The sequence below is a fragment of the Rhinolophus hipposideros genome, assembly GCF_964194185.1.
Source record: "Rhinolophus hipposideros genome assembly, chromosome: 17".
NCBI classification, from domain to species: domain Eukaryota; kingdom Metazoa; phylum Chordata; class Mammalia; order Chiroptera; family Rhinolophidae; genus Rhinolophus; species Rhinolophus hipposideros.
The window spans coordinates 54,604,655-54,893,012 of record NC_138063.1 but is presented as its reverse complement, the minus strand read 5'-3'; the positions used below and the strand labels follow the sequence as shown (position 1 = coordinate 54,893,012).

The 288,358-nt window shown below is 37.8% G+C and overlaps 3 protein-coding genes and 2 pseudogenes across 15 annotated transcripts; 2 read left to right on the top strand and 3 right to left on the bottom strand.

Annotated features, from left to right (window-relative positions):
- Nucleotides 1-79,768: 79,768 nt before the first annotated feature.
- Nucleotides 79,769-228,469, bottom strand: CEP192 (centrosomal protein 192). 9 transcript variants are annotated; one of them, XM_081078513.1, is made up of 46 exons: nucleotides 228,314-228,469; nucleotides 227,470-227,638; nucleotides 222,125-222,292; nucleotides 221,243-221,368; nucleotides 208,697-208,860; nucleotides 205,161-205,210; nucleotides 202,673-202,793; nucleotides 200,981-201,129; nucleotides 199,009-199,153; nucleotides 198,428-198,561; nucleotides 186,027-186,387; nucleotides 185,485-185,628; nucleotides 179,638-179,702; nucleotides 178,838-179,047; nucleotides 175,818-175,944; nucleotides 174,734-174,864; nucleotides 165,929-166,760; nucleotides 165,715-165,841; nucleotides 149,000-149,171; nucleotides 146,101-147,019; nucleotides 144,072-144,220; nucleotides 142,504-142,734; nucleotides 134,736-134,861; nucleotides 134,397-134,540; nucleotides 134,211-134,274; nucleotides 133,617-133,756; nucleotides 133,425-133,517; nucleotides 132,736-132,854; nucleotides 131,432-131,608; nucleotides 120,067-120,157; nucleotides 119,731-119,907; nucleotides 116,015-116,275; nucleotides 115,649-115,764; nucleotides 112,886-112,995; nucleotides 108,020-108,170; nucleotides 103,546-103,724; nucleotides 102,798-102,921; nucleotides 101,183-101,288; nucleotides 100,528-100,732; nucleotides 96,323-96,402; nucleotides 95,311-95,406; nucleotides 91,679-91,798; nucleotides 91,097-91,215; nucleotides 88,510-88,639; nucleotides 87,986-88,044; nucleotides 79,769-81,131 (listed from the first exon to the last, which is right to left on the bottom strand). In XM_081078513.1, the coding sequence occupies exons 3-46, from the start codon at nucleotides 222,286-222,288 to the stop codon at nucleotides 80,993-80,995; spliced, it is 7,647 nt and encodes a 2,548-aa protein (XP_080934639.1). In that variant the 5' UTR covers nucleotides 222,289-222,292; nucleotides 227,470-227,638; nucleotides 228,314-228,469; the 3' UTR covers nucleotides 79,769-80,992. The 9 variants fall into 9 exon arrangements, with proteins under 9 accessions (XP_080934639.1, XP_080934640.1, XP_080934638.1 ...); XM_081078514.1 differs by having other exon boundaries at nucleotides 228,341-228,469; XM_081078512.1 differs by having other exon boundaries at nucleotides 200,981-201,132; nucleotides 228,341-228,433.
- On the bottom strand, nucleotides 98,890-100,029 carry LOC308509915 (heterogeneous nuclear ribonucleoproteins A2/B1-like; annotated as a pseudogene). The gene has a single exon. The product of its transcript is annotated as a heterogeneous nuclear ribonucleoproteins A2/B1-like (transcript).
- Nucleotides 138,610-139,278, top strand: LOC308509972 (large ribosomal subunit protein bL20m-like; the record flags this gene model as incomplete). Its single annotated transcript, XM_081078674.1, is given in 2 exon segments — nucleotides 138,610-138,622; nucleotides 138,625-139,278. Coding segments are annotated over 2 exon segments (447 nt in total). The 3' UTR covers nucleotides 139,059-139,278.
- LOC308509734 (small ribosomal subunit protein eS8-like) lies at nucleotides 160,707-163,083 on the top strand (annotated as a pseudogene). Its single transcript has 2 exons — nucleotides 160,707-160,783; nucleotides 162,467-163,083. The product of its transcript is annotated as a small ribosomal subunit protein eS8-like (transcript).
- Nucleotides 228,470-231,157: 2,688 nt separating the features above from the next.
- On the bottom strand, nucleotides 231,158-267,040 carry SEH1L (SEH1 like nucleoporin). 3 transcript variants are annotated; one of them, XM_081078505.1, is made up of 9 exons: nucleotides 266,779-267,035; nucleotides 261,338-261,388; nucleotides 258,948-259,094; nucleotides 252,572-252,783; nucleotides 242,251-242,349; nucleotides 237,899-238,039; nucleotides 236,795-236,952; nucleotides 235,325-235,475; nucleotides 231,158-232,530 (listed from the first exon to the last, which is right to left on the bottom strand). In XM_081078505.1, exons 1-9 carry the CDS (start codon nucleotides 266,887-266,889, stop codon nucleotides 232,323-232,325), a joined length of 1,278 nt encoding a protein of 425 aa, XP_080934631.1. In that variant the 5' UTR covers nucleotides 266,890-267,035; the 3' UTR covers nucleotides 231,158-232,322. The 3 variants fall into 3 exon arrangements, with proteins under 3 accessions (XP_080934631.1, XP_080934633.1, XP_080934632.1); XM_081078507.1 differs by having other exon boundaries at nucleotides 231,429-234,248; nucleotides 266,779-267,040; XM_081078506.1 differs by lacking the exon at nucleotides 266,779-267,035 and adding an exon at nucleotides 262,398-262,519 and having other exon boundaries at nucleotides 231,616-232,530.
- Between the last annotated feature and the right edge of the window lie 21,318 nt (nucleotides 267,041-288,358).

Below are 288,358 nucleotides of genomic sequence, written 5' to 3'. Positions count from 1 at the left end.
TTTTCTTATGGTACAATAGTATTCCACTGTGTATATATACCACAACTTCTTTATCCATTCATCTATTGAAGGACACTTTGGTTGTTTCCATGTCTTGGCCACCATAAATAAAGTTGCAATGAACATTGGAGCACATGTGTCTTTATGGATAAATGTTTTCAGATTTTTTGGGTAGATACCTAAGAGTGGGATTACTGGGTCATACGGTAATTCTATTTTTAATTTTTTGAGGAACCTCCTCACTGCCTTCCATAGTGGCTGCACCAATCTGCATTCCCACAATAGTGTATGAGGGTTCCAGAAAGGTGTTCTTAGACAAACCTCCTCATGGTCCTGTAATCACACAATGTGAGCAGCTGCCATTCACAACCAGTCCTAAAACTCTTCTTAGTCCTATAAATATTCAACGACAGGGTGAATTATAGGCTGAGCAGTTGATATTTTGATGCCCAACAATGTATTGTTTATAGAATATTAAAGTATCAATGGGAAATCAAAGTAGAAGCTGGAAATTCTGGTAATAGTCTTTGTTGTAAATAAGCCAATTATGTGAAAATAATTGTGTGCCTGTTACCATTTATTGAGTACATACAAGCACACAGGCACCCTGCTGAGAAGCTGCATGTTTATTTCATCCTTAAAAGCAAACCTTGAGTCTCATAGTATGTATTAAATGATATGCCCAAATCATACAACCACTACATCCAGGAGTCTGACTCCCAAGCTTGTGTCTTACTGCCACATCTCCACATCTTGAAATCGGCTATGGATGGTGGCCACCCAATCTAGCTTCTCTAAAACTGGGACATTACTTGTCCCCCTCCACATGTAGCATAATGTTATTAAATGAAAATGTAGTTGAAACTGATAAAATAGTTTTAAATTGCTAGTGAAAACACTGTGGATGCTTTAATATTGGTTTTGCAATAAGCAAAATATCTAACTCTTGATCATGGCTGGGAACAAGAGCATCTTCTGAACAGCATCATTTCAAAGTCAAAGCTGCAAATCCGAGAAAGACAAGTACCATATGATCTCACTTATATGCGGAATCTAAAGAAAAGAATATGTGTATGAACTAATCAGAAACAGTTTTGGGGACACAAAAAACCGAGAGTTGTTAGATGGGTGGGGGGGAGGGGGTTGGGGAGGGGGGGAAGGGTGAAGGGATTGGGGGGCGGCTGGTGACCACAGGATGGCCTCAGGGTTTTTTGAGAATTACTTTGGGGAACTTATTCAATAGTGTTTGGGGATTTTGTTGGGTGTCCGATGGACATGTGTCCTGTTTGGGAGACCACCTCAGGGATGCTGTGGATGCCTGGTCATGGCATTGTACACCAGAGGCTGGACATTAATGAATGCCAACTATAATTTTATGTGTATAATGTGATGGCTCGGTGTGAGGTCGGGGTGGTGGTGGATGGGGGGAGGGGGGTTCACGGTGTGAGGGATGTAAAAATAAAATAAAATAAAATAAAATTAAATTAAATTTAAAAAGCTGCAAATCCAATACTCCCTCAGAGTTATTTGCTCTCCTTATTCTCATCCTTACCTCCACAGTCCCCATGATTACAACACAGTGCCATGATGTTGTTGTCATAGCCCCCGTTAAGACCACCCACAGCAGAGAATCTGAAGCATCCCTATTTCCCCTGGGGATTGCCCTCCACCTCCCTCCACATTATTCCATATCCTCATAACTACCACTGTTATGTATTTTTGTTCAGCTGTGTCCAGGGGGGAAAGTTTGAAGATCAATGGTAATATTAAAATTATCTAAGCTTCAGGGATATTTTATCATTTTATACCCTTACATTCTATCACTTTTTCCATTCAGCAAACTTTGCAGTTGCTTCCAATGAGCAGAGGTCAAACACTCAATGTAATGTCTCATTTGAACTCCATTATTTTAAAGGGTGTAAAGTGGAAGATTTCACATAACAATTTCAAATTTCCGCTTCTCCTGAAAAATGGAAAGACCTAGCTACACAGCCCCACATACCCAGGCAACAGGGCTAGAGTTGACTGAGGCTGCCTGTGGTTGGGGTGTGGCTGGAAATCCTCACACAATCTCCTACCCAGTTTAAATGAGGAAGTAATATAGCATGATTCAGTTTTTATTTTTTTAAGTTTTAAAAGTTTACCCTGGCTAGATGATGGACTTAGTTTGGATGGAAGCTCAGGTGGATACATTCAGAATCCAATTGCTTCTCACCACCCCTGCCACCTTTCTAGTACAGTACAAGCCACCAGCCTTTCCCTCCTGGGCAAGTGCAATAGACCCCTAACTTCCCTGCTTTCACCCTCCCTCTATGATCCATTCTCACTAGCAACCTGAATGGTACATTTAAGACACAACAAGACTATACTCCAACACCCCCAGTACCTCCTATCTCACTTGGAATCCCATCCCAAATTCTTTCCAGGGTCTACAGAGCCCCCTCCTTACCCCTCTGGCCTCACCTCTTACATACTCCTCTCTGTTTCTGTGCTCTTGGAACTCACTGGTATAAAAAAATTAAATACATGGAGACACTTTAAAATGGTGTCAGAGCTGCCATCCCTGAGGAACTGCCTTGCAAGTCTTATACCTCAAATGCTTGGAATGTTAAAACAGGTCAAAATAACCTCTGGGCTGGGATTAAAGCAGCATCAAGTCCCAAAGAACTGTTTGCAAAGATCATTGTTTAGAATTAGTGTCACTATGTTAGCTTATCTGCACCAACAAAAATGCCTTCCTTCTGTTGATGAAATTGTTTCCCTTCCCTTTTTTTTTTTAAGATTTTATTTTTCCCTTGAGCGTCTGTTGCTTGCTGGCCACCTTCCTTATTCTAGCTGTCTTTTATGGTTCCAGCTATCCTGAGCTATAATTGACATACGATGTTGTGTGAGTTTAAGGTATACAGCATGATGACTTGCTACATGTATATATTGCAAAATGATTACCACATTAAGGTTCACATATCCATCACCTCACATTATTATTATTATTATTATTATTATTATTATTATTATTTGGGGGGTGAGAAAATGTAGTATCTTCTCTCTTTATAGCTACTCTTTTAAATTTTAATTTTCATTCAGTTCTGCCTATAAGCAGATTTACTTGGGAGAGGGGGAAATAGCTTTCTCCTCTGTGCAGAGGCAGGAAATGGAGGGAAGCGTGTCCATTACATTGTGGGATCTCCTCCCTAGCCCCACATGTATTCATGCAGTTGGAACCAATTAAAATGAATTCCTGTAAAAAGCAGGCTTAATGGGATAGATCACAAAAGCTAAGGTCCTTTAGAAACCCTATGAGGGAATATGGAGGAAGAGGTCAGGCGTGGCTGCAGCCCTATGCACTTAGACTTGATGGCAGAGGGTTTCTAGGCTGATGGGGTGTGTATTTGTGTGTAGGACAAAGTCCAATAACAATGTACTAAATCTTGCTTTTTTCTGTTTGCTTACTTGTGTGTTTTTGGTATGAGCTTGCCACAGAGCCACTGACACTTGGCTCCTTTTCTCCTTCAGCAAATCATGCTGGGAAACTTGCTTGGTTTTCTAATCCCAGCTGAAAGAGATTTCCTGTAGAGAGACACATTACCCCACATTACCATATAACCTATCATATAAATCAGGACCAATTTCAAATTCAACGTAGGCACTAAAAAGAATTAATAGGCATAATTGATCTACAAGAGGTGAAAACTGGGACATATGGTCCATAGTTCACCAGTAGGCACCTGGGTAATGAGAGTAAACCAGATCCAGTTTCTCAAAGGGTTCACAGGGGATGCTCTTTCCCTCCAAATATCTTGGAAGCAAGGGTGAAACTGTAAGATCATTGGTCCATTCTACTTGTGCTGCACACTGTAGCCTCAAAAAAAAAGTATCTTATGTTGTTAGTTCAAATGCTTATGAACAACTGCCTATTATTGTCTTTATTAGTGTGCTAGGACTGCCATAACAAAATACCACAGACTGGGTGGCTTAAACAACAGACATTTGTTGTCTCACAGTTCTGAAGGCTTGAAGTCCAAGGTCAAGATGTCAGCAGGGTTAGTTTCTTTTAAGGCCTCTCTCCTTGGTTTGCAGGTGACCACCTTTTGTCTGTGTCCTCATACAGTCATTCCTCTTTGAGCCTGCATCCCTAGTGTCTCCTCCTTCCCTTTTTTTAAAATGTATTTATTTATTTATTTTTTATTGTAGAATATTGGGGAACAGTGTGTTTTTCCACGGCCCATCAGCTCCAAGTCATTGTCCTTCAATCTAGTTGTGGAGGGCGCTCCACAACTAGCTCCAAGGAGCTCCAAGTCCAGTTGCCGTTTTTAATCTGTAGTTGCAGGGGATGCAGACCACCATCCCATGCAGAAATTGAACCAGCAACCTTGTTGTTAAGCGCTCTAGTCCTCTGGCTGATCAGTGGCAGCTCGGTGTCTTCAATCTAGTTGTGGAGGGCACAGCTCACTGGCCCATTTGGGAATCAAACAGGCAACTCTGTTGTTCAGAGCTTGTGCTCCAACCAACTGAGCCATCCAGCTGCCCCTTCCTTCCCTTTCTCATAAATACCCCTTGCTTTTGTCTCCTAATTGGAACACTATTTAGGTTTCTGCCTGAATCAGTGCTTCCTGAACAGCTACTCCTTTTTTGGTCTATACGTGCCTGTTGCCACTTACTTTGTTTTTCTATTTGTAGGTTAACACTGACATCCCCCAATTCCTGAGCAAGCTAAGTTTGCTTCTACCCTGTGCCCTTCATCTGCTATTCCAGTCTCCAGAACTCTCTCATACTAGAGCTTAGTTGGCTGACTCCTTCTCTGTCCCAGTTCTCTCTTCAAATGTTACCTTGGTCCCCCTGCCAACTGAGATCAAACAGGATCCAACATACTACTGTCTCGCATCACCCCTCTTCTGTTTTATTCTTTGTACAGCACCGTCTCCACCTGACAGAAGAATTTATTTGTTGTCAATCTTTACACTCTACAAAATCTGAGCCATGAGTTTACTGCTGGGGCCTGGGAACCTTACACCACCCAGCACATGGCTTCACAGTAACCACGGAGGAGGGAATGGCTGAGAGAAAGTCTGTAGAAAGGTTATCATGTGGGGCCAGGTGTGAGATCATGGGGACATGGCCAAGGGAGTGCGGTTGAAGTGGAGCAAGAAGAATATTTGAGTGCTATCCAGGGAAAAAGGCCAACACACTGTGGAGATGGGCTGCAGGGGGCATCAGGATGCCTTCCAGGTCTTTGATTTGCACAGCCAGATGGAAGATGATACTGTTTCATCCCAAGGGTCACTAGGAGAGAACCAGTCTGGAGAAAGGAGAAAGCCAGGAGTTTAGGTTCGGACGTTGGGCTCTATGTAGGAAGTATAAGCTATATGGATGCCAGGAGATGAATGTCTTCTGGTCATTCTGAGATCTTTCTGTTCAGAACCAGGTATGTGAGAATCCATTGTTAGCAGAGGAATCACACAGAGGAGTGATGCCGGGGACTTTGGCTGGCAGCCTCTCTGCCCTGTGTCAAGCAGCAGCTGGCAGCAAAAGACAGAGAGCATAACCACAGGCACTCTTCACACTTGGTGAGCATATGACCTGCAGGCTGCTGCACTCAGAGTAGGAAGAGAGGGGCTCCAAGAAGCTGATGCTGATGTCCCCACTGGCAACTGGCTGGCCCAATGATACAACTGTGTCCTTTAATAAAGCAAAGCTTTTCTTTCTTAAAAATCTGGGAGCAGGGCTTTTCTGACACAAAGCAATTCAAACTATTTTGTGTCCACTGCAACTTCATGGCAGGGGCAGTATGACGGTATTTGGAAAGTTATATAAAAGTAAGAAGGACAATGTTCTCCAAATGTCAGGACAGCCTAATAGAGACATTGACATCTGGCTGCCCAGGAATTCTAGGGGCTTCTAGAAAATTCAGCACAGTGGATATCCTTCATACAGTCCTGAGGATCTGTTGCTCTAGGTGTAAAATCAGATTAAAAATGCAAGTAAAGCATTGGCTCAAAAATACAGGCTTGGGAGCAAGGTTAATGGCTAGAGTGGAGACACGTGGCCTACATGAAAAATTAAACACAGGAGGAATCACAGGTATGAGTGTCAGATCAGCCCCCCCACCCCAAAATGAAGCCAAAGATTCTGCAATTAGGGATTTGCCTACAGCATAAAATAACTGGGAGTCCTCCTCAATTAAGAAGGAGGAGGAAGAGAGAAGCTAAAAAAAAGCTTTACATTTCAGAGATTGAATTGTTCCAATAGACCACAAAGGAGAGACCAATTACATGAAAATTTCATTTTAATGACAACTCTCGTTGAATATTATCACTGTTGACGTAGTAATTTTGTTTGAGTATGTGTCAGTTAAACCCTCCACTTTTACAGACAAGAGTACCTTCTGCCAATGAGCTGTGACTTGAAGCTGTGTGATTTGTGTAAATGTGTTGTAATTAACTGAGCTTTAAAAATTTACTTTGAGGGTCTCAAGGTCTTAGAAGTGGCTGTTGGTTTTGAAAAACTCACCTTCTAGGAAGGTAATCAAAGATACTTAACTAACACAAACTAAATTTATTTTGGAAGACACAATTTTTAAAAATCTATGTCTGTTCAAGAAGGATAACTTTTAATTTGTAAAATATGTTAGCATTAGAACAAAATAAAAAATGACTTAGTAAATTGAAATTGGAGAAACATCAACATGAACTCACGCACTTTAAAGGGATTCCAATTTTGTCACTAACAGGAACACTGGGCAATCCCCTAGTTCCCTTAATACCTGTCTACATCTTGTACTTATAGAAAATCCCAAGGCCTATATCTTGGTCACTATTATTCTTCCCCACAAATAAGGGTTAGAAATTCTTGCAAAGTTACTGACCCCATGTTGAGGATGGGGACAATTAAGATAGGCCCAGGTTAGTTTTATTTGCCAGCAAATGTTTTTTAAAATGTTTGAGGTACGGCTAAATAAAACAAAGAAATCTCACTGGCCAGACTGTGTTTTGAGTATCGAAAAAAAAGTACCCATTATAGTCAACTGGAGCATGTTAAAAATTCACGAGACTATGATAAATCTAAAAGAAAGGAATTTTATTTTTGTAAATGATGTAAGTTAATCTGTCTAAATTGTCTGAGTCTTACACTCAAGTTTTAATCACCTAAGTTGACTCTCAAATAATACATAAGAATATAAAGATATAATTACAGTAATTTTTTAAAAATAACCATTTTTATGTCCTTTCTAAATTTTAAAGTAAAATGTAATAAAATTAGGGATGGAGTTACCAAAAAAGTAAGGTAAGGACAAGTATACAAAATGGTAGCTAAATGAAACTTCCATAAATAATTTTGAAAACCAAACTGCTTTACCACATAATCCAGCAATCATGCTCTCTGGTGTTTATCCAATGCACACAAAGGTTTATAACAGCTTTATTCATAATCACCAAAAGTTGGGAGAAACTAAGATGTCCTTTACTAGGTAAATAGATACATAAACTGTGATTCATGCAGACAATGGACTATTACTCAGCAATAAAAAAGAGCTATCACTCCATTAAAAGGCATGGAGGAGCCCTAAACGCATATTGCTAACTGAAAAAAAATGAATATGAAAAGGCTACATATTGTATGATTCCAAATATATGACATTCTACAAAAAACAAAACTATGGAGACAGTAAAAATATCAGTGGTTGCCCGGGGTTCAGGTGAGAGAGGGATGATTAGGTGGAACATGGAACATTTTTAGAGTGGTAAAACTATCCTCTATGATACTTTAATCATTGATACATGTCATTATACATTTGCCAAAACCCATAGAATGTGTAACACCAAGATTGAACCCTGATGTAAACAAAGGACTTTAGGTAATAATCAAGACTGGCTCATCAAGGTTGCAGGAGTGGTTCCAGTCAAAATGGTAGAACAGATAAACACTGTGCTTACCTCCTCTAAGGACCATATAAAAATTACTACAGATAAACTACAGAACAACCATCATTGAAAATCTCCTGAGGAGACGTCATCAAAATGGTGGCGTGAGGTGAGCCTCTATAAAGCTCTCCTGAAATTTACAACTAATCGAACAACAATAACTCCACAAAGGACTCCCTGCACAGCAGACAGGCAAGACAAACAGGCCCACTACTGAATTCACCTAATGGTGGGAGAATTGCGCCAGTGTGGGAGGAGGGAAGGGAGAAGTGCGGAGACAGAGCCACGCGGGCGCAGGATGCAGACCTAGCTCAGTGCTCCGAGCTCGCTGCATCCCGGAACTACCTCAGCTGTGGGAAAGGGAAGAACTCGGACTGCTAGGGCTCCACTTATGGCCCACAGGGCTGAGGGGGCAGCATATAACACAGCTGAAACCAACGCTCACGGCAGAGACCTCAGAGAAAAGACTGAGGGAAGAAAGCTGAAAACGGTGGTTTAAGCCCTCACTGCCGAGCAAAGAACGGAAGTCTTAGGCACTGAGACTAGCCACCCCCTCCCTACTCTCCCAGAGATCACAGCACCCCCACCTGCCTGGTGCTAGAAGCAGACCAGTAGCAGTGTCAAATCAAAAGAAAAGAATATTTGCTGTTCTGAGAACTGTGGACCGCAGACACAGATTTGCAGCCCATCTAGTTCTGGGAAAGGGGAGGGAGCTGTGGAAGCAGGACCGGCTGTGGTGATGGTCGCCGCCATTGCTCTGGGCCACCTCTCACAACTCATCCCTTCCCTGGACCCACCTATCTGAGCAGATTCCTGCAAGAGTAAACAGAACTGCTGAAACATATGGGCTGTGAATCTAGTGCAGAAAGAGCTTTGGAACTTCAAAAGCTCTCCGCATACCCACAGGGACATGGCGCCCGATAACCCAGGGGAACTATTAACAGAGAAGAAGCCCGTTTCCCAGGGAATCTCCCCATTGTGTGAAAAGCTGGAATAGTGCAGAGAAAAGATAGCACTACTGTGTGAGAGAGGAAAAAATAAGGCTGCAATAGGAGAGAAAATAAAACATTCTACCAACAAGTATTGGAAAACAAAAGAAAGACCTCATCCTATCAACCTGTTGCAGAAACCACTCCTGTAGATGTCTAGTAAAAGAAATAATAAATCTGTAACTGCCATGAATAACCAAGGCAACAAGACAGCACAGAAAGAAAGTGAAAAGACTCCAGAAAACGAATGTAAAGACATGGACATATGTGACTTAAATGACAGAGAATTCAACATTGCAGTTCTGAAAAAACCTCAATGAGATGCAAGAAAACACAGAAAGGCAATTTAATGATCTCAGAAACGCAATCAAAGAACAACAGGAACATTTTACGAAAGTGATTGAAATTTTAAAAAAGAACCAAATGGAATTTCTGGAGATTAACAACTCAATAGAAGAAGTCAAGAATGAAATAACCAGCTTGCGTAGTAGAGTTGACCAGATGGAGGAAAGAATCAGTGACATCGAAGATAGAAATCTGGAAATTACAAAGATGGAAGAAAAGAGACTTGAGACTTAACAGAAATGAAAGAAATCTACAAGAACATTCTGACTCTATCAGAAAGAGCAATATAGGATTAATGGGCATACCAGAAGGAGAAGAAAGAGAGAAGGGAACAGAGAATATATTCAAACAAATCGTCGATGAGAACTTCCCAAACTTGGGAACAGAACTGGATACTTGAATCCAAGAAGCAAATAGAACACCTAATTACCTCAATCCCAACAGGCCTTCTCAAAGGCACATTGTATTGAACCTGTCTAAAATCAATGAAAAAGAATCTCAAGGCAGCCAGGGAAAAGAAGAAGATAACCTACAAAGGAAAGCCCATTAGATTATCATCAGATTTTTCAGCAGAAACTGTACAAGCCAGGAATGAGTGGAACCAAATATTCAAACTATTGAAAGAGAAAAATTATGAGGCAAGAATGATATATCCAGCAAAGATATCCTTTACCTATGATGGAGGAATAAATACCTTTCCAGACATACAGAAACTGAGGGAATTTTCTAATACACGACCTGCACTACAAGAAATACTAAAGGAGGCTATTAGACCACCATGAACAGGGAAAATTTGTGGCAACATAAAAAAGGGGAGAGTAAAGGCCTGAACTGGAATATGGGAATGGAGAAAGTCAGCGTGCTGAAGAAAATGGAATACTCTAAATATCAAACTTTCTTTTACATAAACTTAAGGGTAACCACTCAAAAAAAATCCAGAACTGAAATACATACTGTAATAAAAGAAGAAACAGAGGGAAACATCATAGAATACTACCACACAGAAATAACAGACAACAACAAAAAGGCAAAGAAACAATGGAGACACAGCCTTACCAGAAAACTAAAGATAGAATAACAGGAAATCCTCACATATCAATAATCACCTTAAATGTAAATGAACTGAACTCACCAATCAAAAGGCACAGAGTAGCAGATTGGATCAAAAAATCTAAACCCAACAATATGCTGTCTCCAAGAGACACATCTCAGCTACAAGGACAAGCATAGACTCAAAGTGAAAGGGTGGAAAATGACACTCCAAGCCAATGGTACCCAGAGAAAATCAGGTGTAGCCATAATGATATCACATGAAACAGACTTCAGGGTAAAAAAGATAACAAGAGACAATGATGGACATTTCATAATGGTAAAGGGGACTATACAACAAGAAGACACAACAGTCATCAATATTTATGCCCACAGTCAGATAGCACCAAAATATACCAAGCAACTACTAACAGAACTAAAGGGAGAAATTGACCAAAATACAATTATACTAGGGGACTTAAACACATCATTGACAGCTATGGATAGATCATCCAAACAGAAAATAAATAACGAAATAGCAGCCCTAAATGACACATTAGATGAAATGGACATCATTGACATATATAGAGCACTTCAACCTAAAACATCAGACTATACATTCTTTTCGAGTGTACATGGAACATTCTCAAGGATAGACCATATGTTGGGACATAAAATCAGCCTCAGCAAATGTAAGAAGATTGAAATCATACCAAGCATATTCTCTGATCACAAGGCTTTGAAATTGGATATCAACTGCAAAAAGAAAGCAGGAAATAAACACAAATACATGGAGATTAAACAACATACTTTTAAAGAACGACTGAGTCAAAAAAGAAATTAGAGGAGAGACAAAACATACATAGAAACAAATGACAATGAAAACACACCCTACCAAAATATTTGGGATGTCGCAAAAGCAGTTTTAGGAGGGATATTTATATCATTACAGGCCTATCTCAAGAAACAAGAAAAATCCCAAATAAGTAACCTCATGTTACACCTTAAATAACTAGAAAAAGAAGACGAAGTGAAACCCAAGGTCAGCAGAAGAAATGAAATAACAAAAATCAGAGCAGAACTCAATGAAATAGACAACAAAAAGACAATAGAAAAAATTAATGTGCAAAGAGCTGGTTCTTTGAAAAGATTAACAAAATCGACAAACCCTTGGCTAGACTCACTAAGATAAAAAGAGAGAAGACACTAATTTACAAAATGAGAAATGAAAAAGGGGAAGTTATCAAGGACACCACAGAAATACAAAGGATCATCCAAGAATACTATGAAGGACTATATGCCACCAAATTCAATAACCTAGAAGAAATGGACATATATCCTTCTTAGAAACATATAGCCTTCCAATGCTGAACCATGAAGAACTGGAAAATTCTAAACAGACCGATCACCAGTAAGGAAATTGGATCAGTCATTCAAAACCTTCCCAAAAGCAAAAGTCCGGGACCAGATGGCTTCACTAGTGAATTCTACCAAACCTTCAAACAGGATCTAATACCAATCCTGCTCAAACTCTTCCAAAAAATTGAAGAAGAGTCAGTACTCCCTAACTCATTTTATGAGGCCAACATTACCCTGATACCAAAACCTGGTAAGGACAACACAAAAAAATAAAACTACAGACCAATATCTCTGATGAATACTGATGCAAAAATCCTAAACAAAATTCTTGCAAATCAAATGCAACAATGCATTAAAAAGATTATTCATCACGACCAAGTGGAGTTCAATCTTGGGGCACAAGGATGGTTCAACATCCGCAAATTCATCAATGTGATACATCACATAATAACATAAAGGACAAAAACATTTGATTATATCAATTGATGCAGAAGAAGCATTTGAAAAGATACAACATCTGTTTATGATTAAAACACTTAATAAAACAGGTATAAAAGGAAAATACCTTAACATAATAAACATGATAAAGGCCATATATGACAGGCCCTCAGCTAGTCTCATAATTAATGGTGAAAAACTGAAGCCCTTTACTCTACGTCGGGAATACGACAGGGCTGTCCCCTATCAACTCTGCTTTTCAACATAGTGTTGGAAGTCCTTGCCAGAGCAATCAGGCAAGAGAAAAAAATAAAAGGCATCCAAATTGGGAATGAAGAAGTTAAATTTTCACTCTTTGCAGATGACATGATGCTATATATAGAAAACCCTAAAGACTCCACCAAAAAGCTGTTAGAAACAATCAACGAATACAGTAAAGTTGCTGCCTACAAAATCAAAGTACAAAAGTCCATTGTATTCCTATATACTAACAATGAAATCTCAGAAAAACAAATACAAAAAAAAAAATTCCCTTTGCAATTGCAGCAAAAAGAATAAAATACCTAGGAATAAACTTAACCAAGCATGTGAAGGATTTATATGCTGAAAACTATAAGACATTTTTGAAAGAAATTGAAGAAGACACAAAGAAATGGAAAGACATTCCGTGCTCATGGATTGGAAGAATCAACATAGTTAAAATGGCCATATTACCCAAAGCAATATACAGATTTAATGCAATCCCCATCAAAATCCCAATGACATTTTTTAAAGAAATAGAACAAAAAATCATCAGATTTGTTTGGAACCACAAAAGACCCGAATAGCCAAAGCAATCTTAAGAAAAAAGAACAATACTGCAGGTATCGCACTCCCTGACTTTAGCTTGTACTACAGGGCTACAATAATCAAAACAGCATGGTATTGGCAGAAAAACAGACACATAGACCAATGGAATAGAATTGAGAACCCAGAAATAAAGCCACATAAATATGGACAGGTAATTTTTGACAAAGAAGCTAAAAACATATAATGGAGGAAAGATAGCCTCTTCAATAAATGGTACTGGGAGAATTGGATAGGCCACGTGCAAAAGAGTGAAATTGGACTGCGATCTGTTACCATGTACCAAAATTAATTCAAAATGGATCAAAGACTTAAGCATAAGACCTGACACAATAAACTGCATAGAAGAAAACATAGGACTAAACTTATAGACCTTGGGTTCAAAGAGCATTTTATGAATTTGACTCCAAAGGCAATGGAAGTAAAAGCTAAAATAAACAAATGGGACTATATGAAACTGAAAAGCTTCTGCACAGCAAAAGGAACCATCGACAAAATAAAGAGGCAACCAACTGAATGGGAGAACGTTTTTGCAAACAGTGCCTCCAATAAGGGGCTAATATCCACAAATCCAAAAAATCCTCTTCTCCAAAGAGGACATACAAATGGCAAATAGACATATAAAAAAATGCTCAACATCACTAACCATCAGAGAAATGCAACTAAAAACCACAATGAGATATCGCCTCACCCCAGTCAGAATGGCTATCATCAACAAGACAAATAGTAACAAGTGTTGGAGAAGCTGTGGAGAAAAAGGAACACACACTTGGTGGGAATGCAGACTGGTGCAGCCGTTATGGAAGGCAGTGTGGAGGTTCCTCAAAAAATTACGAATAGAATTACCAAAGGACCCAGCAATCCCTCTCCTATGTACCAAAAAAATTTGAAAACATTTATACATAAAGACACGTGTGCTCCAATGTTCATTGCAGCTTTGTTTACGGTGGCCAAGACATGGAAACAACCAAAATGTCCTTCGATAGATGAATGGATAAAGAAGTTGTGGTATATAGGAACAATGGAATACTATTCAGCGGTAAGAAAAGATGACATAGGAACATTTGTGACAACATGGGTGGATCTTGAGAGTATAATTCTAAGCGAAATAAGTCAGACACAAAAAGCGGAGAACCCTGTGATTTCACTGATATGTGGTATATAAACCAAAAACAACAAATGAACAAGACAAACAAATGAGAAACAAAACCTCATATACACAGACAATGGTTTAGTGGTTACCAGAGGGTAAGGGGGTGGGGTCAAGGAGATGAGGGTAAGGGGGATCAAATATATGGTGATGGAAGGAGAACTGACTCTGGGTGGTGAACACACAGTGGGATTTATAGATGATGTAATACAGAATTGTACACCTGAAATCTATGTAATTTCACTAACAATTGTCACCCCAATAAATTTTTAAAAAAGAAAAAAAGAAAATCTCCTGAAGTCTAGCTGAACAGAAATCCTACAAATAAGGACATACAGAGGAAGCCACCTCAAGTCTGTTAGGAGGGGTGGAGACACCAGACAGGCTGATCCCACACCCATGTGTGACCATTAAAAATTGCTAGGAATATCTCAGCTACAGAGGCCCACCCCTCCACCCTGGAGAAGTGAGGGAATGAGGATTCCCAGCCCTACACCAGCCTCCCCAGCCCAGAGTTTCAATACTGGGGAGAGACGTCCCCATAACTTCTGGCTTGAAAACCAGCGGAGACTGAATGAGACTAAGGTGGCTTCAGTCCCAAGTGCTCCCCTTAAAGGGCCTACACACAGACTTATTCACAGACAGACTCACTCCCTCTGAGCTGCAATGCTGGGGCAGCAGTTCGAAAGGTGCCAGGGACATATGGGGAGGAAACGAATTGTCTGGCTGCAGGACTAGGGCTGGAGGGGCAGGTTTCTCCCAGACATAGGAGCTGGCAAAAGCCATTGTTTCTTTGTTGAGCCCTCTCCACTCCCGGCGTGCAGACGCAGGCGGCCACCATATCTGAATCTCCATCAACCATTATCACACTAATGCAACATAATAATAAAGGAAACTGAGGGGAGTTGTGGTGAGGGCATATATTGGAATCCTCTGTACTTTCCACTGAAGTTTTCTGTATCAAAAATAAACCTTACAAAAAAATGGCAGCGTGAGGTGAGCCTCTGTAAAGCTCCCCTGGAATTTACAACTAATCGGACAACAATAACTCCACAAAGGACTCCCTGCACAGCAGACAGGCAAGACAAAGAGGCCCACTACTGATTTCACCTCCAGGTGGGCGAATTGCTTGAGCGGGGGAGGAGGGAAGGGAGAAGTGCGGGGAAGAAGCTGCGCGGGTGGAGGATGCAGACCTAGCTCAGTGCTCCAAGCTGGCTGCATCCCGGAACTACCGGGGCTATGGGAGAGGGAAGAACTCGGACTGCTAGGGCTCTGCTTATGGGGCAGCATATAACACGGCAGAACCCAAAGCTCACGACAGACACCTCGGAGCAAAGACTGAGGGAAGAAGGCTGAAAACAGTGGTTTAAGCCCTCACTGCGGAGCAGAGAATGGAAGCCTTAGGCACTGAGACTAACCACACTCTCCCTCCCCTTCCAGAGCTCACCCCACCCCCAACTGCCCAGTGCTAGAAGCGATAAAGTAGCAGTGTCAGATCAAAAGGACAGGATATTTGCTGTTCTGAGAACTGTGCACCGCACAGATTCGCAGCCCAACTAGTTCCGGCAAAGGGGAGAGAGCTGTGGAAGCAGGAACAGCTGTGGTGGTGGTCGCCACCATTGCTATGGGCCACCTCTCACAACTCAGCCAGCCCATGGCCCCACCTATCTGGGCGGATCCTGCAGGAGTAAACAGAACTGCTGAAACATATGGGCTCTGAATCTGGTGCAGAAAGAGCTTTGGAACTTCTAAAGCTCTCCGCACCCCCACAGGGAGGTGGCGCCTATGACCCAGGTGAACTGTTAACAGAGGAGAGGCCCATATCCCAGGGAATACCCCCATTGTGTGAAAAGCTGGAATAGTGCAGAGAAAACATAGCACTACAGTGTGAGAGAGAAATAAAAGGCTGCAGTCGGAGAGAAAATAAAACATTCTACCAACAAGTATTGGAAAACAAAAGAAAGACCTCTTCCTATCAACCTGTTGCAGAAGCCACTCCTGTAGATGTCTAGGAAGAGAAATAATAAATCAGTAATCGCCATGAATAACCAAGGCAACAAGACAACTCAGAAAGAAAGTGAAAAGTCTTCAGAAAAGGAACTTAAAAATATGGAAATATGTGACTTAAATGATAGAGAATTCAAGATTGCAGTTCTGAAAAATGTCAAAGAGATGCAAGAAAACACAGAAAGGCATTTAATGAACTCAGAAACGCAATCAAAGAACAACATGAGCATTTTACAAAAGAGATTGAAATTTTAAAAAAGAACCAAATGGAATTTCTGGAGATTAAGAACTCAGTAAAAGAAATCAAGAATGAAATAACCAGCTTAGGTAGTAGAGTTGACCAGATGGAGGAAAGAATCAGTGACATCGAAGATAGAAACCTGGAAATTACACAGATGGAAGAAGAAAGAGACTTGAGACTTAAAAGAAATGAAAGAACTCTACAAGAACTTTCTGACTCTATCAGAAACAGCAATATAAGAATAATGGTCTTATTCTTATATATACCAGAAGAGAAGAAATACCAGAAGGAGAAGAAAGAGAGACGGGAACAGAGAATATATTCAAAGAAATTGTTAATGAGAACTTCCCAAATTTGTGGACAGAACTGTATCCTCGAATCCAAGAAGCAAATAGAACACCTAATTACCTCAATCCCAACAGGCCTTCTCCAAGACACATTGTATTGAAGCTGTCTAAAGTTAACACCAAAGTAAGAATCTCAAGGCAGCCAGGGAAAAGAAGACGGTAACCTACAAAGGAAAGCCCATTAGATTATCATCAGATTTTTCAGCAGAAACTCTACAAGCCAGGAGGGAGTAGAACCAAATATTCAAACTATTGAAAGAGAGAAATCATGAGCCAAGAATAATATATCCAGCAAAGATATCCTTTAGATATGAAGGAAAAATAAACCTTACTACTTAAAATAAAACTGCTAGTTTCTTTCTACCCACCTCATAAAATGAACCAACAAGAGACTGAGCCAGTACAGTGGTACCTCGTTTTCTATCGTAATCCGTTCTGGAAGACTGTTCAAAGTTCTGAAACGTTAGAAAACCGAGGCACAGTTTCCCATAGAAAATAATGCAAAATAGGTTAATCTGTTCCAGACCTTTAAAATCAACCCCTAAAACGGCAATTTAGCATGAATTTTACTATCTAATGATACCATACATCCAGAAAATGATACACAATGAAAGCAATAAACACAATATACTGTACTGTATAAGCAATAATAAATAAACACAACATAAAAACTCAAATAATACATAAGAATATAAAGATATAATTACAGTAATTTTTAAAGTACTGTCGATGACAAAAATAAAAATGTAATGTTTTTCTCACCTGTAATGATGATAGTCAATGTTTGGTTGGATGGGTCCCCTTTAATAACCACAATAGGTGACTGTTCTTCAGGTGTTCTGTAGCCCTCTTCCATAATCACTGTAGGTGACCCCTCTCCTGCCATTTCTTCCCTTGATTTTTTTTACACCACTGACACCTGGTTTAGATTCACTGGATTTTTTCCTCACTAAAAAATTTTCAATTGACATTTGCTTTTTCCAATGTTTAAAATTTTTCTAAAGTGAGACATAGCATTATCATTGGAAGTGTTAGTGGCATAACTAATAGCAGCTTCATCGGGGTGATTTTTTTCAACAAAAATTTGCACTTCAACCCATTTGCACACATTTCATTGATCAGTGCAGTAGAAACACTTTCTCTTCCCTCCTCTTCTGAAGACAATTCCTCAGTTGCCGCCTGTTGCTGCTTTGTCACAATGTGAAGTTCTTCTGTGGTGAGGTCAGTCCGGTGGTCCTCCACTAACTCCTCCACATCATCAGCACTCACTTCCAAGCCCATGGACGTTCCCAGAGACACAATATCCTCAACAATAGGAGCATCCTCTTCAACATCCTCCAATACACTTTCAGGGACAGCGTCTGGCCACACTTTCTTCCATGCTGACTTCATTGTTCTGTGAGACACATCCCTCCATGCTTTGTCTATGAGATGTAAGCAATGTAAGATATTGAAATGATTCTTCCAGAACTCTCTGAGGGTTAGCTCTGTGTCCGAAGTCACCTCAAAGCACCTTTGGAACAGTGCTTTGGTGTAAAGCTTCTTAAAATTGGATGTGACCTACTGGTCCATGGGCTGGATGAGAGGAGCCGTGTTGGGGGGCAAAAGCTTTACATTGATAAAAGTGATCTCTTCTATCAACTGGTCCTCCAAGCCTGGGGGGTGAGCTGGAGTATTATCCATAACAAGCAGGCACTTCATTGGAAGATTTTTGTCTTAGAGGTAATTTTTTTACACTTGGCCCGAACACTTCATGAACCCACTCAATAAAAAATTGCCTGGTATTCATGCTTTGCTGTTTGCCCTCCACATCACATGCAATTTGCTTTGTATGATGTTGTTTTTCTTAAATACCCTGGGATTCTCAGAATGGTAAACGAACAAAGGCTTCAACTTAAAATCCCCACTTGCATTCCCACAAAATAAAAGTGTTAGCCTGTCATTCATGGGCTTGTGTCCTGGTAATGATTTATCCTCCTTTGTAAGGTAGGTCCTCTTTGGCATTTTCTTCCAAAAGAGACTTGTCTCATCAAAGTTGAAAACTTGTGGGGAAGGAAACCCTCTGCCTCTACATAATCTTTAAATTCCAAAACAAATTGGTTGGCATCTTCTTTGTTGACACTGGCAGCTTCACCATGTCTCACCACAACGTGTATGCCATTTCTCACCTTAAACTTTTGAAACCACCCTCTACTTGCCTTGAAAATATCACTCTCGGGGCCAGCCTGGTGGCTCAGGTGGTTAGAGCTCCATGCTCCTAACTCCAAAGGCTGCCAGTTCGATTCCCACATGAGCCAGTTGGCTCTCAACCACAAGGTTGCTAGTTCAATTCCTCGAGTCCCACAAGGGATGGTGGGCTCCCCCCGCCACCTGCAACTAAGCTTGAACACGGCACCTTGAGCTGAGCTGCCACTGAGCTCCTGAATGGTTCAGTTGGTTGGAGCGCGTCCTCTCATCTACAAGGTTGCCAGTTCGACTCCCGCAAGGGATGGTGGGTTGCGCCCCCTGCAGTTAGCAACGGCAACTGGACCTGGAGCTGAGCTGTGCCCTCCACAACTAAGACTGAAATGACAACAACTTGAAGCTGAACGGCACCCTCCACAACTAAGATTGAAAGGACAACAACTTGACTTGGAAATAAAAAAAGTCCTGGAAGTACACACTGTTCCCCAATAAAGTCCTGTTCCCCTCCCCCAATAAAATCTTTAAAAAAAGAAAAAGAAAAAGAAAAAATCACTCTCAGCACTTGTTCCAGGGGTGTTTTTGACGAGGTCAGCATGCAAATGTAAAGCTTTTTCAAATTAGGCTCTCGGAAATGCTATCACTGGCCAACTATTTTTCATTTACCCATATGAAAAGCAATTTTTCCACTTCTTCAATTGTCTGTGTTCTCTGTCTTGTGTTTTAACACCTCTCACAACGCTGGCTCCTTTAATGGCTTCTTTGTTTTTTAAGATGGTGCAAATTGTAGATTTGGCAATACCAAACTGCATTGCCAGGTCACATACAAGGACACCACTTTCATGTTTGGAAATAATTTCCTTCTTCACCTCTATCGTTGGTCTGTTAATGATTCTCTTGGCTTTGCAGCCTTTATCCATTTCTCACAGCAAAGGGTGATTGGCAGAGGGCTCCTGAGATGACATGAACACAGATGGATTGTACACCGTCACAAAAACAAATTGGTTGCAAGAGGGCTACTTAGATTAGATGAACACACATTGATGCACTGGGTTCCACACAGGCACAAAAACAAATTGGTTGCAAGAGTGCTCCTGAGAGGAGATGAGCACAGATTGATTGCACACAGTAACCAAATAAGCCCACATATCACCTCTGTGTTGCGAGGGTGCTCAAGACTCAACAACCGACATCTAGGCCTCAGGATCTTGCACTTAGCAGAAGCCGCGTCACTTGTTCGACTTCCAAGGAGTGTTCGAAAACCAAAGCATTTACTTCCGGGATTATAGCATTCATACACCAAAATGTTCGTCAACAGAGACATTCAGAAACTGAGGCACTACTGTATCTATATTGCCAGACAAAACTAGAAATTAAGAGTGGGCCAATAACAAAGACATGTATCTGTGCATCATGGGTGCACTAGACAAAAAAAATCATCAAAGCAATCTCTAAGCTCAACACAATTCTGTGCCCAAAAACGTCAACAGTAATAGTTACAGTGGTATCTCAGGTTTCGAACGTCTCCGTTGACAAACATTTTGGTTTATGAACATCGTAAATTTTATGGATCTATGGTATCATTATATAGTAAAATTCATGCTAAATTTGCAGTTTTAGGGGTTGATTTTAAAGGTCTGGAACGGATTAATCCATTTTGCATTACTCTCTATGGGGAAACCGTGCCTCGGTTTTCAAATGTTTCAGATCTCAAACGGTCTTCCAAAATGGATTACGTTCAAAAACCGAGGTACCATTGTATTTTATTATTATGTTAGATTCATCATTTATATTGCCATTGCCATATTTGTTGCTTCAATTATCAAATTCAACCTGTCATGTACTTAAAAAGTAGTGTGTGGGACAGGAAATATCTTGAGCTTCCAGTTAAGCATGGTAGATTAGGCTCTTGTGTTTATTACTCCCCCTCAAAAGTCCCACTGAAATAATAATGAAAACTAGGAAAGGTACAAACCCACAAAGTCAAAGAAAATGGTAGAACAGACCAATTTCTGTGGATTTTTGCAGAATGGAAAGAAGATGGAGCTTAGAAAACTACAACAGAGGTGGGTAAATAGAGAGGTCACAGAGTGAGTCAATTTGCCACACAGAAACTAGGAGGACCTGGAATGACAAGGGGGAGAAGGGCTGGGAGAGATATGAACCAGGAACAGAAGTGTGTGAAGAGAGTGATCTGATCTATGCATATGGGTCTCCTTCCCCACCCTGAGCAGCCAAGAGACCTCCCTCCTCCAGCCCCCAGTTATTTTCCAGAGATATAACACCCTGTACTATATGCACAAGACAAGAGGCAACAAATGAAGCAAGGAGGCCTGGTGTTAAAGGCAGAAAGAGAAAGTATCCAACCACATATCCCGCTGACACTTTCCTCTGTCTTGCTCTCAATCATTTATTCAATAAATATTTATTGAGTACAACTTTATATGAGATAGTGTTTTAGGGAATTCAACAGTGAAACAGACAGGCACAATCCCTAATTTCATGGAGCTGGCATTCTAGCAGAAAAGACAGGCAATAAACAAATATATTATGAAATATATATTAAAAGTGCAGGTGATACTCAAAGAAAACTGAAGTAGGATAATGGGATAGAGTGGCAGGATTCTATTGTGGAGAGGTGATCAGGGCAGGATTTCAGAGGAGATGCCACAAAACCAGAGATTTTAATGAAGTGAGGGCCCTACCAGGATTTGGGGACAAGAGTTCCAGGCACCAAGTACAAAGTCTGTGAGACAGGAGCATGCAAGGCTTACTAAGGAACATCAGAAAAGCCAGTGGGTGCCAGACATACAGTGATGCAAGGAAAAGTAGGGATGAGGCAGGAAAAGCTGGTGGGGGCCAGATTCCGTAGAGTTTGAAGATTATTATGAGATTGGGTTCCAAGAGAGATGAGAAGTCACTGAAAGGATCTGAGCACATCTGAAGTCCATTCTAAAAGGATTATTCTGGGTGCCATGTGGAGAAAAGATAAAGAGGATGATGGTGGAGGCAGCCAGACCTGTCAGGAGCTATAAAAGAATACCAGCACCAGACTGCTCACCACCAACAGCACACCAGTAGGAATGAGGAGTGTCACCTTTGGTGCCAACAAATGTCCTCTGAGAGAGGCTGTATCTACTAGTATCAGGGCCTGCTGTCGAAAGGCAAGGGAAACCTCATTATACCACAAAGCAGCCCACCAGGACACTGGACAACAAAAACTGACACACATGTACACACAGAGCTTCCAATTTCCTTTTTTTCCCTTAATTTTCCTCATTCAATTATGAAACAGTTCAAACATGTAAGTACAAGAATAATACAACACCTATGTATCACCAGCAAGATAAAACAGAAATTATTTTACCTTATTTGCTTTATATCTTTCTTTTTTAAAAATGAATAGAGGCACTAAAAAAAAGAAAAATATTATGCTGTAGCTGAAGTCCTTTCTCTTTGAGATGAGGAGATTTTCCTGGATTATCTGGGTTGTCCCAATGTAATCACAACAATCCTTATAAGAGGGAACAAGGGGGTTAGACACAGCAAAGATGTGATAACAGAAGGAAAGGTGAGTGAAGGAAAGAGGGAAAAAGGAAGATAGTAAGTGAGGGGGAGACAGGTGTGAGCTATTTAAAGATGCTACACTGCTGGCTATAAATATGGAGGAATGGGCCATGAGATGAGGAATACAGGTACCTTCTAGAGCTAGTAAAAGCAAGGAAACTAGACTCTCTCCTAGAGAGTCCAGAAGGAAAAAAGCCCTGCTGACTCATTTGGACTTCTGACCTCCAAAACTGTAAGACAATAAATTTGTGTTGTTTTAAATCACCAAATTTGTTGCAAAATTGCTTGCTATAGCAGCAATAGTGAACTAATACATCTAGAGTATGCAAAGAAAAACTAGGCAGTGTGGCTAACAGGAAGAAAGTGAGGAGGTGAGTAGTATAGGATGATGAGATGAAGTCAGAAAAACAATAAGGCCTGGAAGTGTTGGGGTCTTTTAGCTAATGGCTAGGATCTTGCCTTTCACTCTGAGTGAGGAAATGATTGGAGGGTATTGAGCAGAGGAGTGAAATGATTTTCCTTACCTTATAAAAGAATTACTCTGACTGCTAAGAATAGGCAGGAGGATAGTAGGTAAGAGATTAATAAGGGTAACTGTGGGTATACCTATATCTGTGCCTTCCTGAGGAACAAACATCAGAGATTTAACACTATAGGAGGAAATAGACTTCACGTAAGTAATCCAATCAGTCATTAAATAAATAAACAAGCAAACAACAAGAACAAGCCCTGGGGTTGGGGGTGGGAGACCAGTAGCAAGAGGCGCTGCAATATTTTACCTAAAATGTCCACTTTCTAACAAAAAATTATGAAATATGCAAAGAAACAGGCAAATATGACCTGTACACAAGAAAAAAATGCAGAACCAAAACTTACTATTTAAAAAAACTCAGGGAAGCCATGTTTGAAGAAGTAAAGAAGGGTATGATGCCATTGCCATGTCAAATAGAGAATATCAATAAAAAGAGAAATTATTTTAAAAATGAAAATTCTGGAACTGAAAAGTCTAATAACTGAAATGAAAATTTCATCAAAGGAGCTCAACAGTAGGCTTGAGCTGACAAAAGAAAGAATTAGCAAACTTGAAGATAGGTTGGTGGAGAATATATAACCTGAAGAATGGAGTGGGAAAAAAAATGAGGAAAAATTAACAGAGTCTCAGAGAAAAGTGGGACACCATGAAGCACATCACATATGCATAACTATCAGGAAACAAAGAACCACAATAACATTAATAGCTGACTTAACAGCAGAAACAATGGAATCCACAAGGCAGTGGGATAACATATTCAAAGTGCTCAACAGCAGAAAACTGTCAACCAAAAATCCTGTATCCATTTTCTCTTCTGTTCCCAGGTATTCGGGAACTGCAGGTTTCAATACAGACATGGTCCAAGAACCACACCACTCACAACCAGTCCCAAAAATGGCACAGAAACACCATCAAGAAACCCCAATCACAAAAATATGAATCTCTTAAGGGAGTGGATACCAAGTTCCCGAGGAACATGCACTTTGCCAAGAAGCACAACAAGAAAGGCCTGAAGAAGATGCAGGCCAACGATGCTAAGGCCATGAGTTCATGGGCTGAGTCTATCAAAGCCCTTGTAAAGCCCAAGGAGGTCAAGCCCAAGATCCCAAAGTGTGGCAGCTACAAGTTCAGTTGACTTGCCTACATCACCTACACCAAGCTTGGAAAATGTGCTCATGCCTGCATTGCCAAGGAGCTCAGGCTCTGCTAGCCAAAATCCAAGGCCAAGGCTCAAAACAAGGCTGTGGCTTTAGTAGCAGCTCTGCCTCCAGCTCAGGCTCCAGTTCCTGAAGGTGACAAGGCCCCCACAAAGGCTTCAGAGAAGAAGCCTCTGGTGATGTGAGGATGGAAGGACTGGTGTGAACCCTGGGCAGCTGTCTGCATGGGGCTGGGATACTTCTGTGCTATTTTTCTGTGCTATTTGTACAAATAAACCTGCAGCAGGAGCTGTCAAACAAAATCCTATATCCAGCAAAACTATCTTTCAAAACTGAAGATGAAATACATTCTCAGATAAACAAAACTTGAGAGAATTTTTAGCTAGATAACCTGTCTTATGAAAAAATACTGAAGGAATTTCTTCAGACTAAAAGCAAGTGATCCTAGACAGTAATTCAAATCCACAATTTGGATGTTCCTCAAAAATTTCATGTTAAGTGAAAGAAGCCTGACGCAAAAGGTCACATTGTATAATGCTGTTTGTATGACATTTCCAGAGTAGGTAAAACAATAAAAACAGAAAGCATATTGGTGGTTGCCAGGAGCTGAGGGAAAGAGAAGAATAGAGTAACTGCTTAGTATGTACCAAGTTTTCTTTTGGAATGATGAAAATGTTTTGGAACTAGATAGAGATAGAGGTTGCACAATATCATGAATGTACTATATGCCATTAAATTGTTCACTTTAAAATGGTTAATTTTATGTTATGTGAATTTCATCTGAATAAAAAATACTGAATCGAGATTGTAAAAAGAGAAAAAGAAAAAACACAAAGAGATGAACATGATGAAAAATGATATGGAGAAAGAAATCTATAGATCTATAGATTACAGATTTTCTGAAGAATAATCAAGAAAGAACAAAACATAGAATAAAATCATTAGACCCAATAAGAAAAAAAAAACTATTTAAAATAGTAAAAAGCTTTCCAGAAATGAAACAGGACCTTTTTCACAGATTGAGTACTTAGCACATCCAGGTAAAATTAATGGGAAAAGACCCATATTTAGATATAGCCTGATAATATCTTTACATTTAAGGATAAAGGGAAAAATTCTATAAGACTACAGTCAGAAACATGGGTTACCTACAAAGGAATAAGAATCAAGGTGGCTTCAGACTTCTCCACAGCATTAATTTTCAGGAGAAATTTCACAGTAGGTATAGAGATTTGAAGGGAAGAATTCTTTATCCAGACAAGTTGTCATTCATATAGTAATTACACAAAGGTTCAGGAAATATATTTCTCCAAATCCTTCTTGAATTGTTTTAATACATAATATGTGCTATGCATATATGAATATGTACTACATCTGAAAAATAAATACTCGAAAATAAGAAATTTGCAATATAAGGTACTGTTAGTAAAATTCAAGAGCAATTAAAAATTAGAGCTAAAACAGTGGTGTGCAGGTAAATGTTTAACAACCAGATCTAGGGTGCAAAGAAAAGCCCTGATTTGTAGTGATTTCTGGGGGCAAGTCTTCCTACCATGACTGGTTTCCAGCTACCAACATGATTTAAAAAAAAAAAAAATTAATCCTCCTCATTTCAAACCATACACCCAAATTAATTGTATAAGCATTAATACATAAAATGTAAGATACTGCAAAGTGACATAAAGACAGACATATTGATCAATGGAGTAGAATAGAGAATCTGGAAATAAAACCTCGCATATATGGTCAAACGATCTTTAACAGGAGTGCCAAGACCATCTAATGTAAAAAGGACAGTCTTTCCAACAAATGGTGTTGGAAAAACTGAATATCCACATGCAAAACAATGACGTTGGACCCTTACCTAACACCATGTACAAAAATTCATTCAAAATGAATCAAAGATCTAAAAATAAGAGCTAAAATTATAAAATTCTTAGAAGTAAACATAAGAGAAAACCTTCATGACATGGGATTTGGCAGTGATTTCTTGGATATGACACCAAAAACCATAAGCAATAAAAGAAAAAATAGATACATTGAACTACATCAAAATAAAAAACTTCTGTACATAAAAGGACATAATCAACAGGACTGAAAGGTAACCCACACAATGGAAGAAACTATATGAAAATCAAATATCTGATAAGGGATTTATATCCACAGTTTATAGAGAACTTCTACAACTCAACAACAAAAACAAAACAAACAACCTAATTTAAAATATGAACATAGCACTTGAGTAGACATTTCTGTAAAGAATATATACTAATTACCAATAAGCACATGAAAAGTTGCTCAACTTCACTAATCATTAGGGAAATGCAAATCAAACCACAATAAGATATCTCCTCACACCCATTAATACAGTTACTTTTGCAAGTAGTGTTTATTTTTGAATTGCTTATATTTTATAATTGTATAAATGATATATTAAATGATGCACTTACTGATATTTATATATATTTATTTATGCTTATCATTTAAATTTTTTTAAGCTTTGTGCTTGAAACAAATAAAGAACTTAGTTTTGCAGGAAAAAAAATAAAATAAAAAGATTTAAAAAAAGATTTTTCGGTCAAGATGGTGCAGTATGTAAACATTGTGCTTACATCCTCTTAGGACCACATCAAAATTACAACTAAACTACAAAACAACTATCATTAATCACCTAAAATCTTGCTGAACCGAAGTCGTACAACTAAGGACATGCAGAAGAAGCCACCTTGATACTGGTCGGAGGGGCAGAGACACAGAACGAGCTGGTTCCACACCTGTGTGTGACCATTAAAAATTAGGAGTGATATCTTGGCTGCAGAGATTCCCCCAGGAGGAGCGAGGAGTTCCAGGCCCTATCTATCTCAGAGTTCCAGTACCGGGGAGAGAAGTCTCCATAATTTCTGGCTGTGAAAATGAGCAGAGATTGTGGCTCAGTAAGACAGAGGGCGGCTGCATTGCCAGCCATTCCTCTTAAAGGAACTGTGGTACAGACTTACTCACTGACCAACTTGCTCACTTTGAGCTCCACCTTGGGGCAGCAGCTGGAGAGGCAACAGGGACATGGGGTTGGGGGACTGAGTTCTCTGGTTTCAGGACTAGAGCTAGAGGAACAACTTTCTCCTGGACAGAGGAGTGGGCGGAAGACATTGTTTCTTTGTTGAGCCCTCTCCCTTCCCGGCATACAGACTCAGGGGGCTGCCATTCTGAGCCTCCATTAAGCTGGCTAATGCCATTTGCTAGCCACGCCCTGGTAATTCAAGACCTTGCCCCACCTAACTTTTGGGCACACTCAAGCTATTTCAGTGGCTTTTTCATACAAACAACCTGCTTTGGCTCATGCTGCAGACTTTCCCAGGGTCTCTCAAAGGTTCACAGAATCAAGACAAGCAGCATATGGCTTGAGTGTGTTCCAAACCTCTGGTTGAGCATCTCTAATCCTGGCACTAGTGGCAGCCAGCCTTGGTTCAAGGCTCGGCCTCTCAAGGCACTTACAAGCATGGTGTTGGTGGTAGCCATCTGCAGATTGCTTTGTGCCCCCTCCTGGGTGAGCCTGGGTGGGGCACAGACTGCAGCTGAACTTGACCTGCAGCAGGTTTCCTCCCAGGTGGCCCTGGGTCTGGCACCTCCAACAGCCAGCTTCAAACTGAACTTGAGCATCACCCAGCCACCTCTAGGGACAATACACCCAAGGGGCAGGCCCCAGAGCCCTGATGAGGCAGATCATGCTCTGTAAGGTCAGTCTCTGCTTCAAAACTCCTCCACTGTAGTCAAGGCCAGTCCTCACAACCAATGAGCCTGAGGGTTAATCCTTCCCATTAACATGCAAACAGCAACCAAAGCTCATCTACAAGAGGAGGGCAAACACAACACACGCAGGGGACACAATTAGAGTGTGCAGTTCAGGTGACCAGGAAGACCGCACCACTCAGCCCCACAGCACACCTACTTACATAAGGCCACTTTACTAAGACAGGGAGACATAGCAGCCCCACGTAATACATAGAAGCAAACACAGGTAGGCAGCCAAAACAAAGAGATAAAGAAACATGTCCCAAATAAAAGAACAGAACAAAGCTCCAGAAAAAGAACTAAACAAGATGCAGAGTTCCAAACACTGGTTATAAGGATGCTCAATGATCTCAGGGAGAACTTCAATAAAGAGATAGAAATCATAAAAATGAAGATAAAAAACACAACAAAGACCCAGTCAGAAATAAAGAATACAATATTGGAAATGAAGAATACATTACATGGAATCAACAGTAGATTAGATGAAGCAGAGGATCAAATCAGTGAATTAGAAGATAAGGTAGCAAAAAACCTAATCAGAACAGCAAAAAGAAAAAAAGAAAAAGAATCCAATCATTGAGGAGAGTTTAAGAGACCTCTGGGACAACATCAGCATTATAGGGATACCAGAAGAAGAAAGGAAGTAATGAATGGAAAACCTATTTGAAGAAATAATGACAGAAAATTTCCCTAACCTGACAAAGAAAATAGATATACAAACCCAGGGAGCACAGAGAATTTCAATCAAGATGAACCCAAAAAGGAGAACATCATAATTAAAATACCAAAGGTTAAAGACAAAGAAAGAATCTTAAAAGCATCAATAAAAAAAGTAGTTAGTTACTTACAAGGGAGCTCCCATAAGACTATCAGCTAATTTCTCAACAGAAACTTTGCAAGCCAGAAGGGATTGGCACAAAATATTTGACAAGATGCAAAGCAGGGACCAACAACTATGATTACTCTACCTAGCAAAGCTATTATCTAGAATCAAAGGACAGATAAAGAACTTCCCAGACAAGTAAAAGCTAAAGGAGTTCATCATGATAAAACCAGAGTTACAGGGAATCTTAGAGTGACATTTTTAAGACGAAAATATACATATATATGAATAATAAAATGGCAATAACTACATACCTATCATCGCTTACTTTCAGTGTAAATGGATTAAATGTTCCAATCAAAAGATGGGGGGGGGGGGCTGAATGGATAAGAAAAAAGGACCCTTACATATGCTGCTTCCAAGAGACTCACTTTCTCTTGATCAAAAGACATACACGGCCTGAAAAAGATGCAAAAGATATTTCATGAAAATGGAAACAAACAAAGAAACTGGGGTAGCAATACTTATACCAGACAAAATAGACTTTAAAATAAAGACTATAACAAAAGACAAAGGAGGACATAGTGATCCCACTTCTGGGTATTTATCTGAACAAACCCAAAATGCTACTTCAAGGGGACATGCTCATCCATATTTTCATTGCAGCATTATTTACATAAGCCAAGATATGAAGTCAACATGGGTGTCCCTGAATGGATGAATGGATAAAGAAGAGGGGCACATATATACAATAGAATAGTGCTCAGCTGTAAAAAAAAAAGAGAGAAAGAAAGAAAGAAAGAAAGAAAGAAAGAAAGAAAGAAAGAAAGAAAGAAAGAAAGAAAGAAAGAAAGAAAGAAAGAAAGAAAGAAAGAAAGAAAGAAAGAAAGAAAGAAAAAAGAAAATCTTGCCATATGCAACAACATGGATGGATCTTGGAAGGTATTGTGCTGAGTGTAGTAAGTCAGACAGCAAAGACAAATATCGTGTGATTTCATTTACAAGTGGACTCTAAAGAATAAAACAAATAAACAGAACAGAAACAAACTCATAGATAGAGAATATTGTGATGGTTGCCAGACAGAGGGGGTACGGGGTGGGTGAAAAAGGGGAAGGGATTAAGAAGTACAAATTGGTTGTTACACAGGTAATCATGAGGATATAGCATATAGCATAAGGAACGTAGTCAATAATATTGTAATAATTATGTATGGTGTCAGATGGGTAGTAGATCTATCAAGGTGATAGATGGGAGAGGATTTGGGGGTAGTGTAAAAAAGGTGAAGGGAGTAAGAAATACAAATTTGTGGTTACAAAATAGTCATGGGGATGTAAAGTATAGGGAATATTATCAATAATATGGTAATAACTATGTATAATGCCAAGTGAGTACTAGTCAAGAAGGATCACTTTCTAAATTGTGTGTCTAACCATTATGCTGTACACCTGAAACATATAAAATAATATTGAATGTCAACTCTAATTGAAAAATAAAAAGGAGGGGGAGATAAAAAAGAATAAGAGGTTCAAATTCCCAGAAATAAAACAAATAAATCTTGGGGATGTAATATACAGCATAGGAATTTTACTCACTAATATTGTGGTAGCATGGTACAGTGTCAGATGGTTGTTGGACTTATCATGGTGATCACTTCTTTAGCACAGGGAATACAATCAATAATGTAGTAACACTATATAGTGCCAGGTGGGTACTGTTGAATAACTATGATGTACACCTGAAACTAATATAGTATTTTATGTTAGCTATATTTTAATTTAAAAAGCTTTTTAAAAAGAAATTTAAAAAACAAAGAAAAATAAGCGTTGATGATGATGTGGAGAAATTGGAACCCTTGTACACTATTGGCTGAGATGTAAATGGTGGAGCTACTATGGAAAACAATATGTAGTTTCTCAAAAAATTAAACATAAAATATGATCCAGCAATTCCACTTCTGAGTATATACCCAAAAGAATTGAAAGCAGGGTGTAAAAAAGATATTTGTACACCCATGTTCACAGCAGCATTATTTACAATAGCCAAAATGTGGAAGCCACCCAAGTGCTCATCAATGGGTGAAATAACTTGTGGAATATACACACAATGGAATATTATTCAGCTTTAAAAAGGAAATTCTGACACATGCTACAACATGACTAAAACTTGAGGGCAGTATGCTACCTGAAATAAGTCAATTACAAAAGGGCAAATACTTTGTGATCCCACTTACAGGAGGTACTTAGAGTAGTCAGACTTAGAGACAGAAAGTAGAATGGAGGGTACCAATGGCTGGGGGTATGGGAAGTGAAGAGTTAGTGTTTAATGGGTACAGAATTTGAGTTTTTCAAGATGAAAAAAGTTCTGGGGATGAAAGGTGGTGATGGTTGAACAGCAATGTGAATGTACTTAATGCCACAGAACTGTACACTTGAAAACAATTAAGATGGTGAATTTTATGTTATGTGTATTTTCTCATAATTAAAATTTGTTAATGTATGTGAAAAATAAAAAGTATTCATATTAATACTGAAAAACAGATAAGATAAGAGCACCCTCTACTCAAACCCTGAAGAGCTTAAACCTTAAAAGTCAACTAAGGAAAGAAGATCTGTCAAGAAGACAGAGGAATGGGCAGGGAAATAAGTGGAAAGCTTGGACAGTGTTACGCCCCAAAGACAAAAGGAAGAGGTATCAGGGAAAGAGTGTGATTTTCTGTATATATGGGTGTTGTGTGATTCCCACGTAAGCCTATCTTTTTCTTTTTTATCTCTTTTTAATAATACCTATGTACTCCCTCTCTGTATCTCTCTCTATCAATTTCCTTCTTTCTCTCCTCATTTTTGTTTCCTTTATGAATTTCTTCCTGTGTCTTTCTCCTTTAACTGTAAGAGGGAACTGAATATATTATTTTACTTGTTATTGTTAAGTATTTGATAAAAGTGAACCAGCATCTTAAAATGCTTAACCATAGAGATGGGAGGACTATGGGTGGAGCTGGGCCCCTTGTTAACTCTCTAGTCCTGACGTCCTGTTAAACTTTGTGGTAACTTCTGGGGGAGGAATGCTAATAAATAGAATAGCCATCTTGGAACCAGGGCTGTTCTTCTTCACCTGTGCTGCGAGTTGAAGTCCGGGGTTGGAGGTATGCGTTCCCACACTACAGTGGTGGTTTTTGTTTCTTTTTCTTTTCCTAAATAAACTGCTCTTTTGGAGAGTTATTTTTGCCAGTTGACATATTTATGATCATTTTATTGATTAAAACAATTAATGGATTTTTTATTTTAATATTAAATAAACATGGAAAAATACAATCAAATAAATGTACCATTGGCCCTTGGTTGATTTCTTTTTCTGTTTATAAGTGGCTCATAGTTAGTGAAAAAAAGATTTCCCACCTTAATTAAGGAATGGAGCCATTGTTCAACAAAAATGACACACTCAATTCTCTGGGATATTTCTTTTTTTCAAATGCACCTTTTACTTTTTTATTTAAAATATTTTAGACATACCAAAGAACTACAGAAAATAATATAATAAACACTTGTACATACTAGCATGTTGCCATATTCGTTTCAGATATTTTCTTTTTTAATAAGTTTCTTTAAAGATTTTTATTAAAATATAGCTAACATACAATATTATATTAGTTTCAGGTGTACCTCATAGTTATTCGATAGTACCCACCTAACACTATACAGAGTTATCACCACATTATTGATTATATTCCCTGTGCTAAAGAAGTCATCACCAAGCAAACATCTGATACTGTACCATGCTATCACAATATTATTGATCTTTCTCCTCTTTTTAATTTTTTCAAATGGAGTTGACATTCAATATTATTTTATATTATTTTCAAGTGTGCAGTCTAGTGGTTAGATATTTATATAATTTAGGAAGTGATCCCCCTGACTAGAGCCACCTGGAACTATACATAGTTATTACCATATTATTGATTGCATTCCCTATACTTTACATCCCCATGACTATTTTGTAACTACCAATTTGTATTTCCTAATCCCTTCACCTTTTGCACCCTGCATCAACCCCCTGCCATCTGTCACCCCCATAGATCTAGTACCCTTCTGAAACCACAGAGTTATTACAATATTTTTTACTATATTCCTTATGCTATATTCTACATCCCTATGACTACTGTGTAACAACCAATTTGTACTTCTTAATACCTTTCCCTTTTCACCCAGCTCTAAACCCCCTCCCATCTGACAACCATCAAAATGTTCTGGCTATCTATGAGTTTGTTTCTGTTTCATTTGTTTGATTATTTAGTTATTTAGATTCCACTTATAAGTGAAATAACATGGCATTTGTCCTTTGTTGTCTGACATTACACTCAGCATAGTACCCTCTAGGTCCATCCATGTTGTCACAGATGGCAAGAGTTCCTTCTTTTTCACAGCTGAGTAGTATTCCATTGTATATATATATGTACCACCTCTTCTTTATTCATTCATCCGTTCAGGGATACCCAGGTTGCCTTGACTTATGTAGATAATTCTGCAATGAACATATGGATGATTATGTCCCCTTGAAGTAGCATTTTGAGTTTGTTTGGATAAATACCCAGAAGCGGTATTACTAGGTCCTTGTTACTCTCTTGTTATATATTTGTTTTAAAGTCTATTTTGTCTGGTATAAGTATTGCTACCACAGATTTTTTCGTTTGTTTCCATTTTCATGAAATATCTTTTTCCATCCCTTTACTTTTAGTCTGTATGTGTTTTTTGATCTGAAGTGGGTCCCTTGTAGGCAGCATATGTAAGGGTCTTGTTTTCTTATCCATTCAGTTCTCCTATCTTTTGATTGGAGCATTTAACCTATTTACATTGATGAAATTAAAATTTCATGATCATTTGTTTGCAGCATTCAACCCTTTCGTACAAGCAACCCCATTTCCTTTTAGGATAATCTTCCATCATGCCTCCTGCTGGAAATCTTCCCCTCAGACTTTATTCAACAGGACAGACAACATATAGCCTAGGAAAAGCCAATTAGTTGCTCTTGCAGAGCTTAAGTGAGTGACTTAATGGTAGTGGAAACTACTGGAAGTCAAATTCGTCACAAAATGGATGCCCTCCCCAGGTTAGGCCTTCTGTGTGCCTCAGCTGTGATTCCCTGTGCCCACACATCCAGAGCACTCTCAATGCCCTGTCTCTTCTCCAAACCAAGTACTTATTCTGCCATTGAGAGCATGTGCCACTAAATTCACTTCCTGCCTGAGAGAGCTACTGTCAAATCCTATTGCTGGAACACATGAACTCTGATTGATAGATTATGGGGAAAAGTAGGAGAGGGAAGGAAGAAAGGAGAAAGAAAGAGGAATGAGAATAAAGAAACATGAGGAAAGAGAAAGAGAATGAACACAGCTTTCACTTTTTAATTATTTTATTCAGAGAGCAAATTTTGCCAAATAAGCAGGAAAAGTGTCTCTTCAGCAGTATTAGTAAGTCTTTGCTGGCAAAGTTTTAAAACATGTAAAAGGATAATAAAAACAAAGCAATTACAATGTACTGCCTACTAAAATATTAGGCAATGTAGCTTATTTTGCAAAATGAAAATTGTTGCCTCTGGTTATGGGGTTTTTTTTCAAACTAATATCAATATTATAATACTTTTTACATAAGATGTAACTTTTTCCTTTGTTTCCTATTGTAAATTGCTTATTCAACTCTATTAGTAAGTGGAGATAGATCTTTGATTAAAAAAACAAAAGGTAAAGTGCACTGATGTGTTACATAAAAAGGAAATAAATTATGTAAGCCAATAGCAGAATGAGATTTATTTTGCTGTGTAGAACCTAAGACTGCTGTTGTGTGTTATGCTTATTATTGCACATGTGTGAGTCAGGAGTTTGGGGAAGACTCAGCTGGGCAGTTGGTCTCTGACCTGTCATAGGGTTACAGGGTATGGCTAGCCCCATTCTCAAGGTGTTTTCTTTGCTCACCTGTTGGCATCTAAGGCCAATTGGCCTATATGCTCTGTGAACTCTTACCCTCTAGGGGTTCTTGCAGCAAGGTATTTTTAGGATATTTGCTAGGCTTCCAAGAGGAAGGAAGCAGAAGCTGTCAGGCCAGTCAAGGGATCTGGCTGGTATCATTTCTGCCTTGTTCTGTGGTCAGTGCCATCACAGAGTCAGCCCACAGTAAATGCAGTGGAGAGTAGATTCCGCTCTTGATGTAGGAGTGGAAGTTCACACCTCAAAAGAGCATTGGAGTCGCTGCAGCAACTTTAGAAAATACACTCAGCCACACTATGAAACAATGTTTGCTCTTTGTTGATTTGCATGGTCTTGGGATCAAAAGATCTTCAATTAGAAATACTAAAGTTTTTTTAAATTAATTTTTACTTTATTTTCTTTATATAACTTTCCTTTGAAATTAGAAAAGCCATGTATGTTCCCGTTAACGAGTAAATATACCCGAAGATATATATTTTGAAGTTAATAATATCTTCTCTGAACTCATTCAATTTCACTTTCCTGGTGTAACCAATGTGTCCTTCTGCATATTTCTGCATGTCTGTATAAACATACACAAACACTCACACATGCAGACACTCATTGGTGATTGTTTTTAGAAAAATTGGGTAATAGTATGCATCTAATTCTGCAACTTGCTAGTCACTTACTGGACCATGGGCATCCCTCCAGGCATAAGTCAAACTGATTTTGTTAAAGACTACGTAATAGCCCATGGTTGGATGTAACTACAATTTACTCAACCATTCCCTTTGTAGCAGAGATTTTTATAGTTCATTAATATCCTGCTACCCTTCTGTGCATATATGCATTGAAGTTTAGTATCACAAACGGCCTGATTTTCAGACCAGAACATCACACTGCCGATGTGAGTCTTGGCAGCTTGATCTCTTACTGTGGGAAGTATGAACACACACCAGAAGGGGGGCACCCTCATCCTGACTCCCTGAGTGATGACTGTGAACACAGCTTTTCTACAGTCCTGCTGTGTATATGGAGTATGAGCAAGAAACAAACTTTCACTGTTTTAAGCCATTCAGTTTTTGAGCTAAATCAATTTATGCTCATTTGCTACATTCATTTCCATTGGATAAACTAACATCATAACATGTACAACCGTATTGGTGGACATTAGGTTATTTGGGGGTTTTTGCTGCTGTAGTCAATGCTGTGAGAAACTTCCTCAATATAGATATATATACATGCTGATACTTTCATTTTTATAGGATAGACTCTCAAAGGTTGATTGCTGGGTCAAAGAATTTTAATTTTTAATAGATATTTTTAGATCACATTCCCCCAAATTTTTAGCAGTTCAAACTCCTATAAGCAAAGTAAAGATGTTTCTCATTCATTTTAACTTTTGTCAATTTGGTGAGTAAAAAAAAAAAAAGTATCCTATTGTTTTAATTTGCATTTCCTACACCAATTTACAGCAATTCACACACACCAGCAATGTAGAAAAGCATTACATTTTAATTTTTCAATCTGATAGGTTAAAAAAAAGGTATTTTGGAGGACATCAGAAACATGACAGTGTGAGAGGTCTCCCTTGATTTCTCCCCTGGAAGTTACAACAAGTTGAACAGCTATAATTCCACAAAAGATTCCCTGCTCAAGACAGAAACACATCTGGGAGATCCGCACAACAAATATCTGAAGGGGGGTGAATCAGGGTGAACAGGGAAGGAGGGAAGGGAGAAGAGCTGAGACCAGTGCTGTAGATACAGCCCAGAATTCACTGCCATGGATGCATCACAGAGCTCAATGTGGGTCCCAAGGGAGAAGAGGGTTCAGACGGCAGGTGCACTCTCTGTGGCCCTGAGCATTCCTGCGTGATTGATGAGCATACTATATGGCTGAATGCAGTGATCAGGGCAGAGACCTCAGATAGAGATTGAATTCACAAGTGTGAGAACAGTGGTCTAGCAGCCCTCACTGCTAGGCAGAAAACAAAGCCACAGAGCCTAGCTTCCCAGAGCTAGCAGCAGGCTCCAGAAAAACAAAACGAAAAACTGTAGCAGTGAGTACTGGGTCAAAGAGCAGAATATCTACAGCCCCGAGAACCAAAGAGAGAGTTCCTCAGTGGCAGACACACGACACAGGTAATTCCAGTGACAATGTTGGAGATATAGAGGCTAAACATCTGTGGTCTGGCAGTTGCCATTACTTGGGGAACAAAGACACAAACACACCAGCAGCCTCTCCCAGCCCACCCCACCCCAACCTTTGCAGCTGATCCCAGCAGAGGCACCTAGGACAGTTCAGGCAGCACAGCACTGAATCTGATTACCGGAACAGCACTGGGATTTCATGGACTCAGAACCCCATTGCCTACCACATTCTCACATGGGGGGAGACCAAGGTGAACTGGTCACACAGGAAACACCTATCTCCAGAGGAAATACAAGGCATCTTCCACCTAAAGAAGCCAGAGTAGGGCAGAGCTTATTCCATAAATGCCTAGGAGGAGAAATAGTCCATCAAGTGCATGAAAAATCAAAGTAACTAGGTAGCTCAGAAAGAAAATGAAAAATCTCCAGAAAATAAACTTAAAGACAGGGAAATATATGCCTTAAGTGGCAGAGGATTTGAGACTGCCATTCTGAAAAAACTCAACAAAATCCAAAAGAACTCAAAGAAGAAGATTAATGAACTCATAAATAAAATCAACAAACAAAATGAATACTTTACCAAAGAGATTGAAATTTTTAAAAAGAACCAAATAGAAATTCTGGAGCTGAAGAAATCAATAAAAGAGATGAAGAACAAAACAGCAATCTTAGGAAATAAAGCTGACAAGAAGGAGAAAAGAATTATTGATATCAAAGATATAAATCTGTAAATGATGCAGATGGAAGAAGAGATTTCAGAGTTAAAACAAATTAAAGAACTCTACAAAATTATCTGACTCCATCAGAAAGAACATCAAGAATAATGGTATACCAGAAGGAGAAGAAAGGGAGAAGGGCACGGAGAGCTATTTAAACAAATAGTTGACAAGAACTTCCCAAACCTATGGGAAGAACTGGATCTTCAAATCTAAGAAGCAAACAGAACACCTAATTATCTCAATTCAAGAAGGCCTCCTCTAAGGCACATTATATTGAACTATCCAAAATTAACGACAAAGAAAGAATTCTCAAGGCAGCCAGGGAAAAGAGGAAGGTAACCTATAAAGGGATGCTCATTAGATCATCATCAGATTTTTCAGCAAAAACTCTACAAGTTAGGAGAAAGTGAAATCAAATATTCAAACAATTGAAAGAGAGAAATTACCAGCCAAGAATAATATATCCAAAAAAGTTATCCTTTAGATATGAAGGAGGAACAAAGACCTTTCCAAATATATAGAAGGTGAAGGAATTTTCCACCACAAGGCCTGCATTACAGGAAATACAGAAGGGGGTTATTCTACCTGAAACAAAAAGACAAAAGGATATCAAATTATGAGTAAGATGACTAACAGACAGACAGAAGCAGGAAATGCCAACCCCTATTTAGAATAAGGCACTATACATTTAACTATAACATAAAAGTTAAAGGAGGTAAAAACATAAACAATAAAAAGGGAAGAAGATTATTGCTACTGCAACTTGGAAATGAACTCACACAACTCACACAACATTTAGTGATAATTTGTGACAACAAAAATATAAAAGGGGAGTGGGTTAAGGTCTGAATTTGCAAAGGGGAATGGAGATAAGATGCATGCAGAAGAAAAAAGACTACTGTATATATGAAACTTTCTTTTATATAAACTTACTAGTAACCACTCAAAAAACAAATCCAGAATGGAAACACATGACATAAAAAAAGAGGGGGAAAAACAGAATATCAACAAACTAAAGTAACAGACAGAAACACAAAGGCAAAGAAACAATGGAGACACTGAGCTATCAGAAAACAAAAGATAAAATGGCTACAGGAAATCCTCATGTATCAATAATCACCGTAAATCTAAATGGACTGAACTCACCAATAAAAAGGCACAGAGTAGCAGATTGGATCAAAAACAAAAACCGTATGCTGCCTTCAGGAGACACATCTCAGTTGCAAGGACAAATATAGACTCAAAGTGAAAGGGTGGAAAATGATACTCTGAACAAACTGTATTCAGAGAAAACTGGGTGTAGCCATGTGTATATCTAATGAAGCAGACTTCAGGATAAATAAGGTAACAAGAGAAGAAGATGGACGTTTCATAATGATAAAGGAGACAATACATGAAGATATAACAATTATCAATATATATGTTTCCAATCAGGAAGCACCAAAATACATAACACAACTACAAACAGAACTAAAGGGGGAAACTGACAAAAAAAAATTATAGTAGGGGACCTAAAAATGCCATTGACAACTATGGATAGATCATCCAAACAAAAACAATTGATAAGAAAATATCAACCTTAAATGACACATTAGACCAAATGGGCAAAATTGACATTTACAGGGCCTGTCATCCCAGAACACCAAATTTACATTCTTTTCTGTTGCACATGGAACATTCTCAAGGACAGACCATATGTTGGGACACAGAACTAGTCTCAGCAAATTTAAGAAAATTAAAATCATACCAAGTGTATTCTCGGACCACAATAATTTGAAATTGGAGATCAACTGCAAAAAGAAAGCAGGAAAAACAACAAATATATGGAGATTAAACATCATGCTAGTAAAAAATGACTGGGTCAAAGAAGAAATAAGAGGAGAAATCAAAAGATACATAGAACCTCTTCAATAAATGGTGCTGGCAGAATTGGAAAGCCACAGGCAAAAGAATGAAACTGGACTGCTATCTGTCACCATGTACCAAAATTAATTCAAAATGGATCAAAGACTTAAGCATAAGACCTGACACAATAAACTGCATTGAAGAAAACATAGGTACTAAACTTATGGACCTTGGATTCAAAGAGCATTTTATGAATTTCACTCCAAAGGATAGGGAAATAAAAGCTAAAATAAATGAATTGGAGTATATGACACTTAAAATCTTCTGCACAGCAAAAGAAACCATCGACAAAACAAAGAGACAACCAACTGAATGGGAGAAGATTTTTACAAACAGTGCCTCTGATAAGCGCCTAATATCCAAAATATACAAGGAACTCATGAAGCTCAACGACAAAAAAACAAACAACCCAATTGAAAAATGGGCAGAGGACCTGAAGAGACATTTCTCCAAAGAGGACATACAAATGGAAAATAGACATATGAAAAAATGCTCAACATCACTGATCATCAGAGAAATGCAAATAAAAACCACAATGAGATATCACCTCACCCCAGTCAGAATGGCTATCATCAACAAGACAAATAGTAACAAGTGGTGGAAAGGCTGTGGAGAAAAAGGAACCCTCATACACTCTTGGTGGGAATGCAGACTGGTGCAACTGTTATGGAAGGCAGTGTGGAGGTTCCTCAAAAAATTACAAATAGAATTACCATATGACCCAGCAATCCCTCTCCTGGGTATCTACCCAAAAAATCTGAAAACATTTATACATAAAGACACGTGTGCTCCAATGTTCATTGCAGCTTTGTTTACGGTGGCCAAGACATGGAAACAACCAAAATGTCCTTTGATAGATGAATGGATAAAAAAGTTGTGGTATATACACAATGGAATACTATTCGGCAGAAAGAAAAGATGATATAGGAACATTTGTGACAACATGGATGGATCTTGAGTGTATAATGCTAAGCGAAATAAGTCAGACAGAAAAAGCAGAGAACCATATGATTTCACTGATATGTGGTATGTAAACCAAAAACAACAAAAGAACAAGACAAACAAATGAGACACAAAAACTCATAGATACAGACAATAGTTTAGTGGTTACCAGAGGGTAAGGGGGTTGGGTGGTGGGAGATGAGGGTAAGGGGGATCAAATATATGGTGATGGAAGGAGAAGTGACTCTGGGTGGTGAACACACAATGGGATTTATAGATGATGTAATACAGAATTGTACACCGGAAATCTATGTAATTTTTGTCACCACAATATATTGTCACCCCAATAAAAAACAATTGTCACTCCAATAAATTTTTTTAAAAAGAAACATAGTAACAAATGAGAATGAAAACACCACATATCAAAATTTGGGGGATGCAGCCAAAGTGGTAGTAAGAGGGAAGTTTATATCATTAGAAGCCTATCTTAAGAAACAAGAAGAATCCCAAATAAACAACTTAACATTACATCTTAAAGAACTAGAAAAAGAACAAATGAAAACCAAAATCAGCAGAAAGAAAGAAAACAACAAAAATTAGAGCAGAATTAAATGAAGTAGAGAACAAAACGACAATAGAAAAATTTTATGCAACAAAGAGCTGGTTCTTTGAAAAGATTAATAAAATTTACAATTCCCTGGCTAGACTCACTAAGGAAAAAAGAGAAAAGACACAAATAAACAAAGTCAGTAATGAAAGAGTTATGACAGATACCATAGAAATTCAAACAATTATACAAAAATACTATAAAAGATAATATGCCACCAAATTCAATAACCTAGAAGTGGACAAGTTCCTAGAAATATATAATCTTTCCAGACTGGATCATGAAGAACTAGAAAATCTAAATAGACTGATCAACAGCAAGGAAATTGAAACAATCATCAAAAACGTCCCAAAAAGCAAAAGTCCAGAACCAGATGGCTTCACTAGTGAATTCTACCAAACATTTAAAGATGATTTAATACCTGTCTTTCTTAAACTCTTCCAAAAAATTGAAGAAAAGGAAATACTTTCTAACCCATTTTATGAGGCCAACATTACCCTAATTCCAAAACCTGGTAAGGACAACACACACAAAAAGAAAATAACAGACCAATATCTCTGATGAATACAGATGCAAAAATCCTAAACCAAATACTAACAAATCGGATACAATAACTCAAAATTATTATACATTACGACCAAGTTGGGTTCATTTGAGGGGCACAAGGATGGTTCAACATACACAAATCAATTGATGTGATACTTCACATTAACAAAATAAAGGATAAAAATCATATGATCATAATAATAGATTCAGAAAAAGCATTTGAAAGATACAACATCCATTTATGATTAAAATGCTGAATAAAATGGGTAAAGAAAGAAAGTACCACAACATAATAAAGGGCATATGAGACAAACCCTCGGCTAATATCATACTTAATAGTGAAAGACTGAAAGCTTTTCCTCTCCGATTAGGAATAGGACAAGCATGCCACTCTCACGAATGTTATTCAATATAGTATTAGAAGTCCTAGCCAGAGCTATCAGGAAAGAGAAAGAAATAAAAGGCATCCAAATTGGGAACTAAGAAGTCAAATTGTCACTTTTTGCAGATCACATGATTCTTTATATAGAACAACCTAAACACTCCACCAAAACACTACTAGAAATAACAAACAAATACAGTTAAGTTTCAGGACACAAAATCAATGTACAAAAAAAATCCATTGCATTCCTGTATACTTACGATGAAAATTCAGAAAAAAAAATGTTTTTTAAAACCATTTTTTGCAATTGCAACAAAAAGAATAAAATACCTAAGAAGAAACATAACAAAGTATGTGAAGGACCTATACGCTGAAAACTACAAGACATTATTAAAACAAATTGAAGAAGACACAAAGAAAGATATTCCATGTTCATGTATTGGCAGATACAATGTAGTTAAAATGGCCATATTGCCCAAAGCAATGTACAGATTTAATGTAATCCCCATCAAAACCCCAATAGCATTTTTTAAAAGAAATAGAACAAATGATCATCAGGTTTTTATGGAATCACAAAAAAAATCCCAAATAGCCAAAGAAATCCTGAGACAAAAGAACAAGGCCAGAGGTATCACACTCTTCAAATTATACAACAAAGCAACAAAAAAAAACCCCAAAAAACCCCAGCCTAATATTGGCAGAAAAACGAACACAGAGACCAATGGAACAGAATGGAGAATTCAGAAATAAACCCATATTTGGGCAAATAATCTTCAACCGAAGAGCCAGCAAAAAGATTACAATGGAGGAAAGAAAGCCTCTTCAATAAATGGTACTGGGACAATTGGAAAGCTACATGCAAAAGAAAGAAACTAGACTGCTATCTGTCATCATACACCAAAATTAACTCAAAATGGATCAAAGTCCTAAACATAAGACCTGAGAAAATAAATTGCATAGAAGTAAACATAGGTACTAAGCTTATGGACCTTGGTCTTAGAGATGATTTTATGAATTTGACCTCAAAGGCAAAGGAAGCAAAAGCAAAACTAAAGAAATGAAACTACATCAAATGGCAAAGCTTCTGCACAGCAAAAGAAAGTATCAACCAAACAAAGAGGCAACCAACCGAATGGGAGAAGTTATTTGCAAATAACACCTCCAATAATGGGTTAATATCCAAACTATATAAAGAACTAATACAACTCAACAACAACAACAACAACAACAAAAACTCAAAAAACCCAATTAAAAAATGAGCAGAGGACTTAAACAGACACATTTTCCAAGAAGCCATACAAATGGCCAACAGATATTTGAAAAGATGCTCAACTTCACTAGCTATTAGGGAAATGCAAGTCAAAACCACAGCGAGATATCACTTCACACCTGTTAGAATGGCTATTGTCAACAAAGCAAGTAACAAGAAGTGTTGGAGAGGTTGTGGGGGAAAAGGAACCCTCATACACTGCTGGTGGGAATGTAAACTGGTACAGCCACTATGGAGGTTCCTCACAAAATTAACAATAGTTACCATATGACCCAGCAATCCTTCTTCTGGATATCTATCCAAGAAATCTGAAAACATTTACCCATAAACATATATGTACCCCTGTGTTCATTGTACTATTATTCAAGGTGGCCAAGACATGGAAACAACAAAAGCATCCTTTGATAGATGATTGATTGGGTAAAAAAGATGTGGTACATATGTATAATGGAATATAACTCAGCCATAAGAAAAGATGAAATACTACCATTTGTGACAACATGAATGGATCTTGAGATTACCTGCTAAGAGCAATAAGTCAGACAGAAAAAGTTGAGAACCATATGACTTCACTCATATGTGGGATATAAAACTGAAAGCAACAAATGAACAAGACAAACAAAAGCAAAAACTCATACACACAGACAACAGTTTAGTGGTTACCAGAGGATAAGAGGGGAGGAGAGAGATAGAAGACAGTAAAAAAGGATCAAATATAGGAACTATGATAATTAAGTTCACGAATTTGCCACCGTGCAATTGCATTGACAGCTCTGTACAAACAGATCAGTAAGGGTTCATAACCTTGGTATATCAGTGTCTCACAGCTGTGTTCATGTAGATGTATGGCAGTGTCTTGCTGGGTGGCATTCATTATTGTTGTTGCGTGTGTTTGTGTGCTATCATGGGAAATTCTGAGCTTGAATTAGAGCAACAAACATTCAATTTCTTGTTGAACTCGGCAAGAGTGGAAGTGAAATGAGGGACATTTTAGTCCAAGTTTATGGGGATGACACCATGAAGAAAACAGCAGTGTACAAATGGATTAAATGTTTTTTCTGAGGGGAGAGAGTGCGTCTCTGATGAAGAGAGGTCAGGGTGGCCAGTAACAAGTAGGATGAACAAAAACATTGCAAAAATTTGACGAATTGTGCATCAAAATAGTCGGCGGACTGTGAGAAGCATAGTACGCAAAGTACACATCAACAGAGAAACAGGAAAATCTTGTCATGAAAAACATGTGTGCATTATGTCATAAAAATGGCGGCATGAAATCGCCCCTGGAATTTACAACAAATTGAACAACATAATTCCACAAAGGACTCCTTGTATAGCAGACAGGCAAGACTAAGAGACCCATAATTGAAATCATCTAAAGGTGGGCAAATTGGGCAAGCAGTGGAGGAGGGAAGGAAAAAGTATAGGATGGGATTCTGAGCTCCCTGCATTCTGGAGCTACTGCAGTCATGGGAGAGGGAAGAATTCAGACTGCTAGCACTCCCCTTATGGCCCACAGTCCCATCTGAGGGATCAGCATATAACACGGCTGAACCCAACACTCACGGAAGAGACCTCGGAACAAAGACTGAGGGAAGAAGGGTGAAAATGGAGGTTTAAGCCCTCACTGCTGAGCAGAGGATAAAAGGCATAGCCGACCCCTCCCCACCCTTCCAGAGCTCGCCCCATCTTCCCCCTCCCAGTGCTAAAAGCAGAATGGTAGCAGTGTCAGATCAAAAGACCAGACCATTTGCAGTCTTGAGAACTGCAACCAGCAGCCATGGACTTGCAGCCCAACTAGGAAGGGGAGGGAGACTTGGGTGCAGGACTGGCTGTCGGGGTGGTCACCACCATGGCTGTGGGCCAACACTCACAACCCATTCCATCCCTCTCCCCACCAATTGGGGCAGATCCCTACAGGAGTGAACAGAGCCCCTGAAATACGCAGGTGCTGAAACTGGTGCAGGAAGAGCTTTGGAACTTCAGAAGCTCTCCACAACCCCCAACGATGGCAGTGCCCTGTGACCCAGGTGACCTGTTCGCAGAGGAGAAGACCATCTTTCCAGGGAATCCCCCCATTGTTTGAGAAGCCAGAAGAATGCAGAGAAAATATAACACTATAGCATGAGAGAGAATAAAAGTCTGCAGTCAGAGTGAAAATAAAACATTCTACCAATACATACTGGAAAACAAAAGAAAGACCTCTTCAATCAACCTGTTGCAGAACCCACTCCTGTATATGTCCAAAGTTATAGACATAGTCTCCTAAAATTTCTTCTAATATTACAGTTTTATTTTTTCATAAAATTTAAGTCCATCTGAAATTTACTTGTGAATATGATATATATAGTGTTTCTCCAGCTGTTTAGTTAATTTTACCATCTTGATATTTCTCTTTTATTTCCATTACTGTATCTACTGTCTGGCTTTATTTTTATTTAATAATTAGGAATTGTTACTGCATGTTTTGTACCAAAATCAACAAGTTATTTTCTCTGAGCAAACTATGAGATTTCTATAATTGGTGGGATTTATGATCACTCTTCCTAAGGAAATAAACATATGCCTATATATATATAAATTAAATCATCCCCAATGCAGTTATTCTTTAGATAATTAAGTTGCACACTTCCAAATATGCAATAGAGAGTGTATTTCTAAAAGTCTGCACTCGGGTAAAGAAAATGAAGTTGAAACTTGGCAATGACTTAAATTAATAAATACGAATGATAAAACAAAATATATGTTGAGGCTTGAATTATTCATTTTGACTAATATACAACAATTATCGTGTTTCTCCGAAAATAAGATTGGGTCTTATATTAAGGTTTGCTCCAAAAGACACATTAAAGCTTATGTTCGACAATAATTTAGTGGTTACCAGAGGGTAAGGGGGTGGGGGGTGGGTGATGAGGGTAAAGGGGATCAAATATATGGTGATGGAAGGAGAACTGACTCTGGGTGGTGAACACACAATGGGATTTATAGACGATGTAATACAGAATTGTACACCTGAAATCTATGTAAATTTACTAACAATTGTCACCCCAATAAAATTAATTAAAAAAAAAAAAAAAAAAAAAAAAAGCTTATGTTCAGGGGATGTTATCCTGAAAAATCATGCTAGGGCTTATTTTCCGATTAGGTCTTATTTTCAGGGAAACAAAGTACAAATATCCAGTTCAATCTATGTATTATAGACATGACCTAATCATTCTTGAATATTACCATCATGTTTTTATTTTCTTCCTTATATAGTTTAATACAACAAGATTAAAATTAAAATAATACCTCAAATTACACATACATATAAGCCATAGTTGTCTCCCATATTTGTTTTTTCTAGGAGTGTTATTGCCAATGAGTTACAACTGCTTTGTGGACATTTTCAGTGAACAGAGCTAGACACACAGATTTTTTAAAAATCGTGAATGCAAGCTAACATTTCTGATTTAAATATAACTTCAAAGGGACTTTAATACCTTGATTTACCTTGGAATTAAATCACCTTTATCTTCTACTAAAAACCTTGGTTGCTAAGTATATTAACCTAATTACTCATTTGCTTTATTTTGATATGTATGTATATATATAGAAATTTTAAAATATATTTAATAAACATGCAAAATACATAAATATATATTTATGTTATATATTTTATATACTACATAAAATCATTTATTATATATGTATATGTGTATATAAAAGTAATGGTTTTCAAAATAGCAATCTCATATTACTATGAACAATAAGACTACTAAATGAAGTTGAAGATCTCTTTGCAGCTCTACTTCTGTTTAGAAGATTTTATATTAAGAAAGTGTAATGTCAGAGTCGATCAAAATAGCAGCGTGAGGTGAGCCTCTGTAACTCTCCCCTGGAATTTACATCTAATCGACAACTATAACTCCACAAAGAACTCCCTGCACAGCAGACAGGCAAGACAAAGAGGCCCACTACTGAATTCACCTAAAGGTGGGCAAATCGCGTGAGCAGGGCAGGAGGGAAGGGAGAAGTGCGGGGACGGAGCAGGGTGGGGGCAAGAGGCAGACCGAGCTCAGTGCTCCGAGCTCGCTGCATCCCAGAACTACCGCAGCAGGAGAGGGAAGAACTCGGACTACTAGGGCTCCGTTTATGGCCCACAGGGCTGAGGGGGCAGCGTATAACATGGCTGAACCAAACAATCACGGCAGAGACCTCAGAGAAAAGACTGAGGAAGACTGAAAACAGTGGTTTAAGCCCTCACTGCCTAGCAGAGAACGGAAGCCTTAGGCACTTAGACTAGCCGCCCCCTCCCCACCCTCTGAGAGCTCGCCCTGCCCCCACCTGCCCAGTGCTAGAAGCAGAACAGTGGCAGTGGCATATCAAAAGAACAGAATATTTGCTGTTCTGAGAAACAGCTTGGTATTGGCGGAAAAACAGACACATAGACCAATGGAATAGAATTGAGAACCCACAAATAAAACCACATAAATATGGACAGATAATTTTTGACAAAGAAGCTAAAAACATACAATGGAGGAAAGACAGCCTCTTCAATAAATGGTGCTGGCAGAATTGGATAGCTACGTGCAAAAGAATGAAACTGGACTGTTATCTGTCACCATGTACCAAAATTAACTCAAAATGGATCAAAGACTTAAGCATAAGACCTGACACAATAAACTGCATTGAAGAAAACATAGGTACTAAACTTATGGACCTTGGGTTCAAAGAGCATTTTATGAATTTGACTCCAAAGGCAATGGAAGTAAAAACTAAAATAAACGAATGGGATTATATGAAACTGAAAAGCTTCTGCACAGCAAAAGAAACTATTGACAAAATAATGAGGCAACCAACTGAATGGGAGAAGATTTTCCCAAACAGTGCCTCTGATAAGGGGCTAATATCCAAAATATACAAGGAACTCATGAAACTCAACAACAAAAAAACAAACAACCCAATTGAAAAATGGACAGAGGACCTGAAGAGACATTTCTCCAAAGAGGACATACAAAGGGCAAACAGACATATGAAAAAATGCTCAACATCGCTAATCATCAGAGAAATGCAAATGAAAACCACAATGAGATATCACCTCACCCCAAGTCAGAATGGCTTTCATCAACAAGACAAATAGTAACAAGTGTTGGAGAGGCTGTGGAGAAAAAGGAACTCTCATACACTGTTGGTGGGAATGCAGATTGGTGGCAGCCGCTATGGAAGGCAGTGTGGAGGTTCCTCAAGAAATTACGAATAGAATTACCATATGACTCAGCAATCGCTCTCCGGGGTATCTACCCAACAAATCTGAAAGCATTCCTCTATAGAGACACGTGTACTCCAATGTTCATTGCAGCTTTGTTTACGGTGGCCAAGACATGGAAACAACCAAAATGTCCTTCAATAGATGAATGGATAAAGAAGTTGTGGTATATATACACAATGGAATACTATTCCGCGTTAAGGAAAGATGATATAGGAGCATTTGTGACAACATGGATGGATCTTGAGAGTATAATGCTAAGTGAAATAAGTCAGACAGAAAAAGCAGAGAACCCTATGATTTCACTGATATGTGGTATATAAACCAAAAAGAACAAGACAAACAAATGAGAAAGAAAAACTCATAGACACAGACAATAATTTAGTGGTTACCAGAGGGTAAGGGGGTGGGGGGTGGGTGATGAGGGTAAAGGGGGTCAAATATATGGTGATGGAAGGAAAACTGACTCTGGGTGGTGAACACACAATGGGATTTATAGACGATGTAATACAGAATTGTACACCTGAAATCTATGTAAATTTACTAACAATTGTCACCCCAATAAATTTAATTAAAAAAAATTACTAACAATTGTCACCTCAATAAATTTAATTAATTAATTAAAACAAAGAAAAAAAATTGTTTTACATACAGTAAAATTTACTCTTTTTGGTATATAGGTCTATTAGCTTAAACAAATGCATACTGTCATGTGACCACTATCACAATCAAGATACAAAACAGTTCCATCATCCCCAAAACATCCCCCATGCTGCCATTTTGTCATTAAGCCCTCCCTTCACTAATAGTCTCTGGAAACCATTAATCTGTTTTCTGTCCCAATAATTTTGCCTTTTTCAGAATGTCTTAAAATGAAATCATACATTAGGCAGGTTTCAAGTCTGGCTTTTTTTTTTTCTTAGCACACTGCATTTGAGATTTATTCGTATTATTGTACATATCACTAGTTCATTCATTTTTATTGCTGAGCAGTATTCTATCCCAAGTGTTTGTTCACCAGTTGAAAGATATTGCGTTGGTTCTAGTTTTTGGCTATTATTAATAAGACTGCTATAAAACATTCATGTAATGGTTTTTGTAGGAATGTAAGTTTTCATTTATCTTGGGTAAATACTTAAAAGTGGGATTGCTGGTCACAGGGTATTACAGGGTAATTACATACCGTGTTTCCCTGAAAATTACAGGGCATTACATACCGTGTTTCCCTGAAAATAAGACCTAGCCAGACAATCAGCTCTAATACGTCTTTTGGAGCAAAAATTAATATAAGACCAGGGGTTATTTTGCTACGATATAACACTTGGTCTATAATGTAATATGTAATGTAATGTAATGTAATATGACATAATAATACCAGGTCTAATATAATATAAGACTGGGTCTTATATTAATTTTTCCTTCAAAAAACACAGTAGAGCTGACTGCCCAGCTAGGTCTTATTTTTGGGGAAACACGGTATTTAATCTTACAAGAAGCTACCAAACTGTCTCCAAACTGACTTACCATTTTGCATGCCCTCTAGCAATGAATGACTTCTAGTTTTTTTTTTTTTATCTTAATCAGCACTTGGTATCATCAGCTTTTTCTTCTTTTTATTTTTTCAAGCCATTCTAATAGATATAGTGGTATCTTTTAATTTGTATTTCTCTCCTTTTTTTTTTTTAATTTTTATTGGGCAGTATTGGAGAACCGTGTGTTTTTCCAGGACCCATCAGCTCCAAGTCAAGTCGTTGTTTTTCACTCTAGTCGTGGAGGACGCAGCTCACTGGCCCATGTGGTAAACGAACCAGCGACGTTGGTGTTATGAGCACTGCGCTCTAACCAACTGAGCCAACTGGCCGCCCTCAAATCTCTTATTTAATGTATTGTCTGTTCAAATCGTTAGCCCATTTTTAATTTTTTTCTTATTATGAATTTTGTGAATTCTTTATATCCGACGGATACAAGTCCTTTGTCATATATATGATGACAAATATTGCCTCCCAGTCTGTGGCTCACTTTTTCATTCTCTTAATAATGTGTTTTGTAGAACAGGAGTTTTAAATTTGATGGAATCCAATTTATTAATTTTTTCTTCTATGGATCATGTTTTTTATGTTGTGTCTAAGAACTCTCCCTATCCCAAGGTTTCAAAGATTTCTTTCTTCTAGGGTGGGATGAAGGCTCGCTCACTCCCTAGAAGAGTAGACAGTGTGTGGGATGGGGAAGGGTACAGACAGGCTGACACAAAACAAGGCACCTCAATGTGTTCCTTACCAGATGCACCTGCAGCCAATGCACAGCGGGACCCAAGCAGCGGTCACAGGCTGGAGACTGTCCCATGATACATTAGGCAGACTCTCCAGTGATACATTAGGCAGACTCTCCAGGGACCCCACATTTTGCACCTTTCTAGCCAACTCCCACAAAACAAATGGGCAGAACCAAAACAAAATAGGACACATACAAGGAAGCAGACCCTAATAGAGGGCCCCCCTGAAATGGCCATCTAAGCAAGAGATTTGTGAGATGGGGGCCACCCTTTCTGGGGCTCACTGTTCTACGAGGTCTGATAATTAAGTTTATGAACTTGTTGCAACGATGTTGCTAACCTTTTTTTGCTATCAGAGGGATTATTCATTACGAATTTGTACCAACTGGACAAATAGTTAACCAAGTCTACTATTTGGAAGTGCTGAAAAGGCTGCATGAAAAAGTTACATGACCTGAACTTTTCGCCAATTCATGACTCTTGCATCACGACAATGCACCAGCTCACATGACACTGTTTGTGGGGGAGTTTTTAGCTAGTAAACAAATAACTGTATTGAAACATTCTCCCTACTCACCTGTTCTTGCCCCCAAATGACTTCTTTCTTTACCCCAAAATAAAGGAAATATTGAAAGGCACACATTTGGATAACACTCAGGACATCAAGGTAATACAAGGACAGCTCTGTTGGCCATTCCAGAAAAAGAGTTCCGAAATTGCTTTGAAGGGTGGATTAGGTGCTGGCATCAGTGCATAGCTTCCCTAGAGGAGTACTTCAAGATGACCGTAGTGATATTCAGCAATGAGGTATGTAGCACTTTTTCTAGGATGAGTTTGCAAACTTAATTGTCCAAACTCGTAAGCACATTTATTGCATACTCACCACCTATGGGGGAAGTACTATTATGAGGCTTACTTTTCAGATAAGGAAACTGAGGCACAGACCAGAAAAGCTCCAAGGTCTGGCTGGATGGGTACTTGAGCCCAGGTAGCATGGCTGCAGCGATCGCTCCTATCCTCTGCGAGCACATTGTACCCCATACCCCTGCGAGTAGTGTGTAGACGAGCCACCTGGAGAGACTTGGGGAAGAAACTGAGGATGAAGATGGATTTTGAAGGTAGAGAGGGAAAAAAGAATAAAGGGCAGAAGGTGAGAGGCTGAATGGAAAGAAGAGGGGAGCAGACCAGGGTTTGGTGCATCAGCCAAGGTGTGGGGCCTGGGACAGCAAGGCTGGACACAATGTGGACGCAGGAAGGGACATCAATCCTCTGCTCCCCACTAAAGCTTGTCAGGAATGAACTCCACTCTAACCCCCTGCCCTGGAACAGTTTGAGAGAGAGTGTGATGGGTGAGCTCCTTCCTGTAGGCCCAGGACATAAAGCTACTATACCCCAAACCACCCCAGCCAGCCCAACGACTTCTCCAGAAACTAGATATGTGAGCTCAGCAAAACATTTTTACCCTGTTAACACATTAGCCTACATAAATCTGCAGTAAGATTGAATTTTACACTTTTGTCTAAAATATGATGAAAATAAGGTATGTATCCTTTTGTCACTTCTTTCAAAATTCAATGTGTGTACGTGTATGTGGAGAAGAGAAGCGTGTTCTGTGTCTCTAATCCTGGGATGGGGTGAAAGCAGGTTTTCTCTCGTTCTTCCTCTGTCCCCTCCCCTCCCAGGTGGACTCTAGTCATTCCCTCCTCTCTCCACTTATGGAAGTTTTGTCCCCTGCATCATTTTAGTTGTCCCATTCCGGATTCTTTCAGCTCTGACTTGTCTCCTCCTTTGCCCCCAGAGTATCCCTCTGCCTCTCTGCTTTTGGATTTCTGAAACACAGGGGCTGTGTGCTAATTCTATTTATTTCTATCAGAACAGAACTTGCATGAAAAGAGGCTCCCCAAATGAGTCAGGCCTCTAAGGCCACGTATGGTGAGATGGTAAAGAGAATTGACAGAATGGATTTGGAGGCAAGAGTTCTTGCCAAAGACTAAGAGGGTTATTGTAGTATTTTCTTTTTGCCTTATATTGTCTCATGTGTGGTGTTTTGGAACCCACATAAAAATGGATAAGCAGAAGGATGCAGGGACATCACTTAATCCTCTCTGTGACAAGACTCAAGACACTTCAACACAGAAACACAGGGCACCCTAAACTGAAAGGAGCCCCCTGGGTTATGGTGAGAGGCTCCTGCAGCGGATGGTCTCAGGGTCCCTCTGGGCACTTTCTAGCACCAAGAGGGAAAGCAAACGGGATTGCTTGAATGTGCTCAGAAGAGGGCACTTACGTGAGAAAAGCTGCTCCCTCCTATTTGAGCACTGCTAGAAGACTATAAATGGGACCCCTGTCATTTTTTGTCTAGAGACATGAAGGAGCATAAAAGCATATAGAGCTCACAGAGTGTTTACAGCACGCCTACATGGCCCCATTGAGTCTGTGTGTGGTTTTGAAATTCATATGGATCTAGTCACCAGCAACTTTAGAGATGCCAGCTCTAAAATAAAAAGAGTATTTGAAGGACTAATAAAGGATTGTGATGAAAATGAGAGACTTGCAATTTGTCAGCCTTCAATGTATCCAAAGGTTTGATTTTGGATGTTAAAAAAAAACACAAGAAAGCACTGTTCTGTGAATAGTCTTCAGCATGGCTTTGTTTTGTAATCAGGTTTTCTTCCGCCTTTACCACATTGAACAGCTTCAAAAAGGGAATTAATCTGTGTCAAAACTCCTGTACCTGGGCCAGAGGCCCAAAGTGGCTGATGAATCTGGTGGCTGTGGGAGGCCCACCACACTTCTGTCCCTTCCACTACTTGCTTGGAGGCAGCCGCAGTCCCCAGCCCTGCACTGTGACAGTACAATCACTCATCACAATAGAAACTTCTTGCCCAGTGAAGATGCTATCGGGAAGAGCTTTTACATTGAACAGTTTTGGCACCTTTCCATGACTAATTTTACTAATTTTACACCCAAAAAAGAGGTGTTTTTCCCCCAAGGCAGGATGACTGCAGACTTTTTGTATTATTTATGTTTTCCCTTTCCCCATCAACTCCCAAGTAGTTGGGTTTCCTTTTTGATCAAAGCAGAGACTAGCAATGGAGCAATGCACTTGAAGTTGCACAGACCCCTCACACAAAGGGGGACACATGTCCCCAAAGCTGCCCAGCAGTGTGACTCAGGTGCTCCCCGTCCACTCTCTGGACCTGTGTGGCCTGTTTGTTCAGACATTGTAAGGACCGTATTTACTTTTCAAAATGGCAAATGGAAATGATTACCTGGTGTTCATGACACAGATCGAGCATTTGAATATTATTGCGAGTTCACAGCATTTGTCAGAGCACATACAAAGATCACTTACTGCAATTATCTTGTGCCAGCTTTAAAATATTAGCTGTCACTTCTTTCACAGCTCTTGTGAAAAAGGAAAGTCTCTCTTTATTTAACTCTCTTTTCCCTTGAACACGATTACGACCTCATTCATGGCTCTTTGTGGCCACGTAATCTTGCCGATTATGCCAGTGACACGCTCACAAAGCGACATGACTGACATACCTGACAGCTCAGGCTGTTGAGAGAATGGCCACAAAGAGGGACAGCCCTTTGTGGGATGAGTCCCACAACAGCAGCCTCTGAGGAATGCTGGGGGGAAGGTACAAATGGGGAGGGGAGGGTTCCAGGCACTGCAACCCCTTTCCAACCCTAGGGGGTCCCTCGCTTTTAACTTGATAGCCTGGGGGCCCTGAAGACCAAGGGCTCCAGAACACATCTACCTAATTCATCCACTGTTGCCTCAACACAACACATCTGCACTTGTATTCCATTTGTCACTGACACAATTAAGGAGGAAGTTCTGAGAGCGGGCTTCCATAGGGTCTAGGCCTAATCTGCCTTCCACAGGTCCTCCCTGTGAACCTCCCCCGCCCCAGGCTGGGCAGCAGCACATAGGGTTGCACCAAGCACCGCGGTGCACATCTTGTACAGGGGTCCCATTCCCTGTGTGCAGGGTCCCATTATGACTAACCTGTGTGCAGGGACCCGGTGTGTAAGGTTGCTATGTGTAGGGTCCCCGTGTTGGAAGGAAGCTGATAAACTAAACTGTACTATGCTGAGCCCCACAAAGATGCTCCAATGCTCTCAGTCTGTTTCCAGCTATATTCCTGGTGCAATAACTGACCCTGGGATTAGCCAGTTAGGTGGCTTAGCCAGTGTCTGGTGCTTTGGGTTGGTTATATTCTCTGAGTTTTGGTCTCCCCCCCCCACTTTCCTTTTCAGAGTACAGAAATAATGCATATTTATTATTTAAAAAATAATCCATTTTCCAGGGTGGCTGTTTAGCTCAGTAGGTTAGAGCATGGTGTGAATAACACTAAGGTTGCTGGTTCGTTCCCCTCATGGGCCAATCAGCTGCGCCCTCCTTAAAAAAAATTAAAAAACAAAATATTACCCATTTTGCCGTAATGCAACCTGGTTATCAGCATGGAGCATTATCTCCAAACATTTTTCTCTGTACATGTACAATCACCCAGTACTATTAGTAGCAATTGTCTTACAGAAAAGGATTGCACAACACATACTGTTTTACAACTTACTTTTTTCTTTATTCTACATTGGACATTTTTGCATGATTAATGTTTTCAATAACTAATAGTTAATCAGTTTGAGGGGTATGTAGCTCAGGTTTGGCCTCTAGGGAGAACAGTCCAAAATCCCCCAAATCAAAGCCCCACGTCATCAATCTAATGCTGCAGCATGTCCCTCTGAGAGAGCTGCCCATCGCCTTCACTATCAGCACTCAGAAAACAGCAGCTTTCTTCATGTCCTAAGGTTTAAATAGCTAGACATATGCGAACTTCGTAGTGGCCTTAAGATTGATATTAAAATCACAGAAAGGAGAAAACAAAACTTGTAACGCAACAGAGCGACGGGAAGGACCATCACTAAAGCAGTGCTTACAATTTCACTTTCCAAAGACAGGACAGGTTTGGGTGAGCAGCCCTGCAGTTGAGTATGACCAGGAAACTCTTCCAGATCTCTCAAATGCTCTAGAGTCTTCTCTTTCACCAAAGGCTCTGCAGAGTGTCTGGTCCAGAAGGATCCAAGCCACCCTGCTCTTTAAGCCTCAGTTTCCTCATTGTGAACACCAGATCAGAATACACTTTGTAAGCAAAGCCAACGTAGAGCATTGGGCTACCTGGTTATTTCTGCTGTCTGAGAGTCCACATGCTCAGCCCCGGAGAGAGAAACTCTAGCTTCTGCAGTTCAGCAGAGAAACCTGTGAGAATATCGAGGGATCTCAAACAGAAGTTCTTCAAAAGGAAATACCGATCTAGAATTTTACTGGGAGATGTCATTTCAAAAGCCTTCTGAGAAAGACTACATGAATAGACATTTGGGCTGTCCAATAAATTGGCCCAAATACCCTTAGTAAATGATATGTTCCATTAAGTTGACTGAATGTGATAGTCAGACTTTGAAATCTCTTACTAGTTAAAACAATTTACTTGTTATGTTTACCTTTAAAATTATTTATTACAAAAACAGTTAATATTTGAACATGGTAAATAATTGAGACAGTGCAGTGCAAAGCCCCCCTAACTCTGCACAGAGGTCCCTGTGGTTCTGCCTGGAGGCAGCTGCTGTTACAGGCACTGCCATCAGAGGGTTTCATGCATACACAAGCAGGGTGATGGTCTTTCCACACAAGGTCTTTGGGAAGCTTATCGACGTGAGGTAATTAATGTAGGATTCTAGCTTACTGTTGGCTGTTATTGTTGTAACATAATAGGAGGGGTGGGTTGGCAGCTCCACAGTGGCTTAGGTGGCCCAGCCCATCATCCTCTGCCCTGCCATTCTGAGTGATCTTTCCGTCCACATATTCATTAATATTTGGTCACAGATAGTTGCCATTGCCCCAGGTTTCCTGTGACAGAGCCCAAAGGGAAGGATGGGTCATCTCCCTAGGGGTTCACTCTTTAGAGCTCAGTTGCAGGGGATGCTAGGAAAGTGAGCGTCTGACACATTTGACCTTTTTCACTGGAGTCAGGATTGGTGGGAAGTGGGTTGGGGGTGGCTACCAGCTGGCCACCCACAGGACCTGTATGCTGGGCTCTGCTCCCAGCATTCAAAGCCATTGCGCACATTAAACTGACACCATTTTTCAACTATTAGAGTGGAAAAAATAAAACTTTGCTAACACACCGTTATGGCTAGGATGTAGAGAAATAGGCACTCTTCATAAATTTCTGGCAGGAGTAAAAGCTTATACAACCGCTACAGAGAGCAATTTGGTAATATCTATCTAAATTAAAATTACTCATATCCTTTGACCCAGCAATTCCACATTTCTAGTATTTTATTCTACAGACACCTTTGAAGATATGTGAAATGACATATGTATGTAGGCAGTCTGAGTAGCAATATTTGTAATATAAGAAGACAGAATTAGCCAATATGTCCATTAAATAAAGATTGTTAATAATGGCACAGCCAGACAAAGACATGTTATGTGGCCATTAATGAGAACGAGGCAATTTTATACGTGCTGATACACAATGATTTCCAAAGTATATTTTTAAGTTAAAAAAAAGCAAATAAACTATCACTTGTGTTTTACAATATATAATTATATAAAATTATTATATAAAAACTTATACATAACACTTTTATAATAAAATATAGTATTTTATAAAAAATATATACTTTTATAAAAAATATATAACATATATAATTATATTAAATATAACTATATATTTATATAATATATATATATATTAAATATATAATATATAATTTTTACAATATATAATTATATAAAATTATTATATAAAAACTTATACATAACACTTTTATATAATTTATTATGTGTTAGACACACTGTTCTAAGCACTTTACAAGTATTTATTCATTTAATTTTCACAATCAACCTTTAAAATGGATAATATTATTATCCTTGTACAGGTGAGAGAAATGAATCACAGGTCAATTCTGACAAAGGTCACAAAACTAGTGAGGAAGGTGGGATTTGAACTTCAACAGCCTGGGTCTCTCTCAGCTCTGACACACACACACACACACACACACACACACACACACACACACACACACACACACGAAAGGTAGACAAGAAACTGGTTTCCGAGGAGAGTCGCACCTGTGTATGAATGACCTATTCAAGAGCACACATCACAGGAAATTTGACTGTTGTTCCACAATCTTCATGCTTCCCTGTAATAAGCAGAATTACATCCCACATCTTCTAGGCCTCTCTTGTGGGGCTTCCCATGAGACACGCTCTGGCCCATTAAATGTGGGTGGAAATGATACTGGCTAGTTCCAAGCGAAGGCCTTAAGACGCATGATATGTGTCTGCTCGTCTTCCTACATCTCTACTCACCACGAGGAGAACATGATCTAATGCCTACTGGCCAAGAGAAGGAGAAACACAGGAGCTACCTGAACCCGAGCTGCAGCTGGGCCCCGGCCCAATCAAGAGCAGGTGAGAGAAACTGCACTTCAGTGCCATCTCAGGCACAACATGAATGAGAAAGACAAATGTATGATTTTAGACCACTGAGATTGAGGTTATTTGAAAACAGATTAATATACATATTTTAATAATTTAAAAAATATTATTTGTATTTCCTTCTGTTAACTGTTCATGTCTTTTACCTGCTCTCCTATTGCTGTTTTTTCTTACTACTATCCAAAGCCCATTTACATAAGACATTTACAAATGACAAGACATTTACAAATGTCTGGCCAGTCAGTTTGTCATTTGACTGCGGTTACGCTTTTCCACCCCCCAAAATTTAATTTGTATATGGTTGAATTTATCAGTCTTCCTTATATAATATCCAGTTTTTGTTTCCTAACTAGAAATTAATAACTGAAATTGTTTTCCCATATTTTCTTCTGGGGACTTTTATAGCTTCAATTTTAACACGATTCATCTGGAAGATATTTGGGATAACCCATATATATTTTCCCCACTGATACACACCTTTACCGTATATTAAATTTCTGTATGTATTTGGATGTTGCTGGAGTCCATTAGGTTTCAATGATCTTTTCATAGGCCAGTCACCCAGGCTATTTTAATTCCTGTTGTTAGGGTTTGAAGTGGCCAATGAATCACACCACCAGCTTCTTACCACAAGTTTCCACTGACAGATGGAAGATGAAATACGAGCTTCCTTGTTGCTATGCTGCCTCCTAACACTTCCTCTCCTGAAATACACTGGCAGACCAGGCCGCCTGTGGCCCACTGACCTTGTGCGGAAGTGAGGAGTGGGAGTCCTGAGGACTGATCACTTGGAGAGAGAAAGCCCAGAACTATTTCTCCCTGGAGGTGAGGGCAGAGGTATGTTTCTCCCCACCCTCCACCTATCTCTCTGAGGGGTGGCAGTTTCCTCACCCCTCCATCATGCCAGGAGACTAACAACTGAAGCCTCCTATCTGACCAGCCTGGTAGGACCAGCCTCCCTCGTGACTCCTTTCAGCATTGTCCTGGTTGTTCCTGCATTGTATTGCTCCATATCTACTGTAGAATCACTTTTTCACTTAAAAAATACCTTGTAGGTATTATTATTGGAAAGGCATTAAATGTAGAGATCAGTTTAGGGAGAATTGACAGACGTAGTTATTGGATCTTTTCCCTCACAACTAGGTTCTACTTGTTAAGTCTCTGAATGTCAGGTCTCAGAGACCTTGACTTATAGACGGAGCCATGTCTGCAAGGAAACAACAAAATGTCTGCTGGCCTGCTCCTGCAGACAGAGCCAAAGCTGCAATAACAGAAAATGCCACAAAACAGCTACTGGTTTACAGGCAGTCAGCATTTTCTGTTCAAACAATGCTACCCTGTCAGCACTGCCCCTATATAATCCTCTTCACCCCCTTCCTCGGGGCTGTAGACTCTTTAGATGCAGCCCGAGACTTTCTCTTAATAAACTTCCTTAACTTGCCTGACCATGCATGCACCTTCCTTTATCAGCCGACCTATCACTATTATAATGCAAAATACATATTCCTAACAAGCCTCCCATTCACACACTGAAATCGGGCTAATGGGGAAAGTAGTGTTTGGGGCCAACTACTTACAATCTAAGAAACTTTGTAACTAAAGCAGTAATCATTGTTATGCCAATCTTCATAGAAGTCTAGCACAGTTAAAAGGACACGTAAAAAACTAATAAAGACATATGTTAAATGTAGGATTTCATCCTTTGAAAAATGGAGAAGCTAGATTGATGGAGGTCTCTAAGGTTGAGGTAAGAGCAAAAAAAAAGGCAGGTGGAGAGCCAGTTGCAGGCTCAACTCAAAATGCAGTGATGCCAGGGACAACGAGCATGGCCATTCACTGTGTCCGTAAAGAATTCTCAGTGAGCAAGGCCCGGGTGAGGTGGAAATGCCAGCGTGGGGGCACCTTTGTGCATGAGTCAGGTCTTGGGGGAAACGCTACCTGAGCCATGAGAACTCTGTGTTACTGTCACCATTGCCCTCTTTACCAGTCATACATGGTCTGACTCATGCAACAGAAAGTACACCATGGTAAAGTGGGTACAGGTCGCTCCTCCTACTCGTCTCTTTCTGCCTCTCAGTGTGACTTTAAAGTTTTCTTTATATGTTTTACACATTTCTTCATACATTTCTTCGTAGGTGTTTTATCTTTTCTTCCATTATACTTTCTCACTGCCCATTACTGTTTCTTATGTAAAAACTCTACTGGTTTTTGTATATCTATTTTATGCCCAGTCACATTACTGAATCCTCTTACTGTTTATCATTTTTAAAGGACATTCTCTTGATATTTTGTATCAACAATTAAATCACCGTCTTAAATGTCTCATCTCTTCCCCCTGTCACCTGCACCAGGGCCATGCTATATGACAGTCACGGTGTGAATAGTCTTGGCCTGCTCCTAACTCCAGCGCCTCTCCATTCGCACAATTTGCTTTTGGCCTGAGACATAAATACATTATTATGTTAAACAATGTCCCATCTATTCTTATGTTATTACATTATCCATATGTTCTTGATATTTCCAGTGAAATGTTAAGACACAGAAACCTCAGTGGTGCTGCATCCATTTATTCAAAACATATGAAAATCTACCAAGAGCTAGCTGTACTCTATGCCCTGAGGTTTCAGAGGTAAACCAGCAGCCCTGGTCCCTGCCCTCGTAGCACTTCTGGTTGAATGAGCGGAACATACACTCAACAGAAACTCGTCAACACAGTTACCCATTAGTTGAATGGACCATCTTCCCTGAAGACCTTCAGGGCAGGTAGAAATGAAAGGACCACCCGTGGGGAAAGTGTCCTTGTGAAAGAGGGGTGTTGGGAGCCGCACTCCCAGAGGATGGACATGCCAGTGGAAGAGTCAGGGAAGGGAACCAGGCTGGAGAGGAGGGCTCAGAGCAAGCTGGGCTCCAGCAACAGAACTAACTGACCTCTTTGGATATTTTATCACACAGTTCCAAAGAAGCTGCTGGGAAATCAGCTTCCAAGACTGAAAATATAAGCGTTGTGCCAATAGAGGTGGCCCTCTGAGAAACTGTGATGGAGCAAAGTCTGGAATCTGGTGCCTTTCCCCACCTCCCAGCCGTCTTATATCCACTCTTGATATATCAAGAGGACACCCGTTGTTGATTCCACTCAGATGACAGTGTTTCATGCCCTGCTTCAAAGCTTGTCAGGCATCAAGTCTCAAATACGGCAAAGTATGAATTTCCTCATGTTGTATTTCCTCGTGTTGATTCTACGGAAGGGCAATTTTGTGTGTCAACCAAAATATAAGGAGAATCTGGCTGAATCAAGCGGCTTGGGGCTCCCTGCCCAACCTGAAGTCATACCGAGAACATTGCCTTCTGACTGTATGTCAACCATGCTCATAGAATTAAACAGTCACTTCCATGTACTCATACAGTATGTATGGGACTTTTATAGGGTAGGTACTGGATAAATAAAAATTATAAAAATTCCAAGGATGATTAAATTTCCAATTGCACTTTTACCTACCCAGCTCCTCCTTTATCCCAACAATACTCTTTTCCAAGCCCAGTGCTGCTCAACTGTCAGCTTTCAGAGTCAGACAGGTGCTTCTGTTTGGGGTGCTGGTCTTTTGGGGTGATACCACCCACACTGCACCCCTCCTGTCCAAATAGGCTAAACCCTCAAGGGACCAGAGACAGGGTACATTGACTTTCATTCTTGGGTTGCCCTTAGTGCTCAGTAAGCTCTGGATGCTTATAATCATTTAAATTAGTGTGTATTTAAAAACTTACAGGATTCTTTGTTCCAATATGCCTAGATCTTTACCTGGGAATAATATTAAAAATTTAAAGATGAAGCAAAACAGGGGAGTGCCCATTTTATTAAAGATTAAGAGAGAACTTTTTAATCACAAAAAGATCAATAGTTGCTGGATTGTCTCTATTCTTTATATTTAATTATTTACCAATGGGGCTGATTTACAGGGGCTTATTAAATTTGCAGTGCAGTTATTTTTCTTTTTCATTAAGTACCCAATTAGTTATCTGTTGCTGCATAACAAATTACCAAAAACTTTGTGGCTTAAACAACAAGCATTTCATGAACTCATCGTTTCTGTGGGTCAGCAATCTGGGCAGTTTAGCCGGGTTCTCTGCACCAGGGTCTCTCATAGGCTGCAATCACAGTGCTGGTCTTGACTGGGGAAAGATCTACTTTCTAGCTCATTTAAGTGGTGGTTGGCAGGATTCACTTCTTTTTGGCTTGCTGTATTGAGCTCCTCAGTTCCCAGCCAGCTGTTGGTTAGGGGCTGCCCTCGACTCTTCACCACATGGCCCTCCCCAGGATGGCAGCTAGCTTCATTAAAGCCAGCAAGTTGGAAGTCAATCTTTTGTAATCTAATCACAGAAGTGATGTTTCTATCAACATTGAGGTATTAGAAGCAAGTTACTCAAGTAGAGGGGATACATGGGACCATGAATACTAGGAGGCAGGGATCATTCTGAGCTATCTTGGAAGGTGCCTATCACACTCACCACGTTCCTTAGTGTAATAATCCTTATTTACAAAGTAACTATTTTCACAATGTCACAACTCTGAATATTTTATCTGCTCATTTTCTTATTCAGACTAAGGTAATATATGAAGTAGTATAGAAATACAAAAACAAGTGAACTAACTACTCCATCTTTAAAATAAATTTAATATTTGTACTATTTAGTTTCACTACTGTCACTGGTCTGTTAACAAACAATGACAGAGGAAGTAGTGTTATTAAACAATGTCCGAACATGTGGCCCTCTAGGATTTGGGGATTCAGGAAGAAGTCTGTGGGCAAGCAGTACTACATTAGTAAGCCAGTGATACCACACAAAGGAACTGGCAGGAAGCCAGCTGGGCCTGCGGTTGTAGGACTTTCAGGTAGCATTTTAAAATTCAATAAAAGCCAACTAGCAACATAAAAAAATACAACTTCCATAAAATTTGAAAAGTAAAATTTATTGCATGCCAAATGAGTCTGCTGTTGGAGTTTGGGAACCAATAGTATGAAACCGATAGGTCTTAACCAGTCTGGGTATCCAGAATGTGCAGTGGACAAGAATGTGTCTTCAAGACTGACACACTCGTTTTTACCAAATGGAAAAGACATATAAAAAACAATCTCATTTAGGAAGATGCTGGGAAAACAGTTTTTCATTTCAGAATATTTTCAACAAACATCTACAAAATGTAAGAATCTACCATGTTAAATATAAAAATTTAGAAAGTTAATACTGAATTAAGGAAAGAAACATATTTTCTCATATTTGTGAGAAACAGCACACTTTAATTCTACCCAGAGGTTCATTTTCTGTAAAATATATGTATTGTATATATAAAATCATCCCTACCTCAGCGTTCAATTAAAGACTAAAAGCAGATGCTCTCTTATCCAGTCTCATTTCTGGACTAATTAAATCAGTACTGATGCACATTAATCATCACTGAATTCAACAGAACCTTAGGTCTTGCCTGCTAAATGTCTTGCTTGGTTAACAAGCAGCGCTGTGTGCTGAATGTGTTAACCCCAGTGGGACATGCTTATTCACGATCTCAGGGTTGCTTTACACCAGAGGGAATCAAACTTTTAAAAGCAGACATATATCAGTGTTGCATTTCCTCTAATTATTGGTTCAAGAACAGTTTCTATTACCTGCAAGCGGGCATCCAAGTCAGAAACACCAAGGTTTGGACCTCAGCTCCAACCCTTCTCTGTTGCATGACTTTTAGCTAATACCAGCTGGAGCCTGAGTTTGCTCATCTTCATCACGCCATCCAAGGGCAGCCCACCCCCTCCTGATGCTCAGCCCCACCGACAGCCTTTGATCAATCCACCTGTCTCTCCAGGTGCTGTTGCAGGTGTCTGTAGGCTGCCACAGCAGGAAAGCCTCTGTATTTCCTCTCCTCCAGGCCTCCCCACCAAGAAAGGGTCAAACTCTGTAAAGCTGTTGGGAATTAAGGGTGACAGTGTATAAAGAGCACAGAGGACATGACTTGGTACATAGGAAGCACTCAATAAACGTTTAAGTATTATTATGAGGAACCGTCTACAAAACACTGGCGAGAAACCAAGTAAGAAATTTTGGGAGAGTGGTTAGATGGGTGTGTGGGAGGGGGTTGGGGATAAGGGGAAAGGTGAAGGGATTTGGAAGCAGCTGGTAACCACAAGATGGCCTCAGGGTTTTTCTTTTGAAAATTAATTTGGGGAAGGTATTCTATAATGTTGTAAAGATTTTGTTGGGTATCCGATGGACATGCGTCCTATTTGGGAGACCACCTCAGGGATACTGTGGATACCTGATCATGGCATTGTACATCAGAAGCTAAACATTAATGAATGCCAACTATAATTTTATATATATAATGTGATGGTTCAGTGTGAGGTCGGAGGGATAGTGGATGGGGGGAGGGGGGTTCACAGTATGAGGGATATAAATGATGAACGTCTAAGTATTACCTTGTTTTGTACACCTGAAACTAATAAATAAATTAATTAATAAAAAAAAAAAAAAAGAAAAAGAAAAAAAAAAAAAAAAAAAAAGAAATTTTGGGAAAAGCCTGGGATGATGTTTAGTGGGGGTGGTGAGAAGGGATGGCTGGGACATTTGGGTCAGGGCAGTGAGCTCTGTTGGGCATTTGGTCACATCACACATATGAGGAACTGACCAGGTAGCAACAGGCCTCCAGGTGTCCTGGTTTTTTGTGGAGTTACAAGACTGGTATTGTTGGCAGCCGTCCTCGTTTCGCAGAATGGTCTCTCCCACATGCCTCCAGATTTAGCACAGGCAGCGAACAACCATGGATCACTTTGTAGCTCCTACCAGGTAGCCTCTGGCCAGTCACAAATAGTGGCTGACCTGGGCCTGTACCAGAGCCCCTCCCAAGAGGCCCCAGAACAAACATACTTGGAAGTTGGCTTCAGACCAGAGCAGAGCACCACACAGGCTTTGGTAACTGACTGGTCCCTCTAATAATCGGCACACCGGACATGGCTTTTCCACGTAAAAACAACATAAGCTTCTGACTCTTATCGCCCTCCTTCCTACTTCTATTAGCCTCATCTATAGTTGAAGCTGGTGCTGGAACCGGCTGAACTGTCTACCCCCTCTGGCAGGAAACCTGGCCCATGAAGGGGCTTCTGTGGATCTATCTATCTTCTCCCTCCACCTGGCAGGGGTATCCTCCATTCTAGGGGCTATCAATTTTATTACTACAATCATTAACATAACCCCCCCCCCATCCTATCTCAATACCAAACACCACCCTTCTTATGGTCTGTCCTAATTACAGCTGTGCTCCTTCTGCTATCCCTTCCCGTCCTAACCGCCGGAATTACCATACTACTGACCGACCACAACCTAAATACTACCTTCTTTGACCCCGCAGAAGGAGGAGACTCTATCCTGTACCAACATCTGTTCTGGTTATTTGGCCAGCCCGGAGTCTATATTCTCCTTTTACCCGGAGTTGGAATCATCTCCCATATTGTTACCTACTACTTAGGCAAAAGACAACCCTTCGGGCACATGGGTATGGTCTGAGCTATATAATATTAATCGGTTTCCTGGGCTTTATCGTGTGAGCCCACCACATATTTACAGTAGGCCTGCACGTCGACACACAAGCCTACTTTACCTCCGCTACTATAATCATCGCCATCCCCACTGGAGTAAAAGTCTTTAGCTGACTAGAAATCCTGCGTGGATGCAACATTGAATGATCACCTACCATACTATGAGCGCTTGGTTTTATCTTCCTATTTACAGTAGGAGGTCTTACCGTAATTGTTATAGCTAACTCTATGCTAGGCATCGTACTCCATGACACACACTATGTCATAGCAAACTTCCACTATGTCCTGTCTATTGGAGCTGTAATCGCTATCATAGGCGGCTTTGTTCACTGGTTCCCACTATTTGCGGGCTATACATTAGATATAACCTGAGCAAAAATCCACTTTCTCATTACATTCGTAGGAGTCAACATGACTTTCTTCCCTGAACACTTCCTGGGCCTGTGTGGAATACCACGATGATACTCCGACTACCCAGACGACTACACAACATGAGACACAGTATCCTCTATAGGATCATTTATCTCACTCACAGCAATAATCCTAATGGTATTCATGGTATGAGAAGCTTTCACGTCAAAACGAGAAGTATCAACAGTCAAACTAACAACAACAAACCTCGAGTGAATACACGGATGTCCCCCACCCTACCACACATTCGAAGAGCCCACCTATGTAAACCCAAAATAAGAAAAGAAGGAGTCGAACCCCCATATATTGATTTCAAGCCAACATCATATCCATTATGTCTTTCTCTACCAGAGAGATACTAGAAAAATTACTTAACTTTGTCAAACTTAAATTATAGGTTAAAATCCTTTATATCTCCATGGCGTACCCCTACCAACCAGGCTTTCAAGATGCCACATCACCAATCATAGAGGAATTACTACATTTCCATGACCACACACTAGTAAAGAAATTGAATCAGTCATCCAAAACCTTCCCAAAAGCAAAAGTCCGGGACCAGATGGCTTCACTATTGAGTTCTACCAAACCTTCAAACAGGATCTAATACCAATCCTGCTCAAACTCTTCCAAAAAATTGAAGAAGAATCAGTACTCCCTAACTCATTTTATGAGGCCAACATTACACTGATACCAAAACCTGGTAAGGACAACACAAAAAAAGAAAACTACAGACAAATATCTCTGATGAATACTGATGCAAAAATCCTAAACAAAATTTTAGCAAATCGAATACAACAATGCATTAAAAAGATTATTCATCATGACCAAGTGGGGTTCATCCCCGGGGCACAAGGATGGTTCAACATCCACAAATCCATCAATGTGATACATCACATAAACAAAATAAAGGAGAAAAATCACGATTATATCAATTGATGCAGAAAAAGCATTTGACAACATACAACATCCATTTATGACACCTAATAAAATAGGTATAGAAGAAAAATACCTTAACATAATAAAGGCCATCTATGAAAAGCCCTCAGCTAATCTCATAATTAATGGTGAAAAACTGAAGCCCTTTGCTCTACGTTCAGGAACACAACAGGGGTGTCCCCTATGACCTCTGCTTTTCAACACAGTGTTGGAAGTCCTTGACAGAGCCATCAGGCAAGAGAAAGAAATAAAAGGCATCCAAATTGGGAATGAAGAAGTTAAATTATCACTCTTTGCAGATGACATGATGCTATATATAGAAAACCCTAAAGACTCCACCAAAAAGCTGTTAGAAACAATCAATGAATAAAGTAAAGTTGCTGGCTACAAAATCAACGTACAAAAGTCCATTGCATTCCTATATACTAACAATGAAATCTCAGAAAAAGAAATACAAAAAAAAAAAAAAATTCCCTTTGCAATTGCAGCAAAAAGAATAAAATACCTAGGAATAAACTTAACCAAGGATGTGAAAGACCTATATGCTGGTAACTGTAAGACATTTTTAAAAGAAATTAAAGAAGACACAAAGAAATGGAAAGACATTCCATGCTCATGGATTGGAAGAATCAACATAATTAAAATGGCCATATTACCCAAAGCCATATACAGATTTAATGCAATCCCCATCAAAATCCCAATGGCATTTTTTAAAGAAATAGAACAAAAAATCATCAGATTTGTTTGGAATCACAAAAGACCCCGGATAGCCAAAGCAATCTTAAGAAAAAAGAACAATGCTGGAGGTATCACACTGCCTGACTTTAGCTTGTACTACAGGGCTACAATAATCAAAACAGCATGGTATTGGCAGAAAAACAGACACATAGGCCAACGGAAAAGAACTGACAACTCAGAAACAAACCCACATAAATATGGACAGATAATTTTTGACAAAGAAGCTAAAAACATACAATGGAGGAAAGACAGCCTCTTCAATAAATGGTGCTGGGAGAATTAAATAGCCACGTGCAAAAGAATGAAACTGGACTGTTATCTGTCACCATGTACCAAAATTAATTCAAAATGGGTCAAAGACTTCAGCATAAGACCTGACACAATAAACTGCATAGAAGAAAACATAAGTAATAAACTTATGGACCTTGGGTTCAAAGAGCATTTTATGTATTTGACTCCAAAGGCAATGGAAGTAAAAGCTAAAATAAACAAATGGGACTATATGAAACTTGAAAGTCTCTGCACAGCAAAAGAAACCATAAAGAGGCAACCGACTGAACGTGAGTAGATTTTTGCAAACAGTGCCTCCAATAAGGGTCTAATATCCAAAATATACAAGGAACTCATGAAACTCAACAACAAAAAAACAGAAAACCCAATCGAAAAATGGGCAGAGGACCCGAAGAGACATTTCTTCAAAGAGGACTTACAAATGGCAAATAGACATATGAAAAAATGCTCAACATCACTAATCATCAGAGAAATGTAAATAAAACCCACAATGAGATATCACCTCACCCCATTCAGAATGGCTATCATCAACAAGACAAATAGTAACAAGTTTTGGAGAGGCTGTGGAGAAAAAGGAACCCTCATACACTGTTGGTGGGAATGCAGACTGGTGCAGCCACTATGGAAGGCAGTGTGGATGTTCCTCAAGAAATTACGAATAGAATGACCATATGACCCAGCAATCCCTCTCCTGGGTATCTACCCAAAAATTTTGAAATCATTTATACATAAAGACACGTGTGCTCCAATGTTCATTGCAGCTTTGTTTACGGTGGCCAAGACATGGAAACAACCAAAATGTCCTTCGATAGATGAATGGATAAAGAAGTTGTGGTATATATACACAATGGAATACTATTCGGCAGTAAGAAAAGATGATATAGGAACATTTGTGACAACATGGATGGATCTTGAGAGTATAATGCTAAGTGAAATAAGTCAGACAGAAAAAGCAGAGAACCCTATGATTGCACTGATATGTGGTATATGAACCAACAACAACAAAAGAACAAGACAAACAAATGAGAAACAAAAACTCATAGACACAGACAACAGTTTAGTGGTTACCAGAGGGTAAAGGTGGTGGTGGTGGGAGATGAGGGTAAGGGGGATCAAATACATGGTGATGGAAGGAGAACTGACTCTGGGTGGTGAACACACAATGGGATTTATACATGATGTAATACAGAATTGTACACCTGAAATTATGTAATTTCATTAACAACTGTCACCCCCATAAATTAAAACAAAACAAAACAAAACAAAAAAGCCATAGGACACCAGTGATACTGAAGTTATGAATACACAGACGACGAAGACTTAACGTTCGACTCATATAATCCCAACATCCAACTTAAAATCAGGCGAACTTTGCTTACTAGAAGTGGACAATCGAGTTGTACTAACTATAGAAATAACTATTCACATGTTAATCTCATCCGAGGACGTCCTACACTCATGAGCCGTACCCTCCCTAGGCCTAAAACAGACGCCATCCCAGGACGCCTAAACCAAACAACCCTCTTGTCTACCCGACCTGGCCTCTACTATGGTCAATGCTCCGAAATTTGTGGATCAAACCACAAATTTTTGGGTTTATGCCAACTGTCCTCGAGCTAGTCCCACTTAAACACTTTGAAAAATGATCATCATCAATAGTATAGAGTCATTAAGAAGCTAAGCAGTGGTAACCTTTTAAGTTAAAGACTGAGGACCTAAACCCTCCTTAATGAAATGGCCACAACTAGACACATCAACATGACTAATTACCATCATTTCCATGACCCTCATCCTATTTATCATAATACAACTAAAAGTCTCAAAGCACTCTTTCCACTCCAACCCAGAACCTCTAGAAGTCAAATGATCAAAACACACCACCCCTTGAGAAACCAAATGAACGAAAATTTATTCTCCTGTCATTACCCCAACGATGTGTCTCCCCATTGTCATCTTAATCATTATATTCCCCAGCATCCTATTCCCCTCAACAAATTGACTAATTAACAACTGTCTTATTTCCATCCAACAATGATTAATCCACATGACATCAAAACAAATAATGGCTATGCACAACCCCAAATGCCAAACCTGAACTCTCATACTAAGATCCCTTATTCTATTTATTGGCTCAACAAATCTACTAGGGCTCCTGCCACACTCAATTCACACCAACGACACAACTATCAATAAACAGGCATGGCTATCCCCCTATGAACCGGAACTGTTATCCTAGGGTTTCGCCATAAAACAAAAGCCTCTCTAGCCCACTTCTTATCACAAGAACCCCCGTACTCCTAACCTCATGCTAGTAATTATTGAAACCATCAGCCTGTTCATTCAACCCATAGCCCTCGCCGTACAGCAAACAGCCAACATCACCTGGCCAAAGAGCCATTAAACCTAAAAAAAAAAAAAAAAAAAACAAGCAAAAAAACACTGTTCATAACTATACTAATCCTACTATAAGTATTCCTAATCATAACATTCACTGTCACTGAACTAATCATGTTTTATATCCTATTCGAAGCCACACTCCTACCCATCCTAATCATCATCACCCAATGAGGAAATCAAACAGAAAGACTAAACGCAGGGCTGTATTGCCTATTCTATACACTAGCGGCATCCCTCCTGCTTCTAATGGCACTAATCTATATCGAAAACATCACGGGAACCCTAAATTTCTTACTCTCAACATACTGATTATCCCTCTATCCCCTTCCTGAAGCAACATCTTCCTATGACTAGCATGCATAATAGCATTTATAGTAAAAATACCACTCTATGGCCTATACCTCTGACTGCCAAAAGCACATGTAGAAGCACCAATTGCTGGATCTATAGACCTAGCGGCTATCCTCTAAAGCTGGGAGGCTACGGCATGCTACGAATCACAGCACTACTAAATCCTGTCACGGACATTATAGTGTATCCATTCCTAATACTGCCCCTGGGAGGAATGATCATACCTAGCTCTATCTGCTTACGCCAAACGGACCTGAAATCACTCACTGCATACTCGTCCGTCAGTCACAAGACACTAGTCATTCTAGCCATCCTTATCCAAACACCCTGAAGCTACAAAGGAGCAATGGCCCTAATAATTGCCCACGGCCTTACATCCTCAATACTATTCTGCCTAGCAAACTCAAACTACGAACATATCCACAGCCCAACCATGATCCTAACCTGTGGCCTGCAGACCATCCTGCCCCCAATTGTAGCCTGATGACTGCTGGCAAGCCTCACCAACCTCGCTCTTCCACCAACAATTAACTTAATTGGGGAACTATTTGTAGTAATATCAACATTCTCATGATCCTCTATGTCCATTATCATTATAGGGGCTAACATTGTCATCATAGCCATATACTCCCTGTACATACTCACTACAACCCCGCGGGATAAACACACATATCACATCAACAGCCTAACCCCCTCCTTTACACGAGAGAAACACTCATAGCTATACACCCTACACCCCTACTACTTCTATCAACCCTAAAATCATTTTAGGGACCTTATACTGTAAATATAGTTTAAACTAAAACGTTAGATTGTGAATCTAATAATAGAATCTAAAACTTCTTATTTACCAAGAAAGTATGCAAGAACTGCTAACTCATGCCTCCATACCTAACAATATGGCTTTCTTGCACTTTTAAAGGACAGTAGTTATCTGTTGGCCTTAGGAGCCAAAAAATTGGTGCAACTCCAAATAAAATAAATCTATTTACCCCCTTAATCCTAATCTCCCTACTAATTCCAACAACCCCAACCATCACAGCCACCCTCAACCTCCACAAAACCGACACCTATCCAAACTACGTAAAAACAACCATTATCTGAGCCTTTCTAATTAGCCTCATCCCAACAACGTTTATCCAATCAGGACAAGAAGTAATCTTAATAAACTGACACTTAGTACCCATCCAAACCCTAAAAATTTCAATCAACTTTAAACTAGACTACTTCTCCATAATCTTTATACCTGTAGCATTATTTGTCACATGATCAATTATAGAATTTTCTCTGTGATATGTGCACCTAGGCCCTTACATCAACCGATTCTTCAAGTATCTCCTTATATTCCTCATCACAATACTCATTTTAGGAACCGCCAACAACCTCTTCCAACTTTTCATTGGATGAGAGGGCGTACGCATCATATCGTTCCTACTTATCAGCTGATGATGTGGCCGAGCAGACACTAACACTGCAGCCCTACAAGCCATCTTATACTACCGAATTGGAGATGTTGGCTTTCTAATAGCTATAGCCTGATTCCTTTTCAACATCAACTCATGAGACCTACAAAAAATCTTCTCACTCAATCTCAACAACACTAACCTCCCCTTAGCCGGACTTGTCCTCGCCGCAACAGGAAAATCAGCCCAATTTGGCCTCCACCCATGACTACCATCAGCCATAGAAGGCCCAACTCATCTCAGCTCTACTCCACTCCAGCACAATAGTTGTAGCAGGGGTATTTCTACTCATCTGATTTTACCCGCTGATGGAAAACAATAAACTCATCCAATCCGTTGAACTATGCCTGGGAGCCATCACCACCCTCTTCACAGAGATCTGTGCCCTCACCCAAAATGATACCAAAAAAATTGTAGCCTTGTCAATCTCCAGCCAACAAGGCCTAATAATAGTAACAGTCGGTATTAACCAACATCACTTAGCGTTTCTCCACATCTGCACTCAGGCATTCTTCAAAGCCATACTATTCCTATGCTCCGGCTCCATCATCCATAGCCCAGGGGACGAACAAGACATTCGAAAAATAGGCGGTCTATTGAATACCCTACCCTTCACCACCACTGCCCTAGCTGTAGATAACCTAGCACTCACAGAAATACCTTTCCTAACAGAATTTTACTCTAAAGACCTAGTCATTGAGTCAGCTAACTCATCATATACCAACGCCTGAGCCCTTCTAATTTCCCTAATCGCCACCTCCCTAACAGCCGTATACAGCACCTGAATCATTTTCTTCGCACTGCTAGGCCAACCTTGATTTCCCACACGCATCCTAATTAACGAAAACAACCCCTACCTGCTAAACTCCATCAAGTGCCTCCTAATCGGGAGCATCTTTGCCGGATTCTTCATCACTAACACCATCACTCCTATAACCGTACCTCAAATAACCATACTTCATTACCTAAAAATAACAGCCCTAGCCATTACTATCCTAGGCTTCACCATTGCCCTAGACCTGAATTCAGCAACAGGACACCCCACCCCACATTAAACCAGAGTGGTACTTTTTATTTGCCTAAGCAATCCTATGTTCCATTCCAAATAAACTCGGCGGAGTAGTGGCCCTAGTCCTATCCATCCTCATCCTAGCTGCCATCCCACACGCCAAAACAACACAGCATAGCATTCCAACCACTAAGCCAATGCCTATTCTGACTCTTAGTAGCAGACTTCCTAACTCCAACATGAATCAGAGGCCAACCTGTCGAACACCCATTCATCATCATTATTGGACAACTAGCCTCCATCCTATACTTCCTAATCATCCTAGTCCTAAATACCACTTGCAAGCATCACAGAAAACCATCTATTAAAATGAAGAGTCTCTGTAGTATATCTTATTACCCTGGTCTTGTAAACCAGAAAAGAGGAATGACAACTCCCTCACAGACTCAAGGAAGAAACTCCAAGTTCCACCATCAGCACCCAAAGCTGAAATTCGACTTAAACTATTCCTTGAACTATTATATGAATGGAGTTAGACCAACCCCATGTAACTCCCTAGTATTAATCTCCCAGTACATACCCCTATGTAATTCGTGCGTTACATTAACTATACCATAGGTTACATAGTACATAATATGTATAATCATACATAAATTACTTACCCCATGCATATAAGTAGGTACATTAAACTAAGACATTGCATAATACATTAATGGACTCTCACATAAAACTATCTACAACACGAGTATCCTCTACCCAAGCTTAATGCTTGAAGTTGCATAGTACATAATATGATTGGTCGTACGTACCCCATTAGGTCAATCATTTCCAGACAACATGCGTATCACCTCCATTAGGTTATCTCTCAACTACCAACTCACATGAAACCAGCAACCCTTACGAGAGGTATCCCTCTTCTTGCCCCTCTAGAGGAGCCTGTCCTATAATCAATAAACCCCGATAAATCTCACCAGCTCTTGCCAATTCAGCTTATAAACTGCCATCCTCAGCAAATCCTAAAAAAGAACTGTAGTAAACACAAACATAAGACATAAAAAAGTTAGGTCAAGGTGTAGCCTATGAGCTGGGAAGAGATGGGCTACATTTTCTTCTTAAAGAACACTTAGTATCACATATGAAAGCTCTCATGAAATTAAGAGCAGAAGGTGGATTTAGTAGTAAACCAAGAACAGAGAACTTGGTTGAATTAGGCCATGAAGCACGCACGTACCGCCCGTCACCCTCCTCAAATATGAAAGTACTACCCAAACCTATTCCTATATGCTCATAGTATGAAAGGAGGTAAGTCGTAACAAGGTAGGCGTACTGCAAAGTGCGCTTGGACACATCAAAGTGTAGCTTAAACCAAATCACCTGGCTTACACCCAGGAGACTTCACGCATAATGAACACTTTGAACAAGCACTAGCCCAGCCACAACCTAATTCAATTTACACAGTCAACTAAAACAAAACATTTACGCCCGTGAAAGTATAGGAGATAGAAATCTCACTCGGCGCTATTGAGACAGTACCAGAAGGGAATGATGAAAGAGAGGCTAAAAGAATAAAATAGCAAAGCTTATCTCTTTTACCTTTTGCATAATGATTTAACTACAACAAATTAGCAAAGAACTTTGCTAATCACCCCGAAACCAGGCGAGCTACCTACAAACAGCTTTCCAGAGCAAACCCGTCTATGTGGCAACATAGTGGGAAGATTTGTAGTTAGAGGTGAAAAGCCTACCGAACCTGGTGATACCTGGTTGTCCAGAACAGAATATTAGTACAAATTTAAACCTTACATGAAAAAATAACCATTATAATGTAAGTTTAAATGCTAGTCTAAAGGGATACAGCCCTCTAGACACAGGATACAACCTTTATTAGAGAGTAAGTATAATCAATACCATAGTCGGCCTAAAACAGCCACCAATTAAGAAAGCGTTAAAGCTCAACAAACCCACAATCTTAATCCCTAAAATAAAAAACTCCTAATATATACAACTGGACTATTCTATTACCAAATAGAAACAATACTGTTAATATAAGTAACAAGAACTACTTCTCTCAGCACAAGTCCATATCAGAACGGATAACTCACTGATAGTTAACAACAAACCCATGCATAACCCAAAGCCAAGATAAGCCATAAAACAAGTTGTTAGACCGACACAGGAGTGCAATAAGGAAAGATTAAAAGAAGTAAAAGGAACTCAGCAAACACAAACCCCACCTGTTTACCAAAAACATCACATCTAGCATTTTTTTTTAAATTTTATTGGGGAAGGGGAACGAACAGGACTTTATTGGGGAAGTGTGCACTTCGAGGACTTTTTTCCAAGTCAAGTTGTCCTTTCAATCTTGGTTGTGGAGGGTGCCATTCAGCTTCAAGCTGTTGTCCTTTCAGTCTTAGTTGTGGAAGGCGCAGCTCAGCTCCAGTTCCAGTTGCCAGTTTCTAGTTGCAGGGGGCACAGCCCACCATCCCTTGCGGGAGTCGAACCAGCAACCTTGTGGTTGAGAGGATGCGCTCCAACCAACTGAGCTATCCGGGAGGCAGCTCAGCTCAAGGTGCCGTGTTCAATCTTAGTTGCAGGGAGCAGAGCCCACCATCCCTTGCGGGAGTTGAGGAATCCAACTGGCAACCTTGTGGTTAAGAGCCCGTGCTCCAACCAACTGAGCCATCCGAGAGCTCAGCGGCAGCTCAGCTCAAGGTGCCGTGTTCAATTTTAGTTGCAGGGGCCGCTGCCCACCATCCCTTGCGGGACTCAAGGAATTGAACTAGCAACCTTGTGGTTGAGAGCCCACTGGCCCATGTGGGAATCGAACTGGCAGCCTTCGGAGTTAGGAGCATGGAGCTCTAACCGCCTGAGTCACTGGGCCAGCCCTCACCTCCAGCATTTTAAGTATTAGAGGCATTGCCTGCCCAGTGACATCTGTTCAATGGCCGCAGTATCCTGACCGTGCAAAGGTAGCATAGTCACTTGTTCCCCAAATAGGGACTAGGGCCACACGAGGGTTTTACTGTCTCTTATTTCCAATCAGTGAAACTGACCTTCCCGTGATGAGGCGGGAATATTCTAATAAAACAAGAAGACCCTATGGAGATTTAATTAACTAATCCAATAAAGATAAATTACTACCCACCCAGGGCCCAACTTCCCTTTATATGGATTAGCAATTTAGGTTGGGGTGACCTCGGAGCACAAAAAAATCTCCGAGTGATCAAAATTTAGACTGTCAAAACACAACATCAATTACTGATCCAAAATTTGATCAACGGAACAAGTTACCCTAGGGATAACAGCGCAATCCTATTTGAAAGTCCGTATCGACAATTAGGGTTTAGGATCTTGATGTTGGATTAGGACATCCCAGTGGTGCAACAGCTATTAAGAGTTCGTTTGTTCAACGATTAAAGTCCTACGTGATCTGAGTTCAGACTTGAGTAATCCAACTTGGTTTCTATCTATTCTAGGCTCCTCCCAGTAGGAATGGACACGCGGCACACACAAAGGGTGGTCCCAATAGGCACCAGAGCCCACTGGGACAAATCACACTCAGTGTGGTAATCCTCCTGCATAGCAACCCATAAGCTGTGGACATGGCCAAACCCCACAGCCAGTCAGCGTGATAATCCCACCCACTGACATGCCAATAGCAATCAAGGTTCAACTGTAACAGAAGGGCATACACAACCCACACAAGGGACACTCCTGGAGGACCTGGCTCAGGTAATCAGGAAGACTGCCACTGGATGCCACAGGTCAGCAACTACATAAGGCCACCTGGCCAAGACTGGGAGACATAGCAGATCTACCTAATACAGAGAAACAAACAGAGAGGCAGCCAAAATGAGGAAAGAAATGCACCCCAAATGAAAGAACATAAGAAGAATCCAGAAAAAGAATTACATAAAATGGAGGAAACCAACCTATCAGAGAGCGTTCAAAACAATGATTATAAGAAAGCTCAAGGAACTTAGTGAAAACTTCAACAAAGAGATTACAAGCATATAAGAGGACACAGAAATCATAAAAAAGAACCAACCAGAAGAATACAATAACTAAAATGAGGAATTCACTAGAAGGAATCACCAGCAGACTAGATGAAGCAGAGGATCAAATCAGCAATTCGGAAGACAAAGTAGCAGAAACCACCCAATCAGAACAGCAAAAAAAAAAAAGAATTTAAAAAAATGAGGATAGTTTAAGAGATCTCTGGGACAACATCAAGTGTACGAAGATTCACAGTATAGGGGTACCAAGAAAAGAGAGAAAACAAGAGATTGAGAACCTATTTGAAAAAACAATACCAGAAAACTTCCCTAACCTGACAAAGGAAATAGTTATGCAAGTCTAGGAAGTGCAGAGAGTCCCAAACAGGATGAACCCAAACAGACCCACACCTAGACACATTATAATTAAAATGCCAAAGGTTAAAGACAAAGAGAGAATCCTAAAAGCAGCAAGAGAAAGGCAACTAGTAACTCTAAAGAAGCCCCTATAAGACTATCAGCTGATTTCTCAACAGAAACTTTATAGGCCAGAAGGAAATATTCAAAGTTATGAAAGCAAAGACCTACAGCCAAGACTACTCTACCCAGCAAGGCTATCATTTAGAATTGAAGGACAGATATAGAACTTCCCAGACAAGAAAAAGCTGAAGGAGTTCATCACCACCAAACCAGTATTACAAGGAAAGTTAGAGGGACTTCTTTAAGGAAAAAAAAAATCAAAATTATGAATAATAAATCGGCAATAGCTACATGTCTATCAACAATTACTTTCAATGTACATGGATTAAATGCTCCAATCAGGAGACTATAAGAGGGCTGAATGGATAAGAAAACAAAATCCTCCCACATGCTGCCTACACAAGACTCACTTCAGATTGAAAGACATACACAGACAGAAAATAAGGGAATGAAAAAAGATAGTTCATGAAAATGGAAACAAACAAACAAAAAGCTGGGGTAGCAATACCTGTACCAGACAAAAACAGACTTTAAAACAAAGGCTATAAGAAGAGGCAATGAAGGACCCAGTAATCCCACTTCAGGGTGTTTTTCTGAAGAAACCCAAAACGCTACTTCGAGGGGAGATGTACATCCATATGTTCATTGCAGCATTCTTTACAATGGCCAAGATGTGGTAGCAGCCTGGATGTCTGTCAATGGAAGAATAGATAAAGAGGAGGTAGAAGATATATACAGTGGAATATTGTTCGGCCAGGGAAGGAAATGGGTTCTTTCCATCTGAGGCATCATTGATGGACCTGGAGGGTGTTGTGCTGAGTTGAGTGCATCAGACCGAGAAAGACAGATGCAATGAAACTTTGCTTGTATGTGTAATCTAAGAACAAAATTAATAAACGAAACAAACTCATAGATACAGAAAACATTTTGATGGTTGCCAGATGGGAGAGGGTTTGGGGGTGTGGGTGAAAGAAGAGGAAGGGATTAAGAAGTACAATTGGTTGTTACAAAGTAGCCATGGGGATGTAGGGTATAACATAAGGGATATAGTTAATAATATTGCATATTATATTATTTATATATATGTATACATGTATATATATACATATATATATTTATAATTATGTATATTATTATATATGTTAATAATATTGTACGTATGCTAGATTTGTTGGGGTGATAGATGGGAGGTGGTTGGGGAGCAGGGTGAAAAAGGTGAAGGGATTAAAAAGTATAAATTGGTAGTTACAAAATAGTCATGGTGATGCAAAGCACAAGGAATACAGTCAATGATATGGTAATAACTATGTATAGTGCTAGATGGGTACTAGTCAGGGGGATCACTTCTTAAATTATATAAATGGCTAACCACTATGCTGTACACCTGAAACTAATATAAAATAATATTGAATGTCAACTGTAATTGGTAAAATTTAAAAAGGGAGAAAAAGGTGAAAGGGAATAAGAGGTCCAAATTCCAGGTATAAAGCAAATAAGTCGTGGGGATATAATGTAAGCACAGGGAATATAGTCAATAATATTGTGATAGCATAGTATGGTGTCACACAGTTGTTAGACTTATCATGGTGATCACTTCTTTAGGTATATAAATGTTGAATAAATATGGTGTACCCCTGAAACTAATATAATATTGTATGTTAGCTATATTTTTAATAAAAATCTTTAGGAAAAAAAAAGATATGATTATCCACGAAAGTATATTGTCTATGGAAGAAGAGTTAGTTACATTTAAAATTTCTTTGCTTGTTTAACCCTTCTTTTGTGACCTCCTGAGTATCACCTAAGAAGCAAAATGATGGTTACATGAAAACGGAAACATCACAACACTTAGGGATTGAAAGACCACAGCAAACATTTTGAAAAAGCAGTATCTCTGTTTTAAAATTTTTGAGTGTGTCTGTTATCAAATACACATTGAAGTATGAAGTCATGCCACATTTGATGTACAAAATCTAGAATTGAAGTAAGGCAACATCAATAAAACCAACAACTGTTTAACTTGTAAAAGTTTTCACAAATTTGAGTTTCTAAGAAATTCTAAGCAAGAGAAAAATGAGGTGGAAGACAAAGAATTTGTTTTTCTGTCTCAAGCTCACAATCGTTTTGTTCTGAACTGCTACTGGGTTTATGTCATCTAGGCTGCTTTTCATATGTTCCACGGTCTTTCTGCTCCATCAATAATATCCCATTGTGATCACCCTCAACCCACTACACAAATGCTCACAGTCTGGGCTTTTGATTCTTCAAAGGAGAAGGGGCTCAGAAGTTTATCAGGAGGCTTGCTGGTAATGGTTGAGAAGCAGTAGTCATGTTCCTCCTGGGTAAAACCAGGTAACCACGTCACCTTCTCTACCTTACTCCTTGCCACAGCTAAAGATGTCACAACAAGAGAGTTTTTCTGTCTGCTCAGTGACTCACTGCTCTGTCCTACTGGTACCTGCTTGCTGAATGCCCCTTCTACGCTGCATTCGGAAGTAGTTGTCCCATCTGGTTTTAATCACAACAAATGTTATCTTAAAATATATCAACATCTTAAACGTATTTGCATAGAATATGAAGACGTCTCCCACTCTGGAGGAAAACAATTTCATTAAAAGTAAGCTTTCCTTTCTATTCTGGGCAATGAGCTAAAGGACTGGCAATGAGAGAGGGAATTTCTTAGGGGAAAGAAATCTACGTAATGGAGGAAAAAATCATAGAACAGACCCAGGAGCTTGGAAATAATTAGCAGAATAAAGCAATATTCTGATTTCTGTATGACATCAGATAAAAAAGACAAGTTTAGTAAAAATTAACTTTATTTCTGGATATGGGACATTAAAATATCTGCCATATTTATTTAGAATATCATAATCAATGCAAAAATAGAACTCTCCTTCCCTTAAAAGTTAAGTACAATACTATAGGCTAGATACATGATAGTCAGGTCTTCAGTATTAGCTTCTCAAAACAACAAAAAGTCTACTGTTTACATATGTAATTTATCATACAAAATATATACAAAAGAATAATTGTAGTGTAGAAAAATGAAGTTACCAAAATATAACTTATGCCATTTACTTTACACAAAATGTATTCTAGTTAATTTTTTTCAAGAGCTTCACCAATTAGTTGAATAGCTACACTCTTGCCTTCGTCTGTCTGAATAACAAGCAAAGCTTCAAATTTGCCCACCGACTTTGGTCTGAACTGCACCGGCATGTTGATGTAATGCTGGGCTCTGTAGAGAGAAGGAAAATGACGCTCCGGCAACAAGCCAATCACCTGCCACAGTTAAGCACATGTCTGCAGAGAACTCAGGAGGTTTGTGATGAAAGAACCTGGTCCAGTTACATTTGACTTAAATTTAGTTCTGATTTCTTTGATGTTATTATTTAATATGAAGCTTGCGCAAAGGAAAGAAAAACCTAAAATCTGATTCATATACTCCTGCATATTTATTCCTGGCTAATCAATAAAAATAGGAAAGGGGGAATCAGAGTTCTGATTTGAGCTTCATATTCTGTCTGCAAAGGCAGGTGTCTGTCTACCTAAGAAAGGGTGAGAGAACATCCTACGTATCCTGACCTTACTGAGTTTGGCAACATCTCAACTGGGAAGAACATAAACCGACTTGTCCCATGCCCATCATTAACAGAGTTGTATAGTTCTTGCTCCAAAATTCATATGAAACTTTTATCAAAAATCTTGAAAACTGATTTTCAGATTATATCAAGGTAGATAATTAGTGTCTTATATTTAAAAGCAGTATGTGGACAGATTTGTTTTTGTTCATAAAACTAGGTCCCAAGAGTCAAAAATATACCTTTATTCTCAAGGTGAATGAGACTACATATACTTTATCATAGCCTGTGTGATGTCACCAGCTTTCAATCTTAATCGTTTTTGAAGTGAAAACTTACAGCTTTGAGATTTCCCTCAGAGGGAGGTACGTCATCCCTTGGTCTCACCTCTGAGCTACATATTTTAGAGTTCAGCAGTCAGAACTGATACATACTTTTGTTTCCAATGGCTAGAAATGTAGAAAATAGCTTAAGTATTTCAAAGCCTTTTTCCTGGATATAACTGATAATGCAGGAGAAAAAATTATAAATGTGTATTTAGAGTCTGAGTTATTTTCCGAAATGCATTAATACCTTATTTCCCCATGTCAAAGCTAGTGTGCCTTTCTAAGAAATGGTACCTTGTCCATGGCATTGACAAACTACAATTTCTCTTTCATGTTAGCACTTCAATACTCAGAATAATGTAGAACAATCTGCCAATTTAAGAGGCTCTCTACCATTTATGAATTACTAAAAGTAACAAAACATCCCAAAATAAATTTCTGCAAGATCCTATTATTATCAAATTTCAGTATGGACTACAAAATTGTTCTATATTTGTGAGGAAGTGTTTTAAAAAAACGTATTATGATAAACATATATCTGCTTTAGTTTTACAGATAACTTTGAATAAAGTGAAGTGCAATTTAGAAAGAAACGTGAAGTTTAATGTAGCTATGCAACACTACCAGTAAGAGGGACATTTTCATGTCCATCTGGTACTCTTATTAAAAACTGCTTTAATCTCTCTCTCTCTCTTTCCCTCCCTCGCTCACTCCCCCCACACACACATAAAAGGGAAAAGGTAATAGTAAAGTATGCTGAACCTAATGGAGAGGTCTAGTTCAAAACCTTTCACTAGCTAATGACCAATTTTATAGCAAAGGCACACAGAAGCAAAAGCATATTAAGAGCACAGAGGCAGTCGTGAAGTACCGCCTTGTTCACTATATGCCCCCACCTATACTTAAAGTGCTTATCAGAAGCTACAAATTATATAAACCATATTTTTCTTTTATAATTTAAAAAAAAAACTTTTTGTAGGAAAAAGCTAGCACATTAGCATAGCCAAGGTACCATCATTATGAAAGACACTGAAAAGAAGTAACAAATAGCTTGTTTCCTGTGCGTGGGTGAAAAGTAATGACAGCTTGATGGCAGTGTTGTTCCCTGCCTGTGACTTTGTGAGAACTGTCCTTCCCTCTTAAGTGACACGGCAGAGTCTGTCAGCTCAGAAGCTAGAGCTGGCGAGGATCTGCAGCACGCCATGTGCATGGAGACCTGGGCACAGAAGAGGGGAAGGAAACACATTAGCTAAGACATCTCAGGAGAGATTAGCCTTGAATAACACAACAGGTCAACAGAAGGATGCTTTTCAGGGCTCAGTGGGAACATGAACAAATTCTGTTTAAAAAGACGTGAGAAAGGGATGATCACTTAGAATCCAAAAAAGAACCTTTACAAAAATCTTAATGTTTCCTTCCTTCTTTATAATCCATCACTAAGTGGGCTAAACATCCGTGAGATACATTCATGCTCACCCCCTTCTGCACTAGGCAAATTGCTGTAACTTCCTGGGGGAAAAGTCGCCTACTTTATTTATGTTGCCGTCACTTTACACTCCACAGTGCCACTTTTGTGTGCCAGCCTGGGAGCTTACTGACAGCAGCCCCATCAGGCCTCAGAACAGCCTTGCGAAAGGTGCAGTTATTACCTCATGTGCCCTACAGATGATTAAAGGGAAGTGTGCTCCTACTAGTGTCACAGACAGCGATCAAATGGACAAAAATGTCATGAAAGGCTGAAAATTGTTTCTCATAATTCTCAGAAAAGATTCTGTTCTACCTGACACAGCAAGCTAACTATTGCTCTCAACCAGCAATTATATTTCATGAGCCCTCGTCCAAAGTCAAAATGTCTAATATTTGGGACAAGTACAAAAGCACTCAACACTTATAATAAAGAACATTTCAATTCTGTGGTAAAAATTCTCAAGTGAAATACTATAGCAAAGATCTGCTTCTTCTCTGAAGTTGAAAGAAGTCATTCTTATATATAAGGAAACCAGCTTTTCCATTTTCCTTTTGGTAAAATTTAAGCTTATGGATGTGTCATGAGAGGAAAGTTTTCTATGACCTACATTTAGTTAAATAGAGCACAGAGTTAGTGCTTTACACACATGATTTTCTTATTCTTATTATTCTTATTTTCTTATTCTTATTAAACTTATACTGAGTTGCTGCTATTAGAGTTGATGCTGAAATTTGTAACATTACATATTTATTCTAAGTCCTATAATGATGGTTAGGATGGATAAAAACTTTCTGGAAACTCATTGTGCTCAAAATAAGTATTTGTCACTAAGTATAAAACTACCTTATTTATCTTCAAAGCATAAAAATCTAAAAATATTTTAAATAAGTCATAAAGAGAATAAAGCAAACAAGATCTGTCTTGTAATGCTATTTTAAATGCTAGCTTATGTAAACTGCCCAAATTTTGCTGAATTTAAAAATATTTTCTCATGTTTCCAAGTTCTTCTAGATGCTATTAACATGACCTAGGCTCCATAGAAAAGCAGTGATCTAATTCGTGACAGCTTAAAATTTTCTAGCACTGGAATGGTAAGTCAACAAGTTCAACTCTAAAAAGATCTACTTTTAAATGGCTAGCAATGAACACATTTTAATATTTCAACATTGGATTTTAAAAAACAAGTTGAAGTTAAGCAAAATGCCATCTCATTTATAAAAATTGAGTTTTTCATTAAAATGTTTTCATCATGTCAACAATACTGAAATAAAGATAAGCATGAAAAGGAGGAGGGGAAGGCGGAAAAGCAGTGGTTAACTGCTGCAGCTATTAAGACTATTAAATCCAGGGAAGTTCACACAGAAAAAATGTTACTAGCTTGTTAAAAAATTGAATGATGAAAAATAAAGATGACTAATACGAAAGTAACTTGACATTTGATTTTAGGTAAATCACTATTCTATGAATTTATAATACCTCAGTGACAACTACTGTATACTACAGAAGTATACAACTACTGTATACAACTACTGTATACTACCCTAAACTCCCCTCATATCCCTTTCATTCATTTTGTCTTGGTCCTACACTCCATATTAGGAGCAGATTTTCCTGCTTGAAACACTATTGTAATGGAACAGGTTTAGGTTCTTTTTCTGCAAAGGGTCAAGAAGACAACTAATTTGGCTTACAAATTTCAGCTGAAATAGAATTTTTTAAAAAATCTGTGAAGCAAATTAAGCGAAGAATGTAACATCAAAAGAGAATTTGAAACCACAATGCATTCAGTGATGAAAGTTGGAAAATGAATATTTAACTCCAGGCAAGTTTTGACTGCCTCATCCTCTAGCCATAAAATGGGAACACTGACATAAAGCTACACAATTTAACACCTATTTTAAATAATGGTTCTTTACCAAAACTATAGATGAGCTGCATGCCAACATTGTTTTAAAAACAGTTGGTACTAGGCTGTTCAAGGGAATTAAAAAAAAATCTGGAAGATTTCTTGGAACTTTTTAAAGAAGCTTTTTAAAAAAAACATTAAAAAAAGAGTCACATTTTTTTTTTTTTTAAGATAAGAAGAGCTTCTTGAAACAAAAATCTAAGCCCTTCCAATAAGTTCTGCCAGCTACATGCTGGTTTACACAGAAGTATTCCACCTGATATATTTAACGTTTAAAGACATACAACTGCCTAAAGCTGGTTAAGATCACGGACGAGAACCAGGCAGAGAAGAAAAGGGAAACAGCGCTACAACCTGGATGGACCTAGTGGGTGAAATAAGTCAGACTGAGAAAGACAAATTCCATATGATCTCACTTATGTGTGGAATCTAAAGAATAGAATAAATGAACAAACAAAACAAAACAGACTTACATATACAGAGAACTAAGTGATGGTTGCAAGAGGGGAGAAGTTGAGGGACTAGGTGAAAAAGGTAAAGGGATTAAGAAATACAAATTGGTACTTACAGAATAGCCATGGGGATGTAAAGCACAGCATAGAGAATGTAGTCAATAATACTGCAACAACTATGTATAGTGCCAGGTGGGTATTAGACTAATGGGGAGCGGAGCAGGGGGGAAATAACTGCTTTTAAATTATATAAATGTCTAATCACTATACTATACACCTGAAAAGATAAAATACTATTGGATGTATATCAATGTGTAACTGAAAAAAATAATTTATATATTAAAAAAAGGTTTGTTTCAAATAGGTCGTACACATTTTCTAGTTAAGTTTAGTACAATGAATACTCTATTCTGGTTGCTATATAAATGGGATTTTTAAAAATCAAAAAAGAAATGTTCTGGATCTAGATAGTGGTAATGGTTGCACAACATTGTAAATGTATTGAATGCAACTGATTTTTATATTTTAAAATGGTTAACATTAATCTTATATCATGAATTTTACCTCAATAAAAATATTAAAATAAAAAAAATAGTTATGATAATGTTCAAATTGAGATAATAACAGTGTTCTGGAGAGATCATTTATTCAGTATCAATTGCTAAAAAGTTACAGTTGGGAATTTAAGTAATCTATTTTTAAAATAAACTAATTACTTCTGTAATTATACCATTGTGTATTTAGGAGTACCAACCTATTTTAACATACAGTATAACATCACTAGTCTTAAATCAATCAGAGCAAACCTTCATTAACTGAAGGGGCCCACAGACTGCTAGGAGACAAGAACTCAGAGCAGAGAAGCTGGAAAACTTAGGTTTAGCAGTTGTTTTAAAATTTAGGCTTTTCTCTTCTATGTAGTTATTGAAGGGATTAAATGGGAAAGCACTAATAAAAAACATTGATGTTACATCAAAATCTCTCAAGTTAGTCTTGATGGATCCTGCCAGTAAGGCCAACTAAAAAGGAGGGCTTCATTAATGTACAATGTCAGGTGGATAGCAGATTGAGGGGGGTGAGGGGGGTTATCACTTTGTGAGGACTATAAATATCTAACTATTATATTGTTTTGTACACCTGAAACTAATAAATAATAATAATAATAATAACAACAACAACAGCGAAGATGCCATCATCTGCTGAGTGCTTCCTATGACCAGGCACTAACACTCACACACCTCTTACGTACTCCTCATAACAATTCCATGCTATTAGGAGCATTATCATTCCATTTTACCAAACAGGAAATTCAGGCACAGAGAGATTAAGTCTATGATAACTTTCTAAATATATTGATTATTGAATTTGCAGTTTGCCTCCACGTCAGCCTCCTTGGGAGGCAATGAAAGTGCTGAACTCCCAAGTACATAAATAACATGTTCCATCGTACATAGGATGAGGAAAGTGTGGTAGAATGAAAAGAAAAGGTAAGAGGTGGAGGGAACACGTTTCCCCCCGCCACCCCTTTTCAGTTTCCAGAGATATGTGTAAACTTCTAGAGTACAGCACTGCTGGACTTAGTAACTCACTAAACACAGTCCTAGAATGTTAGCCACGGGTCCAAGTTTTCATAGAAAATAACATGTTTCTGGAATAGTCTCCTCATGCTAAAATGAAATATCTTATAATAATTAAATGGTTTAATTAAAGATGAAGGTAAAATTACTCTTCAGTATTAAGTCTAATAGAACCGCACTATTAATATTCTAAATAACAGGGACAATCAAGTTTGAGATTTCTAGTTAAATGTACATCATATAGAAAAGAAAACTAACAAGGACAACAAGAAAATGAGACTTTGATTTAAGGACAACATAGGGTATTTGAAGAACGACAACCGGAAAATACAATAAAAGTTTTCCCAAATATTCTGGGAAAGCTAATTTTTGTCAAAATTAGTGAAAATTTAAATCCCTCTCAACATAGTGAAAGTAATATTTAAAACAGGAATTATTCTAAAGTTAATCACAAAGTAATTAAGGTTCTGTGTATTTACGTGGCTGGCAAAATACCAGGTTAACAGGAATCATCTGTTAAGTCGAAAACATTTCATGAAGTTTGGTTGCTACACTGTAAAGTACACGAGTGGACAGTCATGAAATGTTTACCCTTCAGGCTCTTTATCTCTTTTCCTATTTATGAAGACCCATGTGTTTACTGTTCTGTGGTGTTAGTGACAAAGAGGTGGGGCTGTGAGTGACGTAGACCTCACAAGTGCTAAATCCCAAGAGAAATCCTGATGTCCTGAAAACAAAGTCCTGCACTAGGATGAAAACACTTTGATTTACAATAAACTCACCTCAAAGAATATTTTGAATGCTTGACGTAGAAAGGCTCTCTGGGACTTAAAAACCTCAGCTGAAATTTAATAGGAAACACTTCATGAAGTTTATGCAAGTTAGATATTTAAACATATATTTACATTTGTAAATTTAAGTAAAGCCACAAAATTAGGTAAGACAATAAATGCTCATAAAAACATATAAGGGAATTTTAATATGAATTTAATGTAGTTTTAACTAAAGTAAGTGTTATCTAGAAATATGTTAGTCTAATGGTACAGAACAAAGAGAAAACAAGAGAAAAAGTTAAAAAATGAAAAATATGAAAACAAATGCTAAATGTTTTTGTTTTTCAGATAAAGCGTCATGAACTTCCCATGAGTTTCTTTTTAACTACGGTAGTAAGGCATTTAAAACAATTAACTCATTAATAGAACTTAAATATAATCTATAACATAAACTTCTAATTATCAGGAAAATATTTATCAAATAGTTGAATACATTTACTTTTCCAAAACCCACAGTAGTATTTCCAACTTACCGAGTGTGTAATAAAGGAATTATTTCTCAAATTGACTTTTAATGTCCTTGATTCCCCAACTTTAACTGGTGGAAACCGATACACATCTTTTGGGGCATAAACTCCACGGTGGGTCAAGTCAAGCTGTCTGCTTTGGAAATAGGTTTAAAAGTCATCTATTTAAAATCCATAGTAATTTAAACTATTTATATATATTAAATTATGAAGTGTTGCTTTAATTTGTGTTTTCTCTCACAAGTCAGTTAAAAAATAGATTTGTAATTGCATTTAACTACTCGTAAAATGTATAAAGATAAAATACTGACAGCAAGAATACAATAATACAAAGGTGCTGGGTTAGTTATGTAAGACAGGACAGCAGTGCCACCTCCACCCCTCTTTTTCACTACAGTCTGCTTCTCTACTCACATCAAACCGTTTATATAAGGTGGCCCTTTCACCAGAGTTCATTTCACTCTTATTACTCACAGTGCAGCCCACTGATAATCTTCATGTTTTTAGGGACACAGACTACTCTGAGAGTGTGGACACCAGCTCTGGCCTCTCAGCAGCACTTGATGGTAGTGACCACCTCCTTTTGCCTTGGCTTCCAGATTCCATGCTGCTGACTCACTTCTCTGGCCACTGGTCAGTCTGTGCAGGCTCATCTCCACTTCTTCACCCCTAATGCTGCTGTCCCATGAGACTTGGCCTTGGACACCATTAACTGCTCACACGACACTCTCCCTAGGCAATCCCATCACGGGTGACCCAGTGACCTCACACCTATGTGATTCCCAGGTGTTTTTATCATCTCAGCCTCTGGGCAACATATCCAATCACCACACAATTATCTCCCTATGGCTATCTCAAAGATGGCTCCACAAATACAAAATAAACTTGTGACCTTTCTCCCCAAACCTGATGCTCCACCTGTATTTTCTGTCTCAGGGAACAGTTTCTGGGAACTGACCTTGACCCCCTTCTTTCCCATGTCAGTCCATCACTGAATCCAATCTATCACTGAATCCTTCAAATTTCCTTCTTACATACTTCAAAAGTGTCCATTTCTCATCATCTTCCTTGACATTATTTTAGTCCTGGAATGCTTAAGAATAGGCTCTGACCTGTTTTCTCATACATACTCTGGCCTCCTTCTAATCAGTCTATACTATAGCCAGAGACATTATTCTGTAAATATTTGAAACTGATCATGTCATTCAATGGCTTCCAGTAGCTTTATAGATAACATCTGACACAAAGCCCTCCGTTCTGCCCATTTCCCTCTCCAGATTCACCTCATCCAACTCTCCCTCCTCCTCTGTGCTCTATGGCTGTGGGCTGCTTTTAGTTCTTTAAGAGCCAACAATCCCATCATCCTAGTTGTTTATAGTCCTCGTCACCTAGGTCATTTCCGCTCATTCTCCTTTACTTTAACATTCCATTTCAGCGAGGTTCTTCCCAGATACAACAACAGATCAAGCTCCCTCTGTCATATATCCCCATGGTTCCCATTTATTTCCTTCCAGTCCTTTCCACAGGTTGTAATGAAGCCTGTCAGTATGATTAGTTGTGATGAGATTCCTCTCCAGAAGGTAAAGTCCCTGGAGGCAAGGACCAGGGCAGTTTTGCTCAATGTCTTACCTCCACTGCCTGGCACACAGCGAGCACTCAGTAAGTATGAGATGAGCAGATGAGTAAAAACAGCATAGAAAATGTGGTAAGAACACATATTCTTTAAAAGATTCTAACTTCTTACAAAATGCATTACTTCTATTAGAAATAAATGACCACATTTGTTTAAATTCAGCAGGCATTTTACATGTACTTACAAGCATCTTCCTTCCGAACTAACTTAGACCTAAATATTAGTTAATTAAGGATTATTAGAAACATTTTCATTAGGTAAAATACTTAAATGTTATCATTAAAGTTGTTTAAGTTGCTGGTATGAAAGGTACATTTTTAAACGTTTTTAAGAATCTACTTTCATAGATATCTTCTGAATGTTTTGGGGAATGTAAAATGGTACAACCGTTTTAGGAAAGCTTATCTGGCAGTTTATTTTAAAGTTAAACACCTGACTGTCATATGACCTAGCAATTCCATTCTTAGGTACTTTTACTCCTCCAAAATAAAAAAATATGCCCGCAAAATTACATATACAATAATGTTTACAGCACCTTCATTCATAATGGCTCCAAATTAGAAGCCACCCATGTGTCAATAAGAAAATGCATAAATTATGACATGTTTATACAATGGAATACTAAACAATAAAGGAACAGACTACAGATACATTCAACAACACAAATGAATCCCAAAAAGCAGTATGTTAAAGGAAGGAAGCCAGATAGAAAGAGTGCATATATATATATGAAATTCAGCACAACTAACCTATGGCAACAGAACAGAACAAACCTTGGGGTGACTGCAAAGGGATATAAAAGAACTTTCTGGGGGGAAGAATAATAGTCTCTACCTTGATTAAAGTAGTAGTAACGTGTGTAAACCCACAGGTAAAGTCATTGAGAATTTTACTGAACATAATTAAACCTCAATAAAGTACTGGGGAAAAATTTTTTTAAGAATGACAACAACAACATACCCAGATATGAGAGAAGCCTCTGATACAGCCTGTCTTCTGGGCTTAACTAAATTATCTATTTTAGTAAGAGTATCTGTAGAAATGCATGAGTTTTCAGGCTCATTTTCTGCTTTGACACTCTGTATTAGAAAAAATAAAAGAAAAAACCACAGTTAGGGAGGAGAAATACTCTAGCAAAATACATAGACATTTACCTATTTGAATTCTACTATTTCCTTCACAATTTTTTTAAAAGAAGACTTACGATTTTTAAATTCCCTAAATCGCAAATCCTACTTTGCATTGTTCAGTTTCACACACACACACACACACACACACACAGAGTATCTTACCTAATCAAGTCAAACATAGATTTCATAAAGCCAAACTCAGACCTCAAACATGCCAATCAATAAAGATAAACGAGAAAATTAAGACTATAGAGCTATACAGCAGAATTAATGAAATTAGAATACCACCAGGAAAATATTCTGCATTTTCAGGCCAGTTTTTCATGTCAGTTTCACTTAGCGGTTTTAATACACACACACACACACACACACACACACACACACACTAACTTAAATTCAGTGTAATACTCACTTGTCCAGAGAGTTGAAATCTCAGGGTATGTTTCATGTGAGGCTCTTTAAGGGGGTGACACTCAACATCCCAAAACTGGGCATAATCCCCTTTATCTCGGGGCAAAAAGGTGATGGAGACCTACAAAACACATCCAGGAGAGGAATTCTGACACTGAAACTTACACACATGTAGTTAGATTACCAATTCAGAGTGTTGGTATGAAAAATTAAAGGGAAAAATATTTTTGCATTATCTAGTTTTGCCACTAATTTGAACAATTCTATTTTTGGTGGGCTTGTTACTATACCAGATCCAAAACACATTTTTCTTTAAGGCTTTATGTAACATATTCCTCAAAATGTAAATTTTTTTAATTGAAAAAGAAGTTATCAAAAATCCTGGAGCTGTCAAATACAAGATCTAAATAAGGAAGATTCAACTCCCGACACACAATTCAGTCTTTCACTGCAAAAGACTGGAACCCTCTGCTGGCCAAGTGGTAAAGGACTAAGGCCTAGTACACAGCCACTAACTGAGAGGACTGAAAGGACACGCAGAAAATGTGATGCAAGGGTGGGTGTATGACAGGAGGTAGAAGAGACGAGTGCCACTACATTACATATTAGCAGTTTTTCTTATGATTAACTTCAGAACATTGGTCAGAACCAGTTACCCTGACCATACAGCTCAAAATTATAGATATGAACTGTATGCATACAACCTACAAAAAGCTCAATAATGAGAAAGTTGTAATATTTAAAACCAGTATTTTATAAAGTTTACTAATGTTAAGAGCTTTCTTTATCAAAGAATGAGTCTGGACTTAACATTAAAACACTTAAGTGACCTAATTTCTGTCACTACAGAACATAAGAAATATGCAGCCAATGAGCCCGAGAGCCTGAGGAAAAGGCAGAATACTGATGGAGAAGATGAGATCGAGATTAGGGAGTCACACTGTTAAAGATGATAAGGACACTGAGAAGATTATGGAAGAAAAGAATGAAAACACTCATATCCTAAATGGTGAAAATATACACGTTATCTGGAACCACTGGAGGCAGTACCATGTATTCTACAGATCCCACTTATATCTCCTTCTAACATCAAAAAATACACAAAGAGGAGGGAAAACCTAATATTATTGCATGTAACATAGTAGGGACATAACAGGAACTTTAATATTCATTACCGTAGTTTATTTAATCCCACATCAAGCTGACCAATGTTTCAAAAAATTATTGTGTACGTCTTTTACTTTAAGAGCTAGGTTGTAACTAACAAACTAATGTATCCTCTTCTGAATAACTATATATATGTATCAATAATTGTTCTATTTGGTAGTACTTCCCTAAATTGTCCCAGAATGATGTGCCCTGCTCCCCCATCCCCTTTTAACTAAGAAACCAGACCTAGAATTCATTTGACAAGATGGTAAGCAGTTCAGGACAGGATATAGTGATGAACACAGCAAAAATGGAGGCTACATTTCTATGTTAAGTACTGTGTGAAAAGGATTGAACTGGGAGACAATCCTGCACCTTCATTTTTCTTTTTTTACAGCTTTACTGAGATATAATTCACATACAATTCATGCATTTCAAGTAGTTTTTAGTGTATCTCCAGAACTGTGCAAACATCACTGCAATCTAATTTTAATATATATTCAACAATCCAAAAAGAAGCCCTATACCATTAGCAGTCCTTCCCCATTCTTTATCTTCATTCCCATTCCCTGCAACCACGAATCTACTTTCTATAGATTTACCTATTCTAGACATATCACATAAATTGAATCATACAAATGTAGCTTTTGTGTCTGGCTTGTTTTACTCAGTGTGTTCAAGGTTCATCCATGTGGTAGCATATTATTAGTAATTCATTCCTTTTGATTGCCAAATAATATTTCATTGTATGGGATAGACAATGATGGGCATTTGGGTTATTCCACCATTTTGGCAATTTTGAATAAGGCTGCTATGAACATTTGTGTACAAGATTTTGTTTGAATACTGGTTTTCAATTTGGGGGGAACATATAACCAGAAGTGGAATTGCTGGGTCACCTTGTAATTCTATGGTTAACTTATTGAGGAACCAGCAAACTGGCTGAACCATTTCAGCAGTGTATGAGGGTTCGAATTTCTGCACATTCTTGCCTAAACTTGTTATTGTCTGTTTTTTTAAATCATTATCATACTAGTGGGTATGAAGCTTTATTTTGCATTTCCTGATGACTTGTAATTTTAAGCATCTTTTCAGGTGTTTATCGGTCACTTGTGCATCTTCTTTGGAGATGTATCTATTCAGATCTTCTACCCATTTTTTAAACTGGTTATTTGCCTTTACTAGGGTCTAACTTTATTCTTTTGCACATAGACATCAGTTGTCCCAGGACTATTTATTGAAAAATATTCTTTTCCTTATTGAATTGTTTTGGTACCCTAATTGAAAAATCAGCTGACCAGAAATATGAGGGTTTATTTTGGGGCTCTCAAGTCTATTCCACATATTCAATATGTCTATCCTAATATTAATACCACATAATTTTTTGTTACTGTAGGTTTTGAAATTAGGAAGTACGAATCCTCCAATTTCGTTCTTTTTCAAGACTGTTTTGGTTACTGACAAAACAAACAAACAAACAAAAAACCCAAACAAACAAACAAAAACAACCACCTCACAAACAGCAGAATTTTGAATGGGACTGTACTGAATCTACAGATCAATTTAGGCAGTACTGCTGTTTTAATCATATCAGATCTTCTGATCCATGAACATGGGATATCTTTCTTGCTGTTTTTTTCACTCCCAACTATCCTCCAGATGTTGAACTTTTGTTGAACACTGTGTCTGTTCCCTGTTCAGCTGCATTGATGCTATTGTGGTCTAGAAAATGAAACAAATTTATAGAATTGTGTGTCTTTCTAAAAAAGTCAGAAACCCTCTGGAATCATGTTATACAGACAGTAAAGTACCTAGAGTTTGTGATTACTATCATTGCTCACAGATTCTTTACTTATTACAAGTCCGATCTCTGAATAAATGTGCCAATATTATATAAGTGCTATAGTTTAAATGAGTTTCAATTACTAGCATGAAAAAGTACATTACTGAGGCCAAGTGAATGACTAGTATCACTAACAGATATTTGAAGGGGCTATATCAGGTCTACAAATGAATTAAAATACAAGAGGGTCATGGTTGCTAAAGGGATCTGTCACCATTTACCCAGGAAGCTATATTACTGACTACATGTCATGAACACTGAGTTGTTTTGAGTACTGGTAGATTTTTCTGCCTACAACTGGTGGACACAACTATTGTCTAGATTAGCACTAATCTAAGTATGTTCTAAGTACTGGCAGCCTGCGGCTAAATGAAGGGCTTATATAAGAATGTAAATCAAGCATGTCACTAAGCTTGGTATTTTGTTTTGCTGTTTAGAAAGCAGGACTTTTGGCTGCAGGAGCCAGTCCACTGATTTGTGCTCAGACAGGCCTCCTCTCTTGTGGCATCCTGGCTGAGAGCATAGCATCACTGGTCCGGGTGAAGCAAGTTGCTCTGGGTGGAAACAAATGAGATACTCCTGGCAAATCAACACCATGTTCTTACCAGCTGGCTGTAAAAAAAAAAAATGTCAAAACTCACCTTTTGAATTCCATGACTTGCCAGTATACCAGAAATAGGAGAACATCTGAATGCTGCATAGGTAGCTCTAAAAACATCTCCACTTTCATCAACTCCCTACAAAGTAATCATTTAAACAACCAAATGAAAAAATATAAAAGTTAATGGATCAATTCTGAGTGACACCATTACCTTAATGATTATGGAGGACACCCAAACTGTTTTGCAGTGGACAAGGAGAGCTCAATACCTGCCGCAGAGTAGGAGCACTATTAAACTCGACTTACACAAGGCCGCAGACTGACTCCTCCCTCCGTCAGCAGCCATTCCTCTCTGGCTACAGTAATCTACAGAATGCTGTTCATAAAGTCAAAGGACTGCCTTTTCTGCAAAGACCCTGAAGACCAGACTGAACGTGTATTTTAACATCCTATGCAAAAACCAGTTATTTCCTTTCAGTAGATCCAGAATTATCATTGCACACATTTTGTTAACATTATGGCTCAAAACTGTTCCCATCACGCAAAAGACATGCCCAAAAGGCCAACAACACACATGACAACATGTTCAATTCAGGCAGTACCCACTAGCAGGGACTATCTCTAGTATACAGTAGGCTAACAGTGGCAAAGAACATTCAATTCTGTCTCCTGCACTAGCTCCCACTTGCAGAAAACATACAATAGTACTCAGAACATGGGAGAGAAAAATGTAGGCGAATGTGCGTGTGCACACACACAATGTTCCATAATAAAATTTTTACATATCTTTCAAAATAAAGTTATTTAAGATAAAAAATCAGGGCCATAGGAGATAGCATTAAATGAAGCAAGCACATATTTTCACATACATTCTTTAATTTGACTTAAAAGACTGGGCATGCATTATTAGCCCATCTACAGAGAAAAACAAGTAAATGAATTAGTGGAATAAAGAGCCAGTAAGCTCAACCTATGCTCATAATTCAAAATTTTAAACACCTTGCCTAAAGTTTAAATGTTAAAACAAATATTTCAAGGCAATTATTACTGACCTTGACGTACGGTGGAGCTAAAGATGACAGATGCCACTTCACTTCTGTGTTACCATGATTCTCAAATTCCAGATAATTTTCTAAAAGGAACACATGTATAACAACTTAAACTCTTGGAGAGGTAAGGAAACAAGCAGTTTACTGTGATAGTATGTGATAATGACTATGATTACCTCATCATCGGGGGAAAATGCAATCAGTAGATCCCTAGGAGTCCAACCGGAACTACAGTATTTTCTAACAGAATCATGTTTGATAGGATCCTATTTTGGACTTAATCAAAGTACAATGCAAAGCTACTAAAGGGCTTAAGCAAGGGAGAAATAAGGTACATTTTTAGGAAATTAATGGCTGATGTGGGGAAAGAGACTAAAAGGGGGTCAGGAGGAACCCTGGTAAGATGTCACTGCAGTAGGTTAACTGAGGGATGATGCATGAGGTGGCCTGCATCAGGCTCGAATCGTGGCAATGGGAAGAAAAGCAATGGACAGATACGGGATCTATTTTGAAGATAGACTGCAAAGGACTTGCTGATGCACTAGATGAGAGGAGGGAGGGAGGGAAGAGAATTCCACTTCCAGGTATTTAGGCCAACAAAATGGGTGGACAGTGGTGCCACTTACTGACAGACATGGGGTGAGGCTAGAAGAGAAGCAGTTTTCATGGGTAAAACAAGACTTCTGTTTTTGTGAAATGCCCACCTGCAGAAGCTGAGCAGGTACCTGGTGTGTACATCTGGGGCACAGGGAGAGTAGAGAGAAGGAAGGGGACATCGGTAGGCCCAGGAAGAAGAGTCAGCTCCTGAAAAGGAGCGTGTGAGGCAGGGAAAAACCAGGAGAGGTTCCAAGAAGGAAGTAATTCCAAGGAGGAAAAAGTGGTCAACAGTATTGAGAGGTCAAATTAACAAAGACATGTAAAAGAGACTCTGGATTTGGTAAAATGGAGCTTTTCAGTGACCCTTAAAGGAATGGGTTCAGGGCACAGTGGTGGCAACAGCTAAACGGCCTGAGGAAGTGAAGGCAGATCATTTCACTAGGTAGGGGTACTGAGGAAGAGGAAAGCTGTAGCAAAGAGATTGGGGTTAAGGAAGGTATTTCTTAAAAAGGTTAACAGTAGAGCATATTGTGCTAATGGAAATGCATCAACAAAGAGGGAGAAACTGATGCCACGAGACAGAGCAGGAGGAAGTCCCTGAGAAGGCAGGAATAGATGGGCCTAGATTCCAAGCAGAAGGGTTCATCTGTGATGGAAATAGAGGTTTCTCATTTAGCCTAATGGCTTCCATGTTTTCGATGATATGTGAGGCAAAGTCAAGAGCTGGAAAGAGTGACAGCAGGAGTAGGAGAGGATAGAGGGAGTAAGAGCTTTAAGAAGAAAGGAGCTGTTAAGTAACTGTTGGAAACTGGTAAAGGACACATACTAAGGAAGGCTAGGAGAAAGCCTAGTGTTGACCTGAGAGCTGAGCTCATGAATTAGTCAGCATCACTGTAGTTTTCTCTAGGAATGTTTACTGCTAGGATAGAGACATGGAGTAGGTAGACAATTAGGTTTACAAAGGTTGGGATTTTGCCAAACAGGAGTGCAGAGGGAGAGGGGCACAATGCAGTTAAGAATGTTTGTGGGAAAGTAATTACAATGATAAACCACAGAATTCAGGGAGTGTTGTAAGACAAGTGGGATGTGGATGGGGTGATGAAGAATGAAAAGGTAGTATGGTCAGTGGCCTGAAGGTCTGAATGAGGGCAGAGAACTGCTGTAACTTCTAGAGTAAGTGAGCTGGAAAGACGAGGGGTGAGGGGGCATGGTCAGGAAGTGACAGGCTTGAAACTAAGAGAGAAAACACCATCTGGTTATCGATGATGAGAAAATCCAGGAGGAGACCATAAAAGTAGGAAACTGAGTTTGAGTGGAAGACAAAAATCAATGCAAGGCCAAGAGCTAGAGAGCCAGATGACAGATGGTCCCAAATCCTTTCTGATAGGTCCCACATACAATCCTAGTCCTTTAGACTTGGGGGGGGGAGGGGGAGAGAGACAGAGAGCGAGAGCGAGAGCGAGAGCGAGAGCGAGAGCGAGAGAGAGAGAGAGAGAGAGAGAGAGGAAGAGAGGAAGAGAGGAAGAGAGAGAGAGGCTCAAAGTCACATCAGTAAGTGACAGAGCCAGGCTCTTCCCACTTTCCTTTCTTTTTTTTTTCCTCCTTTAGAATTATTTTATTAAATCATAAATGTACAACTGCTTCTTAACTCTACACACGCACTTAAATTTTTCAAAGGAAAAACGTTATGTCTTATTACACCATGATCATGGCTAATAGCTTTTCAAAACTTTGAGAAAAATCTTAAAAAAGGTTTCACCTGTCACCTGAAACTTACAAATTTAACATTATCAAAGAAGAAATGCTTCTACACTCTTACAAAGACCATGAGAAAGAAACAACAATTAAAAAGCTAAGAAACTGTCTCAAAGGCATTTTTTTTACAATCCTTCCTCCACAGTAAGGTAATGTTATTAAATAATCCAATTCATTCACAAAATGGCTCTCTGCATCTGCTCTGGTGTCTTCTGCAATATAACTGCATACTTATGCATGACTGAGATAAGAGTTTCCTTAACATTGTTATTTCGATAACCTCAAGCTGTTCTGTTACCTCTGGGCTCTCATCCTCTCCTATTTATACAGTGAAGCCCATAGCAAATAGGAAGAAGCTCAATATCGGCTTCTCCCTTCGTAACTCCCACTTCCTCCACTTCCTCCAGGACCATAGTTTCCTCCACCATATGGTCCCCCCATGTTCCTGCTACCACCAAAATTTCCACTCTTCATTGGACCATAGTTAGAAGGTTGCTGGTTATAATTTCCAAAATCACTGTAATTTCCTCCTCCATAGTTGTCATAACCACCTCCGTAGCCCCCACCCTAGTCGCCAAAACCAGGTCCTCCACCACCATAGCCTCCTCTTGCTCCTCCATAACCAGGGCTACCTCCAAAATTGCCACCTCCAGGTCCTCCTCCATACCCATTATAGCCATCCCCAAATGCACGACCACTTCCATAGCCATCTGATCCTCCTCTAAAGTTACTTCCTGGTCCTGGCCCAAAATTTCCACCGCCACCACGAGAATCTCCAAACTCAAAGTTGCCTCCTCTTCCACTTCTAGAACTTTGAACCTCCTGCATTTCTTGTCTAGACAAAGCCTTTCTTACTTCTGCATTATGACCATTGATGGTATGGTATTTCTGCAACACAATCTTATCCACAGGATCATGGTCATCAAAAGTAACAAATCCAAAGCCTCTTTTCTTTCCAGACTGCCTATCAGTAATTATCTCAATGGTATCAATTTTCCCGTATTCCTCAAAATAATCTCTAAGATGATGTTCCTCAGTATCTTCTTTAATCCCACCAACAGTTTCTTATCAGTTACATGAGCCCCTGGCTTCCCAGATTCCTGTCTTGCAACCGCACGTTTGGGCTCAACCACTCTCCCATCAATCGAATGAGGTCTCGCACAGCCATGGCAGCATCCACCTCAGCCATGGATGAAAAAGTGACAAACTCAAATCCTCTGGATCTTTTGCTTGCAGGGTCTCTCATTACCACACAGTCTGTAAGTTTTCCCCATTGCGCGTAGTAATTCCTCAAACTTTCTCCTGTGGTTTCGAAGCTCAAGCCACTAATAAAGGAACTGTTCCTTTTCTCTCTCCATGGCGGACTCAGTCGCTTCAGCCCGATTTCCCGCAGCCGAGCGAGATGAGAGATCTCCGCGGTCGAACACTAACCGGACTCGTCCTGGCGCTGTAGTGAAAACTGCCGCGGCTGGAGAAACAACACCGCTAGATGCACCTCCGCACAGCAAGCCGGCGTGCTGCTGCTCCCACTTGCCTTTCTTATTCAGCTACTAAACTTATTAGTAATTCTAGTCAAAGATCTAATGAGATATGGCGAGGGACGGTTCTCACCCAAAAGATCTAAAACTACAGGAATACACAGATTTGTTAAACGCCTGGATTTAAAAGTTTACAATTTTTAAGCTCCCCCAAATCCAGGTAATCATTGAAAAAAATTGCCAACGACTACTTGATTTTGTCCTGAAGTAAGGGGGTAAAATTTTAAACCTACCACAAATATACGGTTAACAAAGAAAAGACAATTAAACCCAATATGTCAGGAGCCATTTGAATGAAATAATCTTGTGATACAATACCTGAAGTTTCACCAGGTTCTGTTGTAGAAAAAGTAACAGTCTTGTTTCTTATCTCAACTTTTGTGGAAGGTGGTTTTGTCATTGGTTTTACCAGATGACTAGATGAAGGTTCAGCTGGAGATGGTATGCCAAATGGGCTAGAGGCCAAACGAGTGAGAAGTTCTTCTTGGGTCAAGTCTTCTCGAATTTGAACTTTCACAATTTTCTGAAATGATCCAAATAAAGGGATAAGACACAAATGCAGCAATCATTTTTAAAATGTAGTTTTTATTTTTAAGTCATGGTAGAGAAAAGTAAAGCCAAACCAATGAAAACACTGATAAATTTAAAAATTAAAGTTTATTCGGATCTCAAAGTAAATCTCTAACTTTATCTTTATCGCCTCTTCCCAAACTCCATTATTTTTTTCAAAGCAAATTTTGCAAATTAATAATGGCTTGTAGGCCCCAGTCTTCACTCTTGCCCCCACCCAGGAGAACCGTTCAGATCACTAATGGAAAATCTCTGTACTAAATCTATATTTAAATAAGTCTAGTTGGGCTGAAACAACAGACACCTTTATTTGATTTCGGAAATGTAAGTGCTAATAAGGATGATGACACTTAAACTACAGTGAGAAATGTTGCTTAAAAGAAGAAAGCACTTTATAAAGTACCTTTTGTCCATTGTCACAGTGTATATAGATCAAACCACTCCATGGAACCATTGAATGTTTTGTGGATAAGGAAGAATTAGGACTCACAAGAATTTGTAGCTTACTCCTTAAAAAAAGGATTGAATAATGAAAACCAAGAATATCTGATACTTTAATAGCAATAACCACAAGAGTTATAAATACTGTTCTATCAATAACCAATTTCCTTACTGCTCAGAAAGAGCAGAGAACAGAGGTGAGCTCCCACATACATCTGATTTTCAATCAATCCCCAACTCAGCGGCTAACAAAAAGATGAGTGACATGAACCCATGAACCTAAGGGCAAAACTGAAAACAGATCATACCACAGATATACCATTTAAAAAGCAATTCAAAATACAAATTTCTAGAGCAAAAGACCAATACTACAAAAGCTCTGAGCCACTTGATAATAAAGAACGATATTGTCACAGTACAAAGAAAATGTAATAGGTAGGGAGAAAATTGGAAGAAAAGAGAGGTGACAGAAAAGGAATGAAAAAAGACTGCTTCACCCATTTGCTAAAATTTCCTCTTCAAGAGCTATGGGATATCAAAGAAGACTTTAAAATGTGGACGATATAATCAGATTTGTGACTTAAATCACCAGTTATAAAAGCTATTTCAGTACACACATGTCAAAAATGGCAAAGCAAGATTATTTTCTATTGCTAACAGCTAAACATGTGGGGCAATGGAAAAAGTTATTTGTGAACAACCTGTCCTAACATTTCCCTAAATTTTCAACCATTAATTTTAAATATTAAATTGAATGCTTTGGTCCTAGGAATGTTTCTCTGGAATGTCCCAACCATACCTTACCTCAGTCTTAAGTCAAGTAAACTCTCCTAAAATGCATACTATTCCTTCATTTTTCAAAAGTAAATAAACTTCATGTTGCTCTTCTGCAAAGTTGCTATTTCTAAATATGAAGCAACTTTCAGATATGAATATTCTGTACCAATGCAGATAAAGTCCCTGAAGAGCTGCAGAGCTGTGGCTTTACCTCCTATCAAAAATTAAGTTGCATATAGAGGGCAGCTGCTTATCAACATTAGGCCCTAAAAGACTTCCTTCTATCTTAGAATATTCTTTGCAGAAAATGGCGAGCTATGTTATGGCTTAGACATAGTAAGTCTGGAATCTTTGTCTATAAATGCTCTTTAGATAAAACCAGCAGGATAAGCCAGACTCAAGGTAAAAGGAAAGACAGAGTCATCTGGGCTTTAGAGACCAATACCCCTCATCACAGGCCCAAATGTATCCCTGGCTTTGTAAGCAAGAGTAATATGTCAGATAACATTCCGATGTCTTCCACTATATGTCTTCCACTTCCTTCCGTCCAGGAACTCTCTCCCATCTTACATGTCTTTCTTGACGCTTTTAGGCTATCTACTACAATTGGTTGTTGACATGGTCTTTATTCCACAAAGCAGCACGAGTCTTGAACTCACTGTACCACACTGGAGCTCTGTACAGAATTAGCACACAGCAAAATTCTACTGAATAAATTAAAATGGTATATTATTTGATCCTGAAAAAGTCACCATGCTAGCATCTGAATAATACCCAAAGGAAAGAGAAGTCATACTTACTCTGGCTCAATAAATCCATGTTGTGGTGTTACTGTAAGGCAATGTGCTGGCCAGTACAGCTCAAATTTCAGTAACCTAACAGAATTATTTAAAATCTGGAAACGTCCAGTTTTTGCCAGATCACCTATTATATTAGATAAATGTTACTTACATTTATATAGCATTAGGGAAAAAAACAAAATTAATAAAAGTAAAAATAAATCCTACATAAGTACACTAGTAAACCAGCTCATTTTGCTTTCTCAACTGCCCAGTTACAGGAATTTCAAATCTCTGCTCAAGCAAGACCATCTAAACTACAAAGATACTGATCAAAGTTCAATACTGACAAAGATATAGAAAAAAAGGAAATCTGGAAATTGTTACCACCTGGTCTTAGTTTGGGCGCATACATAGAGGTACCAGATTTGTTCCTACTCTGAACCAACTATGTCAATGTTAAGGGTAAAAGAGTGCCAAATGAATTCTCTGGGGCAGAGTATGTGGTGGGAGGAAGGGACCAGGATCATGAGTGGCTGTGCCATACAGGGAACTGGGAATTTGGACCGAGGACCACAGCCTTGTGTCACAACAATGCTCTGGTCAAATCTGATTTAGGTCTCTAATAGACGAGAGGAGGATCTGTGAAAGCCACTGGTCACATTTACACCAGGTCCAAGTATATGTCCTAGATAAGCTATGGGTAGGGAGTAAGTATAGCTCTGGGTTTCAGAGTGAATCCCTGTCGTGTCGTTGTTGACATACTCACAAGTAGAAGGGGCTACCAAAATCAAGTGTGCAGGTTGGACAGTCCACATTTCTTCAGAGGATGATTTATCTTGAAGTGGGTGAACAGCTTGTGAAAGGAGTGGAGAACTCTGAGGACCTTTAACTGGTAAAACATCCAAAGAAACATTTCCACCATGTTTCTCAGGACTATCAGCTCCACTACAGAAAGCAAAAAAAAATAAAAATGATAAAAAGCTAGATTGTCATGTTTTTATATTAATTCTTCATAAATCTAAAAACATTTAGATAAAATTAAAACTAAAAGTACATTACATATTGTGTATGTTTCAGTGAATAAAAATCCTTCACATTGTGTATTCTTAATGTATAAAAACGAAAGTACAAAAAATAAATAAATAAAAACGAAAGTACAGTAAAGGTTAAATATCATTATGCTAATCTTTAATTAAATACTCAGTGATTTAATTTCTTTCATGCCTTGACTTCTGAATGCCATCTAAGATCTCTTAAAAGAATGTACTAGAAAATTACCCAATATTAAGAATTAAAAGAATAAAAACAATGAAACTCTTACTGTATCTATAACAACACAATGATAACTGGTTTCATGATGCTAACACCAAAAAACTTTAAAACAAGAAAGTCTTCTGGGAGAAATACACCATGGTAAAAAATGCCAATAAAGTTTAAGAAATTTTTATTAAGTTTGGAAAGTGTTTTCTAATAAGCCTTAGATTACAAAAAACTGTAATTCAAATAAATTTTATAATCATGAAAATACATGACTTAATTGAAGTCAACTGTGCCATACCCACATTCTCCTACCCTATAGTGGAACATGTCTTTATTTCAAGTCACCACTCAGGAGACAGAGAAATCTCTCTCTTCACCCTTACTTATTGCCCTCTCATTCCTTATTTTCAAAACAGACCTCTACTACCCCAGAGAAATAATGGAGGCACCAGTCAAGTCAGAAATAATTTTTAAAAATAAAAAAGGTTGATTCTTGGCTTTTTAGCTTTCTAAGAACCAGTTCCTCACAATAAGTGATTTTCAAGGTAATTTTTAATATATGTAACTACTATCTTTAATTCTTCCTTTGACTGACTATCTTAGAAGAAAATTAACATTACAACTATTCCCTACAAGTAGAGAATAAAAAGCAATCTGGCATGAGCTGGAGCACTGGGGTGATGGCGGGGGAGGGGGGATGTAAGTCAGCAGTGCGCTCTCAGTTGGTGGCACCGGGACTTGCACAGAACTTTCAGGCAATATGGGTCGAGGAAGACAGCCCACGTGATGAGAAGATTGATTAAAAATAGGAGGATGGAGTAAAATTTAAACATATTGAGGGCAATAGGGCCAGGATTCTCAGTATTGGAGAAAAAAAGGTACAATTAGAGAAAGGAAGAAAAAAATACACTGTATTGTTAGATTAGAATTGGAGTATCAGTGTTAACTCCTGGTTTTAACATATTTATAGACAGATATAGACACATACGGATTTATATGTAAATGCATTTATTTCCTACCTCTGTCCACTGAGTGGGATTAGAATTAATGACATCTCAAAAACAATAGCACACCTACTATCCAAATCTTGGTTTCAATACCATTCTCTACTAAAGGAACCAGGACTTCTAAAAGAAGTCCCAACTATTCTAGGGCTTGGTTAGGGAAAGTATAAGATGAACCTACTGTGTTTCCCCAAAAATAGGACCGGATCTTATACTGTATTTCCCCAAAAATAAGACCGGGTCTTATATTAATTTTTGCTCCAAAAGATACATCAAGGAGTGTTTTCAGGGGATGTCTTATTTTTTCATGTACAACAACTTACATTTATTCAAATAGTCATGTCATCTTTTTCTGGAACATTGTCATAACATACTAAATGTGTCTGTCTGTCTGACGATCTTAATTGGGGCTCAATTTCGGGGTAGGTCTTATTTTTGGGGAAACATGGTAGAATATCCTGTTCTGCCACTGCATAAGGAAGTGCTCAAAGAATGATTTGGGCACATCAAAGGGATCAAGGAGCCAAACTGACAGACCAAATGATGATAGTAAAAAATTAATACTGAACCCATGAGTTCATCATAACATAAGTACATAAAAAAGGGAAAATAAATCTCTTCCTCATAGTGGATAGACAATTGATAAATGTAGAAAGAAAGATGACAGTAGAAAATCACCATTTGATATGATTCAGGCAACAACCATCACTGTGGGTACATAAGTCTGAGAAGTAACGAGATAATTCATCATCTCCAGCTATCTCCCTACAAGATGTTAACTAACTTTACAGTGGAGAAACATGGCAAACGTCATTTTAACTAAATGATAAAATATTTCTATAATGAGACAAGTCAGCACAGCATTGTTTAACACCTGAGACGATGAACTGAGAAAACAAACAGCATCATTTCTGTGGTGTTCTGAATCTACAAACTGAAACTGAGGAATATTTTACAAAATAATTTGTACTCTATAAAAACATCAAGGTTATTGGTCAGAAAAGGGTTATTAGCAGTTGGCCTGCAGCCTATTTTCTCCTTTTTTTTAAACCATGGAATGCCTAGGGGAAAAAAATGACTTGGTCACATCCCCTAGTAAACTTGCTAATGACATCTCCTAGCAAATACACTAGTGTCCTTATCTACAGAATGTTTTTAACAAGATATTTCCGGTCTGTCTATAATTGTTGATGGTAAAGAAATCTAAAATTTACAAATTTATGTGGCATAGATGTTTGCAAAAATATCACCTGAACTATATAATTATCAGAGTATAGTGAGCTTTCATGATTGAAATGGCTCCCCTTTCTGTGTAAGCAATACATCACACGCACAACTTGCATTAAATGTGCAGCCACTATGGAAATCACTATGGAGGTATCTCAAAAAACTGGAAATGGAACTACCTTATGACCCAGCAATTCCATTCTTAGGTATCTATCCAGAGAAATCCAAAACACTAATTCGAAAAGACTTATGTACCCCTATGTTTATTGCCGTGCTTTCACAATAGACAGGACATGGAAACAACGGAAATGCCCATCGGTGGATGATTGGATTAAGCAACTATGGCACATTTATACGATGGAGTATAACTCGGCCATAAAAAAAGAATGAAATCTTACCATTTGCAAAGATATGGATGGACCTAGAAAACATTATGCTAAGTGAAATAAGTCAGATGGAGAAAGACAAACACCATATAATCTCACTTACATGTGGAATCTAAAGAATAGAATAAATGAGCAAACTAATCAGAAACAGTCTCAGCGATATAGAGGAAAAACTGATGATTGCTAGATGGGAGAGGTGGTGGGGATGGGAGATTAGAAAGCACAATCTGTAACCACAAGATTGTCAGGGGGATACGAAAGACAGTTTGGGGAATATAATCAATAATGTTGTAAAGATTTTGTAGGGTATCCGATTGACACTTGTCTTATTAGGGAGACCACCTCAGGGATGGTGTAGATGCCTGACCACTGCAATGTACACCTGAAGCTGAATAATAATGAATGTCAACTCTGATTAAATATATATATATAGTCACAGGATGTGGAGTACAGCATAAGGAACAGAATCAATGGAATTGTAACAGCTATATGTTACGATGTCAAAGGGGTGATAGGTTAGGGGAGGGTTATCACTTTGTGAGGGGTGTAAATGTCTAACTGTGACATTGTTTTGTACCCCAGAAACTAATAAGTAAGTGAGTAAATAAATAAATAAATAAATTTGAGCCAGAGTAGAGAATTAAGGTTGCAGTAAGGACCTAGGAAGCACCATCAACAATTCAAATTTCTTCATGTTTCACCTAAAAATATTAGTAAAGCTTAATTCTGGTGAACATCTTTGATTTGTAAATCTGATTTGGTAATCCAACCCTCTGTGTTATCTCAGTCAGGAAAGATAAGGAAAGACTAAGGAACTGTTCTTTGAAAGAGACCAAAGAGACAGGCTAAATACTAAATGCAACGTGCAATCTTAGATTAGATTCTGGACCAAAGGGGAAAGGGAAAGAGAAAGTTTGATTTAACAATAAAGGACATTATTGGGGAACTGGGAAAATCTGAATGAAATCAGTGGACTAGATGGTAGTACTGACTGTATCAATATTAATGTCCTAATTTTGATGGGTTTACCGTGGCCATGTAGGAGAATGTCTATGTTTTTAGGAAAACTTAGGGTTAACTGGTCATCAATTTATGCTTACTTGGTTCAGAAAAAAGTTATATATACATAAAGAATAGGTAAATGTGGTATAATGTTATTAATAACAACTGGGGAATGTCAGTACATGTAGCATATGGGAGTTCTCTGTAATATTTTTTAACTTTTCTGTAGATTTGAAATTATTTCAACTTAAACCAAAAATAAACATTTTTAGACAAAAAAAATAATAAAGTACAGGGAAAAGATCAGCTATACTAAGAATCTAATAATCTTGAAATCTGGTGACAGATGCTTTTGTTTTACCTTTTAGATTCTAAGTTAGCTTTGGAAGAAGGCTGAAGAAATTCTCTGCTAGAAATGTAATCTCTGAATTCTCCAATTACTGATAGTATAATTTTACGCATGTTTCCATAAAAGAGTTGAACATCATTAGACCGTTGGGGAAGATCATACACTGAAATAGAAAATAATGTTTCAAATACATGAATCCACATAATCATATCACAAAATAACATAAATTTGTATGTTTACAGCCACAAAATACTACTTTCCTAGGTTGGGGGTAAGTGACATTTTGATTTTTAATACTATTGACTAGCATGAAATTTTAGGCAGTTCGTTATCAACGATTAGCAGCTCAGGCTCTGGCCTTGGATTTGAACTACAATCTTGCCAAACGTTTGCTCTGTAACCTCTGACAACCTAACCTCTCTAAGCTTTAGTCTCTTCAAGTACAGTATAGAGTAACAATCTAGCTCATGGATTGTTGTGAGCATTAAAACAGAATGTTTTTAAAGATGTGGCACATTTATATAAAGCTTACTGTGGGCCAGGCACTGTTCTTATCCCTTTGCATATATTAACCTAGTTCACAACTCTTTGAGGTAGGCATTATTATCTCCACACCAAAGATGAGGAATCTAAAGCACAAAGGAGGTTGAGAGTACACAATTTGTATGTGGCAGTCTCACAGACATTTAACTTCAACAAATACAGAGGCAATATTAATTAAATATTGTAGATTAATAAAATAGTGCTGGAAGTTAACATCTCTAGATTAGTCGGCCTGAATTTATATGTACAAGAAATTTTATAGAACACTATCATATCTATTTATAAAAATAGATATTAAAATTATATTTTTAAATGGAAATTTTTATATTTTTAAAAGTTTATTGGGTGACAATTGTTAGTAAAGTTATATAGATTTCAGGTGTACAATTCTGTATTACATCAGCTATAAATCCCATTGTGTGTTCACCACCCAGAGTCAGTTCTCCTTTCATCACCATATATTTGATCCCCCTTACCCTCATCTCCCTCCCCCAACCCCCTTACCCTCTGGTAACCACTAAACTATTGTCTGTGTCTATGAGTTTTTGTTTCTCATTTGTTTGTCTTGTTATTTTGTTGTTTTTGATTCATATACCACATATCAGTGAAATCATAGGGTTCTCTGCTTTTTCTGTCTGACTTATTTCGCTTAGCATTATATTCTCAAGATCCATCCATGTTGTCACAAATGGTCCTATTTCATCTTTTCTTACTGCTGAATAGTATTCCATTGTGTATATAAATGGAAATTTTAAAACACAGTAAGTATACCGTATTTGCCGGCGTATAAGACGACTGGGCGTATAAGACGACCCCCTAACATTTCCACTCAAAATACAGAGTTTGTTATATACTCGCCGTATAAGACTACCCCCTATTCCGCACACCTTCCACACACCAAATAACTTTCAGTTTAAAATTTGCATCATACTTCTTTCTTTTGGCTGGTGCCATGATAGGGATGATAGGGGTTTGACTGGTCGACATTTTCTATGCTGTACTGTACAATGGTGCAGTATTGTGGTTGGCTGTTAGCTATATACAAAGCCTGATTTGATTGGTCCCTGCTCCCTGTTTGCCCGCCCTGTCACTATAGCAGTCTGGTCCACCCTTGCATCAGCATCTCCCTGGGACCTCACTAGTGCGCAAGTGCGAGCTCTTCAACATTCTAACAGGCACCATGATAGCGCAAGATCGCGAATCTTCAATGCATATGTAAAGAAATATACGGTAACCCGAATTTACCACACTTGCAAAATCGCACACAGCCGACCATACACCCAGTATGGTATCGCGATTCGCGATTTTGCGCTATCATACTAGGTGTATGCTCGGCTGTGTGCAATTTTGCGAGTGTGGTAAAATCGCATAACAGCAAAATCGCATAACAGACGAGCATACACCCAGCAGCGCTGCTGATGCCTGAACGGTATGTGGAATGAAGTGGGCGGGCATCGGGAGGCCACTATGGCACGGGGCAAGCACTATGGGCAGTCTATCTGAAGTGTACCTGGCGTATAAGACGACCCCCCCACTTGGAGGCATATTTTTCAGGGCCAAAAAATCGTCTTATACGCCGGCAAATAAGGTAAGTTGAAATTTACAATAACTAAGACATCTGACTCTAAAAGTTTAAATCAACTGTGAAAATATTTGCCAGTAATTATACATTTTGCAAAAGCGAGATTATAAATACTGGTAAGAGTAATAATGCTCAAACTAATGTTATTCAAAATAATCGCATAGAAATTCAACAGCAACATTCTCACAGGTGATCTAATTACTATACTAACAAAAAGTAAAGTGGGATTGTTTCCTCCCTTCATCTGGATGATAAATATACCATCTCAAGGAATCCAGTATCCGTTCAGGTAGAAACTGGCATCCCAAAGACCTCCTGAAATCCCAACTCAACCCTATCTTAGATGGGTGATCTCAGCAGGTTACTTATCTCTTCATTGGGTTTATATTTTGTACATGTAGCTCCCTCTCCCTTAAACATCCTTCCTCACTCTGGCCCCCATCTTCTCCACCTTGTCAACTCCTCATTCTTCAAGATTCCTCATCCTAAGTAAGGTACCTTCCTGTGGTCACACAGCAGCCTAGCCGTCTGTCCCCTCCAACCTTTCCCTAAGGAAAGAAGAAGTTGTGGGACTGTGCCTCTCTGGGATGGAGTTTGTAATATCCTGAGTCTCTCCATCTGGTCCTCAAGAGAAGGGTCTGCAGTCAACGACGAGTAAGGTTCCTCACGGGAGAGACAACTCAAGCCAGACGGGACCCCGTTGGGACCCAATGAGCTGTTATAAGAAACAATATGAGGGAGCCTTGCCCCTCCTTCTTGTTATTGTGGAAAGCTGCTGCTTGCCTCAGCTACTCCCTTTCACCTTATTGTGAAAGAAGCCCATTAGAGCAGTAAGATCACGCTCTTTCTACTCAGCTCATGGGATAGTTTCACCTTGAGGGACTCTCTCCCCCAGGGTGGTACATACCGCACCTTAGTCATCAGCGGACGACACGCTTTGGCTGTTTTGGGACAAATAATTGGGTATTGGTATCATTTTTTTGAAATAGTGTAAGAGTTTCCCAGAGCCTGCCCCTAATCATGTGATGTCCATTGTCTGTAATCAATAAATACTGTCGGCGACCCGATTCGGGGCTCCAGTCTCTTGAGACTGCGAGTCCCTTGGTCCTCTGTGATTTAACTGTATATGAGTCTCTGTCTCTTTATTAGAATTTAACCCTCGCCGCCTCCCTCGCCTTCCCATGGCTTGTGTTGTGCAGGTCGCAACACCCGTCTGTGCTCTCCCAGATTCCTAAACAAACTCTATCATAGCACTTTTCACACCGTACCTTAATCATCTGTCTTTTCCTGAGCCTGTAAGTCCATAAAGGGCAAGCACTGCATCTTTTACCACTATAGATTGGCACCCTGTACTCTCCATACATGCCCATTCAATCAATGAATGAAACGTCGCTGAAGGAATCATGAAAATGTGCCACGCTCTGAATGGTTACAAAGTCAGGCTACCTGTCAATCAGTCTTCACTACTGTTGCAATATGATACTAAGTGCTTGTGTTATAACTACATAGTATAGTATAGTTTAACTCTTTTTATTGGGATCTTTCTTGTGAGGAAGAGATAAGGAAGGTGAAGCTCAAAGAAGCTGAAGTGGCAGAGATGCGCCTTGAGTTTCAACTCCAAATCCAAGGTTCTGCCCATATTCAGCTCCTTTAACACACTGCTCACAAGATCCATTTCAAATCTTCATTATTTTTAACTAACCCCCACTACTACCTTCCCATTGAGGAGATGATCTAGACTCCTAATTACTAAAAAGATCACACAGTCTACATCATCTCTGCATAGGCATAAGTATCCTTTTCCTTTATCATTTCATATTTTAGAAACAATATACATTTCATCATTTAAAAACTAGAAAACAAAAATAGAGGGGAAAAACACTGTCACCTGAAATTCTACCACCAAACATACCCGCTATTAATGTTTTGGTGTGTAGACTCCTGCAACTTTACCTGTGCAGCTATATATGAATACAGTAAACTATTTTTATACCAAAATGAAATCTTATGCAAATTAAAAATTTTTTTCTTAATAAATGAAGAGATTTCCATGTCATTACTATAGAATCACATCATGGTTTTAATAGCTTCAAAAAATTATACTGAATAATTAAACCCCCTACTCTTGGGCATTTATGTTACTTCTAACTTCTTGCTATTATAGACAATACTGTGGTGAAAATTTGTACGTTTTTACACAGTACATATGTCTGAATACCTATCTTTTGTATTAGTACTAAACACCATCCAATACTTGAATTGTTTAGCTCAAATTGGGCTAATCATCTAAGTTAGTTACTCGACCACTGTCTACTTTGGATTTTTTGCCACTATCACATCTTCCATAACCATACAGTAGGTACAAAAAAAATCTCAAAATCGGTGCAAGTTTGCAATCATTAAATCTTAAATAGTAATTAATTTGAGTTTAATAATAACCATTCTCCCCCTTCTGTTTAAATTCTACACATAGAATTGGTGCAATAATTTATTAATAATATCTAACATTTACAAGCAAAATTCTTCATTTTATCTTCACAATACTTTTTTATGGATGAGAAGTTAGATAATATTCTTCTTCTCATTTAACAGATAAGAAAACTAAATTTCAGTGATGTAATTTGTCCAAAGTCACATAGAACTGTGCCTCAAACTCAGTCTGATGCATATCCAAACTAATACTCTTCCTCCTTATATAACATCACTGGACTTATAAATGACCCAAAAGATTTAAGAAATGTTGAAATTCTTACCTTCAGTTACTAGCAGTTCATCTTGAAATTCTTCAGTAAAATCAATGTTCTGCAGCACACTATGCTCTGGAAGTATCTGCTCTAGAATCCCTGGTTTATGCAACAGAGCTCTGCCAGGAGAGATTTTTATTCAAAAGTGGTTTTACATATACAATGACCTTAGATTTTTATTAGGGTATTTGGCAAATCCCACTAAGAGCATGATATACCAGGTCTGACAATTAAGTTCACGAACTTGTTGCAATGATGTTGCTAACCTTTTTTTGTATCAGAGAGATTATTCATTATGAATTTGTATCAACTGGACAGTTAACTAAGTTTACTATTTGGAAGTGCTGAAAAGGCTGCATGAAAAAGACGAAAACGACCTGAATTTTTGCCAATAATTCATGGCTCTTGCATCACGACAATGCACCAGCTCACATGGCACTGTCTGTGAGGGAGGTTTTAGCCAGTAAACAAGTAACTGTATTGCAACCCTCCCTACTCACCTGATCTGGCCCCCAATGACTTCTCTCTTTACCCTAAGATAACGGAAATGTTGAAAGGAAGGTATTTTGATGACATTCAGAACATCAAGGGTAATATGACGACAGCTCTGATGGTCATTCCAGGAAAAGAGTTCCAAAATTGCTTTGAAGGGTGGACTAGACAGACACTGGCTTTGGTGCATTAACTTCCCAAAGGGAACACTTCAAAGGTGACTGTAGTGATATTCAGCAATGAGGTATGTAGCACTTTGTCTGGGATGAGTTCGTGAACTTAACTGTCACACCTTTGTTTTAGTACATAAACCTCATGTTTTAAATCCTAATATAAGTAACTTTAAAAAGAAAACCTGTTTTGGAAGTTGTTTTAAAAATTATACGTGGTAGTACAACCATCAGTTTCAGTTAAATATTAACATCAAAACAAGAACTCCCTAATATTAGAGTAGAAAGAATAAAATTAGATTTTTTTTTCAGGTCTTATATTCTCATTATTTGTGATAATTTGGTCACAGTTAGAAATTTCTCAGAATAAAAAGAATATGCCGGAGGGAGGGGGTAATGAAGGTAAGGGGGATCAAATATATGGTGATGGAAGGAGAACTGACTCTGGGTGGTGAACACACAATGGGATTTATAGATGATGTAATACAGAATTGTACACCTGAAATCTATGTAACTTTACTAACAACTGACACCCCAATAAACTTTAATTAAAAAAAAATGCCAATAAAATGACATATATAAGACATCAAAGGGAGACATTTAAATTACTATATAACTATGTTTATCTGGTCTCTTCTAGAGACTCTTTAAGGTATGAAAACTGAAATGTAAATTTCTCTGTAATACTCAGATGTTCAGAAACAAAAAGAAATCTCATTACCCTAAATCTGTGGCAAAGAGGGGTTCTAAAACAATACCCCAACTTCTATATCCCAGTAGAAAGAAAGGGGGGGGGGAACACAAATAAACCCAAACCTGGTAATCTATTTTCTCCAAATGTCAGTTTCTATTTCTAAAATACTTGCTTAAGAAAAAAACATTTTCAAAGTTGAGCTCTTTACACTCGTCTGTTCTAACATCACATAGCAATTTATCACTAAGCTCTCTCTTTTTAAACATTCCAATAATCCTCACAGATTAAAAACAAAACAAAATTTCCTACATTATACATAAGAATAAAACAGCAGAGCACAAAGGAAGAAGACTGGTATATGCATATACCCCTCCCCTTCTGGGAGTTAATGATTTCCTACTAACAGATGAAAACATTGTGAACTTCACATTTATTTTATATTCAGGTCTTCTAGGCTAGGAAACAAAATTTTAAAATATAAATACTCTGAACTTAACATACAAGAATGTTACTTATGTTTAAATCATATCTAAACACCTAAATTTGACACTTCAGCATATTAAACTATATTTAAACTAGATGTACCAAATTTTCTAGAAGTACATGTTTTAAGTAGCTAGCCAATTTAAACATCCTGTAACTTTTTTTTGTTTTTTAAAGACAGGGTCTTGCTATGTTGCCCAGGCTGGAGTGCAGTGGCTATTCACCGGCGCGATCCCACTACTGATCAGCCTGGGAGCTTTGACCTGCTCCGTCTCCGACCTGGGCTGGTTCACCCCTCCTCAGGCAACCTGGTGGTCCTCCGCTCCCGGGAGGTCACCATATTGATGCCGAACTTAGTGCGGACACCCGATCGGCGTAGCGCACTATAGCCTAGAACTCCTGGGCTCAATCGATCCTCCAGCCTCAGCCTCCCGAGTAGGTGGGACTACAGGCGCGCGCCACCACGCCCGGCCCTATAACATTTTAAAACTACAACTTGATCCTTTGAAATAATTCACAACGTTCCCAGAAATACTCCAAATAAGCCACGTGTGTTTAGACAATATACTCTTTCAGTAGTTCTTAAATCTTTTTTGAAATCGATCTACGGTCACACAAAGATGATCCTATTACTGGTATGAAGTCTGAAGCTCCTACAGTATTTGAGTAAAGGAGAAGAGGTACAATACAATGTCCAGAAAAGATGGCACACTGAAAATACATACGAGTTTCCTACAGGCATTGTTTCCTCACATTATGGTAGCTTATCGGCTACACAAATTTTACCAAGACTTTTTCATCTACCAGTTCACTAATATAAGTAGTGAAACATGTTGTATAAATTCCAAATCCCAAACCATTTTTTAAGCCTTCATTATTTCTACTGAATACTATCTGAGTTCCCAATACCATCTGATGATACAAGTAACCTACCTTCGGTACTGCTGTCTTGAAATTTCATCTCCACCAAAGAAGTATATGGTTGACAGTTCTGTTGCAGTTTTGTAATTGCTCTCTCTTTCTGATGGATTATATATTACAGTAACAACCTGATGCCAAGAAAAAAATCAAACATAAATATTAAATATTTTAATAAGTTATTTTATTCTGAATAAACTGTCATATGAGACTAACAGTCACTATAGACATGAATGCATATGTATAGCATTTCCAAAAAGATAAGCATTTCTATTCCTTATACATTTCAAATATTATTTTAGTTTTTAGACATAAAATACAGTTATTGATTTGACCTAAAAATTAAGTTTATATTTTTAGTGCAGAGATTTTTATACTTACTTCTTGTGTTTTTTCCTTGAGCACAAATTTGTCGGGAAAAATCCTTAATACTTTAGGATCCAGGAAAACTTTTTTCTGAGAATCCTTAAAACATACAGCTTTAACAAAAGCTGCCCGAGAGCCAGTGTTACGAATAGAAAACACAACTCTACTTTCTTTGCCAGGTATTAAGTCATTCACTGTTACCATGTAACTGTCAGATAATTTTTTAACATCTTCCAAAATAAGATTACTTGTTCCTCCATATCCAGACAAAGGTATCTGAAAGCACACACACACACAAAAGAAAATATCTATATCTATATATATCATGTTTCCCTGAAAATAAGATCTAGCTGGATAATCAGCTCTAATGCGTCTTTTGGAGGAAAACTTAAGACCCAGTCTTGTTTTACTATAAGACCAGGTCTTATCTAATATAATATATATATATATATACACACACACACACACATATATGTGTGTATCTCCAAAATTATTTTTATGTTAGCTAAAAGCAGATTAAATAAATTATGGTCAGTGAAGAAAATACATACAGATTTAATACAATTAAAATTATTATTCTTTATGTACTTTGGCTAGAAGTTATCCCACTTCCAGTCCAGCATTAAAATCTCTGTCTTAAGAGAAAAACAAATTATAGAGCTGCCAAATTATTTTCCTTCCAATACAATAAGTTATTTCATTGTTATAAAGCTACGCTTAGATAGATAATAAAGGAATAAAGATTAGTACAGCATAGATATGCTTACTTAAGAAGTGTTTAGAGCGAAATGTACATTTGTAATTTACTTTGAAATGCATAAAAAGTAGATGAATTGATGGTTAGATATGTGATAAAAGAAATACAGCAAAACATTAATTGTAGCATCTAAGTGGCAGGGTATGTGAGTTCACCGTATAATTTTTTTCAACTTTATAGTAATTCAGAATTTTTTAAATGAAACGTTTTGGATGAAAAGTGTATTGTCATATAATTCTGTTAGCTCTTGGTCTAGCAGAGTCAGAGAGAAACGTGCCATGGGACCAGATAGAAGCCAAGGACTCAAACACCTCTCAGAGGACAAACACCCTGGTAGCAGGGGTGCCGACTAGAGGCAGACTGTAGTTGCTGACTAGTGCCGTCGCTAAGCCAGGCTGCTTCCACAGGGCTCAGCACTACCAAGAAATAAGGACTCACAGAACAGATTATAAATAAGAATGTAGGAAAATAGGTATCCTGTTAGAAAACAAACTTTTCATACTCTTTAAAATGCACACCTTTAAAACTGATCTTTCATTCCTAATTAAGATCATTTTTAAATAGGTTACAAAGAATTCCTTATAAACTTGAAAACATCAATAGCTTGAACTGTGGTATGTATGTAAAGCAAAATTTTTGAAAACTTAAATTTAGGCTTCTCATAAATTGGTATTGGTTTGCCTTTTAGTACAAATTCATAGCATTTTAAAGGGCTTCAGATCTAAGCATCTATAAATAACACCTAATTCAGAGTGAACTCTAGTAGTTTCGAGAACTAAAAGTGTTTCTAATTTTTCTTTTCCCACAGAAACTTGCAAGTAAATTTTACGTATGAAACTAGAAAACAACAAGAAAAAGTTAGGTTTAACAAACTCAGTATAAGTATTCTTCCTATATTTTCAAAGCCTAAGGAATCACGAATAACTACTGAGTAAAAGGTTAAGAAGAATTAAACGTAATCTGACTAATGCTAATAAATCAAAAGACTGAACAGGAAAAACTATCATTCTAGAGCAGGATTTCTTAACCTCAGCACTGTGGACAGTTTGAGTCGGATGATTCATCGTGGTGGAGGCCATTCTGTGCATTGCAGGGTGTTTAGCCTCATCCCTGGCCTCTACCCACTAGATGACAATAGCACCTCTTCCCACCCCCAGTTATGACAACAAAATATGTCTCCAGAAATTGCCAAATGTCCCCTGGAGGGTTAAATGCCCTCTGGGTGAGTAATTCTTCTCTAAAGCACTAGAAGACAGAGAGGTGGTATGAACACCTAGAGCCTGCACAACAGATATACGTGGGCTCTGTAGTCAGGTAGCCTGAATATGAACCCATCCTGGATCAAGTACTGGTGTGTAAAGTATATGACCACAGGCAGGCATCGCTCTAGGCCTCAATGTTCACATGTGGAAAATGGAGATACTAATATGATCTCAGAAGTTGTTTTGAAGTAAAATGTGATAATCCATGGAATGATTAAGAGTAGTGCCTGGCATATACTCAGCATGCAATACATACATTTTTATTGTAGTTCCCATCATGCTTTATAGTATACAAAGCATAGATAATTTCCTTTGTTCCTCAGAACCACACCAGGAAGTTGTGGTGACAATTGCATTTCAGATAGAGGAATGAAGCATGTGCAAGTGAAGTGACTGATCCAGGGTGAGTGTGAAGAACAGAGGCAGGGCTATTTCAGGTTCTCTCATCCCTAGAGTTAAGTGCTCTTCCACCACTATACCAGGCTACTTGTCTCCACAAAGATACATCAAACTTAATGGTCTAAGTCCTGTGAGATAAGAGCCATACTCTGTGCACTTCAGGTCTCGTTCAGCCCACATCTGGGAGAAGACAGGTGGCACCTACCTAGGCAGGACTCCCACCAGGATCCTGGTTTGTCTTAAGACGGCATCAACCCGAATTTCTGCCTGGTTGACTACCAAATCAAATGGTTCTGCCCTAAACCACCAGAGAATTATTAGTTTTCCAGAGATTCTTACTTAGGAATAACCTCAAAATCTTGGCTAGTAACCTGAAACCAATCAAAATATATTCAGGGCAGTCTGAAAGATACAGCCCATTTAGTCTTCTCCACAAATCACTTGATCCTTCCTTGAAACCAGATCATCAGAGTACATAGTACTCTGCATTGTGCCCTGGACTTACGTGTAAAGATGTTAGTTCTAAAAATGGCCATTTACATCTTTAAACAATTTTGCCCACTGTAGTGCATGAGGCCAACCAAAGAGCTCCAGAGAGAATATGTGAAGCTTCAGCATCAAATAAATCTAGATGTCATAAATATCTAAGTTTTTAAAAAAACCTTTTAGGTATTACTCTTGTAATTTATCACACTCCCTTTTTGACACTTGGAAATGAACCAAAATTGTAGTCCCAGCCCCACTGCCAAATAACTGTGCATTTTAAAGGTATGCACTTTAATAGTGCTTCAGTTTCATGTTTCTTTTTTCAATGATTTATCACTTTTGTTTCTTAGTGCTCTGAACGTATCTAAGTAAATGACTTGAATCTTTTTTAAACATTATGGTGGGAAGAAACAAAATATACAAACTCCTGTCTTTGTATTTCTACTATCCGAAATAGAGACTAGCATATGGTGTCAATAGATATATTGAATTAAATGAATAAAATTTACTTGGAAAGAGAGCACCTTAAACAGTTTGATCAGGAGTTGCCAAAAAATGTGTTCCTGAAAAGTTTCAAAATTCTAAAACTGAAATGAAACTTAAAAGCAATCGAAGAGATTATTACTAAGAGAAAGACTATGGTGTCTGCTTTTGTAACATGACAATTTTATAAAATACATAATTACTCCCTAACTTGTCTGTAAATGTAGGCAATCACATATTTTGATTTCTAAAAAGCAGAGGATATATAATTTATCAATATTAAATCAACAGTTATAACATCATAAACTCCATGGAAGGAAAAAAAAGCAATAAAATTATCTTACTGTGAACTTAATGCCTGGCTGTGATTGAATTCCAAGTTGTTTAATTTCTAGTTTAGCCAACATACAAGATAATCGAGTAGGTGCAAATAACACAGAGATGTTAATGTCTTCTTTTGGACGAATTCTGACCTCCCAATTATTGGTTAGTCGCTCTTCTGAACCAAATGTGTGCTGAAGCTACAATTTAAAAACAATCACTGCATAAAATAAAGCAGTAGCACAAACACAACATACCGTTAATACAAACTCTTCAAAAAACACAAAATGGTCTGCATATGGAAGTGTTCTAGATCCAGACAGAAGGTAAAACAGAACAAAACCATGCGAGTGACAAACCTGAAAGCAATCCTGATCTTGTCCTCTGATAAGCAGTCGTAAGTGCTGGGCTGTAGACGTAGAATTATTTCTTAAAGCTAGTTTCTGAAGCCTAAAAACAATTATAGATTTTAAATGTGGTTTTTCTCAATGGGTCTTGTTACAATTATAAAAAGAAAGCCAATTAACACCAACTGCAATGTTTAGAGATGACTGATTGCACATGCCATGTTAGCAGCCTGGAATTGTCTCTCCACAGTCCTGGAACTCTCCATTTCTGATAACATATGCTGAAGACTGATAAAAGAGAAGCTTTTTGTTTTAATCTATTACACCTCCCCAGATACCTTTATTATTTATACTATATGTATAGGTATTTATGTCTTATAAAACATTAATCAATGAAAATCCAGATTAACAATTCATTAATTCAATACTATGCATAGCTCGAATACCCAGTTTTCAATTATACAAAGGGTCCCAGAAACATTGCCCAGGTTTTCAACTCTAAGAGGCTCATCTATACAAAGCAGTCTTTTAAACAGTATACTAAATTAACCTGACTTTTAAAAAGTTACAATGCTAGTAGAATGGACATATGAATAGCAGCTGGCTGGTAGTAAGAAATCCTTCAGTCTTTGAAAGTACGTAAATCTTCTCCTCACTAGAGAATAAGTAAATGAGCAGATATTTTTCTCAAGTTTTGAATACTGGCAATTAAATTACTTAAGCTGTGGTCTATGTCCTGTCCCCCTTGTGGGAAAACTGCTGAGCTTTACCTCAGAATAAAATCTAAGACCTTTGCCTATCAGCACACCTGAGAAAAGCCTTCCACAAGTATACTGGCTGGGAAAAACTTGCATGGAAAATAAAATCATTTAGAAAAGTTTTAATTTTTTTGCTTTTTTTATTTTTAAAGAAATATTGTCATTTTCAAGTAGCAGAGTTACCATAGGAGGTGGGGGCTCCATTTCTAGTTATAAAAAGGAACTATACCCAACAGAAACAGTTAACACCTTTATGATATAAAAATTAATAAGAAAAAAATACTAAAATTAATAAGAAAAAAATACTAAAATCTTAACTAACAAATAGGTAAAGTATGTAAGCAGACTAAAGAGAAACTAGAATGAATGAATAAATATATGGAAAAATACAGAACGTAGAAATCTAAAAATATCAACTTGGAATGAAATAACACTTTGGACCATGGAAAAAAAATAATGTTAATTCATTAATTACCATTGCTATCTGCAACTGAGCCCATTAACTCAATGAGAAAACTGCCCCTCAAATTATACATTAGTTTTTCCTCTGTGCTCTGGAAGAAGAGCTCATTTCAAATTTCCCTTTGGCAACAGCATCTTCTTCCACAAGGTGGGGCAGGGAACAGATAAGTACTGCACACGAAGGGCACCTAGGAGGGCAGAATCATCTCCCAGACTATTTCTGAGTCCGCTCCTAGCATCTCTTGAGTCACAGCCTCAGTCTGCCTCCAAGGACATTTTGTAGTGGGCAAGAAAATGGGGAGATTCCTTCCTAAACTGAAACCACACCTCTTTATCATGAACGCTGCTGCAATGTCTTTAGAGGAACGGTAGGAGTTATTTGTGGTGAAAAAAATTATTGTTCTATGCAGGACACCAAGATGAGGCTGAGGAGAACTAAAGAAACACAAATACATTAATTTAGGTAGGTAAATATTAACATGTTTAATATCCATTTAATGCTTTGGAACTGTTACTTTCACAAAAGCCTTTTAGCCATCATGTACCGTACCATCAATTGACTGAGGCAGAGCTGTTCTCACAGGACTGGCAAACTACTCTAGGCTGAAGTAAGACATCTAACCAACTCCTGTGAACAGGAGACACGACAGGCTTTCGGGTCAGTTCCTTGTACTGGCATGCCCAGGACTTACACATATATCTAATAGATTAGAAAGAAGTCCATGAAGCTCCATGAGGAAGTGAAGTCAAGAACTCAGGCGTGATAGCCTGAAGGCCCTTCACGCAAGAAAGGGCAAGGGAAAAACTGCCACTCACAAGTCCAAAAGTATGTAGAAAAAAGTGTGCCTCTTTTCAACTTACGTAATTTCTGATTTTAAAAAAAGTTTAAATGACTTCATGGGAATGGCGGCAGCTAGGCGGACCTTTTGAGTTCTTCTCCAGACTTTATCACAAATGGGACATCTATAAGCCATAAAAGGACTCTCTGCTCATCATCCAGAACAGCTAAGAGACCCGTGCAAGGATTACTTGAAGGTGGGCAAATTGTGCGAGAAGGGGAAGAGGGAAGGGAGCGGAGTGTAGACGTGGCCACATATGCGGCTGTGGAGACGCAGCCCTCTTCTGCGGCAGTGGATATACGGCCAACATCTGAAGCTTCAGAGACAAAGGAGATCCCAGGACAGAACAGAGACCACAAAAGCCAGGAGATGGGCTCTTTCCCTGCATCCCACAGCTGATCTCTCACGCCAAGGAGGCAGCATATCCAGCATTTGTGGCAGTAACCTCAGCTGAGACCTCCAGCTGGGCCCTAGGTAGGAAAAGGACACAAACTCCATACCAGGGCCCCTCCCCCCACTCTCCTAATCCTACCCCCGCCCTTCCAGAGACTTAAACTGGCCCCTGCACTGAGGAGTAGTGTAAGATTACAGAGGAGACCTAGTGCTAAGGCTCCGGGAAGACCTGCTTGCAGTTCTGACCCAGGGAAGAGGCTGGGAAGAGTGTGGTTTTTGCTGGGCTGGGTGAGAGAAGAGCCCTCCATCTCCAGCCCCCACCCTTTCTGGCCTGCCTAGGACAGGGCAATTACAACTGCGGAGGCACTCCCAGGGGTCAGCAGTAGCCAGCAGACACAGCTCTGGGCTTTTAGCAGCTCAGAAATCTCCCGCCTGCCACATACATACACACACACACACACACACACACACACACACAGAGACACGGAAGAAGTGCCCTAAGACTCAGGAAAACTGGGCACAGGGCTGGTGGGGCTACTCTCTGTGCATATGTGCAGGCAAGAGCAGAAACTGCACTGACTTTGTAGAAACTACCATCCAGACCCCTCAACCCCACTCATCTAAATCTGCAGTCCCAAGGTCACTCTGGGGACCAGGTGACAATACACAGAGGACTCTTTGGTACAGCAGAGGACAACCTGGAGATTACTTGGTGGGCTTAAGCCAAGACTGGCGCTGCTTTTTTTGTTTTGTTTTGTTTTTTTATATCTTTGATATCTTTGCCTATGTGGAGTATGGCTTATCGGTTGTTTTTACATGTGAATGTTTTTGGTTTTATCTTTGTTGTTGTGCTTGGTGATTTGCTTTGTTCTGCAACTGCCCTACACAAGGGCCCAGCTTAAGAGGCAGAAGATTCAACACAGCGAGAGGCCAACTCCAGACCAAACCAGAGTACTACCTGGTTTGACCTACAAGTGACACACCCAGAGTGAATTCTCTACAGGCAGAAGAGCCCATAGAGGCCAAACCACATTTAAGCAGTCAACCCTCACACAGCAGAACATCCTGCTGTGGGCAGAGCCAAGTCTAACAACTAGTCAGCCGAGGAGTTAACCCCACCTACTCACAAGCGAAAAGCAATTAAAGATCTTCTTTAACAGGACAATAGACAGAACACAATAATCACCTTTGGAGCACACACAGAGGAGAAGAAGGAAGTAGTGCAAGTCGAATATAAAGGACACATACTACATAAGATAACCCAGCAAGAACTAAGAACTCTAGGGGATCTACCTAATACATCAAAGCAAACACAGAGAGTCAGCCATGACGGGGAAACAAAGAAACATGTGCAAAATAAAAGAACAGAAGAAACCTCCAGAAGTGGAACCAAGTGAAACAGAGGTAAGCAACCTATCAGGGACAGAATTCAAAAAACTGATGATAAGAATGTTTAAGGAGCTTAGCGATGACATGAAGAAGGATACATAAATCATCACGAACAACCAGTTAGAACTAAAGAACACAATTATTGAAATAAAGAACTCACTTGAAGGAATTACCAGCAGATTACATGAAGCAGAGGATCGAATCAGCGACTTAGAAGACAAGTTAGCAGAGATCACCCAAACTGAACAGAAAGAAAAAAGAATAAAAAACAATGAAGATGGGTTAAGAGACCGCTGGGATAACATCAAGCGCAACAACATGCGCATCATAGGAATACCAGAAGGCGAAGAGAGGAAGCAAGGGATTGAGAACATATTTGAAGTAATAATGTCTGAAAACTTCCCTAACCTGGTGAAGGAAACCGACATACAAGCCCAGGAAGTACAGAGAGTTCCAACCAGGATAAACCCAAACCGGTCCACACCAAGACAGATTATGGTTAAAATAGCAAAGGTTAAAGACAAACAGAGAATCCTAAAAGCAGCAAGAGAAAGACAAGAGGGTTACATACAAGGGAACTCCTATAAGACTATCAAATGACTTTTCTACAGAAACATTGCAGGCCAGGGGGGAGTGGCAGGAGATATTCCAAGTGATGGAAAACAAAGGCCTACAACCCAGATTGCGTTATCCAGCAAGGCTATCATTTAAAATTGAAGGAGAGATAAAGAGCTTCCCAGAAAAGAATAAGCTAAAGGAATTTATTACCACCAAGGCAGCACTGAAGGAAATATTACAAGGACTTCTATAAACAGAAGAAAGATGAAAACAATCTAACTACAAATTAAAAAATGGGCAATAATTATGTACCCATGAATAATCACTTTAAACGTAAACGGATTAAATGGCCAATCAAGAGACACGGTGGCTGAGTGGATAAGAAAGAAAGAACCTTGTTTATGCTGTATACAAGTGACTCACCTCAGATCAAAAGACACATACAGGCTGAAAATGAACGGTTGGAGTAAGGTATTTCATGCAAATAGAAATGAGAAAAAAGGTGGAGTTGCAATACTTAGATATATCTGATAAAATACACTTTAAAATGAGGAATATATTAAAAGACAAACATGGGCAAAGGGATCGATCTGACAAGAGGATATAACCCTAGTAAACATCTATGCACCCAACATAGGAGCACCTAAATATATAAAACAGATATTGACTGACATAAATACAGAGATCAACAGTAACACTATCATACTAGGGGACTTCAACACACCTCTGACAACAAGGGACAGGTCTTCCAGACAGAAAATCAATATGGAGACAACGTCCTTAAATGACACATTGGACCACTTAGATTTAATCGATATTTTCAGAGCATTTCACCCCAAAGCTGCACAATACACGTTCTTCTCAACCTCACATGGAACATTTTCCAAGATAGACCATATGTTAGGCCACAAAACAAGTCTTGATAAATTTAAGAAAATTGAAATCATACCAACTGTCTTCTCTGACCACAGTGCTCTGAAACTAGATATCAACTACAGGAAGAAAAACTGGAAGACACACCAATTCATGAAGGCTGATTAATATTCAGTTAATATCAAAATAACTGATTAATATCAATTAATATCCAAATTAATATTCAGAAGTCAAATAATGAATGGGTCAACCAGGAGATCAAGGAAGAAATCAGAAGCTATCTCAAAACGAACGAAAATGAAAACACGACGACCCTAAATCCATGGGATGCAGCGAAAGCAGTCCTAAGAGAGAAATTCATAGCATTGCAGGCCTACCTAAAGAAACAAGAAAAATCACGAATCAACAGTCTGTCTTCACACTTAAGGGATCTGGAAAAAGAACAGCAAAGTAAGCCCAAAGGGAGTACAAGGAAGGAGATAATAAAGACCAGAGCAGAAATAAATGAAATAGAAAACAGAAAAACAATACAAAAGATCAATGAATTCATGAGTTGCTTTCTAAAGAAGATAAATAAAATTGACAAACCTTTAGCCAGACTCATCAAAAAAAGAGAGAGAGGACCCACATTAATAAAATCAGAAATGAAAGAGAAGTGACAACAGACACCACAGAAATACAAAAAAACTTAAGAAATTACTATGAGAAACTATATGTCGACAAATTTTACAATGTGGAAGAAATGAACAATTTTCTAGATGCACACAATCTTCTAAGGCTAACTCAAGAAGAAACAGAAAACCTGAATAGACTGATTATCACCAGGGAAATTGAATCAGTACTCAACAGTCTCCCAACAAACAAAAGCCATGTACCAGATGGCTTTACAGGTGAATTTTAGAGAAAATTCAAGAAAGAATTATCACCTATTCTCCTCAAGCTCTTCCAAAAAATCCAGAATGAGGGAAGACTCCCAAACACTTTTTACAAAGCAACTATTACCCTAATCCCAAAATCAGACAAAGACACCAGAAAAAAAGAAAACTACAGCCAATACCGCTAATTAACATAGATGCAAAATCCTCAACAAAATATTAGCGAACAGAATTCAACAATACATTAAAAAGATCATACACCATGATGAAGTGGGTGTATGCAAGGGTGGTTCAACATCCGCAAATCAATTAATGTGATATACCACATTAACAAAATAAAAAATAAAAATCACATGATCATATCAATAGATGCAGAAAAAGCATTTGATAAAATCCAGCAGGCATTTATGATAAACAGCCCTTAAAAAAGTGGCAATAGAGGGATCATATCTCAACATAATAAAGGCCATATAGGACAAACCCACAGCTAACATCATACTCAATGGGGAAAAGCTAAAACCATTCCCCCTAAGATCAGGAACATGGCAAGGTTGCCCACTTTCTCCACTTCTATTCAACATAGTGCTGGAAGTTCTGGCCACAGCAATCAGACAAGAAAAATAAATAAAAGGCATCCAAATCGGTAAGGAGGAAGTAAAATTGTCATTATATGCAGATGATATGATACTATATAGAGAGAACCCTAAAGACTCCACCAAGGAACCATTAGAGCTGATAGATGAATTTAGTAAAGTAGCAGAATACAAAATTAATATTCAGAAATCAGTTGCATTTGTATATACCAATGATAAAACATCAGAAGGAGAAATTAAACAAGCAATCCCATTTACAATTGCTCCAAAGACTATAAAATACCTGGGAATAAATTTAACCAAAGAAATAAAAGATCTGTACTCAGAAAATTATAAGACACTGAAGAAAGAAATGAAAGAAGATACAACTAAATGGAAACACACACCATGTTCATGGATACAAAGAATTAATATAGTTAAAATGTCCATACTGCCTAAGGCAATATACATATTCAACGCAATTCCAATCAAACTACCAATGATGTTTTTCACAGAAATAGAACATATAATCCTAAAATTTATATGGGAACATAAAAGACCATGGGTAGCCGCAGATATCTCGAGAAATAAGAACAAAGTGGGAGGTATAACAATACCTGACATCAAATTATACTATAAGGCTACAGTAATCAAAACAGCATGGTACTGGCATAAAAACAGACACATAGATCAATGGAATAGAATAGAGTCCAGAAATAAATCCATGCCTATATGGACATTTAATCTACGACAATGGAAGCAAGAATGTCCGATGGGGTAAAGACAGTCTATTCAATAAATGGTGCTGGGAAACCTGGACAGACACATGCAAAAAAATGAAGCTGGACCACCTCCTTACACCAGATACAAAAATAAATTCAATATGGCTTAAAACCTTAAATGTAAGATCTGAAACCAGAAAATTCCTAGAAGAAAATATAGGAAGAAACTTTACAGATATTACCTGGAGTAAGATTTTACTGATATATCCCCTCGTGTGAGGGAAGTAAGAGAAAAAATAAACATGTGGGATTACATCAAACTAAAAAGTGTTTTCACAGCAAAGGAAACCATCAATAAAACAAAAAGGGATCCTACTGAATGGGAAAAGATATTTGCCAATGATGTATCCGATAAGGGGTCAATATCCCAAATTTATAAAAAAAACTCACTCAACTCAACTCCAGAAAAACAAACAACTCAATAGAAAAATGGGCAGAGGACATGAAGAGACATTTTTCTAAAAAGGACATACAGATGGCAAACAGAAATATGAAAAAATGCTCAACCTCACTAATCATCAGAGAAATGCAGATAAAAACCACAACGAGATACCACCTCACCCAAGACAAAATGGCTATCATCAATAAATCAACAAACAAGTGCTATCAAGGATGTGTTGAAAAGGGAACCCTTGTGCACTGTTGGAGGGATTGCAGACTGGTGCAGCCACTATGGAAAACAATATGGAGGTGTCTCAAAAATCTGAAAATGGAAGTACCTTATGATCCAACAATTCCACTCCTAGGTATCTATCCGGACAAATCCAAAACTCTAATTCAAAAAACTTCATGCACTCCTATGTTCATTGCAGCACTATACACAATAGCCAAGACATGGAAACAACCGAAATGCCCATCGGTAGACGACTGGATTAACAAACTGTGGTACATTTATACAATGGAGTATTACGCAGCCATAAAGAAGAAAGAAATCTTACCATTTGCAACAACATGGATAGACCTAGAGAACATTATGTTAAGTGAAATAAGTCAGACAGAGAAAGACAAGTACCATATGATCTCACTTATAGGAGGAATCTAAAGAAAAGAATAAGTGAATAAACTAATCAGAAACAGTTTTGGAGACAAAGAGGAAAATTGAGGGTTGCTAGATGGGCGGGGGTTGGGGATAAGGGGGAAGGTGGGGATGTTAGAAAACAGTCGGTAACCACAAGATGGCCATGGGGTTTTTAAAATTAGTTTGGGGAATGTAGTCAATAATGTTGTCAAGATTTTGTAAGGTATCCGATAGACACTTCTCTCGTTTGGGAGACCACCTCAGGAAAGATGTAGATTCCTGATCATTGCACTGTACACCTGAAGCTGAAGCTGAACAATAATGAATGCCAACTACAAGTTTATATATATATATAGATATATATATATATATTATATGTATACATATATATGTATATGTATATATATATATGTATACACACACACACACACACACACACACACATATGTGTATATAGTTACAAGAAGCAGAGTACAGCATTAGGAATAGAGACAGAATACTTATATACACATATGTATATGTATATACTTACAAGAAGCGGAGTACAGCATTAGGAATAGAGACTGGAAATGTAATGGCTCTGTGCAATGTCAGAGGGATAGTGGATGTGGGTAGGGGGGGTTGCCACAGTGTGAGGGATATAAATGATAAACGTTTAACTATTACTTTGTTTTGTGCTCCTGAAACTAATAAAAAAATTTTGAAAAAATAAAAAAATAATAAAGGAATATGTGATGAAGTTTTAAGGGCTTAATCAACCTCTTAAAGCCTAAGATTAGAAAGTTAAATAAAAATTAATGATAATGACAACAACAAAAAAGTTTAGCACACGCTAATTTTGTATTAGATGAATTGTGAGTGATATTTCAGGATGTTATGGCATCTGAGGAGCAACTGGATTTTAAGAACAGCCATCTCTACTATATTAATCATTTATTACAAATTTTATAACAAGGTAGGGAATTCTGTCAGGAACACAAGGATGATGATGGATCTTACTGAGCTTTGTTCTGCGTCTAACTTAATGGACAAGAGCAGTTCTAGGGTAAGTGCTATGATCGCTAACGCATACCGAAAATAATTTTCCTTTTCTTTTTATCTTAGACATTAATGGCTGAGCTAAATTATTTTGGCCACCTTCCATAGCACAGAACTAAAGGCCTGAATCAACTATTTGTACATGTATTGGAGCAGACCACAAATTAATGTTTCAAGGAAAATTTTGGCATGTAGATACTGTTCGGGTTCAACTGTACAGAACCAGAAAAACCTCCTTAGGCCCATGTCATTGTTCAGCCCTTCCCTTCAATGTAAATGTCAATCCTGATTCCATCTTAAATGGCTACAAAAAGCATATGACACATATAACCAACAACACAGGAACTACTGAAGAGGGTGTAGTGCCTCACACTCGCTGCCACTCAGGATTTTTAAAAAGTCTAACTGAGAGAAATCTTTATGGAGAGCTAATTAAAGAACATGCAGTCCATGCATTGTTCTAGGTGCTTAAAGTATCTCAAAATCAAATACCACATGCTTCAGCACCCAGAGATGCCTTCACTGAGTATTCCAAATTGGAGCACCTAAAGGGGAGCTTTCTGAGTATTTCCTGTGAGGTTGTTTTTCTTTCAGATTCACTATATTACACGGATTTCTCTTTAAAGGGATTCCTGAAGAAACATCTCTCTAAAGTCGGTAGCAGAAATAGCTATATTCTCTTATACAGTTAATGGTTTGCTCTTAACCTCTGAATGCTGTGACTCATTTAATAATGACACTGAGACCTGCATCAAGGCAAATGCACAGGGTCTCTCAGGAAGCCTTCCGGTGCCACCTTTATGATTACTGCATCTCATTTTCCCACATATGTCATTTTCCACTTAATTGTTTTTATCTTACTATTAAGGGCCATCGCATAGCTTTTATTAGTAAACATATGAGGAAGTAAAGCTTGTCTTTTTGAAAGCTGCTTTTGGAACAAGACACGGTACAGATGACTACATGAGCAGTCATGCAGATGTATGAACTCTATGTAAAGGAGGCTCAATTAGATCCTTGGTGCACTAAAAACCTGTAATTTTAAAGAATTAATTTCTTCACACCTGTAGTAGAGATTCAGACAGAAGTTTCTTATCTTTCAGGTGCCATAGAAATATATAGGTAAGACATTTAGGAAAACCACAAAAGTGTAAAATATAAAAAAGTAAACAAAAATTTAGGTTTAATAATTAACCTTGGTTGTTAATTAGAAGTTTGTACTGATTTGAGGTTGGTAAAAAAATGTGGATATGTTGCTAAGCTTCTGAAGGGAAAAATATTACTGTACATACTAAATATTTATGCCAATTAATTTTATTAACTTAGAGGTATCAATAATGTATAATCAGAATTAATATAAAAATAAAATTAAATGTATAATTCGAGTTAACCCGTGACAGAACATACAAGCTCTACTAGATACCCCTTATACCTTTTACTTTACAGTACAAAGCATTCACCAAGTAGTTTGTAAACTCTTTAAATAGAATACAATGTCTCTGAGTATTTTTCCTTCCTATTTTTTCATAGTGCTTTCCAAAGAAGGAACAAAGGGTACTCTTTAGTTGCCTAGATTTGGAAATCAGCAGAGAATTCACCAAAAGCTTAAGAAAATTGAAGCCTATAATTTTTAGAATGCATTTAAAAAGAGGTGAAAATTTTAGCTAAAAAATGTGAACTCATAATAGGAAGTTTAAGGACTATAAGACAGCTTTACTCAATTCTAAGAACATTAACAGGGTCATTAACTAACATAGCAGAGAATATTAGGCAATGACAACAAAATCTTAGCACTCAGAGGCTGCTATGTGCATACTCACTGTGTTCTACCCAGAGGGACACCTCCCCAAGCCAGAAACTGCTTGTTGGATAAAATCGATGGAATATATGAGCAGCAAGATCCAAATACCAGAGGTTTACTTCCTGAAGAAACTACTTCACCTTTTAATACCACTTCATACTGAGGTCCAAATGGCCGCACAAATATTTTCAAGATCCTAACAAAGAAAATCATTTAAATTGAACATCCAGAATTCAATTCTTTTGGCAACTACTTCCTACATGCTTCCTTTGTCTAAGAGACTGAGCTGGGTGCGGAGGATACAATGACATTCCCACCCTTAGAGCTTATATTCCAGAGACTACAGACAATGAAAGAGAGTGTCTTAATTCCATCTACATGGTGGGAAAGGAGAAGTTCACGGAACTACAGAACACTACTGAATACAGTGGTACTTCAGTTTTCGAACGTCTCCATTGACTAACATTTTGGTTTATGAATGCCGTTAAACCCAGAAATAAATGCTTTGGTCTTTGTACATGACTCAGAAGTCAAACATGTCACATGGCTTCTGCTGAGTGCAAGATGCTGAGGCCTTACTGTTGGCTGTTTTTGAATGTTTCAGAACTCATGGATTACATTTGAAAACCGAGGTACCACTGTACTATCTATTTATGAGGAATTTGGGACAAGTTGAGGAAAGCTTCCCAGATGAAGGAGTTAACAAAGTGAAGTTGAAGAGGAGTGCTCCAGGCACAAGAATTTACATTTGCATAGGTCAGCTCTTCTCTGATAAGGTCACAGTAGCAGACTGAGCACTCTAAGGCATTCTGTAACCCAGGCAGTAGATAGGTCATTTGTGTCTCAAAACAGCCTGCACTAAGTTGATCAAGCAAGTTCAAATACTAATGACAATGGTGTTCTGACCAATGTATGGTGATATTCACCCATTTGTGACTTGGGGCCAAAAAAGTTACAGGCTCTGAGAAACAGTGGGGAAAAATATCTTAAACTAGCAACTGACAAGGTGAACCAATGGTTTCCTTGGAGAGAGAAAAAGTTAATGAGAAACATTAAGATTGACATTCTTTTATTTTCTTTTGTCAGAATATACTTGAAAATAGTGAATTCTTAATTTCTAGTCAGCTTGTTTAAAAGGAGATTTTTAGTAAACAAAAGAAGAAATCTGAGGCTAACTGAAAGAGGTTCGATAGAGTTGTATCATCAGTTAGGTAAGGTAAAACGTGTACTCTATCATTCAGGCTGTGGACTGAAGCACATCTAAATAAATGGCTGTTTTGAGATGTGAGTAAAAACTTGTCATTATAAACAATTTTACATTACCTTTCCTCATAGAGTTTGGGATCCTTTGGAGTAAATGAAATGGTAACTTCGTGTTCTTCTCCAGGTTTGAGGAATAGAGTCTCTGGATCCACTGAAAAGTGACTTCCTTGATCTGGGATCTAAATATTTATATAATTATAACTAAATGCCGACCTATGCAAATGTGGCTTTTATTCAGTGACTCTCCTTGTCTTATATGCCTTTCTCATTTATTATGACAAGTTATTTTTCCCTTCCTCTTTGTCCATCACTTTCTTGTTTTGTCTTATTCTCTTGGAAAGGATATTCCTTTCTCCTTCCTCTTCCATAACAAACTTTATCTTCCACCCATCCCTAATTCCCGGTCACTAACACCCCACCCTCTTACTCACCCACACATCTCAGAAATAATGTCTATGCATGTGGATTGCTCTCCTCCAATTCTACCTAGCCATAGGAGAACACACAAATTTTTTAGGAACTAATCAAGAACTTGGTTCGTATATATGAAACATTAGATATTAAAGTTCCTTATCATCTATTTTACACTAGTGTAACCCCCAGCTTTTAAAGCACTTGCAGATTCTTCTATTTGATCCCCATGGCACTCTGACAAGATAGGTAGCATTAGCAACCTTCAGAATGTGAGGAGATACTCAGACTCAGAGTCTGAGGAAATACTATGTGATAGTACTGATGTAGATTCTTACCTTGACATCTAAGTAAACGTCAATATTCCCAGCATTTTTCAAAGGTAAGTGCTGCTTTGTTGAAGAAGTCACACTGGCAAATAAATGCATAGTCTAGAGGATGAGGTACAACAGGCATTTTAAAAAATAGTCACAATTGTAATAAAATTAACCTGAACAGAAAATAATGGCAAAAAGAGGAGTTTAGAGTACCTGTAAGTCTTTTGGAGCATGGATCCTAGCGATTCCTGCTCTTGCTCGAAGACTAATACTTTTAATGACTGGTGTAGGGTTTGGGCTGTCAACTTCTATATCAACTCTTGCCAAGAATTCTTCTGCTGAGTCCAGAATCTCTATAAAAGTTCATTCTTTTAGTTTTGACACCAGAGTTACTTAAGTCTAAATGCCATGAGTGGTCAAACACTATGCCCTCAGGAGTCATAAGAAATGTTAAGTAAAATAATTTTTTAAAGAACAAAGAGGAACAAAAATAAGTGGAGGAGAGAAAGGAGAAAAAAGAAGAAAATATCCCATTGTTATATGTAATAAAATCAATTAACAAAAAAGATCCCAAAATGGTACTTGCTTGGGTTACCCACAATTACATGGATTTGCTTAGGTTACCCACAATTACATGGATTTGTCCCAAAATAGCATGCTCTCTGCCCCCATTTTTAAAACAACATAAAATATTTGACAAATTACTCAAAGTATTCATATTTACTGAACAAAGGAACTAAGCCCCAACTTTGTAATTTATTCAGGTACACAGAGTAGAGCAGTTCCCATAAAATGTAAACATGATACCTGAAGAAGTGATACGTTTCTTTGGACTATGGAAAAGAATCCAAATAATCAGAAACTCTGGATCCTATAAAAAAAATTTTTTTTAATGTACACTGGAATTAAAATTAAAATCTTAATGAATGTAAAACAGTTTGGAAACAACTTCATCTTTAAGTCTAAACCAGCTCTTCAACCCATCTGGCTTACCTGACCATCATAACTGGCTGGCATCACGTGATTGATCACTGAAGGAGCTGCCAGCTGAGCAATCACATCAGCATAAGGAGCAATTTTCACAGCACCATGGACTGCTTCCTTGGAAAACGTGAAGCAGCGCCAGGCTACGGCATTCTGTTCAGAAACAGAAGAAGCAGTTTCAGTAAAGCCAATAGTGTAATGTTGGTATAATGTTAAATTTGTTGAGGGAACCCTTAACAAAAAAATTTACTGTCATAAAAAAAATTAACCAGGAATGATATTAGCAGTGTCTACAATTAAAAATCAATGTGCTCTGTAAACAGTTTCCTATTAAACATTAGTACTTACAGCATTAATAATAAGTCTGAGTGGCACGGTGGCATGTGTCTTGTTTATCAATTTTAATGGGAGAGCTTTCCAGCCTCCGTAAGTCAAGTCACCAAAATCAAGAACATCTTTCTTTTCTGTTTCTACCTAATTATGAAAAAAAAGAACTGATTTATAAAAAGTAACATATTAATAAATGTCACAGCTTGTGTTCACATCTCTGCCCTTTCTGCCACAAATAGAGTCAACACTGAAGGTGAACTTACCTAATTTTCCCAGCCTATTTCACAATTGCTATTTCTAAAAACAAATAAAATGTTAAATTGTTTCTCTGAGGTAGCCAATGTACTCAAATACATTCCTGAACAAAATAACATCTTAACTGCTGTTACTCTGAAAGACTATCAGATCTTAAGACAAACTGACAATTTTATAAAATACATAAGCCTCCCTTCAATGAGTTCTATTATTACAATACTGACTTCTCAATTTCCTTCAAACACACGTTGGCATTTTCAGATTGAGTCCAAACTTCTGACAATACTAAAAATGTTTAAAGTGATATCAAAATAGAAATATCAAAAGTTTAAAGTGCGTGCCTATCATTGCAACAGACTGAGTTCTTTAAACAAGGGAGATCCACCTAAACAGATCCCTCACACACCATATATGTAGAAATGTTGGATAATATTTAACATACACAAAATTTTTTTGGCCTAGCCAAACCTAAAATACAGGGAAATCAAAAACAGACTGATAAACTGGAGGTAACTTCGACGAAGTTACCCATGAAGTGGTCCACGAAGATTTGGGTAGCTGAGCTTTAATACCCTTCAGAACAAAAGATAGGACCCTGAGCTTGTTAGGGGCAGGGCAAGGTTTGAACGGACTTTGAAATCCCTGCACAAGGTGCAGAAATTCAAAGAAGTGCCCTTTATGAAAACTGGAAACACTCTGTTTCTATGTCAGAGGAGACAACAGGGAAGCCGTCCATGGATGGGTGGGCACTGGAAGACCATTTGCAAGACAGTGAAACCCTAAACCTGTGCCACACCAGGTATGGGAGCTACAAGCTGAAAAATCACTAAAACTTTAGTGCCCCCAGCATTTATGCAAAGGGCTCTCCAGGGTCACTTGTAATAATCTGGACACATGGGATTTCTATAGCAAAAGGCAGGCTCCATGCATGTGTGCTCACACTAAAATTTTTTATGTATTAAAAACTTAGAAACCACATGAAGAAAATAATCAGGGAAACCCAGCAAAACTAACTAGCAGAAGAATTAGCACCTGAAGAACTAGAAATAATCTGAAATAAATTATAAAATAAGAACATTTTAAATACAGATAAGCGAATAGAGTCCACGAGAAAGAGAAAAAAGACGAATCAAGAAGCAGTGGTGAGCAAAAATAAAACAGTGTAAGTAAATTGATCTGTTAAAAAAATTTAATGTGGGGGTTTTAAAACTATGTGGAACTGAAATAATTATTCAAAAATAATACAAAAGGAAAAGATAAGCATTAAAATGATTCAAGCTTCTTGTGTTGTTTGGGAATAGAATAGAGCTTCTGATTAATTTCAGACGTGAGTAACCAATTTTAAAAAAAGAAGGGAGGGGGGATAGAAATGCGTAACCTCCAAACTAATGCAGATGCAAAGGAAGGTGAAAGAAAAATGTAATCATTCAGCGAGAATCAAGAAAGGTGGGAAAAAAATCCAGAATCTTTAAAGAGACACTATAACAAAATAGAGGTTGAAGACTTAAAAATAAAGATATGAAAACAGATATATCAGGAAATTACTAAACAAACAAAAAAAACGTGACATACAATATTAACATTAGTCAAAATAGACTTTGAGACAATAGGGATAAAGAGAATCATTACTTAAAAAAGAACCATTTCACTTAGATAAAAAAATCCTGAACCTAAACACATGTAACAATAGAGCTGCAGAATATCCAATACAGAAATCAAAAGAATTATAAGAAGTAATCTACAAATCCACAATCTTCCTCAGAGGCCAAAAGACTAAGCAAACAAAAATATTAGTAATAATAGAGAAGGTTGGAGCTATGTAACAAATGAGAGCTGAAGGACACTTAAAGGAAGTCTTGCACCTCAGAGAAAGAAGAGCCATCTATTGCAGGCGCGTAAGAAACATTAACAAAAACTGAACAGACTATGGAATTTCTTTCCCTTCCCCCCTCTACACCTAAATCCAGCCCACAAAGTTGGGGAGATGTTGGGGGAAGGCAGCTGAAACACTTCCAAAACATTTGGAAACTATTAAATACACAACGATCCAATTTCTCAAAGAGAAGATGGAAAAAGTCTTTTTGGCCAACTTTAACATAATACATCTTTAGCAATATGGATGAAATACCTAGTTGACTATACTCATCAGTTTTGGCACATGTATATGTTATATGTAATATAATATTTAAAAAATATATAAATTTTGAATCAATGGAATAGAATTGAGAACCCAGAAAAAAACCCACATAAATATGGACAGACAATTTTTGACAAAGAAGCCAAAAACATACAATGGAGAAAAGACAGCCTCTTCAATAAATGGTGCTGGCAGAATTGGATAGACACGTGCAAAAGAATGAAACTGGACTGCTATCTGTCACCATGTAACAAAATTAATTGAAAATGGATCAAAGACTTAAGCATAAGACCTGACACGATAAACTGCATAGAATAAAACTAGGTACTAAACTTATGGACCTTGTGTTCAGAGTATTTTATGACTTTGACTCCAAAGGCAAGGGAAGTAAAAGCTAAAATAAACGAATGGGACTATATGAAACTTAAAAGCTTCTGCACAGCAAAAGAAACCATCGGCAAAGAGGCAACCAACTGAATGGAAGAAGATTTTGGCAAACAGTGCCTCCGATAAGGGGCTGATATCCAAAATATACAAGGAAATCATGCAACTCAACAACAGAAAAACAAACAACCGAATTGAAAAATGGGCAAAGGACCTGAATACAGACTTCTCCAAAGAGGACATACAAATGGCAAATAGACATATGAAAAAACGCTCAACATCACTAATCATCAGAGAAATGCAAATAAAAACCACCAGGAGATGTTACCTCACCCCAGTCAGAATGGCTATCATCAACAAGACAAATAGTAACAAGTGTTGGAGAGGCTGTGGAGAAAAAGGAACCCTCATACACTGTTGGTGGGAATGCAGACTGGTGCAGCCCTTATGGAAGGCAGTGTGGAGGTTCCCCAAAAAATTAAGAATAAAATTACCATATGACCCAGCAATCCCTCTCCTGGGTATCTACCCAAAAAATCTGAAAACATTTATACATAAAGACAAGTGTGCTCCAATGTTCATAGCAGCTTTATTTACAGTGGTCAAGACATGGAAACAACCAAAATGTCCTTCGATAGATGAATGGATAAAGAAGTTGTGGTATATATACACAATGTAATACTATTCAGCAGTAAGAAAAGATGATATAGGAACATTTGTGACAACATGGATGGATCTTGAGCGTATAATGGTAAGCGAAATAAGTCAGACAGAGAAAGCAGAGAACCATATGATTTCACTGATATGTGGTATACATACCAAAAACAACAAAAGAACAAGACAAACAAATGAGAAACAAAAACTCATAGACACAGACAATAGTTTAGTGGTGACCAGAGGGTAAGGGGGTGGGCAGTGGGAGATGAGGGTAAGGGGGATCAAATATATGGTGATGGAAGGAGAACTGACTCTGGGTGGTGAACACACAATGTGATTTATAGATGATGTAATACAGAATTGTACACCTGAAATCTATGTATCTTTATTAACAATTGTCACCCCAATAAACTTTAATTTAAAAAGAAAATTGAGAGCGGAGACGCCTGCCCGGGCGCCATGGTCTTCCTCACGCGCAGCTCTGGCTGCGGAGCCGCCTCACCGACTGCTATTGGCGGGTCCAGGAGGTGCTGCAGCATGCGTGGCACCTCCGGGGAAGGAAGAACCGGTGCTACAGGCTGGCCGTTAGAGCGGTGACAAGGGCGTTTGTGAAGTGCACGAAAGCCCGGAGGCTGAAGAAGAGGAACCTGAGGACGCTCTGGATTAATCGAATTATAGCTGCCTCCCAAGAACAAGGCCTGAAGTACCCAGCGTTCATCGTCAACCTAGTTAAGTGTCAGGTGGAGCTCAACAGGAAAGTGCTTGCTGATCTAGCCATCTATGAACCAAAGACTTTTAAATCTTTGGCTGCCTTGGCCAAAAGAAGGCGACAAGAAGGATTTGCTGCTGCCTTAGGGGACGGGAAGGAACCTGAAGGCATATTTTCCAGAGTGGCACAGTACCATTGAGGGGCACACTGACACCGCCAGCTGAGGGACACAGGAAAAGGTTTTATCCCCCCGATGACCATAACTAAAATAGGGGCTAAAAGTCATTTGCCAAGAGTATTGTTTGATTTGCACTTGTGCTAATTTACATTTCAGTAACAGGTGTGAGAGAAAAAGGCTTTTTTTTTCTCCCAGCAATACCTCATATATATTATGCAAATAAAGCTCCTGTTGTGGTCAAAAAAAAAAAAAGAAAATTGAAATATTGCTGTTTCCACTTTCTATTTGAATCAACAGTTCAACAGTCATGAATTGAGCCCCTACTATGTGCCAAGTATTGCCCTGAAGTGAACGAAAGAGACATACTTTCATGCCCCTCAAGTCGCTTACATACTAGTGACAGCAAGGAGTAACAATAAACAGGTAAATATTTAGTATGTCAGATGCTGAAGTGCTAAATATAAGGTAAAGCAGGCTTTTTAAAAGGACGTGGGAGGGTGGGGATGATAGGACAGGTGGGGACTGCCATTCTATGAATAGTGTTCAGGTGACATCTCAGTATAGACAGACGTAGAAAAAGTGACACAGTAAGGCATGTGATGATCTGTGGGAAGAATATTCTAGTCAGAAAACAACTCTATTCAAACTCTGACAAATATTGTCAATACTGGTTACTTCTTCATCACTAGAGATACTTTCTGAGCTGTCTTCACACGTCCAGAAAGCTTAGTCCTCACATGCACCCAAACTGATACCACAACACTTTGTAAATCTATATGTGATGCTGTCACTGAAAGTTACTCCAAGCTGAAACACTTTCATAAAATATAGGGCAGTTATTTTTACTTTTCCCATACACATATCCCTACGTAACCACTTACTGGATTGCTTCTTAAAGTGATATTTAAAAGACAAGTGTATAACACCCAACATTTACAACTATCAGGAATAATCACTGAATCAGGTTAAATTTCTTAGTCTCCTTTTAAAAAAAAATTATGTAAGTGACTTTTCAGAATGTCCCAAACTGATACCCACTCAAGTAATGACAGGGTAACACATTATCCTAAAGGAGTGAATTTGAAGCAGCAACTCCTTCTTTTCTAAGGAATACTTTTTTTGGAGGAGGAAAAACAAACCTCGTTTTGTATCTGGAATACGGGGTCTTACCTGACTATGCTATATTTAAAATTTCAGCCCAAGCAAAAAAACAAAAAACAACATAAGAGTTGAAAAGAAGAGCCTAGGAATGGGAGAAAAGAATCACAGAGCATAATTATTAGCAAAGGTTTATACTCCAGAATATAAGAAACATCGACAAAAATCAGTAAAGACATTAAAAACAACAGAAAAATGGGCAAGAAATATGAATAGGCAGTTCAACGAGGAAACCAGAATGGCTGACAAACATATAAAAAGGACGCTCAACTTCATTAGTGATCCAAGTATGCAAACTAAAACAATTATTTCACACCAAAAAATAAGCCAACAATTTAAAACCTAACCATAACAAATGTTAGCAATAATAAGAACTAGCATACATTTCTTCTGGGAACATAAATTAGCAATGTGGCAATATCTAGTCAAAGTGAAAGCACATATACTATAAAATATGATGTTTGCTGTAGGTACCTGTGGGAGATCCTTTATCAAGTTAAGAAAGTAAACTAGCAGTTTCTATAGATGTGTCCTCTGTATAAATTTCCTGCACTTTCTAAGGTGGAATGTTGTTCCCTAGTCAAATCCTGCTGGTCCTTCAGGGCCCAATTACTCCTCAAAGTTTCATGCTCCCTAGAAGGCTTTCACTGGACTGGCTATCACTGAAACATCCCTTACACTGGTGGTTCCCAAACTTGCCTATATGTTGGACTCAAAGCCCAGACCACACCTCAGACCAATGAAATCACAATCTCTGGGGCACAGGCACAGTCATCAGTGAATTTTTTTTTTAAGATTGTCAGGTGATTCCAATGAGCAGATCAGTTTGGGAAACACTGCCTCACACTACTAAATATCATTTCTGTGAGCCACTTAAGATATGACAACTACAAACATTGCTTAGTGTGATTTCAGAAGCCTAGTATAGTGGAGTCTATTGAAATGCAGAAAATTAATGACATTGGTTCTCAAGTGGGGGTAATTAGGTAATGTCTGGAGACATTTTTGGTTGTCATAATTAGGGGAAAGGAGGTACTGCTGACACCTAGTGTGGGGAAAGACCAGAGATACTGCTCAACATCCTACATTACACAAGACAGCCCCTCTCCCCCAACAAAGATTTATCCAGCCCAAAATGTCAACAGAGCCAAAGTTGAAAAACCCAAACCTAGAGAATGGCAAACATCGCAGAGCTGAAAAGTACATAAAATGGCACTTAGGCAAAAAGAAAAAGATCATTAAGAGTTTATAATGTGAGAACTTCTACAAACTCTACTTCCTCCTCCATGCCCTAGAAAATAAAGAAATTTAGGAGCCAAGTTTCTAAGTATTCCCCCTGGTAAAGGTAAGGAGAGCATGTGCACTGTGAAAAGAAACCCTAAATGATTCTCATCAGCGCCTTGGGAGGTTACCCTGCCCCTCACTCCCCACACCCCAATTGTAAACAGAATCAGTTAATAGTTTTGTTGAAGGAGACAGATTAACTTTAGTAGGAGTTCAATAACACCTGTTAAATGTGGTTAAACAAACACGTTAATTCACATAATAGGAATCAACTAATTTTTCATTATCATGAAGAGCTGTTCTGCTTTTCCTTTATTTTGTACCCTCCTCATCTCTCCCTCCCACATTCCTTAACCTTGTTCAATATGTTCTGATTTCACTCACAATTGGTTAAGACAAGAAACACTTTGTACAACTGCAGTTGTGAACTAAGGCTGCAATTTATAATCATGGTGAGATTTAAAAATTAGTGATACCTAGCCATGCACTCCTCCCCATTCTGATTTAGTTGGTCTGGGTAGGACTCAGGTATTGTGGTGCATTTAAAACCCCAGTGGTATTCCAATGTGCAGCCAAGGTTGAGAGTCATTGTTCTACAGAGGCATATAATCCAGTGACTGCTTCATTACCCCAACAAAGTTAGATCTAATTTCTTTCACTTCCAGAAAATGGGTGACTGTAGAAGAGAAACTTTTTCAGCTAGCAAATAATCTTCAGGTATACAAATGGAAGAATATCAACATGGCACTTTCTTAAGTAACTATAACAAAAATCAGTTGGAAAATAGAGTTTAATGTAATACTTTGTTTTATAAGCATTTTAGCAAGTATATACACGTTTCTTTAAAACAACAGAAATAATTTTAAGTTTTGGAATAAGATGATATTAAGAACCAATGTTTAGCTGGAAAGGAACTCTGTGGCACATTTACCCACAAATTCATTTTTCCCAAATATTACTTCTAAGATTAAACAGCTTTCATTAAGATGCCAGGTATGACAAAGGCCTGCATACAAATAGTTACCTCGATCACAGGGGTCTCAGCAATAGCGGTGAGAATGACTCTGCTTGCTAAGGCTTCTGCTTGGACTATTGCCTCAGTATCTGCTGAAAATGGCCAAGAAGCAACACTGAATATACATCTGAAAATCCCAGGATTGGATGGTATAAAAAGTACTTTTATCTCTTCGGTGGCATGAGGTCTTATGATGACTTTATTCTTGAAAACTAAACAGGGATATGCTGAAAGATCCACCTTTAAAAAAAAGTGCCACATGATTTGTTTAAAAATGGCTTCACATATAATCAAGAAGTAGAATCAACTAGTTTAAGATCCCTTTTCCCAGTCACTGAAACTACCAAATCTAGACATTGATTACCTCTTCAAAAATATCCAACTCTTATAACTCATTATCTGTGAAGTACAATTAGTTAAAATTATGAAGACTTATGAAGACAGATTGAACTTACAGACTCTAGTCTATTTTAAAGCAAACTTACTTATTAATACTCTTACTTTCCTTGAAAAGGGCTCTGAAAATGGCAGTGTTTCACAGCCCTGTGCATGGCCGTAGGATCTAGTTCCTGGTATAATGCAGGAGGGTTAGACTGATCTCTAATATTTCTTGTCAGGCCTCCAAGTCAATAATGACGATTCACTTCAAACACACCCTCCTCATTGTAAATGTGGATCTTCTTTTCTACTCCTACTTCCAGAGACAACACTACTGCCTATACACCCATGAGAAGGCCTCCAGTCTCACCTCTTCCACCCTCAACCCTTTTCTCCAATCAGCTGCATTTCATCTAACCTGAAAGCAGAGGGGATAAGCTAGAAAAAGGGGAAAGGTAGGATAAAGTCTTATTTTACCAGGTAAATAAAGGCTATTACTACGTCGGAGGTAATAAGGGAGAGTAAACCCATCCACCAGTATTGGTCTGCAAGTAGCAGTTGCAAAACCAAGGCATTCCCAAACAGGAGCTGCTGTCCATATTTCCCACACTCCCAACTCAATGATATTCAAATGGTCATTGTGATCATGAAAAAGAATTTAGATTCTAGAACTTCAGCAGTTGTTACAGATCATGTGAGAGACCCCTGCTATGTGAGTTAATGTTAAAACTGTTATTTCCAGGTATTTTAAAAGATCATGTAAGAACATGATCAGATAAATTAGTCAAAAAGACAACTTACTAAATGAAAGTGTAGTGTAATATTTGTTTTTTTGATAAATGACAGTAATTTTATATTTAATCACATTTAACAAAACCAACAAGTAGAGACCAGAAATTTAAGAGGTTTCAGTGGTTTAAATAGCACTAAAAGGATATTTACATGATATTCTAAATAAATAATGAAACATAATGATTAATAAATGAATAACAACTGGCAGAAAATGAGAAATACATTCAGATTTTACTTCTTACACTATAAATACTACAACAAAAGGGAGACCAAGAAAAGCATACTATTCTGATGATTCTGTGCAAGGTATAAAGGGAGGGGGCATACTCTGTAGTATAAAAGGAAAGGAGATCCAGCATTAATCATAATGCAATTGCGAAGTCAAAGGAGAGACAGAGAAAACTTACCTTTTCACCATTAACACTAACACTGAGTACTCCGATGCTGACCTGGAGCCAGCACACACTTGGATTAAGTATACTGAGGTGGGTTTGTGAAGCAATGCCAACACAGCAAGCATGAGGAAACTTCAATTCCTCAGGTACTCTTACATTCACTGGGTAAAGATAAAGCATAGTTATATTAAATACCTGATTAAATGTACAATTGGTTAAAGGGAAATTTTTATAGAAGACTACCTGTTTATACTCAAGAGCTGTGGCCTGAAGTGCCTCAGATCTTTAGGTAGCCTTGACATATATAAGCCTTAGCATAGGCTGGCCAACAACTTTTTCCTGCTGAATCCAGCCAAGGAATAAGAACAATTAAAACTGATCAAATGCATAATTTATAGCTAATCAACTCTTAGATGTTATTACCTATTAATACAAGGCGTGATCAAAAAAAACAGTGAATGTTTACATTTTTAAAAATTTATTACAGTAAAAGACACATTGCCATCAATTCCCCTCAAAATACTCCCCATTGCTCCGAACACATCCCATCATTCTTCCCATTTTCTGAAGCCGTTCTGGAAGACCCCTTTTGTGAGTGTCTTTAGTTGTGCTGTCATGGCTGCCTCAATGTCCTGAATCGATTCAAAATAGTTACCTTTCATGGTCATTGTGACTTCGGGGAAGAGCCAGAAGTCACATGGTGCCAGATCCGGTGAATAAGGTGGATGAGGACATACCATTATGTTTTTATTTGACAGAAATTGCCGTACCAGAAGCGATGTGTGACACAGAGCATTGTCATGATGGAGGATGATTTACGGCACACTTTAAAACATACCTTCTCTCAACCGTAGTTCACACCTGACTGACTGAACGGAACAAGTTGAAACTTGCCACCCACTGTTACAGAGGTTTGACATGCTGCTTCCTCTAGTAAAGTTCCCTGCCTTTCTGTTGGATGGCACTCAGCAGCAGCATTCACCATATTTTGTGACCACAACGGAAAGACTCTGACACACAGCTTCTGGTATGGCAATTTCTGTCAAATAAAAACATTACGGTGTGTCCTCATCCACATTATTCCCCGAATCTGGCACCATGTGACTTCTGGCTCTTCCCCAAAGTCAAAATGACCATAAAAGGTAAATGTTTTGAATCAACTCAGGACATCAAGGCAGCCACGACAGCACAACTAAAGACACTCATGAAAAAGGACTTCCAGAACTGCTTCAGAAAGTGGGAAGAACGATGGGATTAGTGTGTTCAAAGCAAGGGGGAGTATTTTGAGGGGGATTAATGGCAATGTGTCTTTTACTGAAATAAGTATTTTTTAATTTAAACATTCACCATACTGTTTATCACACATCGTAATCTCTTACTTTTTTCTCCCACAAATATAAGCCCACTGCCTAACCTAGTAAGAAACAACAGATGCTCTAACTTGGATTTTTAATATGACCAATCTTTTTGTCAACCACATGCGGTTACTCTGGAACTTCCTGAAAAAAAAAAAATAGGACAGAGAACAAGACAGCAGTCCAGTGGCTGTGTGTACTGTGTCAGAAAAAGCTCAGCACCCTGCTCTGTTTCGCAGAGTGACTGTCAGTGAGAGAATCAGGGGGGTAGTACAGCCACTACAGATAAAAGTGGAAACATGCTATCTCTCAGTATCACAATAATAACACCCAAAAGAATTTAAAAGCTAGAAGGAGACTCATTCCTTCAGGAAGGCAACTCTGGGTGTTTCCTAGTAGAAAGAAACCCAAGGGCAGAGCACTAGAGAGACAGGAAGACAAAGTTATCAGGAGTGTCACGTGCATAAGTTTTCCTATTTTTCTAAGGTCACGTCAGGGACCCTTGCCCATAAATATGTATGGTCTGTGTTCCAAATTCAAGATGAAAATAACAAAAAAACAAAACTTAGAAATTCAGACCAATCAATATTTCTTTGAAACAAAACTAGTTTTATAGTCACATTTGAGAAACTCAATTTTTAAATAATAGCAAGCAACAACAGGCAATAACAGAAAAAGCATCTTACCAAATCCTGACATCACTCCTGAATCCCATGGTTCAATTCCACAATTTGCACCAACAGATTGCACAGGAAAAGGTTTTGCTGTAGTTAGAAGATTCTGACGTAAGGCATTAGAAAGTGGGTTACAAAGGGAAGAGGTACTCATCAATCCAGAGCTGATATTTTGTCCTAGACAAATGTCCATGGCCACAGAGCTCTGAACATGGTCTCCTGCGACAGCAGGGTAAGGACAGCTTCCTGAGAACCCACAGACTGTGGTGCTGCCAGCATAGCACTGGGGCAAAGCAACATTTCCAGCTGTAGGGAGTGTTCCCAAATACTGCTGGGCAAAGGGAACTGTGGTAAAGGAATGTCCAGTCAAGAGTGTAGAAACTGCAGCGGGCACATTCTGCATCTCAGGAGCAGAGGCCTGAGCCACAGAGCTGGGAAGAGGGGCACACTGGCTTCTAGAGGCCGTCTGACTAGGAAACTGGCCACTCAACACACTTTTGGTAGTTGATGTATCTTCGGAAGTTACTCTCTCACTTTCATTCACAGATGATTGACGTGAAGCAGGAAGGCATGGTGTTGCTGATACAGCCAAGTGCCCGAGACCTGACTTGCTCGGATGAGCAAGGCTGACCTGGTCCAATTCACTGGGGTTTGAGGTCAAACCTACTGTTGTGGTCTCCAACAGATCTCCACTTTTGGAGGAAAGGTCTTCATTCAATCTCAAGTTAGGTTTTACATCTTCAGATTTGCTACTCAAAGCATTTCCAGACACTTTGTCTGTATCTGAGTTTTTCTGGATAATATATGATAATGCTCCTTTTCCTTTACTTAGAAATGGACTTTTTTCTCTCAACTTTTCCACAGCCTGTTCCTCTGATGGAATTGGACTGGCTCGAATAATCGTGGTGCTCAACTCACTGACGATATCACTCTGAGTGTTACAAAAAACATGTTTACAAACAATGCATTGATTATTACAAATTAAAACCAAGCTGATACACTCTCAAATAATAAAGATACCTATGACATTAACTCTGGAAAAAAAAAAGAGTTGGCTTATACACAAATAAAGTAGTTTTGCAGCTGTGAAATGCAAAGTTCAAAGTTAGAAAATCTGCATTCATTGTTTTATATACAAATAATTATGAGGAGACTAAATAGGAGGTATATACCAATTGTATCTCTGAAAAAATTTACATAAAGGACAGGAGACAAGTTATTTTGTACAAACTTAAGGGAATTTTCCCCCTTCAAACTGCACATCAAAAAATCTCAATAAATGAATAACAAAGGAATGGGAGGTGAGCAAACTTCCAAATGACATCAGCATGAGGTTAGGAATCATCACAAAGCCAGGTCCAGGGCTCTCCCACCCCCATTAATTGTCTATACTGCTGTTATGTTTGAAGATGTTAATTTTTATGAGCATCAAATCTTTTCCAATGTCAAAACTTATGAGGTTTTGTTTTCTTAAGTATGAAGTAACAGCCCTAGTCAATGTTCATATACTCATTTCTTTATAATGCATCACCTTAAGGGTGATATATGAAGCTCTGTCTATAGGGCGGATCAATTGGAATTTACACACAAGTTAAGAGGCACTTAACTCTCAGATTATTCTTGGCACTTGGCTTGAAAATTTCTCCAAAGCTTTAGAAACAAAGACATTGAGAAACACTATTTGCCAGTCATCAATCAATCAACCAATCAATCAGTAAAAATAAATAACAACAGCCAGTATGTATTCAGTGGTAACTTCTTGGTGCCGAGCCCTGTCCTCACATCACTGTCCCTCCTTACAGATGAAGCAACAAGCTTGGGGAGACTGTATCTGTCTGAAAGTAGCAGAGGAGAGGCCATCTGACTCCACAATTCAGCTCTTAACCACTATGCTAAGACACAGAGACCCACATCTAACAGCATCATTAAAGAGACTGCTTTCAATGAAATGGATATATCGGTTTGTCCAACGCAATGTCATATGTTTAGTAACTTTACTGGATATGTTTAATCAATAGCTTGGTAGCAGAGGACTGTACTGCATATACACAAAAATCATATTCATCTCATTAAAAAACTGAATACTGTAACATTCACAAAACACACCCACACAGATAATAAAATTCTCCCACCTAAAGCTTTCGAATCTGCTTCTGTGCCACCTCTGGCACTACAGTGGTCCAAGCCTGCACAAGCTGTCACCTGACTGACTACACTAGCCCTCTGTCAGTCTTCCTGGTTCTCATTTTGCCCTCCTAATGCCTACTCCACTCTGCTACTGCAATGAATTTTGAAAACATCAACAAACATCATTCAGTGTCCTGCATAAGAGCCTTCAAACTCCAAAATTTGACATCTAACAGTTTTCATGGTTTGGCTAATCCTCCTTTCCCCAAGTACATGATTCACTGCAGCCATTCCAAACTTCTTGGAGTCCCTCAAATGCAGTGTGTATTTTACAATTCCATGCCTTCCCCCATTTGTCTGTCTCCTTCCTCCTTGCCTAATTCCAAGTAGTCCTGAAAAATATGGCTTCGATATATTACCTATTCCTCCCATTAACACCATAGTCACGACTTTTAGTTACCTCTTTCTGAATCCCTTCTAAGTTCTATTACAGTGCGTTAAGTTCATGCACTGCATTTCATTACACTGTACGTCTTGCTTGTGTTCTCCATCAGATTGAGAGCTTTTCGAGGGCAGATACTAGAACATTTATATATCTAGTGCCTACCTAGCATGAGCAGCTGATACACACACACACACACACACACACACACACACACACACACACACTTTAAACGGAAAATGGCAAGAGAAAGTATACAGGCTGGAACTTCAGTCTGAGTCCCACATCGATAACATTTTACAGCCTGAAGCCTTACTAAAGAATAATAAAAGTGCTGCCTACCTTGCGGTCCTCAGGGCCAGGATCTGAGGCTGTGGTGGAACAGGTGCTCTCCTGTTCAGACACGTAAGTCAGTCTGCTCACACTAGCCTGTGGACACATCAACTGAGACAACCCACTCTCATAGGGGAGCTTCTGAGAATGAGCTGCTGAACCAGAAGAGTCGGAAGCACACCTGAAAGAGACAACACCTCAGGACTGGAGTTATCCATTCAGTTATTTAACATTACCTACACTAGCAAACGCCAATCCTGCTTTGCCTACAATCTTATTAATCTACAGTCTCTGCTCTAGCTGCCATATATAATAACTCAACCATGGATTTTTTTAAACCCATAGTTATCTAAAATTGTAAATTATATTCCTATTGAATGAATCTGGTAAGCTACCGTGTTTCCCCGAAAATAAGACATAGCCAGACAATCAGCTCTAATGTGTCTTTTGGAACAAAAATTAATATAAGACCGGTCTTATTTTACTATAAGACCGGGTCTTTAATATAATGTAATACAATATAACATAATACTAGGTGTTATATAATGCAACGGCAACGCAATATAATACTGGGTCTTATATAATGTAATATAAGACTGGGTATAATATAATATACTATCGGGTATAATATAATATAATACCAGGTCTTATATTAATTTTTGCTCCAAAAGACGCATTACAGCTGATTGTCCAGCTAGGTCTTATTTTCGGGGAAACGTGGTACTGTAAAAGAAAAATGTGGTATTTTCATTAATAAATTCCACACACAGTAACATAACGTTAGCTATTTATTCAATAAACATTTATTGAATACCTGATATAGAGCAATGAGAAGAGCATTAAAAAATTTCTACACTGGAGCTTGGTCATAGAAATGGCAGCAGTGAGGTGGGCTTCTTGAGTTGTCCCCTGGAAGTCACCACAAACTGAACATCAATAACCCATCAAAGGACTCTGATCATCACACAGAACAGCTAAGAGACTCATGGGAGGATTACATGAAGGTGGGCAAACCTGAAGGTGGGCAAACCAGGCAAGAAGGGGAAAAAAGAAGGGCGCAGTGTGGAGACCCGCCCACATCCACAGCTGTGGAGACCTGGGGCCCCAGGATGCAGACAGGAGATCACAGCAGTCAGGCAGTGGGTTCCCTCCCTGTGCCCCACAGTCCTGCTGAGAGATCAGCATAGAGGACAGCGGTGTCCAGTGTTTGAGGCAGAAACCTCAGCTGAGAACTGTGGCTGGGCTCTCTCCATCAGACAAAAAGCAAAGTCCATACCTGGGCCCCTCCCCCCACTCTCCCACAGCAATCCTACCCCACCCTACCAGAGTCTTAACCTGGTACCTAGAACAGAATACTACTGTCAGATTACAGAGGAGCTGCAGCCCTCAAGAACTGGAAAAAAGGTAGTTTGCAGCTGTGACCTAGGGGAAGAGGCTAGGAAGAGTGTGACACTCCTGGGATGGCCAGGCACTTGCCTACCAAGTCCCCACCCTAAAATCCAGGGGACCTGCTCACAGGGAAGAAGCTCACCTCCTGGCTGTGGTGCTCTCAGTGCCTGTTTGTGCAGATGAGAGCAGAAATTGCACTGACTTAAAAACTACCCACCACATCCCATAGCCCGACCCATCCAGAACTGCATTATCAGGATCACTCTGGGTTCCAGGTGGCTGGCTCCGCCTCCATAAGACACAGAGGACTTTTTGTACAGCAGAGGACAACCTGGAGATAGCTTGGTGGGCTTAAGCCAAGACTGGGGCTGTTTTTCTGGTTTTTTTATTTTATTATTATTATCATCACATATTCCCCCATCTCTCTCTTCTTTTTTTTCCTTTCCTTGCTCTAGTTTTCCTTCTTCTTTCCATTTTCCTGTACTGATTTTTTCTTTTTCTTTTTCTTTTTGCTATTTTTTGTTTCGTTTCTTTTTTTCCTATTTTTGATATTTTTGTGTGTTGAGTGTTGGTTGTTTTTACATGTGAATATATTTGTTTTTTTTCTGGTTGTTGTCATTGTTGTGTTTGTTGATTTGTTTTGTTCTTATATCGCCCTGCACGAGGGCCCAGCCAAAGAGGCACAAGAATCAACATACCCAGAGGCCAACAACAGACCAAACCAGAGCATTACCGGGTTTGACCTACAAGTGACACACCCAAAGGGAATTCTCTACAGGCACAAGAGCCCATAGGAGCCAAGCCTCATCTGAGGGGTCAACCCTCATACAGCAGCTCATCCACTGTGGGCATAGCCATTTCTCACAGCTTGTTAACCTTGGAGTCAGTCGCTCCTACTGACAAGCCAAAATAAATTAAAACTCAACTTCAACAGGAGAATACACACAACACAAGAAACACCTATGGAACACACAGAACAATAGGGAGACTGTGCAATTCAAATATAAAGGACACATACTACGTAAGTCCACAATGCAAAGACTGAGAGACCTAGGGGATCTACCTAATACACTGAAGCAAACACAGAGAGGCAGCCAGAATAAAGAAACAAAGAAAGATGTCTGAAATAAAAGAACAGAAGAAACCTCCAGAATTAGAACTAAATGAAATAGAGGTAACTAACTTATCAGAGACAGTTTAGAACACTTATGATAAGAATGTTTACGGAACTTAGTGAGAACGTGAATAAGGATAGAGAAATCATAAAAAACAACCAGTAAGAACTAAAGAATACAATAACTGGAATAAAGAACACACTCAAAGGAATCACTAGCAGGTTAAATAAAGCAGAGGATCGAATCGGCAATTTAAAAGACAAGATAGCCTAGATCACCCAAGCGGATCAACAAGAAGAAAAAAGAATGAAAATAGTTTAAGAGACCTATGGGATAACATCAAGTGCAACAACATGCACATCATAGAAATACTAGAAGGAGAAGAGAGAGAGCAAGGGATCGAGAACATATTTGAAGTAATAATGACCGAAAACTTCCCTAACCTGGTGAAAAAAATCGACATACAAGCCCAGAAAGTACAGAGACTTCCAACCAAATGAACCCAAACAGGCCCACACCAAGACATATTATAGTTCAAATAGTAAAGGTTAAATACAAGGAAAGAATCCTAAAAGCAGCAAGAGACAGACAGCAAGTTACTTACAGGGATGCTCCCTAAGACTATCAGCTGATTTTTCTACAGGAAATTTTCTACAGGCCAGAAAGAAGTGGCAGGCGGTATTCAAAGTAATGAAAAACAAAAGCCTAAAAAACCTAGACTGCTTTATCCAGCAAGGCTATCATTTAAAACTGAAGGAGAGATGAACAGCTTCCCAGAAAAGAATAAGCTAAAGGAATTCATTACCACTAAGCCAGCATTGCAGGAAATGTTAAAAGGGCTTCTTTAAACAGAAGAAAGATAAAAACAATCTAACTAATGAAGACCAGAAATATAAAGAACAAAATGGCAATAATTATGTACCTAACAATAATCACTTTAAATGTAAATGGAAAAAATGCTCCAATCAAATGCCACAGGGTGGCTGAGTGGATAAGAAAACAAGACCTTCGCATATGCTATAAACAAGAGAGTCACCTAAGATCAAAAGACACGCACAGGCTGAAAGTGAAGGGATGGAGTAAGACATTTCATGCAAATGGAAATGAGAAAAAAAGCTGGATTAGCAATACACATATCTGACAAAATAGACTTTAAAATGAAGAATATAATTAAAGACAATGAAGGGCACTACATAATAATAAAGGGATCAATCCAACAAGAGGACATAACCTGGGTAAATATCTATGCACCCAACATAGGAGCACCTAAATATATAAAACAGACATTGATAGACATAAAGACAGAGATCAACAGTAACACTGTCATGGTAGGGGACTTCAACACACCTCTGACAACAAGGGACAGGTCTTCCAGACAGAAAATCAATTATGGAAACAGTGGCCTTATGACACATTGGACCAGTTGGATTTAATCGATATTTTTAGAGCATTTCACCCCAAAGCTGCAGAACATAAATTCTTCTCAAATACACATGGAAAGTTTTCCAAGATAGACCACATGTTAGGCCACAAATCAAGTCTCAACAGATCTAAAAAAACTGAAATCATTTCAAGTGTCTTCTCTGACCATAGTGCTATGAAATTAGAAATCAATTACAAGAAGAAAACTGGAAGACACACAAATACATGGAGGCTGAATAACGTGCTACTAAATAATGAATGGGTCAACAATGAGATCAAGGAAGAAATCAAAAGATACTTCGTGACAAACGAAAAGGAGTACACAACGACCCGAAATGTATGGGATGCAACAAAAGCGGTGCTAAAAGGGAAATTCATAGCAATGTAGGCCTACCTAAAGAAACAAGAAAAATCTCAAATCAACAGATTATCCTTACACCTAAGGGAACTGGAAAAAGAGCAACATAAACACAAAGGGAGTACAAGGAAGGAGATAATAAAGATCAGAGTGGAAATAAACAAAATAGAGACCAAAAAACAAGACAAAAAATCAATGAAACCAAGAGCTGGGTTTTTAAGAAGATAAACAAAACTGACAAACCTTTAGCCAGACTCATCAAAAACAAGAGCGCTCCCAAATTAATAAAATCAGAAATGAAAAAGAAGTGACAATAGACACCACAGAAATACAAAAAATTTAAGAAATTCCTATGAGATACTAACCACCAACAAATTAGACAATCAAGAAGAAATGGGCAATTTTGTAGAAGCATACAACCTTCCAAGGCTAACTCAAGAAGAAATGGAAACTCTGAAGAGACTGATTACTAACAGGGAAATTGAATCAGTAATCCACAAGCTCCCAACAAACAAAAGCCCTGAACCAGATGGCTTTATAGGTGAATTTTACAAAACATTCAAAAAAGAATGATCACCTATTCTCAAAATATTCCAAAAAATCCAGAAGGAGAGAAGGCTCCCAAACTCTTTTTATGAGGCCGTATCACCCTGACCCCAAAATCAGACAAAGACATTACAAAAAAAGAAAACTACAAGCCGATATCCCTAATGAACATAGATGTAATTATCCTCAAAAAAATATTAACAAACAGAATTCAGTATACAATAAAAAGATCATATACTATGATTAAGGAATATTCATTCCTGGTATGCAATGTTGGTTCAATATTCGCAAATCAATTAACGGGATACACCACATTAACAAAATGAAATATAAAAATCATATGATCATATCAATAGATGTAGAAGAAGCATTTGATAAAATCCAACAGCCATTCATTATAAAAAATCTTTAAAAAGTGGGAATAGAGGGATCATATCACAACATAATAAAGGCCATATATGATAAACCCCCAACTAACATCATACTCAATGGGGAAAATCTAAAACCGTTCCCCTTAAGATCAGGAACAAGACAAGGTTGCCCACTGTCTCCACTTTTATTCAGCATTGTTCTGGAAGTTCTAGCCACAGCAATCAGACAAGAAAAAGAAATAAAAGGTATCCAAATTGGTAAGGAGGAAGTAAAACTGTCATTACATTCAGATGATATGATACTATATGTAGACAACCCCAAAGACTCCACCAAAAAACTGTTAGAACCGATAAATGAATTTAATAAAGTAAGAGGATACAAAATTAATATTCAGATATAGTTGCATTTGTATATACCAATAACAAACTATCAGAAGGAAAAATTAAGAAAACATTCCCATTTACAATTGATTCAAAAACCATAAAATACTTAGGAACAAATTTAACCAGAGAAGTAAAAGACCTGTACTCAGAAAATTATAAGACACTGAGAAGAGAAATTAAAGAAGATACATGAAAACACATACCATGCTCATGGATAGGAAGAATTAATATAGTTAAAATGTACATACTGCCTCAGCCTATATATAGATTCAACACAATTCCTGTCAAACAATCATGGAGATTTTTCACAGAAATAGAACATATAATCCTAAAATTTATATGGAACCACAAAAGACCCCGAATAGCCACAGCAACCTTGAAAAATAAGAACAAAGTGACATCAAATCATACTACAAGGCTATAGTAATCAAAACAGCATGATACTGGCATAAAAACAGACTCAGTGATCAATAGAACAAAATAGGGAGCCCAGAAATAAATCCATGCCTACATCATCATTTAATCTACGACAATGGAAGCAAGAATTTACACTGGGGTAAATTCTTTTTAATAAATGGTGCTGAGAAACCTGGAGAGAGACATACAAAAAAATGAAGGTGGATCACCTCCTTACACCATATACAAGAATAAATTCAAAATGGATTAAAGACTTAAATGTAAGATCTGAAACCATAAAACTCCTAGAAGAAAATATAGGAAGTGAATTTGTAGACATTATCCTTAGTAGTATTTTTACTGATATTTCCCCTCAGGCAAGGGAAGAGAAAAAATAAACATATGGGATTACATCAAACTAAATACTGTTTTCACAGCAAAGGAAACCAACAATAAAACAAAAAGGCATCCTACTGAATGGGAGAAGATACCATGTTTCCTCAAAAATAAGACGGGGTCTTATATTAATTTTTGCTCCAAAAGACGCATTTGGGTGTATTTTCAGGGGATGACTTATTTTTCATGTACAACAATCTACATTGATTCAAATACAGTCATGTCATCTTCTTCTGGTACATCGTCATAACATACGAAACGTGTCCGTCTGGCTGACAAACTTAACTGAGTCTTATTTTCGGGGAAACATGGTATTTGTCGATACATCTGATAAGGGGTTAATATCCAAAATTTATAAAAACTTCATTCAACTCAACCCAGAAAAAACAAACAACCTAATTAAAAGATGAGCAGAGGACATGAAGAGGTGTATTTCTAAAGAGGACATACAGATGGCAGACATATGAAACAATGTTCAGCCTCACTAATTATTAGAGAAGTGCAAATAAAAACCACAATGAGTTACCACCTCACTCCAGACAGAATGGCTATCATCAATAAATCAACAAATAACAAGTGCTGGCGAGGTTGTGGAGGAAAGGGATCCCTCGTGCACTACTAGTTGGATTGCAGACTGATGCGGCCACTATCGAAATCAGTATGGAGGCATCTCAAAAAACTGGAAATGGAACTACCTTATGACCCTGCAGTTCCACTCTTAGTTATCTATCCGGAGAAATCCAAAACACTAATTCAAAAAGACTTATGTACCCCTATGTTTATTGCCGTGCTTTCACAACAGACAGGACATGGAAACAACGGAAATGCCCATCGGTAGATGACTGGATTAAGAAACTGTGGTACATTTATACAATGGAGTATTACTTGGCCATAAAGAAGAATGAAATCTTACCATTTGTAATGATATGGATGGACTTAGATTACATTATGCTAAGTGAAATAAGTCAGACGAAGAAAGACAAATACCATATAATCTCTCTTATATGTGGAATCTAAAGACTAGAATAAATAAGCAAACTAATCAGAAACAGTCTCAGAGATATAGAGAAAAAACTGAGAGTTGCTAGATGGGAGGGAGGGTGGAGATGAAGGAGAAGGTGAGGGGATTAAAAAGCACAAACTGGTAACCACAAATTGATAACCACGGGGATATGAAAGACAGTTTGGGGAATATAATCCATAATGTAAAGATTTTGTAGGGTATCCGATTGACACTTGTTTTATTAGGGAGACCACTTGATGGACGGCGTAGGTGCCTGACCATTGCAGTGTATACCTGAAGCTGAATAATAATGAATGTCAACTATAATTTAATATATACATAGTCACAGGATGTGGATTACAGCATAAGGAATAGTCAGTGGAACTGTAACAGCTATATATGTCAAGGGGTACTAGATTGGTTGAGGGGGGTTATCACTTTGGGAGGGGTGTAAATGTCTAACTATTACATTGTTTTGTACACCTGAAATAATAATAAAAAAATTTCTGCCCTCAAAGAGCAAAGATGAAAAAGAGAATCACATAGATAAGTGAAAAGAAATGGAAACAGCATGCACTGCGGATAGAAATATAAACTGGTACAACTTTTGGCTTGGAAACTAAGGAATGCATATCAAAATTCCCTTGACTCAGATATTCTACAAATCTAATCTACGAAAAAGATTAATGCTAATCATATAAAGACTGTTGAAAGGGTATGTCTTCATAGACTACTACTGATAATAAAGGAATCTTAAATGTTATAGTAGGAGGAACTATACTATGGAAATTGTGGCACAAACACACATTAAAACACTATGCAGCCGTTTTAAGTCATGCTGAATACTATCTTTTAACTCAGAAAGATGTTCATAATATATTAAGTAAAAAAAAAAAGTATTAAAAAGCAATAAACAGTAACAGCCCACGTCCATTTAATACACACACCATATCTTGTTAGTCAATACCCATCTTAATGCCAGCCCAGCCCAATTCAAAGAGAGGGGAAACAGGCTGCAACTCCTGAGAAATGGGAAGTCACACTAGAAAAAAAAATTATTATCCCAGCAATCATCTTTGGAAACAGTTGCTGCACCTACTAAACATTCTGCCACTTAAGTTTCAATTCAACCCTTAATTTGACTTAATTTTATCTCGTTTTTTTGCACAAAATTCAGATTTCTCAGCTGGACAGTGGACATAGAGAGAAAATCCTATTTTGAATTTTGGATTTTCAAAAAAGCCCCAAATCAAGACAGTACTGACAAAATACTAATTAGTGAATTTCTTACCAATGGAGACAAAATATTAACCGAACTGCTTTAGGCCTATTTTAGCCACTGTGTAACAAGCATCTACATGGGTCCTTGTATGCACATGCACACACACACATGCACACATATTCACACAGATACCATGTTATGGTATGAAAAAACTTCTGGGTTACTGGCGTGATGTATTGTATTATTAGTCTGGCTCCTTTGGTTGAAAGGAACAAATGCATTTAGCTTACATTACCTCAATTAATGAGAAGTGAACTGTAAGAACACACAGAAATAAAAGGAGAGGAATTTCAAGATGTCAGACTTCAAGCAATCCAAAAACAAGGTATCGGCCACAAAGAGACTCAAGGAAGTTCTGGAATTAGAATCTCAAAATCAGCTCTATGAACCTGTCAGAAGCTAGCAGACCAGCTAGCAGGAATGCTCATGAGCAGCAAAGCTTATTAAAGTACACTCAACAAAAAAATGTTGCCAGTGACAAAAATTCTGACTAACATTTATTTCACCATAAATATGTATTAAAAAAAAATAATAATGGAATATGAGCTGGCATAAACCAAAAAAAAAGTAGAATGAAAATACCAAACCTATTTTAACACAGTAAAAAAGTATAAGGAGGACTTCAATAAAATAAATGAATACAAAATTAAAGTCTATGTTGATAGCAACAAAAAGCGTAACTGCTGCCACACAAATCAGCGATAGAAGACAAACAGTTAAATAGCTATCCCACAATACGGAGGAAATGTATATAGAAATTAGAATCAATAGTCATGGCTGACCAGAGAAAGGAGTTATCAACTAATGGGCAATCGGTACACTCAAGGGGAGGAAGGAATGAGTGGAAAACAGGCAATAATTAAAGGTAATAGAAAATGAAACTTCCCTCAATTGAAGAAAGAACTGGGTATACAGAGGTTATCATGATCCAGGAAAATCAACTGAAAGAGACTGACACATTCATTTAAAGTTGATGAGGCAAAAAGGAGAGAAAGCAAATAGCAGGAACAAATAAAAACGGACCCAGAAATTAGGCTTAGAAAAAAAATGCCTGTTATGCAACAGAAGAACGGATAAACAAAATGTGGCACATTCATGCAATGAATGCAGTACTACACAGCAATAAACATGATGAGCTACTGATACACCACACAAGATGAATCCCAGGAACACATGAAATGGAAGAAGCTAGACACACCAAAAAGGTACTACAGTGAGGCACGACACAACCATGTTTTGGTCAAAAACAGACTGCTGGTTTATATGATGGTGGTCCCATACAATTACAATGGAGCTGAAAAATTCCTATCACCTAGTGACATGACAGTCATCCTAATATCGTAGCTCAATGCATTACTCACGTGTTTGTGGTGATGCTGGTGTAAACAAACCTACTGCAGGGCCAGCAGTATAAAAGTATACTAAAAGTACATAATTGTATCCACATGCAATTTTGTACAATTACGTACAGTACCTAACACTAGATGATAATGAATTGTGACTGGTTTATGTATTTACTACACTACAACTTTTATTGTTATTTTAGAGTATACTCTTTCTACTTACAAAAAAAAGTTTGCTTTAAAACAGTATGCTGTTACATGAGCATCAGCCTTATACCTCTCGTGTCTCTCCACTGCATCATTTTCTCTTGTGCTCGATTTAGTTTCGTGTTGTTTTGTACAGTAACATGCTATACATGCTTGTAGCATAGGAGCTATAGGCTATACCGTCCAGGTTTGTATAAGTGCACTCTATGATGTTCACACATGACAAAATCAGCTAATGACGCATTTCTTAGAATATATCCCTGTTGTTAAGTAGCACACGACTGCATATGATTCCATTTATACAAAAGGCAAAACTAGACAAACTAAACTACAGCGATACAAATCAGAAAGTGAGTGCTAGGGTGGGGTTAGGGGAGAGAGAAAGAGAACTGACTGGAAAAAGGCAAGGGATTGTTAATGGGGTAATATAAATGTTCTGTATAGTTTAGGGGTGGTGTTTAAATAGGTGCACATAAGTGTCAAAAACTCATTGAATGAAACCTCTAAGATCTGTACATTTTATTGTATGCTAATTATACATCAATAAGTATTAATATAACAATGCATACTATGAAATACTAAAATTGCGTTAGGGATGGGCCAAAACCTGACAGTAAGCTTTTGCTAGTAGGTTAAATCATGACCTTGAAAGGATTCACAGATTAATCTACACGTATATGCCAGATACTAACCAAGAGATCTTAACTAGTATTTGCTTTGGTGACTACGGCAGCAAAAAAAACGTTATGTTATGCAACTCAGCAACACAACATCGCCTGATTTCATCTTCCCCAGCATCTTCTTAGTTCAGAGTACACTTACCCTCTTATAAATTGGCTTTTTATCACTAAATTGTGTTGATTTGCCCCAGGCTGTGAGATAAGAGTGCAGTTGCTTACCCATATGGAGTAAGCTTACCAATTCCATGGCCACTTTAGAAAAGTAAAATGATGCCCTTATTTAACATATCTTACCATATGCAAAGTTCATGAAAAAGTTTAGTATCCTCTTACAGTATGTTTCCTATTCTTAATAAATAAGTATATTTTCTTAGGAGCACAAGAAAAAAAAGGTGGGTTCAAGAGTAAGACCACTCAGTCCAGCATTTTGTCTCTGATCATGCAGCAAAGGGGAGTATGAAGGGGAAAAATATCATAATAATATAAATCTTTACAGAGTACTTATAGTTTTTTATGAAATGCCTTCATAAACAATTAAAAATATCAAAACCAAAGAAAACAAGATGAAATTGTAAAGAACTCAGGGGTAAGACACATTGCAGAAAACACTGTCAGGAATCTAGAGGCCAGAACTGTGAAAGGCAAATGAAATAAAAGACAAATTAAGAAAGAAGCAGGTCATTGTGGCGATGGTCAAGTTCTTATCTTTGATTGTGGATGTGGTTCTATGAATCACACCTGTGATAAAATGACACTGAATTTCTACCCACACACTGTACCCACGACAAGTTTCTGGTTGTGATCCTGTGCTATAATTATGTAAGATGCAACCACGGGAAGAAACACAGGATATCTCCCTCTACTATCTTTGCACCTTCTACGAATCTATAATTATTCCAAAGTAAGTTCTTAAAGAAAGGATTAAAGACAAAATAAATGCAGAAGTTAAGGAAAATAAATCTCACATATGCATCACTACAGGTCCTAGGGGCAGTAGGGGGATGGAGCAGGACTAGTATTTTAACAAATAATTCAAAAAACTTTCCTTAAATAAAAGAATGCTTGAATCCACATGGTTAAAAGATATACTGTGTGACTGGGCAAAATAAGCATGAAGAGTCACCACAGGTGCAGTCTAAGAAAATTACTAGACTTGTTGGCCATGAGTTTATAAAAAGATCAAGTCAATAATGAAGCAAAGAGAATTAGGATAGCCTCAGATTTCCCTCTTCTTTTTCATAGAGACAGAAAAGCAATCTCTGTAAGAAATTCAAGGGAATAAAGTGTAAGCCAAAGACTTTAAACACAGCCATGCCATCCTTTAATTACAAAAACCACAGATTAACTTCTTAACATAGAAGAGCCTATGGCATATGGCTCCCCCAGGCCTTCTCTGAGCAAACTTCTACAGGGCATACTTCAGTCAACCAAGAGGGGAAACACCTGATGCCAAGAACTGAATGTATTTATTTAATTGGAGAACAAAAACTAAACAAGTGTAGGGTAGCAATAAATCAAAATGTAAATGAGAAATTACGCAACTAAAAAGAAAGTGGAAAGGGAAAAAGAAAAGAACAGAGAATAAGTTCACTAACTGTATCATTGGTAATAGATGGAGTTATGGGTTATGTTCCCCAAAGAAGATATGTTGAAGTCCTAACCCTGAGTGCCTCAGAATGTGACCTTATTTGGAAATGTTTGGAAATGGGGTCATTATAGATGTAATTAAAGATGAGGTCATAATGGAGTAGGCTGGGCCCTTAAACCATGTGAATGTTGTCCTTGTAAGAAGCGTGAACGATGGACACAGACACAGATGAGTGACAGCCATGTGAAATACAGAGGCTTTAATTAGACTGATGCATTTACAAACCAACGAACGCCTAAGGCTACCAGAAACTGGAAGAGGCAACAAAGGATCTTTCCCTAAAGGCTTCAAAGGACAGGATTCTGGAATCCTTGCCTACAGATTATGAAACAATTTCTGTAGTTTTAAACCACTCCAGTTTGTGGTCCTTTGTATGGCAGACATGGGAAACTAACACAGTTGAGAATCAAAGAAGATCATTTAAAAGCTGGCAAAACTAGTGTCTGAAGTAGAAGCTTATTTATTAACAGTACAAAGATAAACACTGAGATAATTTTATAAGCAAAATATTAGTGGGAAGAGGAAGAAAGTCAGTGGATGGCATCAATGACAAGTCATAGTCAGAAGATCTTCAAATCTGATCGGGCAAGATGACTTCTAATGTGATTTAAAATATGAAATTAACTGTCAAATAAAAGGTGGCTGTGTATATAAAAAACTTTTAAAATGAGGCATCTGTGAGTCATTAAAACAGCAAAGAATTAAGCTCTCCATGAATATTTAGCTCTAGTTTACCCATACTATTACAGATGAGCAAGCAAAACTTCAACTGCAGCTTGGGAAACAGTTAATAGGTAACTTCAAAATCAAATATAATTTCAGTGTTTCGTAATTAAACATTTTTGATAATTTCACTGTTACGGTAAATGTTTCCGATTATTAAAATCTCTCAATATAAAAACATAAAAGAGCCATAGCTCTTTCTAATTGGCGCAGAGCCACAGGCATCTCTCAAGACAACTGGCACAAGTGGCACAAGACCAGGGGCAAGAGAAAGCCCTACCACAAGAAGAGAAAATATGAGCTGAGATGCCCTGCTGCCAACACTAAGGTTGGCCCCAGCCACATACGCAGTCCATGTGCAGGGAGGCAAGAAGTACCATGCATTGAGGCTGGATATGGGGAACTTCTCCTGGGGATCAGTGTTGTACGCACAGAACAGGGATTGATGTTGCCCACAATGCATCCAACAACGAACTGGTCCACACCAAGACCCTAGTAAAGAACTGCGTCGTGCTCATCAACGGCACATGAAATGGACAGTGGTAGAAGTCCCACTGTGTGCTGCCCCTGGGCCTGAAGAAGAGCCAAGCTGACTCCTGAGGAGGAAGAGATTTTAAACAAAAAAAAATCAAAGAAAATCAGAAGAAGCATAATAAAAGAAAGAGAATGCCAAAATCGGCAGTCTTCTAGAGGAGCAGCTCCAGCAGAGCAAGCTTCTTTTATACATCACTTCAAGACCAGGCCAGTATGGCGAGGGGACTGGTTACGTGCTAGAGGTCAAGGAGCTGGAGTTCTATCTGAGGAAAACCAAGGCCCGGAAAGGCAAATAAATCCTCCTCCCTCCTAGCTTAGTGCGTGTAATAAAGGTGTTGTGTTCTGGAATAAATAAATAAATAATAAATAAATAAATAAATAAGCAGCCATGAAGAAAAAAATTCATCAATTTAACAAAATAAACTTTCTATATGTCAAAAAATACAAGTTAAAAAAAAATTCTAAAATCTAGGAACTATAAGTCACATCACAAATAAAGGGCTATTTGTTCTCCCTATTACCTCAAGGGCTCCTAGAAATGCAGACGAAAAGACTAACAGTCCATTAGAAAAACCAGGCAACAAACATGAATAGATATGATAGAAAAGAAAATACAAATATAAAGAAAAAGATGCTCATCACCACTCACAAAAAATATGAATTTAAATTATATTGAAATACTGTATTTTTATTTCCTTTTGCACACTTGAAACCTATGTAACTTTGCTAACCATTGTCACCCCAATAAACTTTAATTAAAAAAGAAAAAAATAAAAAGATACTATTTTTCATCTATCAGATTGTCAACAATCAAAAAATTTGATAAATATTCTGTTGGTTAGACTGTGGAAAACAGACGCTCTCCTAAACTACTGGTGGAAAATTAAATTAACCTAACCTCTATGGAGGGATTCTACTAATTTAAATATGAACATAAATGCATGTACTCTATGACCCAACACTCTCATTTCCAGGATCATATCCTATAGATATATTTTCACATGTTCAAAATGACTTTAATACAAATGAGCCTTTACTAAGTAACCTTGTATAGCAAAACTTAAGTGTGTAAAGGACCCTACATTGAGCATAAAGAGGGATCACAAAGAAGAGTATATATTCCTATTTGGTTACATATGCATAAAGAAACTCTAGAAGAATACCTAAGAAACTAATAACAGCAGTTCCCTGGTGAGGGGACTGAGGAACTAGGCAGATGAAAAACAGCATAATGGAAGGAAATATGCACATGCGCATGTGTGTTTCTATACATAAATACACATATACATACAGTTGATAAATTTTTTATACTGTTCAAAAATTATCTACATACACATATACCTATATATGTGTTAACTTATGGCCTTTCTGAAAAATTATGTTTTAAAAAGTTCTTATAACTTGACGGTTACATTAGTTTACACCTACCCTGAAAAGCTTGTTTCAAAGCCTGTGAAATAGACTCCTATTTCACACTAGTCTAACTCTTTCTTGAAAAAGCATTTACCAACCTCACTGGTATTCAAAATGCAAATTAATACAATAAGATAAAAAAATCCAAAATTACAAGTCATTTAAAATGCTGGCAAGGAAACAGTGAAATGGACACACTAAATGCAAGTCTTTAAGACCCTTATAATTTGCTAATACAAAAAGCCTTTAAATAGACTTCCAATTTGGTCATTTCACTTCTAGATATCTATCCTATGGAAATCAGTCAAAACACAAGAAAAATTTTATGAGCAAAGTTGTTCGTCTCACGATCACTAAAATGGCAAAAATAGTACAGTATCCATGAGAAGTAGCTAAACCATGACAGATTCATTACGCAGTCTGTAACATAACTAATTTTCTTTTAAATACAGAAAATTATTGTAAGTAAAAAAAATAGTATAAAAATTTGCACTCTGTTGGTGGGATTGCAGATTAGTGCAGCCACTATGGAAAACAGTATGGAGGTATCTCAGGAATCTGAAAATGGAACTACCCTATGATCCAGTAATTCCACTCCTAGGCATCTACCCGGAGAAATCTAAAACTACAATTCAAAAATCTGTATGCACTCCTATGTTTATTGCAGCACTTTACACAATAGCCAAGATATGGAAACAACCAAAATGCCCATCGGTAGATGACTGGATTAAGAAGCTGTGGTACATTTATACAATGGAGTATTACGCAGCCATAAAGAAGAAAGAAATCTTATCCTTTGCAGCAACATGGATGGATCTAGAGAACATTATGTTAAGTGAAATAAGTCAGAAAGACAAGTACCATATGATCTCACTTATATATGGAATCTAAAGAAAAGACTATGTGAATGAACTAATCAGAAACAGTTTTGGGGACACAAAGAAAAAACCGAGAGTTGTTAGATGGGTGTGGGGGGGGTTGGGGATAAGGGGAAAGGTGAAGGGATTTGGAAGCAGCTGGTAACCACAAGATGGTTTCAGGGTTTTTTTGAAAATTAATTTGGGGAAGGTATTCAATAATGTTGTAAAGATTATGTTGGGTATCCGATGGACATGCGTCCTATTTGGGAGACCACCTCAGGGATACTGTGGATACCTGACCATGGCATTGTACACCAGAAGCTAAACATTAATGAATGCCAACTATAATTTTATATATATAATGTGATGGTTCAGTGTGAGGTCGGAGGGATAGTGGATGGGGGGTAGGGGGGTTCACAGTGTGAGAAATATAAATGATGAACGTCTAAGTATTACCTTGTCTTGTACACCTGAAACTAATAAATAAATTTTTTAAAAAATTTGCACTGAAAAATGGCTTAAATTAAATTCACAAAATATTTACAATGGTTACCTTTGAGAGATGAACTTATAATTTTCTACTGTATACTTTTTTGCAACCTTCCTATACTGAGCACGTATTTTTAATATTTAAAAAAAAAGGTAAGCACCTACCCTGATGAACTTGTTCCAGAAGTTTCACTAGGAGAAGAATGACTGAGTGGAGAAGTGGAAGGTCTAAAGCTATCCTGGAAATCTTCTGAACCATGTCCACCATGCTCAGGAGAAGGATTTTTCAAATCTATCAGAAAGTTATATTTTCTAATGAGAACAAAAAAACCACACTCTGCCTCATTTTCGGAATGTGATCAGTTACTCTGACACTTACCAACATTTTTAGGTGAAATTAAGCAATGTTTTCCAAAAGTCACATGCTTTTCACTGCTGCTTGTTTCACTACCATATTCATTTTGCCTCTGATTTTCTCTACTATTTTGCATTCCTTCACACCCTTCCGACAGCCAAAGGGATGCCATCCTGGGGCTCCTCACTACTGAATAACTACTAGATGTTGGAGTGCATACTGGGGTAGCTTTTTCACTGTTACCAATATGTGGAAATTTGCTGTCAATAGCGCATGTCTTCACATCAATTATCGCATGCTCACTCTTTCTTACATTTGTAAGAACTGAATTTGAAGAATTTATGGTTCTTAACGATTCCTGGTTTTCACTGTCTCCATTTGTACCATAAACAATAGCTGCCGTATTTTCTTCTGGTTCCCTTATACTTATACGAGTAGCACTTAAGTCCACTATATGGTTGTCTTGCGTAGTCCATTCTTTCGGCAAAGGTAAATCCCAAATATCAGACACATCAGCTCTTGAGAAGTTTTCTAGTCCACCTTCACATCTACTATCTTCAGTTTTTTTAAGGTATTTCTCCATATCAAATGTACTGGATCCATTACTTTTTTCTAAATCATTAGATACAAAATGAGACACAATGGAACAGTCCTTTTGTTCACCATCTTCCTGAAAAGTTTTCTCTCTGGTTTTATTTGAAAGTGACTTGATCATGGCAGCAAATTCAGAAGGCTCAGTACTCACGGATGCATTTGCAATTGCTGAAGCAATGGTGCTTATCCTAAGTACAGAATCCCCACCATCAGGTAGCTTGCCTTTGCATCTTTGGGGTTTGCTGTTCATGAACAAAGTGTCCTAGAAATGAGAAACTTTACATCAGATAAATTTACCTCAGGTCCATGGCAGGTACATATTAGTTTAATTTCTATTTATGAGTGCTACATAAGATTTAACAGCATCAAGAAATTAATGGTATAACAATTAAATACCCTAATGAAATAAGACAGCTGTCATCAACTTGAATTTTAGAGTGATTGTTTACATAATCAGATTATCAACTGCTTAAAAAAAAAATCCTAGAGTTAACAGAGATAGTAAAACTGAATCAAAGAATAACTTCAAACCAAAAAATTAAGAACGAGATTGAGAAGCCATTGAGCCATTGTCATTGCCAAGTATAGTTCCTGATAATTTCATGCAATTGTTAAAATTATTTACAAGCAAGATATAAATAGGAATAATGAGTGAAAAAATGAAATGGAACCAAAGTAAAGAAACACAAACCTATTTAATATTAAAAAATGCAAGCTAAGACTTCTGCCTCCGGTGAACTTTCTAAGGTGATGGGAATGCTCTAGATTTTAGCTGTTGTGTTGTTTATATGGATGCGTGTATTCATCAAACTTCATCAAAATGTAAGCTTAACATCTGTGCATTTTACTGTTTATAAACCATACTTCATAAAATTAATTTGAAAAGATATGAATAAGTAAAAGATTTCTGCCTCTGGCAATAGCAGACTAAGTAATGCAAATCAACTCTTGCTAAGACCAGTTAGAACTAGACAGCATATCTATAGACATCCCTTAGAAGGCTCTGGAGGACTAAAAAATGGAGTAAAACCTATGGGGTCAAAATTTAAGATAAAGAAAAAAATCCCAGAGAGGTGAGTCCATTAATGGGGATGCTTTTCCCTAAGACATCTGCTGTTTCAAGAAGAGGCAGCTGATAAAACTTCAAAAAGAAGCTAAGTAAAATTGTTCTTGTAGGAGTTAGGGTACATAAAATCTCAGAGTCTGCCAATGATGGCAGGGTGCCTCTGGTAAAAATCATGCTTTAGGATGACACTACAAAGAGCTACACTGTAAGAATAAGAAGAATAAACCAAAATTAGACTGGCTCTCATAAGGACTGAGTCCCAGCTCTAATAAGCTCAATCACAGAAACTGGATTAAAGTGATCTGAGATTGCTAGAGTTCTTCACTCCCTTTCAGAATCAAACATAAATCCTGTCTGGAAAATGTCATCTCCCATGGCCTCAGATTATTTCAACAACTTTTCCTATAAAAGCCCATCCCTCAAACGATGAATGATACATGATGTTCCAAGACAACGTGGCCCAAAGCCAAGAGAAACAGATGCGTGGGGGATTCAGAAAATAGAGTCATCAGAATCCCAAACACATCTAAATCTAAAATCTACAACATAAACATCTAAAACATAAAATATAGAACATAATTAAAGAAATAAAAGACAACAATGAAATTCTACCAGAGGACTAGAAATTATAAAGAAAGAACTAAATGTAAATTCCATAATTGAAAAATACAATAACAAATTAAGAACCCAATGGATAGGCTTAACAACAAATTGGACACAAATGAAACGAGAATCAGACTTGGAAGAGAAGTCTCAAAAAAAAAAACCAATCCAGAATGAACCAAGAAAGAGAAAGTTAATGGAAAACACACAAATGAACAGAAAGAACATAACAGAAAAAAAGGACATTCTGACAAAGTCCAAACCTTGTAACTGAACTCTCAGAACAGGAGAGGAAATGGAACACAAGTTATATTTGAAAAGATACTAGCTAAGAATTTTCTAAAATTTGTAAACGTCAACAACTCAAGAGTTAAGAAAGCCTATGAACAAAAAGCAGGATAAAAGAAAGATGCCAAGCACATCCTAATTAAATCGACAAAAATCAAACAACAACAAAAATTTTAAAGCACAGGTAAGATAAATTACCTTTAATGGGGTTAGTAAGATTGACAGCAAACTTTCATGTTGCCTTATAGCTGCCCAGCGCCTTTCCCAGGACATCACAAGGAAGTGTCTTGGCAAACTGAGACCCGATGGAACATTATCAGTAAAGCTTCCTTGAGGGGATGCCTCAGCAAACTGAGACCCAATGGAATCATATAGGTGATTCCCCCTTAATGAATGGTTTCAGAACAATGACTCCATCCCCTGGGGTTATGCGTGTGTATGTGAAGGCACAGTACTTGCTGGAGCATAATAGGGACTTTAGGGAAAACAGCCAGCAGGCACGAAACTCCACAGACCTTGGAAAAAACAAGCTTTACTTCCTTATATGTTTACTAATAAAAGCTATGCCAATGGCCCCATTCAGGGCTCAGCCCTTGAGGCTTGAGTGCCTGGGCCCAGTTGCACTTTACTCTTGGCTACTGTCTTTCTTAACCCTGCAGTGCCCTTCTTGCTTCCCACAGCTCTTGTGTAGGACGTGACACTTTCACAATGAAATTATGTAAAATAATACATTCAAATTGCTAAAAGTTGTTTCTAACTTGAAAGTCTATACCAAACAAGTCTATATATCAAGAATGAAGGTGAGGGGCAGATGGGTGGCTCAGCTGGTTAGAGCATGAGCTCTGGGCAGTGGGACTCCCGGTTGGATTCCCACATGGGCCAGTGAGCTGCACCCTCTGCAACTAGAATGAAGTCAATGAGCTGCCACTGAGCTCCCGGGTGGCCAGATGGCTCAGTTGGTTGGAGCGCGGACTCTCAACCACAAGGTTGCTGGTTTGATTCCTCAACTCCCGTACTGGACGGTGGGCTGCGCCCCCTGCAACTAACAACAGCAACTGGACCTAGAGCTGAGCTGCACCCTCCACAGCGAAGATTGAAAGGACAACAACTTGACTTGGAAAAGTCCTGGAAGTACACACTGTTCCCCAATAAAAGTCCTGTTCCCCTCCCCCCTAAAAAAAAATGAAGGTGAAATAAATAAAGGTATTTTTAGAAACAAACATATAACTCACCAGTAGATCCTTACTAAAAGAAATTTTTAAGGATGTTCTTCAAGCAAAAGAAAATTAATCTCAGATGGAAGGTCAGAGATGCACAGTGGTTATATATAATAATAGTAATCACTAACATCATTACTACCATGTGTTATGGGGTTTAAATAGAAATAAAAATGTAAAACAATAGAAGCTTATAAGCTTATAATAGTAGCTTACAAGTGGAGTATAACTGAATGCTTTATGATCTTTGTAATCTCAAGAAAGAAGCAAAAAATTTTTTTTAAAAACCCAAATTTTTATTACACATTAGTAAGCAAAGGAGACTTGGGTAATCATTAAAATAACAGAAAAGTAATATATAATTACTAAATTAGTAAAGGGACAAGAATTGGAATATACAATGATCAATCCAAAATATGCAAAAAAGAAAAAGAACACAGTCCAGATGAAACAAAGAGAAAGTAAGAGAGCAGATTCAAACCCCTGTATATTGGGAATTCCATTAAATATAAGTGAAAAGAAAGATTGTGGGAATGGTTGAAAAATAAAATTCACTCTTTCTTACAAAATCCAACTCTTTGTTCTTATAAAAGACACATCTAAAATATAAGGATACAAAAACGTTGAACGTAACATGAAAAAAATACATGTAAACACTAACTAAAAAAAGCTGCTGTTAACTATGTTAACATCAGACCAGACTGCAAGCATAAGGCATAATTAGAGACAAAGGGAGTCAAGCACAATGATAAAAGGCTCAGTTCATCAGAAAAAGAGGACAATTCTAATTTGTATGTACCTAAAAACATAGTCTTGAAATTTTGTTTCAATTTTGTTGAGAAATAACTGACATATGTCACTGTTTAAGTTTAAGGTGTACAGCATAATGGTTTGATTTACTTATATTGTGAAAGGATTACCGCAATAGGTTGGGTTAACATCCATCATCTCATAGACACAATAAAAGGAAAAAAAAAAATCTTTCTCCTTGTGACAAGAATTCTTTGGATCTACTCTCTTAACAACTTTCCTATACAGTCATTTGTTGCTTAATGAAAGGTCTACAATCTGAGAAATGCATCATTAGGTAATTTTGTCATGTGCAAACATTGAAGGGTACTTACACAAACTTAAGATGGTATATAGCCTATTGCTCCTAGGCTACAAACCTGTACAGCAAGTTACTGTACTGAATACAGTAGGCAACTGTAACACAATGGTAAGCATTTGTGTATCTAAACATAGAAAACATACAGTAAAACTATAGTATAAAGGATAAAAAATGATACATCAATTTAGGTCACTTACCATGAATGGAGCTTGCAGGACTAAAAGTTGCTTTGGGTAAAGCCTAGGACATTACTATATACTACTATAGACTTGATAAACACTGTACATTTATACTACACTAAACATAAATATTTTATTTAATTAACCTTAGCTTACTGCAACTTTGTATTTTATAAAACTAGTTTTTTAAACTTTCTAACTCTTGTAATAACATTTAGCTTAAAACGTATTTTACAGCTGTACAAAATATTTTTCTTCATATCCTTATTCTATAAGTTTCTCTCAATTAAAAACTTTTTTTTTTTTTACTTTCTAAATTTTTTTATTAAAATCTAAGAAACACACACACATATTAGCCTAGGCCTACATAGGGTCAGGACCATCAATATCAACTGTCTTCTGTCTTCATATCCTGTCCCACTGGAAGGTTTTCAGGGGCAATAACATGGAGCTGCCATCTATGCTAACAATGCCTTCTTATGGAAGACCGCCTGAAGGACCTGCCTGAGGCTCTCGGGCGTGAGGAGGTGTCACCCTTTTCAGAAATATGTCCATGGTGGTGTGCTTGGTTTGTTTCTTCTTTCCATCACAGATTTGCTTGTAAGCAGATAATGAATCATGAACATTCCTCTCTATGAATGAAAACCTTTCCATGCTGGGATCCATGTTTTCAACCTTTTTAAAAAGCTTGTTGAGGTCTGCAAAAGCCTCTGCTAAATGCTTCAGTGTGAATTTTCTTGGGCATTCTTCTATTTCTTGTCCTGTAGTTTCCTTTGCTCTTCTTGCCTCTTCTTCAGCTATGCATTCCTGTTCCAGTTCCAACAACTCCTCAGTCAGTTCCCCAGGAGCCACCGCCAGGAGTTCCTCCATGTCACCGTCATCCACACCCAGGTTAAAGCTGTTTGCCATCTCAACCACAGCCTTGTTGGTTTTTGCAACCTCCTTATCCTTGGAAAATCCTTTGAAGTCATGGATGAATATCCATCCAATAAATGCCATTTATACCCCAAGCCCAAGCAAGCTTCTTGATGCAGTCACAGATGTTGTAATCCTTCCAGAATTGCATCAGTGTCTTCCTCAGTTGCAGCAAGAGCCTGGGCAAAGGTCCACCTCAGGTAGCAGGCCTTAAAAGCTGCTATGATTCCTGGATCCAGTGGTGGGATCAAAGAAGTGGTATCTGGAGGGAGAAACACCACTTTGACATTGGGATGAAGATCACCATTAAAAGGAGGATGTCTGGGAAAATTACCAACAATAAGAAAATCTTGAAAGGTATGTTATTCTCTAAACAGAACTTCTTCATTTTGCTGGCTCAGCAATTCAGGAAGGCTTCTTGGAAGAGTAGCTGGGTAATCCATGACTTCTTATTGCTCATGAAGTACACTGACAGTGTGTGCTTACTGATGTGCTTAAAGGCCTTGGGGTTCTCACTGCGCCGCAAAGGGTTTCTCAAAGGGTTTTAGTTTGTAGCCTCGAACACTGACCCAAAGCAAGACTCTTATCCTGTCCTTAAAGCCTTGAAACCTGGCATTGACTTAGCCTCCTTATGGATCAAAGTCCTTTCAGGCATGTTTCCAAAACAGAAAAGTTTCAACCATATTGAATATTTGCTCTGGAAAGTAATTTTCTTCCACAATCTTATCTAGTTTCCAAAAATTCTTAGCTGCCTTCTCATCAGCACTTGCAAACTCACCACTCACTTTCATATTATGTAATGAATAATGATTCTTGAATCATTTAAACCACCAGAGCTAGCAGTAAACTCAACATTGTAGTCGAGTCCAGCCTTTTCTTTCAACATCACAAACTACAGTAGTACCTCGGTTTTCAAACATCTCCATTGATGAACATTTCGGTTTACAAACTCTGTAAACCAGGAAGTAAATACTTTGGTTTTCGAACACACCTCGGAAGTCGAACATGTCACGCAGCTTCCGCTGAGTGCAAGATCCTGAGGCCTAGCTGTCGGCTGTTTTCGAATGTTTCAGAACGGGAACGGTCTTCCAGAGAGAAGCGGAGTACAGCATTAGGAATAGAGACCGTGGAAATGTAATGGCTCGGTGCGATATCAGAGGGACAGTGGATGGGGGGAGGGGGGCTCACACAGTGTGAGGGATATAAATGATAAACGTCTAATTATTACTTTATCTTGTGCACCTGAAACTAAAACAAAAAACCAAAAACCCTTCATACCAAACCAAACAAAAACATTATAAGAAAGGGCATTTATCTCACTCATGAACATAGATGCAAAATTCTAAACAAACTATTAGCAAACTAAGTCCAAGGATCTATAAAGAGGATAATGTATCATGACCCAAGTGAGATTTATTCCAAGTGCAAAATAGTTTAACATTCAAAAACCATGTAGTGTAATTCACCAAATTATAAAAAGAGAAAGCTCATGTTTATCTTGATAGTGCAAAAAAGCATTTGACAAGATTCAATCTCCTTACAAGTTAAAAACAAAAACAAAATTAGCAAATAAATGTTAGATGGGAATTTTCTTAATCTGTTAAGTAAAAACCTAGAGTAGATAAGAAATTTAAAGATAAAATACTGAAAAGCTTTACCACTGAGTAAGGGAAACCTGACATCATCACTTCTATTTAACACTGTTCCAAGATGTAATCAGTGAAGGCCAGAGAAGGAAATGAAGGTATAAAAATTAGAAAGGAATAAAATTGTTATTCTCAGATGATAAAACTGTATATATATAGAAAAATCCAAAGAATCTACAGAATTTATCGTAGTTAATAGTAAATTTAGCATAGTTGCTGAATATAAGGTGAGTATATTTTAAAAATGCTTTTGTTTAGCCAGAACAAATGGAAAATGAAGAAAGACAGTATTAAAATAATGTTTCTACAACTTAGTTAGAAATCCTAAAAGATGTACAAAAGTATTTGTACAAAAAGATCATAAAATAGAGAAATTGAAACCAAAATGGATTAGAAGATGCAATACTATAAAGATGTCAATTTTACTGTTCTATAGATTAAATGCAATTCCACTTAAAAGTCCAACATGGTTGCTGGCTGGTTGGTTTGTGGATGGTGACACTATGATTTTAAAATACATATGGAAATGCAAAGGGCCAAAAACAGCCAAGATACTTTTAAGGAAATAAAAGAGGGACGCCTTATTCTATTAGATATCAAGACTTATTATAAAGCTACAACATTTAACAGTGTTATATTGACATATGATAGATCCCAACTGTCCATCAACAATAGAATGGATATATCAACTGCAAAAATATTCATATAACAGAATACTACATAGTAATGAAAATAAGCTATTATTATATTTAACAAAATAGTTGCATAAAACAAACATTAAGTAAAAAAAGAATACATACTACACAACTTCTAATATATAAAATTCAAAAACAGGTGAAATTAATACAATGCTAAGGTCAAACAGGAGAAAGTAATGTTCGGGAGTGGCAAAAAATTGATTTCTGGACTGCTGGCAATGCTCTTTCTTGACGTGTGTGTGTGTGTGTGTGTGTGTGTGTGTGTGTGTGTTGGGGGGGTTGTGCACAAGTACCAGTTATAATTCACTGACCATAAATTTGATTTATAAACTCTTGTATGTTTACTATACACTGACTAAAAAGTGTATTTAAAAATTTAAAGGACACTTACTATAAAACTGGAAAAAAGAAGCCAACCATTATACTGCTTATTTTCCATCTTATGACCTTAACTTGATCTTAGACAAGAACTATGACAATGTGGTTTTAGCTTTCCTTCAAGAAAGGCTTACCTCTGTTTTGCCTTTATTGGCAGTTAATGTCACATCATTTTCACCCACTTGTGAAATACTCTCCAGTTCTTCAGCCTGAAGTGTAATTGATCCTTCACTTAGTTGTGCCTTTGATTGTTCACTTAAGTCTCCTGTAGAAAATATATAACATTCAACTTATATCTATATACTATCTCATAGAAACAATCTGTGAGATAAAGATCACTCAACATAATTGCCAAGGAAGAAATCTTTTTACTCCAAATATCTAAGTCATCCTCAGAAAAACTGATTAAATGTAGTCAATAGGACAAAGGACCATACCACTGTTAATTTGACTCAGTTCTGCAAAGTCTGAACTTTGAAGAAGACTGGATTTTAATTTCTCCCTTGCAAATACTGACAAACTCATTTAATATTTTCTTGCTTTAAGCATTTCACAAATAAACAGTAAGTTGAATTTTAAAAAATGATTACTTCTTTAATAGAAGTAATAGAAACTCAACTAATTATATATATATATATATATATATATATATATATATATATATATATATATATATATACTCTTCATCCCAGCTCCTCTATTGGCACATAGGCTCTTTAAGAACTGGAGCATATCTTGTACAATTTTATATGACATGTAGCACCAGACATTGTACTAGCAATAAGTAGCTATTTGATCATTGTATTTTAACCAAAAAAATTTGATTTAAAATATTTATCACAGATATTTATCATACTTAGACTATCACAATCTAAATCTCGAAATACCTCTTTAAGTCTACCTAAATAGTTAAAATAGTTATAACTCATTAACTCAGTTGTTTAATAGGCCAAAGTTAACTAGCCCATTTGAACAAATTATATTTCATTTACTTTGAGTTTCGTTTATTTTGAGTTTTACAAAAGTATTTAGGTGGGTTTTAGCTGACTTTTTCCACTTTAAATAAAAAAGGCAATATAAGAATCAAATCTGTAACTAATAATGCAAAAGATCTAAGTAGTTTATATACTTTCACTCATAAAGAACATAATTACACAACTACTTAATTTACAGGTTTAAAAAAATGGGTTACTAAAAACGCTTCATTTAATCCATTACCTGAAAATAGATCACGGTTAAGATGAGCCACTTCTTTTTCCAAATTACTTCTTGATAAATCAGATTTTCTTATTAAAGCAACAGGTTCTCTCTTATCTGGAGATCTAATAAAATAACCAAATGATGGCTACAAAATAAACATGTGAATTATTTCCTTGATTTTCAACTGCTTTGAGAAATTCTGTACTATTTTATCTCAATTTTGCTAACCTAGCTAAATGACTACAACAAAATAATTCTTTTCATTTAATCTTAAATTACTAGAGATGAACTTTAAAAATCCAAATAGAACTTATTTCCTTATTGCTAGTTATCTTTAAACATCGGAACTAAATATTGTCAAGTTGCCCTTACTAAGAAATCCAAATTAAAAAAAAAACAAGAAATGACACTTTGTTCCTATGATAATTATTATTGAGCATCTACTATGTGTCAGGCACTGCTAACAAACACCAGTGATGTAACAGTGAGAAAAAGACAAAATTTCCTCCCTTCCTTTAACTTATACTATAAGGGTATTTTATTTTACACAATAAATACATCCTCAAATATCTGTATTAAGGGCACGGCCCGGTGGCTCAGGCGTTTAGAGCTCCATGCTCCTAACTCCGAAGGCTGCTGGTCCAAGTCCCACATGGGCCAGTGGGCTCTCAACCACAAGGTTGCCAGTTCAACTCCTCGAGTCCTGCAACGGATGGTGGGCTCCGTCCTCTGCAACTAAGATTGAACACAGCACCTTGAACTGAGCTGCCTCCCGGATGGCTCAGATGGTTGGAGCGCAGGCTCTCAACCACAAGGCTGCCAGTTCAATTCCTCGACTCCCGCAAGGGATGGTGGGCAGCGCCCCCTGCAACTAAGATTGAACAAGGCACCTTGAGCTGAGCTGCCGCTGAGCTCCCAGATGGCTCAGTTGGTTGGAATGCGTCCTCTCAACCACAAGGTTGCCGGTTCAACTCCCCCAAGGGATGGTGAGCTGTGCCCCCTGCAACGGCAACTGGACCTGGAGCTGAGCTGGACCCTCCACAACTAAGACTGAAAGGACAACAACTTGAAGCTGAACCGCACCCTCCACAACTAAGATTGAAAGGACAACAACTTGACTTGGAAAAAAGGCCTGGAAGTATACACTGTTCCCCGATAAAGTCCTGTTCCCCGATAAAGTCCTGTTCCCCTAAAAAAAAATCTGTATTAAGTTTGGTATCTTCCTACTGACTTGGATGAGAATTTCAGAAAGGATTATATATTCAAGGAGCTTGCTATAGATCAGGGAATTCACACTTGTCTTTGTTACAGAAATTTCACATAATAGGCCTAAAATGTGAATCGTTAAATGCACTCACTTTTTAATTGATATTCACTTGGGAATTTCTTCCCTTGACCCAGCAACTTGAATGCAAGTAACATTTCATAACTAATACCAAAATAGAAATTCCAATTGATAGATCTATTTTTCCATGATCCAGTGCTTTATCTGTTTAGTAAGGAATTCAGTGACACTTCAACTTCTCTCATGTCAAAAATCCCAATCGATCCTGGTAGAAAAATCTGTCTCTCTAAAGGACAGTGGTACCTCGGTTTTTTAACGTAATCCACGAGTTCTGAAACGTTCGAAAACAGCCGACAACTAGGCCTCAGGATCTTGCACTCAGCGGAAGCCACGTGACATGTTCGACTTCTGAGTCGAGTTCGAAAACTGAAGCATTTACTTCTGGTTTACGGCATTCATAAACCAATGCTAGTCAATGGAGACATTTGAAAACTGAGGTACCACCCTATTTATTTTCATTTTTTAATTCACTGCATAGACAGGACTCACAGTTCAGTTTCAAATTCAAGTTCTATAAATCAACTGTGAGTTCTTAACGCCCTAGCTATTATTTTAAATTATACTCTCAGTGAAATCCAGTTTTGATAAATCCATCCAACCCAAACTCCCTATATGGAGTTTATCAACTTAGTCCTTTGACTCTACCGCCAAAAGAAATCTTGAGTGCCTGAATTTTTCTGTTTCTGTACTATCATCCTAGACCACCGCCTTCATCACATCTCTTCCCATGTACTAAGCCCTCTGCCTGCTTCTACTCTTCATCTGTGGTTCACTGACCTTCTCTACTCAAGCTCCTAACATATGTATTTAGCATCCAGTCACCAAGGCAACACAACAAAGTTGCTTCATGCCTCCAAGTACTTCTTCCCAGGTAATATGAGATGATCCCAAGTCCTACACGGATCCCTCATGTTCTGGCCTTTGTCTACTTCTACCATTTAATCTGTCCTACCCTCCCCTCACTCCCGCTCACGTTAGCTCTATTTGCCTGCTTTCTGTTCCTCCAATACGCCACTCCAGTTCCTACCTACCTTCATGTATATGGTCTCTGTTTATTGGGAACAGACTTCCTCCAGATCTTTTGGCGACTGCTTCCTTCTCTCTCATCATTTAGGTCCCAGTTCAATGCCATCTCCTCCGATGTCACCCTGACCACCACAGCTAAAGCATCACCTTATCCTCACTCCTTCTTCACAGAACTTATCACTATTGCTTGCATTTTTCTTACATGTATTACATATTATTAAACCAAAACACTCTTATAATTTAAAATGTTTTTAAACAACAGGTCAAAACAATGAATCTTTAAATTCCTCCCACCAACCAATGACATAACGATATCAACTAACAAGTACTGAATAATTACTGCATGTTAGGTTTGGTGCTAACTGCTTTACATGTACCATCACATTTAATTCTCAAAACCCTATCAAATAGCATTCCATTTTAGGAACTGGAAAATTAAGGCACAGAGGAGTTAAGCCAATTGTTTTAAGTCACTGAACTCATTAAAAGGCAGAGTTAGGACTGGAGTCAGGGTCTGACTGACTGTTAAACCTAAGCTTTTTATCACTATTCTGTCGTGTTCCTATTCTGTTTCTGCTTTACAGATATTATGGTCTAGCTATACCATCATAATATTCAAATATAAGGGCTGGTCAATTTAACCACTTCTAGCACATATCATACTTACTCTTTTCACATTGTAACCACCACCAAGGCAACCAAGGGCTTCAGATCTTTGAGCAAAGAACTCTCCTAAAGATAGACGTAGATAACTGGCATCATCTTTGTCCAAATCTGATGTGCTAAATGATTTTCTCAACAAATTGTAATTAATTGAAGTTCCCCAGGACATATCCCCTAGTGCAACTGAAGTATTCTGGACATCTATGTTTTCTTCCTAGGAAGAAAGTTATTGTTTCATTTTATTTACCCAGCAAGCTTTCTTTCTGTTCTTCTCATATGCAAAAATAAAATTTAACTAAAACAAATAAACATTTACATTTTTAAAAAGTTTGGACAAATTCATGCCTAAGCAGCTAATAAAGGTAATGAAGTCCAGAAAAAGAGAAATTCATTTTTCATACTTGAATTATAATATGCATTGTTTTAATATTGCTTAATCAAACACTGATTTTCATTAATATAAATCTTTACAAAGGAGTACATCATCAATAAAAACAAATAGCATTACCTCACTTTAAAACATGGTTAAAACCTATAGAAATATCTTTGAAAACGATTAAAGTGACTTTAAGTGAATTAAACATTATTTCAGTATGCCAGTTATTTTTTAATTGATAATTTAGAGTATGAAAGAAAAAGCAAAAATTTTCTAAATATGAGAAAAAGACATAATTACCTATTAAGTATATATCTATATATATTCAATACATATATATTCAGAAAGAAATGAATATTTTGCCTACATTTAAATTAATTAATACAGGAAAAATTTTAAACCTTGGTTAATGCCAATAAAATACAAACCTGAATAAATTGGTGCTCTTTATTAAATTCTTCTTCATCTTGTGCAATCAAATCCAATGCCTCAGCTTAAAAAGAATAGGTTTATAAAATTATACAAGTGCTAATTAAATACCAGCATATAAATAAAACTTAGCTAGAAGGGAAAATGAAATACTAAAGAAATAAAATTTTTAAAAAGTATGTGAAAGCTTCTATCACACGACCGATACATCTGTATTAAGTACATTAAGTCTGTGGTTCTCAAATTTTGGGTAATGACCACTCTACTGTGACTGATTTAATTGACTAAAAGTGCTTTACAATGCAAGTTTGGAATCTACAGAACAAAATAAAAGAACAAACAACACAGAAACAGACTCAAAGATATAGAGAACAAATTGACGGTTTTCAGAGGGAGAGGGGGTTAGAGAGCGTGGTGAATAAGGTGAAGGAATTAAGAAACACAAATTGGTAGTTACAAAATAGTCATGGGGATGTAAAGTACAGCACAGAAAATATAGTCAATAATGTTGCAACACTATGTTTATATAGTGCCAGGTGGGTACTACATGAATCGGGGGATCACTGCATACATTATATAAATATCTAACCATTAAGCGGTACATCTGAAACTAATATAAAATAATACTGTCAACTGTAACTGAAAAAAGAATTTTAAAATAAGATTCACATTAATTTTAGCTTTTGAAGATTTGACACACGTTGAGTACCGATGGAATTTCATCTGGAACCATGAGACTGACAAGCCATTCTGTAAACTTATCATGAAGATGTCTGCTGGCGTGCCCAACCATCCATTTGCCTAGGACTGTCCCAGTTTTAGAAAGGAAAAGTCCCATATCCCAGAAAACCCCACAGCCTGGGTAAACAGGGATAGTGGTCACCCAATGTCTGTCCTCTAAGTTCCTATAAGCACCTCAATTCACTTTAGGAAAATAAATGGGCCCAGTCACCTTCAACTTCTAAGCCAAGACCACAAACTAAAATGCCTCAGAGGCTCGGGGTGAATGAGCAAAGAGGGCTAGTTATAACACAATAGGCAGTGGTGGGACAGTGGCAAACTAGAAAGCATATGATCTTGCTCAAGATATTAAAATTAAAAAGAATTTTAAACATGTTGGCTAAATCAGAAAAGTCTGCAGGCTAGACTCCAGACTGCCTATCTGGTGCCCACTCTGCGCCTTTTCCTGGTACTTCAGGAAAGTAGCAGAGAGGGGAAGAGTGAACAGCAACCCAGATGGGACACTACAATTGTGGCCCAAACACAAGAGATGTCCCCCACTCTCATCAGTCCATCAAGGGCTAATTAGATCCAAACCACCCTTTTGAAAACCCTCACACTCCAACATTAACATATTGAGACAAAATGAGAATAGATACAGGAGAGTTTTCCAGTTAGGAAAAGTAGAGCAACAGAATTCATACTTGTTAGGTTAGGATAGTTCTTTACCTTGGGAACCTATCACTTCTTAAATAAACACATTCTAACCTAGAGGTCTATGAATGAGCATCAGGAGAACCGTGAAGTTCCTGGAATCACATGCAAAACAGTATCTTCCACATAAAAAGTTTTCTACGAAGCTTCTCTATGGGGTTCCATAACTCAAAGTAAGTTAAAAAAAAAAACACCACTGCCCTAAAATGTGCAAATATCAACCAACCAAATCTAACAGCCAAGAGAAAGGAAGTAGGAAATCAGTCCATAAGAAAGTAGCCCAGAAAACAATTTACTTCAATGAGTTAAATAGCACGTTTTTAAATCGCTAAGTAAACAGTTCCAAATGCTATATTATGTTCTTAAGTACTTTTTCTCTGAACTTTAAGATTCTTCAGTTAAGAATCTACAATATTGTTACCTTGTATGCTCATCAGAAATTATTCACAAATTATGAGAAAGCAAAACACATTTTTTCAGACTATGTTCAACTGTTTGCCAAATCTAAAACAACAGTCCTTTCAAATGTCACCTGAATACTTTAGTTGTTAAATTTTGAAGCAGTCTTTATGTCCCACTCATTCAACGCCTCCCTGCCCAGAAGTAATGTAGTATCTCAGCTATATGGAACTATCAGAGAGAGCAGAGATGGGGAAGAGGAATAGTATCTCTTTAGCAAAGTTCTCTACTCTGAACAAAGTAGGCAAGTTTTCATTTAAAATGCCTTTGACATTATAAAAATTATGCTCTTGGTCCAATCTTCCTCTTCTGAGTACCTCTTATATTTTCAAAGTTCCCTTCCCCCTTCCTATTAAAAGGCTCCCATTTCATTCCCAGATTTCCCTTGATCTTGTCCATCCTTTCTTTCCTTCCATCAAACTTTTTAATAGCTTTCCATAATCATTTTCTCTATTACCTCACCATCCATGCCTGTTACCCCACAAAGATAGTTTCATTAAAGTCTTCCATTATCTATTTATTTTTCCTTTAATGGTAATATGTCCACGTAGTTAAATATATATATATATATATATATATATATATATATATATATATATGCTTCAATAAAGTTTTTTAGAGATTAACCAAATGACATAAAAGGAAATACAACACTGAAAAATCTCTCCCGCATCCTTGACCCAACTTACCACACCTCCAGAAGCCACCAGTGTATAAAGTACCCATGAAACTCCTCACATTTCAATCTATTTCATTTTTGAGTTCAAGTAGTTTGATTCCTGTAATCAATTTCTTCTCCTTTTTTAAAATCTTTCCATTGTATGCATTTACAAATATATGGGTCCTCCCCTCTTCCACCTTTTTACACAAATGTTAGAATATTTTATGTTTTTCCATTTCTTGGATTTTAAATAACTTACCATGTTTCCCCGAAAATAAGACCTAGTCAGACAATCAGCTCTAATGCGTCTTTTGGAGCAAAAATTAATGTAAGACCTGGTTTATATTATATTATTATTATTATTATTATTATACCCAGTCTTATAGTAAAATAAGACCTGGTCTTACATTAATTTTTGCTCCAAAAGATGCATTAGAGCTGATTGTCTGGCTAGGTCTTATTTTCGGGGAAACAGTATTTTGGTGATCATTTCATATCAGTATCTAAAGAGCTCCTTTTACCTTTTTTTTTTTTTTTAAATACCCACAGGGAATTTCCTTGTACAGATGTACTTTAATCAGTCCCCTATTCTGTACATCTACTTTGCTTCCAATCTTTCATTATTATAAACAACGTGCAAGTAATAACACTGCACATACATCATAAACCATTCGTGCAAGTGTATTTGAAGAAGACATTACCAGAACTGTCTGGTTACAGGGTATGTGCAGCTGTAATTTTGTTAGATGCTGCAAGATTGCTGTACCTAGAGGCTGTGCGCATAATGCTCTAGGATACTTATTTCCCTCACACTCTTACCAACATAGTTTTATTACCAAACTTTTGGATCACTGCCAATAAAATAACTAAAAAACAGTATCATGTGTTGGTTTTACTCTGCATTTCTTTCCATAAGTAAAAATGAATCTTTTTATTTAACCATCATTTATATTTCACTTTCTCTAGACTGTTTATATCCTTTGCCTAATTCTATACTGAGTAGTTGGTCTTTTTATTGTTTATCACAACTATTTACATATTACGGAAATGAGCCTTTAAGCTATAACATGAATTGGAAATATTTTTTCTTAATTTGATGACTAATTTTTAAAAACTTTTTACCAAAGCATAATATACTTATGAAAAGTATATATAAGTGTACAATTCAATGAATTTTCATAATCTGAACATGTGTATAGCCACATCAACACTCCAGATCAAGAAACAGAACACTGCCAGCATCCAAAGGGCCACTCGAGCTTCCTTCCCATCACATGCCCATCCAAGGATAACCACTACCCTTGGTTCTTACTCCATAGAGCAGGGTATGTTTGAACTGTGTAAGAATGGAATTATATAACATATATTCTCAGTCAGCCTTATTTCATTCAACATATTTGTGAAACTCATCCATATTGCTAAAAGTGACTATACATTATTCATTCCCATTGTTACACAGCATTCCAATGTATGAATAAACTTTATCCATCCCATTGTTGATGGGAATTTCAGAGTTTCTAGTTTGGGGCTAATATATATAGTGCTGCTATAAACATTTTAGTATAGGTCTTTTGGTGAATATATACACCCCATATACCGGGTATATATTGGGTCATAAAGTGAGAAATTTATAAAGTTCACCTTCACAAGATACTGCCAAACAAGTTTCCAAAATGGCTGTATCAATTTACACTCCTTATCACTGACATTTCAAGTAACAATGTCAATATCCACTGTCCAGGCTGTATCCTCTTGTCCTTTCTAAATCAAAACATTGAGAAGCTCTAACTGTAACTTAACCTCCAATTTGACATATATTTCCAACTATTGAGTATCCCCACTTCAAACCACAATCATCCAAAATTCTACAATTTATTGTTTTTCCCATCTCAGTTAATGGTACTGGCATTTTCCCAAGTAACTCAGACCACAAACCTCAATCTTTTCTTGCCTTTCTATTATCCCCTGAAATCCAGTCACTAAATCCTGACTATTGTAACTCCATGTCTTTCATTAGCTACCTTATTTTCATTTTCACTGTAATACTGAGATTTTCTATAACATCTTAAGGAATCTCCCATTCAACTGACCATTGCTGCCAGAAGTCTTGCAAAGCAAGTTGGACAAGGAAGTTTTCAGTGGCTCTCACTGTTTACCAAACAATCCTCTTTGACAAGGTAAACAGAGCTCTACCCACTTCCCAGCCCTACTGTACCTCTCCAGCTTCATCTCTTCATCTCACACGGCTCTCCCCTTCCCATATCTTGCCACAAATAACATTCTCAAAACATGCCCATGCTTTCTCATCTCATTCCTTCATTGGGTTTTCCATCCATTTGGAATTTCTCATTCCCCCAAATATGTATTTACCCATTGCAATTCGACCTCAAAGCCACCTATGTGAAATCTTTCTGTTACCTACTGAAGAAAAGGTTATTTCTCATCTAAACTCCAAAGCATTTGGTTTGTGTTTCTTATGACGCTAACTGTTGTTTTGTATTCTTATCTTATCACTCTTAGCTGATGGACAGTTTCTTAAGGGCTGAAAAAATGCCTTATTTATCTCTGTTCTTCCATATCATTAGACATTTAACAGGAGTTAGTAAAAGCAGCAGTTAGAATAACTTCTTCCTCTGGCACCTTCCGAGCCTATTAAAAATAAGATTGGGCTTGACAGGCCACTGCACGCTTTCCTCATCCCAGGTTTAGAGGTGCTCAGGGACCAGAGGCCTCAGCAGCACAGCGACATCTCCACAGACAAGATAAAATGCTATGCATTCTGTAGACCTATTTCAGTTTTCCTCTTTCACTGTCAGAGATTCTGCTAATCAACAAATCTATCTGATGTTCCTAATGTGCTTATCTGCTGAGATTTCATTTATCATTTTTGCCACTTTTCTGCCATCATTCCTACCACATTTCTTAGCTTTCACTACAAAATGGATTGGCTTTTGTAATTGCTCATTTATCAGAATATTTCCTTTGTTCAAGACGGATCAAGAGAAAGTGAACCCTAAGAGAAAGCAAAGCCCAATTCTGCAATATAAAGGTCCTAAACTGAAGAGAGTACTGGTTTGACTCACTGTCCTTGCATAAAGAAAAGGCTCAGCTCATTCTGTAATGATTAACACTGACTAATTCAAGCCCCTGTTCCTATAAAAACAAGTAAAGAGCTAAGTATTGTGTATTCCAGAAGGGATTTGATGTGGTCAACCAATATATACAGAGTAATTTCAGAACACCATCAGAAGCAATGAAAATGGTACAATAAAGTAGTTATCAATATACTTACAACCAGATTTGAAGTCTTCATTCATCTCATCAGTTAGAGATGTATTTAAATCTTGTTCTTCATTAAAAGAAGTATAATAAGCAAGATCAGTGACCCATCTACCTTCTTCATTTTGATAGACCACACTCTGTGGTAGATCAGTTTCTAAAAAATAAAATACCAAAAATATTCAATGACACATGCGACAAGTAAAATGACATAATATTCATAAATAATTTTACTTTTTTGACTTATCCTGGTTATCAACAGTACTGAAATCTGGCCAAAACTAGTTAGAAAAATGAACATCCCCAAAAGAAACAAGCCCACCTTACTTACAGTAAAAGTATACAACGGAGAATGAGGGAAAAGAGAAAAGAATACTTAGAAAGGTACATTTCCACCAGGTCTGTGAATAAAGACACCATTTTAAAATTCATAAAACACTCAAAGATTTTAATATGAAAGATTAGGCAAGCTCTGCTTAGGAATATATTCTATTTAAAATGTATAAACATTTTATATATTTCTTTACTTTTATTTTTTTTAAAAAGCCCACTTACGGTCTTTACTGTTCTCAACGGACTCATAACATTCATATGTTCGCCTTTCGCTAGTTGGTAAGCGACGAATATCAGTGGAATTAATTCCATTGTCACTAATAGGCTTCAAAGACGCTGTGTTCATATATTTTTGAATGGACACCATAGGAGTCTCAGTGTCTATCCATCTGTCCATAGGCAAAACTATTTCTGAATTTGATGCCAAATTCTTACTTTGATGAGGAAACCATCCCTCCAGCTTTGAAGGGTCTATCAAGTCAAAGTCACTTTTACTGACATTTGTGTCATGAAAATAAACAGGGTTAAGTTTCACATTCATAGCCATGATAGGCTTCACCAGAACTTCTTCTTTTGTGCTTTCCTTTAAAAATCAATAAGAGAGCAACAGTAAGTTTTGTTTTTCATAACCCATTTCAAAATTTTTGCAAAAAAACTCATAGTTGACATAAAATGTTTATTATACAAAAGAACAGACTATATGGTAGTCACTATATTCTTCTAGACTACGTAAGAACCAATGCTGAACAATTTATGAAAACCAAAATTCTTAATGTGGTCATGTCAAACATACATTAACAGATTCAGGTACCAAAAGTGGATCCAACATGATTATTACGTTACAGGATATTAGAAATGTCAATTTAATTTGTATAATTACTACTAAAAGTCTCTATAGGACTGTAAGCCTGTTAGTGTGACCAGCCTCATGAAATTAGTATGAATAACAGTCCTTGAAAACACAGATTATTAGCATCTTTTAATAGGAATAAAACAGCAAAACTACAGCTGTCCCTGAAGAGTCCAATGACAACTGCATCAGAGACAGCAAATGAAGTCAGTGTCTCAAAATCAAGCTCTCCAACATACTTTCCCAAATGGCACTTCTGATTCTTTCCCAGAATAATAACTGCTGAAAAGAGGCTCAAGTGCCTGCAGTATTCTTTTTAGATATTCAGCTATGAAAAAAGTGCTATAACAGTCTTTTCTGTTACAAGATGTATGACAAAAACAGCCTCATGGGTAAAGGTTTTAAAGTTAGAATACTAAAAGGAGGTAGTTCTATATAACAAAAAAGATGCTGACTTTGAATTAGTCTTAAGTTTAAATCCTAATGCCACTATTTACTAACTGGGTGATTTTGTTATACAAAAAACAAACATACATCTCTACTTCATATCAAAATTAATTCCAGATGGCCTAAAAATGTAGATGTAAAAGTACTAGGAGAAAATACATATGGATAGTTTTATATTCTTTAGTAGGTAATCTTCTAAGTGTTAACATTCTCGTGCCTAAGTCTTAATCCCAGGAACCTGTAAATTGTGACCTTATTCGGAAACAGTCTTTGCAGATGTAATTAAGTTATGGGTCTTGAGATAAGATCATTGAGGATTTAGAATGGGCCTTAAACCCAATGAGCAGTGTACAGTTGACCTTTGAACAACACAAGTTTGAACTGCATGGGTCCACTTTTATGTGGACTTCTTCCATTAAATGGAGCCCATACAGTCAGGGCTCCGTATCTCTGGGTTTCGCATCCGTGGATTCAACAAACCACAGATGGAAAACGGTATTTTTGACCCACGGTTAGGAACCCATGGATGCAGAGGGCCGACTATATGAATTGTTCTGTGTCATTTTATACAAGGGACTTGAGCATCCATGGATTTTGCTATCTGTGCAGGTCCTGGAACCAAACACCTGCAGATACCAAGGAACATAGTTAAGTTTTGGAGAAGTCAAAAGTGATACAAGGATTTTCAACTGTCTCGGGGGTCGGTACTCCAAACCCCTGCATTGTTCAAACACTTCAGAGGGACAAAAAGACACAGAGGAAAAGATCATGTGAAGACAAAGGCAGATACTGAAATAATGCTGCCACAAGGCAAAGAACAGCAGATCAACGCCATGATTTCAAACTTTTGACTTCTAGAACTGTGAAAGAATAAATTTCTGTTGATTTAAAGCTAGCAAAACTTTGGTAATTTGTCCTGGGAGCCCTGGAAAACTAATTCAAACACTAAAGCCTAAAATGCATAAAAACCAGCAAAGGAAGAAAGTATGAAAACACAGGGAGAAGACAGCCCCCTACAAACCAGGAAAGAAGCTTAAGGAGAAATCAACCTTGCTGAAACCTTCATCTCAGATTTCTCCAGAATTGTTTAAGAAAATAAATTTCTATTGTTTGAACCAAATAATAAATGCATACAGATCAAAATACCTCCTTAATATCAAAAGATTATAAAAAACAGTTAAAATATCACTAACCCAATAGAAAAAAAAAAAGACAAAGGAGATAAAGAAATGCCATTTAAAATTAGATAATCTATTTTTCATACATGATACTAGCACAGATTAAAAAGAACCAAAATGAGGGAAGCCAGCTCTCATCTTAGTAAAGTGTCTTAAAACAATCTTGAACAAAGAACGCAGTCAGGTAATGATGGACTCCAAAATCACTGAACTCTTTAATGAAGTGCATTTGAACCCTTTAAGTGCTTGGGTGAGAAGGCAATGGGGAGAAGTTACCACCTTTGGATTATGACTAACCACCCTCTCAATCAGAATCCTGCCCAGGCAAAACACAGGGTAGCGACATTGGGCCTTGGATGGAGCCGCTCCCTCTACCTACACGGAATGCACCATTGGTGTAAAACCTGGTGCTAAACCATTTGTAGATTACCCGCTTCTGGGTTGGGGATTTCTACATAGCAGAGCAGCTCCCTTGCCGTGATCTATTAAGAGTCAGCCCTAGACACAAAGGTTTGTAAAAAATAAAAAATAAAAACAAAACAAGAGGAATGCAGCTTCTCTGAGTTTTTATACCTAAACACAAAATAGGTCTTTGTTTACACTTTGAAAGTTTAACTCTCAGCAAAACTTAAGAGTTAGGTAATTGGATGAAAATGCAATGAACTTCTTAATTTAACACATTTCTATGTATCTATTTTTTATAAAAACTGAACTCCCTCCATGTTTACAAGACAGTCTGGGATAACAAGCAAAATAAACACAAGCCTCTCGCGGGGAAAAAAAAAGAATTAGGTAATATGAGAAGGAAGAAAAATAAAAGCAATCCGAAGGACTCTTACTGTGTTTTCCCGAAAATGAGACCTAGACAGACAATCAGCTCTAATGTGTCTTTTGGAGCAAAAATTAATATATTAAGACCCGGTCTTATTTTACTATAATGTAAGACTAGGTATAATATCATATCATATATATCATATTATATAATACCGGGTCTTATATTAATTCTTGCTCCAAAAGACACATTAGAGCTGATTGTCCAGGTAGGTGTTATTTTCGGGGAACACAGTAGAAGGTGGGGTTTCGAAAGGAGGTAATGAAAGTACAGCTGACACTTAAACAACATGGGGATTAGAGGCATTGAATCTTGCACAATCAAAAATCCCAGTAAAACTTTTGACTCCCCCAAAATTTAACTAAAGTCCTTCGGTATCTGAAGGTGATTGGTTCCAGGACAAATCTGCAGATACCAAATTCCACAGATGCTCAAGTCCCTTATATAAAATGGAGTAGAACAATGTATACAGTCGGCCCTTCACATCTACGGATTTCCAAACATGGATCGAAAATACTGTTTTCAATCCAAGATTGGTTGAATCCATAAATGCATTACCCGGGGATAAGGAGAGCTAACTGTATATTTACAAAAACTTTGCATATAAATGGACCCACACAGTTCAAACCTGTGTTGTTCAACTGTATTTGAAAGTCCCATCTTACTGCAGTCTAAGGGAATCAATGAGGCAACAAAGCACCTTAGAAGTATGTCTCATAATAAATTAGGGAAAAGGAAGTATGCCCTCCAAAGAATGGAAATATACCATCCTTCATAGACAGAATCTAACCATTGATTTTAAGATTTACCATTATTGTATGTACCACTAAGAAAGAAAACATTAAACTGTAACATATCAGTAACTATAAAATATGTTGATTTTAGGTGTTAAAATATGAAAAATATGTATCTTAAAATCTAAAAAATGATAACAGAACTTCGAAACACACAAAAAGGAAAAACTGGGGAGGTAGAGAAGACGACAGCAGGGATGAACAGTGCAATAAAAATTTAGAAAATGATAAAAACAGTGAAAAATAAATATTAAGTAAACATAAGAATAAAATCAAATGTATTAATAATTACACTAAGTGTTAAAGGATTAACTAGCTCATTAAAAAACAGACTACCAGATTACATTAAAAAAATAAAAGCTAGCTACATGCTATTTATAAAGAAACCCTCTAAAAAAACAAATGATAAAGAAAAATTAAAAAGAAATGGATGGAAAAGAACATATCAAACAAAAACAAACATAACAAAAACAAACAAACATACAAAATAAAGAAAAGGAAACTGTATTAATACTAGCATCACACAAAGGGGAACTTAAGGTTAAAAGCACTGAGCAGGATAAAAGAAAGGCACTATTATTAAAAAGGCACAATCTTATAAATAAGGTTAAAACAACAATGAACAGGATAAAACAAAGGCACTATTACTAAAAAGGTACAATCTTATAAATAAGGTTAAAACAACAATAATCATGTATGCATTAAACAAAGCAGAGCAGTACATAAAGAAAAAATCTTGAAGGTATAAAATCAATTTGATAAAATTCAACTAAAATTGGAGATTTCAGTTATCTTTTCTAGAATATATCTAATAGACAAAAGTAAGAGTGATCATAGAAAAATGTAACAATGCAACAAATAGCCTGAACTACCATGTTTTCCCGAAAATAAGACTGAGTCTTATATTCAGGGGATGTCATCCTGAAAAACCATGCTAGGCCTTATTTTCTGGTTAGGTCTTATTTTCGGGGAAACATGGTAATAGCTATTTAAAACTAAACATTCTACAAAAAAGTGCATTTAGTTTTCATTTTTATGTTCCATGAAACACATATACACTTTATCTAAAATATTCAGAAGATTTTTCAGACTAAATTGATTATAATCTTATAAAGTTAGAAATAAAAAGTAAGGTAATAGTGAGTGTTGTAAGGGAAGATGGCAGAGAAGAAACTATCTTTCTACCTATACAACAACTGTACTGTACTGGCAAAAACTTCTGAAGTAACTAGTTTGGAACTCTGGAGTCTATTTGAACACTTTCAGTTACCAGAGAAAAGCTTTACTGATAAAGAGTAGTTAATCTGAAAGGATAAAAGGAGATATTCCATGCCAATGGTAACCCAAAGAGAGCTGGGGTAGCTATGATAATGTCAGATAAAACAGATGTTACATCAAAACAGATTACAAAATACAAAAAAAAAAAAGGACATTATAGACATTATATATTAATATAAGGGTTTCACACAGCAAGAAGATATAACAATTATAAATATTTATGTACCTAAAAACAGACTTTCAAAATATATGAGACTAAGATTAACAAAACTGAAAGAAACAGGCAGTTCCACAATGCTAGTTGAAGACTTCAACACCCCATGTTCATTTATGGATACAACAAGCAGTCAGAACACAAATAAGGAAATAGAGGACTTGAAAAATGAAATTAGCCAATCACAACTAATAGACATATACAGAATACTCAACAACAGAATACATTTTCCTCAAGGGCACATGAGACTTTCTCAAGGACAGACCATATGATGAGTCAAAAAACAAGTCTCAATAATTATATAAAAAAATAGGTATCATACAAAGTATCTTCTCCAACCATAACAGTATAAAGTTAGACATCAATAAGAAAAAAAAATGGAAAATCCACAAAACATACAAATTAAATAATATACTTTTAAACAACCAACGGGTCAAAGAAAAATCATGAAGGAAATTAGAAAATACTTAGAAAGATGAATGAGAACCAAAACACAACACACCAAAACTTACTGCATGCAGTGACAGAGCTACTCTTAGGGAATTTTATAGCTGTCAATGCTTACATTAGAAAGAAGAAAGATCTCAAATCAATAACCTAACTTTATACGTGAAGAAACTAAAATAGAAGAACAACTAAACCTAGAGCTAGCAAAGGAAAGAAATAATAAAGGTTGGAGTGGAAATAAACAAAATAGAGAATTAAAAAAACAATAGAGAAAAATCAAGAAACCAAGTTTGTTCTCTGAGATCAGCAAAACTAACAAAATTTAGCTAGCAAAGAGAGGAGATGCAAATTAAAATCAAAGGAAAGGTGGGGACATTACTACCAACCTTAGAGATAAAAAAGATCATAAGAATACTACGAACAATCATAGGCCAACAAATTAGATAACCTAGAAGAAAAAGACAAATTCCTTAATCACTCAAATCACTTAAAGTGACTAAGAATTAGAAAATCTCAATAGAACTATAAGTAAACAGACTGAATCAGTAATCAAATACCTTCCAACACAGAAAACTCCTGAACCAGATGGCTTCAACCAGTGAATTCTACCAAATGTTTAAAGAATTAACACTAAGACTTCTGAAACTCTTTCAAAAAGCAGGAGAGGAAGGAACACTTCCCTAACTCACTGTATAAGGCCACAATTACTGTGTTACCAAAGCCAGAAAAAGACAATTACACACCCACATTCCTTATACATACAGATGAAAAAATTCCTCAAAATATTAGCAAATCATATCCAACAGCATATGAAGCATTATTCACCATAACCAAGCAGGATGTATCCAAGAATGCAGGGGTGGTTCAACATATGAAAATCAAGTGATGTAATACATATTAACAGAACAAAGGGGGAAAAACACGTGATCATCTTAATTGATGCAAAAAAATGCATTTGACAAAACTCAACACCCATTCATACTAGAAACTCTCAGAAAACGAGGAACAAAGGAAAAACTCCTAAATTTAATGAAAGGTATTTCTTTAAAACCCACAGCTAACATCATAATCAACGGTGAAAGACTGAAACCTTTTTTTGGACAAAGATGGCTGTTTTCACTTCTGCTATTCAACTTTGTATCGGAAGTGACTGATAAGCCCTAGATCTCACAAATGACTGATAAGCATATGAAAAGATGCTCAATATCATTAGTCATTAGGAAAATGCAAATCAAAACCACAATGAGATATCAATTCACACTCATTAGGGTGGCTATAATCAAAAATAGCAAGTGCTGAATAGAATGTAGAGAAACAGTAGCCCTCATGTACTGCTGGTGGAATATAAAATGGTGCAGCTGCCATGGAAAACAGTATGGCAATTCCTCAAAGTTAAACACAGAACTACCATATGACCCAGCAATTCCACTTCTAGGTACACACACACACACACACACACACACACACACACATTTTGATATATATGTATCAAAAGGAATTGAAAGAGGAACAGGTATTTCAAAACCAATGTTCAGCTGCATTATTCACAATAACCAAAAGGTGGAAACAACCCAAGTGTCCATCAACAGATGAATGTATAGACAGAATGCCGCACTTGCGCACACAGGCACACACACACAGTGGAATATGATTCAGCCATTAAAAGGAATGAAATTTCAATATATGCTACAACGTGAATCTACCTTGAAAACATCATACTTAGTGAAATAAGCCAGACATGTGACAAATATTGCATGATTACACTTACATGAGGTACTTAAAACAGGCAAATTTATAGAGACAGAAAGTAGAATAGAGGTTACATAGGTCTTGGGGGAAAGGGAAAGGAGAAGTTATTCTTTAATGGGTATAGTTTTTGTTAGGGAATATAACAAGTTTTGGGTATAGATTCTGGTGATGATTATACAATATTGTGAATGTATTTAATGCAATGAAATGTACACTTATGAATGGTTAAATTATAAATATTGTTATGTATTTAAAAATTAACAAAAAGTCTTAATTATTTGGAAATTAGAAATAAACTACTAAATAGCACTTATTGACTCTACAAGGAAACAAAAAGCAGAATTACATATCATCTACAAATAAAGGAAAAGGCAACAGCCACAATGGAGTATGATACATCAAGGAAACTAAAAGAGGTACAGTTACATGCAACAATATGGATAATCTTTGTAATACTGAGTGAAATAAGTCAGTCACAGACGACTATATAAATTAATGACTTGGTATAAAGTTCAAAAACTAAAATTAAGTAATGAATTACTACCTGTGAAAGGTGAAAAAACTGAAACCCTCATGCACTGCTGGTGGGAATGTAAAATGATGCAGCAGGTATGGAAAATAATATGGTGGTTGCTAAAAAATTTTAAATAGAATTACTATATGATGCAGCAATTCCCATTCTGGGTATATACTCACATAAATTGAAAGTGTCTTAAAGAGATATTTGTACACTCTTGTTCATAGCAGCATTATTCACAATTACCAAAAGGTAGAAGCAACCCAAGCACCTCTGATGGATGAATGGATAAATAAAATGAAGTAAGTATGTACAATGGAATATTATTTAGCCAAAAAAGAAGAAAATTCTGAAACCTGCTATAATATAAATGAACTGTAAAGACATTATGTTAAGTGAAAAAAGCCAGTCACAAAAAGTCAAATACTGTATGATTCCACCTATGAGGTTACCTATAGTATACAAATTCATAGAAACAGAAAATAGAATGGCAGTTGCCACAGGCTAGGGTGGGGATGGGGGACAAAGAAATAGCAATTTGTTTAATGGGTACAGAGTTTTGGTTTTGCAAGATGAATTGCTCTGGAAATTTGGTTGCCCAATGGGAATGTTTTTATCAATACTGAACTGTATACTTAAAAATGGTAGTAAATTTTATGTTATATATATTTTACCACAACTAAAATTAAAAATATATTTAAAACATGAAAAATACATACATAATAAAGCAAAAAAGGAAGTATTATTTTAATAAGTATTGGAAAAGTGGTTATCAGTGGGAAAAAAATTAATCCAGATGCAAAATTCACACCATTGTTTATAAAACCATATTATCGACGCTGGAGGGGCAAAAACAATTCCTGACCACTGGAGAAATTGAGCTGAGAGAACAATGGTGAATTCTAGTAGGTGAAAAATGTTTACAGAATAATATAATAAAAGACACATTTCAAATAAAAACCATGGGCGACTGGTTGGCTCAGTTGGTTAGAACGCAGTGCTCATAACACCAAGGTCACCAGTTGGATTCCCACATGGGCCAGAGAACTGCGCCCTCCACAACTAGAATGAAAAACAACGACTTGACTTGGAGCTGAGCTGCTGGTGGGGTGGCCAGTTGGCTCAGCCGGTTGGAGTGCAGCGCTCATAACACCAAAGTCGAATTGACTTGGAGCTGAGCTGCGCCTTCCATAACTAGATTAAAAACAGCAACTTGACTGGAGCTGATGGGTCCTGGAAAAATACACTGTTCCCAAATATTCCCCAATTAAAAAAAAAAAAAAGAATAGAAAAACCAGAATGGGGGAATTGTGAAGGAGACAAAAATCTTATGATCCAAATTACATCTAAAGAACTCATGCAAATATGAAGTTGATACCTAAAAGCCCTTTGCTAAGTTTTTATCCAGTTTGTTCCTTTTCAGGTAAGGAAAGTTTTCACACCAGATGGCTTCCATACTCCTGCAACTCCCACAATTTACATTACTTTGTTGGGGGAAAAACTCCTTTTTCTTACGTACAACAATTATTACAACAACAAAAAAAGAAATCTACTTAAGATAGTAGCTTGCATTTCTAAGTTCCTTAGATGCCATTCAATAAGAAAAATGGGCTGCCATATCAAGGACACAATACTGTTACCTCATGGTAATACAAACCACATGACCTTAAAATATGGGAAAAATAAAACATTTCATGAAATAATGTAACATTTTATATGACAGATAGGGATTTTCCCCCAACCAAGCAATAAAGCTTTGATGAATGTGTTCATTCCACCCTGTCCTGATCTTCAGCTGCCAGAGGCCAATCCTCACTGTCATTCGACACCCAGTGCCTTCCTTCAACTATTGCTTAGGACCTCTGAGCTTCACCCTCAGAAAGCCTGGAAGATCCTACAGATCCTGGCTATTTTAAGGATTAAATACTTTTTTAGAAGATGGACTAAAAATGGAACATCAGAAACTATGTTTTCACTTACACAGAAAAACTTCTCAACTTCAGAAAACTTTTAGAATGTAACTCAGTCATACTTCTTTCAATAGGTAAGATGAGATTCAATAACCAGAACACCACCTTACATTAGTTACCATATTTTGCCATGTATAATGTGCACTTTTTTGCTCACATTTGTGAGGGGAAAATAAGGATGCACATTATATTAATACATGGGTAGTACTGATTCCGTATCTATATAAATGTTTTTAATTCTTTTATGCTTATGAGTTAAAAGTGTAACTCTAGAAAACAGTAATGATATCCACATGCAAAACAATACCCTGGAATACGATGATCAGTTTTATTGAACTTATGATGAACTTGCAAGATGAAGAGTTCCTGGTCTTTTATGATGCATAAATATCATAAATTTGTTAATGGTACATAAAATTTCTTGTACCTTATATCTGCTTTTGTGTTTTGTAATTATTTGTTACACAAAATTTCCTGTACCATAGTATGTTAAAAATAAATGCTAAAATTCCTTTATAATACAGAAAGCAAGTACCTAAATGTAAACAAATAAAAATTTGAATTAAAAATTGAAACAAAAGATTTTTCTCCCTGAAAGTTTGGGCCAAAAACGTGGGTGCGCATTATACATGGAAGCACATTATACATGACAAAATATGGTATCTAAGTATTTCTTTTATTTTCCTACTAAGTTTCAGGAAGGGAGATTATCTCTGTATGACCTACTACATCAAGTACCATGCCTATCATCGAGAAGATAGTGATAATTCTTTTTGTTGAAATACCTGACCAAGATGCCTAACAATTTGTGAATACTGAACATTAAAACTAAAAATACTGTTTTTAGTGACAAATATCACTAATTAGAAATATGACTACTATAATAAAATTTAATGGTTCTTAACCCCAAATTAAATAGCCACAGATAGACACATTTATAAATTTTATCAACTATCACATTTTGACAAAATCAAGACCAATAGATGCAGTCTCCCTTTTCTTTCCTGATTTGCTACTTCTAATCAGCTAACAGCTAACCATCTGTTCACTAAGCATATTAGAATTATAACTTCATATTGTCAGATAAGTATACAAATGACCAAGCATCCACAGCACTGTCCTAGGAGGAAAATCCATTGACTCTGAACACCTGTTCTGGTTACCTGACGGAAGGGGTTTTGTACTCTATGTTTACTGGCTCCTCTGATGAGTAACAATTCTTGAAGCTGCTGAATAGGTAACTTCTGGACAAGTAAAATACTCCTATATATAATACAGTACTATACTATAGAATGCAATCATCAAATAGCAATTCAAACAAATTAATGTAATCAGAGGTACTGGAAAGTAACTAAGGACTTGACATAAGACTGGAAAGATTATAGTCTGCATTAGGGAAGGAAGGGAGAAAAAAGGAGGAGCAGGGATTTGTAGAAATGTACAAGAGAAAAACAGATTAACAAGGGGCCAGATTATAAAGCAGTCTAAAGATTATTATTAATTTGAAACGGAGACGCAGAATATATATCTATATTTGTATAGATATATGTAGTTTTATACACATATATGTATGTATATCTAGAGAGAGAGAGAATATGTATATATGCCAATGCAACAAGATTAACCTGATGTTGACAAATATAACAGAGTGGTAAAAATACTGTAGATGGAGCAATAAATCACACATGTGATAGTAAGCATCCTGAACAAGAAAGAATAAGTCTAAGACATAGTCCTAAAGACATACTGACAGGATTTAGGTCTTCTGAACTTCATCCCTTTAAAATGACAACCCCATTACCACTTGCTGCTTTAATACACTCAAAGGATTACTGTGAGTATAAAACAACTGTCTCTATAAATACAAGCACACACATTCCCTCTAAATTAAAAACCATCATACAATCCTAAGGCATACAGGCATCCCCTTTTTAAAAGGGGACAAAAATTGGTAAGAGTCAGAAATGATTACCAAGTTTCAAGCATAGGAATAATGGGGTTCCATTAATAAACAAAAAAAATGGAATAATGAAAAACAAACACGCTTGAGCAAGGTTAAAGATTATCAGTTTGCTTTTTTATTTAAAGTGTCAACACTGAGCTTAAGAACTTTTAAAATGAATAATCTAAATTTAAGTCATTAAATATTTAAATTTAAGAAAATGTATACAATTATATATTTAATACCATCTTAGTGATATCAAAGATATATTATCAGTAAGGATTTTTTTATGTTGGCTATATTTTTCCTGAAGTCAGCAACTGATGCTTTGAAAACAAGTGCTATTATACGAAAGACTTTTTTATCTTTTTATAGAAAATTTTAAAAATATGCGTATAAACTTACTCTGCCACAATGTAGAACAATACCCTTTGAACTTTCTGCCCTTTCTTTCTCTTTTTCAGTTCTCCAAGTAGTAGAGGAAAATGGTAACACACCATCTACATGCCTTCTACTATCTCCAGTATCTACAGAATTACCTAAAATATAAAAATTAAAAAAAAAATGGAGCAATGTCAGTTTCAGTAGCCTACTATAATAACTGTCTTTCTACTGAAATTATTTTATGTAAACCTAATATTTAGCATTCATATGACAAATACAGCAATTTGCATGAGAGAAAATAACTATCAGTACAAGGCAACAGTAAATGTGACAAACCGCTACCATACAGAGAATTAATTTATAATTCTCAAATGTCATAATATACAATAAAGAAATACAGACTACAGTATTTCAAAAGCACCAATGAACTCGGGTATTATTAAAAGCTCTTTTGAAAAGTTTTAGACTATTTCAAGATTTGAGGGGATAGAAGGGTTAATACATTTTAAATTATACAAAGAAATGAATTTTTTTTTTTTTTTTTGCAAAAATGCAATGTCAAATAGAATTTAGGAACAAAGGAAACATATTTCATTACTTACTGGTCCCAGGTAGACAAACAACATAGCCTTCCTCATATTCTTTGAGAGTTATTTCAGAATTTCCCGAAGAATGTGAGCCACGGAAAATCAGAGAACTGTTATTTTCTGACTGAGATTTACAGTTTAAACTACCATTTTCATTTGCCTGTGGAAAGAATATCTTAGCTTTATTAATTTTTTAAATTGAAATCAAACATTTTGAGAGAAAAAAATATGGGGTGACAAGAATCTTCTTTACAGAAGGATGCCAGGTAATTAACGTAGAAGGTATTGGACAAATCACTATTGTAACTAGCAATGTAATAATTATTTCTGGGAGGCCTTAGCAATGATACTAAAACCAGTCCATGAAAGGTTGTTGGGGAATCAGATGTTCACATGATCTCAACGTATCATCCCACAGATGACTTACTGATAACAAAGGGGGTAAGAAAGGCACCTTCACAAGGAGGTATCTGGCTGATGCCATGTTAACCAAGATAATCAAACACATCACCAATACTGGGAGAGATTTATATGTCTCCTGATATGATGCAATGGGAAGTACACATCACCTACTTTTAATCTTAATCTGTTCATAAGCAAAATATTTAATTTGGATTCTTGTCAAAACGTTTAATCTAATCAGGAGGGGAAAAATTGATCAGGTATATCTAGTTTATGGGCCATTTTACAAAAAGTGTAATGACAAAGAAGAATTACTCCAAACTGAAAGAATAGAGACATGACAACCAAAGGTAAGCATAATCCTTGATTAAATCCTGGATCAAAAATAGTAAAAATACAGGACATTTTGGAGACAACTGAGTAAATGTGAATATGGACTGTACATTAATTTAAATTACTGCATCAAAGTTAGATAACAGAACTGTAATTATGCAGAAAAAAATGTCCTATTCAAAATGGGAGATAAATGCTGAAGTATTCGGGTAAAACGTCATAATATCCGCAACTTACTTTCACATGATTCAGGAATAAAGTATTTACGGAGGGACAAATAAAATGCAAAGATGGCAAAATGTTAACAGTTGGTTATCTGGATAAAGGGTATACAGATGTTCACTATACTACTCTTTTAATTTTTCTGTAGGTGAGGTGTTGTCACACAGGAGCCTAGCAGACTGTTCCCCCATGTCTTTCCTTGTGGAAAGAGAAGTCTGTGAGACTGTACCCTTTTGGGACTTTGTTTATCTCAATGTTTTACACCTCATGTCTCTGTCTGGTCCCCAAAAGATGGTTTGCAGCCCAATGACTTGTAAGATTCCCCAAGGGGAAATAACTCAAGGCAGGCAGAACCGAGTGGGGACCTTCCCCCCCCCCCCCCCGCCCCGCCCCATGAGCTGCCTTAGAAGATCCAGGAAGGAGTCTCGCCTCCCCTCCCTTCTGCCAGGGAAAGCCAGATAGTGAGAGAAGTCACTAGGGCAATAAAGATCAGCTCTCTCCACTTATCTCAACAGAATTGTTACAATGTGAAAGACTTGCCCCCCAGGGAGATGCATATCTCACCTAGGTCATCACAAGACTTTCTGCTCCAGCTGCTTGGGGACAAAGATAATTGGTTTGATTCACTTTTGTAAAATAATGTATGAGTTTCACAGACTGCTGAACAGATAATGCTACTTCCTTGTGTGACCATCAATAAAAGCCACCAGTTGGCCGGATTCAGGGCTCCAGTCTCTGGTGACTGTGAGACCCCCTGGCCTTCTGAGATTTAACTGGATTAAGTCTCTATTTCTTTCTTTCTTAAAAATTTAACCCAAAGCGTCCCTCACTGCCCATGTTGCGCTGTACGCGACAGTGAGGAAAAGGTAAGAGGAAACAGGAAAGGGTTTTCTCATCTGTTTATATTGGGAGAAAATTAGAATCCAAAGAAAACCCAAAACTTAAGTTTTATAAAAGTTAACTATCCAATGAGACTAGTAATAATCTCCTAATGTCAAATTTATAAAAAACCATAACAATTGGAACATACCTGACTGGGATCACTTGTGGGTAATTTAAAATGTTTTTCTGGAGGTTCCTGTCCTTCTAGGTCTTCATATATCATTCCTGGAATTGCCAGTTGCTCAAAATAAGCCTCCAAATGATCATCATAAAACTCTTCATCATCAATATCATCATCTACTAGTAAATGGAGGGAAAAAATGGCAGGCTTTAAAGTGGTGACTGAACTATAATCAAAAAGTTGATAAAACATATGGGTCAATGTCTATGCAATTCTGTTTTAACACTTGAGGTGAAAAAAATTGTAATTTCAATCTATAGATTATGAGCATTCCAACAAAAAGTAAATATATAACTTTCTTTGATAGAACAGAAATAAATCCTGGCATATATCATAAGTTAGGATATAATAAATGTGACATCAAAGATCAGTGGAAAAAAAGAGCAAATTATTAAGAAAATGGAGTAGCAAATGGGTAACTATCAAAAAAGAATAGTTAAGCCATAGAAGTAAAAATAAATTTTTGATGAATTAATAATTAAGTGTAAAATGAACCTCAAAAAACACATGATCTTGAGAAAGAAGGAAAAATGATGCAACAAAGTTCAACACTGATGGATATGATTTAAAAATATTCAACCTCCACTAAAATAAAAAAGTTGCAAGTAAACAATGAAAACACTGACAGTGATTTTTAATGTTTTAACATCCAGCCTAACCAGGGGCAAGATAAAACTAGGACTTTCAATCACTAGTAACGATATTGTAAGTTATCACTGCCTTTTAAAGAGAATAATTTTGCAATCAACATTAAGAACCTTAAAAATGCTCATAAACCTGGACTTAAACCTTAGCTCATAAACCTTAGCTATTTCACCTCTATGGGTATAAATTCAGGTCAACAATTCCTTATCCACAATTCCACCATCCAAAAATACCTAAAGCCTGTGGCAGCAAAATCTGTCCTGAATTTATTTCTATTTATCCCACTGAGACTATTATTAGCCTGGCATTCAAAGCCATTAATAATTTGGTCCCTGCCTACTTTTCTGGATTCATTCCTCAACTGAGCCTCCTACTGCTGAAAACCTGCCACACAAATCCACTAGCTATTGCCAAAATATAGTCTATATACCATTCCACACCCGACACCCACATCGGGCCTTTGCTGAAGCTGTTTCGCTTCCTGAAATATATTTCTCTTCCCATATCTACATTAAGGCCTATTACAGGTCTTTTCAAGCAAACGGAAAAACTGTATCCTCTTTCAATAAAGCTTCACAGGTACCTTCCTCAATCAGAATTAATTTGTCACCCTCCTATGACTCCCGTATTATTTGTTCTGTTGAAGTACATTTAATACAGTTGGAGGTTTAACTATGCATCTCTTTTCTTACTTGGCAGTCTTTTAGAGAGCAGAGACTAAATATTTCATTGTTCTCCAAATTTCTTAACATAGTGCTTTACACTGAGTGAAACCTAGGGTGACCACTTTGTACCCTCATGATACTAAACCGAGGGATAAGCATAATCATATCAGGATTGATACAAATAAGTTTTAAAAATTCCATCACGTAACAGAAGTGGCCATTTGAATGCTGGTAAGTAGGAAGTAGAGAAGACAAACGAACAAAAAGCTGCCATAAGAACTACTGCAACCAAGAGGCAGAAAGTCGTGGAGTGGCAAGGGCCAGAAAAACACAAGTTACTTTACGGTACCAGAATAATCTTCCAAGCTTGTCAGTGACGTAAGTTTCTCATTTTCTAGTAAACTAATATGGCTTAAGTCATTGTCTGGATTCTTGTCTTCAAAATGTTTTCCAGCATCAGGAACAATAATCTGTAAGAAATAGAATGCATGTAAGATAAGTACACTCACTGCTTTGAAGACTATAGTTTAAGTACAAGGCTGAAAAAAGGACTGCCAATGTGCTTAGTATCTCTAATGAAGGGCTAGTTGTGTTAATATCTTTCTTCCTAACCCAATGCCACCTCCCTCCCCAAACCCCGACCATGGGTCTCCCTAAAATTTAGGGTCTCAAACTGTGCACGTTTGGAAGACCTAATAATATAGTTGGTATACTAATACACAATTGAATTTGAGCCACACAAGGCTTACGATAAGAAGTGGAGATAATAGCATAGTTGAACTCAGCAACCTAGTACATTGGAACAATTAATTTCTCTGCTCCTCAGACCAGGGACCCTGTAACCCTAAAGGCATACAGCAGTTTGCTAAGGATACTCGGGCCCAGAATAAAATGTCACATTTCCTTCTAGGTGTTGATTTTATTTCATAATCATATCATGTATCAAACAATATCACCTTAAGAACTAGATTGCAAAATGCACACTAAGTTTTAAGAAAAACATGAGTTTTCAATGCAATTACATACTTGTAGAGGGCAGTGCTGAGTTATGCTCATAAAGATCTAAGGCAACAGGGGCCATTGCTGTGGAAATAGAATCCCTGTGTGTTGGAATTTTTCATAATAAAAAACTGGGGATAAATCGGTATGAGAAAGCACAATATGTAAAACACCTCTGCCTTTTTGGTCATGGATGCTATCGAGAACTCCGTTTACTCTGCCATGCTTGGTGCCTTACACATGGGCCAACTGAACTAGACAAACCCTGGAAAAGTCTCTATTCTGCTAAAGTGGTGCAGCTCTTAGACGATGCAACCTACCAAGACACACTTCTTGCACTGTCTTGACTAGCAGGGCAGTCAAAATTAAATCAAAGGCAAATGCAACAGTAGCTCCCATTGGTCTAGGTTTTTTAATACATTTTCTCCCACTGTCACTTCTTCATTCTTTTTATCAAGTGTTCATGTTTCTATACTTGTTTCGTTGCTTTCCACTTTCATGGTCCCTCTCTTTTATTATCAACAATTTCTAATACTTTCAGGAAGTCAATTCTTCAACCATTCTAATAAAGTAAATTACTTATCAAAGGGAAAAGTTATGTTCGCTCTTTAGAAACAGTTTTTTTTTAAATGTTCAAAGAAATCACCCTTTCTGACTCAATTTCAATTTGACCACACCTGAGTTTCTTATAAAAAGCTCCTCTCACCCTTGAAAGTTCTTAGTGATTACATACAGGGAGCAAGCTTATGAAGCAGGGGTCAACAAACATTTTCTATAAAGGGCCAGATAGTAACTATTTCAGGTTTTGCCAGCTCAGTCTCTGTCACAACTTCTCAACTCAGCTGTTATAGCCATAAACAATACAGAAACAAATGAGCAAGGCTGCGTTCCAGTACAACTTTCCAAAAACAGGCAGCAGATTGGATCTGGACAATGAGCTACAGCATGCCAACCCCTGGCGTAGGGAAGTAACTCTTACTTTTAATCCTTCTGTAATCATTTTATAAAAATAATCTTAAAAATTCTTATGAAGATAAAACAAAAATTGCATCTCCTTTTCATAAGTTTTAAAAGTACTGGAGACTATAGCCTAAAATCCCAGTTCACTGTTTACGTTGGACAGACTGTTTATCTGCTCAGCATCCCTTCCTTTGAGACCATCTCTTTTTACTCCATGTGTTCCTGGTAGGGTTGTCAGTCACATTCCTCTATCTGTGCATGTATAGACCCTAATTAATGCACATATACGCACGTACATACATACAGAGAAGTGAACCTAAGGTCCAGCTCACAAATCAGTGTCTTATCCCAACCTACCCCTAGGCTCAGTGATTTGCATAAGGGAGGACATATAACCCAAGTGGGCTCATTAGAGACGTCTTCTTTTTTTAAAATTTACCCCAAAGAAAGATCACGCTCTTCTTTTCTGATCATGAATGTTAAGATCGTAGGCTTGGGTTGAGTACAAAGACAGCTTCCCTATCATTCAACAAATTATTGAGTTATGTGCCAACTATGTGCCGGACACTCAGAATACACTAAACAAAACAAAGAAAAACTCTTACCCTCATGAAGCCAACATTCTAGAGGGAGCAGGCACCAAATGAAGTAGAGCAGAGGAGCAGCCAGTCCCGATGACACAAGAAACCCAGAATACACAGCCCTTGGACCAGCACTACTTTCAACTGCCTACTTAAAGAAGTATCTTGGATTTTTGCTATTGACAAGTAGAACACTTCTAACTAATATTAGTACTACTTAGCATTTATATATGTGAAATAGGAAATCTCACTCTTTTCAACACTCAAGAAATTGATAACAAATATATAAAAGATTACCTTATTCTCATTATTCATCCATGATCGTAAACAAAAATCAACAGGTAAGTCTGTTTAAGAAAACAAAAATACAAACTGAGAGACCAAGTTATTTTATTAACTAAATACCCAACAATATCTAAAATTAGTAAATTAATGAACTAAACATTTTTCCCTTTAAATAAACACAGCACTTTTAAATGATGCTCTGAACCCATCATCGGTCAGTTAAATTAAAAAACTGTTAGGGTGGGGAAACGTAAAAAATTATACACATGCCAAAAACACTTGTATAGAATCTGATCAAACCTTTAAAGAAGTGTCATGTTTTACAGAAGACAGGGGAAGAAAGAAACAAGAAAAACGACACCATGAGTAAGCAAACAGACAAATCCAAACAGTGGGACAATAATCTACAGGGTGACTCAACCAAGCATATCTCTATAATGCATTGACTTAAGACAAATGTACCATAAGATAATGTAACCTTCCTTGGATCTCAATTCAAGCAAACCAACTGAAATAATTAGTAAATGTAATATACACTAGAGTACTATATGATAATGAAAGAATTATTGAACGTGTTAATGATATTAATAGCTCTGTGGTTATGTCATAGTATGGCCTTATTTTCAGAGATGCATACTGAAATATATAGGAATAAAATGATGTCTGGAATTTTCAAATAACAGAAAAAAATAAAATCCAGAAGAGATGAATGAAGCAAGTACAACAAAGTCTTATACCATGTTTCCCTGAAAAGAAGACCTAGCCGGAAAATAAACCCTAGCATAATTTTTCAGGATGACATCCCCTGAACATAAGCCCAAATGCATCTTTTGGAGCAAACCCTAATATAAGACCTGTCTTATTTTCAGGGAAACACAATACTAATTGAAACTATGGGCTGGGTATACGGAGAGCTTTTTTTAACTGATATAAAATTTATATATCATAAAATCACCCTCTTAAAGTGTAAAATTCAATGGTTTCCAGTATATTCACAAGGCTGTGCAACCATATTCTCTCTCTAGTTCCAAAATATTGTCATTACTACAGGGAAAAAAAACTGCACCCATTAGCAGTCACTCCCCTCACCCCAGGCCTTAGCAACCACTAATCTACATTCTGTCTCTATCAATTTGCCTGTTGTACATCTATAGATTTACCTATACATAAATAAAATCATACAGCATGTGGCTTTTTGTGTCTGCCTTCTTTCACTTAACATGCTTTCAAAGTTCATCCATATTAGGGCACATACTTCACTCCTTTTTATGGCTGAATACTACTCCATTATATGATTATACACTACATTTTGTTCATACATTCATCAGTTGATGAAAATTTAGGTTACTTCTTCTTTTTGGTTATTGTGACTAATGGTGCTCTGAACATTCACGTACAAGTTTTTGTATGGACACATGTTTTAATTTCTCTTAGATATACACTTAGGACTGGAATTGCTGAATTACTATTTTTAATGTTTGGAAGAACTGCCAAACTTCACAGCAGTTGTACTATTTTATATCCTCACAGCAATGGATGACGATTTCAATTTCTCTATATCCTCACCAACACTTGGTATTTTCCATCTTTTTTATTATAGCTATTCCAGTATGTGTGAAGTGGTATCTCGTGATTTTGATTTGCATTTCCCTGATTACTAAAGATGCTGACCATATTTTCATGTGTTTACTGGCCATTTGTACAAGTTCTTTAGAGAAATGTTTATTGAAATCCTTTGCCCATTTATACACAGCATTGGATTATCTGTCTTTTTACTGAGTTGCAAAACTATACATTCTGAATGCTATTTCCTTATCATATATAAGATTTTCAAATATTTTTCTCCCAACTTTTGGTTACCTTTCATTGCCTTGATAGTGTCTTTGAAGCACAAAAGTTTTCAATTTCGATGAAGTCCAATTTATCTATTTTTTCTTTTATTGCTTGTGAGTGTGTTAATACTATTCTACTTTCATAGGTGGTCTGACAATTAAGTTTGCGAACTTGTTGCAACGATGTTGCTAACCTTTTTTGATATCAGAGGAATTGTTCATTACGAATTTGTACCAACTGGACAAACAGTTAACCAAGTTTGCTATTTGAAAGTGCTGAAAAGGCTGCATGAAAAAGTTAGACGACCTGAACTTTTCGCCAACAATTCACGGCTCTTGCATCACGACAATGCACCAGCTCACATGGCACTGTCTGTGAGGGAGTTTTTAGCCAGAAAACAAATAACTCTATTGGAACATCCTCCCTACTCACCTGATCTGGCCCCCAATTACTTCTTTCTTTACCCGAAGATAAAGGAAATACTAAAACGAAGACATCTGAATGACATTCAGGACATCAAGGGTAATAGGACCACAGCTCTGATGGCCATTCCAGAAAGAGTTCCAAAACTGCTTTCAAGGGTGGACTAGGCGTACTCCAAGGGGAGTACTTTGAAGGTGACCGTAGTGATATTCAGCAATGAGGTATGTAGCACTTTTTCTAGGATGAATTCTTGAACTTAGTGGTCAGACCTTTCATCTATATTTGATATTTTTCATCAGGAGAAATATAAATATTCCTTCAATTTTTTAACTTAAACATAAAGATGTGCATTCATTCATCAATCTTAGACATGGGCTCAAGCGAGGCCTTTTGAGTATTGAACCACAGTTTTGAAGTTATCTTTGCTACATAAGTCTGTATTACATAGTTTTCAATTTCTAGTCTTCATTTCTTTGACGAAAGAGAATGTAGGTATTTAAATTTGACAGCAGAAGTCTAAATTTATTTATTTTAAATTTTTCCCCACATTTTTGTAATTCTGTCCCAGATCTAATTTGATAGCAATTTTTCATATGACTCCAAAGTGTTCAACTTGGTTTTCTTAGAAAAAATAATTTTAGAATTTATGATTCTTATAAAAATAAGTTTAGGAACAAAAATGACTATTAAGAATATAAATTAATTGGTGGGGAGAAATGTGAAAGGTGTATTAGAAACAGTCTCCCTGTCTCAAAGTGTACTGTGGTCATCAGACAGCATGATTTCCAAAGGAACGGAGATTTCAGCTTTATCAGTAAAGACATTTAAGAGATTAAGAGACCTTTTTCTATGAAAGTATTACAAAAATGGTATTAATAGGTAAATGATAATTAACAGGTAAATGCCATATTAGTAGGTAAATGCCAAACCAAAGCATTTTCAGTTGACAGTATCATAGCTTAAGATAAATACCAGTTCAAAGATAGAGAAATAAGAAAGGAAATTAAAATATATACATTAAGAAATAATTTCTTGGAGCAGCCGGATGGCTCAGGTGGTTAAAGCACGAGCTCTCAACAAGGCTGCCGGTTCTATTCCCGCATGGGATGGTGGGCTGCATACCCTGCAACTAAGATTGAAAATGACGACTGGATTTGGAGCTGAGCTGTATCCTTCACAACTAGATTGAAGGACAATGACTTGGAGCTGATGGGACCTGGAGAAACATACTGTTCCCCAATATTCCCCAATAAAATTAAAAAAGAAAGAAACAATTTCTTATACTTCAGTACCTTGCACTTGTTCCAGAGGTAAAATCTTAACGCAAGGATCTTGGCTCTGAAAGGATTCTGCAGTTTCATCCTCTTCTTCTTCTGTCTTTGCTAGACTGCTGGGAAAAGCTGACTCTTTGAGGACAGCATCTGACAAATGTTGACTTTCTATATGGTTCTTTTTCCTAAAGACAGAACATTTTTTACTAGGGGAATAGAATGATGATGAAATGTTAAGTACCTTGCATAAATCTATAATATATTCATTTATCACTTATGCATTTTATCTCTCAAAAAGAAAAAAGTGAATACAGTGAAAAGAAACATTTCTGGGACCAGCTAGAAAGTACAACTGGTAACACCGTGAGTGTCCTAGGGACTGCACTGTCATTTTGGGTCCAGTGATGGACAGTCTACTGAAATCAAATACATTACCATACTGCTACTGTACCTCTCAGGTGATACAATGAGGTTTTCTTCTTTCCCAAGTAAGTATCTCTGACTCTCTCATATCTAGAGAAAAAAATCAGCTTTCTAAAAACAAGACAGACTTAAAGGATACTGGCATATTTGCCAAATAGCTAATTCTCTGCATTACTAAATGCTTCAAAAGTTTTCTGTTAGCTCCTGCCACTGTTCTTGTCCTCATCTTTCTATCTACCTCTGTTGTTTTATATATGGATGAAAACGTTTTTCCTCAAAAGAAAATTTCCTCCTAATCTACTGTAAAGTCTTGGATTTGTAGCAGCTCACGGAGCCATTTCACCAGCAAGAGGAGGGGCAGAAATGGAACTGCAGGAAAAAGCCACTAAATGCAACAAATTTATCATGTGACAGACTGATACCTAGGGCCAGGCTTAGATTCGGCCAGGATGGATGAAAAGAAAATAGCCCTTCCATATATTCCAAATTCTGACGCTTTGTGCCTAAGGCAACTCCCCAACTCTAATTTACTTCCCAGCTACCCCATCTCTTTCTTGTAATACATAAAAAGTCATTAGCTTAAATCAAAGGTGAATTCATAGGTAGGTATAGGAAACTTTCACCCCAATCAAATAGAGGCTGAATAAAAGAGAGGGTAGGTGTAGATACAAAGATTTTAAATGGATAGAGTCATGTGGTAGAGAAGACAAAAAGAAAAGGGAGCGGGGAGCAAGATGGTGACATGACATAAATAAAAAACAAGATGGGACATTTAAGTTAATTTTCATATTTTAAAGCCCTTGCCTAAGAAAAGCAAGTAGTGTGACTATTAGAACTTTAGAATAACAAAGACAGTTAAGGGCACTCTAAATTAATCACTACCACCCCCAAAATCTACTTCCTCAAACCAATAGCTATCCCTTGTTTTCATTAGTCCATCAACATTTCTCAAATCATAAGCTTCAAGTAAAAATGTCAAACAATTCCAGGAGTCCACTAAAAAGCCACTTAAGGACAGCTAAAAAAGTGAAGCACTCTAGACGAAAGCCACCAGTCCTAGCCCAAGCTTATCTCAGATTCTAGAATCTGAAAAGCAGATAGGAGATACAGGAGAAAAGAAAGATGTGGTCCAGAACAAAAACAAAAGGGCCCAAAAGGAAATCTGCCTGGAAGAACCGCAGTAATGTTTCCTGACTACAGTTGGATGGAGGACAGGAGGCAAGAGCAGGAGAGAGGAGCTGACTGAAAGTCTTTCAGAGAACCATGCCAGGCAGTACTCCACTCCTGCTCCCCAACCCACACAAACAAAACAGCAGTGTCAACATGACACTGAACACCTGGGAAGAAGGCTCTTCCACAGACAAGGAACACAAAATACCTGTGCAGAATGAAGCTATGGTAGTTACAGCAGCCCAGAATAAAGCATTAAACATCTGGCAAGAGTTTAAGATTCCCACCCCCCACCCCCTCACAGCAGCCTGCTCACCCCCAAGTAAAGATGGCCAGGAGTGCTGCTCCATTCACACAGAGACCTAACGGAAATGAGATCTGGACACCCAACATCTGAGGATGTCCACACTAGCAACCCAGAAGACAACCACAAATCAGACACAGTTTGAGAAGGAACAGCTCAAGTGATAAAAAATAAAGATGAACAAACTAAACAAATAACCCCAAAGACAAGGACTGTAATAAAACTGTGGGGACAGAACCCCAGAAAGCAGTTTCCAGGCTCTCGGCCTCACATAGAAAGGTGCTGGCTCGGGTAGTAAATGGCCATCAACTGTGATTGGATGGCCATCAGCTGTGGCTAGTTGGCCATCAGCTGTAACCCGTAAGCCACTGGCCAATAATATAACTGCTGTGGCTACGCTAGCAGGAAGATTGGGGGCTAGCAAGAAGATGGTGGCTGAGCTGGCAAGTACGGATTGCAGTTAGCATGGAGGAGTGTGGGTCACAGATTGCAGAGAGGCGGATGCCGCCAGCGAGAATATCGTGATATGACTCCCCTACTTATGGCTCCGTGGGTGTTCCTTTTCGGCCTCACCATATCCTGCGTTCTTATGTGGGGAGCAGGAGCAGAGACCCCGCAGGCCGCCCTGCATGACAAGAACTTTGAAAAAAATCTCAATTAGAATCCTCAGAAACATTCAAGTAGCTATTACCTCCACAAAAAGGAGCCATTACAAAAAAACAAAAAACCAGAAGAAAACCTCTGAAAATTATGGCTGCCAAATGATTTAATAGAAGGACGAAAAAAAATTAGGAACTTATCTAGAACATTGTGTTTTTGTACTGAAAAAGAAAAAACTAGGAAAAAAACACACACAATAGAATTAGATCAACCCAAGCACTCCAAAATAGTAGCTCCAAAAAAAAAGAGAGAAAAATAGAAATTTGCCAAAGTAATACCATCTTTCCCCAAAGATAAGACCTAGCCGGATCATCAGCTGTAATGCGTCTTTTGGAGTAAAAATTAATATAAGACCCATATTATATTACACTACATTATATTATACTATACCAGGTCTTATAGTAAAATAAGACCTGGTCTTACAGTAAAATAAGACCCAGTCTTACATTAATTTTTGCTCCAAAAGACGCATTAGAGCTGATGGTCCACCTAGTTCTTATTTTCGGGGAAACGCGTTAATTATCTACCACTAAAGCACAGAACTCTCTGGACTGATGCCAATCAGAATTTAGTGAATAGAGGAGGTGGGGGGAAGCCCCATCCACCAGGCACTCTGGAGGACTGTGAAAGTTTCCAGAGAGAAAAAAAATAGTTTAGATACAAAGGATCAAGTATCAAAATAACATCAAGCTTCTCATACTATGAAGCAGTGCCCTCAAAATTTTGTGAAAATTATTTTCATCTTTAAATTCCCTATGCATCTAAAATATTAATTAATTCAAAGGTTAGAATAAGGACATTTGAAATATATACATTCTGCCCTCCCCCAGAAGCCGGTCACAGAAGCCATCCCTCACAAGGGGCCTAAGACCATGGCTGTTGGACGCTCCATCACAGGAGCCACAGGAAGCCTTTGCACCAGACTAACACCCAGGTCTTCAGATTATTCAACAGAGGCAAGGGCTGCCCCAAAGCACTCCCCTTCCCCCAAAAGGAGTCAAGAATGAGGCCAGCAGCTCTCCTCTCTTCCATTAACAGGGGTCAACGAGACCACTTTCCTAGATCTCCTCACCTCCATCAAAAAGCATCAAGGGGTTACTCCCAGCGTCTCCTTCCCATCTCCCCACATCCACTGACTCATCACCAACATCAGTTCACGGAGACTAGCTACATGATGCCCTCTGTACCTACTTCAGTCCCTACAAGTTCAGGACTCCTTCCCGCTGGCATTCTAAACTCCGTAAGACTGTACATCCCTTCTCTCCCCTTCCTAGTACACAAACTCCTCCACTGTGCCTTCTACAAGTTACAGTGCTGGATCAGCAAAATCTTGTTATTCCTGAACCCCTTCTCTAAACATTCGTTTCACCTCACTGCTTTAATGAAAACCTGTATGTCCTGGGAGAACATTGCTCCCCCTGAGCTCTGTCAAATGAGGACAGGACTACTGTCTTTTCCACAGCACTGGTATCACTGGGCGTGGAAATGTAATATGCAGTCCTCTGTGACCCTCAGTACCACTTCCAGATCACTCTCCCTAAAGCCTCCCCGCTTCGAATCACCTACTACCCCCATGTCATCTACCTTAGTATCACAGCTCTAAAATCCTTTGACCCTCCCAAGCTGCCAATCCATTCACACTGCCACATTTCACACACTCCCTCACCCTTCTGATAGCCTCTCCTCTTCCTTAACCTAAATCCTATAAACAGTGATACACCTCAACTCCCTTGTCCCTCACTCCCTTCATCAAACTATTCCTGGTTAATTCCAACTCTCCACTTACACCTTGCCAGCACTCCTACAGCTGAATGTGGTTGGAGAAAACATCACAATCACACTGAGCAATCTCACACTAAATTCATGACCATGACCCTCAAGGGGGGCTCCTGATGCTGTCTGATAATCCTGCCATTCCCCTTGTCTGTTCACTTTTCCACACTCCCATAGGACTGTTTACATCTCTCTTTGCAAATCAGCAACTCCTCCTCGTCCACCTTCACTGAGTTGATGGCCATGCCTCCTACTTTACTGAGAAACCTCAAGCTCTGAAAAAACAACTTCCACAGATTCTTACCATCACATGTACCCATGGTATCCACATATTCAGCCTCCCCGTCTGTTAATACAAAGGAACTATCCACGGTCCAATCCCTCTAAACTTATTCCCTACTCTGCATGTTAAATCCCAGCCTGCATTATTTATGCAAACACATTGCTCCAACAAGTCTCTTCTCTTTCTACATGATCAAATTTTCCCCTTCCCGATTATTCCTATTACCAACTAAACATGCAGTAACTCATCCCATCACACAAAAAAGAAAAACTTCTCCTGACCCCACTACACCTACCAGCTATCACAGCCCTGTTTCTCTGTTCCCTTTTCCAGCAAAACTCCACAAGATGTCTACTCTCACTATCTCCAAAACTAACTTCCCATTCTCTTGTAGACTCACTCTACTACACTACTATGCCTCCCTCCACATCCAAAAAACCACTTGTCAGGGTTACCAATGGTGACTCCTTAGTCTTCATTTTATTAGAGACAACTGAACCACTCTCTCTTCTTTTACATACGTTCTTCATGTGACTTCCAATACACTCTGTTTTCTTCCTATCTCTGATCACTAATTCTTATTCACTATGTCTTTCCTCCTCTCCCCACTTCTTAATGTTGAAGCTTCTGAACATCAAACCTTGCTGCTCTTCTCTGCTCCAACTACCTCACTCTCTTGATAATCCAACCTCCTAAATGGTCCTCTACTTTGTCTTCCTCCCAATAGTCTAGTCTCAACACAGTAGCCAGAGTGAGCCTGTTAAAACATAGTTCAGATGGAATCCTCTAATGGTTTCCCATCTCAAAGTCAAAGTCCTTGCTCACCCATTGCAGCCTCCTTCCTGCGCTTTGAACATACTAGGCATGCTCTGCTCCTACCTTAGTACCTTTACGCTGTTTGCACCCTCTACCTCAAATCCTCTTCCTCCTGATGTCCACGTGGTTAACTCCCTCCTTCAAGTCTTCGCTCATTGTCTTATACTTCCTCAATGAGACTCACACTGAACACTCCCTTCAGCCTTCCTAATAACTCTCCTTATCATGTTCTATTTTCTTAGCACTTTTCCCTTCAAATGTATTAATACTATAAAATTGGTATTATTTTAATGTTTGTTTAATGTCAGTTTTGTTCACTGATATTCCCTAAACACTTGGAGAAACACCTACCACATAGAGGCACTCAGTAAAAAAAACAACAAAAACACAGAATGGATGAATATACAAAGAATTAACATCTTTAATATATAGAAAGTGTTTATATCTAAATGTTATCAAGAGACGAGAGAGATCCAAGTTGGTAGAGCAGACACTGTGTCTACTTCTTTCCATGAACACATTAAAATTACAACTAAGTTATAAAGCAATCAACCTGGAGAACCATCAAAAGTCTAGCTGAATGGTAGTTTTATAACTAAGAATATAAAGAAGCCGTGTCGAGACTGGCAGGAGGAGCAGAGACCCAAAAAGGGCTGCCATCAAACCTCCATGGGGCGGATGAGAACCACGAGGGAAATCTTGGCCACAGAGGTTCCCCCAGAGGAGCGAGAGACCCCAGCCCACCACACCAGGATCCCCAGCCCAGAGTACTGGTACCGGAGGAGAAGCCCCTCACAACATCTGGCTGTGAAAACCAGAGAGGATTCTAACAATCCAGGTAAGACAGAAGGCTGAGGGAAATCCAGCCGTCCTCTTAAAGGGTCTGCACTCAGACTCACTCACTCGCAGGCACTCAACCTGGCACTCAACCTGGGCTCGGGAGACCTCGAAGACATTCGGGAGGCAAGGTATGTGGTTTCAGGGGAAGGACTGAAAGACAGTGAGCATTTTCCCAGTAAAGGGTCCTCCTTCCAAGCAACTAGCAGACGGGCGCCATCTTTCCCATGTTGAGCCTGCCCCCACAGGTAAAATCTAAATCTGATTGGCCTAGTGAACTCCACTGCTCTGCCCTGTTGACTCAGTTGGGACCCCACCCCACCCAACTTGCGCACTGCAGGAGGCACTTTCTCCTAAAGCAGCCAGTCCCTCCCATATTGCACTCTTTCTTGGAAAACTATCAGAGTCCATGGGGCCCAGGTGGGTGGGAACTGGCCTCGGTGTGCTCCAAGACTTTTGCTGAGTCGCTCCAGGCTCAGCACTGGCACCAAACCAGAGTCTACATTAACATGGCGACAACACTTCCCACTCTAGTGACTCACTGAGACGCTACCTCACCCAACTCGAATACCACACAGGCTTTATGAGTGTCTGAACCTTAAGGGAGTCAGCAGGTGGCAGCAGGCCTCTGGCTTTTGGCAGTTACCCCAGACCTGGTACTGGTGCCAGCCATCCTGGGCTCGCAACGTGGCCTTTCTCACATGCATCCAGGTTTAGCACAGGCAGCGAACAACCACGGATCACTTTATAGCTCCTACGAGGTAGTCCCCAGGCAGTCACAGGCAGTGGCTGCCCTGAGCCCTCTTAAGTGGGCTGTACCAGAGACCTCTCAACAGACTCTAAAACTTAACATACTTGGAGGTTGGCTTCAGACCAGAGCAGAGTACTACACAATCAGCCCAGCAAGTGGCACACACAAAAGTTGCTCTCAACAGGCACCAGAGCCCACTGGGACAAATCCCACTCAGTGTGATAAAGCTCCTGGACAGCAGCCCATAAGCTGTGGACATAGCCAAACCACACAGCCAGTCAGCTTAGGGTCAATCCCACCCACTGACATGCCAAAAGCAATCAAGGCTCAACGGCAACAGGAGGGCACACACAACCCACACAAGGGACATTCCTGGAGCACCTGGCCCAGGTGACCAGGGAGCAGCTGCCTCTGGAACCCACAGGACACCTACTACATAAGGCCACTCAGCCAAGACTAGGAGACATTGCAGACCTAACTAATACATAGAAAAAAAACACATGGAGGCAGCCAAAATGAAGAAACAAAGAAATACGTCCCAAATGAAAGAACAGAAGAAAAATCCAGAAAAACAATTAAATGAAATGGAGGCAAGCAACCCACCAAAGACAGAGTTCAAAACATTGGTTATAAGGATGCTCAAGGAACTTAGTGAGAACTTTAACAAAGAGATTGCAAGTATAAAAAAGGACATAGAAACCATAAAAAGAACCAATCAAAAGTGAAAAATACAATAACTGAAATGAAGAATGCACCAGAAGGAATCACCAAAAGACTACATAGAGCACATGATAGAATGAGCAATTTGGAAAACAAGGTAGCAGAAAACACCCAGTCAGGATGGCAAAAAGAAAAAGGAATCTTAAACATAAGATCTGAAACAATAAACTGCATAGAAGAAAACAGTTACTAAACTTATGGACCTTGGCTTCAAAGAGCATTTTATGAATTTGACTCCAAAGGCAAGGGAAGTAATAGCTAAAATAAATGAAAGGGACTATATCAAATTAACAAGCTTATGCACAGCAAAAGAAACCATCGATAAAATAAAGAGGCAGCCAACCGAATGTGAGATTTTTGCAAACCACGCCTCTGATAAGGGGCTAATATCCAAAATATACATATAAGGAACTTACACAACTCAACAACAAAATAACAAACAATCCGATTAAAAAATGGGCAGAGGACCTGAAGAGACATTTCTCCAAAGAGGACATACAAATGGCAAATAGACATATGAAAAAAATGCTCAACATCACTAATCATCAGATAAATGCAAATAAAAACCACAATGAGATATCACCTCACCCCAGTCAGAACGGCTATCATCAACAAGACAAATAGTAACAAGTGTTGGAGAGGCTGTGGAGAAAAAGGAACCCTCATACACTGTTGGTGGGAATGCAGACTGGTGCAGCTGCTATGGAAGGCAGTGCACCAGTTTCTTTGCACTGGTGCAAAAAATTAAGAATAGAATTACCATATGACCCAGCAATCCCTCTTCTGGGTACATACCAAAAAAATCTGAAAACATTTATCCAAAAACACGTATGTGCCCCACTGTTCATTGCAGCTTTATTTAAGGTGGCCAAGACAAGGAAACAACCAAACTGTCCTTCGACAGATGAATGGATAAAGAAGTTATGGCATATATACACAATGGAATACTATTCGGCAGTAAGAAAAGATGAAATAGTACCATTTGCGACAACGTGGATGGATCTTGAGATTATAATGCTAAGCTAAATAAGTCAGACAGAAAAAGTAGAGAACCATATGATTTCACTGATATGTGGTGTATAAAATTGAAAACAACAAAAGAACAAGACAAACAAATGAAGAAACAAAAACTCATAGACACAGACAATAGTTTAGTGGTTACCAGAGGGTAAGAGGGGAGGGGGGTTCTAGAAGAGGGTAACGGGGTCAAATATATGGTGATGGAAGGAGAACTAACTCTGGGTGGTGAACACATAATGTGAGATATAGATGATGCACTACAAAATTGTACACCTGAAATCTACGTAACTTTACTAACAATTGTCACCCCAATAAACTTTAATTAAAAAAAGAAAAAAAAGAAAAGAAAAAAAATGAGACTAGTTTAAAAGACCTCTGGGAGAACGTGAACTATAACATTCACATCACAAGAGAAGACAGAAAGCAGGGAGTTAAGAACCTATTTGAAGAAATAATGACTGAAAACTTTCGTAACCTGGCAAAGGAAATAGACATACTAGTCCAGGAATGGCATAATGCCCCAAACAAGATGAATCCAAACGAACTCACACCAAGATATATTAAAATTAAAATGGCAAAGGTTAAAAACAAATAGAGAATCCTAAAAGCAGCAAGAGAAGGGCAACTAGTAACTTATAAGGCAGCTCCCATAAGACTGTAAGCTGATTTCTCAACAGAAACTTTGAAGACCAGAAGGGATTGGCATGAAATATTCAACGTGATATAAATCAAAGACCTACCAGCAAGGGTACTCTACCCAGCTAGGCTATCATTTAAAATTGAAGGATAAAGAGCTTCCCAGACAAGAAAAAAACTAAAGGAGTTCATCACCACCAAATCAGTATTACAAGGAATGCTAGAGGGACTTCAAGTCAGAGGGACAAAAGATCAAAATTATGAATAGTAAAATAGCAATAGCTACATATGAAGTATGACAATTAAGTTCGCGAACTCATCCTAGAAACCGTGCTACATACCTCATTGCTGAATATCACTATGGAGACCTTTGAAGTACTCCCCTTGGGAACCTATGCACCGACACCAGCGCCTAAGTTCACCCTGCAAAGTAATTCTGGAACTCTTTCTGGAATGGTTATCAGTGTTCTTATATTACCTTTGATGTCCTAAATGTCATCAAAACGTCTTCCTTTCAGTATTTCCTTTATCTTTGGGTAAAGAAAGAAGTCATTGGGGACCAAATCAGGTGAGTAGGGAGGGTATTCAACAGTTATTTGTTGGAACTGGCCAAAATCTCTCACAGACAGTGCCGTGCATTGTCGTGATGCAAGAGCAATGAATTGTTGGTGAAAAGTTCAGGTCACCTAAGTTTTTCATGCTGCCTTTTCAGCATTTCCAAATAGTAAACTTGGTTAACTGTTTGTCCAGTTGGTACACATTCATAATGAATAATCCCTCTGACATCAAAAAAAGGTCAGCAACATCGTTGCAACAAGTTCGCAAACTTAATTATCAAAACTTATCCTATCAACAATTACTTTCCATGGAATTGGATTAAATGATCCAATCAAAAGACGCAGGAGGGCTGAATGGATACGAAAACAGTACCATTACATAAGCTCCCAAAAGAGACTCACTTCAGATTGAAAGACACACACAGACTGAAAGTAAAGTGATAGAAAAAGATACTTCATGAAAATGGAAATTAAAAAACAAAAAAAGTGGGGTAGCAATACTTACACCAGACAAAATGGACTTTAAAACAAAGGCTATGTACAACATGAGACAAAAAAGGACCAATAATCTCAAATCTGGGTATTTATCTGAAGAAACCCAAAATTGAACTTCAAGGGGACATCCTTATGTTCACTGCAGCATTGTTTACAATGGCCAGGATATCGAGGCAGCCTGGATATCTATCGATGGGGGAATGGATATGGTGGAGGTGGTACATACATACAATGGAGTATTACTCAGCCATGAAAGGGAATGGGTTCTTGCCACCTGCAGCTGCATGAATGGACCTGGACGGTATTGTGCTGAGTGGAGTATGTCAGACAGAGAAAGACAAACACAATGTGATTTTGCTTATTATGTGAAATCTAAAGAATAAGATATACAAACAAAACAGAAACTCACAGATACAGAAAACGTTTTCATGGTTGCCAGATGGGAGGGGGTTAGGGTGTGAGTGAAAAAAAGGGGAAGGGATTAAGGAGTACAAATTGGTTGTTACAAAAGTAGTTATGGGGATGTAGGGTATAGCATAAGAAATATAGTTAATAATATTGTAATAACTATGTATGGTGTCGGATGGTAATAGATTTGTTGGGGTGATAAATGAGAGGGAGTTGGGGGAATGGGTGGAAAAGGTGAAGGGATTAAGAAGTACAAGTTGGTAGTTACAAAATAGTGATGAGGATGTAAAGTAAAGCACAGGGAATACAGTCACTAATATGGTAATAACTATGTATAGTGCCAGGAGGGTACTAGACTTATCAGGGGATCACTTCTTAAATTATATAAACCAGTATATAAACCATTATATAAACCTGAAATTAATATAAAACAATGTTAAATGTCAACTGTAATGGAAAAATTTTAAAAGGGGGGAAGGTGAAGGGAGTAAGAGGTCCAAATTTCCACGTATAAAACAAATTAAGTCATGGGGAAGTAGTATACAGCATGGGGAATATAGTCAATAATATTGCGATAGTGTAGTACGGTGTCAGATGGTTGCTGGACTTATCATGGTGATCACTTCTTTAGGTATTTAAATCTCGAATAATTATAATGTACCTGAGACTAATATAATATTGTATGTTAGCTATAGGTTATAAAAAATCTTAAAAAATAAACAAATGTTGTCAAGAAGCAATTCACAACAGAAATAAAAGTAGTGAATAACCATCATAGTATGTTCAATCCATAAATACCCAATTATGAATTCAAACAGAAAACTTTTAAGACTGCCTGTAATACTATCATCAACAGATAACTACCATTTATATTTTGGTTTATAGACTTCCACACTTTCATCTATGCATTTATGCATGTGTACAAATTTTTTTACTTTTAAAATGAAAGATTAAAAATACCACCAAATGTTGGGCAGAGCTCAGAGAAGCAGGCATTCTCACAGACATTTTCTAGTGGGAGTGTAAATTGGTACAAATCTTCTAAAGAGCAATGTGGTAATTTCTAAGTGTTTAAAATTAAATATTCTTAACTCAGCAATTTCAAGCCTAGGAATTTATCTTAATAAAATAATCTACTAGGTGTGGAATATACAGAGGGTACCAAAAAACGTATACACATTTTAAGAAAGGAAAAAACTATTAAAATTATAATACTCTGTACCAATAAGAAAAGATGAATATAAGTCACGTTTGATTTCTGCGATTACAAAAGGTGCCCAAAGTGGTTACCATCAGTGTCCAGACACTTCTGATTACAGCAAACTACTGCTTGAGCAACACTGACCAGTGTCCGCTTGTATACATTTTTTGGCACCCCCGATATATGTATATATGTGTGTGCATAGAAAATATTCTCGAAGACTATAAATAAAAATACAATCAATGGCTATTCGCTGGTTAGTGGGATTTCAGACCTTATTGTCTTCCTTACAATTCTCTGTATTTTCTTTTTTCAATGAGCATGTATTACTACTAGAATCAGAAAAAGTGTTTCAAAAGACTTAAAGTGTTTGTAGGTTAAAATAATATAAAGAAAATTTAAAGATTCTTATGATTAGAATTAATCAGAAACACCATCACAGTTTCATTTTCCACAACACTGAGTGAAACTCGCTTTTAACACATTGCAAGCAACATGGAGGTACAAACTTACTCATCATCCTGGAAGGTAAGCTGTAACTTCTCTCTTGGTTCAGCTTCACTCTGGCTGCTGGGAGATGACTCAGATGGAATTGAAAACCTCCCTTCTACTAAGTAAGATGTCTGTATATCAGAATACCTACACATACAAAAAAATCTGTTTTGACTTCTAATAATTAAATTATGAACATTTAAAATTTACCATGACATAGGCCTGCATGATTGTGAGGCCAACCACCAGGTGGTAAAACAAATAGAGCCCCAGTGTTCAAAACCATCATCCTATGTGCAAAGTACTGAAATGGATCAGCAGTGGGGTTTCTAACAAAAGACGCATTACATCTGATGGTCCGGCTAGGTCTTATTTTGGGGGCAACACGGTACATATTAAACAGAGTCACAGAAATCTTAAAGCTAAGTTTTTACAAAGTTAATCCAACCCTTTCATTCCAAAGGTAAAGATGATGCTCTTTACCAAATGTTAGATTGGAAGGATGGAATAGTGGTTAGATATTTAAGCATTGGCAAAGTTTACACATTACACAAGATGGGCAACTTGTACACATTATATTTAGAGATATAACTCAAATTCCAGTCACCAGTAAGGCTGAACTAACACAAAGCCAAAGCACTATGGACAGAAAAAATAATTAGTAGACCAAAAAGTCACTGGTACCCAATCCTAACACCACCCACCCACCACTGATAAGGCAATGGAATATAGAGACAATATATTTTATCATTTTCCATATTAATTTTCCATAATTTTCCATCCACGGCCATCTCCCTCAGATAAAGCAAAAGCTCAAGCTTGACTGAGGAATTTTACAGAAGTTGTCAGTATATTGTAGGATTTACGGACCTAAAATAAATCATCTGTTCAAACAATTCGTACCTGTTATCAGTGGTGGATCTATTTCTAGCAAGTGTTGAAACAGCAACAGGCAAGCCAAGATTTGAAGAAATCGTGACATTTTCCAAAATTCCGCTGTTACCAAGTAATGAATTGGTTAAAAAGCTCGGAAATGACTCCTCAGCTATACCTCGAAAATCTTCCATCTCACTGCAACAACAGGTTTTATAAATCAAATGTTATTATAAACTTTTTACAATGATTAAAAATACAAGCCTCATAAATCTTAGAAAACTGATAAATCTTTAGACAAAATCATATTTCTGGAACATCACCAAGACGAGACACTATTAGAGCATTCTGAGTTAAAGGAATTCTCAGAATACTTTGCTACTTTATAGCTGAGAATATAAAAATCAAACTTTTATAATTAACATAATAATGAAATACAACAGCTTAATTTACTCTTATACTGATGTAGCAAGGAATATGAATTACCATAAACCAATCCTATAAAGAAGCAAAAAAGGCACAACAACACTCATGGCATGAACAAATGATTTTAGGATGCGCTTAAAAGTTTACCAGTTGGGTACTCATTCTAACACGGAAAAGAAAAAAAAACACCGGCAAAACCTAGCCTCTGATTTCAGAGATTATTGTCAAGGATGAGTAAATGGTTTAAAAAGTGAGTCTATTCAAAGAAAAAAATTAAGTATACATGGCACATGGACAAGGCAAAGATGATAAAAGTGGTTCACAAAGGACTAAGTCTGGAAAACAATGGCAAAGAATCTGTACTATTGATAGAGAACCTCCAGCCCACATTCGCCATTAGTTCAATTTGACCCTGATCACAGTACTCAGGAGACATTATTCATCTCAAAAATATTTCAGAGTGCTTATCATGTAAGGGCTGTGTGTAATTCAATAAAGAAAACCATTATCAGGAAAGGCTCAATAAGTGAGAGGGGACTGCCCCTATATCTTAAAGATGAGGGGGCTTTTAAAGATGACAAATAAACATGAGCAAAGGTGAAAGAAAATTAAAATTTATTGCATACCTACTCATGGATCCCCATTTTACAAGTGAAGAAACAAACTCAGAGACTAATTTAGTTAAATTTACCCAAGATTGTACAATTAGTAAGATTTGAACCCAGGCCTGACTCCAAAATCCATTTTAAGTACTAAGTGTGTGGTGGGAATAGCAAGTGAATTTTGGCAATGGTTGTATAAAATAACAGTGAATCAAATCATGGAGCCAGATCCTAAAAGCCTTAAGTGGTGTATTAGAAAGTCTGGACTGTATTCTGCAGCCCAGGAAAGGACTGATCCCACCAACTTATACTAGAGGAAGGGAGAGGGCTTAAAGCCTGGAAGGATATTCAAAGAGATACCACAATTGGTAAGATGACGACAATGACGGACTGGGCAAGGTCACCGACACATGCATTGAAGGATACATTTTCAAGAGTATGGACTAATGTAATTACTCTACAAAGTAGAACAAGCTTTAAGACCACTATAGAGCTATAACACTGATTTCATTCCGGATGAAATATCCATGTTCCTTTCAGAAGCCCACCTCCCCCTCTGGCACTAAATTCCAACCCCTCTAACCAGTGCAATGACGATCACTAACAATTGACCATCCTCTTAAACACTGTCAGACCTTCTCCCTATGCACTCAATTCCACCAGCATGCAGTTAGCTCTCACATCTTTTTAAAAAGTCTTCCTCTCTCATACCATTATCCCCTGTGCTGCTACCACATCTATCTGCACTCCCTTCACGACATACTCCTCCAAAAGGAATCACTACTGGCCATCCAGTTCCACTCCTGTCATTTCCTACACTCACTGTACGCTGGCTTCCGTCCTACCACCCCACCAAAATGCTTGTCAACATCACCACTGATCTCCATTGCCAAACTCCATAATCCCATGGTCAACTGTCAGTCCTCCTCATCTTCAACCTAACAGTATGGGATTCATACTCCTTCCTTGTAGAAATACTTTCTTCACTTAGTTTCCAAGACACAACTGTCTAGGTTCTCCAACTTCAGCAGCTGCTTCTTTTCCTTCTTCTTGGCTGGTTCCTCCTTACCTCCTGGACCCCCACACAGTACAGCCCTCAAGGCTTGCTCCTGGATCTTTTCCATCTACCCACTTTCTCGGGTGATGGCCCTCAATTTCAAAGTTTTAAAATACTATATGAAATTATATCTCCAGCCTGGGCCTTTCCCCTGAACCTGATATTCAACTACCTACTTGACACTTCACTTACACATATAACAGGCACCTAAACCTGATCTTGACTCCATTTCATTCCAGTCCCCTCAAGAAAAGCCTGCTCTTCAATCTTTCCCACAGAGAAAATGACAACTCCATTCTCTAGTTGCTCAGACCAGAAACCTTAATCATTCCTGACTCCTCTCCTCTCCTCTCTCTCTCTCTCTCTCTCTCTCTCTCTCTCTCTCATTCTCTCTCACACACACACCCCATATACGTAATCCCTAAGCAAATTCCAATGGCTATACCATAACAATAGACCAGAAACTGTGATTTCTCACTACCATGTTTCCCCAAAACTAAGACCTAACTGGAAAATAAGCCCTAGCATGATTTTTCAGGATGACATCCCCGAACATTAGCCCTAACGCTAATGTTTTGGAACAAAAATTAATATATGACCCAGTCTTATTTTTGGGAAAACACAGTACTTTCACTGCTACACCTTGGTCAGGCCACCACCATCTCCTGCCTGGATACTCACTGTAATAGCCTTCAAACTGTCTCCACACCTCCACTCTTCCTCCCGTAGTCTATCTTGTTTACCCATATATTCTCAGTACCTATATCTGTGAGGAACATGAGTAGGAAAAAATGAATTGAAAGAATCTATACTCCCTAGCTATCTAGCTGACATATAGTGTCTATTATCAAGTAATGTGTTAAGTATTCTACGACGTCAGACAATTAAGTTCACTAATTCATCCTAGAAAAAGTGCTACATACCTCATTGCTGAATATCACTGTGGTGACCTTTGAAGTACTCCCCTTGGGAAGCTATGCACCAACACTAGCACCTAGTTCACCCTTCAAAGCAATATTGGAACTCTTTTTTCTGGAATGGCCATCAGAGCTGTCATCGTATTACCCTTGATGTCCTGAGTGTCATCAAAATATCTTCCTTTCAGTATTTCTTTTATCTTCAGGTAAAGAAAGAAGTCATTGGGGGCCAGAACAGGTGAGTAGGGAGGGTGTTCCAATACAGTTATCTGTTTACTGGCTAAAAACACCCCCACAGACAGTGCCCTGTGAGCTGGGGCACTGTCGTGATGCAAGAGCCATGAATTGTTAGCGAAAAGTTCAGGTCGTCTAACTTTTTCATGCAGCCTTTTCAGCACTTCCAAACAGTAAACTTGGTTGACTGTTTGTCCAGCTGGTACAAATTCATAATGAATAATCCCTCAGAGATCAAAAAAGGTTAGCAACATCATTGCAACAAGTTCGCGAACTTAATTGTCAGACCTCATATATATCTAATCCCTACACCAAACTTTCAAGGTAGCCATTATCCCTACTATTGAAGAAACTGAGGCTAAGAAAGGGAATTAAGACTTTTCCAGGCCACGCAGTGCAAGTGGAGCAGAGGATTCACACCTAGGCAAGTCTGGTCCAGATTGTATTATTCTTTCTTCTGTACTAATGCCATCTCACTCATCTTTAAATCACCTTCAGCACAGACCTCAATCCTAAAATCTACACTCATATTTCCAAATGGCTCTTTGACAGATACCTTACCCCTGATTGTGTCCCAAATAATGCAAAGCCAACAAATATAAAACCAAATTCATTACCCTTCCCACCCCTTCTTCCTGTTACCTTTATAGTTTTGATCAATGTTATCCAGTCTCTTTCTACCAGGGTTTCCAGGCAGGTATTCCCGCCCATTCTCGCTTTTCCGTTTCCAAATCCCGAGAAAAGTTGGTCGGGAAATCGGTTCCTTGAACCCAGGAGGTTGGTAGCATAGGGGGTCACTTTGTGGAAACGATTCATCGTGGAGAACAGAAAACAGTTTATATCTCGGGATCCGAGAACAGGAAAGCGAAAATAAATTCCTGAGAACTGGCAGGAATTCGCACCTGGAAACCCTACTTGCTATACAAGCCAGACTCATGAGATCATCTGATCACTTTTGCTCTCTCAATTAGTTACCAAATTCTAATGTTTCTAGCTCCAAATATATCTCTGGACCTGAGACCCACTTCTATATTCCCGCTACCTGCCACCTAACACTTTTTAATCTAAACTATTGCATCAAGTCTTCCAACTAGTTTCTACATATCAAGTCCTGTTATTACTAAGTTATTTCATTTACAGATATATAAACCACATTAAAACATATACTAAACTCTTTAAGGGTTATTCCTATTTAAGGAGTCAAATCTAAGAAAATTTAGATATTAAGCAAAGATCATTCATGTAACAATCATTATCAAACATGAATCATGAAACACACTCTACTAAGCACTAGGAATGCAAAAATATATAAGGCAGCTCCCCTCAGGTTGCTGACAATCCCCATCAATTTTAACACAGTGCTAAGTGCTTGGATAGAGCTTTGCTTTCGGCGCAAAGGTAGTAACACGATGCAGTGGAAGATTCCACAAAATGTAATCTAATACCTAGTCTCTCATTTCCAGAAAGGATTAACTTGCTCTACACCATCCAGACATACCACATTCCTAAAGCTTTCCTAGAAGGGAAAATAGTCCCTAACTTCCCTCTGTATTGCATTATCCACCCCTCCTTCATTCCCAAAGTGAAGAAAATGTTATCTTTCCTTTCACTATACTGGGGGTTCCAAAACAATGTATAAAAGTGGACATTTTGGCCAACGTTGCTCAAGCAGTAGTTCGCCATAATGAGAAGTGTCTGAACGCTGATGGTAACCACTTTTGAGCACCTCTTGTAATTGCAGGAGTCAAACGTGACTTGTATTCATCTTTTGTTATCGGTATATATTGAGTATTACAATTTTAATAGTTTTCCTTTCTTAAAATGTGTATACATTTTTTTGGCACCCTCTGTATTTGAACTAAGTAGCCATCTTGGGGATTTCTCATGCTATTTCCTAAAAGCAGTAACCTCAAAATATGGCATTTGAGTTTACTAATATTTAATTGCTTTAATTGCATTTCTGAATATGTAAAATAACATTTACTGTAGTCATTAATTGGAGATCTACGTGTACAATTAAACACATTTAAAAGTATATGCCATGGAAAAAATAACATGGTCAAACATTCCTAATATTCATCATTCACGCTTGGCATTTAAAGACATATTTTATAATTAGGTAGATATTTAGTATATTACCTTTTAAAGCTTACTGCAAACTTTGCCCACAAAACTGAAATTTGGAGAAAAAATTGATCTTGAAGCAGTAAAAACTCCAGTTGAATAACCTCAAAATGGTAACAGCAAATGGAAATACTCTCATAAAAACAGCTGTCCTCCCAACGGCTGACTCGAAAGGGATGTTTTACTAAACAAAGTGAAATTAAGAGGAAGCAAAAGTAGAGTGACATTAAACATTGTCATATTTCACGATTTTTTTTTTCATAAAAGAAATCAGATACAAGAAATGTAGGAAAGAAATTGGGAGGAAATGTGAATGCCGCCTAGCAGAAACCAAAACTAAAGTGAATTATAGGTGACACTGGCAGACCTCTCAGCATTTAGTTAAAAATGTGATTTCCTGGGTCAGAGTTTCAGACAAAAAATAGAAACAGAATCGTCCATCACCACACGTTATGAAGCCAACACCGCGGATCAACGGAGCACTTTGCAAAAAGAAACTCCAGAGCAAAGCGCCGAGCAGGTTCGTTGCTCAAGAGCTGGGAAGTCACGATGTGAAAGGGAGACACAAGGATGTGATCCTCTAAAATCAAAACCCGTTTCTTTCAGAGCTGATTTCTCGGGCTTCGCTGAGAGCATCAGACACAGAGGCGTCCAGTTAACCTCACTTAGCGGAATTCAGCGAGGGGGCCAGATCGGTGCGAACGGCTGGACCAAGCGTTACGGCCCGACCCCGGCTCGCTCCCCGCAGCCCCCTGCCAGGATCCTGCGCCCCACCTCTATCCAACCGTCACTGCCCCACCGGCCCAGCAGCTGAAACGCCGACCATAAATGGATTCTTCTGCCTCCCGCCAAACCGCACCTCTGGACACAGGATGACCACCCTCACCGAGCCCGCGACCCCAGCTTCCGGGGCCAAGATCCCGGCGAAGGTCCGAGGAGGGGGCGTCCCAGCGGCGCTGCAGATGCGCGTGCGCGTACCCTCTGCACAGGCGGCGGCCGAACCGACCGTACCGCACGCCCCTCGGGTTTACGTCTGTTTACGGCAAGAGCCGAGGGTCTGAGACTCAGGGACGGCTTTGGATTGGACGGCGCAGAAGGAAAAGGCGGGCAGGAGCCCGATGATTGGGCGAGGACAGCGCGCCCTGGATTTGAAGGGAGGAAGCAGAGATCTGCAGTTCCGAAGGAGGGGGTTAGCACTGCCTGAGATCTGGTGGAAGGCCTTCTCGCTGTAGCTGAACCGAAGGCGCCGCGCTGAAAGCTTTAGCCAACTTGAAAATAACGCACACCTTGTTGAGTTTAGGACCCCAAAGCACTGTCACTCACCTTATACACAAATATTTCCGGTGAACAAATCCCGAGTTCCGTATTGTTGCCATTTTTTTGTCCGTACACGAGCAAATGCCTATCTTTTCTATCACCGTTTGGCAGATACTGAAATGTGCTATATCCTTTATGCATGTATATGCACTGCTAATAAGCGCCAATTGGGAAATCATTCCTTGGGATCCAAGCTTCATGATAGATCGCTACACCTGATCGCCTCTTCCCGATGAATTAAGGTTTGGTCTGGTGTGGAAAGGGGTGAGGTGATGAGACATAACTCACCCTTAATGAATTTTTTACGTTTTCCTGTCCTCAGGCCACAAATCCCATCATGGACATCTGCTCAGCTTAAGGCCTTAACTCCAACTTTACTGAAACTATATAGGTAATTTAATTTCACACTTTTCACTTTCCTTTGTCTCAAAATTTCTTCCATAGTCTCAAAGGGAAAGTGACTCTCCGAAGCTAACTCCTTAATTTCATTCAAGTTATTTACTGTTTAAAATGCATGGTGCACTTGGGAGAAAAGGAAAAAAAAACACAGTTGAGTCTGACAGTCCTACTCCTAATTTTAGCCTGGTGCCGAAAGAGATGTTTATTTGATTCCTTTGCTTCCTGTATCCTCTAAAATATTGCTCAACTATCATTCCTGGATACCCTCTCCACTGGTCCCTTTCGGCCTTTGGAAATGCTTTGGAAATGGATGGAAATGTTTTCCACCCAAAAAAACAAACAATACCCTTCCTTGATTGTTTTGTCACCTGAAGACCATTCTGTCTCTCCTACCCTTAATTGCCTCCACTTTCACAACTTGTCACTCATTTCGTATTATCAGCTTGGTCCTAAGCATTAATTAAACACTTGTTTTATCAGGTCTGGCTTCCTGGCAAACTGAGTCTCTTCTTGAAACATTCCAGCCTTGGTATTTCCAAAGTGTAATTACCCCTTTGCTACCTTTGTCCATACTCAATGAATAAAGTTAGTGAGTATCTCAAGATTTTTGAATCCTGAAAAATGAAGCAAATATTTAGTTCTAGAGCTGAAAGGATGCTATCTGAGTATAATGAGCAACCCTTGTTTCACAGGGTATTTTAACTCTATACACCATGGCCATACATAGGAGGTTAACTGCTGGAATGTGTCTGTATGTTCCAGACTATCATTCACACTGTATCCCTTGTACCCAACTCAATAAATCTTCCTCTATAAAAGTCAAGTGGCCAAAGCTCTCCCCACAACACCCAGCAACGTTGTAGGACTCCAGTGACAGGGATCTACAATCCAAAGTATCTGCAGGCAGGAAAGCCTAGACTCTGGTGCTAGACTGCCTAGATCTCAATCCTGGTACTCTCACTTCCTAGCTGTGCAGCCTTGGGCAAATGGCTTTAACCTGCCAGTTTCCTAATCTGTAAAATGGGGATAATTCAAGCACTTGCCTCAGGTTTGACGTCAGGATCAAGTCAGTTAACTTATATAAGACATAACTTATCTAGAAGAGCACTAGCACATGGAGTACTCAACAAATATTAACTATTACCTTACTTGCCAACTTAAGAGGAGGAAGAGAACTCCCAGGAAATTCCCAATCTCCTTAGTTAGACATTGAGTAGAGCTTGCAAAAGCCCCATGGCCAAGAGTGCCTTCCAGGGGATTAGAAGTGCTGCCTACCCAGTTATGAAAAGGCAAAGATCTCTCAGATTTCCCCTTTACCACCTGCTATAAGGGGGAATACTTCAGCTGCGAATATCCAAAGCCTTCTATAATGTGACCACAAGGTATGAGTTGAGAATAATCTCCCACTACGTAGCTCCCCAAATGAACCTTACTCTTTCATCAAGCTAATCCTTCATTCTGTTGCCTTAACACACCCTTATCTTTTCACCTCTAGGCCATCATCACCCTGGAAATTCTACTCCGTTTCAATTATTCCACCTGTTGAAATTTCACATCCCTTCCAAATCCTGCCAGCTCAAACAAATCACTTTCTTTTATGCCTACTATACTGTTTCAAACCTTTATTATGAAGCCGAAACCTCATCACCTTTTGTAAATTCTATAGATACCGTTTCTCGTTAGAATGACAGTTTGTGTGCAAACTATCTTTGTATTTTTGATACATATCCCACAGTTTAGCACAGTATCTTGCACACAGAAGATGCTCACTACTCACTAAATTGGAGTGAGAATCTGTCTCAATTCATTATCCCATTCTAACCCCAGGCACCTCTACAACTGAAATCTCAAAGATGTGAATTCTTAATTCTGAGCTAGATTCAGCCTTAAGTTAGATCCCTAAAACAAGCACTTTAATGGAAGGAAGTTTGAGAATTATTTGGAAAGGATTTTTTTTCTTATATTGGAAAGCTAAAACGCCAACTTTATAGACAAAACATTTAATGATGAGATACAACAAACCACAATGTACCTTAAAATTATTGTATCTTACCAGCTGTTTATCCTTTGCATGTTAAGAAGCTATATGTGTCTTTGAAAATTAAATTATAAATTATTATAATATATGGTCATAACAATTATCTATGTGTGACTAACTGCTAGATACATTTGAAATGCTGCTCAAATTGCATCCCTCTCTAGCCCTGACAGAAGTTAAATCTTTGACAATTTCTGAGAAAACAACCAAAAAGAATATTACTAGTCCCATAGTTTTAATCATTTTACCATAATTACTGTCAAGTATATTGTTTTCAAATTTTAAATGTTTCATTTTAGAAAATAATGTTGTCTAATTAGATTGAAAGTCAACATCTGTCGGTTCTACATGTTAGTCTACATACTCACTGCCTTTTAAATAAAGATCATACCCATCCTCTAATTTTTGATTGTTTGCATTTTATTTTTAGCAACATGGTATTTTAAGGAGATATAAGATTTTCCAACTATCAAACAGAATACATTCTACTTTTATAAGGCAACAGATTAATCTTTTAAAATATACTTTATTAAATAATCTACTTGAAGAATAATCACAAAAGCTTTAAACAGTAATTCCAAGTAGTGAAAACAATTTCCTTAAAAAAATTAAAAAAAAAGACCAAACAGTCCATGTTATGTTTTACTACTTTATACACAGGAATGATTTATTTTACAAACTGGTCAGTTTCAACATTAGCCTGTAAAATTAAACATTTCTTAATATATCTCAAAGGCAGAGTGAACCTTATAATGATATGCTCTCACTTTAACCAGCATGACAAACCATAAGAAACTTAACACCAAGGTAACAGTTCAAAGTAAAATTTATAAAATAGGCACTTTGAAGTCAGCTATTGGGTGTAACTCACAGAACTGTTACTTGTACATATCTCATTTCATCGATGGTTATAAACTAATGAAGAAAATGTTCCTTTGATGTAGAAGCACAAACACACTTAGGTTTCAAACACTGTGTTCTGGTTGTAATACATGCAAGACAGACCCTAAATTAGAAAAATCTTCTGAAAGAAAATGAAGAAAAACAAAGAGCAGCCATGAATGAAAGCATCTACAAGCACTCGAATAAGGCCTTTAAGTGTTAAATCAGTGTTTTAAACCCCTTCATTCTCAGGTAAGGGATTAAGAGGCCGAGAGAGAGATCGTCTGCGAGGGTGAGGATACTGGAGGTTGGCAGTGTCAGCATCGCAAGAGTGCTCTACCAGAGGAGGAGGAAGAGGAGGAGGAGGAGAAGGAAGGAGCTGGGTATAACTGGACCATCTCGATCCAGCCCGTGGGGAATCCAGAGGGGGAAAGAAATACCTGAAACAGTGAGACAGGAACAAAACACCAAAACAAAACAAAAACATTAAAAAAAAAAAAAAGAAAGAAAAAACAGAAGAAAAAGAGAAAAGTAGTAAATACAAAGAGAACCAAAGAGAAGGAAACACATGCTGGGGGAGGAGGGGGAGCTTTAATATATTCATGCCAAAACTAACAGAACATAATAGCAAAAATCAAGGCCCTTATTCAAATCAAGCCTGCTTAAGCAAGTATAGAAACTTGAAAGAAAAAAATACAATCTGTTAAACTTAAAATATTTTAAAAATTATCAGTATGAATGTTACAAAAGACATTAATTTTGTAATTTAAAACATGTTCTAACCTCTCAGAAACATTTGATGCTATCCCATAAATTTACAATTCTAGTAAGCTTTTTCTTTATTTTAAGCAATGTTTCATTTGTAGTAGCAGCAGGCACACATTTTTTTGGTGCAAAGATATTACTAGAACCAATTCAAATATATTTTCACATAGTATGGTTGGCTATTGCAACATACTTTTGAAGAAATATAATCTTTGAATATTCTTAGCTGGTTTTCTGCAAAAACCTTAGAATAGTACCAAATTTTGATAACTATTAGGTTGGAGCAAAAGTAACTGCAGTTTTTGCAATTATTTTTAACCTTTTAAACTGCAATGACTTTTGCACCAACCTAATAAAAGGGCTCCAAGAATATGTCCTATTGTTGTTCTGCCATTTTATAACTTACCCGTAATACTTGCATTCTAGCGAACAAAGATTTAGCAAACAATAGCTTTATCATCAAGGTCAGAGTACTATAGGATATAAACTAAATGAAGCAGCCAACTAAATTAAAATCCTGGGACATGAACATGGAAGTTAATGTGCATGCACAATTTCAGCAAAATTTTAACTGCTTCTCTTATAGTGTATTTCCAAATTTTGACCTGAAGGAAACCTTTAGCCATAGAATCACACCATAAAAATATACGAGCACATTTTGGAAACGTTAATCTCTTTAGTGAATATAAATTGAAAATTTACAAAGGTGTTTTCATTTTACTACCAAATTATAAATGAAGCAATACCAAATGTTTAATTTGACTATAAACTGTACAATTTACTTTGATTTTACTACTACTTAACTCACTCCTTTATAAATATTTTTAAAATGTTACAAAGAAATGACAGAATTGTACTGAATAATATCATGTATAAACCAATTCTACAAAGTAAACAAATTAGCACTCAAAACAATCTTTATGAAAAATATTTAATCTTCAAATAAAAATGATAGAAATTCCTCATTTTAGCTTACTGTTTTAGAAAACAAAAGAAATAAGTCTATATTCTCCAAATGGAATAAAGTGGAATTTTCCCTCCTCCCAACTACTTATAAGGATGTTAACAATCCTTTTAATTTTAAAACCCATGTTAGTTTCAGGAACTAACAATTTCAAAAAATTGTTTTGGTGACAATGTCGCAACAAAAAGCCTCTCCATTTTCAAAAGTTTCAAATAGTATCAATCGACTGGCTAGTACAAAAAAAAATGATATACAACTATTTTTAAAGGCCTTTGGATTGCCAGTAGTAAGCAGGCTGCTGGTGTATCTTGGGAGAGGTCAAATGGCGCTGGGGAAGGGAAAAAGGAGCTTGCTTTCCATTCCTGTGTGCATGCAACAAGCAGCAAAACAGCAAAGTTACTCCAGTTAGCTGGTACTCAGCTGTGCTTTCTGTTAAAGGACATAATACAAATGGAGAAGGGAAAATGCATCACAGATCTAACACACATGGTTACTGGCATAGTAAGAATATATGTCAAAACTTCAAAGATCTTTACTAAAGAAAATATGCAGTACAGGCAACCAAAAATCAGGTTTTTGTTGTTTTTAATTAACACTAGTATCCTTTCTGTCATGGAATCATCTTTATAATCTGATACTGTCTATCGTAACTTGAAATTGTTTTCATGCAAATACTTAAACCTCAAAATCAAATAGCAGGTCTTCTTTATAACAATATAACAAATATAAAAAGAGTTGAGAAAATTTTAAATACAATTCTCTTATTTAAGATGACAACAGAATAACCACAGGACAGTCTATTAAGGCTGTGCTTTAAAGTTTCCTGAATCACATTCCCAATTCTTCACAAAGGAGTATTAATATGGTTTTATCTTACAAATTCACATATGAAATTTGAATATGCAAACAAAAGCATGACTCTTTAGATCACATCAAACATTCTTCATTAAAATAAATAAGAATCTAAAATGTTTTTAAAATTCTGAAAATCAATAACTCAGAATTTACCATTTTATAATCGCCATTAAAGTTTTAAACAACCACCAAAAAAGAAAAACCAATTTAACTTACTCTCTTCTACAAAGCCTTAATTATTTTTACTTAAAATTTCAGTTTGACCTGATTCAAAGGCTACACTGTCAGCCCTAACACATTAACAATCTAGGACCAAAATCCTCAGTATTAGCTCTTATTTCCTCTTCAGCTCCCATGTCAAAAACAAAGTAGAATCTTAAAGTTATAAATATTTCTGATAGATGACTAAATTTCAGAATGTAATTTAGATTGGTTAATGGCTTCACAACCTATGTGTAAATATTATGACTGAGTAAGCCAAATACAGAGCTAACAAAGTGAATGTGAATTGAAAACTTTTTTCTAGTGTCATAATTATGGGTGAATTTTTTCATTCAATCTTAAAATCCATGAAATAACACACCTTAAGTATAGCTACCAGAATGATTTAAAAATAAGATAATTTCTAGTTTTCCCATAAATCAGCCTACCTGCCAGAAGAAGATCCATTTAATGAATTTTGAAGATTTGGGATATTTGAACCTAGGGAAGGATTTGAGTTTCCCTGTTGAGAACTCCCATTGACAGGGCTCCCATTACCTTTCAAAATACCAGTACACTTCCAGTTGTCCATATAATTAGCTGAAAGGAAAATGGTCAAATACATTAACATGACTAATACCTATTCTCAAGGACACAAATCTATGTTCACGTCCTTAATCTACAATTAAAGAAACAAGAGCCCTATAGGCTGTATTTCTCTCAGAATAAATGTTAAAGACATTTTAAAATAAAATAAATATATCTTTATTTCAACAATTTTTTAAGTCTTAAAAGAATTACTAATTTAAATATAAAGCTTTCACCAACCCATTTCCCTTCCCTACAAGATAAATATTAAGAGACAATTCTCTAAGCTGCTACGTTATTACAATAAATCTTCATAATGAATTTTAATTACATGTATAAATAGGGTAATGGAACTGTGTTCTTTGTCATGTGGGTACCTAATTTCCTCAGAGATGGAGGTAGATAAGAAAACATTTGGGTGTCAGTGGCTTATTCAACATGGCCTAATTCTTTCAAAGAAAAATTGGTCACTGGAGATACTGAGCCCAGCAAACCCAAGTTAGGGAGCCTGCTATGTGGAGATGGGTGGTTTCACTAAAGCCCAGAGCAGGAAAGGGCAGCAAAGCCCCTGAAATCAAATTACACTGAAGAAAGGGAGGCCTGAGCTGCTTCTACCCCAGCCTAAAACTGACCATGGGACTCAGCCAAACTGCACTTTAGGAAACAATACTGCTCAGGGTAAATGAACTAACCTATAATTCTGGATCCTAAGTATGGGACACCACCGACCAGAGCAGTGCACCACCGACTAGAGTGTGCATAGCCCAAGGACACCTCTGCCCAGTGGATAAATATCTGTGCAAAAGTGCAAACCACACTACAGCAACCACAGTCAGTATCGGCTGACCAGACCAGAATTCTCTCTCAGCTTGGCATTTCTAAGAAACTTTTAGAATCAGTGGCTCTAAGACTAGAACTTTTGGAGAGCTGCAGAGAGTAAGTAGGGAAGATACTAGATTTTCTCCTACGTATTAAGGGCTGGCTGGCTAAGCCACTGTTTAATCAAGTATGAGATGACTCTCGTCCTACTGAGTTTGCAGAACAGTCACACAAGTTACACATAGAGCAAACAGCATCTTAGAGATACTGCATATTCTGTTACAGTAACTTTTAGTTTTAAAAGCTGGTTTGTTCAACATAGAAACTTCAAAAAACAATTCAATTAGTCATTAACTGTTATAAACTAAGTAGAGTGATGAAGGTTCAAAAGAACAATATAAGACATAATATAAAAGTAACTGTGGAAAGATATTTTTTTCAAAATATTTAGGTTACATTTCTAAGTGATAATTCTAAAGCAGCAATATAAAGCAGATTCATTGAAATCTTACCTTTCCACAATCTTACACAGCCATCATCGCCTGAAGATGCTAGCACTGTTCCTGTTATATTCCAACTCACTCGCCAGACCTGAGAATTATGATTATCAAACTGAGCCACTATATGGATTTCAAATTTTGTTGGCCCACCAGAGGAAGTAAGTTCTTTCCTGTTAAAAAAATTTTCCTGAGGAATTCTGCGAAAAGGTTTACACGCACACACACACACACACCCTTACCTAAACAAATATATAAATGGTCTCACCTACTTGCCATATTATTTTATAGTAACGTGCATATCCATTCCACCCACCCCCTATTAGTTCATTGGGCCATGTCACGTTCATTTGACTCCCCAGTACCTGGGGTGATTCCACCACATAAAAAATCATCAGTGACTGCTTCAGAGAAGAAAGATACAACAAAAGAGGATTTTATTCCCTCAAAGTTGAGGAATAAAATACATAATAAGTCATTTTAAAAGAAAAGCATTAGGAAGGGAAGACTAGACGGGAAGGAAGAAGGAACAAAGGAAAGAAAAAAACCTCAAATTCATAATTCCAAAATTAAAAATAAAAAGCTTATTCACAAAATATCTCAGTACTAGTTTAATTTTCCCTTAGAATGCCATCTCTCATTCATTCAAACATTTATAGAGTACCAATTATATTCAGAGGATCTAATTCACTGTTAGTATTAGCCTAAATAAAACACAATTAAGAAAATACAAATCTCTCTTTACTCAATTCCCCATCCCCAATAAGTCATATACCGGGGAGTGCCAAAAAAAATGTATACTAGTGGACACTTTGGTCAACGTTGCTCAAGCAGTAGTTCACCGTAATCAGAAGTTTCTGGATACACCTCTCGTAATTGCAGAAGTCAAATGTGACTTGTATTCGTCTTTTGTTATCAGTATGTATTGAGTATTACAATTTTAATATAGTTTTCCTTTCTTAAAATGCGTATACATTTTTTTGGCACCTGCTGTATTTACAGATGAAACATTCACCAAAGAACCCATTCTTCAGATCAGTTGCCTCTATGATCTTCTCCACAAATGAAAGTAATCAAGAATTAAGAACACTTTCAAATTAGAAATTTTCAAAAACTTACCTCACAGGCTTTAATGTAAAAATTCTCACATCTTTGGTTGCTATGGCTAGAATATGGTAAGACCTTCCCAGGTTTGGAGCAAATGCAATATCATGAACAGCATCTGTAACTGTCATGAGAGTTTCAGCTTTTGCATATTTCCTAACGAAAAATAATTTACATTAAAAATTCCAGAAATAAAAAATTTAAAAATCCACATGTTGAGGTACCTCAATTTTTTTTATAAATTGCTAACAATGAAGTAGTGTTTACCTCTGCAGTATGTAGTATGTCCAAGCCTAACACCCAAAACTGTGAATGTCACCTAATTTGGAAAAAGGATCTTTGCAGATATAATTAAGAATCTCAGGATAAGAACACACCCTGGGTTTAGTTAAGTGCTCTTATAAAACACAGAAAAGAGAAACAGCAACATAGAGAAGGCTATATGATGACAGAGGCAGAGAATGGAGTTTGATGCCACACATTAAGAACTCCTGGAGCCATCATCAGAAGATTCAAAGTCCTGACAACACCTTGATTTCAGATGTGTGGCCTCCAGAATTGTGAGAATAAATTTGTTTTAAGCCAACACATTGTAGTGATTTATTACTGCAGCCCTAGGAAACTTACATAACCTCCCAGGTGTTTTTTTTTTTTTAAGTTTAGCTTAAGATACTTTAACAAAAACTTAGAATGGGATCTCGATTAGCCATTAGTATCTTTTTTAAGAAAAGATGTTAATTGAATTTCGTTAGTATTTGAGTGTAAATAAAAACATAAAGCTCATAACAGCAGGAATTGAGTTTTTTACATGGTGATAAAGGAAGCTATACCAATGTCTATTTCATCCTTATAATTCTATTTTTAGATCTGCAAATAGAGAATAGGAAGATAATGAAGGAGGTAACAGATCAAATTTTCTATGTCTTCAACAAATTATATGGACAGTACTGAAGCACTATCTTTTGGAGAGGTGTCCCCATCTCACCTTTCCAGCCTCTGAAACACCTATCTCACCTTTCCATCCTCTGAAATACTGGTGTTCCCAGCATTCTCTACATGGCCTTCCCTCTTTCTGAAACATTTCCAAGCTAGTATGTTCATCAAGGTTCCCTTCTTGACCTCTTCTCACCTTGTATGATCACCCTGAACAATCTCATCTATACCCTTATTTCTTCTATGTGGTCTTGACTCCCTATTTGACTTCATTTTATTTTGTTGGTCTCACTTTCTTCGTTTGTAAAATGCTATTAATAAAAGCTACCTACCTGTCCTATTCATAAGATGGCTGTTAGCATTCAATTTCATAATACATGTGAAAGTGCACTGTAACCTATATAACTGCAGGGCACTTGTATTATTATCAAGGCGAGGTCTATTTTAGTATTTTCATTCACCAATAGAAATAAAAATATCCAATACTAGTTAATTTGACAAGTGTTTCCTGTGTACTTCTTACAAAAAGAACAATTAGGTATCAGTAACTGAATGCTTCATATTACACTATCACATATGCTCCATGTACCATGTTCAATCTATTAAGAACCGTCAAATAACTCTAACTTCAAGGAATCAGACTAAAAAAAAAAACCAAAATAGCTCAATTCTCAAAAAGGTCTAATAACTTTCTAAGTCAATCCCTCCCCGCACCACACACACGCGCGCGCATTGTTACCTACCCCATGCCACTTCCCCATTATTCCAGACACAGAAAATGCCAGATGCATGCTAACTCCCTTGCAGCTAAAGTATGGGTTAAGCGACCCAATTCTTGCCTGCAGGACCCAATGAAAAATCCTGCTAAGATGTTTCTACTTAAGTTTTTCTCTTCCTAATACAAAAAGATTCATGAAAGAAAAAGCCCTACTTTGTATCTGCACGTGAAACCTGGAACTCTTATGATCCTAAGAACAAGCTGTCACCAACACACTAGAATGACAACAAAAAAGTGGAAAATTCTAAGGCCCTTGACATCATCACTGAGCAACTGAGCAACTTAACTAACCCCAGAACTTCTCCATAGCCAGGCCCTTATTATATGAGATAATATAGGGGATCCAGCTCCTAATCTGGATTTATTCTCCTAGCTGAGAGACTCATACGCAACCTCAGATTACCTTTATCACTGGATTTTTTTAAAGTATTTAGGTACTTTCTACGTGCACTGTATTTTCTTTTAGAACTAAATGCAAGTTCTTTATCCCTTTACTCAAATCTTATTGATGAAATACTTATTTTCCGATGCTTTAGAAATGGTCCATCTTTTAAGTTTTAGATATATGGCTCATTATTCATTCTGTTCAGCTAAGGGTGAAAGAAATTAACAAAATTAGCTCTTCCTGAAGACTCTTTAAAAAGTGCTATTAGGGCCAGCCCAGTGGCTCAGGCGATTGGAGCTCCGTGCTCCTAACTCCGAAGGCTACCAGTTCGATTCCCACATGGGCCAGTGGGCTCTCAACCACAAGGTTGCCGGTTTGAATCCCGCAAGGGATGGTGGGCTGCACTCCCTGCAACTAGCAACGGCAACTGGACCTGGAGCTGGAGCTGAGCTGTGCCCTCCACAACTAAGACTGAAAGGACAACAACTTGAAGCTGAATGTCACCCTCCACATCTAAAGATTGAAAGGACAACAACTTGACTTGGAAAAAAAGTCCTGGAAGTACACACTGTTCCCCAATAAAGTCCTGTTCCCCTCCCCAATTAAAAACAAAAGTGCTGTTAATGTGGTTCATAACTTTGATGGCTTAAAAGGAATTCTAGAGGAAGGTTTCTATATTCTAGAAGTGTGATGGCCAAAACAACAGCCACTAGCCACACATGCCTATTTAAAATTAAATTGATAAAAAACAAATTCAGGGCCGGCCCGGTGGCGCAGGCGGTTAGAGCTCCATGCTTCTAACTCCGAAGGCTGCCGGTTCGATTCCCACATGGGCCAGTGGGCTCTCAACAACCAAAAATAAATAAATAAATAAATAAATAAAGCAGTATACCTTTAAAAAAAAAAAAAAAAAAAAAAAAAAAAAAAACCAAATTCAGTTTCTCAGTACAATAACCACATTTAAGTTTCAATAGCCACATATGGCTAATGGCCGCTGCATTAAATGTGCAGATATGGACCATTTCCATCATCACAGCAAGTTCTACTGGACAGCACCGTAGATAGAGTCTCTCTAAAAAATCAAGAATCTAGGAAGGTACAAAGTAGGTATAAAAACCCAAGTAGTAACATTCTGAATTGCAGAGCTCATGGGAATTATACTAGTTCTCTTCTACTTCTGGCCCCACCCAATATCTGACTACTAGACCTAAGAATTCTGTCTAGCACATGTGAAGCCTACCCCATCACCTGATGGGTGCTCTTTTCTCCTGTAAGACTCAGAATACATCTCTGACACAATGCTTATGACTCTCAGCGATATTACAGATATCTCAACATAACCAAAATTAAATTTTTCTTCACATGCTGCTACACTCTACCCAAATCTGCCGTTTCCAGAGTTCCTTATCTCAACAAATTACATAGTATTCATTGGCCACACCCTTGTAAATCATCTCGATAGCTCTCCCCTTCTTCATCTCCTATATCCAATCAATCACCAGATCCTACTGATACTACTTCTTATATTCTCAAATCGTCTACTTCTCTCCATCCCCACCGCCACTACTCCATTCCAAAGCCATTATAAGCTCCCACCTGGACTATTGTACCAGCACCCTAGCCCTGAAACCAACCATGTTCCCTTCCTAAATACCTTCCACATCTATGGAAAAATTAAAGTATCATTTGATCCTGTTATTCCCCAATTTAAAAACTTGTCAGTGGCTTCATATTACCGTTAAGAAAAAAACCTAAACACTGAACACTAGATCTTGCAGATATAAGCCTTGCATATTTCTCACACTTCCTTTTGCCTATTACATTGCAACCACAGTAAAAATATACGTTGATTCTCTCTTGTTCATGGACCTTATCACATGCAGTTTTCTCTATCTGAAATGTTTTACCCTCTTTGTCTGGCTAACTTCTTCTCATCCTGTAGGTCTTCTTTGGTAGAACTTCCTGGCCTCCCTCCTCCTCCCTGGTGTAAACTCTTAACATCCTGACTCTCCCAGATTATAAAGTTAATCACCATTTTTTAATTTTTTCGTTTGTTTTCCCTACAAAATGGTACATGCTGGATAAGCAATTACCTTGTCCTCTATATCATTCAATTTTATATCATCACAGCCTATCACAGAACATGACATATCATAGGAAATCAGTAAATACGTAATGACTAAGGCATAATTCAGTTAATGAATGAAGAAATAACGTTTTTAAAAAACGAAATGCAATTTGGAACAATTTAAAAACCAAAACAGTACTGACCTGGTGTTCTCATTATATTCGAAAATCTGAACCTTGGCCATTGCACTTGGACTACTGTCATCACTTCCTACAGCTATCATGGGGGAATGAGCACGAGAGCTAAAAATAAGTAAAAATATTTTCATGATTAAATTAACATACATTTAATTCAGATAATTTTTTAAAACTGGCATCAAGCAGCTCTATAAGCTCTACAACCCACAAGTCAGCAAGACACTACTGTGATTAAATCCCTGCCATACATCCAACAGAGACAACACCTTGGAAGGGTGTGTCCTTCAGAATGATCAACATGGGAACTGAGGATACCATTGCATTGTTTTTACCACATTTATTTATAGTTGAGAAAGAAAGCAGTTTTCCCAAAAGAAAAGGTATCAAACATTCAATAGATACTTTTTTTTTAAGGAGGGGGATCGAACCAGCAACCTTGGTGATACCAGCACCACACTCTAACCAACTGAGCTAACCGGCAGCGCCATCATTCAGTAGATTACAAAAAGAAAAAAACACCTACAAGGTCTTCAAATTTTTCTTCTTGAAAGATTTGGTCATTAACTATGGAATGAGAAGTAAACCTATGGTGATCAAATTCAGGACAAAAATATTTTAAGTACTTTGTACAAAGTACCAAACCCCGAAGGAAGGAAGAAAAACAGAAAAAGACCACCCCTCAGGAAGGCATGCTCCCCACATCACTCTCTACTCTAGACCCATTTTAAAAGGCAAGAGATAAGCAATAGAAGAACGAACTCTACTAAACTCTAGGTTAAATGGGTTTTTCTTGTTTCTATGCCTGATTACCTAGATATTGATTTCCTTTGCCTCCCTTATCCAGATTAAGTAATATCTCTGTGAATATGACACCCTTGTTTAACCTTTATGAGTTGATCTGCCAACTCATAAAATTGAAGACAAAAGGTGGTAAATGGAAAAAAAATACAAGATTGTTCTTTATCACTAAAATTTATGATAATGAATCGAGTCACTGTGGGGTCCAGAACAAGTCACCCCAAGATATGCCACTATAGTACAGATTGTTTTAAGCTAAAGGCAACTTTAGCCTCAGGTTTACGAGAAACTTCTGGCCCCCTTCACCCCAATTACCTAGAAGAATTTGAATTAGAGGCCTTGTCCATAACAGATCATCAGAGATAACTTCTGACATGTCTATACAACAGTGCAAACTTCTATTTACTAAAGGTCTGCTCTTCTTATCCTACATTGATCTTTTGAAGGCCCCAAGGCACCTTATCTCATCCGTAGCTCTGTCTCATCTATCCATGTTCCCTTTCTATCTCTGAACCTCTCATGCATGTAGAGTCTGTGATTCTCATGTATGCAGGGTTCCCATACATATGTATGTATTAAATCTGGTTATTTTCTCTTGCTAATCTTAATCCGTCTCACGTCTATTTGATTATTAGACCAGCCAGAAGAACCTTGAGGGTAGAGGAAAGTTCATTCCTCCCCCACATCATCTACTATAAAAAAATATCAGGTAAATTGAAAAGTGCTATAGTAATAAAATAAAATTACAAGTTATTTATAATTCTTGCCCATTAAAAGAGATGTAAATTCCACAGTAGTTTCAGTATGTCACAAACTCTCTTTTTAAATGTCCTATAAAAATAACTCGTTTTTAAAATATTAAATGTTTGAGCAAGGACCAAAAGTACATTTACAGTAACATATTCTGAAACTACTGAAAATGTCTTTTAAAACATTTTTTTTTACTAAAGTTTATTGGGGTGACAATGATTAGTAAAGTTACATAGGTTTAAAGTGTACAATTCTGTAATACATCATCTACATATCACCTTGTGTGTTCACCACCCTGACATTTTTCAATCAAATTATAAAACATCTAGAAAACAGAATTCAGGATTACCTCATTTGTACATCCAGAAATAACATGTTCACATTTTAGATCATTTTATAAATATACCTCAAACATATAAACAGTGAGAAAAACCACCTGGCTTTTTCTGAACTTTCTGTTGACTATGCTCTCTTTAAAATAGTAGACTGCACCTTCATGTCTTTCCCCTCCCTCCTAACGTCCCATGAAAATGATGAAAGAATAACACAACAGTGCCAGAAATCAGTGAGCCTTCAGAAATCAAGAAACTTGGAAGAATTCCAAAAAGACAGGAAGCAGAAGATCAGACAGAAAAAATGCACTATAAGTAAGGAGGAAATTCCAGAAGCTCCAACCTCCAATCAACAAATGCAAAGAACAGGAATGAGTCATGGGACAATTATGAAGTGATTCATTTAAAGAACTGCAATCAGAAGATCCCCCAAGGCTTGCAACTGACTATTCTAGGCTAAAAAAAAAAGTCGGAGGAGGGACCTTAGTAAAATGATTTAGAACTTAGGAAAGCGGTAACAACTTGAAATAAAATAGTACTCCAAAATTGGCAAGGAAAGGGATAAGAAGGAACAAAATACATTAAAGTGTTCCATCTCCAAAGTCAAAGTCCTCCCGACTTCGGCAATTTGGGGATACTCCAAGCCTGCCAGTTCCCTCGTTGTCTACACTCACTACAGAGAAACCCACTCTACCTACTTAGATGAAACTCCGCCAACTCCTTTTGTAAGACAGTGAGCTCCGTAAGAAAACAGAGCACCTAACAGAACAAATACCAGTTTTCTCGATTAGCTGTAATAGTCTCTTGTTTATAAATATAAATACGTAAGCAAAGACTAACACATACTTAAGGAAGAGTAAAGATGAAGACCAACATACAAGTACACAGACCTTTGAGAAAACAGATATAGCCCATCCTCCTCATTTGCAGATTCTATGCTTGTAAATTGACCTGCATACTAAAATTTATTTGTAATCCCAAAATCCAATACTTGGTGTTTTCATACTCATTCATGAACATGCCTGAAGTAGCTCTAAAAAATTTGAGTCGCCTGACATACATATTCCATGCTGAGGTAGAACAAGGGGAGGCTCTGCCTTCTTGTTTCAGCGCTTACACTGGAAACAAGTGTCTCTTTTGCACTCCATTTACACGTTTTCTGCATTTTGTGCTTTGTATTGGTGAAGGAATAATCAGAGAAAAGGAAAGACTTCTTAATTAAAAATGATTGCCAATCCTCCACCGCATCCCTCAAAACAATCAATGGATGGTATAAAATGTGTACATCAAGAACAAGTTGGAGATCTGGGACACAGAGTAGTAAGTCTCCAAACAATTTTAATGAAATGGAGAGACAATCCAGGAATCATTGAAAGTGAGTTTCAGAAAGACAAAACTGCCCGGTGGCTCGGGCAGTTAAGAGCTCCATCCTCCTAACTCCGAAGGCGGCCGGTTCGATTCCCACATGGGCCAGTGGGCTCTCAACCACAAGGTTGCCAGTTCAATTCCTTGAGTCCCACAAGGGCAGCGCCCCCTGCAACTAAGATTGAACACGGCACCTTGAGCTCAGCTACCGCTGAGCTCCCAGATGGCTTCAGTTGGTTGGAGCGCATCCTCTCAACCACAAGGTTACCGGTTCGACCCCCCCCCCCCCAAGGGATGGTGGGCTGCGCCCCCTGCAACTAGCAACGGCAACTGGACCTGGAGCTAAGCTGCACCCTCCACAACTAAGACTGAAAGGACAACAACTTGACTTGGAAAAAAGGCCTGGAAGTACACACTGTTCCCCAATAAAGTCCTGTTAAGACAAAACCAAGACAATAAAGTATCAAAGAATCATACGAAATCGTCAATTTGAAACAATTTTATTTTGAGAAGGACCACTAACCATCAAGCAGGATGACTCAAAAATGACCAACAGCTAATAGTGTATGTCTACATTTACTTTAATGGTTTTTTTTAGGGGGCGGGGGGAGCTGAGGGGTGAGGAAAAAAGGCATGTATATATGAAACAAGAGTAACTTTGAGTTATTATAGCTGGGTGATGGCTATTTGAGGATCTATTATAATTCTACTATTACTTGTTGTATATCTAAAATTTTCCCTAAAAAATGTTTTAAAGAAAAATTACCTAAAACATCCTGATTAAATTTTAGAATTCTACTACGTCAAACCACATACACAGCAATTCCGGAATGTTTAATGCCCTAAATGTGAAAGGAAAAACCAACAACCGTTCAGGATAAACTTGACAACCTCAAGGTGGGGAAGAATTTCTCAAAACACAAAAAGCACTGCAACAATACATTGCTTATAAATGTGGCTATTTTAAATTTCAGAACTTTCTGTTGACTATGCAAAGTCATCATAGTGTCAAAATAACAAGCCACAACTAGGAGAATATATTTGCAATAGAGCTCAAAGTAGTAAGACAAAAATGCTAAAAACTTTGAGAAAGAACAAGCTACATACTAAAGAAACAGCACCATAATGATCTTGGACTTCTCATTAACAACACCTGACATTAACAAGATTCAAGAACAATAGCTTCGAAATTCTTACACTTTGAAATAAGAACTCTAAAACTAACCAAACTACAATTAAGAATGGCATATAATGAAGACATTTTCAGCGATATTAGAATTCAAGGAGTTTGCCATCCATCCCGTATGAAAAAAAAATTATTTTAGGAGGTGCACAATCAAAATGAAAAACAAGAAAAACCTCAAGATAACACATGATATAAAAATTATGACAAGCAAGTATAACCCAGAAGTAAAGGAATCAAGAAAGAAAAAAAAAAGCATCCATCAGAAGTTAACACCAGATTCTGTGTGAACAAGTTTTCATGAAATCCATTAGATTTGTAGCTACAATGAATATTTACGTAATCTACTATTGTACATTTGGTTGCTGCTTAAGTTTTGGAATCAACTTGTAGTCAAAAGAGAAAAAAAACTTACAAATATTATTAAATGTCAGAATGTAAATAAGACTTATAAATCTTGCCAGTATACAAACATAACAAAATATTAGGAAATGGAAGGGTAAATGTGAGGTACAAGCAAAATAAGCCAATCTCCTTTTTTTAAAAGGTAAGTCATTATACTCTAAAAATTGATAAATCACTATGTAGAGAAATATATCATTTGAAATTATGATACTACCAATATAACTAAAACAGTTATCAACATTTCCACAAATAAGATGTCTAGTGACACCCTGAGAAACAGAAAGCTTTGTAAATGTGCTAAATTCACCTTTCATATAGTGAGTATAGATACAAAGCAAGAACCAGAGGTATAAATCATTTAAAAACAAAATATTAATTACCAGAATTAAAATCTAAAAACAGCACTATTAATAGCATTTGTTTTTAGGAGATAAGGGAACTTTTACTTTTCATTTTGTATTCTTCTAGATTATTTGAATTTTTTTTTACCAACTGATTCATTATTCCTTTAATGTTGAAAATAGTTTAATAAAAAGTAACTATGGTGTAGTCTCAACAGTCACATTCATGTATCAGTTAAAGGAATAAGGTAGGACTGACCAGGTGTACTAATACACAGGAAAATGCTCACAATGTATTTCTAAGTGAAAACGGCAACTGCAAGAAGGAAACTTTAGGTCTATAAATGTCTATGAGCTTTAAGTCTACCTGTACACAATAGTATACATCTGTGTATATTTGCAGGTATTTGTGTTTATAAATACATGAAATATTTATTTGTATATTCATAGAAAAAGTCCAGAAGGTATGCACCAAAGAATTTCAAATGCCTGGCTGCTTCTGTGCAGTAGAAATAGGGGGATGAGGCAGGGTGGAGAAGGGAAAATTTTTATTCTACATATAAATTTTTAAAAATAATGAAAATGAAGATTTCCGGTCAAGATGGCAGCGTAGGTAAATGCTGTGCTTTCCTCCTCTCATGACCACATCAAAATTACAACTAAACTAGAGAACAACCATCATTAAGAATCCCCTGAAGTCTAGGTAAACAGAAGTCCTGCAACTAGGATGTACAGAAGCAGCCACATTCAGGCTGGTAAGAGAGGCAAAAATGCAGAATGGGCAGCTCCTGCACCTGTGTGTAGAGGTTAAAAATTGGGAGGGATATCTCCGCTTTGCAGGTCCCCCTGAGGAGCAAGGAGTCTCAGCCACACACCGGGCTCCCCAACCCAGTGCTCCAGTGTTGGGAAGAGAAGTTTGACAACTTCTGGCTGTAAAAATCAGTGAAGATTGTGGCTGTGTGAGAGGAAGGGCTGCTGAGGTCCCAGGCATTCCTCTTAAAGGACCTGCACATGGACTTACTTGCTGACAGACTCACTTGCTCTGAGCTCCAGCTCTGGGGCAGTAGCTCCAAAGGCAAGAGAGACAAACAGGAAGGAACCAAACAATTGTCTGGCTTCACAGCAAGGGCTGGAGGAGCAGCTTCTCCCAGACAGAAACGCTAGCAGAAGCAATTCTTCCTTTGTTGAGCCCTTTCCTTTGAGTTCTGACAATTAAGTTCACCAACTTGTTGCAACGATGTTGCTAACCTTTTTTTGGTATCAGAGGAATTATTCATTATGAATTTGTACCAATTTCACAAACAGTTAACCAACTTTACTATTTGGAAGTGCTGAAAAGGCTGCCATGAAAAACTTACACGAACGACCTGAACTTTTCACCAACAATTCATGGCTCTTGCATCATGACAATGCACCAGCTCACACGGCACTGTCTGTGAGGGAGTTTTTAGCCAGTAAACAAATAGCTGTATTGGAACACCCTCCCTACTCACCTGATCTGGCCCCCAATGACTTCTTTCTTTACTTGAAGATAAAGGAACTACTGAAAGGAAGACATCTGGATGACATTCAGGACATCAAGGGTAATAGGATGACTGCTCTGATGGCCGTTCCAGAAAAAGAGTTCCAAAATTGCTTTGAAAGGTGGACAACGTGTTGGCATTAGTGCATAGCTTCCCAAGAGGAGTACTTCGAAGGTGACCATAGTGATATTCAGCAATGAGGTATATGTAGCACTTTTTCTAGGACGAGTGGTGAACTTAATTGTCTGACATCATACAGACACAGGCAACTGCCTTATCTGAGTCTCCATCAACCTAGCTAACATCACCCTGCTCAGGTGAGTCTCTGAGATCCCACCCTACCCAACTTGTAGGCCCATCCAAGCCTCATGCAGTGTGGCTTTTCCATACGTATAACCTGTCTTGGCTCTTGCTTTAGACGTTCCCAAAACCTCTCAAAGGTTCAAAAACCCCAAATAAGCAGCACCTGTCCTCAGCATGCCCCCATTTCTTGCTAAACAACCCCACGCCTGGAACTAGCAGCAGCCAGCCTCGGTTTGCAGTTTAGTCTCCCAGGCATTTCCAACCCAGTGCAGGTGGCAGCCACCTGCACATGGCTTTGCGGCTCATGCCAGATGGCCCCAGGGCAGAGCACAGGCTGAGGCTGAACTTGGCTTGTAGTGGGGCCACTCCCAGGAGACCCATCGGCCAGGGCGGGCTTCAGACAGAACCAGAGCACCACTCGGCTGCCTCCTGAGACGACACACCCAAAGGGCCAACTGGGAGGCACCAGAGCATGTCAAAGTGATTCCTGCTCCGTAGGTTACGCCCTCCACAACAGCTCCTCCACTGCAGTCACAGGCAGTCCTCACAACCAATCAGCCTACAGGTAAATCCCTCCCACTGACATAAAAACAGCAAACAAGGCTCAATTACACATACATTCCACAGAAGGGACACACCTGCAGTACCTGGCTCAGGTAACCAGGGACACTGCATCATTTGGCCCTGCAGGACACCCACTACATACGGACACTCTACTAAGACCAGGAGACATAGCAGCCCTACTTAACACATATAAACAAACATAGGGAGGCAGCCAAAATGAGGAGACAGAGAAATATATCCCAAAAAATAGAACAAAGCTCCAGAAAAGACCTAAATAAAATGGAGATAACTAAACTAACAGATGCAGAGTTCAAAAAACTGCTTATAAGGATGTTCAGTAATCTCAAGGAGAACTTCAATAGAGACAGGAAACATAAAAATGGTACTAGAAAACATAAAAAAGAACCAGTCAGAAATGAAGAATACAATAACTGAAATAAAGAATATATTAGAGTGAATCAACAGATTAGGTGAAGCAGATGATCGAATCAGTGATTTAGAAAGTATCACAGGGGCCAGCCCAGTGGCTCAGGCGGTTAGAGCTCCATGCTCCTAACTCCGAAGGCTGCCGGTTCGATTCCCACATGGGCCAGTGGGCTCTCAACCACAAGGTTGCCAGTTCAACTCCTCGAGTCCCACAAGGGATGGTGGGCAGTGCCCCCTGCAACTAAGATTGAACACGGCACCTTGAGCTGAGCTGCCGCTGAGCTCTTGGATGGCTCAGTTGGTGGGAGTGCGGGCTCTCAACCACAAGGTTGCTGGTTTGACTCCTGCAAGGGATGGTGGGCTGCGACCCTGCAACTAGCAACGGCAACCGGACCTGGTGCTGGGCTGTGCCTGCCACAACTAAGACTGAAAGGACAACAACTTGACTTGGAAAAAAGTCCTGGAAGTACACACTGTTCCCCAATAAAGTCCTATTCCCCTTCCCCAATAAAATCTTTAAAAAAAAAAAAAAAGTTATCAGAAAACACCCAATCAGAATAGCAAGAAGAAAACAGAATACAAAAAAATACGGATAGTTTAAGGGGCCTCTGGGAAAACATCAAGCATACCAATATTCACATCATAGGGGTACCACAAGGAGAGGAGAGAGAGCACGGAATTGAAAATCTATTTGAAGACATGATGATGGAAAACTTCCCTGATGTGGCGAAGGAAATAGACATATAAGACCAGAGTCCCAAAGACGAACTCAAACGGTCCCACACAAAGACACATCATAATTAAAATGCCAAAGGTTAAATAAAGACAAAGAGAGAATCTTAAAAGCAGCAAGAGAAAAGCAGTTTGTTACCTACAAGGAAGCTTCCATAAGACTGACAAGCAGTCTGATTTCTCAACAGAAACTTCACAGATCAAAACAGACTGGCACAAAACATTCAAAGTATGAAAAGCAAGGACCTACAACCAAGATTATTCTACCCAGCAGAGGTATCATTTATAATTGAAGGACAACTAAAAAGCTTCCCAGATAAGACAAAACTAACGGAGTTCATCACCACCAAACCAGTATTACAAGAAATGTTAAAAGGACTTCTTTAAGAAGAAAAAAGAAATAAAAAGTATGAATAATAAAATGGCAATAACTACATATCTATCAACAATTACTTTAAATGTAAATGGATTAAATGCGCCAATCAAAAGACATAGGGTGGCTGAATGGATAAGAAAACAAGACCCTTTCGTAAGCTTTCTACAAGAGACTCACTTCAGATCTAAAGACACACACAGATTGAAAATAAAGAGATGGAAAAAGATGTTTCATGAAAATGGAAACAAAAAGAAAAAGCTGGAGTAGCAATTATTTATACCAGACAAAATAGACTTTAAAACAAAGACTATAACAAGAGACAAAGGAAGGACCCAGTAATTCCACTTCTGGTTATTTATCCAAAGAAACCCAAAACACTACTTCAGAGGGACATGTACATCCTTATGTTCGCTGCAGCATTATTTACAATAGCCAAGATATGGAGGCAACCTGGGTGTCCATTAATAAATGAATGGATAAAGAAGAGGGAGTACAGGGCGGCCTATTAGTTTAGTTGATTAGAGCGCATTGTTACTAACAGCAAGGTTGCCGGTTCGATCCCCACATGGGCCACTTTGAGCTGCGCTCTCATTAAAAAAAAAAAAAGAGGGGGGGTACGTATATACAATGGAGTATCACTCAGCCATAAAAATAAAAAAAGAGATGAAATCTTGCTATCTGCAACAACATAGATGGATCTAGAGGGTATGCTGAGTGGAGTCAGACAAAGAAAAACAAATGCCATTCATTTCACTTATATGTGGACTCTAAAGAACAAAATAAAACAAACAAAAAACAGAAACAAACTTATAGGTACACAGAACATTTTGAGGGATGCCAAATGGGAAGCTGTTCAGAGGATGGGTGAAAAAGGGGAAGGCATTAAGAAGTACAAACCGGTAGTTAGAAAATTGTCATAGGGATGTAAAGTATAGCATAAGGTATCTAGTCAATAATATTGTAATAACTATGTATGGTGTCAGATGGGTACTACGTTCATCAGGGTGATCACCTCATGAGTTATACAAATGTCTAATCACTATGTTGAACACCTGAAACTAATAATATTGTATGTCAACTGTAATTGAAAAATAAAAAAATATTAAATAATAAACATGACTATTTAAGAAAAGCATTTTTAAGAAAATAAACCATCAAATGCTTACCTTAAAAATTACCAATTTATTTTACTAGGATTATATTATCAGAAGTTTGCTGTGTAAGCTTACCTGGAAGGATTCCAAGAAATACAACTACAGCTTAGTTTACATGAGATCTCATGTTGCAGAGACCACTGGCTGAGATTCATGACATCTGGTGCCTCATATATTCTTACTATACCATCTGCTGAACAGGTTGCTAACATAAGACCCATGTGCTTAGGAGCAAATTTCACATCAGTAACAGATGTTCTGCTATCCACTAGAGTAGTCCTCTTAACCTGAAAAAAAAAAAAAAATTTTAACAATTTAAATTATATACAGTAGCTTCCTCCCTTATCTCCAATTTCACTTTCTGTGGTTTCAGTTACCAGCAGTCAACCATAGTCGAAAAACATTAGACGGAAAATTCTAGAAATGAACAATTCATAAGTTTTAAATTGCATGCCATTCTGAGTACATGATGAACTCTCTCACCGTCAGACTCAGGACATGAATCATCACTTTGTCCAGCATATCCACCTCACTTCATCTCATCATGTAGACACTGTGTTGTATCATACATCATCACAAGAAGAGTGAGTATAATACAGTAAGGTATTTTGAGAGAAAGACCACATTCACATAACTTTTATTATAGTTGTAATGACAATCGGGGAAAAGACAGGGATGGACACGCTAGAATAGAACTAATGATTTTATTCAGCAATATCTAATCAATTTATTTAGCAATATGCAGTAGCAAAAGACAAAGGCAATTAACAGAATATGCTAATGACAGAAAGTAAAGGTGGTTAAGACTAAAATATGCCAAAGAAGCTCACCAAACCATAGGAAAAACAACACTAGAACAGTCAGGAATTAAAACCTTGCCAGGTCTGCAGCTGAGAGAAACTCAAGCGTCTCCTACTGCTGCTTGCTAGTTCCCAAGAATGCTAGTATGATGAAAAAAAAAAAAAAATCACCAAGGATGGATAACAAACACACTGCCAACTGAGGTCTGTCTTACATCTCCTTTTTTTTCCAGATGTACACTAGAGCCAAGCTCCTTGTTCCTGCCTCCCTCTCAAGGAATGACCAGTTCCAGGAGGGTTCGGCAGTCACTGTGATAAAAAAATATTAATTACTGTTAATATTTTACGGACAAATAATAATTACTGTTCTCACCTGGGACCACTGGCCCAAGGCCTTCCAAAGCCTGGCAATATGCCTGTCATGTCATTCTGATATAACTTAGTTACTTCTCCACCTCATTTGCTGATGTGGGCAAAACAGACAGAAAGCAACATCATCCCGTATCTCTCCTGCTAGGGAACTAGATGAGGGAGAAATTTTCTTAAACCTAAGCTAACCAATATCTCACACGCAGTCTCTCATGTGGGGAAACAAAAAGCTAACTAAAAGTTAACTAATACCTTACGTACAGTCTCTCACGTGAGGGAACCTCACAATGCCGTCTTTCATGTGAGGGAACCCCACATGCAGTCTCTCATGTGGGGAAACAGAGGAACAAAAATTAATCAAAAGCTAACCAATTACTCAAGTGCAGTCTTTCACGTGAGGGAACCCCACATGCAGTCGCTCATGTGGGGAAACAAAGGAACAAAAAATAACAAACAAAAACTCTTATCAGCCAATGAAAGCAAATTTTCCTCAACAACTTCCCTCCAATAGCATACTGTTTTAATTGTTCTAATTGTTGTTAATCTCTTGCAGTGCTGCAGTACCTGTAATTTATAAATTAAACTTTATCATAGGTATATATGTAAGAAAAAACATATGTATAGGGTTTGGTACTACCCAGTTTCAGGCATCCACTGGGAGTCTTGGAATGTATCTCCCACAGACAAAGTGGGACTACCCAAAATAAAGGATGGTACAGTGGAAAGAACACAGGCTATAAAATCACACAGAACTCCTCTGCCATTTACTAGGTAGGTATATTACCTTAAATAAGTTATTTAAAACCTATCTGTACCTCAGTTTCTTCCAAAGCACTTAGCAAAATGCCATACATAGGTGGCAATCAGTAACAAATTAATGACCTATAATTAATTATTCCATTTATAGCAGAAGACAGTAGGCTTTAAATTATGTAAATAGTCTCCCTTAATCGAGCCAGTCACTAAACCAGAAAATGATAGAATTTTCATATAGGTTAGGTATGCCCTGCAAGGTATTCTGAAAGCAGTAAATTAAATGAATTAAAATTCTTTAACAGTAAAGTGGAAGGAATGCAACTTCTTCCCTCAAGCATAAATGTCAGTTAACCCTACTTGGAGCACCACTATCCACTTTTAAGAGAAAGAATTTAATAGAGACCAAGAGGATGGTACAAAGCTGGCTTTGTGATAATTACAGAATTCCACAATAGCATTTACAAGTTCCTTTCTGGAACCTAGATAAGATGATTTTTGACTGAAAACAACAATAAAATTTAGAAACCAACAGTTTACTGTCTATGGTTACCAAAATGCATCTTAATGACTCTCAATATTAAAAGAACATTACATAAACTTCAAAGATAAAATCTTTGCAAACTTTTGTCTACAAACACCACTGAATAATTAATACCAACCAACACAAATGTTGAAATAAATGTATTAATGACAGTTAATTAAGTATAAATATATCTTTAAGATCAAATAAAAATCCTTTATATGTCACCACTCCTGAATCCAACCAATAGTACACTAACTGATTCATTTCAAACTGCTAGAAAAATGACTTCTATAAATTTCCCTTCTTTCTTCTTCTTAAGCAGTTGTTTGCTTAAGGACGCCCCAGTGCACACGCAATGAGACCAACCCCTGCCACCATAAAAAAAAGAGCTGTAAAACATATGAATAGCATGCAAGCTACAAACCTATAGTAATTTAAAAAGTATGGTATTGGCATAAGGAGAGACACAAAAACCAACAGAATAGAATAGAGAATAAACCCTCCATATATGGTCAAGTGATTTTCAATGAGGGTGCCAAAACCATTCAATGGGGAAAAGGACAATCTTTTCAATAAAAGGTGCTGAGAAAACTGGATATCCAGTGCTAAATAATGATTGTACCCTTACCTTAGACCATATACAAAAATTAACTCAAAATGAATCAAAGACCTAAATGTAGGAACTAAACTCTAACACTCTTAAAAGAAAACTTTGGGGAAAGTCTTCATGACATTGGATTTAGCAATTTCTTGAATATGACACCAAAAAAAGAAAACAAAGATAAATTAGACTTCATGAAAATTTCAAAATTTTGTGCATCAAAGGACACTAACTACCAAGAGAGTAAAAAGGCAACTCAGTGTGGGAGAAGATGTCTACAAATCATATATCTGATGAGGGATTAATATCCAAAATATATAAAGAACTAAAACTCAACAACAAAGCACAAACACCCCAAGTAAAATATGGGCAAAGGACTTGAATAGACATTTCCCCAAAGAAGTAAAAGGGTTCTGGTAACAATTCCAATGGGGAGGGTTCCCCCACACCAACAAACAATTCTTGGATACCAACAGATGCAAGGAGAATTCAACTAAATTCTGATACTGTCTATCTGGAGATAGCATCAGATTCCACAGGCTAATGGTCTCAGTCCTACAATACTACCCCCACCCACCCACAACTTCAGATGCCAGAAGCAATTCTTGTGCTTCTGACTGATTATCTATAAATCAGAGGCACCCAAGCTACTCCTCAGGTTTAATTAATTTGCTAAAGCAGCTCTCAGAACTCAGTGAAGCTTTTTACTCACTAGATTACTGACTTATTATAAAAGGATTGTAATGCAGGGTCTCAGCTCCCGCTCCCCACATAAGAACTCAAGATATGGTGAGGCCAAAAAGGAACAAAGGAGCCACAGATAGGGGAGCCATACCACTATATTCTCGATGACTGCTGGTCGACAAAGCAAACATCGCCAAGTACCCCGACAAGGGGTCTTCCTGCACCCCAGTCTTGAGGCGGCCAGGCGAGACACAGGATGTAGGATCAACATGATCCACAATGTAATCTGCTTGCTAACTGCACTTGCTAGCCGCAATCCGCACTTGCTAGCGTAGCCACGGCAGTTGTATTAGTGGCTAATGGCTAACTGGTTACAGCTAACGGCCAACTAGTCACAATTGAAGGCCATCTACTACCCGAGCCAGCACCTTTCCATGTGAGGTCAAGAGCCTGGAAACTGCTCTCTGGGATTCTGTCCCTACCATTACCAGGGTGTAATTCAGGAACAGCCAGATGGAAGAAATGCAAGGTATGGGGAAAGGGCACAGGACTTCCAAGCCCTCTCCAGGCACATCACTCTCCCCAAATCTCAAAGTGTTCTCCAACCTGGAAGCTCTCCAAACCTCATCCTCTTGGGTTTTATGAAGGCTTCTTTAAAAAGGCATGACTGATTAACTCACTGGCCCCTCCCCAGTCCCTGGAGGTTGCTGGGTGGGACTGAAAATTCCAACCCTCTAACTACTTGGTAGGCTCCACTAGCAACCAGCACCCATCCTTAGGTTCTTTACAAAAGTCACATTAACATAACAAAAGACATCCTTATCACTCTCAACACTTCGAAAATTCCAAGGGTTTTGGGAACCATGAATCAGGAACCATGGATAGATGAAAGCAAAATATAAGAAATATCTATTTGGTCATCTGAATGACCAATATCACAAGATATATAAATGACCCTTAGCACATAAAAAGATGTTCAACATCATTAACTATTAGGGAACTACAAATCAAAACCACAAGGAGAGGCGAGGCCAGAGGGCTCAGTTGGTTTGAGTGCGAGCTCTGAACAATAGGGCTGCCAGTTCGATTCCCGGCATGGGGTGGTGGGCTGGGCTGCGTCCCCTGCAGCTAAGATTGAGGACAGTGACTGGACTTGGGGCTGGGCGGCGCCCTCCACGGCTAGATTGAAGGACAACGACTTGGAGCTGATGGGCCCTAGAGAAACATGCTGTTCCCCAAAATTCCCCAATAAAATTTATTAAAAAAAAAAAAAAAAACCACAAGGAGATACAACCACACCTACTAAGATAGCTATAATTGAAAAACAGAAAATAACAAGCATTGATGAGGATATGGAGATATTGGAACTCTCATGCATTGCTGGTGGGAATGTAAAATGGTGCAGCCACTGTGGAAAACTGTTTACATAGCAGTTTCTCAAGAAATTAAACATAAATCTACCATATAACCCAGCAATTCCACTCCTAGGCATATATCCAGAATAACTAAACGCAAGTCTCAAATAGGTTATCTATATACCAATGTTCACAGTAACATTACATACAATAGATAAAAGGTGGAAACAACCCAGTTGTCCATCCACAGATGAATGGACAAACAAAATGTGGCAATATACACACAATGGAATATTATTCAGCCATGAAAGGAATGAAGTTGATATATGCTACAACTTTGACGGACCCTAAAAAATTCTGCTTAGTAAAACAAAACAGACACCGACGGACAAATATCATATGAATCCATTTATATAAGATACAGAGAGTAGTCAAATTCAGGGACAGAAAATAGAACAGTGGTTACCAGGGGCTGGAGGGGAAAGGAGGAGGTACTATTTAATGGTACAGAGTTCAGTTGAAAATGATGAAAAGTTTTGGTATAGATATCGCACGGCATTGTATAAACAGCATTGTGAATGTAATTCCACTAAATTGTACACTTACAGTTAAAATTATAAATATGTTGTGTATGTTTTACAATTTTAAAATGCAACAGAAGAAAAAACAGTACTGACAGCATTAGAGTTAGTGTGGAAGGCAGTGGGGAGGACTGGTCAGAAAACACTGTATCTATGTTCTTATAAAGACACGGAATACATGTGTATCCAAAAGGATACACAAAAAAACAGAAGAGGATGTTCTCACTGCATACATTTGTCTGTACCTTTTTAATTTTATACCTGTGGCTGAATATTTATTAAGAAAAATAAAGAGGGAAAAAAAGAAAACACTAGAATGGGTCTTAAAAGTAATCTAGTTCAATTCTCTCACTTGACAGAATAGGAACTTGAGCAGCAAACACATTATGCTCTTGCCTAAATTCAAACACCCAATCAGGGAAAACCTAGAGTTAAAGCAGAAGCCAATAAAGAAGGGTGTATTTTGTAAGAAAGAAAAGGTAACCACAAAAAAGAAAAAACATTTTTTTAAAGAATTTTAGAGTGTACTCTACAAAAAAGCAAATACACTGGATTCACCATGAAAGATAATTAAACAAGTCATGGGTAATCCTGAGTATCAATTCAGGATTAAATAAACAAGTAGGAGAAAAATACGGACGAAAGAAAAACGGGACTGGTAAACATGGAGAGGAGTAGTAACTCCTTACCAAGTGCCTGAAGATTTCTTGGAAAGACTAATGCTCCTTGGATGCTCATGCCACTCTCTGACCCAATTTCCCAAAAACGAACAAATATCTCACCCAATGACTCTGCCCTCGCAGTTTATCATTTGATTCTCCTACTATTTCTTCCCATACAGCAGCCGTTCGGTCAAAAGAACAGGAAGCCAAAACCTGTCCAAATTCAGGATGGGCCCATGTCACACGCCACACAGATCCACTATGCGTCTAAGGAATTAAAAACAAAAAGACAAAAAACTGAGTTTACTCATATTTCACACATATAAGATTTTACCTGAAACCGAATTACATATTTTTACTTCAGTAAGAGCAGAAAGCTATTAAATTTAACATTTAAATAGAAAGTTAAATTCTGGAACTTTTTAACTGCAACATATTCTATATTTAGCATTGGAGCCCTTCCGGAATCAAGTTCTTCTAACATTTTACTAATAAAGAAAAATCCAGCTGGATAAAGTTGATGTCTTCCAGTTCTAATAGTTAGAGACCTGCTTCAGAGTTTAGCCAGAACAAGCTTTTAAACAGATTCTACCAGTCCACTAATTTTTATACTTGCAAATTATCTCTACAGTAAACACCCACCTATTAAAATAAGACTGATCAAATTTGCTTCAAAAGCCTAACGTTATACAGAAACTAGAAAAACAAAATTCTTACATGATTCTGATATCTATCCAGACAAGACTATTCAGAAAGAGGCAGTGGGTGATCAAATACAGAGAAGCCCAAATCCTTGTATTCTAAGAAAACAATTTAAACCTCAGTAGCAGTATTTTTATACTATATGAAAAATGTCGAATTATTATTCTTCCACTCTTCATATTGATAACAAAAAAGAAAAGAAAAAAGGACAGACAGGTCTTAAAGAATTCACATCAACAGAATTTCACTTGTGTTTTCCAATAAAAAATACCCTATGACAATAAGCATCAGTCCACCAATTACATCTACAAAATTTGTTTCATGCTTCTGCATATCTAACACTTTTACACTCAACAATCTCAGAATACTTTCATAATCTGTTAATTTCTACGTGGAAACAACGTCATCATCCAAAAGTAAACTTTACACCCTTATTTTTTACCCTTTGTTTTATCCAGTCTTTTTCTTGTTTCACCTTTAATTCTTATTTATACAGACTATTAACTTTTTAAAAATGCATTAGGGCATGAGATTTTGTTAAAATGTCGGATTCACAGTGAAGTGCGATCTAGCTAAGTGCGATCTAACGAATAAGGATCACACAAAGATGTTCATCACAATAGACAACTTAAATAAAGCAAAACACAGTACACTTATTGATATATTTATGTTTTATTGCTACTTATGTTTTTAAAGAGCCTTTGAAAATATACCAAAGTATTTATGAAATATTTTGTTAAAATTTTAGAAGTAGGGGTTTTCTTTTGGAATGATAAAGTTTTGAAACTAGATAAGAGGTGGTAGCTGTGCAACAGTCAGTGCAGTAAAGGCCATTGAACTGTTTACTTTAAAATGATTAATTTTATGTTGTGAATGTCACCTCAATTTAAAAAAAAGAAGGGCAAAAGATTTAGATAGGCACTTCAACAAAGAAGATATATCAATGGTGAATAAGCACATGAAAATTTAATCAATACCTTTAAAAATTAAGGGCACATGGGCCGGCCCGGCTCCATGCTCCTAACTCTGAAGCCTGCCGGTTTGATTCCCACGTGGGCCAGTGGGCTCTCAACCACAAGGTTGCCGGTTTGATTCCTCAACTCCCACAAGGGATGGTGGGCAGCACCCCCTGCAACTAAGATTGAACAAGGCACCTTGAGCTGAGCTGCCGCTGAGCTCCCAGAATGGTCAGTTGCTTGGAGCGCATCCTCTCAACCACAAGGTTGCCGGTTCGACTCCCGCAAGGGATGGTGGGCTGCGCCCCCTGCAACTAGCAACTAGCAACAGGCAACTGGACCTGGAGCTGAGCTGCGCCCTCCACAACTAAGACTGAAAGGACAACAACTTGAAGCTGAATGGCACCCTCCACAACTAAGATTGAAAGGACAACAACTTGACTTGGAAAAAAGGTCTGGAAGTACACACTGTTCCCCAATAAAGTCCTGTTCCACTTTCCCAATAAAGTCTTAAAAAAATAAAATAAACTTTAAAAAAAAAAAAAGCAAGAAATAAAACTATGTATAAAACATCACAGCCATTAAAAATATGTAAATGAAAAAAGAAATACTAAAATGCTAAAAATAGTTATGTTAGAATGGTATGGAATTACAAATTTTCTTACTCTCAAATTTTCTAAACTGTATTTCTGTTATTTTAATAATGAAAAATGTAAAAATGTAAAATACCTTTTTAGGAAAAGAAGTATAAATTTTATAATTGTCTCAAAGCTGAACACCAAGTCACTGATACTACCAAATAAATAGTAAACATTTCAATTTTTAAAAATCACTGTAAATATAAATACTAACCTTCCAGCTAGCAGTACAATGCCAATCTCCATTTTCACTTTTATCCCAGACCTATAAAAAATTTAAAAAGATATTTTATACCAAGAATCCCTAAAAAGTAATGTGAAAAACATTAAGACTGAATCAGTATTAGGGAAAAGGAGATGAACATGAATTCACAAAAGAATACAACCAGTACATTAACATTCATTCATTCAATGTATTTACTGAGAACATTATATGTGTCAAGCACTGGGCTAAGCACTAAGGGGAGAAAGAATCCATGCTCTACTAGGTAATAGAGACAATTACAATTACAGTCAAGTCTTGTCATTCGATGTAGTTATGTTTTCTGTGTTGCCCTGAACACTAAATTAGTGAATACCAAACCACTGCTCCAAGGGGAAATACCAGGTGAAAGTCATAGGAGCCTCTGGTCACAACATATTTGTCAACCAATCAATACATCACCTTGTTTTCTGTGTATATCTGTTTTAAGACACTTTAGTCAACATTACTGATTCATTAACATTGAACTCACAGCCAACAGCACTATAACTCATACCTGAATGAAGCTTCCCTAATACACATTTTTCCCTAGAGCACATCACATCCTTTTTGTGCTTAGGAACACTAAACAGTTCTTCAGCACTACACTTAGGCATCATTTTAGATAGTGAAATCACCAACAAAAAGAACAAAAATGTGAAAAACGTGGCAATAGACAATGAGAAGGACACTTGTTTATAGTATGATAGGCAAAATTAGAAGGCAGTATCACCCTGTTCAACTTCAACTAGAAACGTGCACATTAAGCAACTCCAATTTTTTACCACTCTCCTCATGTCAGCAAATAATTGTGAAGATTTCCAGGTTATAAATAAATTTTAGAGTAAGAAAATTCAGAAATACAAAATCTGCACATAATGAGGATCACTTATATGTGTAACAAACAAAAGCAAAATATTAAACCTTACTACCAACAAAAAATACAGATTACAATAACAACATGACATTGTAGCCTGTTTAAAAAATGTAATGATAAACAGTATGGTTTTCAAAACACTAAGAACAGAATTACCATATGATCCAGCAATTCTACTTCGGGGTTTATACTCAAAAGAGTTAAATGCAGGGTCTCATAGTGAAAGCAGCATCATGGCAGATGGAGAATTCCATCATGGAGAACTCTTGGTATTTCACCTTAAAATTATAAGTCAGACAAATATAATTCAACGAAGGATCCCCTGCTCAACATACAAACAGGTCTTTCATGAAAGATCCTGAATAGCCACAGCAATCCTGAGAAAAAAGAACAAAGCCAGCAGTATCACAATGCCTGACTTCAAATTATACTACAATGCTACAATAATCAAAACAGTATGGTGTTGGCAGAAAAATAAACACACAGACCAACAGAACAGAAATGAGCCCAGAAATAAACCCACATACATACTGGCAATTAATTTTCAACAAAGGATCCAAACTACACAATGGGAAAAGGAAAACCTCTTCGATGAATGTTGGGAAAATTGGAAAGCCACATGCAAGAGGATGTAACTAGAGTGTTGACACCATACATAAAAATTAACTCAAAATGAATTAAGAGACTTGAATATAAGACCTGAAATAAAATGCATAGAAGAAAACATACATACTAAACTTATGGACCTTCGTCTCAGAGGGTTTTTTGTGAACTTGACCGAAAAGTCAAGGGAAGTAAAAACAAAAAATAAATCAATGAACTACATCAAACTAAAAAGTTTCTGCACAGCAAAAGAAACTATCAATAAAACAAAAAGGCAACCAACTGAATGGGTGAAGATATTTGCAAACGATACCTCTGATAAGGAGCTAATATCCAAAATATATAAATAATTCATACAACTCAAAAACAAAAAAGAACAAATACAATAAAAAAATGGGAAGAGGACCTGAACGGATACTTTTCCCAAGAAGACATACAAACAAACGGCCAGCAGACATATGAAAAGATGCTCAAATTCATGAGCTATAAAGGAAGTGCAAAACAAATCAAAACCACAATGAGATACCACCTCTCATCTGTTAGAATGGCTACTATCAATAAAACGAGAAATAAATATTGGGGAGGACGTGGAGAAAAGATAACCCTAGCACACGGCTGGCAGGAATGTGCAAGCTCGATGGAAAACAGTAAAAAATTAAGAATAGAACTACCTTACATGACCCAGCAATACCTCTTCTGGGTATCCACCCGAAAAATTTGAAAACATGTATTTGTAAAGATGTACATATTTTTAAAGATATATGTAGCCCTATGTTCACTGCAGCATTATTCACAATAACCAAGACATGGAAATAACCTAAGTGTTCTTCGATCAATGACTAGATAAAAATGATGTGGTACACTTATACAATGGAATACTACTCAGCCATAAAAAATAAAATGCTACCATTTCTGCTAACATGGATGGAGCTTGAGTATCATGCTAAGTGAATTAAGTCAGAAAAAGACAAGAACCATAGGATTTCACTTATATGTGGGATATAAAACAGAAAGCAACAAAGAAACTCATAGACACAAACAACAGTATAGTGGTTACCAGCGGGAAGGAGATAGTGGGGAGGATAAAGAGGGCCAATTACATGGTAACGGAACGAAACTAGACTTTGGGTGGTGAGCACACAAACCAATATACAGATGATGTATAATAGAATTGTACACCTGAAACATGTTATTAACTGCTACCCCAATAAATTTAAAAAGACAAATAAAAGGAAAAGTCTCAAAGAGTTATTTGTATGTCCACATTCATAGCAGCATTGTTCACAACAGCTAAAACGTAGAAGCAACCCAAGTCCACGGACAGATAATAAGTAAAAAGTGGTATATACAATACATGTAAGGAAATATTTAACCTTAAAAAGGAAATTCTGACATATGCTACATGTACAAACTTCAAAGAATGCTAAGTTAAATAAACCAGTTTAAAAAAAGACAAATGTATGATTACACTTACATGAGGTATCTAGAGTAGTCAAATTCATAGAAATAGAAAGCAGAATAGAGGATAGGGGGAATGGGGAGTTACTGTTGAATGGGTAGAGTTTCATTTTGCAAAATGAAAAAGTTTTATAGATGGTGGTGATGGTTGCAGAATATACCTAATACCACTTAACTGTACACTTAAAAATGGTTAAGATGGTTTTGTTATGTGTATTTTGCCACATAAAAAATTTTTAAAGAAAAATTGTAATAATGCCCAACATAGAAAATGATGCTATCAAATCAATACTCACACTGGCAATGTATAGAACAACCTTCAAAAAGGCAATTTGTCAATTATTCTCAAAAGCTTTTAAAATATTCAATAATTTCTCTACTGGAATGAGCCTAAGAAAATCATCCAAAATATATAAAAAACTAAATTAATGAAGATCTTCATTGCAACAGTACTCTAACAGACAAAACCTACGAACTGAAAGATCTACTAAAAAATTCAGTAATAAGTGGACAACAAAAAAAAGGTATGGGGCCGGCCCAGTGGCTCAGGCGGTGAGAGCTCCATGCTCCTAACTCCGAAGGCTGCCGGTTCGATTCCCCCATGGGCCAGTGGACTCTCAACCACAGTTCAATTCCTCAAGTCCTGCAAGGGATGGTGGGCTCCGCCCCCTGCAACTAAGATTGAACAGGGCACCTTGAGCTGAGCTGCTGCTGAGCTCCCAGAATGCTCAATTGGTTGGAGGGCGTCCTCTCAAACACAAGGTTGCCAGTTTCGACTCCAAGGAATGGTGGGCTGTGGCCCCTGCAACTAGCAACGGCAACTGGACCTGGAGCTGGGCTGCGCCCTCCACAACTAAGACTGAAAGGACAACAACTTGAAGCTGAACAGCACCCTCCACAACTAAGATTGAAAGGACAACAACTTGACTTGGAAAAAAGTCCTGGAAGTACACACTGTTCCCCAATAAAGTCCTGTTCTCCTTCCCCAATAAAAAAATTAAAAAAAAATAAAAAAGAACGTACTTATTTCAAAAAAAAAGTATGGACTATTCAGTTAACAGACATTAATGCAATATCCACAACAGTCAAAAAGTAGAAGGATAAACAAATTGTGGTGTATACATGCAACAAAATTATTCAACCCTAAAAATGAAATTCTGATACACTGTACAAATATAAATGAGCACTGAAAATATCAAAGTGAAATAAACAAGACACAAAAGGACAAATACTGTATGATTCCATTTATGAGGTACCCTGAATAGTCAAATTTATAAAGCGAGTTGGAGGTAACCAGGGGTTTGGGGTACAAGGGAAGAAGGAGTTACTAGGTACAGAGTTTCTGTTTAGGATGAAGAAAAAGTTCCTGAAATGTACAGTGGTTATAGTGGCACAACAATGTGAATGCTGTGCTTAACAGCACTGAACTGTAATGTACACTTTCAAATTGTTAGTTTACCACAATAAAAAAATAACTTAAAAAAGTAGTGATTCCAAACCTTTTACAGGTTAAAAACACTATATTATTCGATGGATTTGCGGCACTACTCCTTTTTAAAAAGGAAAATTAGTTATAACTATCTTTTTGAGGGATCAATGGTATCAAACTTGATGGTTAAAAACAAGTAAATAGTCTTTCAGCTTTTCAATTATTTTGGAGTTGTTGAAAATTCAAATACTCCACACTCCAGCTTTCACCTTCAAGTCTATTATCGTTTACCCTTTATCTCTTAAATTCCTAAATCCCAAATAGTATCATCTTAGTATAATAGAAATTCTTATTTTCAGAGGAGTATACTGACGTGTAAATAAACTTTAAGAAACACACCCTCCAATTCCTCGAGTGAGGAACTTCATTGGATGTAAATGAATCTGTAATTTTCTTTCATCGCGAAACAACGTTAACCTCCTATCGGAAAACAGAGAGAAATAACCTCTCCAGGTGAGGGACGAGGCACACAGAGCTTGAGAACACTACCAACTGACTGTCCTACAAGACCCAAGGCATAGCCCCTCTCACTGAACAAGAGTGGTTAACTTATTATAGATACTGCCAGAACTCCGCGGACAAACCAACCCCCCTGGGGACTAGGCTGAGGTAGCTCGCTGAGCCCCGCCTCAAAGGACCCGATACTTGCGCACGCAGGAACTCGGAGGGCTCCCAGCGGCCCCCGGCGGCGGGAGCGCGCACGTGACCAAGAGGCCCGCCCAACCCGCCCGTTCTACGCACGCGCAGGGCAGCACGCCCCCCCCCCCCCAGGCGGCTGTGACCCCATAGTGAGGGGAAGAGGATGCTATTCAAGGGGCGAAGCAGGCCCCTTGGCCGAGGTTTGCCGCCTCCCTGGGGCTCCAGGTCTTGTGCCCGGCAGTGCGCCTCAATATCGGGAATGGTCCCCTTTCCACGCGCGGGTCCCTCCGCTCACGCTCCCAATCCCCTCCTTCCCGGCTCAGCCTCACCCCAAGGTTCCGCGCGCACCTTGACGCTCTGGTCGCTGGAGCAGGTCGCCATCCGCCGCCCATGGAAATCGAAAGAGACATCATGGATGAGATCCTTATGGTCCGCTGCGATGCTGCGTGCCACAAACATGGCTTCCGCCGGGCACGCACCTCTTCCGTCTGCCCCTCTGGCGTCTGAAGAGGACGGCCGCGGCAGAGCTGGCCCGCAGTCCACCCAGACCCCGACGCCGGGACGCGCACGTCTCGTTGTGCCTGCGCGCCCCCCGGCCCGCCCCTCGTCCCGTCATGCCCCGCGAGGCCGCGAGCACTCCGCCTGATCCTCCTAAAGGAGATCTGCGGTGGACAGCCGCCAAGCTCAAGCAGGTGGGCTTTGCGGTGCTGTAATGAAAGTAAAAAGAACTCATTGTTAAAGTATCGAAATTAATAAAAATGAAAAAGTTAAAATGCTATCCACAGTCCTCAATCTTGAGGCAATTTGGGTCAACGTTTCGATTAGTTTCCCCTCTATACGGGCTGAGTGCTCAGAGTGAGTGTAGAAGACGGGCTTGGATTTGATGAGGAACAGAGCTTAGCTGAGGCAACTAAACAGCAAGGGAAAATGGAGAGACGCCTAAAGATTTGACTAAGGCATCCAGGCTTAGGTAGTAGCCGATAAACGCAGACAGGACGGATGGGGTTGAGCAGGAGAAAGTGAGGGGTTACGGAGGTCGAAGAGCAGGTGTGAGGGAGAGAGGAGGTGGAAGATCGGAAGTAGTCAAAATGTTTAAAGATTTCACATGTAGAAAAGGCTTGGAGGTAGAACAGACAGGAACCAGGATGAATGCAATGAGATACTAGGAATTACAAAGTTCTCCAGGTAGCAACTTAAATCACCTAGAAGGACAGGATCCGAAATGAACGGGAAGAATGATGAGCCAGAGTTCTCAATGGAGCAGCAAGTCAAATGGGCGGGGTGGGGTGGGGGAACACTGTGAAGGACACCAGTGAAGAAGTCGCAAATCAAGGGTTCAGCCAAACCCAGTAAGTGGAGGCATATTCTGCAAAGAGGTTAGCAATTTAGAGGACTTTGTTTATCAGACATTCCAGAAGGCTTAGTGATAGAGTCACTTAGAATAGGAAACAGTGGAAGATTGGGTGAGGGAATGAAAGTAAAAAAACAATAATAATTGAAAATGAGCCTGCCAAAGGGGGTTTGTAGTATTTTAATTTTAACCAGGAATGACAAGAAAGTGGGGGCATGGTGAGATTAGCAAACTAGAAAGTTTTCAAAACAATTAGCCCCAGCTGTCCCCTGATGGATTACATAGAAACCAGCAAAAGGAGATGGAGAAATGAGCTAGCTTTTCTGGAATTTTCTTTACTTGCCTTTTTTTCCACTGAATATGAGTGATAAGATTTTATTGGTACTTTAAAAGACAGACCTCAAACCTGTGAGTTGCAGGTATGATAACTAATAATTGTAATTGCTTTAAGATCAAAGACTAATTTCTAAAGAACGTACTCACGTCTATAAAAGTCTACTCAATTTTTAAAAGCTCCAAAACTTTTAAAAAAATTTTAATTTAAATATTTTTTAAAGTTAAATTTAGAGACAGTAAACAAATCAAAGGTTACCAGAGATTATCTGGGTGGGGGATTAAATAGATGAAGCAAAGGGGATTTTTAAAAATAGACTTTATGTTTTATAATAGTTTTAGGTTCACAACAAAATTGAGCAGATAATACATGTGTTCACATATACATACCTACCCTCTGTAGGTATGCTTCCACGAAGATGTGCTTCCACGATATGCAGATTATTTTGAGCTAAAGGCAAGAGACATTAGGGGCTCAAGGGACACTTCTGTCCCTCCCCTTTATCTAGAGGAATTTGAATTAGGGGTCTTGGTAATAATAAGAGATCAAAGAAAAGCCATATGGCAGGGCAAACTTCTGATTACTGAACATGTGCTCTCCCTGCAATTACCTTCTAAAGTCCCAAGGTGCCTTTCCTCATCCTTAGCCCAGAATGTCATATACACCTCATTTTTTCTGTTGTCTTTGAACCTCTCATGTATGTAGGGGGTCTCTGACTCTCCTGTATGAGGTTCTCATATATAGTATGTATGTAATTAAATTTGGTTATTTTCTCTTGTTATAGGTGTCATGTCTATTAGACCTACCAAAAGAACCAGAGGGCAGAGTAAAGTTTCTTCCTCCTCAATTCCTACAAAATTCCTACAAACTAGCCTCTACCACTAGCAATATCTAAAAACGCACTGGTATGTTTCTTATAAATGATGAACCTATGTTGACACATAATCACCCAAAGTGCATAGTTTACCTTGGTGGTGGACATTCTATGGGTTTGGACAAATGTGTAGTGATGTGTATGCACCATTGTAGTATCATACAGAATAGTTTCACTGCTTTAAAAATCCTCTGGGTTCCACCTATTCATCCCACCCTTCACCCAACCCCTGAAAACCACTGATTTTTCCACTGTCTCCATAGCTTTGCCTTTTCCAGAATGTCATATAGTTGGAATCATACAGTATGCAGCCTTTTCAGATCAGCTTTTTTCACTTACTAATGTTTATTTAAGGTTCCTCCATGTATTTCCATGGCTTGATAGCTCATTTCTCTTTAGCACCAAAAAACATTTCATTATCTGGATGTACCACAATTTATTTATCCGTTCACCTATTGAAGGACATCTTAGTTGCTTCCAACTTTTGGCAATTATAAATAAAACTACTATAAACATCTGTGAGCAGGTCTTCATGTGGACATAAATTTTCAGTTCCTTTGGGTATATACTGAGGACTGGGATTGCTGCATCATCTGATAAGAATAGGTTTAGTTTCTCACAAAACTAAAGAGAAACCACCAAACTGTCTTCCGAAGTAGCTGTACCATTTTGTAGCCCTGCCATCAATGAATGAGAGTTCCTATTGCTCCACATTCTCACCATCACTTGGTGATGGTTGTCAATGTTCTGGATTTTAGCCATTCTAATAGGTGTGTAGTGGTATCTCATTATTATGTTAATCTGCATTTCCTTGATGACATATGATGTGGGGCACCTTTTCATACGCTTATTGCCATCTGTATGTCTTCGTCTGTTCAGGTCTTTTGCCCATTTTTCAATTAGATTGTTTTCTTATTGTTGCATGTTAAGAATTCTTTGTATATTTTGGATAATAGTTCTTTATCAGATTTGTCTTTTGGAAATATTTTCTCCAAGTTTATGACCTGTCTCCTCATTCTCTTTTTTTAAAATATTTTTTTTTATTTTTCAATTACGGTTGACATACAATATATTAGTTTCAGGTGTACAACACAGTCATTAGACATTTATATAACTTGACGAAGTGATCACCCCAGTAAATCTAGTACCCATCTGACACTATACTTAGTTATTACAATATTATTGACTATATTTCCTGTGCTATACTTTACATCCTCATGCCTATTTTGTAAGTACCAATTTGTACTTCTTAATACCTTCCCCTTTTTCACCCATCCCCCCAACCTCCCTCCCAACTGGCACCCTCAAAATGTTCTCTGTATCCGTAAGTTTGTTTCTGATTTATTTGTTCATTTCTTTTCTTCTTTAGATTCCACATATAAGAGAAATCATATTGGATTTGTCTTTCTCTGCCTGACTTATTTCACTTCGTATAATACCCTCTAGGTCCATCTATAGATGGCAAGATTTCATTCTTTTTATGACTGAATAATATTCCATTATATATGTACCACTTCTTCTTTATCCATTCATCTATTGATGGACACTTTCCTTCCATATCTTGGCTATTGTAAATAATGCTGCGATGAACGTGTGGATGCATATGCATATGTCTTTTCAAATTACTGTTCTGAGTTTCTTTAGATAAGTATCTAGAAGTGAAATTACTGGGTCTTTCTTTGTATCTTGTTATAGCCTTCGTTTTAAAGTGTATTTTGTCTGGTATAAGTATTGTTACCCCAGCTTTTTCTGTTTTTTGTTTTTCATTTCTGTTTTCATGAAACATCTTTTTTCATTCTTTACTTTAAGTCTGTGTGTGTCTTTCAATCTGAAGTGAGTCTCTTGTAGAGTACATATGTAAGGGTCTTATTTTCTTATCCATTCAGCCATACTATGTTTTTTTATTGGAGCATTTAATCCATTTACATGTAAAGTAATTGTGATAGATATGCAGTTATTGACATTTTATTATTCATATTATTTATCTTTTTCTCCCCCTTCTTTTACTTAAAGAAGTCCCTGTAACATTTCTTGTAACACTGTTTAGCTTTCCTTCTCTGGGATATCTCCTCATTTTCTTGAACATATTTTTAAAATTTTATTTATGTTTTTATTAGTTTCAGGTGTACAGAACAATATACTGATTAGACATATACACACCCCAACAAGTCTACTTACCCATCTGACACCATACATAGCTACTACAATACCATTAACTATATTCCCTATGCTGTACTTTACACCCAGTGACTATATATATATTTTTTAATTATAATTGACATTCAATATTATTTTATATTAGTTTCAGGTACACAGCACAGTTGTTAGGCATTTGTATACTTTAAGAAGTGATCCCCCCTGATAAGTCTAGTACCCAAGTGACACCAGACATCGTTTTCACAACATTATTGACTATATTCCCCATATTACATTTCACATCCCCGTCACTATTTTGCAACTACCAATTTGTACTTCCTAACTCTTTCACCCAACCCCCAAACCCCCCTCCCCTCTACCAACCATCAGTTTGTTCTTTGTATCTATGAGTTCATTTCTGTTTTGTTTGTTCTTTTATTCTGTTCTTTAGATTCCACATATATAATTGCTTCTCAGCCTTTTGGCTAAGATCAAGTGTAGATTCCACATATAAGTGAGATCATATGGTATTTGTCTTTCTCAGTCTGATTATTTCACTTAGCATAATATCCTCTAGGTCTATCCATGTTGTTGCAAATGGTAAGATTTGATGTATTCTTAGAGCAGAGTAATACTCCATTGTGTAAATATACAATTTCTTTATCCAACTATCTATTGATGGGCATTTCAGTTGTTTCCATATCTTGGCTATTGTGAATAGCTCTGCAATAAACATAGGGGTGCATATATTTTTTCAAATTTGTGTTTCGAATTTCTTTGGATAAATACCCAGGAGTGGAATTGCTGAGTCAAAAGGTAGTTCTATTTTTAATTTTTTGAGGAACCTCCATAACGTGTTCCATAGTGCCTGCACCAATCTGCAATCCCACCAACAATGCATGAGGCTTCCCTTTTCTCCACATCCTCCCCAACACTTGTTGTTTTGTTGATTTATTGACTATAGCTATTCTGACAGGAGTGAGATGGTATCTCCTTGTGGTTTTTATTTGCATTTTATCTGATGATTAGTGACATTGAGCATTTTTCCTTGTGTCTATTGGCCATCTGTATGTCCCTTGTGAAGAAATATCTATAATGGTACTCTGCCCATTTTTTATTTGGATTGTTTGATTTTTTTTCTACGTTGAATTGTATGAGTTTTTATAAATTTGGGGTATTAAACGCTTATCAGATATATCATTGGAAAATATCTTCTTCCATTCAGGAGGCTGTATCTTTGTTTTTTGATGGTTTCCTTTGCTGTAAAGAAATTTTTAGTTTGATGTAGTCCCATTTGTTTATCTTTCTTTTTTAAAAAAATTAAACTTTATTGGGGTGACACTTGTTAGTAAAGTTACATAGATTTCAGGTATACAATTCTGTATTACATCATCTATAAATCCCATTGTGTGTTCACCACCCAGAGTCAGTTCTCCTTCCATCACCATATATTTGATCCTCTTTTCCCTCATCGAGCAACACCCTACCCTCTTACCCTCTGGTAACCACTAAACTATTGTCTGTGTCTGTGAGTTCTTGTTTCTTTGTTTGTCTTGTTCGTTGTTTTTGGTTCATATACCACATATCAGTGAAATATGGTTCTCTACTTTGTCTGATTTATTTTGCTTAGCATTATAATGTCAAGATTAATCCATGTAGTCACAAATGCTCCTATTTCATCTCTTCTTACTGCCGAATAGCATTCCATTAAGTATATATACCACAACTTATTTATCCATTCATCTATCGAAGGACATTTTGGTTGTTTCCATGTCTTGGCCACCGTAAAGAAAGCTGCAATGAACATTGAAGCACACATGTCTTTATGGATAAATGTTTTCAGATTTTTTGGGTAGATACCCAGGAGAGGGATTGCTGGATCATATGGTAATTCTATTCTTAATTTTGTTGAGGAAGCTCCACACTGCCTTCCATAGTGGCTGCACCAATCTGCCTTCCCACCAACAGTGTATGAGGGTTCCTTTTTCTCCACAGCCTCTCCAACACTTGTTACTATTTGTCTTGCTGATGATAGCCACTCTAACTGGGGTGAGGTGATATCTCATTTTAGTTTTTATTTGCATTTCTCTGATGATTACTGATGTTGAACATTTTTTCATATGTCTATTTGCCATTTGTATGTCCTCTTTGGAGAAATGTCTCTTCAGGTCCTCTGCCAAGTTTTCAATTGGGTTGTTTGTTTTTTTGTTAATGAGTTGTATGAGTTCCTTGTATATTTCGGATATTAACCCCTTATCGAAGGCACTGTTTCCAAAAATCTTCTCCCATTCAGTTGGTTGCCTCTTTATTTTCTCGATGGTTTCTTTTGCTGTGCAGAAGCTTTTAAGTTTCATATAGTCCCTTTCATTTATTTTAGCTTTTACTTCCATTACCTTTGGAGTCAAATTCATGAAATGCTCTTTGAACCCAAAGTCCATAAGTTTAGTACCATGTTTTCTTCTATGTAGTTTATTGTGTCAGGTCTTATGCTTAAGTCTTTAATCCATTTTGAATTAATTTTGTTACATGGTGACAGATAGCAGTCCAGTTTCATTCTTTTGCACGTGGCTTTCCAATTCTCCTAGCACCATTTATTGAAGAGGCTGTCTTTTCTCCAGTGTATGTTTTTTGCTTATTTGTCAAAAATTATCTGTTCATATTTATGTGGTTTTATTTCTGGGTTCTCAGTTCTATTCCATTGGTTTATGTGTCTGTTTTTCTGCCAATACCATGCTGTTTTGATTATTGTAGCCCTGTAGTACAAGCTAAAGTCAGGGAGTATGATACCTCCAGCATTGTTCTTTTTTCTTAGGATTGCTTTGGCTATTCGGGGTCTTATGTGGTTCCATACAAATCTGATGATTTTTTGTTCTATTTCTTTAAAAATGCCATTGGGATTTTGTTGGGGATTGCATTAAATCTGTATATTGCTTTGGGTAATATGGCCATTTCAATTATGTTGATTCTTCCAATCCATGAGCATGGAATGTCTTTCCATTTCTTTGAGTCTTCAATTTCTTTTAAAAATGTCTTGTAGTTTTCAGCATATAGGTCTTTTACATCCTTGGTTGAGTTTGTTCCTGGGTGTTTTATTCTTTTACTTGCAATTGCAAAAGGAATTTTTTTTTTATTTCTTTTTCTGAGATTTCATTGTTAGTATATAGGAATGCAATGGACTTTAGTACGTTGATTTTGCAGCCAGCAACTTTACTGTATTCGTTGATTGTATCTAAAAGCTTTTTGGTGGAGTCTTTAGTGTTTTCTATGTATAGCATCATGTCATCTGCAAAGAGTGACAATTTAACTTCTTCATTCCCAATTTGGATGCCTTTTATTTCTTTCTCTTACCTGATTGCTCTGGTGAGGACTTCCAACACTGTGTTAAAAAGCAGAGGTGATAGGGGACAGCCCTCTCGTGTTCCTGAACGTAGAGCAAAGGGATTCAGTTTTTCACCGTTTATTATATTAGCTGAAGGTTTGTCATATATGGCCTTTATTATGTGAAGGTAATTTCCTTCTATACCTATTTTATTAAGTATTTTCATTACAAATGGATGTTGTATCTTGTCAAATGCTTTTTCTGCATCTATTTATATAATCATATGATTTTTGTCCTTTACTTTGTTTATGTGATGTATCACATTGATGGATTTGCATATGTTGAACCATCCTTGTGCGCCTAGGATGAACCCCACTTGATTGTGATGAATAATTTTTTTTCCGTATTGTTGCATTCGATTTGCTAGAATTTTGTTTAGGATTTTTGCATCAGGATTCATCAGAGATATTGGTCTGTAGTTTTCTCTTTTTGTGTTATCCTTACCAGGTTTTGGTATCTGGGTAATGTTGGCCTCATAAAATGAGTTAAGGAGTATTGTCTCTTCTTTGATTTTTTGGAAGAGTTTGAGTAGGATTGGTATTAGATCATCTTTGAAGGTTTGGTAGAATTCACTAGTGAAGCCATCTGGTCCCAGACGTTTGCTTTTGGGAAGATTTTAGATGACTGATTCAATTTCCTTACTGGTGATCGGTCTGTTTAGATTTTCCAGTTCTTCATGGTTCAGCCTTGGAAGGGTATATGTTTCTAAGAACTTGTCCATTTTCCAGGTTATTGAATTTGGTGGCATATAGTCCTTCATAGTATTTTGGACGATTCTTTGTATTTCTGTGGCATCAGTGATAAATTCCCCTCTTTCATTTCTGATTTTGTTTATTAGTGTCTTTTCTCTTTTTATCTTAGTGAGTCTAGCAAAGGGTTTGTCAATTCTATTGATCGTTTCAAAGAACCGGCTCTTTGTCACGTTTATTTTTTCTGTTATCTTTTGGTTCTCTATTTCATTTAGTTCTGCTCTGATTTTTATTATTTCCTTTCTTCTGGTGACATTGGGTTTCGTTTGTTCTTTTTCTGGTCCTTTAAGGTGTAAAGTGAGGTTACTTATTTGGAATTTTTCTTGTTTCTTGAGATAGGCCTGTAATGGTATACATTTCCCTCTTAAGACTGCTTTCGCTGCATCCCAAAAAATTTGGTAGGATGTATTTTCATTCTCATTTTTTGCTATGTATCTTCTGATCTCTCCTCTTATTTCTTCTTTGACCTGTTCATTTTTAAAAGTATGTTGTTTAATTTCCACGTATTTGTGTTTCTTCCTGCTTTCTTTTTGCAGTTGATATCCCATTTCAAAGACTTGTGATCAGAGTGTTTATTTTTTCTTTGGTTTCCCTCGCCCAAGGAGATATATCAGTAAAAATATTACTAACGGTAATGTCTGAATTTACTTTCCATATTTTCTTTTAGGAGTTTTATGTTTTCAGATCTTATATTTAAGTCTTTAATGCATTTTGAGTTTATTCTTGTATATGGCATGAGAAGGTAATCCAATTTTATTTTTTTGCATTTGTGTGTCCAGTTTTCCCAGCACCATTTATTGAATAGACTGTTTTTACCCTAATGTAAATTCTTGCTTCCTTTGTCAAAGATTAAATAACCGTATACGCATGGATTTATTTCTGGGCTCTCTAATTTGTTCCATTGATCTATGTGTCTGTTTGTATGCCAATACCATGCTGTTTTGATTACTATGGACTTTATATCAGGTAACCTTGTTCTTATTTCTCAGGATTGCTGTGGCTATTCAGGGTCTTTTTTGGTTCCATATAAATTTCAGAGTTATTTGTGCTAGTTCTGTAAAAATGCCATTGGTATTTTGATAAGGATTGCATTGAATCTATAGGTTATTTTGAATAGTATGGACATTTTAACTATATTAATTGTTCCTGTCCATGAGCGTGGTATATGCTTCTATTCATTGTATTTTCTTTAATCTCTCTCTTCAATGTCTTATAATTTTCTGAGTACAGGTCTTAACTTCCTTGGTTAAATTTATTCCTAAGTATTTTTTTGATGCAGTTGTAAATGGGACTGTTTTCTTAATTTCTCTTTCTGACAGTTCATTATTGGTGTATAAAAATGCAATTGATTTTGAACATTAATTTTCTATTCTGCTACTTGACTAAATTCATTTATCATAATAGTTTTTTATGGAGTTCTCTATATGTTGTATCATGTTGTTCTGCAAATAATGACAGTTTTACTTCTTCCTTTTCCATTTGAATGCCTTTTATTTCTATTTCTGATTACTTTGGCTAGAACTTGCAGTAGTACGTCGAATAAAAGTGGTGAAATTGGACATCCTTGTCTTGTACCTGACCTTAAGGAAAATGCTTTTCGCTTTTCCCCATGGAGTATGATATTAGCTGTGTGTTTGTCATATGTGGCCTTCATTATGTTGAGATATGTTCCCTCTATTCCCACTTTGATAAAAGTTTTTCTCATAAATGGGTGCTGGATTTTGTCATATGCTTTTTCTCTATCTATTGATATGACCATATCATTTTTTATTTTTTAATTTGTTTATGTGGTGTATCATGTTAATTGATTTGCAAGTATCGACCCAACCTTGCTTACCAGGAATAAATCCCATTTGATTGTGGTGTATTGCTTTTCAATGTATTGCTGAATTTGGTGCTAATATTTTGTTGAGGATTTTTGCATGTATGTTCATTAGGTATATCAGCTAGCCCATAGTTTTCTTTTTTTGTAATGTCTCTGTCTAGTTTTGGAATCAGGAAATGGTGGCCTCATAGAATGAGGTTAGGAGTTCTCCCTCCTCTTGAATATTTTGGAATAGTTTGGGAAGAATAGGTGTTAGTTCTTCTGTGAATGTTTGGTAAAATTCACCTGTGAAGCCATTTGCTCCAAAACTTTCGTTTCTTGGGAGCACATTGATTATTGATCTGATTTTGTTAATAGTAATCAGTCGGTTTCATATTTTCTATTCTTTGTTCCATCTTGGGAGATTGTACCAATGTTTCTAGGAATTTATCCATTTTCTCCAGATTGTTCAATTTGTTGGCGTATAGTTGTTCATAGTATTTTCTTAAAATTTTTTCTATTTCTGTTGTGTCCATTGTCACTTCTCTTTCTTCATTTCTGATTTTATTTATTTGGGTCCTCTCTCTTTTTCTTGATGAGTCTAGGTAAAGATTTGTCAATTTTGTTTATCTTTTTGACAAAACCAACTCTTGGTTTCATTGATCTTTTGTATTTTTTTTAGCCTCTATTTCATTTATTTTCACTCTGATCTTTATTATTTCCTTCCTTGTACTTACTTTGGGCTTTATTTGCTGTTCTTGTTCCAGTTCCCCGAGGTGTAAATTTAGACAGTTTGTTTGAGGTTTCTCTCGTTTCTTTAGGTAGGCCTGCATTACAATGAATTTCCCTCTGAGGACTGCTTTTTCTGTGTCCCATAAATTTTGGGTTGTTGTGTTTTCATTTTTGTTTGTCTCAAGGTATCTTTTGATTTCTTCCTTGATCCTTTGTTGACTCATTCATTATTTAGTAGCATGTTATTTAACGTCCATGTGTTCTTGTGTTTTTCAGATTGTTTTCTTGTAATTGATCTTTAGTTTCGTAATATTATGGTCAGAGAAGACGCTTGATATGATTTAAATCTTATTAAATTTATTGAGACTTGTTTTCTGGGCTAATGTGGTCTATCTTGGGAAAACATTTTATGTGCACATGAAAAGAATAGGTTTTGTGCTGCTTTGGAGTGAAATGCTCTAAAAATATCAATTAAATCCCTCTGCTTTAGTGTGTCATTTAAGGTCGTTATTTTCATGCTGATTTTCTATATGAAAGATCTATCCATTGGTGAAAGTTGAGTGTTAAAGTCCCCTACTATGATCATGTTACTGTTGATCTCTGCCTTTATGTGAGTCAATATTTGTTTTATGTATTTAGGTGTTCCTTTGTTGGGTGCATAAATGTTTACTAGGATTATGTCCTCTTGCTGGATTGATCCCTTAATATTATGTAATGTGCTTCTTTGTCTCTTGTTGTAGTCTTCATTTCAATGTCTATTTGTTCAATATAACTATTACTACTCCAGCTTTTTTCTCATTTTCATTTGTGTGTAATACGTTTTTCCGCGTGTCTTTGAAGCTGAAGTGAGTCTGTTGTACACAGTATATTCAGGGGTCTTGTTTTCTTATCCATTCAGCTACCCTATGTCTTTCGATTGGAGCATTTAATTCATTTACGTTTAAAGTGATTATTGATAGGTACATAGTTATTTCCATTTTATTATTCATATTTTTTATCTTCATTTGTTTGTTTTCTCCTTTCTTCTGTTTAAAGAAGTCCTTTTAACATTTCTTGTAATATTGGCTTGGTGGTAATGAATTCCTTTAGCTTTTTCTTGTCTGAGAAGCTCTTTATCTCTCCTGCAATTTTAAAGGATAGCCTTGCTGGGTAGAATAGTCTAGGTTGTAGGCTCTTTTCATCACATTGAATATTTCCTGCCACTCCCTTCTGGCCTGCAAAATTTCTGTTGAGAAATCAGCTGATAGTCTGATGGGAGCTCCCTCATAAATAATTAGTTGCCTTTTTCTTGCTGCTTTTAGGATTCTCTCTTTGTCTTTAACGTTTGCCATTCTAAATATAATGTGTCTTGGTGTGGGCCTGTTTGGGTTAATTTTGTCTGGGACTGTCTGTACCTTCTGGGCTTGTATGTCTATTTCCTTCACCAGTTTAGGGAATTTTTCAGTCATTATTTCTTCAAATACATTCTCAATCCCTTGCCTTCTCTCTTCTCCTGGTTTTTCTATGATGAGAATGTTGTTATGTTTAATGGTGCCCCAAAGGTTCCTTAAACAATCTTCATTTCTTTCTTTATTCTTTTTTCTTCTTGTTGTTCCAATTGTACGTTTTCTTCCACCTTGTCTTCTAAACCACTAATTTGATCCTCTGCTTCATCTAGCTTGCTGTTGATTCCTTTTAGTGTATTCTTCATTGTGGTTATTGTAGTCTTTATTTCTGACTTGTTCTTTTTTGTGGTTTCTATGTTCTTATTTATGCTTACTACCTCTTTGTTGAAGTTCTCACTAATTTCTTTAAAGATTCTTATAATAAGTGTTTTCAACTCTGTCTCTGGTAGGTTGGTAGTCTCCATTTCATTTAGTCATATTTCTGGAAGTTTCTCCTGTTCTTTTAGTTGGGACATATTTCTTTGTTTCCTCGTTCTGGCTGCCTCTCTGTACTTGCTGCTATGTATTAGGTAGATTGCCTATGTCTCTCAGTCTTTGTTGGGTGGCCTTATGTAATAGGTGTCCTGTGTGGTCCAGTGGCACAGTCTTCTGGTCTCCTGTGCATGTGTTCCAGGAGTGTCCCTGTTGTGTGTTGTGTGTATTCTCCTGTTGTATAATAGTTGAGCCTTGATTGCTTTTGGTGTATCAGTGAGTGGGATTGACTCCCAGGCTGACTGATTGTGAGGATTGGTTATGCCCACAGTGTATGAGGTCCTGTGTGTGGGGTGACCCTCAGAGGGGGATTCACCCTGCAGGCTCATGTGCCTGTTGAGATTACCCTTTGGGTGTATCTCTTGTGGGGCTAGCCAGCTAGTGCTCTGGGTCCAGCCTGTGGGTGTGTTTCTGGTGTCTCTTGAGAGGGACTCCCATGTAGGCCAGTTTCAGCCTTGCCTGTTACAGGTCTGGGGCTACCTGGTAGGAGCTACAAAGCTATATGTGGTTGGTTGCTGACTATGCTGCACCTGGAGGCATGTGGGGGTGGGCTTACTGTGAACCAAGGCTGGCTGTCACCATTTCCAGTTTTGGGCCTGGGGCAGCTTAGCAAAAGGCCCAGGGCCCCCTAAGCCTATTGCCACCTGCCCATAAGTCAGCTGTTGAAAAAGGATCCTTAGGTGCACAGGCCAGGCTGGTTGACCAGATGTTGAGAGTGTCTCTGGTAATGCAGCACTAACTGGGTGGGGCAGGGTCCCAGGGAGTCACAAGTTGTGGCTGGTGGTGTTTTTTCAAGGTCAATGCAGATTCAGTTCTCACGCCAGTGCCTGGCCAGTGAGCACTTCACAAAATGTCCTGAGAACACCACAGCCAGCCACTGCTCAACTTGGGTTCACAGAACCCCAAGAGCCACACAAGAGAGGCTGTGGTGCAGGCTGTGGCTCACTGGCCTCCCTCCCAAAAGTTTTCTGGGCTGCTACAGGCTGCCCACTGCTGCAAAAGACTTTCACAGTTTGTGCGGTGGGGCTGGCACCCAGGAGTCGGGTGTGCCTCCAGCAATGTAGTACTAGCTGTGCAGGGCAGAGATCCAAGGCATCACCATAGTAGGGCTCATGCGTGGATTTTACCAGACCAATACATCTCAGATCTGACCCTTTGGGGAAGGTTCAACATAGAAATGATGGTGCCTTTCTGTAGGCTACACTTGAGACAGGCAACACACAGGTATAATGGCTCCTATCAGTCCAGCCCTCACTTTGAAGCCACATAACTTAGTCTTTCCCAGTATGTCTCTGGCATTTCTTGAGTTGCCGCCCCTCCGCTGGTGACCAGGTGAATGTTTGCAAGCGAGTCTGTATACAGGCCCTTTAAGAGGGTGTCTGAGGTTTCAGTTGCCTTCCATCTCACCAGGACAGACAAACAGAATGCTCATTGATTTTCACTGCCAGAATTCCTCTTCCTGGCTTGGGACCCCTGGGCTGGGGAGCTTGGTATGGGGCTGGGACCCCTCCCTATTCTAGGGCAACCTCCACCACCAAGGTGTCCCTTCCAGCGTTCAACCACTATCTGTGGGTTTTGGGTCATTCCATTTCACATCTCTGCCCGTTATCAGTCTCAATGTGGCCTCTTCTTTATATCCTTATAGGGATTCTTTCATCTAGTCTTCAGATGATTCTTGAGGTTGATTTTTCTATAATTTATTTGTAGTTTTGGTGTGTTCCTGGGAGGCATAGCATTGACCTAATTTACTATAATGGACCTTCTTCAACATTTCTTAAAATTAAAAATTATTATGAGTGTTTTTAAATGTTTTAAAATGCAGGTAAATAGAGACAGTGAAAAGTTCAAGTTCCCTTTCACCCCACAATCTAATCTCCCTGCCCAAAGAATATGATTGCCACTTGTTTCTATGGATTTACAAGACATAAAACATATATGTGTACCTAGTATGTGAAAGGTTTTTAGAATAAATTCACAAGTACTATACCAATTTTTGGTTTTTAAAACATATCCAATATGTCTTGGAGATTTTTCCACATGGGTCTAATTCATCTTCCATTCTTTTTAACCTGTGCATTTCAAAATATGGTCAAATTGTGGTTTATTTAATCATTCCCCTGGTAATGTACTATCATATAAAGCACCATAGGTATGCTTTATTTCTTTATTCATATAGGTTTTATTATATGTGTTTCAGTATAAAGTTTTTCTTCATATAATTTTGCATGTTTCTCATTAGGTTTTCAAAAACTTTTTGTAGTTTTCATACTATTGTGAAGGGACTCTTTTTCTATATTGCTTATAAGAAAGCTGTTAATTTTTGTATCTATTCCCTTTTTGGACTCTTAGGTCATTTAGCTTCTACATTGATTCTGTTGGGTATATAGGTTAAAAAAAAAAAAGTCATGCCAGCTGCAAACAATGAGTACAGATACTTTGTATCAGTCAGTATTTAATCACAAAACAGTATCCACTCCACTTATTTGAAACAGGAAATCTAACACAGAAAATTGGTTATAAATATATTGTAACCATGAATTAAGAGCAAAAAGGGAACCATGTGAGGTTACCAAGAGATTAACAACCGCAGGAAAATTTCCACCCTTAGGGCAGGAAGAATCAAAGGGAAAATAGGGCCTACCATCACTGACCCTCTGGCTGCTGATGTTAGATCACTGACCACCAATAAGCAGGAAGCTGGGAGTCAACATTCCAGCTGATTCAGCAGGTGTCCTACAGAAGCCACAGTCAACGGAGCAAGGGCCACAAGTTGTGTACAGCTGAGGTCCCAGAGCCTCTGCTAGAACTGCTGGAGACAGACCAGAGTGCTGCAGCTACTGCTGCTATCAGAAATGTACAACTGAGTGGGAAGCCAGACTCGCCCATTGCCACCACCACTGCAACTACCTAGATGCCTCCACAGCAATGGGAAAAGGCGTCTTCCTTTCTCCCACATTTCAGACTCCCACTAGTGTCTCACACAAGCAGAACCTAACCAGAAAGTGAGAGCTGGTAAGAGAGTCTGGGAAAACTAGTTTGGAGGTTTTCAGTTCCCTGTATTGTAAAAAAAAAAGAGAAAGCCAGTGCTAACATTAGTGTATTGTTGAATAATAGCTATGGTCATACTTATCTTGTTCCTAATGAGCATGAAACTGCTTTTAATATGGTACAATTTCTTCAAAGATTGAATTAGGACGTCATTAAAATGGTGGCATGAGGTGAGCCTCTGTAAAGCTCCCCTGGAATTTACAACTAATCGAACAACAATAACTCCACAAAGAACTCCCTGCACAGCAGACACACAAGACGAAGAGGCCCACTACTGAATTCACCTAAAGGTGGGAGAATTGTGAGAGGGGGGGAGGAGGAAAGGGAGAAGTGCGGAGATGGAGCCGCACGGGTACAGGACGCAGACCTAGCTCAGTGCTCCGAGCTCGCTGCATCCCAGAACTACCGCAGCTCTGGAGAGGGAAGAACTCGGACTGCCAGTACTCATTTATGGCTCACAGGACTGAGGGGATAGCATATAACACGGCTACACCCAACGCTCACAGCAGAGACCTCGGAGAAAACACTGAGGGAAGAAGGCTGAAAATATTGGTTAAGCCCTCACTGCTGAGCAGAGAACGGAAGCCTTAGGCACTGAGACTAGTTGCCCCTCCCTACCCTCCCAGAGCTCACCCCGCCCCTACCTCCCTGGTGCTAGAAGCGGAACAGTAGCAGTGTCAGATCAAAAGAACAGAAAACTTGCTGTTCAGAGAACTGTGGACCGCAGACACAGATTCACAGCCCAACTAGTTCCGGCAAAGGGGAGGGAGCTGTGGAAGCATGACCAGCTGTGGTGGTGGTCCCAGCCATTGCTCTCGGCGACCTCTCACAACTCACCCCTCCCCTGGCCCCAACTATCTGGGCAGATCCCTGCAGGAGTAAACAGAACTGCTGAAACATACAGGCTCTGAATCTGGTGCAGGAAGAGCTTTGGAAATTCAAAAGCTCTCCACATACCCACACGGGCACTGCGCCCTGTGACCCAGGCGAACTATTAACAGAGGAGAAGCCTGTCTCCCAGGGAATCCCCCCATTGTATGAGAAGCTGGAAGAGTGCAGTGAAAACATAGCACTATCATGTAAGAGAGAGAAAAAAGGCAGCAGTCGGAGAGAGAAAAAAGGCAGCAGTCGGAGAGAAAATAAAACATTCTACCAACAAGTGCTGGAAAACAAAAGAAAGACCTCTTCCTATCAACCTGTTGCAGAAGCCACTCCTGTAGATGGCTAGGAAGAGAAATAATAAATCAGAGATTGCCATGAATAACCAAGGCAACAAGACAGCTCAGAAAGAAAGTGAAAAGTCTCCAGAAAAGGAACTTCAAGATATGGAAATATGTGACTTAGATGACAGAGAATTCAAGATTGCAGTGCTGAAAAAAACTCAACGAGATGCAAGAAAACACAGAAAGGCAACTGAATGAACTCAGAAACACACAAAAAGAACAACATGAGCATTTTACAAAAGAGATTGAAATTTTAAAAAAGACCCAAATAGAATTTCTGGAGATTAAGACTCAACAGAAGAAATTAAGAATGAAATAACCAGCTTAGGTAGTAGAGTAGACCAGATGGAGGAAAGAATCAGTGACATCGAAGATAGAAACCTGGAAATTACACAGATGGAAGAAGAAAGGGACTTGACTTAAAAGAAATGAAAGAACTCTACAAGAACTTTCTGACTCCATCAGAAAGAGCAATGTAAGAATAATGGGCATACCAGCAGGAGAAGAAAGAGAGGAGGGAACAGAGAATATATTCAAACAAATTGTTGATGAGAACTTCTCAAACTTGTGGACAGAACTGGATATTCGAATCCACGAGGCAAATAGAACACCTAATTACCTCAATCCTAACAGGCCTTCTCCAAGGCACATTGTATTGAAGCTGTCTAAAATCAATGAAAAAGAAAGAATCCTCAAGGCAGCCAGGGAAAAGAAGACGGTAACCTACAAAGGAAAGCCCATTGATTATCATCAGAGTTTTCAGCAGAAATTCTAGAAGCCAGGAGGAAGTGGAACCAAATATTGAAACTATTGAAAGTGAGAAATTATGAGCCAAGAATAATATATCCAGCAAAGGTATCCTTTAGATATGAAGGAGGAATAAAGACTTTTCCAGACATACAGAAGCTGAGGGAATTTTCTACTACATGACCTACACTACAAGAAATACTAAAGGAGGCTATTTGACCACCAACACCAAGGAAAATTTGTGGCAACCAAAACATAAAAAGAGGGAGGGTAAAGGCCTGAACTGGAATATGAGATTGGAGAAAGTAAGCGTGCCGAAGAAAATGGAATACTCTAAATATCAAACTTTCTTTTACATAAACTTAAGGGTAACCACTCAAAAAAATCCAGAACTGAAATATATACTGTAATAAAAGAAGAAACACAGGGAATCATCATAGAATACCACCACACAAAAATAATAGACAACAACAAAAAGGCAAAGAAACAATGGAGACACAGGCTTACCAGAAAACTAAAGATAGAATGACAGGAAATCCTCACATATCAATAATCACCCTAAATGTAAATGGACTGAACTCACCAATAAAGAGGCACAGAATAGCAGATTGGATCAAAAAACTAGACCCAACCATATGCTATGTCCAAGGGACACATCTCAGCTACAAGCACTAGCATAGACTCAAAGTGAAAGGGTGGAAATTGACACTCCAAGCAAATGGTATCCAGAGAAAATCAGGTGTAGCCATAATGATATCAGATGAAACAGACCTCAGGGTGAAAAAGTTAACAAGAGACAAAGATGGACATTTCATAATGGTAAAGGGGACTATACAACAAGAGGATATAACAGTCATCAATATTTATGACCCCCATCAGGGAGCACCAAAATATACCAAGCAACTACTAACAGAACTAAAGGGAGAAATTGACCAAAACACAATTATACTAGGGGACTTAAATACATCATTGACAGCTTTGGCTAGATCATCCAAACAGAAAATAAATAACGAAATAGCAGCCCTAAATGACACGGTAGATGAAATGGACATAATTGACATATATAGAGCACTTCATCCTAAAACATCAGACTATACATTCTTTTCTAGTGTACATGGAACATTCTCAAGGATAGACCATATATTGGGACATAAAATCAGCTTCAGCAAATTTAAGAAGATTGAAATCATACCAAGCATATTCTCTGATCACAAAGCTTTGAAATTGGATATCAACTGCAAAAAGAAAGCAGGAAAAAAACACAAACACATGGAGATTAAACAACATACTTTTAAAGCACGACTGGGTCAAAGAAGAAATTAGAAGAGAGATCAAAAGATACACAGAAACAAATGACAATGAAAATACATCCTACCAAAATTCTTGGGATACAGCGAAAGCAGTTTTAAGAGGGAAATTTATATCATTACAGGCCTATCTCAGGAAACAAGAAAAATCCCAAATAAATAACCTCATGTTACACCTTAAAGAACTAGAAAAAGGACAAGTGAAACCCAAGTTCAGCAGAAGAAAGGAAATAACAAAAATCAGAGGAAAACTAAATGAAATAGAGAACAAAAAGACAGTAGAAAACAATTAATGTGACAAAGAGCTGGTTCTTTGAAAAGATTAACAAAATTGACAAACCCTTGCCTAGATTCACTAAGATAAAAAGAGAGAAGACACTAATTAACAAAATCAGAAATGAAAAAGGGGAAGTTACCACGAACAGCACAGAAATATAAGGGATCATTCAAGAATATTATGAAGGACTATATGCCACCAAATTCAATATCCTAGAAGAAATGGACAAGTTCTTAGAAACATATAGCCTTCCAAGGCTGAACCATGAAAAACTGGAAAATCTAAACAGACCAATCACCAGTAACGAAATTGAATCAGTCATCCAAAACCTTCCCAAAAGCAAAAGTCCGGGACCAGATGGCTTCACTAGTGAATTCTACCAAACCTTCAAACAGGATCTAATACCAATCCTGCTCAAACTCTTCCAAAAAATTGAAGAAGAGACAGTACTCCCTAACTCATTTTATGAGGCCAACATTACCCTGATACCAAAACCTGGAAAGGAGAACACAAAAAAAGAAAACTACACACCAATATCTCTGGTGAATCCCGATGCAAAAATCCTAAACAAAATTCTAGCAAATCGAATACAACAATGCATTAAACAGATTATTCATCACGACTAAGTGGTGTTCATCCCCGGGGCACACGATTGGTTCAGCATCGCAAATCCATCAATGTGATACATCATATAAACAAAATAAAGGACAAAAATCATATGATTATATCAATAGATGCAGAAAAGCATTTGACAAGATACAACATCCATTTATGAATAAAACACTTAATAAAATAGGTATAGAAGGAAAATACCTTAACATAATAAAAGCCATATATGACAAACCCTCAGCTAATCTCATAATTAATGGTGAAAAACTGAATCCCTTTGCTCTACGTTCAGGAACATGAGAGGGCTGTCCCCTATCACTTTTGCTTTTCAACATAGTGTTGGAAGTCCTTGCCAGAGCAATCAGGCAAGAGAAAGAAATAAAAGGCATCCAAATTGGGAATGAAGAAGTTAAATTATCACTCTTTGCAGATGACATGATGCTATACATAGAAAACCCTAAAGACTCTACCAAAAAGCTATTAAAAACAATCAATGAATACAGTAAAGTTGCTGGATACAAAATCAACATGGAAAAGTCCATTGCATTCCTATATACTAACAATGAAATCTCAGAAAAAGAAATACAAAAAACAATTCCTTTTGCAATCACAGCAAAAAGAATAAAATACCTAGGAATAAATTTAACCAAGGATATGAAGGACCTATATGCTGAAAACTCTGAGACATTTTTGAAAGAAATTGAAGAAGACACAAAGAAATGGAAAGACATTCCGTGCTCATGGATTGAAAGAATCAACATAGTTAAAATGGCCATATTACCCAAAGCAACAGATTTAATGCAATCCCCATCAAAATCCCAATGGCATTTTTTAAAGAAATAGAACAAAAATCATCAGATTTGTTTGGAACCACAAAAGACCCCAAATAGCCAAAGCAATATTAAGAAAAAAGAATGCTGGAAGTATCACACTCCTTGACTTTAGCTTGTACTACAGGGCTACAATAATCAAAACAATATGGTATTGGCAGAAAAACAGACACATAGACCAATGGAATAGAATTGAGAACCCTGAAATAAAACCACATAAATATGGACAGACAATTTTTGACAAAGAAGCTGAAAACATACAATGGAAAAAAGACAACCTTTTCAATAAATGGTGCTAGGAGAACTGGATAGCCACATGCCAAAGAATGAAACTGGACTGCTATCTGTCACCATGTACCAAAATGAATTCAAAATGAATCAAAGACTTAAGCATAAGACCTGACACAATAAACCGCATAAAAGAAAACATAGGTACTAAACTTATGGATCTTGGGTTCAAAGAGCATTTTATGAATTTGACTCCAAAGGTAATGGAAGTAAAAGCTAAAATAAATGAATGGGACTATATGAAACTTAAAAGCTTCTGCACAGCAAAAGAAACCATCGAGAAAATAAAGAGGCAACCAACTGAATGGGAGAAGATTTTTGCAA

Bases quoted from the DNA above. Each gene is read 5' to 3' on its own strand.
- CEP192 (XM_081078508.1), bottom strand. From the start codon at position 227,681: ATGTCACTCTACTTTTGCTTCCTCTTAATTTCACTTTGTTTAGTAAAA. The intron at 142,735-144,071 runs GTAAGTTTTCTC...TTTTTTTTAAAG, and splicing joins TTAGTGTTAATGGTGAAAAG to GTGGATCTTTCAGCATATCC. The intron at 134,862-142,503 runs GTAACTATTTGT...TTTCATAATTAG, and splicing joins CTGAGACCCCTGTGATCGAG to GTAGAAACAGAAAAGAAAGA.
- SEH1L (XM_081078505.1), bottom strand. From the start codon at position 266,889: ATGTTTGTGGCACGCAGCATCGCAGCGGACCATAAGGATCTCATCCAT. The intron at 236,953-237,898 runs GTAAGTTTTTGA...TTTTTTTAACAG, and splicing joins TTTACATTAAAGCCTGTGAG to GAAAGAACTTACTTCCTCTG. The intron at 232,531-235,324 runs GTAGGCTGATTT...TCACTGTTTCAG, and splicing joins AATGGATCTTCTTCTGGCAG to GTATTTCTTTCCCCCTCTGG.